Source organism: Corticium candelabrum, chromosome 5 (assembly GCF_963422355.1).
Source record: "Corticium candelabrum chromosome 5, ooCorCand1.1, whole genome shotgun sequence".
Classification (NCBI taxonomy): Eukaryota; Metazoa; Porifera; class Homoscleromorpha; order Homosclerophorida; family Plakinidae; genus Corticium; species Corticium candelabrum.
Window position 1 is genome coordinate 5,575,741 of NC_085089.1, and position 281,048 is coordinate 5,856,788.

A 281,048-nucleotide genomic window follows, 5' to 3' on the forward strand; every position below is an offset into this window, starting at 1 on the left:
AGAAACCACCCGTGGACATGGAAGAGACTTAGATTACGGATTTCTGAAGTCATCGAATCTTTTTGCTGCAACCGAGGGACTGGTTGTTGCTGCTCAAGACCAAGCTCTTCGTTCTCGGTATTATGAGCGCAACATTCTGCATCGAGATGTCAGTTCTACTTGCAGATTGGCCTGGAAACAGTTGACCACATTGTGGCAGGCTGTCTTGGCACCGATGAAGTACTGATCGACACAATCAGGTGGCCTCCATTATCCACTGGAACATTTTTCGTCATTTTTGGGTTCCAGCTAGTGGATTAAGAGCAAGTGGTACCGGCATCATTCTGATAGGCTTGTGGATCGAGACGGATGACATCACTATGATGTGGGATACATGCAGCCATCCCTACTGCTAAGAAGATCGGTGCTTGTCCTGACATCTGCTTCAGCAATAAGAAGACAAACGTCCCATGAGAAAGTTTCGAAGCGATTCGGCGCGTTTCGACGCGAGTTGAAGCGAAAGTACCGCGAAGCGTCGCGATCGCGGGTCTTCGCTGCGTGTTCGAGGCTTTACTAGTTAAAGCGATATTCTTCGCTACGTTTTAGCCGCGATGTGTTCGCTCGTCTAGCGGCGTAATCGCGTGGTGTTCAAAAGAGAGGATCAAGCGACAATATCTAGACAGCAGAACTCAAAAATTCCTTCAAGAAGTCGTTTCATCGGAAGATCACTAGGCTGTACCCATGACAGAGTTGCGCTGCGAGTTCACAGCGGGTAGCAGCGAATCGCCTCGAATTCGCTTCGACATTCGCGTATTCAGATCGAATTCGAAGCAATGGCGAATTCCAAGCGATTGCAATATGGAGGTACTAGCGCGGCCTCATCCCGTGTTGAGAGCGTTGTCTAGTCGAAACGATCTCGTTGTGAAACCGCTTCGAATTCGAACAACTAAAACGTGCCCTAATCGATGATCATGTCGATCCTAATATAGTTATAATTTTGAATTTGTAGAATGTTGGGGCTTCACTATTGTAGCTAGAAACCTTGCAGCCGGTTGTAATTAGTTTGCTCATGATCAGCCAGCCAGCTGCTATAGGCTCAGTATAAGCAATTGGCATGAAATCTAACCATGTGAAAACCCGAGTATATAACACATCCAAATCATCGTCAAACAGGATAGGACGCCAGTTGTCTATCCTATAGCTAGCAGCTCTATAGGCTGCATGTCTTCTGATTAATTAATTAACATAATTAATTAAGAGAATGGAGATCTACAGATCATGAAGGGGGTCAACTTTGCACGATTCTACAATATGGAAGAAGTACATGCTAACCAACATATACACCAATAATTAAGTTCTTGCAAGAAAAATAAGTGTTGAATTGGCACACCATCAGCTGAAGACCATTTCTTGAGTATTTCACAACTCAATCACACTCAATAATGTTAGGAAATCGAGACACAAAACTACAGCTTGAACCTAACATTTTCATACAGACTACTTGAGCTGTTATGTCTCCTACAGGAATTGCTACCAGGTCCTGAGTCTCTTGAAAAGGAAGTAAATGCTTTCCGATCAGCTCCTGAAGATTACTGCAAGCATCAACAACATCAGTCATGCAGTCATCGTCATTATGCAATAATGGCCACTCCTCCAATTTAAACCGTTGAATAACAGCAAACCGTTCACATCCAAAAATGATAAAGAGTAATACATAATCAAACAACGGCTGTTCTTCATGACATTCAGTAAATTCAACAGTATAAGAATTTTTCTTTGTCACGTGACTTTTCTTTGATTGTATCACATGACCAGCTAGTTTCAGTCTCCCAACAGTTTTGACAAGGGAACCACAACAAAGTTCCTCATTGCCAAGCCTCCTCAAAACAACATTGATTGGGTCAACAAACAGATCCGGTAGACAAAAAACTTTCACAGAATCTTCCACTTCAAAGGGGACCTAACAAAACCACAAATATATAGGCATATATAAAAAAACTATTCAAAATTTTTTATAAAGAAATCAAGCCACATACACAACAGAGATTGAGCTTCATATACTTCATTTCAATGACATATATATGCTGTTTAGATTAAGACCGTTGATATTAACTAGAATGAATCCCAGTTCTCTTAGAAAACATGCATATATGGAATAACATTTCTGCTACAACAAAAGAATGTTTCGATGTAGAAATCGGACAGCACAGTTTCTAAATCAGATTCATCGGTTCCAAAATATTTGATGCTGAATCAGAAATGTCAGCAAAATTTCAAACTATTTATTCTTGTAGTTTTCAAGGCTACAATTCAATCGAGCCAATAAATATTTCCTAACACTTGATACTCTGTACTACACAGAAATCCAATACTTTAGGTACAAATTTAAAGTTTACACTGACTGCAGACGAGAACAAAACAGATATAGATGTTCAGGTAGCAACCGATGTCTGACGAATATGTTAGTTGTGACCTGCTAGTACAGCAAAATATAATTTCTATAGCCCACAACATGCTCACAAGTCACACTCGTACACTCAACAAAGAGATCTGCTTTGCAAATCTTGAGATCTTCAGCCGGTCGCATATAAACAGATAATTTAGAGATGTAGGCAAATGGAAATTTGAATTATCTAATTAGCATTACTATTAATTGATAATTATGTTAAGCTTACATACCATATCAGTCCAAATTTCGTAGCCAAACAAACTACAGGTGGTGCTAATAGCCGGTCAGTCAGTGATGGTAGCACATCTGAAATGGTCTTAATGATCATAACAACTGATGCAACCTAAATCCCACACAACAATCAAAAGTTACAAACAAGCAGCTTGGTGGGGTAATTCACAGTTATGTATACCTGGCTGCAAACAAATCGTGTGCCCTGTACAAACCTTTTCAGAACTCCATTTAGGGATTCATACCAAAAGCAGGAATGACCCCACAAAGCACTTCTCTACAACATCCGGCAAATGCTGCAGAAAGTGTACTTTCATAGTCACTGCTTTTGTGCCTATATATAAAGAGAAGCTCAGAGTTCAAAAGATAAGACAGATGTATTAGGACGTATGCACTCATTCCAATGAATCAGAGAATCACAGGCATGGTATAGCTTAAACACAGCAATTAATACGAAACACGTGTATACCATATAAAACTTCATAAATTTGATAAAACTTCAGCAGCAGTTTACGAGCCTCTTCTATTTGCTCTCTTGATATATAACTTTGACAAAGCAATCGGCAACCAATCACCAGCAAAGAATAATGGACAAAGTATTCTGTTGGGAGAACTCCACGTAAGACAGGCAGTGACCAATGGAATAGCCAGGAGCAAAGCTCATTAGCTGTACAATGTACTGATTTGATGTCAGCCTCAACAAAATTTTAAAGAAGTACCTACCTTTCCAAGTATAGAATTCCTTCATAGTGTGTGGACTGCGATTGATAACAATCGGTGGACATATGGAAAGAAGGCGTCTATCCAGAAACACAACCTGTTTCCACAAAGAAATGTCAATTAAAATAGCAACTAAAATAAGACAGTTGACCTCTATACCTTATCACCAATAAAGTAAGATTCAGATCGTTGAGTCAACCACATATCAAGAAGTGCCCAAACAATGCCGAGATACACTACATGCATATAATCAATTGTAATATTGTCAACCATGTTGAAACCCGGTGCTGCTATTAAGGGAGAGACCACAGGAAGCATACCACAACACTGCAAAATAATGCATAAAGTAACAACACAATAAAAAAGAAACAAAAAACTATACGTACTGCTGCGTTAGTTGCTGTTGCAGTTATAACATCTTGTTTCATAGATTCATGCGTTCTTCTCTCTAAAGTACCATCGTACAGCCACTACCGATGTAGATGGTCATCTCCAATAGTCATTCCAGGATGGTAACCATAGCAACATGCAGCAATGCCATTAAAAATTTTCATGCACAGTAGCATTGCCCTAGCTGGGAGGTCACATGTCACCAAGACAAGGCGAGTTCTACAACGCTGCATTCCTCTAGCAGTCTCAAATAGAGCACCTACATTGCCCATACATAATATGTCAAAAATACGACTAACTTCAACACTGTAACAAAATTCACCTTCACTTGAAAGCACACCAATTTGCTGGATGAGAGGGTCAAGAAAAGCTTGAATAGGTGACTTCCCAGGCTGGAACCACAAAGCATACAAGATGACATACTTCAAAGAATACCTATAAACAGTACACAGTCAACAAATATACTGACTTACTAATGGCATATATACTAATATGCTGCATACTCTACCGAGATTTAGGTGAGAGCTCATCCACTGTAAGGTATACTGGCCAAAGTGAACCACTTCTTGATGTTTTGAAAATAGAAACTCTATCAGTGTTTAAGGTCAGTGTTATATTCCAAGGTGTCTGGGTGTACCCAATCCTAGTCATATACCTGTAGCTAGACCAACTGGTGATGTCAGAAAACAGCGATTGCTCCTCAAAGTTTCTTAGCAGCTGAGAGCAAAAGCAGGGTCTGCAATAGAAAGTAAAAAATACAATGACAGAAATCACAACTTTTATCAAAATGCCTACCGAGGAATAACTGTCCAAGAGCAGTTTCAATATTAACTTAAGGACTAGAAACTCAAAAGGTCGACACACACCAAGGCACTCAGGATGTCCACAGTGTTGCTCATCCTCTTGCATTATGATGTCACAGTTAGAGCAAACAAGTCTCTTTTCATATTTAGACATGGCAGATTGCTTCCTCCAGTGAGACTTGAGCCTGTATAGTGATGTAAACATTTTATGCCCTGGAGGAAAGTGAGCAGAAAGAAGCTCGACTATATCTTCAGCAGCCTTCTGAGATATCTTATGGTGAACCAGGAACTCCATTATAAGGACTGCATTCAAATTTAACGTCAATGGACAGCCAGGAAATATTCTTTCATCTGCATCTGTGTCAACATTACCATCGCAACTTGCAGACCCATAATTTACTTCAGGCTCTTTCAGATCAAACTGAGAGTCGCCAACAAAGAAATGGTCTGCCCAGTTCCATCTGTCAGATCCTTTTCCTTTGTCAGAATCATTTTGACTACACAAGGAATCAGTGTCTTCTTGACAATCTTCAGGTACACCGTGCTCTCTTGCTCAATTGAAGATACAGACTGTTTCCACCGAGACTGAACACTGACTCAGCATCATCAGGTACATTTTCTACAGACATCATTGACTGATTAATATCAGGTGAACACAGATATGACTTAAAGTCTCAACATAATAAAGAAAACGCCCAGCATATGACTACACGTATACAATTGCTCTTGTCTAACAATTACGTTAATCAAATCAATCCATCTCTATAAACAAAAACAATAGTATTCCCATACAAAGACTTACTACCCACCTGCTTCTCTGTTACTGTTGCCAGGTGACCACTGAAGAAAGGAAATGTCTGTTGTCGTCTCATCCTCCAAATTTTCAGAATCTTTTGGTAGTTCCTTTTCTGGATAGATTGCTTCCTCAACTTCAAGTCTCATTCTTCTTGACATCATCTCCTCTCTGTAGGGACCACGCTTTACTCCAGACGCCATCATCTAGGAACCTCCCGTATGTGATTTACCTCCCGTATGTGAAGTTGTCAAGTTGTCAACTGCCGTTGGAATGAAGCAACAGCAAATCGGTAGTCGCTCTCGCGTAGTTTTGTCGGTGATTTCAGATTCCACGTGGTCTTTTGACGTCTTGTGTGTCTTTCAATCTCAATGTCTGCAAAGGATCGAAGAAAGAAAACCCGTCCAGCCACTCTTGCCAACTACGAAGTGGATTCCAATTTGGGCGACGATAACGGTAAAGTGTAAAGGTATAACTGCTATACCTATATATAATTGTATCTAGAAATATGTTTGTTCTGCAGAAATCGAACACGATCCTGGCATTAGAGTATTGTTTCCCCAGGACTACCAAACTCGAACTGTTTTCAGATCCAAATCTTGGAAATTGAGGAGCGCGAACTGCGACGAAATCGCTTACGGTACTGTACTGTTACTGTCGGAGATTCACTAGTGGCTTATTGGAGCCCCATGAAGGAGTTTTATGACGCAAGAGTCGTCGAAGTTCCTCGCTGTAAGTTCATAAATTTTATTGTAAATTTTTCGGTTTTGTCGTCAGTACGCGGTTATGTACGTCATCATTCTAAGTAGGTATAGATGTCGTTATCTTGTATTTTTACATTCTGTGTCAGAAGTACACTGGCAGCTAACAGTGTCTTGCATCCTTGCTGTTTGTAATGAATGTTGTAGCAACTATTCTGTCATATGATCACAAAGTAAACAAACATTGTTTCTTTCTCTAGTGTGCAGTTCAGGTGCAGTCAAGAGACAACTTGAATTAGATACCAAGGTCATACATTTTTATTTTTAGATAGCTGCAGGTAGTATCAATTCGTATTTTGAGCAGGAAGTTTCTGAAGTAGTCGAGACAAAAAGAAGAAGAAGAACAGTGCAGCTGTTAATTGAAGCCCGGAGGGAAGCATGTGTCTCAAAAAATGCTTCCTTACTCAAAGCTGCAGCTGACTTTGTGGTAAATATTAATCATAATTGATGCATGTACATTCCTAACTGGTATTTCAGGCAGATTAGGTCTTTTTTAAATATTTAGTGCAATGATGATTTGGAAGACTCTGGACCTTTTAGTAAAAGTGGCCAGGTAGTCATATACTTATTACAGCATCAGCATGTCGCATATAAGTTGGATCCAATTCTAACACTAATTGGCTTTTTATGTTCAGACAAGAGAAAAATCAAAGGAGTTACTTGAATCTAGCAAAGTTGGTTGCTTTGCCTTCACTGATTACCTTGCAGTGATGATTATAATGCTTGTGATTGATTCTGCGTAGTGCCTTGATATGAGTGATATTGTCTATGGTGAACGTGATGTAAGACTTTTTTTGCTTTAATTTAAGCATAAGATTTCTGACTGCTTCTGTTTCTAGCCATCTCCTGAGGAAACAGGCCAAGTTGCAATCATGGTTGCACTGCAGTCATTGGAGAAACATGTGATGGAGGTCGTTGAGAGAGTATGTAATATTGAAAAAATCCTAAAGGATGCCAAGTCAAAATTGAGTTTCGTTGCTTTTTAATAGCCAGGCAATTTGTCTTACGTTGTGGCTACCCGAACTGAGTTGTTATGATTTGGCCTAGTAGTGGTGTATGACAATGTGAGTCTCAAAACACTTCTCGTCTTGTCCAGTGACTGCTCTAAAGCAGTGTAAAGTTGATCAGATGCTTGTGAACGATGTAAAACTAGAAGCATCACTGCATCGATCATTCTTCCCTAGTATGTAATCAAAATGACCACAAATGACCACCTTTGTTGGCAGTAGTATTCACATTTGTTTTTAGGTGGAGCGTACAGTGGAATGTATACTTTATAGCCAATTTTCTAGGTGGTCTGGTCATCTGTGTTTGTCTTGATGACCTAGAGTAAGACAACGCTTTACAGTAATGCTAGTAGGTTTGCCTCAAATGTCTTTTTTGAACATTTACCGTACCCTATTGTCGAGCTGCTATGCATTGCAAGGTTAGAGAGGAGCTAGGTTGTATGTGAAGTTACAATTTGCTTTGTCTAAAACATCACATATTTGAAGACTGGGCAAACAACATGCAGCATCGATGTACATCTTACTGTTTTTCCAAAGCAGTTATACGTACTCATGTAGTACAATAACTTGTGCAAATTGCGTGTTTGCATGGAATTTGTGTTGTGTGAGTCAGCAAGACGTGTACTTACATGGCAAGTTTGAGGTGTATGGTAAATGCATGCAAGTATTTTATTGCCCACACTTTAGAATTCTTTAACTGTTTTGTTTGAAAAAGTTTTGGTGTGGCCATGTATCTGAGCATCCAGAAACAACTCTTACCAACCTGTGTTTTCTTTTGGAGTAGGCTGATAGTTATTGTGTATGTATCCTCTTTCTTGAATATTGTAGAGACTATATGACTGCATGTTGGGTTTTATTACAGTACTTGAAATCTGTGATTTTTACTATTTGTATAAACTCGCCAATTTCTCTATTGTAGTCTCTTGCTACCCATACTCCAACTGCTGGTGAACAAGTAACACCTCGACAGTATGGCAGTCCGAAGAAGGCAGTGCTTTCTGATGAAACAGCTTGTACGTTACAGATGATATTTCAGTTTTCTTCCAAACACTAATGTTGTTCCATATTTCTGTTCTTAGCAAGTACCGTCCCAGTTGGTGATGTGTCCTGCAGTGTTTTGTGGACAACGTAGCACTGAGAAGGGTGGAGCTGAAGTCGGGGCGGAGGAACCAGCTGGCCTTAGGGCTTCTTGACATTGTGTTTGAGCCTGCTGTCTTGGGAGCCTCTACTTGCAACGGTTCACGTGACGGATCAAAACAGCCACTAGATCCAAAGATACTAGAAGCCATCCGAAGTATGACAACACGCAAACTTTAGAGTAAATTGTGTCAGTTAGCATGATTGTTGTGGCATTTGTTGTCCTAGGTCACTTCTTCAAACTCTTCCCTCTGTCGAAGGAAGAGAATCTCAAAGATTCGTGGCAAAAGATGGCTAAGGCCATCACTGGCAAGAAGAACGTTGAATAGAGTGGAGTTGAGACTGTTCAGTTCAATAGTGAAGTATTGGTGAAAAGCATTCAAACCTGTCGTCACAATACGCATGCGTGTATTTCCTCGACGTCAAGTCACAGCGAATTCACAGCGATCACATAGCGCTATTTATAGGAAATTCGCTGTGACTCGAGAGCGAAATTATCGCGACACGGCTGCGAGTTCTCCGCGAGTCCGCCGCAAAAATTTAATGAATCCGCGACGAAACTTCACAATAAATACGCTTCGACTCGCCATCAACAAGGAACGATCTTGCGGCGCTTTTGTTTCGATCTCGAAGCGTCACTAACTCGAGAAACGTAATAGATATGCTGCTGATTCGCCGCGGGATTCTGTCATGGGCAGTGTAGCTGGCATAGGCGTAGGAACCGGGGGGCCGAGGGGGCCATGGCCCACCCAATATTTAGCCTCCAAAGCTGTATCAATGCGGCGATTAGACCCCCAATTTGGCGTTCCCCCCCCCAATCTCACCAAACTTCCTACGCTAATGGTAGCTGGTAAGTACTTTCAGTATCGATAAGAGTTGTTCTGTTGAAGTTGTAGTCTTATTGGTGGTTGTAGTCACATTTGCGTAATTACGAGACACTTTTGGTGGAGTTCTTCCTGTTTACGTTAGGTGACATTGAAGTCATAAAGTCCTGGTACCACTGAAAACTATTTTGCGTTTGCTTCAAACGGACTGCCAACTTGTCATACGAGACCATCCTGCAGGCAAAGCCATTTTGTTACCATTGTTTCTGCCTATTCTTTGCATTCATTTGGACATACTGGAATTGCGCTGTCTTACGGTACTCTTATGCCTTGAGTTGAAATACGTATATATACATCCAGTATTTATAAGCATAGTTTGTCAAGAGTTATAGTTTGCTGAACAGGAAAGTCTCTTATGACTGGCAGAAATCCCAGGTCGAAAAAACGCTCGTCAACTTTGAACGGCTTTGACGTAGATGAGTCTTGCCTGTTGAGGAAGGTGCGTGTTCGTGCGTAGCATACGATTGAGTCGTATAGTGCACGTGTTCTTTGCTTCCACAGAATCGCTTCCATCGGCCACAGTTAGCTCTGTGTTGGTAGAATTTGCTTAGGATGAGTAACGGCGACGGGTGTCTGAGCGTAAAGCATGGAGGTCGCGGACTGACGCAGAACAAGAGGTGGTCTTCAGCTCACTAAGAGAATGGAGCAGCGTCCTGGCTTACTGGAGTTCAAACAGAGAGTACTACGAGTAGACAGTCGAGGAAAGAAACGACTCATCACACAGTATGATCTAGAAGCCCGCCCTGTCATGGTGTCGAGTTTGGTTTTGATGATGGCTTGTCTTCGCGCGGATTATCTTTACATTCAGGGGCGTAACTAGCATTAAAATTTTACCGAGGCAAGTTAATATTAATTAATTAATTAATTAACCTCGAGGTTTCTCAGTCACGTGTGTGGCAAGTGCTTCACGTGCCGTGAACGTGCGCTAGCTAAGTGCGAGAACAGTGGTGAAAGAGGACTTCTTCTGTTCGGTAACCGCGTGCAGAATGCCCGATCTTTCCTGTTATCTACTAACTGATACATCTAGCAAAGTTTTTCCAACGCCACACCCTTTTTTTTTACCGAGGCAACTGCCTCGGTTGCCTCATGCCTAGTTACGCCTCTGACATTATATACTGAGATGTCCAAATGGGGCTCCACTCATAGTGCATCGATCAGCTAGGGCATGCTGGATCATCTTCTGACAAGTTTATTTGTAAATATTATTTGTGCAGGACACCACAAGCTTCCAGCCAAACGGCAAATAGACCTAGACCTAGATCGATCTGTAGGACATTCAGACATAGTATATAATTGCAAACTGAAGTTGATCAGTGTAGCTGCTATCTAGGAACGTGAAGTCATGCAAGCGAGTAACAAACGCAAAAAGAAGTCTGATGTCATGATCAAGGCAACAGCTCAGGAAGATAGAAACACGATTCTTCTGAAACCAGCTGCTGAGGTGATAACTTAATTGATTGTGCAAATTTCCTTCAAGGCTACTGACATTTACTTCTTCTGCATGCTAGCAAAGAAGACGGAAGGTGGAATCAACTAATGAAAAGCCTTTTGATTCTTTAATATAAGATGTGTTTGCAATCAAAATTCAAATACTAAATACACTTATTATAAAGTTGAAACCTTCTGTTTCTTGTGTAAGGCAAGAGTGTGCCAGAGTAAAGATTCATCAGGACCATCATCGAACATGGTAGGTTAACTGTTGTGTATTTATATATCTTAATTAAATACTTTTTAAATAATTTGTTAGACACATTCCGAAGATGATGATAATCTGGAAGTGACTGCAGAATCAGCTGATGTAAGTTTAAATCCATATTTGTACAGAGCAAATACATGTAAATTATGCAGCTGTGTAGAGATTGAAGTGTAGATATGTACTAGAGTGTATGGATGGGTGGGGATAGAGATTATAAATGTCTGTTAGTTCTAAATCTAGTGATATGGATGGTTGTGTTCTTGAGTTATGTGTTGTGATTCCTGCACTTATAAGATTTCAAACTTATTCTTATACGTCATGGTAAACTATAGAAGGCCTAAGAGATCCTTGAATGAAACTCTTTTAATGTTTGACGATCTACTTCATGATGGATCTGTACCAGTATATGTACAGTTTATGTATGGATGTGTCAAATTGTACATACAATGAAGATACATGCATGTGTGTAAACGTGCTATTCCAACATTTTCTAGTCAAAGGAAGTCAGCGACAGGGTATACCTAGATCATTGCATGTGTAGACCACTTGTAATAGAAACATGATCAACTCTTTGATATGATATATGTTTATACCTATCTCAAGTTACAGTCTAAATGGTACAGTACTGGTGATTTGTTGGGTGGTGTTGTGTAGAAAATTGTGTTTTTCAGACTGGTATGTATTTGCATTAATCTATTCCTTAATTCAAAGTTGATATGATTTAACTTAAAGTTGTATCCTACCTTGTGTCAGTTGCATCACATATTACTTGTGTGTTTTGCTTGGCACGAGAGAGGTATCCAAAGACCTCGTTCAACATTGCACAAAGACATGGTCGGTGTCATGGGACGACTGGACAAGATCATCAGTCTTTTGGATTCTGCAGAAGTAATGGTTTGCTTGGAGGATTTCCCAAATAAATCTTAACTATATTTGTTTTGTCTTTGAAGAGAGACAAACCCAAGCAAGAGAAACAAGAAATAGATGCCTTGACACTCCAGAAAGAGGTTAGGAACATTGTTGAGTGTCTATTGAACCAAACTGCCCTTTGATTTTACGTATTTGTAGAAGTTTATATTGGTGATCCAAGCCTTAATGTGCATGAGGGCCAGCAAGTTGGCTGTTACCAGAGCCACCATGAAGGCTGGTAGGAGATCTTTGTTGGCCCTCAATCTTGTTGATATCTTGTTCGATCAGGATTGCCTAAGACGTTCAACTGTGTGTGGGTCTAGAGACTCCTCAAAAGAGGCACTAAACCCTAGAAAGATTGAAGCCATGAGAAATAATATGATTGCATCAGGCTACAATACTGCTTTGTTTCAATAATTATTTTGTGCATTGCAGGCCACTGTTTTCAAGCGTTCCCAATACACGAGGGAGAAACAGAAAAGGAGGCATGGCAGAAAATGACAAAGGCCATCACAGACAAGTGTCTGCTAGTTGCCAAAAGCTATATAGCAAATTAGAATATTTGCAGATCTTGATTATGGAGTTATTGTAACTTTGAATATAGCATCAAGGCTTGTTCTATGGCAGTTCTGGGTGAGCAACATGCGAGAGCATGGAAGTCGAAATGGCGGCGAATCGAAAGCGTGCACTAAGCGAGAACGAAACGTACTAGCTGCGTTTTCGTCGCGAGTCCAACGCGAACTCGCTGTGATTTCGACGCGCAGCCCCGGCGAACCCGAGACGTATTCGCTGTGAAGTCACAGTCAAATCCAGAAGTAACTACGCTTCGACTCGCTTCGACTACGAGTCGTGTTCGCGACGGCTATCGTTTAGCTTTCGTCGCAAATACAAAGCGAAACTTTGTCATGGGGTCTTCTTATTGATATTGTGATCACCAGGAAACAGGCTGAGAAGTTGACTTGCGGTTGGAGGTAAGCAGCATGTGGCAGTATGTTGGAAGCGTTGGGCGTGCACAGCACACGCAGGTATTGCACTGTGGCTGGACATTATTCCAACCTGCAGCACTTACAGAAAGCAGTGCTTCTTGGACCCAGTCGGATCCTGCGTAAAGTCATGTCTTCTGTTTATACAGACATGATGGTGTAAGCACTTCTGAGGCAGGGTTTGCCTCCGGTGCTTACGAGAGACGTCTGAGCACGACAATTTTCATTTGCTAAAAAATGCAGCCTCGATGCAATTACACAACAACATGAGTTCGAAAAGAAGTTTCTTTAAAATAGAAAAATTAGAAACGATGTAGCTGCATGCCCTCATCTCGTGATCTCATATTACAGTCTCATCTCCTCATCTCATTGTCTAATTTTGACACTAATGCACGCCATAGTTAATTAATTAATTAAAGAAAATTTGTAGACGCAAGATAATTAATTAAGTCTAGGAGCTCGCTACCGTCTTTGCACAAATGGAGCTAAAATGCTAGAAGTCACGCTGTCTATAGTTACTGTTCTGATGATTCAGAACCAGAGCAAAGTACAACAGTAACGTCGTTGACATTCGGGGTCGTCACTTGTACCGAGGGACCCGGGCCGTAATTAGTCTCGCGGAGCGAGACCCTTCCCGCCTACTTCTTTCCGGCGGAAGGATGTCGGGAAGGGTAGATGTAGGCGGGAAGGGTGACTGTACGGCATTGCGGGCCGGTGTAGGTGGGGGAGTGTGCCAAGAAGAGAAAAACTCAAAATGTGCAGCTCGTGGGTTATGAAACGAACGTTATTTAATTAATTAACGGCGTTAATTAATTTGTACGTGTAGGCACGTGTTTTTTGGCTTCTTCCGTCTCCCGGATGTCTGGGATTAGAACTGCACTGCACCTTCCTCTGGTATGGATGAAACGGTTTTTCTGCTGTCGGGTGAGGAGAGAAAAGAGGCTGCTAGATCTAGACGTCTTGAAAATACTCCAGCTGTAGTATCACGTCGACTGCAGTTTACGTTTGCGGCACTGGTGCTTGTTTGCTCCTACATCATCCTCGTCTGCTCCTGCTTGTCTTTTTCCTTCTTCCCGCAAGTGGCTGCCCATAAGAAAGGATCAAGTGCGGACACGGAAGTTGGTGTGTACGCAGGCGGCAATCAGCTGGCTGTATGCATTGCTTCATTTATCTCTGGAGCGTACATGAACAAGATCGGTGTAAAGTTTCTTCTCATATCCGGGAGTTTTCTTGTTGCGGGCTCTAGCGTAATTTTTGGATTTGTTGATGATATAAGTTCATGGAAACCATTTATTGGGCTCAGTACTGTCATTTATTTTGTGATGGGATTGGGACAAGGTGCATTTCTTACAACCTGTACAACTGTGTTTGTGAGGATGTTTCCTACACGTATTGCAACAGCCTGGTCTGTGGTATCGCTCACTCTTGGACTTGGTTTTCTTACTAGTTCACCGCTTGGAGGATTCTTGTATGATAGTGAGGGTTTCGCCTTTCCTTATGTTGTTTTTGGAAGTCTATTGTTTTTATTAATTCCATTCTTTGTCATTTTTCCTTCAGACACATATGTGGAATCTGAATTAAGTGATGCTGTCAATCAAACGCCCATATGGCTGCTGTTAAAAATGATGCCTATACTGTTGGCCTGTGTGAACACTTTTGTGGCATTTGCATCTGTTCCGCTTATTCAGGTTTCTCTCTCTCGGTTTCTTAACATCACATTTCACTGGCGTGCAAGTCAAATTGGACTGGTGTTTCTCGTCTTTGGAATAGCATTTGTTGGATCATCAATTGTTATAGGTGTAGTGATAGACGCCACTAACCCACGAGTTGTAATGATTATAGGACTACTGATTGAAGGATGTGGAATGATGTTGGTTGGTCCATCATTTGTATTTTCATTCTCACTTCAGTCTTGGCTTGTGTATTTCTCAATGGTACTAATTGGACTGGGAACGTGTATGGTTGTGCTCACTGTAGCTATAGACATGACTGCCACTGCTGTTTCAAGAGGACATGAAGAGAATATCTCATTGATTGCGGCTGTAACAGGTTTATGGAATGCAGCAACATATTTCTCAGGAACGGTGGCTGGGCCTGTTGGCGGAGCTCTGACGACTTCATTTGGCTTTCGGTACTCTACATCTTTCTTTGCATTTGCCATTTTTTGTGCATTTATTATGACCATTGTGAGCACTGTAATCAAACTCTACCACTCTTAATTTGATGTCCTTTCTGGTGAAATATTGTTGGACTATGCCTTGATTCAGCTATGAGCTCTAATTATAATATATAGTGTTATAATGGTATGTTATTATTAGCTAGTAGCCATGAGAAATGGGACTTGGTAAGTTAGAAGACTTGGTGAGTAGTTACTCAAAACGTAGAGAGGTGAACTGACTTCTGGTATGTGGGCTGTGTTTGTGGAGGACTGGCTGGTTGGCTGGCTGGCTGGCTGGCTGGCTGGCTGGCTGGCTGGCTGGCTGGCTGGCTGGCTGGCTGGCTGGCTGACACTGTCTTGTCACACACCAGGAATGTGCCACGCCTCCTGTGTGGCCCAATCACAGAGCAGTAGTATGGTTTACAGTTTCTGTGACTGCACACGCTTGGAATGCAATGGGGTTTGGGCGAAGCCTATGTACTTAGTAGTCCCTTTAGACTATACATAACATCCAGTCCACTGGGTAATCTGTTTTAATTGAGTAAGCCCTATATACCCATCACTTCCGTAGTCCATCTAGTTCTTCAATGGACTTTAGTTGTTTGTGTGTTTGTAGATGTTCATAGCTGTATGTCATTTGCACCAGATTCTTTAGCCTTGAATTTCCAGACCAGAGAGCGCGCGAACTCTAGTCTGGACCAAGTCGATACTAAAATGATTTCGGAAGTATTTATCAATAGCGATGCTAAATGGTAGCCTAACAGCGTAGGATCGTTTTACCTAGATCAACATATCATTTGTAAATGCCATGAAATCTCACGAACAAAGAAGAGACGTCTGCAGTGTTTGCGGCGATATCTTGGTAGACGGCATGAAACGACGATTTTTTGATTCTTTGGCAGATTGCTAGCTAGTCTAACCGCCCGACCAGTTGTCAAAGGTGATGGTCTAGCGACGCTGCTGTGCATGTCCTGTCACCGCAAGCTTGAAAATATCAAAGAACTGAAGCTGAAACTAAAACTAAGATGTGTGCGTGCACCAGAGTCTTCATCACGGCTCTGGCGTGCACTTAGCCGCCCACGCGGGTTTTACTCGAGCGCAATCAGCGCTAGTGCACTTAGCATAACCAATCACTGCTAAGCCAATCACAATTTACAACCGACATTCCGGCTATGAGGAGCTGATTGGCTTAGAAGGCTATTTCCGAAATCATTTTAGTACCGACTTGGTCCAGACTAGAGTTCTCGCGTTTCGCGCGCACTCTGGTCTGGAAGTTCGAGGCTACATATTCTTGTGTGTGATGCAAATCCTGCACTCCACATGTCCACATGTCTGTAACGCGCCGATCGACACGACGCCGGTCTCGGATCGTCGCGAAACGCGGTGGACCGGCCGAGATCGCGAGTCCGAGACGAACGGTCGCGTCGGATTTCGCCTCGACTGCCTCCGACGGCCCGAGACGAGACTTTGAAATGAGATGCGCCGGATATTGTTTGTTCAATTAATTAACCGAGTATGCGGATGTGACGTAAGTTCGCCAGCCAGTCATTCTACACAACTGTTAGCTAATTAGAGTGCGAGATGCGCCCGCTGCATTCGGCTCGCCGGGCTGACTCTGCGTGCGTGCGTGCGTCCGTGTGTGACGGAAGGTGCGTCTTCTTCGCGGAAGTGGCGTGCCCAAAGCTAGATTGCTACCGCCCATAGGGCGGGGTAGGGGATGTGACGTGCGCTTACTTACCAGCAACTTTTACGCTTTTATATTCTACGGCCCGCTGCAGTCGGTACGTCTTCTTCGCTGTATGACGTGTAGCGTAGGTATATATGTGCATGGGATGCTATGAGACAGAACTCAGACTCGAGTGAATACGTGTGGTGTGGTGTGTGTGTGTGTGTGTGTGTGTGTGTGTGTGTGTGTGTGTGTGTGTGTGTGTGTGTGTGCGTACGTGCGTGCGTGCGTGTGTGTGTGTGTGTGTGTGTGTGTGTGTGTGTGTCACAGGGAATCCGACAGAAAATTTGTCAGATTTCTAGGTGTTCTGTGGGGTTTTCTAGGGCGTGCCTACGTAAAACCACAAGGCTTGAAACTCCACACCTCTTGAACCACGCCTTCTGCCTTACATTTCGGTTGCAAGAAGCGCTGCCAGCATTTTGCAGCGTACATCGTGACGCTCTCCATCTGTAAACTCATCTACAACCGAGAAACAGGCAGATGGAATGCTCTCAACTGAACTACGGCACGAGTTCGTAGTGCAGTCCACTACCCACCGTAACCCTTCAAAACCCTGAAACATCCCCAGACCCCTTGCATAACCCTAGCAAACCCTTTACGATTGCCAAGTTGCCGGTATACAATTGTGGGCCAGTCGCAGCAGTCATTACTGATCTAGGACTTGGTGAAGATCGTTTCAAAGATAGCAGCAGAACAATTTCATGCAAGTTAGCAATTTGAATTCGTCAATCTTGTCTAGAGATGCTATAATCTCGAGAATGTTTCTCAAGAAATTTCTCACAGCTCTGGCTTCACGAACAGCGCGCACACTAACTTGGGCTACAGCTTATTGGTCTTTCTACAAATTGTGAGAGAGAAATCAAATACCGCACGGTGGGCACGAGCAAGGTATTAGAATTCCGAGGCACCTCACTACATGCTTGTAAATTGTAAACTATTCAGTAAAATTTATTAGTTTTACACTCTAGAGAGGGATGCACTTTCCCTATTTCTTTCTCTTTCTCTAACCTTTTGGAAGACAAAATTTTTTGGAATGTTCAGTTGGACATGTCAATTTACTAACCTGGGTGTACTCGTGGTTCAAGATCACGCCTACCAACAGACTGCTAGTGTTTACTTTCATACTTAGCGAGCAGTAGACAAGACTAAACAGCTATCACCCGGAGCCTGACAAGATGTGACCGGTATTTCAACAATAGGAAGGAGGATCGAAATGAACCAATCGGCATCAAGCTTGGAAATCGGTCCTGAACGGGAACCTTGCCTGTAGCCAATCACCATCACGCACTGTTCAAATAGCAAATACGCGGCACTTGGACTCAACCGGCAGTTCAAGTTCAACGGTCGATCTGTTTTGGCGGTCGTCTAGCGTTGGCGGCTGCAAGAGGATTACGCATCCTATGCCTTCACCTGCAACAGCACAGTCCAGCGACAAGCAAAGACGTGTCCCTAATCCAAAAGGTATACTTTGTCACATCAGCGCTGCAGTAGCTGCTGCATTGTCATCTACAATGGTCTTGCCTTATCTAGACTTCAACTACGAAATTACGTTGTTGTACGGTCTTGGTTGAACGTGGTCTCGCTGTCAGAAACGTATGGGTACTTTGGTTGTCGCTAACAACTTCAGATGCTTCACATTTCCTGTTGGTACGTATTGTACGTAAGTGAAAACATCGATGAAGATCGAGGCCTACCCACCTCAAAGATGTCGACAGTTTCTTCCTGTTACAAATATGCATGGGGCTGAGATTGAAGCTTTTGGAGAAGACTCGATAATACAAATACATGCAGGTACCTCTTGTCTCTTCTTGTCTGCGTTACTGCAGCAACAACAACTGCTTTCTATTAGAAACCGATAAAATCTTCTGAGTGCTCAACCAAATGTCGCTCATGACGGTTCAACTGGAAGAAATCGCAGCTGCTGCTAGAGATTCATCATCAGAGCAAGAGAATCATCAGAAACCAAGTGAAAAAGCAGACTGGCAAACCGCGTAGCCTTCGATCGCCACGAGGACGTTAGTTTTGTAGATATTTTTAATCACATAGCTAAGCATGCAGTGTACCGTACTGTGGTCTAGCTAGTAGCTGAATAGTAATAAATGAACGATTCAAGTACATCTATACACTCGTGACACATGCTACCTTGAAAACGCGCGCTATGTCAAAGGCGGGATTTAAATAACTATGTAATATCTATTTTATTTAATTAATTGACAACATGCTATAAATAGGTACACCCTGCCAATTTAATTTAAGGCGGGACTTGATTTAATCAAATTTTATATCCATCCTATTTAATTAATCGGACTAAGGACATTTCCATACAAAATTATATCAATATGCTATTTTTAAACCACAAGTGATAACGAAAACCCTACAAAACCTGGAAAGGGATTTTGTGGGGTTTTAGAAGGGGTTTTGAAAACCCCACTAGGGTAATTGTATTAGTAACCCTACAGGGTTTTAGAAGGGTTTTCTTGTATGACCCCAAGAAAACCCCTACTAGGGTTTTCTGTCGAATTCTGTGTGTGTGTGTGTGTGTGTGTGTGTGTGTGTGTGTGTGTGTGTGTGTGTGTGTGTGTGTGTGTGTGTGTGTGTGTGTGTGTGTGTGTGTGTGTGTGTGTGTGTGTGTGTGTGTGTGTGTTGAGACTCTGACTCTCTAACTCAGTTGGCTAGAGAGTCATTTTAACTAGTAGGGAGTGAATACATCCGGGACCTTGCAGGGTTGCAGGTTCAAGTCACAGTGATGACGAGCTATGGCATAATTTCCTTGAGCAAGAAACTTACACACAGTTGCTTCTCTCGACTCAGGAGTATAAATGAGTACCTGGTCTGGGTGGACTTCGGGTGCTCACACCAGTGTTGGCGTCGCAATCGGTGCTCCTGCGAGCACCTGGCCAGGCTCCAGGAGATTGCTTAGCACGGTCCATAGCTCCTGCTCAGTGCACAGGAACCTAGCCATCTGGCTGGAGGGCATTACCGTCTAACAGCAGCTCCTTATCCATTTGCCATTTGTGTATGTGTGCGTGTGTGTGTGTGCGTGCGTGCGTGTTTTTGTGCATGTGCGTGTGCATGTGCGTGTGTGTGTGTGTGTGTAGATTTTGCCTCTAGAGTACACGTCCATGGACCTGCTCTAGAGCTACAGCGAGATTGTGAGATGGGGCTACTCCACGTGCCAAATAATGAACGACTGGCGAAAGTTAATTTACGTTTGCTTCGCTTAGGTAGCTACTATATAAGTGCTAGCGCAACTTCTACCGCCCTAGGACAAGCGAGGGCTGGTATCATCAGCTCCGGCGGAAGCAAATCCAAAGTGCTACGGCCTAGCGCACGTTAGTAGGCGTGGTTAGAAAAAGCTGGTTATCTGTGTGAACAACAATAATGTTAATTGCACTAAAGAAATCTACCAAACACAGAAAGTCTGTGTTTGTTTCCACAAACAAATTCCTTTGCGCATGCAGATAGATCTAACTTGTCTGTCAGTTCTTTATGAACAGTTAGTATCATTAGTTAGATGATTTAATCGGCTCTGGTTCATAGTTGCACGCAAGTACGTTTTCACTCTTCGACAAGCGGAAAATGACCGTTCACTATGATGTGGGATACGTGCAGCCATCCGTACTGCTAAGTCCTGCGTAAAGTCATGTCTTCTGTGTAGACTGTCATGATGGTGTAGGGACTTGTGAGGCAGGGTTTGCCTCCGGTGCTTACGAGAGACGCTACGAACCAGACTGATCTGGTCAAGCACGACAATTTTCATTTGCTAAACAAGCGCAGCCTCGATGCAATCACACAACAACATGAGTTCGAAAATAAATTTTCTTTAGTAGAAAATTAATTAAGAACGATGTAGCTGCATTCCCTTATCTCGTAATCTCAAATAACAGTCTCATCGCCTCATGTCATTGTCTAATTTTGACACTAATGCACGCCATAGTTAATTAATTAATTAAAGGAAATTCGTCGACGCAAGATAATTAATTAATTAAGTCTAGGAACTAGCGCTCGCTACCGTCTTTGCACAAATGCAGCTAGAATGCTAGAAGTCACGCTGTCTACAGTTACTGTTCTGATGATTCAGAACCAGAGCAAAGTACAATTAATAGTAACGTTGTTGGTCGTGTGAACTGAAGGACCCGGGCCAGAGCCGGCCGTGGTCTCGCCTCTAGCTGGAGAGGACGTGGGGAAAAAACCCGTATCTCTCGAAGCGGACGTCCTGGCCTAGGAGGTTGATTCCAACATCATTGGAAAGCTCACAAGAAGGAGGTTCAGATCAGTTAATGAATACTGTGATTGGTTCTTTATTACGACACAATTAGTAACTTCCTGTATGACACGCGCTTGGCCCTGCCCTAACTCTTGCATTTACACCAGGTGTCAGATTAAAATTGCTTTCATACGTTTTTCTCATTCTTAACGGTGGCTACGCTCTCGTAGCCTGTAGTTCAGCCCAACCTTCTCTAGTGATTGCGTAGCTATATAGCTATAGAGTCGCACAACAGAAATGGGCGTGGTCCTATACGGAGCTTTCGGTGTGTGTGTGTGTGTGTGTGTGTGTGCGTGTGTGTGTGTGTGTGTGTGTGTGTGTGTGTGTGTGTGTGTGTGTGTGTGTGTGTGTGTGTGTGTGTGTGTGTGTGTGTGTGTGCGTACACACAAATCTCAAATTTCTCCTCCCCACGACCACGTTTTATGATAGCACCTACCTTACAAAATCGTTTCCTTGTCCGACTAAAGAAGAGTCTACGAACGATTCGTGCAAGTGACCAGACGGCGGAGAAAACGCTTCCTGAACTTCCGTCACCCCATCCTTTTGTATTGTAGCTAGGGACTGTGTGTACGTGACAACCAAGAAATGTCTTCAGGAGTTGAATGCCACCTACAGTCAACTATTCACACGTCCCATACAACCAATCCTACATTGTGCTGTATCTAGCACTGTATTTTAGAGACTGTGTGTAATTGACAACCAAGAAACACATTATTGGCTGAATGCCACCTACAGTCAACTATTCACACATCCCATACTACCATCAATCCTTTACTACACTGTGCTGCATCTAACACTGTTGATAGTCAATGTTTGCTGATATCAATTTCTATGTCAATAAATACCACACCACTGTGGTTATAACGGAACTGAGTGCATAAATTGTGACGTGTTGCTAGTTTATTGCTTACAACACTAGCAGCTGTAACACAACTGAACAAGACTACGCGCTAACAACTGTGTCTTAGCCTCGGAACCAGACCGCTTTTGCACGTGAGAGGGCGGGGGAGAGGGTGGGGAGAAAAAAGCGGTCTGGGGACTCGCCGATCAAGCCTAGTTCGGAAGAGAAGGGTTCTTGTTCGCTCAATTGCAACCGCGCCAATCAAAACCCACGCCTTCAGGAAGGCGGCCAATCGGTGATGAGAATGCTAATAGCAACGCAGCAGGACATGCTATTGCGTATGCAGGTGCAAGAGGTTATGAGGTAAGTGATCGCAATTACAGCTTGCTAAGGTGTTAGTGTGTGAGCGTACGAACGTCCTTGTTGTCTGGTAGTTATGGATGACTTTGGAGCAATGCCTGACGGTGAAGCCATTGCAACTGCCGTGTCCAGCGTTTTGACTCTGTTCGGCGTGCAGAATTTGAAGCCACTGCAGATGCTATCTCTTCGCCTCCTTGTCCGTAGACGGGACGTGTTCGCGTGCTTTCCTACGGGCTTTGGAAAGTCGCTAATTTTTCATCTTCTCCCGCACGTTTGTGCCCGACTAGCATTGCAGCCAATGGCTTCCGGCAATATCCCGCGGATCCTGTGGTGCTAGTGGTGACTCCATTGAAGTCGCTGATGAGAGATCAGATCGCTATTTTAAGCGCAAAGGATTTACAGCTGCCTTTGCTGGTGAGTCGGATTCGTCAGACGCTGCTATGAAGTAGGGAAATTCTCCTATGTCTATGGAGCCCCGAAGTGCTTGTCGGCTGCGGCTCACGCGAGTGGTGATGCGCCTTACAAGCAAACGAGTCGAGAGAGCGGTTCGTGGCCGTGGTAGTGGACGAAGCTCACACAGTAGTTCAGTGGTAAGGCAAAATCCTGTCTTTTCTTTGCGTTTTGTAGTCGTCTAGTTGCAATTGGTGATGCGGAATTCCTGCTTGGTCCCAAACAAGCTGTGTTTTTCATGCCCTGACGTAAACTTACTGCCACAAATTCTGCAATTGTGAAGATACAGACTTTCTAGGTGTAAACAGACTGCTTGCCGTAGATGACATGAATCGCGTTAGTAAACAACAACTGGTTCTCAAATCACTGTAAGTAGATTGTTAATAGCTAATAACTGTGAGACTTGTTTAGCGTAATAACGAGTTAAGTCGTTACGCCTACTTCCGAACTCACTTACAATAGCGTAGTCCACAGACCGCTTTTTTTCTTTCCGCTCTCTCACTTGCCTTTCCCGCCCCCTCACGTGCAAAAGCGGTCTGGCTCTGAGGCTACTGTGTCTGGCTTACAAAACTAGTAGAATACAACTACTAGTATGACGTCACTCTAGTGATGTCAAGCTATCTCGTTACATCCTCCCTTCTTCCAAAATAAAAACTTAACAAAGAAAAAACTCTGCTCCATACCATGACATACGGTATAATTAACACTAGGTCATGTCATAGTCATTCATCCATGCTGGCTTGTGTATCGTTCTTCCTCGTCTTGTCTCTGTGGTTTTCTGTTGTAGTGTTAAGTTGGGTCTATTCCTCTGTTGATCCTGTTCCTGTTTCTGCACTGGTGTTTCCATTGCTTGGGGTTGACTCTTTGGTGTGTCTGTAGGTTGGGATGTGTTAGCTGGTGTTTCCATTGCTGATGATGGATCATCATCATCATCAGTGTGGTTCTCAGGTCTTGGTATGGTTAATTGTTCTCCTGTGAGTCTGAGTTGTCTTCTATTTCTCCTCTATTTCATCCTCCCTACTCTACTACATATGACCTTGGTCCTATTGACTTCAGCCACTTGGCTTGTGACCACTCTATTTCACCTTTTCGTTTCATTCGGACTGTGTTTCCTGACTCAATAGGTGATAATGATGTTGCCTTTTGATCATAGAACTTTGCCTGAGACTCTTTGCTTTTGTGCTGATTTCCTTTGACTTCTCCAGGTGGTACTGTTAAATTCTGGTATCAACAATTTCTTTGACATTGGCAGTTGGGTTTTAGTTCGGTGGCCAAATAGTCTCTGTGCTGGTGATGAGTGTATCTTTCCGGTTGGGGTGTTCCGAAAGTCTAGTAGGGCTAGATAAATGTCCGATTTAGCCTCTATTGCCTTCTTCATTAGTGCTTTGCATGACTTCACACTGTTCTCCACCTTTCTGTTTGATTGTGGGCAGTGAGGTGATGACGTTGTGTGCTTGAATTGCCATTCGTGTACGAATCTGGCAATCACCTTGCTAGTGAATTGAGGACCATTGCCACTTCTGAGTTCATCTGGTATTTCATGACATGCAAAATACCCTTTTAGCTTGTGGACCACGGTTGTACTACAGGTGTCTTGGAGCGTGTCCATTTAAGAAAAAGTTGGAATAGTAATCCACAGCTATGACATAGTGTGTATCCTGGAGCTCAAAGAGATCAACTCCTATTTGAGACCATGGTCGATCAGGTATCTTTTGTGGCAATAGGGGTTCCTGTTGTTGCTCTGGTTGGAAAGAATTGCATACGTCACATGTTGACACAGAGTCTCTCACAGCAGTATTCATGTTTGGCCAATATAGAGCTTCTCTGGCCCTCCTCAAGCATCCTTCAACTCCCAAATGAGAATTATGGATTCTCTTGATTATTTGGCTTCTCAATGTCCTTGGGATGATGATGCGATCTCCCTTGTACACGATACCATTCTGCACGGACAGTTCAAATCTACAGTTGAAATATGAATGGGCGGGTGTTGGAGCAATACGCTTGGTTGCAGGGAATCCTCTTGATATCAACTGCATTACACACTGGAGCTCCTCATCCTTGCTAGTGGCTTCTCTGATCTCATCTAGCTGTGTTTCTTCCTCCGGCCATCCTTCTGACATGCGGATCTCCTCCAATTGTACGCAAACTTTACTCTGTTGGTTTGGTTCTTGCAAGAAGGCTCTGGAAAGTGTGTCAGCAATATAGAGTTCAGTGAATTTCTTATACGTTATCTGCAGGTCGTATCTTTGGAGGCGAAGTAACATTCGTTGTAGAAGGTTGGGTACGTCTTCCATGCGCTTCTTTGCAATTGACTCCAATGGTTGGTGATCGGATTCAACTGTGACTTGTCTGCCATATACATATTGATCAAACCGTTCACAAGCAAAAACTATGGCGAGCAACTCTTTCTCTATTTGAGCATAGTTCTTTTCGGCACTGGTCAATGCTCTAGATGCATATGAGACAGGTCTGCCTTCTTGGAGTAAGGTTGCACCTAACCCATTCTGTGACGCATCACCCTGTATCGTGACATATTTCCTGGTGTCGTAGAAAGCTAGTACAGGGGTACTGGCTACTAACAGCTTGATTTCATTCCACACTGTTTCATGTTTGCCTAACCATTGCCAATTGCTGCCATTGCTTTCTAATTCTCTGAGTATGCTTGATCTTTCCAACAGTTTCGGTAGAAATTTGGCAAGTTAGTTGGTCATTCCCAGTGCTCGTCGAAGTGTTTTGACATCTGTTGGTGTAGGCATTTCCAGTATAGCTTTGATCTTGGCAGGATCTGCTACAATACTTTCTGACGTGACCTTGTGGCCAATGAAAGAGACTTCCTTCAGTCGCAAACGAGATTTTTCAGGTGCTAGCTTCAGGTTTCGTTCACATGCTCTCTCTAGGAAACCTTTCATATTCTGGTCGTGGTTTTGGATAGCTGCCTCATCTGTATCACCAAATCCAATAACTAAGAAGTCGTTCGCAATAACTTCCACTCCAGGTAGGCCCTCGATTATTTCATTCACTCTCCTCTGCCACACTTCGGGTGAAGAAGTTATACCAAAAGGCACGCGGTTCCAGCGATAGCGACCATGTGAAGTGTTGAACGCGGTAACATAGCTTGATGCTTCATCTAGCTTTATTTGCCAAATACCCATTTTTGCATCAAAGACTGAAAATACTCTGGCTTTTGGGAATCTAGTTACCACTTCTTCAAATGAAGGTAGTGAGTAGTGTTCCCTCATTATTGACTCGTTCAAGTCTCTGGGATCGATACATATTTGAACTTTCCTATTTTTCTTTTTCACAGCTACCATGGCAGAGACCCAGGCTGTCGGTTCAGTTACAGGTGTTATTACTCCTTCTGTGGTGAGCCTTGCCAGTTCTTCCTTCACAGCTTCTCTCGATGCAACAGATGCTTTGCGTTATGGTTGTACCACAAGTTTGGCATCTGCCTTCAGTTTAATTGTGTATTCTCCCTCAAGGCATCCTAAACCTTGGAACACGTCCTTGTACTGACGTCGTACTGGGTTATTGAGAACGTTGTCGCTCGAGGTCTGCTCTGTGACTACATTTACTGTGTCACTATCAACAATCTTGATCAAACCTAGCTGCTGGCTTGATTTCAATCTTAGTAACGGTGTTACATTTCCATTCACCATGTGGCAATGAACTAAAACGTGTGACCATTTCGTTGCACGGTGATCTAGCTTGTTCCTTTGGGACAAACGTTTGCGTCGTTGTGCATTACCAGGATAGAGTTGGCCTTCAACAATTCTTGGCCCATTCTGTCTCCAGTGGTTCTAGCATAGTCTTTGAATGACAGTACATTGCACGATGCACCAGTGTCGATCTGAAATTTAATGTCTTCATTCGTGCCAATAGCTCTGAACGCTGCAAATGCTTTGCGTGCTGTGCTGGCTGTGTCGATGACATTTAATCATACATACTCTACTTCCTCCTGTTCTTCTACATACTTGACCGGTTTCTTGGTTGTAGTAGTGGATGTCTGTTTCGATCGGCAAACTCTTGCAAAATGCCCCAATTTGTTGCATTTGAAACACGTCTTATCTGCAGCTGGACATGCTGACTTCTGTGGGGTATGATTCAGACCACAGTAACTGCACAATTTCTTTGAGTCAGTTGTCTTCCCCGTGTATCCTCCTTTGTGTGCATGAGGCTTGAATTTGCTGCTCTCTTTCGCTTGGGTTTTCTTTGGAGGTAGCCTTCTATTCTTGAATGGTGGTCCACACCTGACTGAGTGTAGAGGTGCTGCTTCATCAACTGAAAATTCTTGTGCTCGTTGAAAAGTTATCTGACTGGATCGAAGAATTTCCAGGTATTTTGCTAGACTGAGCTGCTTCTTCCCTAACAGTTTGAAACGAAGGGAGTCATCACGGATTCCGTGGACTAGACGGTCCCAGATGTGGCTGCGCCAAAATTGCATATGAGTCAGTGAGTTTCATAACGGCTGCTACATACGCATTGATCATTTCCTCTGGTTCCTGATTCCGCTTAAAGAACTTGTAGCGTTCGAAGGTCTCATTGCTCTCGGAAACTAGGCGGTTCCTGAATTGCTCAAGCACTTTCTCAATGTTGTCTTTGTGTTCAGGGTGGTCTCCCCAGTCAAAAGTATCGTACATGTCTAAAGCATCATGTCCGATAATGTGCAATAAGGCTGCTACTCTTACATCGGGTGCTTCGATGGAGATCTTGGCGGCTTGCTCGTACATCTTCCAGTCCCGCTCGAAACGGCGCCAATTTTCACCGCGGTGCGCGCGATCTTTCACATTGAGTGGGGCATGCGGTTCGCTGTCAGAGCGAGGATAGCATATCCTCCGCGTCGTGCTGAGCCTGGTACGTCTGGCTGTCTTGCAGTTGCTTCCGGACTCGTGGTCATGTCGTCGAACTTGTTGAGTGTGTTTCTCGGGCTAGACAGGCGTTGTCGAATATCCCACTCACTCTGACACCATGTGACGTGTTGCTAGTTTATTGCTTACAACACCAGCAGCTGTAACACAATTGAAGAAGACTACGCGCTAACAACTGTGTCCGGCTTACAAAACTGGTAGAATACAACTACTAGTATGACGTCACTGTAGTGATGTCAAGCTATCTCGTTACATAAATAGACTGTACATTTCAATAGACGATATTCGGGGGGGTGTGGAGCTTTTAGAGCATGCGCTATCTCGAGGGTAACACACACCTTTCGCCGATCTTGCTGTACACACAAAGTCCACGTTTCCGGGTCTGCTTCTGAACCGTAGATCATCTTGCCGTTGACTAGGCTTTGTAAGTAAGTTCACTACTTACCATTTCGTGCATCTTGTGAGAGACTTTGCCTGCGTAGAGACGCGTAGGAAGCCATTTCTTGAGTACGGCTTCTCGAGGGTAAGAGACTGCTGTTCAAGCTGAAGGCGCCTGATTCACATTCTGAACAGATACACGTAGAGTGGAAGCACAGACTACTCATTGCTTAGAGATGGATTAGTTTTGGCGAGTGAAATCATGCCACCTGGAACCCATTTCGGGTAACCAGACATGTAGGCGTTCCGCGTTGTTTCTGAGCAGTCTAGCTTGCTTCTGTATATATGTGATTGGCCAAGTCGAAGATCTTACTGTGATAACTTGCACTCGATAAGTACACTGACGCGGATCAGAGTACAGTACGCGTACTCTGTAGTCTGTTTACAATTAGCACTGCCAGTCTACAAGTACCAGCAACAGTTTATGTCTAAAGTAACACAACACACACGCACTATTCCATAGCTGTAATGTCTAAATCAGAAAGCAGAGGCTGTTCTACCTCATCTGCAGTTGATCAAGACATGTGTATAGTAGTGATCTCAAAATTGAAGATGACAATGTTAGTTGTCAAAAATGTCACTGAGGCCCTGAAGCTGATGGTTTACATCCGATAACTGAACAACAAGCAAATGAAATAGTGGAACTTCAAAACAAGATTAGAGTTCTCGAGTAAGACCTTGCATCTGCAGAGTCAGGGTTGCAAGGAAAGGCATTCTCATAATAAAATCAAGTCTTACACAGGTTTTGTGTAGAGAAATGTACTTGATACAGTGTGGAGTTCGACTGAAAGCAGCCAAGACAATTTCTCTGTATAGCAAACAAAGAATCAGGCCAAGGTACATCAAGTGATGTGTAAGCTCATGAGCTCACCGCCTTCCATGAAGAGTTGGATAGGCTAGACAAACTTTTGCTGACTGTAGTTCGACAAGATACATAGTTTCACAGTTTCACAGTTCAAGTAGTTCGCTAGATAGGAGAAAAGTAGTCCTAGTTTCAGCCACACAGACAGTGACAGTGCGTCACGTTCGGTTACCCCGAATGGGTTCCCCTACCACAAAATCTTCATCTGACAAAACTCCCATCGCTAAGAAATGAGTAGTCTGTCTTTCCACTCCACGTGTATCTGTTCAGAATGTGAATCAGGCGACTTCAGCTTGAACTGCAGTCTCATAGCCTCAAGAAACCGTACTCAAGAAATGGCTTCCTACGCGTCTCTACGCAGGCAAAGTCTCTCACGAGATTCACGAAATGGTAAGTAGTGAACTTACTTACAAAGCCTAGTCAACGGCAAGATGATCTACGGTTCAGAAGCAGACCCGGAAACGTACACTGTACAGCGAGATCGGCGAAAGGTGCGTGTTACCCTCGAGATTGCGCATGCTGTAGAAGCACCGCCCCCCAAATATCGTCTTGATCACGATCGCAAACGACGACTACCTATACCAATCCTACATACGTAATCTAAACTACTAGAAAGTTTGCATGTTTACTTCCATGACAGCTAGGGTTTCAACAAATACGTATTGTCTAGCTAGGACTCGGCGTTTCAGTATTACTGTAGACAGTCTGAAAACTCCGTTGGACGTGTTACTCTCGAACGCGAGGCGCCTACGGATACCGTGCAACTAGTTAATTAATTAGTACGTGTCGGCAGGCACGTATTTAGCTTCTTCCGTCCCCCGGATGTCTGGGCACTTCTTACTTTGCATCTTCCTTTAGTATGGATGAAACCCTTTTTCTGCTGTCGGGTGAGGAGAGAAAAGAGGCTGCTAGATCTAGACGCCTTCAAACTACTCCAGCTGTAGTATCACGTGGACTGCAGTTCACATTTGCGGCACTGGTGCTTATTTGCTCCTACATCATCCTAGTCTGCTCCTGCTTGTCGTTTTCCTTCTTCCCGCAAGTGTCTGCCCATAGGAAAGGATCAAGTGCAGACACGGAAGTTGGTGTGTACGCAGGCGGCAATCAGCTGGCTGTATGCATTGCTTCATTTATCTCTGGAGCGTACATGAACAAGATCGGTGTAAAGTTTCTTCTCGTATCCGGGAGTTTTCTTGTTGCGGGCTCTAGCGTAATTTTTGGTTTTGTTGATGATATAAGTTCATGGAAACCATTTATTGGGCTCAGCACAGTCATCTATTTTGTGATGGGATTGGGACAAGGTGCATTTCTTACAACCTGTACAACTGTGTTTGTGAGGATGTTTCCTACACGCATTGCAACAGCCTGGTCTGTGATATCGCTCACTCTTGGACTTGGTTTTCTTACTAGTTCACCACTTGGAGGATTGTTGTATGATAGTGAGGGTTTCGCCTTTCCTTATGTTGTTTTTGGAAGTATATTGTTCTTATTAATCCCATTCTTTGTCATTTTTCCTTCAGACACATATGTGGAATCTGAATTAAGTGATGCTGTCAATCAAACGCCCATATGGCTGCTGCTAAAAATGATGCCTGTACTGGTAGTCTGTGTGAACACTTTTGTTGCATATGCATCTGTTCCACTTATTCAGGTTTCTCTCTCTCAGTTTCTTTACAACACATTTCACTGGAGAGCAAGTCAAATTGGACTGGTGTTTCTCGTCTTTGGAATAGCATTTGTTGGATCATCAATTGTTATAGGTGTAGTGATAGACGCCACTAATCCACGAGCTGTAATGATTATAGGACTACTGATTGGAGGATGTGGAATGATGTTGGTTGGTCCATCGTTTGTATTTTCATTCTCACTTCAGTCTTGGCTTGTGTATTTTTCAATGGTACTAATTGGACTGGGAACGTGTATGGTTCTGCTCGCTGTACCTATAGACATGACTGCCACTGCTGTTTCAAGAGGACATGAAGAGAATATCTCATTGATTGCGGCTGTAACAGGTTTATGGAATGCAGCAACATATTTCTCAGGAACGGTGGCTGGGCCTGTTGGTGGAGCTCTGACGGCTTCATTTGGCTTTCGGTACTCTACATCTTTCTTTGCATTTGCCATTTTTTGTGCATTTATTATGACCATTGTGAGCACTGTAGTCAAACTCTACCACTCTTGATTTGATGTCCTTTCTGATGAAAATATTGTTGGACTCTATGCCTTGACTAGAATATATAGGGTTATAATGGTGCAAGACTTGGTGAGTAGTTACTCAAAACGTAGAGGGGTGAACTGACTTCTGGTATGTGGGTTGTGTTTCTGGAGGACTGGCTGGTTGGCTGGCTGGTGGCTAGATATATTTCAGATATAACTAAACAGCCAAATATACAGAAATCACTGATATGCTAAACTAGAATGTAGACAGCTACAGTCACCAAACGTAATCCATACGTATAATAATTTACTAACTGTCAAAATGGCTGGTTGGCTGGCTGGCTGGCTGGTTAGATATATTTCAGATATAACTAAACAGCCAAATATACAGAAATCACTGATATGCTAAACTAGAATGTAGACAGCTACAGTCACCAAACGTAATCCATACGTATAATAATTTACTAACTGTCAAAATTATGAAGCCCAAATAGACTGGGCATCCCAGTCTTGACCGTGATTGTATGGTCTCAGGCTGGCTGGCTGGCTGGCTGACACTGTGTCATGTTACGCTCTAGGAATGTTCCACGCCTTCTGTGTGGCCCAATCACAAAGCAATATTATGGTTTACAGTTTCTGTGACTGCACGCGCCTGGAATGCAATGGGGTTTGGGCAAAGCCTATGTACTTTAGTCCCTTTAGAATATACATAACATCGGGTCCACTGGGTAACATGTTTTAAGTAACCCTATATACCCATCACTTCTGTAGTCTACCTAGTTCTTGAATGTACTTTAGTTGTTTGTGTGTTTGTGTAGATGTTGATAGCTGTATGTTAGCCTCGTCCCCAGACTCACGTGAGCCTGGCAGTGTCCGGTTCCCGTATGACACTTCAGCCTCCCGTGAGTCTGGACTCACAGCTCCTACTTTCACACACTTACTTCACTAAGTGTCACCCACGTCACAGTCTTGGTACCCCACGTGACTAGATAGCATCTATGTCTCAAACTCAATTAGTTTACATCTAGCTAATGTGTGACCCAGCAGATTGTGTATCACGCCCAAGCTTCGGAACAGCGCATTGTGACTCTCCACGGTGAGTGATTCACCACGTTCACGCTATCCAAATCTCAAGACGACTTCAGCATGTGGAAAGGTGAGTGTATTCTTAGCTAAGTTATTGTCCTACTCGCGTAGACTGGCGAGCCTGTCAAGTCTAGTTACAGCGATCTGGACTCCACGTGTAGTTCACTCGTTGTTTGTGCGGACAAAGATGTCTTTTCCCCCTAGAATGGCCCTGGAGACTTCAAGTTTACTCTCCCGAAAGTCATCATAATTGAAAACACGGAGAGCGGACTGCAATTTCATGTCAATGTGTCTCTTGTTGCCATTGCGCGCCGTACTGGCCATTAGAGTCTGTGCACTAGCAAGGGCCGTGCAAATAGCGGATGTGCGACGAAACAACGAGTGAACTACACGTGCAGTCCGGATCGCTGTAACTAGACTTGGCAGGCTCGCCAGTCTACGCGAGTAGGACAATAAATTAGGTAGGAATACACTCACCTTTCCACATGCTGAAGTCGTCTTGAGATTTGGATAGCGTGAACGTGGTGAATCACTCACCGTGGAGAGTCACCATGCGCTGTTCCGAAGCTTGGGCGTGATACACCATCTGCTGGGTCACACATTAGCTAGATGTAAGCTAATTGAGTTTGTGACGTAGATACTATCTAGTCACGTGGGGTGCCAAGACTATGACGTGGGATGACAATTAGTGAAGGAAGTGTGTGAAAGTAGGCGCTGTGAGTCCAGACTCACGGGAGGCTGAAAATGTCATACGGGAACCGGACACTGACAGGCTCGCGTGAGTCTGGGAACGAGACTAGCTGTATGTCATTTGCACCAGATTCTTGTGTGAGATGCAAATATCATATGTTATCACTAGCTCACCATCCCGTTCTCTGCACTGACAGATTATAGATATGAACTAGTACTACCCGCCCCTATGGGCGGTGGCAATCTGGGCGGTGGCAATCTATCGTTGTGCGCCACTTCTGCAAAGAAGACGCACCTTCCATGACATGGACGCACGCACGCACGCAAAAGCGGCCCGGTGAGCCGGCGCATCTTGCACTCTGGGAATTAGAGGATGGCGTACAGTGGCTGGCGAGCGCACGTCACATCCGCGTACATACTCGGTTAATGGATTGAGCAAACAAACTCCGGCTCATCTTATTTCAGAACGCCAAAGTCTACAGCCCGCGCATCCAGACGATGCAGAGCTGATGATGGCGCATACAGACGATCAATGCAGATGAAGCGCAGACCGGTTCACGTCACCACCGCATACTCGGTCAATTGATTAAACAAACTCCGCGTATCTCAAAACACGTCAAATCCGCATACTTGGCATTTCCGCGAAAACACATTGGCGTAGCAATCTAATTTTAGGTAAACTTCAGACCCCAAAGCAATCCGACACGACCGTTCGTCTCAGACAACGCATTTTCCAGCATCCCCATCTGAGACTCTTCCCACCTAAAGCGTCATGATCTATTCGTGGAGAATGAGGTCACTTTGGCGAAGACACACATCCGCACATCTCATTTCAGGCCGCCAAAGTATCGTAACTTACGGGCCGTCAGGGTCGGTGCGGGCGAAATCCGACTCGACAGTTCATATCCGACTCGCGATCTCGACCGGCCCACCGCGTTTCGCGACTATTCGAGACCGGCGTCGTGTCGATCAGCGCGTTACAGACATACATACATGTGGACAGACGGAAGTGAGCGTTCCCGAGCGTTCGCGTATTACAGTATAGGATATTATTAGTTGTTAGTAAATTTCTATTATTATTAGTTATAGTTAATTCATTATTTATCGTTGTATGCATTCATGAAGTATGTCTCATTCACCCTGTTCTAATTTATTAGGAAGTCTATCTCTGAAGAATTCTCCTAAATAAACAATCTCGTGCAGAGTTATCTACCCCGTACAGTGATATCCCATTCTGCGATCGATTATCTCAAAGTAGAATCTCGTTACAGATTTCGTTCTCTGCTGGGGCTGATTGCATTATTGCTAGTTATTTAGTATCCCATTAAAATTAAACAATTAAAATTCAAAGATCCGGATATATGCAAATATCTTTCCTTTTCGATGTCCCGCACGTACCGTCCGATGTCAGGAACGAGCATTTTAATTAAAGTCGGTGGAGATATGATGGAGCATTCCAGACAAATTCGCGCGCGAGTGCAGATCACGGAGTCGGATTTTGACGTCGTATCGTCACTTCGAAGACGTTGCTGCTGTTGCGACAAACGCGTATCGAACGGGGCAGGAATTCGATTCCCTAGAAACAGCCAAACGATGGGACGGCGTTTTTCGAGACCCGGATGTACGGAAATCGTTGGACGTCGGGAACGGGCAGTCGATGGCAAGTCCGTAGGCTGGGGGGTGCACTGGGTGCACGTTCACCCTCCCCGGACCCGTTCACGGAAGAAGTACGGGCTAGTAGGCAAAAGGACTCCGAGGCATGTGTTGGAACTCCAAAGTACGTGCCAGATATTTGGCTATCCTGTCTGCTACCTGGTGACGTGGAGAAGTGCGTGTTCGTCACAGTGACACTAGATGGGACGGTCTCAGGAAAAAGATAGAAAAAGGAGGCAAGCAGCGGCTACGTGTCAACGGCTGGACGGCTTTCTAGTTCCGAAAAGGGCAAGTGATCAACTTGTGACTCCTGATCCAGAGTTTACACAGCTGGTTGCAGTAGACGATCAACTAACACCGACTTCCAGTGAGTGCTGTAGTGGTAGTGTAGAAAGAGTAGGATCGTCCTCAACCGCCACGTATGTCGAGCCTTTGCGCAACACATGCTGTGAAGTTCACGACAACGAGGCTCAGCGTGCAGGCGTCGACGGCGGCAATCAGCAATGCCATCATGCTAATACTTCTGATCATGATTTAGTGGATGATATCGGCAAATTGTTTTTCAAAACCAAGTCTCCTGTCGATTTCTGCAAGTCCATGCAGGCTCTGAGTGCTGCGGAGAAGTACAACCTACTGACAAATCACAAAAGCCTCGTGCCGACCAAGTTTTCCTCCGACATGTATTGGTGGCCGCAACCGAGCTTTTCGTCCTGTTTGGCTATCAGAACACCCGTGGATGGTTTACAGCGAGCAAGTGGATGGTGTCGTGATTGGAACAAGAAAGGATAAAAAGCAAAGGAGCACGAGCAGTGCTTATACCATCATCAAGCCATTGAGCAAGCTGATAACTTCAAGCGAACCTTGGAGAATCCAGATACTACCATTACTGCACAGTCGGACACCCGCAGGGCGGCCAATGTCGCGCGTAATCGTGCTGTCCTGAAGTCCATTGCTTCTGCTGTGTTGTACTGCGCCAGACAGTGCATTGCTTTACGTGGAGACGCAGAGAGCGTGGAATCACTTGGAAATCCAGGTAATTTTCTTTCTTTGCGGAGGCTTCTGGCAGTGCACGATGAAGAGTTAAGAAGGCACCTGGAAATTCCTGCAATGCGATGGGCAACTTATCTTTCTCCTCAAACACAAAATGAGCTGATTAAAGTCATGGGAAACCACATCTTCTTACAGCGAATAATAGGTGATTTGACAGCTGCGCTCTTTTACGCCATCATCGCTGACGAGGTAACTTCGCATAACGTTGAGCATATTGCCATCTGCGCCAGGTTTGTTGACAGAAGTACTAAAGAGGTCAGAGAAGAGTTTTTAACGTTTTTGAAGTTGGACAGAATTACTGGGGAGCGGATTGCAGATGGTATCTTTGGCTTTCTGAAAGAGAATAACATATCACTCGCTACTATGCGTGGTCAGGGCTACGACGACGCCAGCAACATGTCTTCAGATCGAGTGGGTGTCCAGGCCAGGATTAGACATAAAGCTCCTTTAGCCACCTACGTACACTGCAGTGGCCACTGCCTTACCCTTGTGATAAGCAAGTCATGTGCTCTTCCTGAAGTACGTAATGTGATCGATTGCGTTAAAAAATGCAGCCGTTTCTTTCTCAGTAGTCCAAAGAGAAGTGGTGTTCTAGAGATGATCATCAACCACAATGTGGTCAATGAAGAGAGGAGGAAACCACTGATTGATCTGTGCAAGACGCGATGGGCTGAGCGGCATTCGGCTTATCGGCACTTCTACCAAGGGTACGTATTTGTGGTTGAAGCTCTAGAGATGATAGCTTTCCGCTATCACTTGGAGGAATATGGGGCTACGTATGCCGACTGGGACTATGCAGGCCGCAATGAAGCACAGCAGATTCTGGCCAGTGTTACTTCCTTTCAGTTGTTGTTGTGTTTGTGACGATATATCAGTACTTATCACACCTTTCGGGCATTACCGTGAAGCTGCAGAGCAAAGCTGTTGATATCGTGAAAGCGCATAACATGATATCTGAAAATGTGAGGACCTACAACAGCGAGCGCGCAAACGTTGAAAGCAGCTTTTCTCAAATCTACAAAGTTAGTTCAGACATGGCAATAAAGGTTGGAAGTACGATTGCAATGCCTCGCATTGCAGCAAGGCAACAAAATCGCAGCAATATTCCAGCTGCTTCTGTTCAAGAGTATTTGCAGAGAAATGTTGCAATTCCCTTTCTTGATCATATTATTATTAGCATCAACCGGCAGTTCTCAAAGTCGGCAGTCACAGCCATTTCCCTACTTGATGTCAACCTGGAGGAGGCGCTGATCAAGTACAGAAATGATCTGCCATCGCCTGAATTGATGGACGCGGAACTCAGGCACTGGAGGAACAGGTATATGGCGATGCTCCCTGATAAGAGACCGTGCTCACCAGCAAAAGCCATCAAAGAATGTGACGCCACTGACTTCCCAAACATCTCAGTTCTTTTGACCATCGCCTGTACCATGCCTGTCACCTCGTGTGAATGTGAGAGAAGCGCCAGTGCTTTACGACGCCTAAACAACTATATGCGCGCATCCATGGGTAAGGACAGATTGTCTCACCTTGCTCTCCTTCATATCCACTACGATGTACCAATAGATCTTGACGACGTAGTCGATTATTATGCTCGCCTTCACCCTCGCAGACTTGAACTTGACTCGGTACTGTACACTAATGTTTTCTGCTAATTCTAAGTCTTACATATACAATTATGAATACAGATACGTATTATTAGATAATGCCCGCGCAATTGCAAATACAATTATGCGAACCAAGTATACAAACGCAATTTTAACCATGTTTTCAAAGTAGTGAATCCACAAAAAAACTTTAGCGCAGTGCGATTACATTTAATTGAAACCACATAGACTTTGTTGGCAAATGCACCCCCACTCCTGCGACCAGCCTACGGGCCTGAGCAGTAACGGCAAAATGCCATAAGCGCGAACGTGTAGGTCATTACGCACGCATGTGTAAATCCAAAAAAAGATCGAAATCGTTTCGGATGCTAGCTTTGAGTCGGACGATTCCCGCGGTTATCTATGCTTGGGTGTTAGATCTATCGGAACTGTAACAGGTGCTTGGATGACCAACGCTAAGGTGTATGGGAGAGAGTTGAGGTTCAAGATCGACACTGGTGCAGACGTTACAGTGATACCAGAAAAGGTGTACAAAACAACCTTCAGCAACGCTAAACTTCAACCTGTTACCAGACATTCACTACGTGGCCCAGGAGGACATGCATTAGATGTGCGTGGGAAGTTTGTTGCCAAACTCCAGGTCAAAGCGTTGGCCGCACAGCGAGAGATATTTGTGGTGAGCGGAATGACAAGATGTCTACTTGGCAGACCAGCCATTGAAGCTCTGCAAGTAATCAAACGCTGTGAGATAGTACAAAAAGCTGCATGTAATCTGGTCAATGTGGCTAATGTGCAAGCTGAATTCCCAAATTTGTCTAAGGGCCTTGGAAAGATGAAAGAAGAGTACACCATCTGTCTGAAATCAGATACAAAGCCTTTTGCCCTGTCCACTCCCAGACGAATACCCATCCCCTTGATGAAGAAAGTGGAGTATGAACTGCTAAAAATGCAAGTGGAGGGAGTAATTTCGAAAGTAGATCAACCCACTGATTGGTGCTCAGGAATGGTCATTGTTCCTAAGCCTAATATTCGTGTGAGAGTTTGTGTTGATATGTACAAACTCAATGAGAGCGTAAAAAGAGAGAGAATGGTATTACCTTCAGTAGAACACACTCTAGCTCAATTACAAGGCGCTCGTGTTTTCAGTAAGAGCGATACGAATAGTGGCTTTTGGCAGATACCGCTGTCAAACGAGTCTGCCTTACTCACGACGTTTATAACGCCATTTGGTAGATTTTGCTTTAACAGATTGCCATTTGGTATAACCTCGGCACCGGAGTTATTCCAAAAAAGAATGTCTGAGACACTCGACGGTTTGCCGGGAACTCTGTGCTTGATGGATGATATTCTGGTCTATGGGAAGACACAAGCAGAACATGATCGACGTCTTCGAAAAGTCCTAGAGAGAGTACAACAAGCCGGTCTTACACTTAACCAAGAGAAGTGTGTAATTTCAACAAACACAGTGAAATTCTTAGGTCATGTCGTCGATCACACAGGTATCAGAAGTGATCCAGACAAAATTAATGCAATTAAGGAGATGACAGAGCCGTCGACTCCTACAGAAGTGAGGAGATTTTTAGGCATGGTAAACCAACTGGGAAAGTTTCTCCCAAGACTAGCTGAGAAAACAGAGCCATTGAGAGCCTTGATTACCTCCAAGTCAGAGTGGATGTGGGGAGACAGTCAACGGTGTGCCTTTGGAACAATCAAAGAAGATCTGTCTCAACCACCAGGTTTAGCTTTATATTCTCCAACCAGACCAACAGCTGTGTCAGCAGATGCGTCAGCATATGGTTTAGGAGCAGTTATTCGACAGAAGCAAGACAATGGAGAATGGAAATCTATTGCATACGCATCAAGGTCACTTACCAGTGCAGAAGCTAGATATGCGCAGATAGAGAAGGAGGCACTCTCTATCACATGGGCATGTGATCGATTCCGTGACTACTTACTAGGAATGGCATTTCACGTGGAAACGGATCATAAGCCTTTAGTGTCTTTGCTGAGTTCAAACAGACGTTTAGAAGAACTACCTTTACGAGTTCAGCGATTCAGACTACGACTGATGCAGTATCAGTTCACTATTTCTCATGTCCCAGGTCGTAACCTTCATACTCCAGATACCTTATCGAGGAGTCCACTCCAGGAAAATAGAGCCAGTTCAAAAAGCCAGGAAGTAGCAATCGCATCTGACGAGTATGTTGATCACATACTGGATTCTCTACCGGTGCAAACAGAAACTTTGGCCAAAATAAGAGAGCAACAAGATGCAGATGAAACAAGCTACCAGCTGAAGCAATTCTGCAGGAAAGGATGGCCGCCCAACCATAAGCTCAAAGGAGATATCAAGAAATTCTGGGCAGTTTCATCAGAATTGTCTGTGGAAGAAGGCCTATTACTACGTGGTAGCCGACTGGTTATCCCTACCTCAATGCAAGCAGAGATTCTGCATAAGCTACATTTGGGACACTTTGGCATTACCAAATGTAGGGAGAGAGCACGTTCAGCAGTGTGGTGGCCAGGAATTACATCACAATTACAAGATAAGATTGAACATTATTCAATATGTAGCAAACAACGGCCAGTACCAGTCGAACCCTTATTCCCAACGGTTTTCCCTAGTCGACCGTGGCAAACATTGGGCACTGATTTGTTTGAATGGGGAGGGAAGTCGTTTCTGCTAGTCGTGGATTATTATTCGAGATATCCCGAAGTCGTTTCTCTGACAAACACATCTTCCAAAGAAGTAATATACAAGATGAAAGCCATATTTGCTCGACACGGCATACCAGATGAGGTCAGATCGGATAATGGTCCTCAGTACGCCTCCGAGATATTCGCAAAGTTTGCAAAAGAGTACGACTTTGTGCACACAACGAGTAGTCCGAGATATCCCCAATCGAATGGAGAAGCCGAGCGAACGGTACAGACTATGAAGAAACTACTAACGAAGAGTGATGATCCCTACCAGGGATTGTTGTCTTATCGTTCAGCCCCTCTGTCAAATGGATATTCTTCGGCAGAACTACTGATGGGTAGACAACTGAGAGGTTTTGTCCCAACCACGCCAGCTACTCTTTTACCGATACATGTTCCCTACAGAGATATACGGGTCAAAGAACAAATTCAGAGACAGACAACAAAAGAGAGATTTGACAAACAACATAGAGCCAAGGAACTACCACCGTTATCTAGTGGAGAAGGAGTGTGGATTCCAGACAGAAAGGAAAGAGGGTCTATTTTACAACAGTCTAAAACACCAAGATCTTATACCATCTCAACACCATCCGGAGAATTTCGAAGGAACAGAAGACACATAGTTAGAGATCATCAACGAAAAGAACCGGTACCAGAAGACAAGAAGACTGAAATGAAGAAAAAAGAACCAACAGAAAGTACGGTGCAACATCCACCTTCAGTACAACCTGATCTAACAACAACAAGAAGTGGTAGAGCTGTCAAGCCATCGCAGAAACTAGACTTATAGTTAATGGGTGACTATACTGTGTTAGAGTTACACCAGTTTGATCTTAGATGTTTACAGAGCTGGGAAAGGGGGATGTGGCATGTGGTATGTTAGTGTTAAGTTGCCTCTGAGTAATTAGATATATATCAGTGTATTACGGAAATACAAGGAGTCTTAACCCTACTAAGCCCGCAGACAACAGTGGCGGTGTGTAATACACCAAAATGGACCAATGACGTCACATACATGTTATTTTTTAGTTTTTCGAATTATATATATACTAGATGATTAGCCCATTCTTCGCCTTCGCAAATTCTGTTAATTAACACAGATTCCTGCGTATATATAATTGGGGCATCATACAATTCGCTTATTGAGCGGAGAAAACACAAAATACCGAACTCTGTATAAGTGACCAAGTATTCGCTTGAAGCGGTTTCGATAGTCCCGATTTAGAAGAAGCTTTCTCGATCCTTCGACGGGCACATGTGCTGCATGTGCTTCAGCCAGCCAGCAGCTTTTCCGTCTCTTTCCTGCTGCAATGTCAACTTTTGCAAACTACAGACGAACGCATAGATGCAGGAAACCTGCAGACTACCTCAAAAGACACCATATTTCAAAGTGAGAAAAGGTTGCGTTCTAGCTAAAGGTGGAACGCAAAATTGCAGCGGTTTGAGAGCGCATGAGGAACAAACATTTTGTGACGTTACGACTTACAGACAAACGCCGGCATGCACAAAGCAAAGTACAAAATCTAGCCACCGTCATGCGAGGGCTCTAGTTGCTTTTCGAAGTAGAAAAGGTCGCGTGCTTTACAGAGACATTTCGGAGATTTGCGTTAACGCAACATTTTAGAGAGGCGCGCTAACGTACATTTGCGGTAAAAAGCAATGGTTGCATGCGCTGATGGAAGTGACAAGAACTACAACGCGAAGTTAGGGTTGAGTCCAGTTCTTACGACAGGGCCCCTTCGGTATGTGGTAAAAACAGCTGTTCATACTTGGTCTGTCGCACATGAACACAACTTATAGGTTAGAGAGGCGAGCGGTATTGGCGTCCGGATCTGTTTCGCCGTCCACAACGCTTCACCGAATGCTGTCGATGTCACGTGATGTTACAAGCGATGGCGAGAAAACCCTTTTCAGCGTCACGCTAGAAAAGCGTTGCCCGCTTGTTACGTATGAGTAAGTTGTGCATAAGTGTTTTAGCTACTGAACCAAACAGCACGCTTTGCAAACTGCGATCTACTGCAGATATTCTAGAAGTTGTAGTCCCGATCGAAAAATTTACAAACGCGTCCGATAGAATTTATCATTTAATCAGTTAAAAACGTACGTAAGCATATCTCGTTCTGCAAATGCGTCAAATGTCTCAATTTGATTGTCGGTAACCAACAATAAAAGGTGTATGCTGGGCGCAATTTACTAGCGCATGTGGCCGAAATGTTCCTTTAACTATGAGTGGAAAGGAGCAGATAGCGGTTTGCGACCACATGGGGAACAAACAATCATGCGGCTGCGTCCATGCATGGAGCATTTTTCTTTAGATTTATAGACGCTACAATTAAAAACATATTATATAGAAATGACGAGAAATGTAAGGATTGCATGAAAACAATAGAGAGAATTTGACATAAGAGGAGCGCATACAAATTTAGAGGCGCGTTTTGCGTACTATATACGCGGCAGTGTATAATACATTGGATCGAAAGCGGACCTTCACGGCTGAGCGGACGGTTCTTCCAAATTTCCCCCCGAACCCCGAACCTTCCCCAGCCTACGGACCTGCAGTCTTTCTGGGGTTAAGATGAAGCAGTCGTTGCTGAACATCGCACATGTCAATGATTTTGAAAGAGAAGCAGCAGGACGGTTAGGTATAGCCAGGTCGGCCAACAAACGTCGAATCACTAGGTTCGTGAACTCCAAAAATAGATCTAAGATCTTCAGCATTTTAGCTGAGGAATGTTCAGGAGGAACCCGGTGCTTTCCAACGAGTGATTTGTCGATGAGTTTCCAAAATTCTCGTGGTTCGTTCTTAATTAACAGAGGCCAAGGATTCTTAAAAAATTTTGACTTTACTACCACAATCTCTTTGCGAACCTTGGATCTAGCTCTCTTATATATACAGACTCTGAAAGTTGAGCCGAGCCTCTCTTTTTGAGATCTTGAGGAAGCGAGAGATGTTCGACGAAATCTATCTCGTTGCAGGATGTAATACAGAATCAAAGAATTTATCCAAGGGAGAGACGGGTTTTAGACGACAACGTTGTTTCTTCAGAGGAGCATGGCGATTCACAATTTCGAGAAAGAGTTCTTTCCAGATGCTTCATTTGTAATGAATATTATCAAATGCTTTCAATCACAGACCATGACACTTTTTCAAGGTCACGTGTGAAGTCTTCTTGGTTAAAATTCTTCATATCCGAACAAGTCGCACAGGAGGCAAGGCACGCAAACACATTGAGAAGACTGACGACTGGTGATGACCAAGTGATGATCACTATAGTTCCCAATGAATTCAGGGATTCAGCCAGAAAGTAGAGGGAAGGCTGGGAGACTAGAATGACATCCAGAAGAAATGCTAATGTTGCAGTCACACGGGTTGGCGATTCTGGAGTCGAAGAAGTCCAAGAAGATCAGTAACATCTGTGGAGTATTTGAATTGTTAAGGTCGATATTGATATCACCCAGAATAGAGACGTCATTACTCAGAAGATATAGACTCTCAGTGAGAACTAATAATTAAGTCAGTATTGAAATTAGCAACAGAACTCGACGAAGAGCGATAGCAGCAGGTGATGATTGATCGGCGTCCACGACAAAGGTGCACTACAACACTGACATTCCAAGGCGGTCAATGATTGAGTAAACGGCTGACATGTAGAAGACTTGAGGGCGGACGCCATGACGTGTGAAATCTTGTCGGACACATTTATATTCCGAAACAGCGATGAAACTATCAGAAATAGCTTTGTTTCGGAGACGCACGGCACATATCAATATTGATTTTGCCAGTGTGGAGGAGGAGTTCAATGTCATCCAGTTCTAAGAGAAGACTATTAATTAACGTTGAGCTGAGCAATCACCACTTCGTTCTGCTTAGATACCTTTTGTATTTCTGATAAAAGATAACTCTAGGAGCCAGTATTTTCAACAGAGGCAAGGCACTATCGCAGTTGTTAATTCCGATAGTGAAGGACTCAGAGCATTTGAAACACATCCAAGGCGGCGAGTCATTGGAAAGACGAATATACTCTTCTTTCGAGACAGAGATGCAGTAAGCATGAAACCAGCAATCACAGATATCGCAAAGGATACCTTGTTGATTGGATCGAACATTCTTATTGCAAATTCCACAAGGGAATTTTATTAACACACTGGACCTGGGTTGACTTTAATATCACCACAGACAAGGAGAAGAAGGCTCAAAGCAAGACGAAGAAGATAAGTATATGAACTTAACTGCGCTTCCCGTGACGAAGCAGAGGTTGAGAGTTACGCCGACAAAATCGATCACCGAGGAGAGACAACAGCCACCCACGAAGCACTACTAGTAGGCAATTCTCAAGGGGAGTAGCGCTGAGAGACAGACTCCAATTACTGAATGTTTCAAACACTGGACCTAACCCTCTGCACTCTTGCATCTCCCACAGATGTGTACTCTCCCAATAACGTTTCAATCAACCCATAAACGCACGGATACCAGGGGTGTCGAACGTTTTGAGGACTGTCGCCCAAGACTTGGAAAGTTCTGGCGACAGAATGGACATTGGCGCCAACTGACTAGTTAAGTTGAGCAAGTCAATCCGGGCTATGTTGATTTTACGTGATCAGAGCAACGTGTAGTGTACTGTATTTGGATATCTTTTAATATCAACACAAAGTTTACAACAGGAAACTTATAAAAAGATCTCTCTTCAAGACCAATGGCCATGCATGCATTGCTTTCATCTAACATTCCAGTACGAAGTTCATATCTAGGTAATTACTGAAACCTCGTTCAGCTGCTGTACCGCATGCACGTGTCGTCACCTTAGTTTTAGCACAGAACACATACAGGAAACTGTATGGCCTCTGGGCGAAAAAATTATATCGCGCGCAATATGTCCGTCCATGGGTACCAAGCGCGCTGAAGTCCAATACGCCAAATTACTACTATTAGGTGTACTAGAATTCCAGAATTATTTTCTGCTTACGTGCTCAGCCCCTCGAGTCTGCGGAAATATGAAAAGTGTTAGATGGTATTATTTATAATTCCAGATATACATGACTAGTAACAACTCGTGCAAACCGATTCGGTCGTACACATCGCTGGGTACGCAAGGCTCTACGATTGATGTTAAATTCTCCTAACGAAATCGGATAGAAGTGCTCGAAACTTGGTAGCCAAATTGTGAAAGCAAGGTCGAAGTATATATTTTTACACTCTAACTTCGGATAGTTGTAGTCTTGCAGATTCTAGGACTTCCAACCATAATTCTCGTGTTACAAGGTGGGTAGATTTTCTAAGGTGTTCTATGACTACTTACAAGTATTGAGTACAAGGCCACCATTCCGTTGTCTGCACAGGCAGATTAGCTATTATTAGTATTACTCTAATGGCTAATAAATTCCTATTATTGGTCATGAAGTAGATACCATTTACAGAATTAGCAGCCCCTGACAAAATTCTCATAAATTTAATTATTTTAACATTGTATGCAAATTTCTGTTGTCGCATCAGTTCACATGCATTATTATCTGTTCCGAAAATTTGCAGCCAAACAGAATTCTCATTCAGAGTTATATCCCGTTCAATATCCCGTTCTGAGAAATTAGCAAGAATCGAGTATCCTAATGTATACAAATTTATATGTTGCTGCATGAGTATCCCATTCTAATTATTATCATTAAGTGTATCTCTGAAGAATTATCAGCCTGACAAAATTCTCATGAAGAATTTCGTTCAGAGTTATATCCCGGTCAATATTATCTCGTGACTATTGATTGTTATATAAAGCTAGTATCCCGTTGAAGACAAAGAAAATGTAACGGAGTGTCACGTTTCCAAAAATACTGTTGATTGGATTAGTGATTGGTTGAAGCCATTTCGACTTGGACGCCGCGTTACTTCAAAGACGTTGCTGCCGTTGCGAGGAAGTAACAGGTGTATCGAACTCGGCATCTATATTCGACACGAATCCTGTTCGGAAATATATCCGAGCAGCAGAACTACTTTCTGTTCGCGTTGACTTTGCGCTTTGAAAATCTGTAATAACTTCTGAGCAACAGGGCAGACAGTGACGATCTTGGTATCGTTCGAAACCGCAAGTTCCCAGATTTTCTGTAGTTTGGGTAACGACGACGTATTTATTACACAGGCGGTTTGATAAGGCTTTTGTATATCGAGAGTCGTTAGGGTTCATAAACTCACTAATTAAGAAGGTATGGTCTTACAACAAGAATGCTGCTAATTGAGGAAGTAGCCAACAAAGTCACTAAACGGTCCGCTTGCTTGACATTAACTCACAGTTGCTCTTGTTTCGCAAGTAGTTGCTTGATATTTCGGACTCCTCTTCTCGTTCTGTTTCGTCTTGATAGCCTGAGACTTCCTCTACTGTTACCTAACATACGGGGAGTTAGTGTTGAGTTGGACTTTTGGGAAACTGAATGCTGAAAGGACTGCAGAATCTAGACGTACAGTGTACATGTTCTAGCTAGAAGCGAACGATGATGTTAACTACATACTTCGCGCAAAACACGCAAGTGCGTGAAGCGATGTCGCGTGTTACTCAACTTTCATACCTACACACTTAGGTAATCGAATTAGCCTTATCAAGCTATGAAACCGGATCCGGGGCCCCGCGTCACTATGTTGCTCTCGAAGTCTCGCGTAGTCAGACCTTAACCCCGCCCTCAACATTCCGGACGCGAGACTAAAGCCCGGTTCACAGTACGACGCTGGCACAGCGTCCTGCGAGCGTCCTGGACGCTGACAAGGACGCTCACACGAGCGTCAGCGAAGACGCTGGCGCTGGACCATTCACAGTATTGCGTCTGACGAGCGTCCATCGCAAAAAGAACACACAGCGACAGTGGTCTGGCGCTGCAAAGTAACCACGTGTGTACAATGTATCGCGACAGACATGGACGACGACGTTTTGCTTTTGTTGCACTGCTGCGCCGTAGTCTCAATCAAGCCTTTTCTTTCATTCTTAGTTTATGTTTTAGGTTGCTCCTAGGAGGGAATTACACCAGATGTGGTGTTTTAAAAATAAATTATTATTATTATGTTCTTGTACTCCTTTGACTAAACTTGCCAAACGCAGGGAAAACCACGCACACACTTCCATCGACGAATCAATGATGGTTGCCATGTGAACGAATAGAATATCCCGAATACGTCCGGTGACTGACTTTCGATTGGTTGAAACGGAGCACGTGATGTCATCGGACGCTGGTCACCTCTGGCTAGGACGCTCGATTAGAACTTTTCTCTATTCTAGCGTCGTGCGGGCGTCGTACGAGTGTCGCGGACGCTGACATGTTCACAGTGTGACGCTGACGCTCGCTCATCGTCAGCGTCCAGGACACTCGCACGACGCTCGTGCCAGCGTCGTACTGTGAACCGGGCTTAACTTTACGCGCTAGAGCAATTCCGGCAAAAACTCTTCCTCGTGTGATTCACGTGCAGCGACTGCGCGGAAGAGCCTGGTTTGCGAGGCTACGCAGCAACTACAGTAATTACTAGTACATGTAGTTCCTAATTGGACTACTTCCGTCCCGCGGATGTTTACCTTTGTAGCACGTGATAGTTTGCACCTTCGGCCTGCTCCTTCCTCTAGTATGGATGAAACGCTTTTTCTGCTGTCGGGTGAGGAGAGAACCAAGGCTGCTAAATCTAGTAGACGTCTTGAAAATACTCCAGCTGTAGTATCACGTGGATGGCAGTTTGCGTTTGCGGCACTGCTGCTTATTTGCTCGTACGTGATCTTTGTTTGCCTTTGTTTGTCTTTTTCCTTCTTCCCGCAAGTGGCCGCCCGTAAGAAAGGATCAAGTGCAGACACGGAGGTTGGTGTGTACATAGGCGGCAATCAGTTGGCTGTATGCATTGGTTCATTTATCTCTGGAGCGTACATGAACAAGATCGGTGTGAAGTTTCTTCTCCTATCCGGGAGTTTTCTTGTTGCGGGCTCTAGCGTAATTTTTGGATTTGTTGATGATATAAGTTTATGGAAACCATTTATTGGGCTCAGCACAGTCATCTATTTTGTGATGGGATGTGGACAAGCTGCTTTTCGTACAACTTGTACAACTGTGTTTGTGAGGATGTTTCCTACACGCATTGCAACAGCCTGGTCTGTGGTATCGCTCACTCTTGGACTTGGTTTTCTTACTAGTCCACCACTTGGAGGATTGTTGTATGATAGTGAGGGTTTCGCCTTTCCTTATGTTGTTTTTGGAAGTCTATTGTTTTTATTAATTCCATTCTTCCTCATCTTTCCTTCAGACACATATGTGGAATCTGAACAAAGTTTTACTGTTAATCAAACGCCCATGTGGCGGCTGCTAAAAATGATGCCAGTACTGGTAGTCTGTGTGAACAGTTTTGTTGCATATGCAGCTATGACACTTGTTCAGGTTTCTTTTCCTCTGTTTCTTTACAACACATTTCACTGGAGAGCAAGTCAAATTGGACTGGTGTTTCTCGTCTTTGGAATAGCATTTGTTGGATCATCAATTGTTATAGGTGTAGTGATAGACGCCACTAATCCACGAGTTGTAATGATTATAGGACTACTGATTGGAGGATGTGGAATGATGTTGGTTGGTCCATCGTTTGTATTTTCATTCTCACTTCAGCCTTGGCTTGTGTATTTTTCAATGGTATTAATTGGACTGGGAACGTGTATGGTTCTGTCTCGCTGCACCTATAGACATGACTGCCACTGCTGTTTCAAGAGGATATGAAGAGAATATCTCATTGATTGCGGCTGTAACAGGTTTATGGAATGCAGCAACATATTTCTCAGGAACGGTGGCTGGGCCTGTTGGTGGAGCTCTGACAGCTTCATTTGGCTTTCGGTACTCTACATCTTTCTTTGCATTTGCCATTGTTTGTGCATTCATTATGACCATTGTGAGTACTGTAGTCAAACTCTACCACTCTTGATCTGATGTCCTTTCTGATGAAAGGATTGTTAGACTACGCCTTGGGTATAATATATAGCGTTATAATGGTGCATTATCATTAACTAGGAGTCATGAGAAATGGGACTTTGTAAGTTAGAAGACTTGGTGAGTATAGTTACTCAAAACATAGAGGGGTGAACTGACTTCTGGTCTGTGGGCTGTGTTTATGGAGCACTGGCTGGCTGGCTGGCTGACAATGTCACACTCCAGGAATGTGCCACGCCTCCTGTGTGGATTAATCACAGAGCAGTACTATGGTTTGCAGTTTCTGTGATTACTGCGTGTACACAGGCTGGGAATGCAACGGGGTTTTGGTGAAGCCTACGTAGTCCTTTAACAAAACACAACATCAGGCCGACGGGAGGAGGGTAGAGGGGTAGGGGGGTAGAGGGGTGGGGGTAGAGGGGTAGGGAAGCCATATACCATGCCTATCACTTCTGAGTCCATCTATTGAATGGACTCTAGTTGTTCATAGCTGTATGTTGTTTGCACCAGATTCTTGTGTGCGATGCAAATATTTTTATGATTATTATATTATTATAATAGGTAGTGTTGCGTAGTCATTTCTGATTGGTCAAAGTTAATTTGTGGGCGGGGAGCGTCTTTATTTGCTTTACCCGTATACTGCGCACTGCCTTGCGCTTAATTTCTCTCTATCATGGATGAAACGCTTCTTCTACTGTTGGGTGAGGAGAGGATCGAGGCTGCTAAACGCTATGAAAATACGCCAAAGGCAGTTTTTGTTTGGTAAATCTTAGCTATGTCTGCAACGATATACCCCCCCCCCCTCTCTCTCTATTCTTTTACCCACATGTGGCCGCTCGTAAGAAAGAGTCAAGTGCAGACACGGAAGTTGGACCACTATATTGATCGTCCATAGGTCGACTCTCCCATTTTAGTCTGTAGCAGTTGTGCATCTGTTTGTGAAGAGTATAATGAGCCCACCAACTGAGACTGTATATCCATCCTGCAGAAGGAATACTGTTGAATGCAGTTGTGCATAGTTGAGATATCCAAACGTTTGCGCAACAACCAATTTGTTCGAGTTATCTCTACGTCACTTGTGTCAAATCTAAACAGTACTGTACATACTATTTCTGGTATCGGAAATATGAACTTTTGCCTGTACCTTTTACCTGAACTTACTCTAATATACATTTTATACACTAGACTCTATACTACACTACACTGTAACTCTACACAGCTATAATACTTGCTCTACTATATCACACGTTAATTGAAGTGCTACATACATTTTATACAGTCAACATTATGTCTTTGGCTCAACTAGGATAAATTCTAGCCAATCATTTACAGCTTCTGCGTGGTTCTCATCGAAGGTCTACGAGAATTCCCGGTCTTGTCTGATCCAATGTCACGTGTTGGCATCCTAAAACACAAATATCGTCTACGACTTTCATACAGACGACTATGCAGAACGCACCTTTGCGCACGCACGCACACACACACACACACACACACACACACACACACACACACACACACACATTTAACAAGAAGTACCGTAAATAGACGACACATTTCACGTTCAGGGTGCTGATGCAGTTGATGTGCTGGAAGCTTGCAACGTATAATGCAGTCCTTTCCACGTCGAGTCATTGTAAAGTATCCAGTCCTAGTCATGCAAACGTTATTCCCAACTCAAGGTCGTTTGTAAATCGATCTGCACTCTTACCGTTCTGGAGCACACACGATAGCTATTGACTCTTTCATCAGTCTCTGATACGAGTAGTGACAACGAAGGTCAACACTTGACAGAAAACAGCCATGAGAAGGATGGGTCTGTAAACACGATTCCTTCGGTTCGGTTAACTTCAAGTTGATAATACGCCAAGTCTTCCTCGTCATACGTTGTACAGGAAAATGAATTTCCCGTTTGTTTAGGAATGAGAATATGAGTTACGTATAACACTCCATTGATCTACAAATAGTCAAAAGTCAATGTATAGTATGTATACTCAATCAGCGCTTGTATACATGAGAACATACACAAACAGTCGTGCACGCGCAAGCATGCACGCACGCACCACACAAGCGATCAATGTTCGGTACTCACCTCTTTTCCGCAAAGAGTTCCACCAGTCTCGATGTCGTCCATGGTATTTGGCGCAGCTGCTGCTAGAAACTGATCAACAAGTCTTTCACACACTCTTATTTTTCTCATTCTATTCTCAGTTCTTGTATCTAGTAGAGAAACAATCTAAATCTCAAGACATCAATTCACCACTATATTATAAATCTTCTATAACTAACTTGCAATATCGATTACACGTTCCGTTTCATCAGGTCTCGTGTTGGAGGAAGCTGCACAACTTTCTCCTTCTACCTGTTTATTGCATTCCAACGTTATTTCTCCTGGACTAAGACAACATTTATCAGACGATGGATTGGGACGTTGAAGAAACATATCAGATAAAACATTGAAAATTGCTAAATGGCAAGAGAAGACGATTCATACGGTTAAACAGACAGTATGTATATATATATATATATATATATATATATATATATATATATATATATATATATATATATATTTATATATATGTAAAAACTCTAGAGACAAGACGACAACTTACCAATCGTTGCACTCGAACATGACATATCGACTGGACTGGCAGTCATGTAATCAAAGTCGGACAGTTGTTGCTTCGTTCGATTGTCGACATCGGACGAGGATGTGCTGTCTTGCTTCGAATTCTTCTCTTCTTCACCAATAGATTGAGGATTTGCTTGTTGATGACCGCTGACGCTTCAGAAATCGATCCGATTGTTTCTCGTTCTTCTTTTCCTTTTATCGTTTCTCTCTCGACATCTCGAGATGCAATTTCAACGTCGTCTCTCGCTTCTCTATTCTCTGGCTTATTTTCCTCTTCTCCTAACAATTCTTCTTCTTCTTTCATTTCATCTTTCTCTTCTTGTTCCCTAATTCCTTCCAACGATTCCTTCGTTTGTCGTTCCTCTACTTCTAGTTTATCTTCCTCTTGCTGAAATTTTTCTTCAAGGTTTGACCGTTGCGATTCTTGATGTTTGTTGTCATCACTTTGTGTACAAGTTTGTCTGTCATCGTCTTCAACGGTCACAATTACATCTTCTCTACTGCTGATATTTGTTTGCGGTGAATTCTAAACACGAAAACGTCAACGATTTACGTCTATATCACGTCAAACGTCTATAACCGTAAACCAACCAAACAGTCAGCGATTTGCTGCCGAGCACGGTTTCTGTCAAAATAGCGCGCGTTAGACAATTATATCTTCGACGTTGCTAGGGTACGAAACCAACAACGCCGACGCCTCGACAAGCGTATAGTACAAGAAATATGCTTAGTGCAAACATTTAGTTCTAACCTTCTGCCTTTTTGGCGTTTACTACCTTCAACATCTGAAAGTAAAACTCAAAAATGATGATGGTTACGCAAAAAAATTAATGCGAAAATGCGTGCATCTAGCATGTTAGGCAAACATGCAACCATAGACTAGCCTAGCGTGCGCGCATAAATTTCTCACCATTGTTGTCTGATTTCGAACAACAGCAACCCATTTTTCTATAGCCACAAAACTCTGCACAGATGCACACACTGGCACTGGAAAGTTGAAAGCGACAAGTGGCAAAAACAAACGACCATTGTGAACGAACATACACGAAGCGCATGCGTTCTCAGTCGGCCAATCGCTTTCCGTACAAGTGCACGATGCAAACAGCCCAAAACTACATGTACGAGTTTAGTTCTTTCTACTTCTATAGTCTAGGGACCCCATCATTAGTTCGTGCACGCATGTGGCCCGGCCCTAAACAGTAAGCAAGGTCTCAGACAAGCTAAACCCGGCAGCTGGCCTTCCCAAGTTGCCAGCGACGCCCTTGCAGTAGTTCTCATAGGCCATATTTAGGATATTCAATGCACACATCTCGTGTCACGTGCTTTGTGTCTCCGTTAGAAAATACTTTATTTAGTGCGTTCAAAGACTTTATTTAATTAACGCCGACTGACTTTTTCATAACATGCACTCTAACGTGAAAACCCTGGGTGGCACTTACTGATAACTTACTGATAACTTATTGATAACTTACTGATAACTTACTGATCATTCATATAGATATTACATATTCCTGTGGGCTGGCAATACTGCGTTGATGTCTAGTCGTTATTTCCACTGGGTAGAAAACGCAACGGACCTCAGAGTACATAATATGACCAATTTGCTTCTGTCCCGTGTGTGCAAACATCACAGCTGTCCAATATATATTACGTATTTCTGGTAGGTATACACAACAAATATCTATTTTCGATGTCTTACAATTCAAGACTGGTCTTGAAGAGCATGTACACAGGTTAGCAGCAAATGTCTATCTGCCTTGTCGGGTACAGTGAACATGCAAAGAGATTGGCTAATCAAAGAAGTTTGTTTGTCACACTCGTCTTGCTCAGAAGATGAATAGAGAAACCGTTCAACTTTTGTTGTAACCGGTAATGTTTCCTCCGTTTCCCAACTCCCATCAGCTACTGCCTGACGTCGAAGAACACAAACAACTTGAGAGTGCGAGGTGTCCTCGATCAAAGTTATGTCAATCAAGGGATAGACTTTTGGCAACTCATTGATGCCCTTGTAAAGACACAGGGTGTTCCTGGTGAGTACGGCACAATGAAAATTGCCACTCTCTTTATGAGAGCCTTCAAACAGGCAATGTACAGACAGCAACGTCTCACCATCAGTTTGCAAGTATCTCTGGGTACGAGCAGACAAACCAGGGACAAGTACAGGTGCATTTCTTTTCTTTGGTGCTTCAGACAACCCTGCTGAATTGAGCAGTCCTTGGCCAGCTTGTGAGACCAGTTCCATAGCTCCTGCAACTGGCTTTGCTACGGCACCAACTAACCCTCGACCAACACCCACTGCAACATCTTTTGCTGCCTGACTCGGAGATGACACATCAATGTTCTCGAGGCTCTGCAATGGTTGATCTACAAGACCAGCAAGTGCTCCGAGAACACCTAGACCCAATGCTGCAAAACCCTGCATCAGACCAGTGGAAAGATGTTGTGGTGGCCGTGTCCTCTGCTCCTCCTGCATGCGAATGTGCCTCTGATCCAGAGACAAACGTTCCACATTACGAGATATACTTGATGCAAGACCCGTAACTGATGACAAAGCACCAGACGAGAGATGCCGCACACATGAAGCTGCACCATGTCCAAGGCCTGTCACAAACGATCGCGGACCTCTTGTGAGACCTTCATATGGAAAATACACAAGATCTCGAAAAGCAGCTCCGGTATTCAACAAAAGACTGGCAGGGCTTCCAAGCAGCTCCAACGATCCGATAAGCCAGCCAGCTTTACTCAACATCCCACCACCATAGTGGTTGAGTAAAGCATCTCGAAAGACACTCGACTGCGTGAACACCGACTTCATCAACAGGTTTTCAAAACTGAGAGGTGTATGATCTGATGATAAGAACAAGCGCAGTGATGCTCTCAAGCTAAGAAACACAGACAACGGTGAAACATCAAGCTCGTCCACAACTAGTGGCACAGATACAACATCACACGGCTGCAACAACATCCTTGATTGAGACGTCTGTCCGACACTATCCAATGACGGCAGATGATGTACTGACATAGACGTTAGTGCTGCTTTGTACAATGACTGAGCCGTTTCCATTAGTATGTACAGTAATGTGTCCTCCAAGAGAACTACAACCGGTTGCAAAGTGAACTTAACCGACTGCATGGATATACCACCACTCACCGCATTCAAACAGGTGCAGAGTGTTAATAAAGGACTGTCTTTGTTGTGTTCACCGGAAGTTATTTGCTGTCTCTGCTGATATAAAACAACAGAGAAATCAAAATGCCGCTCCTTCAGCAAGTTGTCTAGTTGACAAGACTGAATACTGATTTCAGCCTTATAAACAGAATAACCAGGTTTCGTCACATCAGATGTAAAACTGGCTCGAAGTAAGTCCACAGAAAATGCAACAACGTCGCATTGTTTGTGGCTACTGTTGTCTCCTTCATCAGAGAGTTCATCGATTACACGCACCCAGATGCTTTCAACTAAAGTGCTAATGTGCAGTGGTGTTGATGTCTCTGTCTTAGCCCTCACAAGCTGTTGTAATTGATGGTGACTACAATTCTGCTCTTCTTTGTTTAAAACTGTCACATGCCAACAAGTTCCAGTTTTTACCACACGTATGGAAATATTCTGTGTGTCACAAACAGTAACAGTTTCAACTGATGTTCCTAAGCTGACTGCCTTGCTCCAGATCTGACCAAAACTGCCTGTGTCTGCACTCGCAAACAGAAATCGAAGGTGAGTGTTGTGCTCCACAGTTGCCTTTCGAAGGTAAGCTGTAGCCCACGTGGGACACTCATAGACGGTAGAAGCTCCTGGTGAGATGTGCAGTTTAGCTAGCTGCTGATCAACAATATCTTCAACTACAGCTGCAGACGGAAAGGCCTTTATGTATCGCTGAGGCAATGATTCAGCAACTTTTATCGCCATAGAACAATAATTGTTGACTATGAGCCTTGGATGGAGGTCATTGCTCACAGTCACATACACGAGGCCCATGTCATCTGTCCGAAATGAAAGTGCTAGAGAAACAAGCCGATTATCTGACCTGTAAAATACCGATACTGCCACACGACGAAGAGCCGGATGCCGTAAAAATACCGGCAAACTCCATGACTGTTTCTCATCTGATAGACAACCATTGACAGATGATGAGAAGCTGAGACATGGCAAACGACGAATTTGAGTCATTTGAGATTCCTTGTTTTCATCACTCAGCACTGGACTGCACATAAAACTGAATTGCAGAGACTCAAATGATGACGATCCTGAAGCCAACTGCTGTGTCTCATACAAGAACTTACCCGCAATCAGATCACTCTAAAGAAACACAACCATCAGCCACAACATACTGTAGCATGTGACCTACACTGTAACAATTTATTAACAAAAAGTAGTAAGATGAGGTTTGGACAACCTTAGTCCAGCGGGGGCCTAAACCACATCACACATACTACACCAGGTGAGCAAAACTCTCCATACAATTCAAACTCATGTTTGAACAAAAAGTATATCCATTTGTCCAAAAGGGTAATCACAATGAAAAACAACAGTGACACAAACACATCTTAGAATGACATGGCATTACTGAATTGAGGCCAATCAGTGTCACCCTCGATAATGTACCAATATATAATACGACAAAATTTGTTGACAATCCACATATAACTTGTTCTGTCCCATATCAGAAACAACTCTGAGACTCACAGATTTCAGTACAGAAGCCATATACAGTCGGATGTCAGTTATCCAAATGCATCAGTTAACCCAACCCAGAGTGCCTTGGATGCCCTCTAAAAATACGCATTGTAAACCTTTACGAGCATGCGCAATAAGGTGTGATGTCAAGCAATTAATATCATAATGTTATGGTAAACTACTTTCTCATTATTACCTTACACAGTGCAGTCAAGTTTGGGTGTTTGCGCAATTGTTGTTCAATGTCGGTTGAAATGAGTGTATGGACAGCCTCAGAGGTCCAGGGACACCTGTTTCTGTGCAAGGAGAGTTAACATCAGTCATCTGAAATATTCAGAGTTATGAACAGGGTTGGGTCACAAAACGTTCGGGTAACTGACATCCGACTGTATTGTTTTACTTAGCACACATTTAAAATCTTGCCAGTCTAAACTCACAAGTGATGTATAAATCACTACTGCTACTTAACCAACTGACTGAGATAGCACGTGTTTGGCAATGCTCACTTCTCATTCTTTGTACATTAATGCTCCTATTTAATGGGGTAATCTGATGGGAATGCTTAATATAGTACTAGACCAACATATTTACAGTGGCGAAAATTGTAAGCAAACAACACAACTGGACTTTGGTGTTCAAATTTGCAAAGACAAACTTGGCCTAACCATGTAGAGCAATGGGCTAATCACCTGAACATCTTCTGGATGTCCAATGACTGCTGCGACAGTCAGGGGTATGTTGCTCATGTTACATATCTGCACTGCATCAGACACTGACAAGACAAGCATGTCCTCATGAAAGCTTTCATTCATCACGAGATGACATACCTGCATCATAGACAGAAATGTCTATACACACAGTTAATAATATCCTACCATTGCATTATCTATGACCTTTCTCCCGGAGAGGATCACGATCGGTTTCACAATGCGACCGACTGGTCGTGATGGTAGCAGAGTGTCTATTGTTTCAGACCACTGATAAACTTCATTTCCATCCACTTGCTCAACAAGACCCAAACGAAAGGGGATCTACACAGCACACATTTCACACTATTAAATCCGACTAAACCCAAAGACAAGTTTGACCTTGCAGAACAAAGCAATCGTTTCATCTGGAACGACTTTCTGAGCCTGGTTGAAACCACAGTGGTGCATTACAAACGTATGCTGTGTACAGTTTGTAATAATGGCTGGAGGTTCAAGAGAAATGACAGTCGTCCATGGACACACAGCCAACTTAGAAACTCTAGCAGCAACAGAGGCCAGTAGTGGCTTATTGGGAATCCCGTACTCCACAAATGTAGGCAAAGGAACAGCAGGAGTGGTCATGTACATCAACTTCTTTTGCCTGTAGCAAACACAAAGCAGGTTATAAAAGCAACCAAACCAATTACGATTAAGCAATACGTAGTCAAAGAGCTGAGAAAAGGCCATTCATCTGAAAGTCCCATCAGTCTGTCGATATCATAATGAGACACCTGCTGACACTTGTGCTTGTCTACAGAGACATTGATGCATAACGTCTCCACAGAAGGAGGTGTTGCTGCACTATAAGTACACCAAACTTTACTAAATGAGACAACTAAGAATCAAGTACTCCACACCTCAGCTGTAGTGACAGATCGTAGCTTCGATTAGCATCAACAAAGGGGACATCAAACGTCTGGTTTCGTCCACGTACTACATATTTCATTTGATGACGACTGTTTGCCTTTGCCTCAGCGAGATGTACAATGACCGGATCGGGAAAGAAATTTTGTATTCTGAATATTGGCAAGAGAACAAACTGCAACAACAAACAGGTTAAAATAGATGAAAAGTGAACATGAGCATGGTTTACTTGATGGGTGTGATTTGCTGATGTCTTTTCATTTACTGGTGGAATGATTGAGAATGCTATGTAGTGACCAACGACTTGGTTGGTGTTGATACGAACAGGGAGTGTGATAGTGCCTGAGACAAGAGAAGATGCTGGCAGTTGGATCTGGACTGGGGTTGACCATTCTGCATCTGTAGACTCTCCGAGATCCTGTCGAACAGCCACATTCACAGTCTTAGTTTCTATCACTGAAAGACTCTTGGTCTGCCCTTGTAGTTTGATCTCTCGTTCTTGAGAGTTATGCCTATCTGATTGAATACGAAGTACAATGCCACATTTGAGGCTGTTCACAAACTGCAGTGTTCCAGTAAACACGACAGTGCGTATTGCACCATCAAGACTGACAGCAGCTGTCAACATCACCGACCTGTTGTTGTTCCCTGGTATCTCCACAGCAAACGTAGACTTCTTCTCAACCATAAACAGTTCAGACCAATGACCGACTTTACTCCCTGCGATTCGAACTCTCAAATGACGAGACGATTCGGAGCTCCAAAAATATGCACGACAATATCCTGATTTGACTGCAATCAATTGAGCTGACGTTGTCTCGCCAAATTCCAACAATTCTGTTGTGTTATTACAGATAAAGTACTGGCTCATAGCAACACTGCTTGAGCCACAACACTGCCAAGCAACTAATAGCCTGCCTGTTGTATGAACCAAACTCTGTGCAAGATTGATTGCCATTGACTCCACACTGACCGCCAAGTTACTGCCCACGCTGCTTTGTGTAGTCGACGAGACTGATGAGGGGCTTATAGGTTTCCAAGCGTAGTGAATGTGAACATCAAATGGACTGAGAAACGACTGCCATTGCAAACAGCCAAAGTCGATGTAGTCAATCTGCATCCTTGTATCTATCTGAATGACTGCATTCTGCCTGAGACTTCCCAGCCAAAACTTACCATGGAGCTGCATGTCATCCAGTCGAACACAAGCAACTTCGTGTTCCCATGGTAATGCATCGTCAAACTGAAAAACAGCATCTTCAGTCTTCAATGGTTTTAGCTGGGTGATGTAATTCATTAGTTTGATTTCAACTCGACCAACATCCAAAATTATGTTCACTGAAGGAACAAGCGAAGTCGAAAAGTATGAGTTGATCTTCAGACACCCTGCAAGTGCCATTGGAGAGACAAACAAGTGTCTGACATCCTCCACAGTGGCATCAATGGCAGCACCATTAGAATAATTGGACACAACTACTTGCCACTCATGGGCTGCAACTACATTCTCTGGCAGCTCGACATCAATTATGTCTGTCTGTGATACATAGAAATCGAGAACATCAACATAAGATCGCTTAGCAACATCGTAGTAACGTAGCAAGCAATGTAGCTCCTCATCCTGTAAATCCAGTGAGACTTCACTAGCAGAGGACATGGGAAGTGGAAGTGCTTGTATAGCTGACAATGCACGAGGTTCGGCGTAACACCAAGACATCGCTGGATACCTCCCTTCAACACCCGACAAAAACACTATTTGACCGGCTTCTGGACGTCTGTCTACCTCAGCCATCTGAATAACATATTCAAGTGCTCCAGACCGAATGTCGTCTTCAGACTCCCACCTGATTCCATCCTGCTGACCGATTGAACTGGCATCATGGTGATCACTTTTGTGAGATTTCTGAGACAACAAAGAGACCAACTGATCTACAGCAGTGTTATTCATAATTGCATCAAGATACTGGTAATGTAGTGTTTCCAATTTTACAGCGACAGGACTCAAGTTGACTTTCATAAAGGTTGTAGTCATAGATGATAGACCACTTTGTTCAACATCGGTTACATCTGTATTTACAGCAATATCAACTGGCAGCAAAAGATAGACTGATTCACACTTGTGTTTGAGCTTTATGGATAGGCATTGCACTGAAGCGGTTCCAGCACGTCTGCTATCGTTGTTGTTCCCACCATAGAAAGACGCCGTGAAAGACTGGAAACTTGCACATACTGCAGAAACATCGACAGACAATGACAACTTGACTTGAATTGTTGATACTATGACTGTTGGATGAGCAGTTCTAATGGTGTGTGGTTGAGCTGTTGGGCTTGAATCATACTGAGCAGATCTGGTCGAACTCATTTTTGATAAATATTCAAGTGAGTGCATAAACTCTGTCACGCGAACCAACAAGTCAAACCCAACGTCAATAATTAAAGGTCGCGCAAGTTTACACTCGATAACAGCCGAGTCGTCTTGTGTCTTGCTTACCATCAAGTACAGCAAGGATGGCAAAATGCCCGATGAGTTACGTTTTCCTGGTTGAGTTGTGACAACGACACGAGGAAAACAATTCGGATGATCAAGTGCAGATGGATCCTCGTGGTTTGTATAATAGCCTGACTGTCCAGTGTAAATACCACAATTGTAGCAATTGAGTTTCATCTCTAGAGCACTAGGCGACGTAGACAAACGAAGAGATGGCTGGATAATGGATACATGAAGAAGTGGCAAAGCCGACTCTCCCACAACTGAATAAACAGCACAAGATATTTTACTAGCAGTCACCAAGATCTCACAGGGCAACGCAGAGACTGCACTGCTAGACAAGGCCGCATCGGAATCATAAGACGAACCAATACGATTGGATGACAACAATTGATCCAGCAAGTGTACAAACAGTACTATCTAAAGAATGGCAGAAACAAGTTGTTTACTGTTTTTCAAACACTAAAATCTAATCATCAAGACCTGCTTGTCGTTGAGTGTTATCTTTATGTCACTCAACAGGTTGACTTCCAGTGAATGCCCAAATGTTAGCTTGCAAGGCTATAACACAATACAATGTACCAAAGGATGTACGCAAACATACACTCTACACACTCACTCTGTCTTCCATTTTGACTATGCTTGATATTGCAGGAGCAATGACACTTTGCACTGTCACGTTTCTTAGTACAGGAACTACCCTGGTCGACTGCCCAATCTTCGAGCTGCTGACAAGAGAAATCATTCGCATGCATTCAGACAAACAGTTTAACGTAACGTTCTAACCGTCCTGCTAGGTTCCACTCTAGTGCCGGGTTCTGCTCTCCGCCACTCAGTGCACTACTCGAGAGCATTTCACGACCAACTGTGACAAGGTTTGGAGCAACATCATTCCATTCGGCGGTCCACATTTCAATATTTCCAATGTTTAGCTGCAGTTGTTTCTCATCACAAGAAAAGCCATCGAGTTTGAGATAAACTACTTCGTGCTCAGCACTGAGTGGACGAGATATTGGGTTCTGAGGGCGTGGCATAAGAGATAACGATGAGACTTGAAACAACACAACTTTGTCTGTATCAGCATTGACCACTTTTCCGTTTACAGGCAACAGTACCACAATATCATCAATATCAATATGCAACTGAGGAATCTCATAGTAGGTGTCTTGCTTCTGCATCGTTTGCCTGCTTGGTGGTGTCAAGCTGCTGGAGAAGGAATCATCTGCTCTGCCAGCATCTTGCTGTTTTGAAGAAAGATCAAATGAATCCATGATGGCATTTAATGCAGGCAACCAAGGAACTACTGTGAAAGGAAGTAGGGCAAATTTTAATTCTAACGTGTGAGCTTTCTTTCCTGCTGTTCCAGGAAAACTCCTAAAGCCAAGTGATACAGAGCTTCTGCTCTGTGGTAGAATAGGAGCTTTTTGGCCTTGAGGAAATATTGATACCTTTGATGAGGCAAGCAACAGACCACTGTAGAGTCCATCGATCCACTTATTCTGGCTAGACGTGTAACAAAGTACAACTTGATTAATCAGTCAGACGAAAACAGGAAAGAACTAAGGTACACATTGCATGCATGCAACCATACATATAGATGCAAGCTTACAGATGAGCAAGAAAATGAACAAACAAATAGACAATAGTCATACAGTTACAATAGATGAGAACAGACATGTGACACAGCTAAACACACACACACACACACACACACACACACACACACACACACACACACACACACACACACACACACACACACACACACACACACACACACACACACACACACACACACACACACAAGCAAACAGTAAAAGAAATTGACAGAAGTCTGAAAGTGGGTGATAAGCAAATAGAATGCAAGTATGTACACTGCAGTCAAATAAACAGACAAAATGAGAATGCCAAACAACAGGTAAGTAGCAAGATAGACAGACCTGCCTGCTTGCTCCATCTTCGAGTGTTTAACTGCTATGAAACCAATGTTCAGTTTCCCACTCACACAAACATCTGAAAAGTCAGCAGATGCTGAAGTATCTTCAAGCTCTGCACACACACAAATTATTTCTTCTTTCTTTTGTGCAATGGATCTCTCCAGGCGGTGGTAGACACTCATACTGAGCTTGGGAATAGTAAGCTGTACCCACAATGAATATGCAGACTCCTTCATTCGGCGTGCAATTGAAGCTTCTGTGTAATGTGAAGATGAAATATCTGTTGACACAAACGTTCTCACTTCTGATGTTGCACGGTGAAAGGTATGCTGTGGGCTCTGTGAGAATGCACGTCGAGAACCCATGCTTGGTAGACTATGAGCACCAGAATCCACCGGAGAAGACCGTGTTGTCATCATGGTAACAAGAGCTGCACTACTGGCTACAATTTGAGCTATGCATTTCATCACTTGAATCTAAAACAACAAATAATCAATAGCCCACACACACACACACACACACACACACACACACACACACTGACCACACAAACAAATAAACAAACAAAGAAATGAACAACAAATAAAGAAACAAACAAACAAACAGACAAACAAATAGACAGACAAAATAACAGACTATCATTCACAGACATCTGACCACACCACACCTGCTTTCTTGATATTGCTAGTAAAACAGTACCAACTGACATATGACAGCACACAGTAACTTCTCGGCCAAATGACATCATGTAGCCACCACCAGACAATTCAGAAGTTTTTCCAAGGCCAGATGATGGAGCAATCACAATGTCCAAAGAAAGAGGTTCCACCAAATACAGCAGCTTAGACCCTAACACAGTTCTTGCTGCTGTGTCTGCACTACGTTCCAAAGGATGCAGAGTGTAGATGCTAAACTTTTCACAAGTCACTGACCACGGTAAAGTACACGATGGCACAGGCTTGTCAGACTGTAATACTGATGACAATACCAATGGGTCTTTGTATTCATCTTTAAACTGTGATGATGACACAGTGATGCTTGGCAAGCTGGCAACAAGAGTAGGGCTTAGAGAAGGCCAACCCGATGACTGAGTAACAAGAGCACAGTAGTATGCCAAAACATCATACGAATACAGATCACCCAAACTTTGAAGCCCTTGTAAAACAAATACAAATATCACAATCACAACAAGAACCTGTCTCAATGAGTGTCTCAAAGTCATGAGCTTAACACAAACTCAACTGTTTTAGTAGACACGTCATAATTGTGTCTGCTTGAATAATCATTTGTATGTGTTTAATTCATCATCTATTACAGTGATTTCAAACTAAAAATCATCAGAAAATGACTAATTTGGCAACATTGAATACAAAATGATGAATCACTTGAGAGCGCTAATGTTAGCCAGTGGCAAATTAGGTCACTGAATAGTCTGTCTGGATGGTGACAAGGTGCTATGTCTATGGTGCAGGAAAAATAGATTTTCATATGTTAGAATTGTACTGGCGGTTGAAGATGTGTTTCATGTAGTGTAATAATTTCTACTGACCAGATGTCCTCTCAGTCAGATCATCTAAAAAGTTCCCTTCGTAACATAGTTGGCTGGTGTCAGTCTTCTCTTAAATATACAGGACATGTCCCTGAGCTGTCTATTGCTTACTATCATATCCTATCAGATAAAACAAATACCACAGACCTCCAATTGTGTGATAGTGTACCTACTGCATTCTAAATGTTATGGCATTTGAAGTAGATAAAAAGTGCATTTACACAATTCCGAGTCTTACCTGGGCAGTTGGCAGTGGGCATGAACACAACTAAAGGATGGACAGTTATCTACACATGTTAATCTTTACATTTTTAATAAACAAAATTCATCGAACAATACACTTACATTGGTATTCATTTTTGCCAGCAGAGACCACCACTTCTGAAAACTATGAACATGACTCTTGTGCATTCCAGAGTCAGCCTCACCATTGCTTCTTTGCCTCGGCGAGTGTTGACACCAGCTGCCCTCTACAGACCGGGCAGTATTAATGCTTGGAGCTCCTGTCACACCATCTGAGCATCATCATCATCATCATCATCATCATCAGTCAGTTGAAAGTTTAACAGTTTAACAAAGACGACAGTAACTAACTTTCTTGATTCACTTCATCCTTGCCAGGGTTTCTAGAAACTAATGAACCGATCCAGCTGTGTAGTAAAGGATCCAAATTAAATGCCATTCCTCTTATTGTTACGATGAAGAGTGGGACTGCTGTCTGTCTAGAAGCCACTGAAATATATTAAAGCTGTCACACTCTGCACAAACAATGTATAACGTATGACCAGATACCAGATTTGTCCGCATATATAGGAATGTGTGCTCTAAAGAACAAAACAGGATCCTGCTCTTCCAAGTTCATGCTGCTCTTTAAACAGTCACATCCAAGTTTCTCCTTCAGCAAAGCTCCATCGTAGATTCTGTCAGTTACAAGAGGTCCACAGACGAGTGGAACATAGCTGGCACGGGCCTCTACTTCGTCTGCATAAAGCAAAAAATCAGCAGGATGCTCAACAGTTCTGCCCAAAATATCCTCACCAGTTGTAGATATATAAAGAACTACATTACGAACACTGCATGAGTAAGAAACAGCATCTGACCATGAAGATGATTCCAATTTTAGTGATGATACTTCTAAATGAAGGCAAGACTCTCTCCCTTCACAAACAACATTGACGATACAAATGAGAGTCAACATGAGTGTAGCATAAGAGTTTCACCCCTTGCTTGACTGCTAGATGAAATCATCTCATCACTACCTGAAACAACAGTAGAGTAACAGTCATATGCACAGATCAGTTGAGGTCCACTAGCTTCCAAAGCTAGAGTGGGAATGTTCACAACTTGTTGACTAAACAGTTGACCTGCTTGATGCCTATAAAAAGCATTCAATATTTCAACAAGCATTAGCAAATATGAAGTTGTGAGACCAATCAAGTGGTAGCAATGACTGCCTCATTCTAATGTGTAGTTGTGGGCAAGAGAGAAGTGACAATGAACAGTCAAGACTCTCCAGTTCTTGTTGCTGGTAAATTGGCGAAAATGCAACTTTTACATGAGATGCCTAACAACATACCGTAAGTTCTCTCAAGAACTACCATCTACACAGCTGTTGCTACATACCTCCAATGTCATTAAACTAGACAAAGAGTCCGGCATTGATACCAAATGCTTGTATGGCTCGACTCCATCAACTCTAAGCTGATCAGGATATATTGGCTGTGACAGGGAATACCGAATCTCAGATATATACAGGTAGACAGAAAGCTCATGCAACAGTATTTGTGGAGTTTGACTTCTGTTGCTCGGTAAGTAGTCTTGCAGTTGTCTTTCAGATGCACCGCAGGCTAGAACAATGTCAAATCCTTTACATGTGATCTCGACAGTTTTCATAGGAATGCCAATTTGACGCATCAAATCAAGATCATAGTTAGCAGCTGAGTAACGCTTAAGGGCTTGCTGCATCTCCTCAGGTGGCTCCACTACATGAGAGATTGACTGCATAACAGCAACAAAGAACCACGAAGTAGAAAAAACACCAACCTGTCACGCCCTCCTTCTCCAAGTGTTCATTCCATTTAGATCCTGACAAGATCAAATCGTCAATTAGAACTTTCACAGGACGAGTCAGTACAACTTGAGTGTCTCCTATGATGGCAACCTGTCTAGTAGCTTCTCGTTCCGTGTCCAAAAGCCATGATTCAAATGCAGTATCTCCGTCTCCTGACTCTGACTTGTGTGCACCAGAACATAAAGTATTTCGATACTGGAACCAAACTGCCGCAAACTGGCTACTACATGCCTCGATATCATGTGGTTCATAAGGAGATGCCACAAAATCAACACTACTGCCTCTCTGCATGTCACCAAACAAAGATGCATTCAAGTATGAGCTGTTTGTTGGACACTCATCACGTGTACCACATTGTAACCAGACAATCTACACAAATGAATATAAATCGCTCAAGACACTTCACTCATCGGTGCATTTATCAGTGTCATGCACATTCATACACCAGCATCATTAGAAAGTCTAACTAATAATAGATCGAGTTACACCAAGAAGTAGCCACTACCCCAGTTTGTGTCATCTCTTCAGTAAATCCAGTGTTCTCGCCAGTACCGTCAGTACCATCATTTTGACGGTTGGGAACAAAATTGGAAAGCCTTAGCATGCTTATAGAGTGGGATCACAGATCTAGCTAAAGACATTAGTGGTCTTGATGGTCCCAAAGGTGCTAAGAACAATACATATTCTCATGTCAAGCATCTGGTAATCTTAATTAGAGAGTGCATGGTTTCCTTGTTGGTGAATTCCTGTTCACCTTTCACACACAGAAGTGCTAATGAGACTGTGGTCTAAGACTAATTACTGTTTAAAATCTTCGATCTCATGTTTTAAAAGTACACAATTTTAGGTCAGCTCATAATTAAAGTTTTAATCCAACTTGTCATTGTGTTAATCTACTGTATTATCTGTCTGTCTGTCTGTGTTATGTTCAACAAGGTTATGTTCAATGAGCTTTTCAACAAGATCTGAGTGGCAATTATATTGAATAGTCTACCAATCATACAGTAACTTCAAGACTTACATAGAGTCTTCTGACATTTTGCTACAGTTAGCGAACCGCACTATTTAAAATTGTAGTTTATGTCTATCGTATTTTGTCTCATCTAAGGAACGTAGGATAACTATCTACTACTACTAATATACATGCATCTGAGTCTAACACAAGTAGGGAACAGATAAAGTACTTTTATGATGTCATTACCAAATATGTCAATGTCAACATTTTGATGATGTCATTATATTTAATGACATCATAACGACGGTTGGCAAAAAATCCTGGCTAGAATGCTAACATTGTCTTATGGACAAAACCTGTCTGGTACAGTCATGAAATGTGTAGATCATGCATTGAGAAATGCCACCGTCACAAAACAAGCTTGTTTGCACGATCATCTTTCCGAATTTCAGCGCAACTTTGAATGCCACCTACTATTTGTTATCAATTAATAAGCAATAAATACCTTCAACTCATATAATTGGTATAATTTGTTTGCTGTAAAGTCAGAAACATAACTTTGTCAAAAATCTGCTCTTCTCACAGACCTGGATAACGAATAAAAAGAGACTCAAGTGACATGACATGATATTTTGGGGAATGGTTCCAAGAGGCAGATACGTCAAACACTCAAGAGTTATACTAATCATTTAACCTACAAGTAGCAGCATCATTAAAAAGAGAACAAATTTAGGCTGTAAGACACTTGACCATCAGAAAGAGTTTCTTTTCAGAGAACACCACACAAACACACAGAAATGGCTGTTTTATGTGTGTTGGTCAGTCTGTTATATGTTTGTTCTTCAGTTTAATTATGTATGATGAAACCATATGAATGAACTGCAGCATGTCATGTAATTAACTACAATTATCAACAATCAAAAGCTGATTATCAGAACACTGCACAACATTTATCTGCTTATGCTGATCTACAAACAATGTGGATTCCTGGGTACCAGCCACAGGCCATGAGAAAGAAAGTAGCCATGTGAAAACATGCAGCAGGAACAAATGTGACTGACTATATAATGATGACAAAGATAGTTACCTCATTGGATGAAGTCTGTGTGCCTTTCTGAGAAATAGAAGCCATTTGATTAAGTGGACTGTATGATGTCAGGTGTATTCCCTTTATGTTTGTAACACCAATTGAAAAGTCATAGAACTGAATGCCTTGCATTACAGTTTTCAACGCAAAATCTTCAATCTGCAGTTGCAGAACTGGCTTAAATGTAAATTTCTGTTGTATCACTAATGAACTGGGACTGGCCGATTCCATCAGCTTGTATGTGAATGATGCCATATGAACATACAAACCATACGTCAGGAAGAAAGAATTTTGCCTTGTGGTGCCATCATCTTGTTTGCCACCTGCATGGACGAAAACATAACCATATCACCAAACAACAATAACATGACATTGTGATATACACACAAAGTAAAATACAAAAACTAACCTGCCACCACTGACCAAGCCCATGACACCCATCCTGCTCCTCCTTGCTCTGCAGCATTCACAGGCATCCCTTGTGCAGACGTTTGAGATCCATGGCCAGAATCACAGCCTGCCAACACAGGTAGGCAAACAGGCATTGCGCCGCCATCCAAATTACACCCATAATATATCGCAATAACTCGGTTAACAATACGAACAAACATTGGGAGTTGGGAACTGCTAACAGAGATATCCAAATGTTCCCAAAAAATGTCATATGTCGTACCGGGACAAGCTGATAATCCTCCAGCTCTATTCCTGTTCACATCATAAAGAATTCTAACAGTGAGTGACGTTTTATAAACCAAGGGCTCCTGGTAGAATGGAATCCTTCCCGACGAATCTCTCTTGTCTAGACATATTGTCATGTCAGTTATTTGACACCCCTTTCTTAGAGTGTCATGAGGTTGTGATGCATCTACAAATGCTGCCTTCCAGTCACTGTCAACAGTGAAGAGATGCAGCTCTTGGATATTAACTGAAAGAACAATGTCTTCTTCAACATATTTGAGGACAATATTGTTTACTGTGATGTCAACATTGTTGACGATCCGATTGGTCCAGCTCTGAATGTAGCCAGGTGCAGGAGGTGGGACACTAGCTTGGGATGATGATGATGCACTGCCATATGACCTAACAATCACAGCATTGTAGGTAATCATAAACAATAACTTGTAGCTGTGCAACTACAATACTACCAAATAGATAAGACAGAATATCAATATCCTCCTGGTGTCTTCATGTCAGGTTACACCCCAGTTATCACTTACAGTACTCTTACAAAGTGTTCAATAGGTGGAGAAACATGTCCACCCCTATTATAGCAACTTGAAATGTAAATCAGCAGTTAACTTTACAGTTTCAGTCTCAAAGTGTAAACCATCACTTGACTAATCAGTGGGTTATGTGACACTTAATCCATGAAGTGCCAACATGTGACACATAGAACACTGACTTGATACTCTACTCCTTTTGTGTCCATAAGTGCCTCATAAACAATTAACACATGGGATACTTCAATAGTCATGTTACCCATCATGTTGTATTAAATTTCATTGCCCTCCATTAGATATACAGACCTGTAAGATTAGATTAGAAGGTTCCTCACACGTAAAACCAACTCACACCACTACTCCATTTGTATACCTACAAGGAGTGTGTAGAGTGTCAGAGACATGAATATGATGGGGTGGGAATTTGAAGTGACATTGGACACAACAACTACCACAGATGAGAAGCCAAGAAGTTTAAAGTAATCTACACCTACTTCCAATCACCCTACTATACACTAACAAACTTATGCAAATTAACTGAATAACTACATCAGTAACACCTAGAAGATGAGAGTGAGAGATTTGAAGAAAGGTCATCTACTTCTCCTAACCCCAGACACCAATTTGGCTGTTGGTACAACATAAGTTAATCACTCGTTTGCATTACTAATGCCTCATAAATTAACAGCTAGGACAGGTTGAAATGGATGCATTGATCACAGCCGTCCAAACAACTGGAGAAATTCTGACAAGTTTTTTTATTGCAATGAATGATGCTAATAGAACAGAAAAGGCGAGGAAATGCATGCACAAGATATTACATAAGCTATGAGTGCAGTAGTGAGTAAAGCCCCATTTCCAGAAAATTCCAGTTGCATTTTCAAAAAGACGATTCCATAGTTCTGAAACTCTCACAGTCAACTCAAGAATGTGTTAAATAATATTATGTACTCTGAGTATTCGTATCAAACTAATAAACTGACTTGCATAATTAAAAATTTCTGGTTAGATTCATCAACTGTTAATAAAGGAATCTGTCTGTTTACACAGTTTCTCTCTCTATCGACATTCTGTAACATACTCTCTGTTAGTCTGTTCATGTAGCAGAGGTGACAAACATACATAAAAGCAGTAACAGACACCATCCCAGTAAGAATCTACACCACCAGCCTTGTCAATCTAAAGAGGTTTGGACTAGGTCATAAAACTTTTTTTTGTTCTGTGTGTGTGTGTGTGTGTGTGTGTGTGTGTGTGTGTGTGTGTGTGTGTGTGTGTGTGTGTGTGTGTGTGTGTGTGTGTGTGGTGTATTATTATACATACAGGATATCCAAAATTACACAAGTGTTTTATTGCAGACAGACACAGACAGACAGACAGACAGACAGACAGACAGACAGACAGACAGACAGACAGACACACACACACACCTGCTATCTGAATCGTCATCTTTCCACTTGAGAACACACTCCAAAGTATCCACCGTCACCCGTACCGGCTCCGAGCTAAGAGCAGTCCAAGGGACCTGAATATGCAGCCGACGAATCTTTCCACTAACCAGCTGGACGGGTAGCCCCAAGTCCGACTCCAGCACATCAAGACGAAGTTCGAGATTATCGAGAGCGACCTCTCCCTGCCACAGTGACAAGCGTAAGTCCGACGGCGTCAGATTCTTAACGTACTTGTCGACATAGGAAAAGAAAATCGGCGTCAAATAACGCTCCAACATGTTCCAGTGTGTACTCGCTTCGCGCGCGCTAGACTTCGTATCACGTGTACTGTAGTGATGTCTACGCACAAAAACAATTACTTATAAAGAAAAAGTATCATACTCGCACAATTTGAGGCTTGTTAACCCACATTTAATTAACCACATTTAATTCATAAAGTGCAGTCTGTGCCCGTGTAAGTAGGACATACCCGGATGTGTGTACTTGACTGTGGCTACGCGCGTGAGCGCATGCGTCGGAGTGTCTGCGTCTCCACGCCCAAACCTTTGTGTCACTACTCTTGCCCGTTCTCTAACCACCGTCACTATCACTTACTAACCGTGTTGGACGCTTGCCATTCGGCCGCGACGTCCGACAGCCGTAAACACTCGAACTCGCGCCGTCTCCGTCTCCGCATCCTCACTCCGCCACACATTCGCATGGAACGGAAGTGCCGGAAGCGCCATCGCCCGACGTGAAACGCAAGCAACGACGCAGTGACCAATGTCGGACATGCCCGCCGTCGTCGACGGCAACGGCAGCGACGACGACGGCAGCCTCAACAAGCGACGTTCCGTCATCTGCACGGTCGTCTATCCGTATGTCGCGTGCGAGGGCGACGAGTTGACGCTCAAAGTCGGGCAGCACATCGAGGTGATCTCGACCGAGGAGAACGTGAGCGGCGACGTCGGCTGGTGGACAGGCAAGACGTGCGACCAGAGTCAAGACATTGGCGTCTTTCCGTCTGGTTTTGTCACTCCCGGCTCTCTCGAATCCGTTTCGAATTCGAACGAATCGACGACGTTACCGAGTCACATCGCGGAGATCGATTTCGACGATTTGGATTTAAAGCAGGTGATCGGCGTTGGCGGATTTAGTAAGGTGCATCATGCTGTGTATAAGGGTGAGGACGTGGCCGTCAAGGCGGCGAGATATGGTGGTACCGGTGATGTGGAGGACGGAGTGAGTCCGCTCAAGGGTATACTGCAAGAAGCGAATCTATTTGGCATCCTCTCGCATCCGAATATCATCGCGCTGCGAGGCGTGTGCGTGCAGCCGCCCAACTATTGTCTTGTGATGGAGTTTGCGCGAGGAGGGACGATGAGTTCGGCCATTTCGCGGATAGAGTCGCTGCCGCCGTGTGTGCTCGTCGACTGGGCGTTGCAGATTGCGAGAGGCATGGATTATCTACACAACAAGGCGTCTCTGCCTATCATTCATCGAGACCTCAAGTCGAATAACGGTGAGGCGTGCTATTAGGGAGCGGTTTAGAGGTTAGAGTAAGGAGTATAATAGAGGGGCGTGATAGTTAGTCATACTTGTGTCACTCTTTTTGCTCTGATTTCTACAAGTGTGTAATCAACAACCTATACGACATCGAGTTGCCTTATGTGTGTCTAGTGGATGGTTTTCGTGCGTGCTGACGTCCTTGTCGTTTTAGTTCTTCTTCTTGAGAAACTCAATGAAGACGCGCCCGGTGACAACACACTGAAGATAACCGATTTGGGTCTGGCCCGTCAGATACACCGAACGACCCGGATGAGTGTGGCTGGAACCTACGCCTGGATGGCACCGGAAGTCATTAAGGACTCAGTTTTTTCACATGGTAGCGATGTGTGGAGGTAAACACGCGAGAAAATGAACAACAACGTATTTGTTTAGTCGGTGTTGTGCATCTTTACAGTTATGGTGTTGTTCTTTGGGAGTTACTCACCTGCGAGGTGCCCTACAGAGGCGTGGAAGACTTGGCAGTGGCCTATGGTGTTGCAGTGAACAAACTCACGCTTCCCATCCCCAAGACATGTCCACCACCGTTCACGAATCTTCTCGAATGTAAGCTTTGTGTTACTGTGCTAGACAGCTGTGTGCTTGCTTTTGTCCACATTAGACTGTGGGAGGAAGGGCGATAGCATCTCATCCCCATGTGTTATATCTCCATGTAGTCAAACCATACTCCAGTCTGCTGTTCTAATTCAATAGTCGATGATAGTTATTGTTGTGTCATGAGGCTGTTTGCATTTATGGATGTGGGCTTTCCTCTGTGGTGAACTTGTAGAGCCTCCGCAGGTCTTACCAAGTAAATTGGAATGAGTTTTTGAGAACAGTGTCTGAGCTCCTTATTTGGGAAACAGACTGTTGACTGCTATTTTGGGGTGCTTGATTATTATGTGTATATCTCTGGGCTTTAGTAGAATGGCCAAGAGGGTGCATACCTCACTTTCAGTTCTGGTGTCATGGAGTGCCATGCCACACCTCTAAGTAAACACGGTTTATTAAATCTGCTGGAAATGGCATTCTGTGGTTGTGTGGGAGTTTTTATTGGATGGTTGACTATGATTTTCCCTCTAACATTACCAAATAAATTAATTTATGTAGTAGGTTTTTAATTTCTATTGTAAATTTAGAAATTTGCCGTGTCTTACATCTGTGTGTAGTCTTTACTTCATCTTTCTGATTGAAAAAGGCAATTACTATCATGTGGAATGGCAGCAGTTATTGTGTCTAGTTTGAAACATATGGAAATATAATTTGTAGCAGTATGCCTAGAATATGAATATGGATGTGTGTGTGCACGGCACCGGGCATGCATGGTGTGTGCATTCATGCATTTGTTCTACTTGATAGAGCATCAGACCTGCAAGAGTGAATGTATCTGGGATGTTTTAAGGTCTTAAGTTCTATTCTAGGTGATGATCACAGATGTAATTTCCTCATTCTAGGAATCTGTCCTTATATGGGAAGCTCATGTGAATAAAGGTCTTGGCAGTGTGTGTGTGTGTGTGTGTGTGTGTGTGTGTGTGTGTGTGTGTGTGTGTGTGTGTGTGTGTGTGTGTGTGAGTGAGTGAGTGACATTTGTGATTACCTTTTTCTGAGTTGAAAGAAAAGTGAGTGAGTGTGTGAGTGAGTGAGTGAGCGAGTGAGTGAATTAAAGACAGTCATTGGTCCAATTCAATCTTGTTCCATGCCTATAGGTAATGAGGATGGTCAGTTAGTATCTGACAAGGTGGCAATGTCACTTTGAGTCTTTACCTAAGACAGATACAGCAGTTACAACTGCAGCACTGGATGCACCACAACGACCTTTGTGTCATGCCATGGATGAATTGACATAGAAATTAGGTGTGCCATTAAATCTTTAAAAGGTGGGCCTGGATGGCTTAGCTACTGAATTTATCAGAATGGTGGTGTACCATTTTTATCAGAATTCATGGAGGTTATCGGTAAAATTTAGGACACTGAGGAGGTACCATAAGTATTAAAAAACACTAATATAGTTACCATTTTCGAAAGAAAATGTGACAAATTAAAATTGGAAACTGGCTAGAAATATCACTGCTATCCATTGCTGGTAAAGTATTATCAAGAACCTTGCTGAGTAGATTATAATTCTAATTAGAATCAATTGCAGAAGACATACTTCTAGAGTCTCAATGTGGTTTTCGCAGAGGAAGGAGCAATGACATGGTGTTTTATCTGAGGAAACTGTGAAGAAATTGGAAAGAACAACTAAAATCACTTTACATGGTTTTTATGGATCTAACAAAGCATTTGACTCAGTCAATAGTGAGGCTCTGTGGAAAGTATTAAAAAAATGGGTTGCCCACCCAAGTTTGTCAGCTTGATCAGACAATACATGAAGGAATGACAGAAGTTGTTTGTGAAGGTGAGAAATCTCAGAGCTTACTTCAAACCTGTGTTAGCACCTACTTTTATTTGCTCTTGTCCTTGCAGCCATGATGGCTGAAATAGTTCGTAGAGTGGGTACAATAGAGGAGTGTCTGTTCAGTATAAAATGGACGACAATTTGTACTTCAGTTGCGACTTTCAGGGATCTACTCTTTGGAGACGACCGTACTGTTGTTGCTCACTTGGCAGATGACATACAACACATGGTCTGCCCTTGCCTTTGGGTTACAAATAAACGTCAAGAAAACCAAGTATATATGTTCCAACCAGCTTCTGGTAAGAATTCTATGGCAGAAGACATCTTCCTCGATGGAGTAGAGTGGCTGTGAAGAAAATGGCAGCAACATAATTAAATATAATTATTAATACAATTAAACATAAATTCTTAATACCAAATTTTCGGGTCTTCTTTATTAAGCAGCTACTGCATGTTTATGACAGGCACCTAACATTTTCCCGGGCAGCCAACACATGGGCACATGGTAGCCCAGGGACAACTAACAGGTGTAGCAATTTGACGAACAGTGAAGTGGCACTTACATTTAGTGAGACTGCAGCTCATTCAACTTCAACAGAGTTTCGCACACATGTATGATTATCATACTCTATCATAACATCTCATATGTTCTAGCATGTTGGAATCCTGTGGCTCAATCCCGGCCAGGATTTAGAGAAATCGTCGAGATGCTAGAAGACATCGCCACATCACCGTTTGTCTCCACCGAGCACGAGTCCTTTCAATCTCTACAGCGTGATTGGCGCTTCGAAATCGAAGACATATTTCAGCAGCTGAGAGAGAAAGAGAGCGTTAGTAGAGCCAAACAGTACGGGTAACACTGATACTGATGTCACTTTCTATACAGGAGCTTGTCAATCGTGAAGCGACGGTCGAGAGGCTGCAACAAGAGCAGGACGAAATCAAGCAGGAACTCATACTGAGAGAACGGGAATTGGCGATGCGCGAATACGATCTCATCAAGCGCGAAATGCTGTTGTTAAATCCGGTGAATATGCTTGGTCGCACACGTTAACCACCACTTGACCGTTTCTTTCCTTCGTAGCCTTACCAACCGGCGCCGAGGAAAAAGAAAGTGAAAGGCAGAAAGAGAGTCACGGCCAAAGACATCAGTGAACCAATCGGTATTTCGTACATTGGACGAGCGATTGGCATTCATTCTTACTCATTGTGTGTGTGTGTGTGTGTGTGTGTGTGTGTGTGTGTGTGTGTGTGTGTGTGTGTGTGTGTGTGACTGTCTGCAGATTTTGTGCACCAGATGCACATCGCACCGTCTCCCGAAGATCTGAAAAGTGAGAGAAAGTTGGCGCAAAGTGAGAGAAAGTCGGCGCAAAGTGAGAGAAAGTCGTCGCATCCGACGTCTCATCCGCCAACACCTCCACTGCCGCGAAAGGATTCAGAAACTCGCGAGATTCGGATATCAACCAGTGCGTGTAAGTATTGTGTGTGAAGTAGTTTGTCCATCGGTTAACTTAGAGACGATTTTATGACAGTGAAGCCGCCAAACTCGAGTCCAACGACAGATCGACGTCCTTCGCCACTTAGAGAAATCAGGAGACGGAGTAGTACGGACATTCTGTCGTCGCCGTCTGGTGAGCAGACGTCCGTGCGAATCCGTACTCAGTCTGAGGTTGTTTCGTCGGACAGTAGCAAGTCTGTGGAGTCGTCGCCGAGACATTCGGCGTTCCGAAGGATGCCCACACGGCTGCAGAGGTGTGAGGAGAAAGGCTTTTCGGAACCCGGTTAGCACAGTGACACACACACACACACACACACACACACACACACACACACACACACACACACACACACACACCAGGTAAAAGGTGTGTGCGTGTGTGGCTCACTGGTTGCATTGTTTTGTTTCAGAACTCGATGACGCCGCCCGGTCGTCGACAAACGAGCCATTGGTGAAAGACGGTTCGCGTCCTCACTGGATGACTCACAGAAGAGGCAGGTCCAGTGGCGCCGTACATCAGTTGACTGGCGATCATGTGGCAAACGATGGACTCCCTCTTATCCGGTCTCCTAAAGCCGGTTCCCCTCAACAGAATGTCAAGTCGCCGTCCGAGTGTATCCCAGAGACTGTGTGCCGGAATTCATTTCGGAGACCTAGCGATGCGGTCGTGGCAATTCCGAGTCCTCTTCACATCGATTTGCACACGGGTCTGAGAAATCATAGGAAATCTGCGTCTGCGCTGCCACCGGGAATTCTGCCATCTCCGGCTGTCGTTGCTCCTTCTGCTGTAATCGGCCGAGCACAAGTCGGTGTAATGAACGGCATCACGTCAGGAGTGACTTCGGCTGTTGCGACACCTCCTCTCTCTCCGCTACCACGAGAGAACAGCCTGTCGAGTTTCTCTCCCGTCGTGTCCACGAAGCAGTTGAACATTCCGCAGATTCCGTCGCCATGTCCGAGTCCCGTGCACATGGATGCTCGTCGTCATCTAGACTTGTCATGTATAGCAAGACCTCGCCCTCGTCCAAAGTCAATCGGCCGCGGTAGACTGGCACTGTCTCCCTGTCCAAGCCCCACACCGCTTAGTCGCGTCGCTGATGCGTTTCTAGATCATCATGGTAGTGACCCAATTTTGTATAATAATAATACTGCCAGTTCTGCTAGTTCGCCAGTTCTCTCGCCACCTCAGACCGTCGGTGTGGGGAGCGATGGACCATCTCCAATGGGACAGCAATGTTCACAGTCAAGTTCGTCGGCATCTTCTCCAACCAACTCTCGAATAGTTCATCAGACTAGCCTTCTCGACGAACCGTTTGAGAGCAACGACCCGAAAGAGCCACTGCAGCCGCTACATGTTTGGCAGAGAAACCAGATGCGGTCCGTTGCGGATTTGGAGAGAGAATTCGGATCGTTCAAGGGTAACAACCAGATATGGTCAGATTTGGAGAAAGAGTTTGGATCATTGAACAGTTAGTAGGAAGATATCTTGAATTGGTGTCGTCGTCTACACGTCATAGAGATCAAAGATGGAAAAGTACTTGCCAAAGCCTGGTAACTTATCTGTGTAGTATGTAAAAAGATGTTTAGTAAAAAGATTTATCAATGCTATGTGATCTGATGACACTCGAATGTTTCTAACACTCTACAGTTTGCTGCTCATTTGATCTCGGTGTCCTCGCGATCACGGTTGCCACCATGCATGAATCATAGACCAGCAATCGGGCATTGTGTTACAATAGACATCCACTACTGTCACAGGACAACTGACAATCTCAATTATTTTGAATGGTATATCAGTGACATGACATGACAACGGACGTACCTCCAGTCATCCAGTTCTAGAGCTGGACATATTGCTATCCAGTTCTAGAACCAAGGTCCGAGACTTCCATTTCAATTTTCAATTGTTTTAATTTTTCAACTTTCTTGACTAGCACTTCCACTTTTATCAATGATCTTCAATGTTTTTCAGCCAAAAATTTGAATTTGACAAGCAAAATTTCTATTTTCAATTTTGTGGGAAATGATCTACCCACATGGCCATCTTAGTTCTCTGGAACAAGTTGTTGTGCCATCAATTGCAACAGGTTTGTCGAAATACGTTTCGAAAGCTGTAGCAGCTGTACACCAAGCACGACAAAAATAATACGCCAGATATTTGTGCATGCGTACTAAACCTAACTTGCCATCCAGTTCTAGCATGTCCGAATCTGGATGGACCTTATGCATTAGGTGTAATCGAGGGTTTAGGGTTAGGTCTGTTCATGGTGAACAAACGTTGAGTAAATACAAGAGACCAAGTCAGTATGGAAAATAGGGAATTATTTTGGCTCAGACAAACTGAGCCTTGGTAGGACATTCTTGTATGGTGTTACATGTCTAATTAAGTGCCTCCCCTACTGCAGCCATTTTGCATGATAACTTTACAACCAACTTCTGAGAGAGAAATGGTGTTAAAGGCAGCTGAGGTTTTCTCTGAATAAAGCATGCTAGGACGCACGTAAGTTCATGAAATTAACAGTTACACCATTGGAAAGGCCATCACGTGCTAAGAGACAAGGTTTACACTATCATATATGCGTATGGGTGGATTTTGTCCTACCATGTCCCAACACTGGTGCAGTATTTGGTCGAACAAACAACGCATTTGGTGGGACATTGTCCTATGTCCTACCGTTATTTTCCACAGTGCCAAGTAGTCACCAACTGCACATGAGAATGACGGGGTAAGTTTCATGACAAACACTCCTGTTGCCATGCACGGAAACCAATGCAATTGACCAGATTTCCATGGAGTGTGTAGCTATTGACTACGACATACTGTACCGATCTCTGCTTTTATGAGCTTGGAAAACAAACAGTAGTCTCAAACAAACTAGTCTCCTATGTTTGATTGGCATGCTTTAGATTCATAATTGACAAAAACGATACAGTAAACATGAAACCTACAAACAAAGTAAGACACCTTTCGTTGTCTTACAAAATGATTACTTTATTAAGATTATTTATATCAAGTAATAATAATGATGCACATACAATACTTACAGTACTCGGACACAACAGCACACTCTACTATATCTGTATTATATACAAATATATGGTTTATATTATATATATATATATATATATATATATATATATATATATATATATATATATATATATATATATATATATATATGTTATCCACAAATTGTGGATATGAACAAACCATGATGGTTAAGGTTAAGGTTAAGCATCCATGGTTCGTATCGGCAATCCATGGTTTGTACAGGTAAATAAATCATGGACTGTACTGGGCTTGCGCACAACGTATTTAAGTAGTAGGAAGAAGTTTGTCTGCATCTAGTGATTCCGTCTCAGGCAATGATCTCAGTACACTGTTGGTAACTGTTGAAGTCAGAGTCAAAAAATACCCTACATTGTTACCAACCAGACTATTTGTAAAGACTTCAAAATTTCTCCGAGATTGGTTTCTGTTTGTCGTCCTGTCAGAAGGATGTTGTGACACTAGATGTAAGCATGATACACACGCGCGCGCACACACACACACACACACACACACACCTGTTGATAAATAGTATCAAATATCTATGTATTTGTGTACATCAATATTAGTTAACCACACAACCAATAATTCCTAAACTTCGATACATACAGCACTCAACAAAATCACTACAACTGAGTTACCTTCATTACACCTGTACAGCTACGCCAGACTCAAGAATCGGAACATATCGACTGTCCATCTCCAGCAGCAGCAACGTACAGTCTCGGTACAGTACAGTACTTCTCTGATACGGATCCGGATGATACGGCCTCCACAGATGCACCACTTTCCCTCGACTCCCAACTTGTGGAAACCATCCATCCCAACCACTCGTACCGCCCTTCGCCCTCCATTCCTCATTTGGCCAGAGAAGACTCGACGAACTCCCACCATGAACCTCAACGTTGCTTCGACGATAAATCAGTGCGGTATCCGTGATCTGAACCACATCGTTTATTTCAATTGCGCCCATGCGGTACAACTTTTTGTCCACTGTTGTTGTGAGCTTCTCGAGATTGCTCTCGCTCGCAACGGATCCTTTCGAACTGACAGTCTGAACGGACCCCAGAGCATTACTACTACTGCCTCCCATGCCGAACTCAATACTCGAACTACTGGCAAGGTGACTTCCAATGTTATGACGATAAAGGTGGGCACTCGGTGTCCGACCAAACGTTGGTGTTGACTGGTACTGATTGATTTCTCTTCGAGAGAGACTCATGCTTCCGGAAGCAGCAGCCGGTGCCGATGTCGTTGGTGCACTGCTGCTGAAGCACGGATTCCGACGTCTCTCGTGAATACAAGCGCGAATCCTTCGATACAGGGACTGGACCCAATGGCCGACGAGTCCAAACGTTATAAGTCGACCGGTGACGTGACTCAGTTGACTGTGAGTCAGAGCGAACGACGTCGTCAACGGAGACACGTAGATCGGATAGCCTATCGGCTGATCGCACGAGCTATTGATCATGTTTCTCAACACTTGCTTGGCATTCTGAATCGAACCACGTTCGGGATTACTGTTTCGGAAGAAGACAAGCTCTTGCTGCTGTCCGGCCCATAAACCCTGAACGCACTCACTGTTTACCTGCATATAACATACTTGCTCATCTCGAGTACACACATCAATACATGGATACCCTAATGACCTTCACAACTCGGAAGTTTAGGAAGCGCCTGTTCAGCATGATGATTTTGTACTCGCCCGTTCCTTCGTTGACCACATGCCTAATACATAGTTGCACACGATTTTAAGCCAAATCGGTAAACAAACATTTAGAAAAATTGATATTGTTGTACGGAATGCTTAAGTCACGTGAAGCAAAACGTTGGAAATGACATGGTGAGATCGCAGTATAGCAAACAACTTCCAATGAAGCCACTGCATAACCCACATGCATGCGGCATCTATTTTTCCTACACGAAGTTGGCAAACCAGGATTATGCTAATGTACAACAAACTACTTGGCGACAATGCCTCGCTGCACAACAATAATGCTCACTAGAAAGATCACCGATACCCGTAATATGCATGAAAGCGTACACGAGGCATCTAGCAATGTGTGAAAGTTGTCAGGTATCTCTACACAACAAGACCAACATTTTCGTCACACAACTCTCAGCTCTGAGACTAATGAGGCAGCACTAAGCAGGCATCAGTCAGAGAGCGTGTTCACACTGACATCTAGATTAACTATGATTAGGCCAACATTGGGCATCTGAGTGTAAATAGCCCCGACAGTTTTGATCTGTCATATCCAGCAACAATTCGCGTAAAAAGTATTGATGAATCCATTGCTTTAGGTTTTGACAAGGGAGACATTTTGTTTGCTTTCTCTGACAGCTCCTTCGGGGATGACAGGATGTTGTCACAGACATGTAGTACACATCTACGCTTCCCTATATGTCGCCATGTTGTTGCTACGTTTGTAGCAGTGGTTAAGCATACAACACCACATCAGAAACATCGGCAGCATGCTCTTCTTGTATACTACCTTGTGTGCCAAAGTCACGTGCAACCACTAACGTCACTAATGCCATTGTAATGCTACTCTTTGCAGCACTAAAATGGCATTACACTAATCATGATCAGGACAAGTGTGAACACTGGCATTAGTGCACTCATGCAGAACTAATCATGATTAGGCCTGGTGTGAACACGCTCAAACAGCAAACTTAATTCAAAGTCTTTGGGTAGCCATCATAAGCAGATTTGACTACACCAGAAACCTAATCATACAAAAGATACGTAACATCTTTTATGATTACTCCATAATTTCACATCCTTGAACAAGTTACGACAGTGAGAACCTCCTTTTTGGAAGGACGTCCTACCTTTTTCAACGTTTCAGTCAAGAACTCATTACAGCCTGGATCAGCTGCAGAGGCTGAAGATAAAGAGAGAGAAAGATATAAAACATGGTGACAACATCTTGGCATTTGGTTGCTCTTTTATTCCACTAGCTGTAGAAAGTATTGGTTATTGGGCTATGTCTAGCTTAGAAACACTGAAAATAATAGCGTCTCGTTCAGCTCTGCAAACATAAAACACAAATCTTAAGCCCGGTTCACAATCTGTGCAGTTCACTTCAACGACATTGCATGGAAAGCCGCTGGCTGCCCACGTCTTTCACACAAATATGTTGCGGCGTCGCAGTCTCTGTTCACAAATAACATTTTGGCAACGGTGTCCTCTGTCTGGCTTCCAATACGTGATAAGAACTGTACAGTACCTGCATAACAATGCTATTTGCATTCTTGTTTCTAAATCTCATTCTGGCTTCTGTGGAGGTGAAGTATAGTGTAATACTTAGTACAAACTCAATAGTACAGTGCGAAGTAAGTAAGTAAGTCTGTTTTCTGCAGACTTAGAATACTAGCCTATCCTCAGCAGAACGCCACTCATTGGCGCTTTTGCCACATGGCATCTGTTCAATGTTACCGTTCCATTCATTTCTGATGTGCGTCGTACCGCTTGTTCCCACCCAGCTTACACAGCAGTTACTGTAAACCAGGCTTTAATGTAGCTCTTAATTTACACGTAAGATTACGCCAATATAACACCAGGCTTATCCTGAAAAGGTTTTTGTCAGAGGACTTTGCCTTGCTAGACACTTAGAGTAGTTTGCATTGTGTATATTTGCTTACTGTATATTGATCAAAATGAATGTATACATGCACTCACATGATTAAAGAGTAAATGAACTGAAAGGGCAACCAAACTTACCGTAATGACAAGAGCGACGGCCTGCTGGAGAGTACGGCATGTCGCCACGCGGGATCGCCTTCATGGCATATCACCATTGTCTCATCGAGGTCTCTGATAGTATCATACAACACTTGCGGATCGTCGTATTCGTCAGGCGCAGCAAAGTGATCCTAATAAACAATCACTGTCAATCATTAGAACACTCTCTCAACACTATTATCATGATAAACCTGATGCAACTTCAGTGCCATCCTGACACCGCTTAACACGACTTTGTTCAGCAAGTCCATATCGGCAAACACCCACTCGTCTTTCGACGACGTAATCCTGAAATCTCCCTTGACCAACGCATGAAGGCCGTACAAGAAAGACTCAAGCCTGAATGAGCAAACAAACATTACGACGATGAAACATTAGAAATGTAACACATCAAACGTACACAGTAATTTGGTTCTGTGCAGCAGATCCCAGAGCACGTCGTCCTAAAACGCTGAGAGAGAAACACAAGCTGACGATTGAATGCTGTTTTGCATTGTCGACCTTCGATCACACAAAAATCAAACATAATCAACAAACTAGTAGTTATGGTCACGCACTTGTAATGAACCCCTCTCTATACAGTACTTTATCCACGAGTGGTACATCTCCACAAACCGTTTTCTTGACACGCCCCTAACACGTTCGTCAAAATCTTCGTCGACGCTCGCATGGAATGCCGGATCCACGTCCCTAAAACTTAAATCATTTTGCTGCTTTGTGTAGACATTCTCCTCGAGTGCAGGCATGGAAAGCCATTCTTCGAGCTTCGGCGATGTCAACGCGTAGTATATTATTGCCTATAAGCCAGCAAATGGCGTACTCTTACCCATGTGATTGCCGTAATTCTATTTGTGTGTACTACCTGCACGTAGTATGTGACTAAGATCTTTCTCAATTCAAAGACTTGAAGCATGGATGCCGCATTGTTGTCTGTGATGCTGTAGCCCTCTAAAACGTACTTCTCCGTCGTTACTTCCCATGCCAGCCAGCGGGTGGAGAATGCGGCGTTGACGGACAACATTCCAGGAATGTGACCGGGAGAGCAACAGCAACATCCTGGCAGTACAAACAGAAAAAAAGAAAAAATAATTATTTGCTCATCATCTCTTAAAGGAAGTTGTATGACTTTACCTTCGTCGTCATTGACACCTTCTGTGATTGCTTCAACTTCTCTCTGCTGACAGTAAGTTCCTGCACAACAAAATAAAATACACTAATACCTCGATTATCCGGCCCTCGAAGTTCCAGGCACCTCAATCTACCGGGAAGTCCCAGCAATCACATGCAAAAACGTTCCTACATGAATGCGCATGCACAATTTTCCATCATGGAAATGGCAACCAGTAAGCGGAGGTGGTCACACTTGAGAAAAAGATAGAAAACGTAAGAGAAATCGAGAAAGGGAAGTCTCAACGTCGTGTAGCTGAGATTTTTGAACTGCCGAAGTCAACTGTTGAAGACATTTGGAAACATCGAGAAAAGATCATTTGCTACGTGTTCGGTGCAAAGTACCCAACTGTCGCCAAGCAGCGGTGTATTGTACGGAGATCACAGTTTCCTCTCTTGGATGACGTGCTATCGGTGTGGTAATTGACCCTCTGAGATATTGATATTTTCCAGTTATGGACAGTGCCCAGTCCCGAGGTGCCCAGATAACCAAGGTATTAGTGTAACAACAAACAAAATACCGTATTTCCGCATATATATATATATATATATATATATATATATATATATATATATATATATATATATATATATATATATATATAGGCATGACGGTATAAGGCGAGGTATGCCGGTATAGAACGGGTGATAGCCTCGAGATCCCGGCTCAACGAGCAGTCAGAAAGTAACTATTGGGCATGTCCATAAATGGCGGATTCCCTAAGACAGCGTGACTCTGAGTGTGACTACAGCTTGTCCCCAGCATACAAAGGCACGACGCTCTGACATGTCTTGGCTTCCACTTAGGACAGACCTGCTGTGCTTTATTACTGCAGCTCTACTGCATGAGTAGGCAGTGATTAGCTATAAAGACAATGGACATCTATTTGCATTTGAAAAATGAGAAGTTGTTTGAGGCTAACAAGTAGTTCTGGGGGCTAAGTGGAAAACACAGATCCACGGATCCACGCGATTCCACGTACAAGTTATATATTTGGGCATCTCGGATATACACTGCCCCGCTGCTCGCTTTCTGCTGCAATTATCTTTCATCTAGTACAGTAGTAGAACTTATTGGCACTGTCCGTTATTGTTGCAGGTACTACTAGTTGCTTCATTCTTTCTATCAGTGCTCCAACTCATAAACCGGTGTTCCAAAAGGTGTACAGTCTAGATGCGTCACCAACTCGCCACGCTTTCACGTTCCCAGATACACTTCATCCTCAGAGTGGTGATGGGTGACGAGGAGTCTAGCTATGGTCTCCGTCTAGCTATAGTCGCCGTCTGTCATGTTTTATGTGTCTTACAACCGTGGAAACACCCTACCGTGTGCCTGGAGTTACACACTATAGCTATAGCAAGTCTATCTAGACACGACATTTCCTTCCACAGCTTTCTCTGTATGCCACTGCAACATGGTAAGGGTGCAGTACAGGAGCTAGATGGCAATAGAACGTGAGAAACTCGATCTGCAAGCAGAAACGTCTTCAGAAGCTCTCTAGACACATGCACAATTTTCGTTACTTCTACCTCTGCTTGTATCTGTGTCTACGTGTACTTACTGTAGAAAATATCAAAGGCGTCACACGACAAATTTCAATCAGAACAGTTAAGTTACTGAGTAACAAGAGAATGTCATTTGAATTTGACCTTCTACTCCAAGGTGTCGTACGTCCACTACAAGTAGGCTAGTGCATGCTCCCCCATCTCGTTTTCACGAAAGAAAATGAGACCAGTCGCTGCAGTCTATTTGACATGCCCAAATATATATTGGACGTGAGTCCGTGGATCCGCGTTTTCCACTCAACCATTTCTGGGATGCTTGGTTTGAAGATAAGACCAATTAGGACAAAGACTGCCATATGATAGTAATTGTAATAGAAGTACAGTGTACTCACAAATCAACAGACTGTCAGTGGTTGTCATGCACCGTCCACTATATAAGGCAGTATCTGTTCGTATTTTTGACAAAAGCATTTAGGCATCCAGATATGATAACAAACCAGGTAGATATCTGGCCCTTCCTATGTAGGTTGTCAACTTTTTTGTGTCTGGACATTTTCCCACAGACTTTAGCTATCATGTGGTCAAGCACAATGAACTAAGATTAATCAACGATAACCCACTTTGTTCCTTTGTGTCTGAGCATTCTGTGACAACAGCTTGCAAAGCACAGCATCTCAGTAAAATTAAAGTGGGCATGGTCATAAATTTTAGAGTGAGCGTGGTCGTAGAATTTCTGCCGTGCCTTGAAGAAATCTTGGGGACACCCTCAGTCATATACCATCAACACGAAAATGAGGATTGTTTGCTATACTTCAGCACAGATGATGAGGCAGTAGAAATAGCATGAAAAATTTTTCTGAGTGCATTGAAATCGACTCTACTCGTACACTATTTGTAATTTCCCTCCTTTAAACCTCGGGTATACACTTGCTAATCCTGTCAGTGACCGGCATGCAGGGCTCAAAAATTGGTCCAACTAGTTGTCATCATTTAACGAGTTTCCAAAATTTTAGATTGTCAAAATTTTAGTCTAAGATGTTATGTTGATATCAATCATGGTATTTAGTGATATAACGCTATTTTATACAGCATTCTAAACTTCAGTGCAGTGCAAGCATACAGCGCAGTATTCCGTACTTCACAATGGCATGTAACCAAGAGTATCCAACACATTACCACTGAGCCAATGGTAGGACGTGTTACACATTAGACAGAGCTAAGACATCTTCGCAGAGGCAGGGAAAACAATAGTGATAGCTAATTGAATTAGTGATTACGCATACCACCTCCTTTGTCAAACAAGGCGGGGTTTCAACCAGATTTCCACATATCATATTGCGGAAAACTGTCCGTTTCTTGCAACTAAAATCGTATCTACCTATTTCGACCTACAAGATTTACCATTGTCTCCACATCCTCGCGTGCTCCCTGCTCACAAACTTTATGCATTTACTCTGTCAGAATCCTGAGATGGCTCTCGCACTACCCGTTTCATTATCCGGGATGTGAGCAGTTTGTCAACGTACGCTGCTAGTGTATAATTTACTACGCATACATGTCATTGTACAACAAATGTCCCAATGTGAGCGTCAAAACAGCGCATGTTTCAGTACAGTACATCTATCCGCCTGCATACCGGGAAAGCCATTACAAACTAAAAAGCCTTGATCTGCTCTAGTCGTCATTTGACAACCTAGACTACAATGTTAGTCGTCAGTTGTAAATTTAACTTGTCAAATGACGACTTGACGACCTATTTTTCGAGCCCTGGGCATGCCATATATACAAGGAAATATGGTACAACAAAATAACAACAACATAAAATAACAAATAACAACAACAACATACAATAACAACTATAGTAAATATAAGAAAACTTTCAGCACCTCGAAACTCCAGTCCTCGAAGCTGAAACGTCACAAGACCGTTTCCTATCTCGATAATGTGCACTAGCGCATTCAAATAGTCTGAAGCAAGGATAAAGCAATCGCCCGTCGTGTACTGTCCCCATCGTCCGAGTGCAAGATCACCAGCTAACGTCTGCTGTAGAGAACGAGTGAGATGTTCATAAAATATGGAATTCAAATTGTTGTCATCTCCCCCTGTAATTTAACACCAAGTAAGTTATTGACCGAAAGTAGGTTGACACTAGAGACATACCAGGATCTCTGTCAAGTTGAGCTGCAAGACGTGTGTTGGAGTGATCAACTCTCTTGGTACTAAACAAAGATTAAGTTGGCAGGTCATTCTAGTGGTAATATGAGGTAATACAATGTCAGGTCATTAATACATATAATAAACAATAATTAAATAATTTGGCATTTACAGAAATAGGAAAATTGACAGAATTAACAGAGATAGGTAAAGATGATTAATACTCTTCTTCTTTTGAATAGTCTATAGCAGCTCTGCAGATGCTACTAACAAAATCTTGAGCTACTCTATGTCTTCAGTTCTATAGTTTTACATGTACACGACAAATATTTTATGTCTAGATGGAGACCTCTCAACAGAACATGCATGAACGTCTTTCGAACAAGAAATCTCTGCCAGAAAAAGATCAGCAAATTTATCTAAAATGTGTGTGTGTGTGTGTGTGTGTGTGTGTGTGTGTGTGTGTGTGTGTGTGTGTGTGTGTGTGTGTGTGTGTGTGTGTGTGTGTGTGTGTGTGTGTGTGTGTGTGTGTGTGTGTGTGTGTGTGTGTGTGTGTGTGTGTGTGATAGGGGGTGCTATCTTTAGTGTACTGTACTAACAGGAATATCCATCCATTTGTGAGTGCGCTTGCATATGTGATGGTATGTCTGTCTGTCTGTCTGTCTGTCTGTCTGTCAAAGGTATTATATTCTTCAAATGATTGAACATTACAACGACGACAAGCTAACAAACATATCTGTCTATGTCTGTCTGTCTGTCTGTCTGTCTGTCTGTCTGTCTGCCTGTCTGTCTGTCTGTCAATACATATATTTTCAAACATTGAACTATTGTACACCATCTAAGGAAAGCTACTAAATACTACCCAAGCCAATAGGGCTTGGTTCTACCTACGACTATTTTGTTTATGTGGCTGTCTGTCTGTCTGTCTGTCCTGTCTGTCTGTCTGTCTGTCTGTCTGTCTGTCTGTCTCTGTCTGTTGCAACCCCAGGCAAAGAAAGTCTATGCTCTTCGTGCTCTCATGAATTCCTCCACAGTACATACAAAAGTATCATCCAACCTATCACGTTCTAAAGTACAAGACAGATAACACGACTGATGAGACTACACTCTTTTCAGTCAAGTTCCACACTCCATAAACATCATCCAACTTACTTGTAGTCTCTCTCCCAAAACTTCACGGGACGAACGTACGACGTGAGGAAGATACCACTACCCACCAAAGGGCTCAACGGAGCAGACAAGACAGCAGAAACAACCAACTGGAAAAACAACATCGCAGAATCTAAAACAAACAAACAAACCTTAGTCAAGTTGTCTCTCTCAATCAACAAGAATCTAAATAACGTGGAATGCTCAGCGGCTGAGCAAACGCATGAAATGCAGAGCCCCAAGGTATCTGCCAAGGAACAATGTAGACAAGAACAAATTTCATCTTCTGCACCAACTCATAAAACTAGAAAACAAAAAATGTTTATTACTCATTTACCGACTCTTAATTCAAAACTGCCGACCTTGCTTAGAAACAATGCAACAAAAAAGTAGTCAATAGGAAACGTTTCCGAACAGAATGCTGTTTGGCAGTATGATGAGTCTTTCTTGGGGAAATCGTATTTGAACAGAAGGACTGTAAACGAAACGACAACAAACTGCCACGAGGTACGGACAAATCCGTTTTGCATCATTTTTAGACCGCATATCGTGACAATAAGTGCTCCAGCTCTGTATACAAGCTCACAATGTTTACAAATATTGAGAAATGAGTATGGTTTGATATTGATATTAACCCTGAGCCAAATTTCTCTAGGATTGATGGAAAGCCTGATGTCAATCCACTCATAAAAACTGCTGGATACATGACGTTGCGTTCTAGAAAGCCAAGCCATGACTCCATACGTTCGAACCACATCAGCTTGGCGGCGGCTGCACAATCACAAAACACAGCTGACACACCACACAAACACACACACACACACACACTCAAACACACACACACACACACACACACACACACACACACACACACACACACACACACACACACACTGTACGAATGTTAACCTACCTGTCACCTCGTATCGTTTGTATTCAGCTGACTTCAAGATCGGATTGGCAAAGCACAACCACGGCAACTGCTTTCTCAGTTGTGGCAGCAAATAATGAGTAACGATTCCAATGACAGCAGCCATGATATACAGAGTTGACTCTAGATCCGGCTAAAGTCAGATACGAAAGCACAAACTCACCCAAAAGTCAAAGTACAAACAAAGTACCAAACAAAGTACAAAACACATGCTCTTATCCACAATACAACAGAACGCACGTTCCCAAATATTTCCAAATGAACAAAATATAATCAGTCCCTTATTCTCTATACTTGTCACTGATGTTTACTACATGTTTCGAGTAGCAGGCACACTTGTAAGAAAAGCCCATACTTTGTTCACGAACGCTGTGGACTACAATGCATCTTGTGTGTAGGCAACAACTGCTTTGATTATTTTCAACCAGTGCAAAACGTACACATAGGAATAAACTCATCCATGCACAATAGCATGTTCAAATGAATATTGAAAAAAACGACGCTAGTTACACAACTAAAGATAATGTCATGCTCCATCATTTAAATACAACTGCCAGATCTGCATGTGCGAAACGTATTACTGGTGCATATGACAGTAGTTAACGTCTCCAATGTTTCAGGTGTCATACCCATAAAGACTAAAAGCTGGTTTACAGTAATTACGAAAGCCGAGTGTCAGCCCAACATATACCATAAATGTAGTCAGATGCTGAAACTTATTACCGATGTGTGAAACACTAGGTATAGTAGTGCAGGCCAGTCACGTGATTGACTTACAGTAACATGTCTGAGCACAACCCAGCAACATCTTTATCAGCTGAGAAAAGTGTCTGAGGTCAAGGCCGTTCCTAGTGCACGTTGCTGTATGCCTTCTTACCAAGTTTCTTCGTTGTCCATGTTAGACAACTGGATCACATGAGTAAAAGTGTGACAACCGATTGGTAGTTAGAAACCAACTATTTCCGGTTTATGTTCGTTGACGCTCAAATAGAGCTCGGGTCTAGTCCAATGTCTTGATGTTGGTCAGAACGTAGTGTCCTAGCAAAAGATGTCAACATGTTTACAGTAGGACGCTGGCGTTATGTTGGTGTTACACTGAGATGACGCCCGGCTTTTGTATAAGTTACTGTAAACCAGCCTTAAACCACTGCCCACACTAGACCAGAGATGATCCAGTAGGATGGCAATCTGACCATGATCTAATCAAGATAGCGAACGTCCATACTGCACTTTGAAAACAATATCTCCACCTCTCTTTGGTATCACGTGACTGATATATTTTAAGATGGTGGATGTGTACGTGTGGGTCCCTTTGCTTGTGGAAATCTTTGATACAGCAATGTAAGGCAAATCAAATTGAGCGAGAACAAAGAAGAGTGAGGAGGGTTAGAATCATTGCACACATAAAGATAATCGCCATTATTTTATAATTGGATTCAACTAAGTATAGGTTATAGACCGCTGGCAAGTGTACAAACAAAATACACCCCGCTCTGCCTGTTAGCACAGGGCGAAGTCTGTGTGCTAACAAGCTGGACGCAGCGGGATGTATTCGTTTATACACTTGCCAGAAGGTCTATAACCGACTTGTAGCACCCAGCTGAGACGTTGATATCCTCTAGGCGCGGAAGTTCAAATCAGTTGTGTAGCAAAATGTTCTGAAATCGACTTGGGCATTGAAACAGCAGAATTGCCAGTTATTGATTTTTTGGAAGCTAGTAAACTGCTAGACGTTGATGTTGTTTCTGATCAGCAGTCTTCTGAATCTCGTTTCCAATTTCATCCAGTAATTTTCATAACTTTCTTGATTTGCATGTTCTCTCAAACCCCACAAAAGCTACTGCATGTGCACGGTTAGAGTGTTCAACGCATGGAAAAAATGGAGAAACAAGTAGCCAACTGAAGAGGGAGCGCTCGGGCGGTATGTGCATGATCTGCATGTTACGAACAACAAAGAAATGAACTACTGGCTTGCAGGTTTGTGCATGAAGTTCGGAGGCAAGATGGAAAGCCGTATCCGCCTTCTACCTTGTAGCTGGTTTACAGCATTCTGTGCGCCCAAGTATCTTTCTATAGCTGGACGCCTAACCACGGTTAATTTTTCCAGAAGAACGATTCTCAGTTTAGTTTGCTCAGGTCTGTACTTGCTACACGCATGAAAGAACTCATTATGATTTCCATACGCATCCGTAGACCCACGTATTGTTTGTTCTGGCTGACAGATATGTTTCAGTAGCCTAATTGTTATGTTCACAAACAATTCACATCTTGATAAACCAGTAGCCCCAGGCAGTTATACGGCCCGATTTATTGACCGGTCAATATGTAGCGGAAGTGGGATATGTCATTTATTGTAAGCGAATTCTGGACACTGATTGGTGCAGGCGAAGCTAGGGTGCTACAATCACAATTGATGTGGATCGAATCCACCTCTTGATGTGGATTAGATCTATTGCAATTGAATTACAATTGCCTCAAAGTGGATTAGGTGTAGACACGCTGTTTGGGGTCGGATTGCGATCCAGTTGCCAGTGTGAACTAAAACTAAACTAAACATTAGGAGCTGCCAGATACTGGTCACACCCCCAGCTAAAATGGCAGGGCTCCTGTGAGTTACTCAAGAAAAGTCTGGACCTGCGCTAGAAATGTCCTGGAGCCAAGCCAGGTACTCACAAGAGTACCCGAAGTCTCACCTGGACCCCAGTGGCTGACATCACATCACAGCCAATGGCCACTAGTCCCCCAGTCAAAGACCAGGTACTCATTTATACTCCTAAGTTGAGAGAGGCAATTGCCCAAGAAAATTTATGCCATAGCTCACCATCACTGTGCCTTGAACTTGCAACCCTGCAAGGTCCCGGATGTACACACTCTATTGGATAACTCTCTAACCAACTGAGCTAAAGTGTGGTGCTATGGCTCAGTTGCCAGTGTCTACTATCCCTTCACTAAAACTAGTAATGCAATCAAAGCACAAATACTCCACATGCTATGCTTTACATACGCTCAAAAGTGACTTGTTCTACCTGTAAAGTGGCAAAAGCTGAACTGGCATGAACACCTACAAACACGACAGTCACTACTAAAGATGTCAAAATATCAGCAGAGAGACGTTTTCGCTGCACACAGAAGTGACAGATCATAAACATTCCTTGTTTTACCACAAAAATGAAACAACTTACAACAGCAGTTCGCAGCTGGAGAGGCAAAGGATCCTCCACGTCACCGTCTGGCACAGCAGTTTCGTTCTGTAAGCCAAATGCATGTGCAACGACCTCCCTAAATTCAACAACAGCAGTGTGAGAACGATCCACGCAAAACCACAAACAATCGCACCATATCAATTTGGGACAACTGACGAGTCGACTTTGAAGATACGAAACTCCAACAAGAAGTCCAATAAACACAGAAAAAATGACCGTTTTGTTAGGCTTGTAACTCTTCAAAATGAAACAAACATTTTGCACCACTCTGCCAAATTTCACCATATAAATGATAACAAATCAAACTAAAAGAAAAATAAAAACAAAATAAAATAAAATAAAATCTATGTATATAAAAGAAAGTGGTTCCATGGGCGTACCCATTTTGACTTTTTGTTTGGCAATTGCTCACAAACCTCTGCTCCTTGCCGCTCTCCCTTTAGCATACGACCTTCTCTACTTTCGGAAAGCAACTGGTGCTCTTTGCGGTGGCCGGTGCTCTGTACTTTGCTTTGTGCTAGGTTTTGAAAATCATGACGTCACAAAAAGTTTGTTCCCTATGCGCTTGCAAACTGCTGCACCTTCTTCGCTTCTCCTTTAGCATGCGGCCTTTTCTCACTTTGGAATAGCAACTAGTGATGTTTCCGGTAGTGTGTTTCCTATACTTGTGCATTGCTGGCGTTCATCTGTAGTTCTTCATGTCATCCTACAGCTATATATACTCATTGTTGCGGCACCTATTGTGGTGTCACAAACGCTCTGCTATTTTGGCTACAGCACAGCGACAAAAGTTGTCATTATGGCAAACCCGCCTGTTTGACAAGCAGGATCCCTTTTCAAGGACGATCAAGCAAGGATTTCTAATGAATGTTACTATTTTACAAAAATCATAAATACTGTTGGCAATTTTCAGTTTTGCAATTTCTCAAAACAACTATATAAATACAATGCAGTCGCTTTTTGAAGCTGAATTTTGTCTGTCATTCTCAATGTATACGAAGTACTTTTGCGGGATGGTGCTTCCCTGTGGGTCGTATTATTAATTGGCCTGGGCAAAGAGCAGGCTACTGGACTAGTATAAAATAAAATAAAAAATTAAATTAAAAATAAATTATTACAAAGACATGACCTCTACGTACGTTGGAAGCAGAATAAGCAAATCCATACAGAACTGCCACTGAGACCATACTTCGTACCAGATTAAACAATGCCGACCCAAAACTGGTAGCAGCTGAAGACAGGAACAGCAATGACAAGACAGACTACCGTGATTACAAGTAAACAACCCACATACACTCGTATTACTACAGACCTGTTCCTCCAAACACGTGAATATCCACTTGCTCCAACACGTAAGTTGCAAACGTGTTCACTTGCGGAAGCAATCCCAGAAGAAACAAAATGGGAAAGCACAAGAGTACAACTATACAAATGCCAAATATTCACACAGAGCACACTAAATGTGTGTTACCATGACAACCTGCCAATGCATCTCTCACTAACTCTGTTGTCGACCTGGAAAAAAGCGGCAAGCCATAAAGACGCACGCTATCCCACTCGCTGTTTGATGAGATAATGGCATCCACGATAAGGATAATGACTGCAATGATACAAAAGTAGACGGCTCGGCTGAGGCGATTAATAGAACCGTCTCCCTACATAACAAGAAAGATGACGATGTAACTCACACAATATGCCAAACAGCTCACATGGGCAGGAGAAGCAGAGTCAGGATCAACACTCTATAACACACACAACAACACAAGCCCATTATGACAAGATACAATAACATACAATATACAAACAAAACTTGCATACACACGACTTTACGTATAAGCAAACAAATGTGTAAGTTCAAAAACACCGTCAAGACTTCTTCGCAGGATAGCAAAATTGCATTAAGTTTTCTCCAAACACTTCGCTGTGTTATACATTAGATATCCACATATTTTGCAGTCACAGTTCTTGACTTCTGGCATCGTAACTCGGATTCAAAGCCCGGCCATTCTTTTGCCTATTCAAATTAATGCAACTACTACATATCACTTTCTTAGTCAATTACCGTGTACTGTACCAGCGAGAAGGCTTTGCAATCAAAATCTAAGCAGAGATGGACCCATAACATGGGGCATAATCTAACCAGATTTGCATTACAAATTGCAAATCAATTCAGGTCTGATGCAAATAGAAACACGTATCTTAAAACTGCAATGCATGCATACTGTAATGTCACATAAAGCTGATCTCAAATAGAAGCTGATGTTTTCAATGTTGTCTCTGGAACGGTAGCCGATCTTGAATACAAGCCAAGGCTTGTAAATGATAAGTCATTCTTAAGCAATCTCATTTGGCCAAATAAATTTATTAATTAATCATCCACGGGAATTACACTTGTCGGTCAGCTGTTTTCACAGTTTTCTGCTTTACGATCTCCTTTTCATTCTATTGCATTCATTCCAATGCCAACAGGAACTACAGCCAAAGGAAACAGTGCACCATTATGTTCAAGTTCACTTGGTCAGGCTGGCAAGTGTCAGTTCTAACGTCACAGCTTCAAAAGCGCATTCACAGGATGAAAGCATACTAACTAAGGGTTAGTTTGCAATAAAGTTGTACCAATAAGGGTATTTAGCCAATATACCAATATCCAAGCAAAAAAGCTGATACCAATAGCCAATACCAATATCTGATATAATTAAATTAAAGTTTACAGATAAATCGTTGATGTTAGTGTTTACAAGCCTTGCAGGACAAGAACCTCAAGTCCTCAGCTACCTCAAAATGCTCCCAAATGGAAGACTTCTGTTTCTTTGCCAACATGCACCAACTCACGTGGCCTTAACAAACCAACTACGCATGCACAACCTATCAGTGCACCTTACACAAGATTTACCAACTCCGATGTAAACTGATGTCTATATCGACTGATAACCGATAACCGATTGCAACCCTAGTTTACAATATCTTCTACTGTTCCTGTTGTCGTAGCTGTTCTGTAAAGTTGTAAATCGTTCTGTTAGAAATTGGGTGTCAGTCAGATTTCATAGTAAACGAGTGGAGTAGAAAGCAACAATAGCAATGATGAAACATTGTGTTGCAAAGAAGCCTGTCTTGAATTGAAGCCTGTCTTAAATAAGAAGCCTGCTGGCAAACTCAGTATGTGTGTAAATGAGTCTCAGCTTTAATACGCGACATTATGGTAGTGCAAGACACTGTAAGTACTGTAGTACAGTGTACTGTAACTGCAGTGTATTCAGTGAGTAGCATTTCACCGTGTGTACTATTTTTTTATAACAAAGTGGCATAAAGTGCTACTGTGGTAATGCGTTATAAAGCAATTAGAATAAACGGCCTGTTTTGTAACTTAAATTGGCTACACAAATCATTTGCTAAGTTAAGCAGTCCCATTGAAATGGCTTTGATCTGTGTGTAAGTTTCTCCTTTCCTTTGTTACGCTTTCCGTGATTAAAATGTCATGGCATATGGTTTCCAACCATACCAAAATATGATCATTGCAGAGTCTAAGCAAGTCAGCAGAAATACATTGCAGATTTATAAAGTAGTACAATGAGCAATATCCTAAAAGCAGACGCCATCTCAATCATGATAGTCAGTTGTCTATGGTATGCACCAACTCAGATATGCCATAAATCATAAGCAAGAACTGCTGGACCAGACGTTGTTTTTCCAGACAAATACAGAGACGTCACATTTGCTGGCATCATGCCTGTTGTTGGTATGCATACACCATTGGTGTAAGTCAAATAAAAATGTTGCTACTCATATCGGATGACTACTACTCAATTTACAATTTGTGTGCTAATTAAGAAAGTGTATTGGACACAACAGATAACGTAGCAACCTCCACACACTAGAAAACACCCTGTGGGGGCCACCTAGCTTACCTTCATCAGACAGTACTGGCATGATCCCATGACAAAGCAGAACCAAAGAATCCAAAAGTCAAAATAAAAATCCTTCACCAAAAGCCAATAGCCCAGGATGCTGACAGCTGTCGCCATAAAAGCCGACAGAATTATATCCAGCCAGTTCTTATCTCTAAAACACAAAATCGAATGCATGACAAACAACAACATTGTAAACAAGATGTGACAAACCGATCGAAAACGGTGACTAGAGCAAGGCGATCAAACTTTACCGGCAGTGTAAAACCTGAAAAAAGTTTGAAGTGATATTTCACTTCCGGTTCTTGTGTGACACCCTCGGAATGGATAGACTGTATATCGTGCTCTTGGGAACGATTCGCAGCCTCACTAAGTCGTGGTCTGGTGCCGTTAGGATTAGTATCCAGTGTTGATACAGACGACATCGAATTACTGGAAGATACAAAGCAACACTTATGTACATTATAGCAAGCACTTTAGACGACTGCCTGCTCGTATAATCACCGTCTGTCTGTTTTTCGTATTGTCTACAAACTGTAGACCGCGACCCTTCAAAGTCTGCATAACTACCATGCAGACTCATGATTAGCCTCGTCATTCGGGTCTGACTGAAACAAGATTGTAGGAGTCTTGAACCCTGCGGATTATTGCTCTTCGGCCCGTGATCAGTGACATGGTTTGTAGGAGTTATGCTTATGGTTGCAATGTGTACCAGTGGCGCATGCATAGTAGCTGTGCCCTCATAATTCCGTCATTCTTATTTTAAAGTTGACGCTGTCTTTAGCATAGCCTTCTAGAACGTTTCAAATTAAATCGCTCCCCAAAAAATTATTTTGCAATTTTTGAAATATTTTGCTTACAATATTTACTTGATTTAGAGTACAATATTGGCAGGAAGTGTATTTTGGCGGATTGGCGGATTTATCAGCAACCGCACCTATAAAATCCGCCATTAATTTGGCCACCGGGGTATGTTGATGTTATCAGGCATGTGGATCAGATATTTAATGGCAATGTGGCAATACATCATGCAGATGACGCCACAAGATGATTGGTAATCCCTGCTTGCCGTCTGTTGTGCCTGTGAATGAGGATGTGAGGCTATGGATGAAGCTGTACTGTCACGTTCATGCGAGTCACGTTCTTGCACTGACACAGCAATTCTTCATCACTATGCAGTAGTTGGAAACCACTAAGTTAGGAATATATATATATATATATATATATATATATATATATATATATATATATATATATATATATATATATATATATTATCAGTTATCAAACAACAATGTTCAACCACCAAAATAGAATCAGTCAATATGCTTTGTCCGTCAATTTCTTCGCAAACTGCCAAATAAATCCCACCAATGTTTCATCTTATACGGTAACTATTTCGTCGTGTAACAATTTCGTCAAAGTCCACCAAGTCGCCTTTTGTCAGAAATAAATTTCATTAGCAACTCTGCAATTGACGTAGTACAGTACTGCATACAGTACCTTCTAAGTCACGACAAGAGTAGTAGACCAGGTAGTAGTGTCATTGTCCTTTGGACTGCAGTGCAGTTAAATTAATTTTGTCAAAATTTGTCATCTACAATGGTATCGTATATCCCGCATGTCATCAAAAATTTCACTAATTCCTTCTTTGGGGAGTCTACTCAAAGGGGTGGTCATTTTCAAACTCGTCCAAAATGTTGGTAAGATTTTCATATTCTAAAAATTTCATATTGATATGCTAAGCCGTTCAAAAGGCATATCATGTTTATAAACACACCCAGACACCAAGACAAACAGACACAGACAAACAGACACAGCCACACAGACAAACAAACACAGCAGGGAGCCGAGAAACAGGTACATCACTACAACAACTTGACATCGTCTTTTTCGACTCCGACACCGGATATAACATCGATCTTGACGTCTCCCTTGCTCACCCCCCGAGCAGTGACATCTTCCCCACATCTGCTGGTGTTGATGGTGCCACAGCAGCAAGGAGAGCAAACAGGAAGAGAGCAAAATACGACAAACAACAATTAGCAGGAGGTTCAATCATCCATACAATTCCATTAGTAATGAAACACTTTGGAGCATGAGGGATTGATGGATGGAAATTCTTTTTAAAAAGATAGCAAAGAAGTCATCTGATGAAGTAGGAAGACTAAACGCAGAGTTATCGACTTCTGGAGCAAACGCTTTTCAGTCCAACTCCAAAAGTGCAACGCCAACGTCCTCTTCACTGACTGGAGACAACAGAAGTGACTTTTATGCCACTCAGTACTTTAGCCACTAGCTGACACTGAGGGCTTTGCATGTAGTATAGCTGCTTATATACATATATATATATATATATATATATATATATATATATATATATATATATTCAAATAAAAGTGATTAACAGACACACAAACAAACACCTCTTAAAACACAACCTCCCTCCAATGTGCTATGCAGGTCGTAAAACACTTTTCTGATAAACTATGTAGTTGACTTTCAGTTAGTAGCATAACAGAGCCACAAGTCAACTACACGTCATGCAAAGGTCATAAGCGTAAGACTCTTTAATCGTTCGGTTTATCTTAAAGCACAAATCTGCTGCACATGTGTATATGTGCTGTTTCTTTAGCAGTCCCTTTGGTCTGTCAGTTCGTCTTACGTCTCTCTTCTATATTGACTTACACTGTCCAATGGTTACTATCAATGCTAGACACGAGTGGTATATCAACTGGCATATTGAGTTCAATCATCTCTCCATTACCAGACACGTCGAACAAGTATGCCTGAAGTTGACCTTCACAGAAGCAATATATTATGTTGCAAGTACACCGTGGTGTCTATATTGTGCACGTACACACACATGCACACACACACATGCATACACACGCACGTGCGCGCGTGCACGCACACACACACACACACACACACACACACACACACACACACACACACACACAACACACCGAACTCATCTTGGTAACAATGCACGGCGCCCGCCGATGTATCGAGGTCAGATGTCGCGATATGAATCACAGACCCATCGGAGGAGCCGCCTCCAGCCAACTGTAACACCAAGTCCGCACTAACACCAGCAGCAGCGAGTCTTTCTGACACACTCATGTTCTCGACAGTATTACTCCGTGTTGTCCTACTCAACAGTGTTGTCTCTTCCTCGGGGTTATAGCTCAGAGGTGTCGTCCTCAATGATGTTCTCTCTTCCAGAGATGTCAATAGAGCAGCAGCAATTTTGCCACCGTCTCTTGTTTTCATTGTGTCATCACTCACATTGTTTTCACTTCTAATCTGATCTTTAGTTTTGGTGTCTTCTACGATGCCATCATCAAGTTCTGGCTGCTTATTTCGTTCCTGTTGTTTGAGCCGCTCGAGAGGAGTCGGAACGTATGAGCAAGTAGAGATGGCAACACTGGCAACGTCGCTTAAACTATGTGACGTTGCGATCGATTGGGTGGCCGGTTCTATATCTGATGTAGACGTTGTGATGTCCGTGTCTTTCACGGGTGACGAACCAAGTGCACTGTTTTCACTTGCTTGTCTGGCAACAGACTCACACGGCACATCTAACACCAGGAACGACGTTTATGAGAACAATTATGACACAAATAATAATAATAAGAGTTAATCACCATGTACAGTGACATTGACTTCTGTCGTTCTGAGAGACAAGACTGGATCACTGACGTGTCTTCTCGGCAAGCTGGCAAGAGCTGCTGCTAACTCTTCCCCTTCAATGTGCGCTAATGATACAGTACACTGCTCGGATGTCATGTGCAAAATGACAGGATGACAAACCAGGTCGCTGTTGCTGTGGTATATATGGCAAGCCGTCATCTGAGTGAGAATTATCACTGGGCCTATGTAATATCATTAATTTGAATATGAACAAGCATATCATATCAGGATTACAGAAAAGTGATTGTACATATACAGATATTATTACAGTAAGTCGCCTAACGTTGAATAACAGTTATTAGTAAATTAACATTAAATGCAAATGTGCAAACACGCATGCGCGTGCACACACAGACACAGACACAGACACAGACACAGACACAGACACACACACACACACACACACACACACACACACACACACACACACACACACACACGAGTACACATGCACAAACTAGCCAGCTATTACATACATTTATAGTAAAACTATGTTTTCTCAACGAGTCTGTACATATATACTATACATATGACTGCAATCTCCATCGGCAGAAGTGGTGATCTGCATTAGCATGTGGTGCACTTTGAAAACAAGTTGTTGAAGTATAAAATTACCAAGTACCAAAAGACTGATGAAAGGTAAGATTTCAATGGTGCAAATTAGAGCAAAATTTTAGTGCAAGTTCAGTGTTTTACCATATACATAATATTGTAACTGTTCAATTAATCTAAATACGGATTAGTTGTCTCATGTAACTGCCCAGCATGCTTAACTTACGTTTCTCTTCCAAATGAATCAAGTTTGTCTACTTTCTCCTACAAACGTTTACAAATGATTTGAAGTACATAACAGTCGTACATAGTAATAGCCACACTTGTTTCTGTCTTTGCTCGCCATCAGCAAACTTAGCAGCATTAGAAGTTTCTCCAGCTTCTGTAACCTGTTAGAGAAAGCTGTCATAGAACCAGCACAATGTACACTATACACAATGCTCATTGCACGCGCGCGTGTGTGTGTGTGTGTGTGTGTGTGTGTGTGTGTGTGTGTGTGTGCGTGCGTGTGTGTGTGTGTGTGTGCGTGTGTGTGGTGTGATAGTTCAGTTGATTAGAGAGTCATCTTATGGAGTGATTACATCCGGGACCTTGCAGGGTTGCAGGTTCAAGTCACAGTGATGGTGAGCTGTGGCATTTCCTTGGGCAAGAAACTCACACACAATTTCCTCTCAACTCAGGAGTATAAATGAGTCCCTGGTCATTGACTGGGGTGGCAAAGGCCCCTGACTGTGACAAAGTTCATCAGCCACTGGGGTCCTGCTGGGATTTCGGGTGCCCATACCATAGTTGGCATCGCAGTCAGTGCCCTTGCGAGTACCTGGCCAGGCTCCATAGCTCCTGCATAGTGCACAGGAGCCCAACCATCTGGCTGAACAAACAGCAGCTCCTTATCCATTTGCCATCTTTGCCATTTTGTGTGTGTGTGTGTGTGCACGTGTGTGTGTGTGTGTGTGTGTGTGTGTGTGTGTGTGCGTGCGTGCGTGTGTGTGTAATCATTGAGGAGTAGCTCTCTTTATTACACACAAACATGTGTTTGCATTGTGGTGTGGAATGCAGTCTTCATGCATGATTTCATGGCAATTGGCCTTGCAGTTTTGGCGTGATTGATGTTACAGACACATACGCACGCATGCATGTACACACACACACACACACACACACACACACACACACACACACACACACACACACACACACACACACACACACACAAACACTGCCTGACAGATCAGCCGCTTATATAGAGAGTCTGAGAGATGACAACCAGCTATGTTCCAGAGAAGACAAGATAGGATTGCATGATGTGGAAAGCCAATCCAGTCTTCAGTTGACCATTTTAACAATCAAGGCATCAACACAGCAACTTCAAAAGGGCCCTCACCAAACGCTAACCCACCATAAGATGAGACAAAAAGAAAGGTTTGACTACACACACTTACTAAATATTATCACATGATACATATTTATAAAAATTTATAAAACATAATTTGTTCTTTTATCGGAACGAGTCTTGGCAAGACCCTTCCCACGTGTACTGTACTGTGTGGAGATGTGTGTGATAGTACATACCAGCTGAAAACGACGTTTATTTGAGCCAATCACAGACATGATGGTTTGTGATGTCACAATGCAGGTGTAAGTGTCTGTAATAGCTGTATGGCTCTCCAGGTTACTGCACACCATTCCCACAGGACTATTAAGGAATGTGAAAACAGCTTCAAGCTCCTAGAGATGGCTCGACGATGGACTTGCGACCAAAAATGCAACTAAATGTGAGGACATGTTGCTTTACAAAGAAATTTACGTAGTGCATCTTCCGGGTGATGCCTAAACTTGCGTCCACCTCCTGCTGTGACTATGAATAATCGTAGCTTGATTTGAAGTGGCTAAATTTACAGGTAAATATATTTGTAAGAGTATGCACAGTGTGAGTAATCACGTCAATCTAAACTATAGGTAACATAAAGTGGTTTGCATTCTGCATTGCGAAGGTTAGCCTCATCTCCAGACTCGCGTGTGTCTGGCAATGTCCGGTTCCCATATGACACTTTCAGCCTGGCAATGTCCAGTTCCCATATGACAAGGGACGCTGAAAGTGTCATACGGGAACCGGACACTCCCAGGCTCACATGAGTCTAGGGACGAGGCTAGCAGAGGTGTATGAGAATCAGTTTGTGTTTGTCTACACCTAAACTCGAGTTTCTTCTATACAAAACTCTTTTGACCAATCACTGTGTTCCATGTCTGTTCTCAGCTTGCCCCAACAATGCTTTCCATTTAATTTAACTAGTAAAATAGTATAATACTTTAGCAAATAAATATGTATTTATAAAATATATTAATTTAATAATTTTTATGAAATACTTTATCAAATAAATACAGACATGGGCATAATTATGGAGCCACCCTGAGCATGTGACTTAGATTAAAAAATTATTGGACTTTCTCAGACAGTGTAAGTACATGCATCTAAAGCGACAGTTGCACTTTTTAGTCAATTAAAACAAGGCATAATGGTGAGGTAATGGCTCCAATTGTGCCATCCACATGTCTGAGATTGGAGGTGATCATGTGTGACCTACATGACTGCTTCTTGCTGTCAGTTCCATCAATTAAAAGTTAATAATGAAAATTGTTTTCAAAAAGCTTCTAAACAATAAAATGACTTTGTTTATGTCAGAGGAGACTATACGTTTCAGTTTACTTGCATACTGTGAGTCTGCTCTTGTGACGTCATAACATAAACGGTTTAGACATGGTAATCTATAGTGGCAGTGGTTAGTCTGGTCATTCTTTAATCTTTTGTTGCTACAGATTGTCAAAGCGTCCAATCAGAACAATATAAATACCCAAATAGCATGATTTGATGTAGAATCAGCTGGTCCGCAGGTATATTCATAAATCTGCAATTGTTGATTTACATTATTCAGCTGATATGGGAGTGGCTCCTTAACTATGCCCACGTCTGTACCTATTTATAAAGTAAATTTAAAATACTTTAGGAAACTGCAATTTGTTCCAACATAGGTACTGCAATGGTGTGCATTCTGTGTGACCTCTATGGCACCTCTACTGGACAAAACGAGAACAAGAGAGGGACTGCATGGACTACAGATTTCACGCCTACATGATGAACAAACAAACCAACACAACAGAAACACATACAAAAGTCGTCTCCAACTCCGACGCTCTCTCTTCTTCCCTTTCCTCTTCCGCACCGCCAGCCAGCCGCTCTAAACGAATAGCTCCACATCCAAGTCCACCATTGGTCTCACCGTCCCCCTCCTCAGCTCCCACAACCTTCTTACCGCCACGACTTTGCTCCTCGACCTCCTCCTCGCCGTCTCTGTCCGCGCCCGTCTCCGTGTCGCCGTCAAACATTCGATGCAGCATCCGATTCAAATACTTCACGACCAGAAAGAGCAAAGCGATGGTAAGAGGGTAGACACTCCAGACCGCAGGCGACGAACCGGCAGCCTGAATAACGGATTCAATTTTTGTAGGCAACAGAGGAGTTGGTACAATTGGTACAATTGGTATGTGCTTACCAAGAAGAGAGAGAAGGGGTAACAGAAAAGGAAGAGCCAGAGATAGAGGTGAGCCGCATTGGTAAAGCTGAACGCGCCGGCGTGAGGGTCGAAGTACCAACCGCCTGTGAAGGATGCAAGCAGTCCGGCACGAACAACGTCGGCCACGTTAGACATGATGATTTGGGTCACGTGGAATGTCCACGTCTACGGTAATCACCTCGTTGATATTTATAGACCAATATATTTTACCCAAGAATTATATCTTTTAGAGAATAAGGGTATTACTTGTTTGACGGGAAATGTATGCTTAAAACTTCGTGCGCGCTTTTTGCTTTATTTTTTACTAGTTGCACGGTATCCGCAGGCGCCTCGCGTTCGTGAGTTCAACGAAGATCAGACCCATCTGTAGTCGGACACGGAAACGATTTTCCTATCATGAAACGTGGTCGTGGGGAGAAAAAATTTGAGATCTGTGTGTACACAATGACTTAGATACTTTAGACCATGGTCTAGGTGTACACACAAATCTCAAATTTCTCTATTAAATACCAAGAGCTCGATGGAGAGCCATATAGTACCACGCTCCTTTCTGTTGTGCGACCCGGATTAGAAGCCTCGCTACGCTCGGCAACTACGCTCGGCAATTATTTACTTATTTAGTATTTTATTAATTTATTTATTTTATTATTTATTTATTAATTAATGTTATTTACGATTTTTATCTAATACTAAATCTACTTTTACTGTACCATTAGTTAGATGATTGATACAATCAGCATTTTTCCAAAGTCGTACAGTCTAGACTAGACTAGTTACGATCGCATCCGCAGCACAATTAACTAGTAGAGAAGTATTTCGGAGAAATTAAGAAACTTGTCTGTCTTTCTTTCTCATGTTTCTCTAGCTTTATCCATGAGACTATGACTTGTTTCAGTCGTTGGGGAGTTTCTGTGGTCTGGCGAACGGTCCGTTGACGATGAAGTTCAGTGCTTTCCTGGTGGTCATTGATATCCACTAGGCGTACTTGCGGCTAAAGACAGAAAACTTTTTGTAGCGCACGCTAGCAAGAGTTATTGCTTCGCGTGACACATCTACAATGTGCACGTGACTTTAGTTTTCGCTTGATCGGTGGTAGCGTGCTGACTCCCTCATCTGTGATAGCGAAGATTGAGTGTAAAAACGAAGCTTACTGCTTGAGAACTGGAGCTCGTTTGGTCGTGATGCGAACTAGAAGAGATTTCGATTGCACACAACCTGGATGAAGGTACACGAAGTGTGCTCGTGTGTGTGTGCGTGCGTGCGTGCGTGTGCGTGTGTGTGTGTGTGTGTGTGCCTGTCTGTCTGTCTGTCAGTCTGTCTGTCTGTCTGTCTGTCTGTCTGTCCAATACATATATTTTCAATATTGAAATCTACAATCAACACAACTAAGCAACTCTACTGTCCCAATCGCACAAAATCTCTACCAAACTAAAACTCTACAGAAAACAGCCCTATATAGGGCTGTACAGTAAAGCACATTAATAATTGTGTGTATTGTTCATTCTCTTCACTTTCCTTGTATGTTCCAGTAAGCGGGATGTCTTCCTGGTAATCACTCTAGCGTTACATTGTTGTAACTGAACTGATACGCGTTGTCTCCAATATGTTGTAAAATTGGATGCATTCTGATGACCGTCCTCATCATAAGACATGAGAGAAAGAGTCTTTAAAAACTGTTGAGCCTCATCACCCCATCTGCCATAATGTTCAAATACCAAAGGGATTGCTGTTGGTGTATACCCTCCTGGTAGCAGCTGGGAGTCATACTTTGTATGTTTGATCTTTTCTCTTCTGGATGCGGCAGCACCATCAACATAAGCAGCTCTAGATAGGATGTCTTTGCTGAATGGATGTGATAGAGCAATGTCTAATTCTGCTGCTGGCATGCAGAATGATTCCGCAACATAGATGTCTGGCCTTCCACTGGAAGTGGTGTAGCGATCTTTAGGCTCAATGTAGTACGGTACATGTAACTGGCTGAGACAATCTGCCCACACAGAAACTATACAGTTGTGAGACCACACTGGTCCACCTCCAAATTTACAAGTCAATAGATGATAACCTTCTCTATCGATCGTTTTTCCACATTCACATTCGTACTCATCTGCCAACAAAGGCAAGGGCATCGCCATTCCCAACCTCATGAATGCCGCCAAGCGGAAATTTCCAGGTAAAATTGCGAGATTCTGGGTTGATGGGGTGGCATTTAGCCAAGAGCCTGCACCTTTTCCTTGCAAGGAACGTAATCTTGCTGAATCCTTTCCAGATTCTTTATCCAATAAAATATTGACTTGAGCTTTCGTGACCTTATCTATCAGATGATGCTGCAGATGCTTAGTATTAGACAATAGATCATTCATTGATTGATCAGCATCTAAACATTCATGAAGAATGTGGCCTACAGAATTTTCAGAACTCTTTGAGGATAACAAAACATCAATCTGAGGTTCTAAAGCTGCAAAACGTTTTGGCAGCTCATGCACAGAATGAGCCCACGAGGACACAAAAATCAAGTTTGATATTTCTTGTAATGATGTCAAGCCAAAACCACCATATCTGATAGGCAAGGTTGCTTGCTTCCACTTTTCATCAGTAAGGGCAGAAATTTGTAACAAATTTGAAAACGTAGAGCGAGATAGATGATCATGAAGAACTGCAGCAGCTCGCATGCTTTTGGGTTTAACACTTCGAGATAAGTAAAACATTCTTGGTAAGTGACAGAGTCTTAGCAATAACATAGCTTCTTGAGTTCCTAAAGTGAGTAGTTGATGGCATAAATTTTCTCCATGTTTTGCAATAGTAACACATGCCTGTGACATGAAATCTTCCTTTCCAACAGGAATTCCCAGAATAGATATTCCTTCTGTTGTGATAGGAATAGATGTATGTGACTCGATCTCGACAGATGAAGGGTTGTAAATTTCGCACTTGGTGTCCTGAATGTCCAAACCAATATTATGGAACATAGGCTTCAGGTCTTCAAAGACTGCCAAGACATTATCAGAAGGGCCTACTAGAAACACATCATCTAGATATGCCAAGACCACTACACAAGGATGATCATTCTGCAATTTGGTCAACAATTCCTGAATTGCAGTAGCAAACAAAACTGGACCCAAAGGATCCCCTTGATGTATGCCTTCTTCAGAAGACAGTATGACAGGGCTGTCTCCTTGCAAGTAGATAAGGGGACCAAAGCCTGCGTACATTTGGTTGACATGGGGAAGCATCTCAGGAAAGTGTTTTGAGACCTGAGTAAGTAGATGAGACCTTTTAACAGAATTAAAGGCATTCTTGGCATCAGTCTTCATGACCACCCAATCTTTATGAGAATCTAGCAGCAACTGAACATGATGAACCAAAAGATCAGCTCCACCATCTGTGGCAATGCCATGCTGTAAAGGAGCAAAGAATTTACTAAAAGAGTCCTTGTATTGAGAACAGATAGTCTTTGCAGTTATTCGTCGAAACACTTCACCTATTGCAATGGGCCTCACATCTCCTGAAGACTTAGGCAGAGCAATAAGACGAGCTGCACACAATAGCTTTGTTATTGGTTCAGGAACTGAACTGTCTGTCTGTCTGTGTATGTGTGCGTGCGTGCGTGCGTGCATGTGTGTGTGGTTTTATAAAAGGAGTGATTGGCTACGTGTGCATCACTAGAGAATACTTGTGTGTGTTTGTTTAATAATATTACGCTTAAATATTGTACCATATAATTGTAATATGGCAATGAAGTGGTGCATGGGAAGGTGGGTTAATTAATTAGTTCATAGCTATAGACATGCAATAGCAACAGTGTATCTTTAGGTAGCTATTCTATATATATACCCACTGTCATACCCAAAACTTTCCCAAGCTAGTTATCTTACCAGTCCCAGTCCCAAAATATGTAACTACCATACAGTTACAGGAAATTCTCAACAGCCATCAATTAAAGTCCAGGTGAAATCTACTATGTAGTCTACATGCATACAATATGCACACAGTATGTTCATAATCTCAGATTCTGCTACAGCTTGTAGCACTCCAGTGTCATTGATGCCAGTATTAACCATCAACTATATCCTGGGTATATAGATGTCACATGCCGACTTTTGTTGGTTTAATGTTTTGCTCTATAAATTTGGCCAGCTAATTCTAACTGCCTAAGAACTGTCTTTTTCAAATTCCAATTTGTTATGTAATTGTTGTGTTCTCAATTACAACACGTGTTTACAAGACTGAGGAAGAGACTGTTTTATTACTCATAAGAGTGAGGTGAATTTCACACCTCGTGGAGTAACCAGGTTACAGTATCAGTGCTTGTGTGTGTGTGTGTGTGTGTGTGTGTGTGTGTGTGTGTGTGTGTGTGTGTGTGTGTGTGTGTGTGTATTGTTTGCTATTAACTTAGTATATTATCAAATTGGTCTCACTGCAGTTGTGGTGTAAAGTAACAACTTTGTCTTAGCACGATGCTACAAACAGTGTACAAGAGCTACAAACTATCACCAGTCTCTGATTATTGCAGTATTGAAAAACCTTACAAACGTTGCCAAGTAACTAAATCTTTAGATTCTTTCTAGCACAATCTGTTCTGCAGGTATGGAAGTGACGTCGTTAATCACTGTCACTATTGGTTTCATTGTCACTGATCCTACAGACTTCATATTCTTTGTCCTCATCTGGCAGCTCAGGAAACTGTAAAGTTTGCCCGTTATTAGTGCATATGCTGTCATAATGAAAACCAGTCTGTGCTATTTCAATATGACCATTGGTGTACCAGGTCCGGATCCAGAGGGGGTTCAGGGGGTTAAACCCCCTCTTTTCCAATAGGCGTGGTTCAATAGTTTTATATAATTTTATATAATTTCATTAGAAAAGAGAAAATTAGTAATGCTATAAATAACTGCTAACGGTGAACCCCCTCTTTCAAAATTCCTGGATTCAGCTCTGTGTACAACAGAGACAGCTGTGGCAGTTGTGATGTGTCTGGTACTTGAGGACTGTAGGATGGCTTGAAACGTAGCCACCTGATTTGTCTAGTTGTGGGATGGGGAGAGTACACATACACAGGCATTTGGTAGCTGTCACTCGCTGCCTGAATTTCAACCTGTGTTCCTCACACTCCTAGTTGATGAATGTATTTTTATTGTTGTCGAAAAGTTGTTGTTTCAGAAGGAATATAGAATTGTTGGTATCTGTCACGGTTAAGCACTATGACATCTGCAAGAAATTCCCTAAGCTGGTGGTGAAGGGTATCTCTTCCAAAGAGTTGTTTTGACATAGCTCTGAAGAGGCAGTTACCATCTCCTTTTACTGCAGATCATTGTCTGCTCTCAGAAGCTAGAAATCTGTCAATGTGAATCGTCCACTTTCCTAGCTTCTTTTTAATTGGACTTTGAATGGCCCTCTCTGGTATACGTACTACTGTTCCAGGACATAGCAGTACACTCAAACTCCCCTTATCCGGACGCCCCATATCCGGGCACGTCCGTCTACCGGGCACCCCCGTATTGCACAATTGCATCACGTGTATTGCGCGTGGTCCACGTGCACGAGGTCGAGGCAAAGGTCGTGTAATCAAAAGTCCAGTACTAGTCCAGTTTCTTGTCGACAGATAGCCATACTTAGGTGCTAGTTTCTTATTTACAGCTTGTAAGACTTACCTGAAGATGTCTGAGACTAGACCAACGCAGACGCCTGCCCTGCAGAAGCGAAATGTGGGGGTGTTCCCAGATGTGGCCGTTTCTGAGTTATGGGCAGTGTCCGGTCTCAAGTTGCCCGGATAAGGGGAGTTTGAGTGTATGTTCTTGTTCAGAACACCCTAGCATAGGCACATGTATAACAATGACTTATTGGTATTCTTATAGTGTGTTAATTGCCTCAATGATTTTGTCATATGTTGTATTCTCTGTTGTGGACTCTAATACATTGCCTGTCCAATTGAGATCACAAAATGAGTAGTACGTATAAATAGTATGTCATGACAGAATTAATACTGTAAATGAAATAATTTTGAATTTTGTAATTTTTGCCAGGACTGGCAAATTTTCCAAGTTAATAACTTGCTGAAGTTGTTATCGACAACTTACAGACAGTCAACATCAACATATTAGTATATTGACTGTGTTAAAACCATGGAGTTGTTTGTGCATAGGTGTTGTTTGGCTTTTATAAGACAAAACACATGCAAAACAAAGTGGGTTTGTGAGACATTTTCAGTAGTCAGTGATGATCGTACCTGTGGTTATAGCTGACGATATTGATATCGTGCCTCTATGATTGAACAAGGCATTTTGTATCGAAGTCCTTGCATAGCAGTCACAGGCAATGTCAGTTTTGCAAAATTAAATTGATTGTGAAAACAGTTTGACTTCTGATTGCTAAATATATTTGCTTGCAAAATGAATTGATTTACAGTATATTATTTACAGTATATTATTTACAGTATTTACAGTATTATATTTACGGTACACAATTATCAAGAGTATACAATTGAACAGGTGTGAGACCATAACAATATAAAGAATCGGAATAGTACGCATAAGTATTTTAGATACAGGGAGACATGCAGTAGTGGTATGCTGATGTGATTGAATGGAATGTACATTATCTTTGAAGACATATCGAGGCTGTAGCTAGACCTGTACGCAAAGTCTTCTGTAAAGACATCATTGCTGTGCATATCTGAAGAGTGGACATACACATGCATATGCATACGTACATACATATAATGATATAGTACAATTTATATACTACAGTACATATGCATGTGCACACACCTTAGTCCACACACACACACACACACACACACACACACACACACACACACACACACACACACACACACACACACACACACACACACACACACACACACACACACACACACACAAGGCTATTTGTTTTAGAAGAAACAGGAATGTTTAACTTAAGATTACTATCAGTCACAATTACACAAATTGATTAAATTGTACTGTTGTAGGAAACAAACTGGAATAGGTTTTGAAGGTGGTTAATTCCTCGGTTATTTTCATCCCATGTGCTTCTCCAAGATGATTTCTAGTTTGCAACAGACGTGTACAGTGGAAAGTGCAGTTGGTCTCTAGACAGCGCATGGCAGGATCCTTTCCAACACTCATTGTTTATCATAAAGGGCACTTGATCACAACCTAGACTCTAATAGTATATGATAATGTATGTGCAGGTCAAATATTGTAACTCTTATATTAGGAGACACTTACACAGACGATTTTCAAATACCCTACTTTAATGACTCGGCTCTTCTACTGCAGACACCTTGACTTGTTAGACTACAGGTGTGATAATCATAACATGTACTACAGGAAGTTTGTTCTTCGCGCGAAAACAAGTGGAAATACGGGTTTTTAGTTTCGCGCGAAATGGATTAGGTACTGTACATTGTGCAGACAGGTTTGCTGACACTTTCCAGCATTATGCCATCTGGTGCACGTGCATGCCATTACGTTTCTGTGAGTGTCACGTGAAACAATGCGTTAGCGTGCGTTACAGCAGAAGTCCTCTGTCTTTACCTTCTTTTTACTTAAATTAATTAAAACGCAGGAGTCGTGTGTGACACTCACAGTACTGGCTTGTGATGTAGGAGATGTGCATGATTAAGTACATACCCATCCCTACATACCCATCATTTTCTCAAAATGTTTTTTTTATTTTTTGTTTTTGTAACACGGAATGACGTTGGGGTGTCAGTTGATGACGTTGGGGGGGGAACTTAGTAGACGGTAGTCCACTTATAGCAGTTAGTAAGGAGAGATGGCAGGAAGTACAGTAGACGGGATGATACCAGACTCTCGCGCCTGGAATTGTCATAAAGGCACCGGACAAGACTAGCGCGAGAGAGTTTGGGGACGAGGCACGGAAAGCGGTCGGAATGCATTTCAATTCTTGCGCTGGAATGAGTAGCGTAGCTCGAGTACATGACACAATCAGTTGTAGTCTGATAGAGTTGACACAGCTATTATGACTAATTAGTAAAGGCACCTGGACAAACTAAACAAGTGAGAACACACCTTGCGCATGATAGCACCTCTGCACGGCAAGGTGATAATTATGATTAATTAGCGCAAACCCGGGTTTCTAACCCTAGTGTGAACACATCCTTTTTTGGAAGTTTGTTGTTCGCTATCATGCAAAACCTAACGCCGGATAACGATAATTAAGTTACAATTGAGAGCTATATCTACACCAGGTTGCAGCCGGACTCTCTAAATCGTCGGCAGTCTACCAAAGCTCGAGGAATGATGGAAAAACTGTTGGTGTTTGCTGCGTTACTGCTGCTAGTATTCTACTATGCAGCTGGTGCTGCTGCTGCTGAGGCCATCGAGTCTACTATTTCTGAGGTGTGTGACTGTGTCTGTGCAAGATTTCTAGGAAGGATTCTAAAATATTTCAGAGTGTATATATTTGTTGTGAAGTATCAATAATTGTTATCATGTTTTTGCAGAAATCTGGTAGCGTACGAGATACAGAGTTACAGCTTAGCAGGAATCGTCTGAGAAGGGACCCATACGAGTACCTGCAAAAGGTAACGTATACGTCGTTGATTTCTGTGTGTGCCCAAACGCGCGCGTGTGTGATTCATTTGTTTATTCAGTTGCTACTTCTCTGGAACCTCCAAATTACAAGCGCACCTATTGGCTCTCTCCAAAAGCCTGCACAGTCATGCCAGCATCTTTTGAATGTGGACAAGTATGCACCCAGTGGTGAATACTGGATTCGACCTAAAGGGTCGAACAAAATGCAAGTCTATTGTGAGATGGATGTAGGTGGAGGCGGATTCACGTTTGTCTCAACCCGGGCAGTGACTGCCAGTGCAACATCATCAAGCATAAGTCAGCTGATGACCAAAAGGTCGTCTGTACTCTTTCGTTTTGTGACTGATAAGTTTGAGCAGTACTACTCAATCGTCGAGCAACTGGACAAGTTCAGATACAAGCCCTTGTTTGTTGCACAAAACAGTGATGTTGGCTATACACAACCACTCAACAAACGTACAATGGGCGCTACAGGTTACCTATTTGTTGGCATACTCGACGCTGCTACAGCTAGAGTGAAAGGTGCAGTGCAGGGATACAAATCCAACGGAGTTCCAATCGACTTTACCAACTGTGATGCCAACCCGAATTCATACATTGCCTTGTTTCCAAATCATAATGAGTTGTCTCCCCGTTCTTATCATGTACCTGGCATTTTTAATAGGTGGCGTAATACCTTTAAACCAATACCAGCAGGTCTCGAGATGCCTCGAAAGTATTTCTTCTTTACAGAGATGCACTTTGGAGGTTGTGGTGTCTACTCCTCCAGTGATAATTGGGGTTTCCTGACAGCATCTGCCGTTGGGGTTCGTTGATGCAGCAACATGCAGCAACATGCAGCAATGACTCGATGAATGGACAACAGAAGTATTACGCGTTATAGATATTAGACACCCTAGTGTGTGTCTACAGGTGCATGGGTTGAGAGCTGTAAGCGTTGGACATGCTGTTAGTCGAGACGTAGATTCTAGAATACAAGTTGTGTAACCGTTCGGAGCACAGTATTCTGGTGTGTGTTGCGGCCATCGATCCTTTCAGTCTAGCAGGACCCAACCGAGAAAGACGTGCCGTAGACTCGACCCAGTCTCTCTCCGCCGTCGTCAATCCTCGAGACTGGTTTCAGACCGCCCACGACGTCGCTAAATGCACTAAGTGCGATCTGTATCAGCGTGCACAACGACGCGGAGTTTATTTATCAGACGTATCAATAAATAAACGGCTCTGCAAGATGTAAACCAAGCAGTCAACGACCCCGTATGCGTTGTACAAAGACAAGCATGCATTACACTTCAACACATGAACTGCGTCTCAGCTGTTTCCTAGCTAGACCATTTCCATCGGATTCCTAGGCTCTTCAGACTCGGAACCAAACTCAGCGCAAACGACGCCTAGGACGCCCAGACCGTCTGACAAAGACAAAACTCCCGCTCAAAGCCGCACTAACTCATAGATCAATGCGAATCTAGGCGCAGAAAGCGACAGGAACGCTCACCTGGCGATTAGTGAAGTGTTTGTGCGCCACGCCTTTGCAACAGCAAGGCACGCACTAATGGCAGCATGTAGTGACGTCAGTGGGCGGTCTGAAACCAGGCAAGGATTGACTATCCGGGGAATGACGACGGCGAAGAGAGACTGGGTCGAGTAGACGTGCTGTGTGTTCATGCACGTACATAGCGGACATGGTAATGTAAATGAGCTAGAAACAGAGTTTTCTGTCACCTAGCTGACTAGACATGAATGTACAGTGCGATTCTTACATGTTGCAGCATAGACTCGAGCCAGTCTCTTCCCGCCTTCGTCATTCCCCGGATAGTCTCCACGGCGAGGATTGACTATCCGGGGAATGACGAAGGCGGGGAGCTGGAGAGACTGGCTCGAGTCTAGTTGCAGCAGCCTAGCTTAATTAACCGCGCAGACGCTGTACAGAGAAGAAAGGAGTGCATGCGGACAGCAGCAAGACTTCCTTCATCTTGCGGATAGCGAATCACTGACGTAGGGATTTTAATTGAGTGGTTGTGCATGTTGTTTTGAGTAATAAATCAGTACGAGTCTAGACACTGGGATACCGTTCGACTCCAAACACAACACAGTAGTTTATATATAACCTATTTTATATACTATAGATAACCTCCAAACACAACACACATATTTAGATAACCTATTTTGTATACTGTATGCAACCTATCTATATGTTATCCGACAATGTCAACGCAAACAGGCATTAGGGTGTCCGAGGATTACATCACGTGACTTATCCTGCATGCCATGATCAACGGTTTTAGTAAGTCGAAAGAATAGACGTTCCCCAATACTTAAAATTAGTATTCTCCTCGTTGCAGAGCATCAAAATGACCGGCACGGAGCGTCTGCATCTGCAGCTGCAACAAGTCTGGGTTCTACTGCAGACAATGCGAGCATCAACTCGATTGAGCCCGACTTCGAGGACGACGAGCCTTTGGTAAAGCAGCCTCTAAAAACAGGAAGGACGTGCACTTTTCGCTGCTCAATGATCTCTCTTCTCGTCGTCATTTTTCTTGGAATTGGTGTGTCTGTCGTATTTTATACTGTTCTCGACTTGGCACAGGAAGAAGGGCCTTGCGACCACTCTTGCCGGTAAGTCGGCATTCGTATATAATGTGTTGGTTGGTTGGTTGGCTGGCTGGCTTGTCTGTTTGTCTGGTGTGTGTGTGTGTGTGTGTGTGTGTGTGTGTGTGTGTGTGTGTGTGTGTGTGTGTGTGTGTGTGTGTGTGTGTGTGTGTTGTGGTGTTCGTGTAACACAAGTTATCTATATTTTACTACTATAACATATACGCTCTCTAGTCTAACTCAATATTTACGGGAATGACACAACCGGAATTCAGTCAAAACAACACAACCCCCGGATGCAGGAAACCATACACAACAACTTTCCCCCTTTCCAAAACTGTCAATAATATCTAGGTAGCATATTAATAAACAAAATCCCGATGGTAAGCCGGGCGATGGTGCAGTCTCGTTGATCTTCTGGGAGCCTGTTGTAACACTTGCAAACGATCTTGTTCATTTCTCTGTTCTTGTACCTTTTCCAAACGACCTTGTTCATTTCTCTCTCCTTCCCCTGCTATACCAAATGATTGATCTCCCTCCCCTAGAAGTGGTCCTAGCGGCATATGCTCTAAATCTGCTAGCTTGGAGGATAGAGAAGGTGGGGCTTTAGTTCGTACGAGATTATTTGCATGCCATTTTGACCTGTCACTCAACAAGTAGGAGTCACTCAAAATCTTCTTCCGAATTTGTATTGGTGCTGAAAGTTGTGATCGTAACTTGTGACCAGCTTGAGGTCGCTTGATCCTCACCCAATCTCCCGTTTCAAATGACAACATTCTAGCTGACCTTTTCTTATCTACGTACGATTTTACATTTTCTTGCTTACGTTGAATGTTTGCCCGCAGACCTTCGTTCTCGTTTGTATCCTGCACCTTGCTACTCTTGGGAACAGTTTGCAGTCATAGAGTATCCAATGGTCCTCAAAGTTTTCTTCCAAGCATTAATTCAGCAGGTGACCTTCTAGTCAAAGCATGGGGTGTCATTCCATAATTTACCAAGATCGATCGTACCGCGTTGATAATGGATGTCATTTGCAAGGTGAGTCTTTAAACCCTGTTTTAATACCTGATTAAATCTCTTAATACCTCCATTTGCCTCAGGATGGTAACAAGATGTCCTAACATGCTGGATAGCTTTCTTTTGCAAATATTCCTCAAACTGAAACGACGTGAACTGTGGTCCATTGTCGGTAACAATGACACGTGGCAAACCCCATCTAACAAATAAAGACTGAAGAAAATCAATGACAGTGGCAATGGTCACATTCTGCACGACTTGCACCTCCGGCCACTTCGAAAATAAGTCATGAACAACGATCATGAATCGCTGGCTGTAGGGAGCTGCGTGCAGTTCTCCAAAAATATCAATCTGAATTCGGTCCCAAGGCCCTGCAGGCCACTGAACAGGTTGTAATGGAGCCACCCTAGGACGAACTGATTTCCCACTCAGGAGACACACTTCATGATCTCTTACCCAATTCTTAACTTGCTTATCCATCCTGGCCACCATACCACCTCCCTACAACGCTGTTTCATTCGTACCATTCCTAAATGTCCTTCATGTGCTATCCCCAACACCTTCTCGCGCAACTTCTGTGGTATGATCACTCACTGACCTCTAGCCAAGCATTTCAGATCCTTGCCCCATAAGCATAACTGGAATCGAACATGATAATATGGTTGAAGACTCTCATCAGTCAGTTTCAATGGCCATCCTTTCTGCACAAACTGAACAACCTCTTGTGTGATGTCATCTACAACTGATTCCTGTTCCAATTCTTCAAAAGAAACAATTGTGTCCGAAAAAACCGTCAATGTCTGAATCCACAGATTATCATCCTCAGCAGCAGCATCTGGCTCATCACTGAGACAACCAACAATTTGATGATTGACACGTGACAAAAAATCAGCAACTTGATTTTGTTTACCAGGTCTATACTGTACTGAGAAATTATACCTATGCAATCTAGCCACCCATCTATGTAATCTAAGAGGGCGTTGTCCAGAACCGGTTATTGAAAGAAGAGTTGTCAACGCCTGATGGTCCTTGTGTAAAACAAATCTTCGGCCATACAAATAGATGTGCCAATGCTCCGCTGCCCAAATACAGGCCAATGCCTCGCTTTCCGCCACTGAGTATTTCTTCTCTGTCTCTGTTAATGCTCTCGATCCGAATGCCACAGGTCACTCCTGTCCGTCCTGATACTGTGAAAGAACAGCGCCTAACGCCGTTCCAGAAGCATCACAGGTTACATACGGAACTGCCATAGTTGCAAAATGTGCTAGAACTGGGGCTGACGTAACTGAGTCTTTCAATTGCTGGAATGCTAGTTCACACTCATTTGTCCACTTCCAAGGAACATCTTGTTTCAACAACCGTCTTAGAGGAGTAGTGATCTCTGCGTAATCTTGCACAAAACGCAGGTAATAATTTGCCATTGCAAGAAACGAAGCCAATTCCGCAGATGAAGTTGGTGATGGGACCTCTTGTATGGCTTTCACGTTTGATCATTGTGTCATTATTCCCTGTGCTGAGATGACATACCCCAGAAACTCCACTTGTCGCTTAGAAAACATGCACTTGTCTTCATTTAAGGTCAACTTGTGGTCGGTCAGTTTCTGTAACACCTGCTTTAGTTGATGATCGTGAGACTCTTGTGTAGGACCATGGACAACAATATCATCCATAAATACCGATGCTCCCTTGATTCCAGACAACAAAAGCTGTAAGATTGCGACTGTCTTCCATTAAAGGCACCTGTAGATATCCTTGCTTCAAGTCCAATTTAGTAAAGATGGCCGAACATAGAACTCCGCAGCTATCTCTTCAACAGTAGGTAATGGATATTTCTGTGGAATAACAGCTTTATTTACTTGATGAAGATCGACACATAAGTGAATCCCTCCAGATTTCTTTCTTATGACTACTAAATTTGACACCCAGGGAGACGACTCCACTTTCTCAATGATAGCCTCTGATTCCAATCACTTCAACTCTAGCGAAACCTCGTCACGCAACGCCAGAGGAATTTGGCGTAAAGATTGCACCACTGATTTAACATCTGGGTTGATTATGGGCCGATGAGCAAATTCCTTGACACATCCTAAGCCCGTAAAAAGGCTAGGCCATTCACTCTGCCATTTTGATACCACTTGCAGGATAGGCTCTTTTCTTTGAGTCAGATCGTCTTGAACTATTTGAAACCCCAATGCATCAAAGAGATACACTCCCATAATGTTAGCTCCAGAGGATGTCACGTAGAAAGAAAATCCACCTAGTTTGTGCTTTCCACACTGGACTGGAATATGGATCTCTCCTATCACTTTAATAGGGCATCCTTCATAGCTAACAAGCTTCATTGATGATGGAGACACAGAGCAGTCCCCCAGGAATTCACTGCACGTATGTTGGTTTAATACTGACACCTTAGCGCCCAAGTCAACAACTAAACTGATAGTACTCTTCCCCAGTACGCAAACTAATTTCTTAAACTTTCCCGGTGACACGTCTCCAATCATGTTCAGTATCGTAAATTGTTGAGACTCTTGACTGCTAGTGTCATTCAACATGTTTACTGCACTTTGCCTGTCCAGTCTTTGATATGTAAGACCTCTACAGCAACGAGCAAAGTGGTTAGCTTTACCACATTTGCGACATTCCTTCCCAAACGCTGGACAGCAAGAAGCTCTTGACTGTTGATGTGGAAGACCACAGTTGCCACACGTTAATATTGAACTACTTCGTGTGCTAGCCCTCCCTTGTGATTGAACTCTACGAACATGGCCTATGACATTACCTTTTAGTGTGTCCTTAACATCAGTTTCCCTGTCTAAACCATCAAAGTTCTCCTCAAACTCCCTTCTAACTTCCATCTTCTTAGATTCATACAGCACCTGCTCAATTTGAGAAGCCAGGTTCAAAGCCTTATCACACGACATATCGTCCGACTCCATCAGCAGTCTCTCTCTAACCTTTGGGTGAATCGTCTTCTTGATAAGTTGATCACGGACTAGTTCATCATGCAACTCACCAAACCGGCAGGTTACTGCCAGCTCACGAAGCGCCGAAACGTACTCCCTAGCAGACTCACCTTGCCGCTGGTGTCTTTGTCTAAACTTGTACCTCTCTACCACAACATCCTTACTTTTTCCAAAGAACTGCGTCAGTCTCTCTCTCGCTTCCTTGTACGTCTCGCTGGTGCCAAGTGTAGCAAAAATGCGCTGTCCTTCCATTCCAATACAGTGAAGTAGCAATGCCCTTTTTTGCTCATCTCTGACCTCTGCAGCATTCAGTCCCGAAGTAGTCAAATACGTGTCAAACGCCGTCAGCCATGCCCTCCAATCAGTCGATGGCTCACCTGGACAGCTTAGGAAGGGAGGAGGAGTGTGCACACCTGAAGTCGTTGCCATCCCATCCTCGTCGCCAAAATATGGTGTTCGTGTAACACGCGTTATCTATATTTTACTACTATAACATATACGCTCTCTATGCTAACTCAACATTCACCAGAATGACACAACCAGAATTCAGTCAAAGCAACACAACCCCCGGATGCAGGAAACCATACACAACATCTGTGTGTGTGCGTGTGTGCATGTGGGCATGCGTCCGTGTGTGTGTGTGTGTGTGTGTGTGTGTGTGTGTGTGTGTGTGTGTGTGTGTGTGTGTCGTCTAGCTCAATTGATTAGAGAGCTTCACTTGGAGAATGTAAACATCCGGGACCTTTGGGTCAAAGGGATTGGCACAGGTGTAATTCCCTTAGGCAAGGAATTCGCACGCAATTGCCTCTCTTAACTCAGGAGTATAAATGAGTACCTGGTCATTAAGTGGGGTGGACATAACCGCTGACTTGGCAGTAACATCATGCAGCAGATGGGTACTTGTGGGCCTTGGTGTCCAGTCTAAGAGCTGCACCATGGTCAGTGCCCTCCAGACAGGGCTGGCAAATGCCGGCCCACCAATTGACAGTGTGACCGTTTTTCTTGAAAAGAGTAAATTTTGAAGTTAATGGGAAAATGTCCAATCGGTTGTTTGCCAGACCACCAAATGTTTCCTTCCGCCGGGCCTGTTGGATGACTCTGGCTAAGCCCCAGGTGGATTGTAGTGCTGGCCCTAAGCCTCCACGTAGTGCATGGCGGCTTAGGAGGAGCTATCTTCGCAACTGACCTTAAGATCGACGTCAAACAATGTGAACGGCTCAACATTTGTCCATTTTTTGTGTTTGCTACTCCTGACAACTGAAACAATAAGGACTAGTACAAGTGTTTTTGTTTGATGTAAGATTGTGTTTCGTGGATTTCAATTGGTAGATTTGCTTAACACGGCTTGTGTAGTACTTGAGTTATTGGAAGTTTCCAATCCCATATATTTTATACTGGCATCCCAAATACTTTTAACAGCACACATGCGGTGTGTGAACCTGTACACTTGCACCACAGGTGCTTTCACTGAGACCAATGTTGTTGGATCTTAGGGAGTGTAGCAGTACTGCCTAAGTTGTAGTGTTTGTGTTTCGTTTAGAATGATTTTGGTTGAAAGCGTGGCTGAAGGTTTGCCATCCGAGCCACCACACTTAATGTCTACATATGAAGGCTGGATGATGTTGCTCAACCTTAGTCAATCTTCCATAGATATTGCATCATTTTATTGGACATTGACAAACACTGATAAAGTACATGACCCGAGTGATGCACAGGTATTGTGATGTGCATTTTGTTTGTTTGTTTGTTTATTTGTTTGGGGTGTTTGTGTTTGTGTGTTAGTGTAAAAGGCAGCTCCTGATGCTTACCGTTTACTCTGTGTGTGTGCATGTGACCATCATGTTATCCCAAATCAATGTTGTTTAAATTATTAACCGTAAGGGACACAAGATCTATAACAAACTAAAGTCATTGGGAAAGTCTCCTGTCAACATTCGTGTCGTTGAGAATGAGCCAAATGAAAAATTCCATGACAAGGATAGTCATGACTTAGATGAAGATGGTGCTGCAGACGTATTATCAATCGACTTCAAAAAAATGACCAAAAATGGCGGCGGAGTTCTCCACACAAAATTTTGGATCATCGACAATAAGCACTTTTACATCGGTAGTGCTAACATGGATTGGCGCTCTCTAACTCAAGCAAGTGATGATGAACCGAAACGTAGCCTCGTATTTAATGTGTCTTTTACAGATAAATGAGCTGGGCGTTATAGCTCTTAACTGCAGCTGTTTGACAAGAGAATTGAGCAAAGTATTCTCAATATATTGGGAAGTAGCACAGGATCATTCCAAATTGCCTCAGAAATGGCCAGATCGTGTTACGACAAAAATCAATGTGAAGAATCTGCTGAGGTTAATGATTAACGGGACACCAGCATCGACAACGTTTGGGGTATGGAAGCAGTTGCAAACCTCATGTTGTCTGGAGTGTGCTCACATTGGAGTGTGACTCTGCAGATATCACCACCGGTATTTCAAGCAAAGAACTGGTCGTCAGACTTGGAGTTAATATGGAATGCCATCAAGCTAGCTCGGAAACGAATTAGTATAGCAGTTATGGACTACAGTCCCACAACATTGTACAACGGAGATCACAACAGGTAAAGGAACTTTTCTTTCTTACATATCAGAGGCTTCGGTTGCTATTACTGTAACCAAGAAATTTTCAGTGGCAATTTATTTTCGGTAATTTTGGTATGGCCTGTCAGTTTGTCCAAAATACCATTTTCATGTAACAAAATGGCCATTTACCACCTACTCCGGGAGTTTTCCTTTTTTAGGAAAACGTTGACCAAATGGACGTCCCCTAACAACCTTACCTGCATGGAAGTTGGGTTACATTATGAGAAATAATAATGCAATGCAAAATGGAAATGTTCAACTTGAAATTACGATCAACGTTTGATTTGTCTCACTTTCTTTGTTTCAGAGAATACAGATTTTGTTTTTGATGTGTCACAAGTTTAACTGTCTTTTCAGAGTACTGGTTACTTACCTCACTTTGTAGCCTAGTTCACCGTAGTTGAAATTTAAGGATCTGCAGTAAGAATTCCCAGTGTGGAAAATAACTGTAGGACATAGGACAATGTCCCACCAAATGTGTTGTTTGTCCGACCAAATACTGCACCAGTGTTGGGACATGTTTGGATAAAACATCCACCTGCGTATATGATAGTTGAAACCTTGTCTCTTAGCATGTTTAGGCCTTTTCAATGGTGGAACTGTTAATTTCATGAACTTGGGTGCCTCCTAGCATGCTTTATCGAGAGAAAACCTCAGCTGCCTTTAGTGCCATTTCTCCCTGGCAGTTGATTATCAACAGTTACATGCAAAATGGCTGCAGTAGTGGAGGCACTTACTTCATGTAACATCATACAAGAATGTCCTACCTAGGCTCAGTCTGTCCAAGCCAAAGTAATTCCCTATTTTCCACACTGATTCCTTATTCAAACACTGTAATTGATTTTTGCTCTGCTTGGCAAGGTATTGGGCTGACATCGATAATTCTCTTCGACATGCTGTCTTCGACAGAGGCATTGAAGTCCGTCTCATGATCGGCTGGTGGAACCACAGTTTGCCAGAAATGAAGAAATTTCTCCACTCTTTAGCGGCAATCAATGGGACTGGCAACAGAGATCGTTTAGGAAGTGTTGAAGTGGTCAGCAGTCAAATTTGTTTTTTGAAATTGTTGTTTGTATTTGTTTTGACATGTCAGCGCTTGTACATCGTTCCGTCAAACAGTAGGCAGAGGAGCATTCCGTTTGCACGAGTCAACCACAAGAAGTATATGGTGACTGACAATGCTGCATTTATTGGTAGGCCACATTAAAATTAATTATACAAAATACCTGATTTCACGATCATTATTTGATATCAATGGAACTGAGTGTCTGTCTAGCTTTACAGACATCCACAGGGTCTTTGCATTCTTTTCGAGTTGAGCGACTGACTTTGGTGTTTTTACAGGAACATCTAATTGGTCTGGTGATTATTTCACTAATACTGCTGGTGTGGGACTCCTTGTTAATCAAACTGGCAACGACAGCAGCCACTATGATCCTGACATTGTGCAGTCTCAGCTTCAGGCAGTCTTTGATAGAGACTGGAATTCACCCTTTGCTCATCCACTTGATACATGAATAATGATCTTATTCTTTGTAGACCTAATGTACAAACAGTCTGTGTATGCACTTTTGAATGTACACAAATCTTGATCATGTATTTATTTACTATATAGAAAATCTTTCAATGTTGTAGATACTCCTATACTAAGAAAACATTGTATTATGTTAGCTCAGCATTATGCCTTTCTTGTTCCTCGCAGCCAAAGTTGGTATCAGTCAAGAGGATTGAATTACTCGTATATGTTCTTGAGTGTGCTGTTTCAAGCTGCTCACCTTCCACTGTTTCACAATAGCATGCTGCCGAACTATTTACTGATTGGCGAGCAGACTCTAATGCGACAGCAACACCGTTGATGCCATCACATCCTTCATGTCCTCTGTTGAAAGGTGAGCTGTCGTCTTCACTAATTGTAGAACATCGTATTGGAGAATACGAAGACAACTGTTCCTCTCCACAAGAGGTAGACGACGTGGGAGCAAACAAATGATCCGACTCCCTACTGTCACTTACATCATCATCTGTGTCACTCGGACTTGTGGAACTACTAGAACGGCTACTTAATGACGAACTGTAGGTTCCAGACAAAAACAACTGCATCAGATCTCTGAAATCAACGTGGTGATGGCTATCAGAGGTCTCCTCATCTTGTGCGTTTTCGTCTGCATTAGTGTCAATGTCGGCCTCGTTGTCGCTGTTGCGGCTCTCAGTTGCACCCATTCCCATAACGACGGTGTCGACGCTGCTACCAGATGCTCCATCTGACATCTCATCTTGCTGAAGAAGAGAGTCAAAGAAAGAGAGCATACGGGAATCTTCCTCTATACTCTGCAGAGAATAAGGATCCGTTTCGTAAGGACTGTTCAGACTTAACACAAGCCGGCGTTGCTCTCTTGGTGTAAAATGCTGTCTTTGACGTCCATCCTCACGCGTCACTTTCCTGTTTAAATCAGACAGATCCTCTTTACCACTTATGGCAAATGGGCTCCACAGCTGGAGACAAAACAACAAGAACGATGAGATGAGAAAGATGTTACACGAAATGGCAGTACAGGTCCAGTAACCTTGATTACTTTCTCAACTCCAGACGACAGGAGGTACATCGAATGGGAGTTGAATCGCACCTGATTTACAATAGATCGATGACCAACCAAAACACAATCTGCTTCACCCACCCAGTTCCCAGGTAAAGGATCTATCACAACTGCAATCTACAGGACACCGTAAAGAGTAAAACGAAAAGCTGTTACAAACCGTGATACACTGCATCCGGGATTTTCCATACGTACACGTTGAAATCGTCCGACCCCGATGCAACGTACTGTAGTAAATCAATCAATAAAAATACAAAATTAAAGCAAACGACATAATCCATACTTCATCGTTATCTCCACAGAACGAAGCACTCTTCATAGTGCACGAGTTCATGTACCCGTCATGTGTAAACTGGCACACCGGAAGTGCCTGCCTGATGTTAAACAAGACCGCGGGAAGTCTGCGACGTAGGGCCAAGATGTGTTGACCAGAACGATCAAAAGCAACACTCATTGCTTTCTGTTTACAAAGATATCCACCATACATTGTGAGACACCTTAGACACACACACACAATCACATATTTTGTGTACTGTGAATAAATGTACCGCACAACTTTTGAGGTTGACGTATATCCCACAGTCCGACGCCCTCACCCGCATTAGCAGTTGCTACAAATCGTGGTTCGATAGGATGGAAGACGGCAGCGTGGAACGGCCTTGTGTAACGTGCAACACACGTGCAAGGAGCTACACAAACGCAAATGTAGTCAAAAGGGATACTACAACAATCAGGCAAAAACAATTTCTACATTCCGGCATTCGAGTGTCCCACAATAAGACGCGACCATCGTCTCCAGCCGACAAGAAGATTCCATCGTGATCGGGATCAACACTGACACCATAAACGGGCTGTCTGTGTGGAAAGATGTCAATGGCCACCAATCTAACAAACACTTATGATGCACCCAATGCCCATCTCCTCATCTTCTTCACATTGATCCAAAAGTAAGATAACTTAGCCTCGTACCTGATCCTCTCGTACTGTCATGGCTCGTTTCCATATCAAATTACACTGTTTGAGAGAGAAAGAGAGAGGAAGAGGAAGAAAGCATTGATTTGTCATACAAGTACCAGGCACAACAGTGTGAGAGGGTCCGATACAAGGCTCGTCTATCTACTGCTTTGCAGATAAACGTATAAATTGACATAAATAAATCTTCAACATAATTATCTGACTAACAACATTAAAAGTACACTCCGTCATTTAGCGCTACACCCCCACAAACTTGATTGCATGGTCTACGAAATCAAGTTGGAAGGTTGGGTGGAGCTACATGCAAAGCTGGATATCAGAGCGTAGTTACCGTTACAAATAAGGAAAACGTACGGGAGAGATTTTGCAATCTCGTTGTTGAAGCAGAGTTCAGGTCGTGCACAAACCAACTCATCATCTTTCCTCAGATCAAAGGCACCAAATAGGTTACGTTTTACACAAAACCAGGTTTGAACATGCAAGCACTACATATCACCATGAAAACAGAGCACATACGATGATCACGTGGTAAGCAATAATTAGGTCAGGTGATAAGTGCAAGCACACAAATGCAGTGCAGTTGGTCCCTTCAGCCTTGCATGCACATCCATGCCCGTTTCATAACCCACGAGCACATTTTCTCAATGTCTCGCAAGTGTCTTCTACCATTTGATGGTAGCGAGGCTCCTAGCGTTAGCGTGCGTTGACGGAATGTTTCTCACGTGACCATGGTATGCGCTCTGTTTCTAGGCTATTTGCTGCTAATACCTAGCACTCTTCATATCCAGCTTTGCCTGTAGTTCAGACCAACCTTCTATCTTAATTGCGTAGCTATGTAATCAAGTTTGCGTGGGCATAGCGCTAAACGATAGAGCGTTCCTTTAAGCTCTGCATATTAACTCCATTTACGAAACACAGGCTTACAACCATGCCGACTACAAACAAACTAACTACAGTAGATTGAACCTCGCTAATCCGAATTACCTTTGCACTCTGCCTCGCGTAGCTAGATCATAAAAAGCAGTCAGATCCGAGTTGTTGTCGCATTGAAGTCTTCAGCAAAAGCGCGCATCTGACTACTTTAAATTCTTACTCTCACAGTATTAAGAAGACTGTAGTCGATGCAGCTGTGTCGTTTAGACATACGGAGACATATGTCAATGCAATGGGTGTCCAAGGTAAGGTCTGGACCTCCAAGGCTACACATTTTGTAATCCGACAACTTCACTAACCTGAACACTTAAAAAGGCTTGGCACGAGGCTATTCGGATTAACGAGGTTCTACTGTACTTTTGTATCTTGCAATATTATAGAGCTGAATCACTTGTGTAGCATGTAATTTGTCTGATTCATGCCATTTCAAATACTGTAAATCCAGAAATTTCATACTCATACATTTTAGTATGTTTGCCCATGAAAGTAGTTGGTACACATGTTATTTTAGTACAGAACATCGGTACTGTACTGTAGCTGAATTCAAGTGCATCTATATCTATAAATTTTAGTACCGTATAACCAGTTATTTCTGCGGTCTTAAAATTTCTACGATTTGAGAATTGAGACAAGTTTTAATTACTTGGAAATAAATTTCTGCATTCTAACCAGAAACACGGTCATGGTACACACATGTACACAGTGATTTTCCTACAATACATTTGATGCATCCTGGGACGCATTCGAGGAAGTTGGGACACAGATTTCAGAGGGACCTATCCTATTATGTACATTCTTGTCTACTAGGAAGGACCACTAAACTGCTAAACCCTGGCTGCAAGTGCAACCAGGCACTCATTAAACCACTCAATAAAATAAGAGCTGCACTCTACTATAGGTCAAAAGGTTTTAGCTGTTGGTCAGTTGATCCTACAAGATAATTGGATAATGACCATCACTCCACCCATTACATCAGAATATTCCTTTGATATGCAAAGTGTATTCTTTGGTTTCCTTTGCAGGAAGGGCTTATGATAACCTAATAAACTTACATAAATAACTAATAAATGAGAGCCAGATATATTATAATCATACTACAGGTGATGACATATAAATAGATGTAGTACATGTAAACAAATGAAAAACCAGAACGCAAATGCCTACAGCAGAAACTCAACAGTGCACGTATTGTGTACTTGAATTTAGTATGTTTGTGAGCTGAAAGGTTAGAGTTAGCACAACACACCACCAAATCTGGCCACGCCTTTTAAAGTAGGGCTAAATATGCACATATAAATAGGAACGCATGTTTTGAAGAGACTAGGAAAATCACTGTGTACACGTGTACATCATGTGTCCAAACAAGATAAGCCTAAAATATCTGCGAATTTTATTTGTGCATTCCATGATTTCTTTGCAGAATTTGCAGAAATATCATGATCACAGAAATAACCGGTTATACAATATTCATGTTATTTTAGTACAAACAGGAATCTGTAAAAAAATCCAAAATTTCATGACTACGAAAATTTCTGGATTTACAGTAACATTGACTAGTCAAAAAGACCACACAAAATCACAACAATTTAATACTCCATTCAACGTTTACCACAATAAAGTAACAATTTAGAAAATTCATATAATATACAATATTATAATTGGGATAGTATAATGAAACTCCACACTACTTACATGTGTATACGTTCAGTTGTTTGGTGTACATTAAATTTAAATATATTTTTAATATATCTTTATAATAAAATAGAAATATAAAATAGAAACATTAATTGGGATAGTATAATTTAAATTTATAATAAAATAAAATATAAAATAGAAATGTTCATCCGTGCTCTTGCGTCTACTGTACCGTCCTGAAACATTTCTATACCTTTCCAAATTGTGCCTGAGCACAACCTCATCGTTACCTACACGAACAGACCGTCCAGTGTCGAACCAACCAGACCTCTACAATTTCTACACGTTGAACCCCCTTACCTGCAGAATAGACGTGCTCGTTGCTGTTGTCGAACAGAGTCGAGAAGATGTTCGACGCGTGCTCGGTCTTGAGCGCAATCGGTCGACAACATTGCGACACTGCCTCCTCGGTTCTCCACACCAGAACTCGTCGGTCGTCTCCTCCTAGAGCGTGTGGAAATGCGAACAAATAAAGCCAACGTATCTAGACGTTGACGTCGAACATAAAACTGACCGGACAAAATCAACTGGCCGCCATTGTTGGAAAAGTTGACGGCATTGACGCAACCGAAGTGTCCGGTCAATGACACGCCGTCGAGTCTTCGTCTCTGACTCATCGTCGAGGAGACGAGAGCCCGTCGTACTTGCCGTTTGCCGTTCAGCTGCTCTCGTCTTATGTAATAAGCGTGGCTCGTCACGCGGCTAGTAGCACAGGGAGAAGCAGCGGCCATAGTTACAAAGACCGACAGCTTCTTGTGATATTAATTATTTAATTGATTGATTGATAGCGTAATGACGTCAATTCGTGGAGGACTCGAAATGTGTGCTAGAAGACGTTTTACATATCACGAGAATGCATCACCTTGAAATACAACTTGCACTAAATCACCGGCCAGGGTACATTTATGTCTGAGCTATCTAGCTACGCCCACAGCCAAATATAGATATATATATATATATATATATATATATATATACTAGGATCCATGGCCCGTCCATCGTGTACGGGCAAGATACTGTAGTGTAAAGATAGGTCTGTGGACACGTCACGTGCATCTTTGTTGCGAGGTCCCGGATATTCTGAATGAATTCGAATCTTGTTCTTCGCGCTTGTTTCGATAGAAATCGACACACTCCCCGTGTAGCGCTTGCTGCAGAAAACGTGTAGGTTGGATTCGGTGCAAATGCAATCAGAATTTGGAGAGAAACGCAAGCGATAGAAGAGTAAGTTTCGTCGGCAAGAGATATTCGATTGCTCGAAGCTTTGCGAAGGACGTCGATGCATAGGGTCTACACGGGACTGGTGCGGGCGTGTGTTCGAATGAACTGCAATGTGTAGCGTTTGCGTCGTCGAGAAATTTTACGCGTGGGTCGATCCCTCGAGAGGGGACCCGGTGCATTATTTTTTTATTTTTTACGCAAACCTTCCTCTGTGCGTGCCGAGTGTGCATGCCGATTTCGGTTGCGAACGGACAAAAGACGTGGCCGCCAAACGCGAACATACATACATACACACACACACACACACACACACACACACACACACACACACACACACACAGACAATTTGAGCTTTATATATTAGATAGGCATGTTGTCGTGCGCGCGTTAAACGTTTGACACGCCTACAAGGCGGGTTCAATTGTTTATTGAATGTGATTACCACTTGCATGCAAACTACCAGTAGTCAATTAACTAACATAAACTATCAACATAGCCAGACGATGCCTTGCGGTGTCTTTAAAAATGTGGAGCAATTACGTACAGTACAGTAACAAAACGCAATTATTAATTAATTAATTAAACTGCCAGTTTGCAGGTTGCTCATTCTATCGAATGACGAAGCCAGGCACAGGGGACACGTGCCCTCTTCAGAAAATCTGGTTTTTGTCGTCAGGCAGTGCCAGATTTTCCCGTCAACTTGCTTCAACTCTACGACTGCGACACAGTACCAGAGCCGGCGGAGCAGGGTAGGCCATGTGGGCCATGGCCTACCTATCGTTCGAAAATGGGACTTCCATCAACAGGCGTTTGGCAAAAACTTCCGGAAATGGTATAGGTGATTAAATAAATTAGATATTGTTCACCTCTACAGATGAGACAAACCAACCAACGTTAGACTACCTCTAGTAACGCTGTCTTTAGCCAGGCTCCACCCTAGCTCTACGGCTTTAGTCAAAAGTTGTCAAGTGGGCGGAACCTATCCAAGCAAGGCCTGGCTGGCCCACCCAACGTCTGGAGGTCTCCGCCGGCCCTGAGTACTGAGTAGTTGATTTTTACACTTCTGAGCCTTTCAAGCAATTAGAGCCTTCGTTCCAGACGCTCTCTCGTATGTACTACTGCACGTGACAGGTACATATGTGTACATGGGGTCAAAGTAGGTGGGGCGAGCGTCTGGAACCGAGGCTATCCAAGCATCCAAGTCAGTGCTCGTTAATTAATTCTTTGTAAATAGACATATGAAAATACTGTAATTGTGAAATTACCTAGCCTCGTTTTGGTTAGCTGTTGTCACTGAAATAGCTAGGTTGTAGACTCGTGATCATTCTCGCCGCGCTTTCGTCATCCCCGGATGTCTAGTCCCCAGCAATTTCTACGTCACTTTTAATTACTGAATCTGACGCCATGCTATTTTTGATTTGTTTTTGTGCCTTCTTCGATCGAGTTCTGGATCTGCCTTTAATTAATGTACGCCAACTGTATTTATTTAGTTATACAACTTGTGTTGAATTCATCATTCTCTAGACCTGCATATCATTTTCCAAAATTCTTCTCTAAATAGCGAGGATCCATCTAGGGACATCTTCCAACAAAATAGTCAAGATCTAGAAAACTTGTTGTTAATTAGAATGCTAAAAAGTACATAATAATTAATTGGCTTTCCTCTTTTACTTGTCTGGGCCCAGGATTTTTTAAAAGAGGGGTTGCAAATTTTGATAGACCACGCCTACTTCGGTCAACGCATTTGTATTGTTAGAGGTGCAAATGGCCCAGGCTTGTTACAGCTTAGCTAAAGTAGAAATGGCAACGACTATGACAACATATCTCTAGCAATGTGTCATTTTATAAACTCCCTAAATCATCAAAACTGTCTAACACAATCTAACTGCATCATGCCTATACACTACTGCTAAATAAATGTTAAGTAAACTACGGTGCAGCTATGTCTCTTTCTAACAAAGACTGTATCAACAATCTCCGAGCATGATTTTGTACAAACTTCGTCTGCTGGTACCCAGTGACGGGTCTTTGTAATTCATGGCAATAACTGATAAGTGTGCAAGACGCTCCTCTGCCATGGTAGACCTTGCTTAAGTCTTCAGTCTCCTCGGTAGAAAAATGACCTCTCTGCTTCTGCACTCGTGACATGCAGTGTACATGCTATCAATAGCAGACGATGAACATTCGGGTACAACCGAGAGTCACAGGCTTCCACAACCAGGAGAAGGTTAATTAATTGTTGGGTATGGCCTTCTTGCACTCTTGCTCTCTTTCCTTGCTTCTTGCATTTCCTGGTATTTGCTCTGCCATACTGACTGCCACCCTCTCACTTCACCTCCTAGAGACTTCGGGAATGGAAGATCGGCTTTCCATTGGGTCAACGTCGGAACGAACCAGAAGGGTAAGCACTACACACAACAATGCTCGGACATTATCTTGCTCACCATTAGATCGTTCGCGCAGCTGAAGAAGCAGGAAGTCTAGGAGGGGTATCGCAACGAATTGTTTGTAGTGCTCAATCGGTCTTCGACTACTAGTAGGTGTATTGCTCCGGTGTCGCTGTAAGTTCGTTTTTCTTGGAACACATTTAACGGATCCAATCCTGTCTGCGAGTCCCAGTGTCTTGATACCAGATGTCAAAGAGGTTGTACATATCCTGCCTTGTTGCCTTCATTCTTTCAGTTACGTACTGAGTGAACCATTGCCTAGACAACAAAGATATCCTGGTCACGAGTCTGGAGTTTCGCTGCCAGATATCTCACTTCGTCAAGAATCTGCTTAGTAATTTTTAATTAAATACTGGAAATGAGCACAACGCGGCTTCAAGACCTTGTGCTTTAACTCCGAAGCCAACAAAAGGGGGGGTTTCAACCCCCACAACCCCTACCCTAGATCCGCCACTGGGGCTCCACGATTTTTAGCCACAATTTGCCCCATCGCCGTGGAAACGGCAACCTACTGTCCTTGATCTCTATGTATACGCCAGCGAGACTGTCATGTGAGTTAGATAATTATTAGACTCGACCCAGCCTCTCTCCGCCTCACCCACCATAGACGCACGTGGATAATTTGCAGCCCCAGATGCGCTGCCATTACCCCTGGGCGAGGCTACGTCATTCCCCGGATTGTCAAGACGGCGAGGACTAGTCTCGCGTAGCCAAACCCCTCCCCTTCTTGATATCTACCGGCGGGAAAGCCGGGTAGCAGATAATTACATTAACGTAAACGTGTAATCAATCCCACGCAAGTTGATTGTTAGTTACACAATGGATCCGGACTGTTGTGCTTTGTGCTTGGAGTCTCTTTTCATCAAACGCAAAACAAAGTAAAAGAAACGGCTCTCGAAATGCTCAAGTAATGTAGACATCTTGGCAAGTGTAAGCTAGTCGGACATTCTTTTGTGGACCAGCTGATTACATAGAAGCAGCTGGGTCGAGCCTGTTTGTGATACATTGCCGAACGTAGCTTGCTTCGTTTCCTAGGCTAGATCAGCAAATTCAAGGATTGCGGGAAGAGATCGAGGCGATGGCACGGCAGGTGGAAATAATTAATTATGCAGAGGTTAGCGCGCAGTTTGCGTGAATTCGTAGCTAACTAAACGCCCTATACCAAGAACAATACCATACTATCGTAAAGTCTGTCCATTGATTGTTGTAAGCCTTCCAACAAGTGATTTCTCGTCGACAACAGAGAGAAGAATGTTTCCAGTAATTATCACCTGTCAGCTTAACCTTCATCTAATTACTAGTTGGAAAGACGTGGGCGTATGCCTGGCACCACTGCTTGTGTGCAATTACACAAGCAATTTCACCAAACCCTTCCCCGCCGGTAGATATCAAAAAGGGGAGGGGTTTGGCTACGCGAGACTAGGCGAGGACTAAGGAGTGACGAGGGCGGAGCTATGGATATTTGCAAACTGTGCATTTGGGCAAGCATCGCTCTTACAAACGCTTTGGATGACGAAGCTGTCGTCTACGTGAACGACTTGGGAGGCATCGAAGTGAAAGCAACCCTAGGAGGCGACATCAAGCTGCTCCCTGGATCTGGCGGTGCAGTCCACGTGGACAACACACGCCTGATAACAGACGGATTGAGAATCGTCAACTTCACTGACATCGCCCAAAATGTGCACGATCTGTGGAAAACAGTCAATCTATTGCAAACGGACAACAAACGGTTGTCTACAAATTTAAATAGTTCAATGCAGGTTACTCTGACTCTATCATATTGCACGTGTGCTGAAAAGTAAGTTATGTATTGTTGTCTCTATAGGCGCTGCAGCAAAGGGTTCGAGTTTTGGAAAACGAAAACAAACAGTTGAGGACAGCAAATGAGCAGCTGAAGCAAAATGTGACGGCAGTATCTAATGCGACACAGGTAAATTAGTCATTTTGTATGGGCAGAGAGCGGGTATCGTTGTTGTTGTTGCTTTTGTTCTCTGTTCTCCGAACTTCTCGAGGGGAGTGGCAGCTCTAGCCCTTCAGGCCACTTCTCATTAGTTATCCCGCCTACACGTCGCGCCCGTCTCATTATCTAATTATCTAATTGTCTAGCGCGCGCGCAAGGCAGTAGTCGCTTACCTATTATTTGCAATTGCAGCCATATCATAGCAGTAAAAATTGCAATTCATATATCTTTGATAAGCATATTAACTGCGCTTTCGGATGATATAATTTTGATAACTATTGTTACTTGTTTCGATAAGTGATTTCGACATCCAGTCAACGCTACTCTATTTGAGTCATTGCTGTCTTCACCAACGGCAAGATCTTCGTTGTGGTGCGTCGCATCGCCGTTTAGAGAGCTAAAAAATATATAAAATATTAGAAAACTGTTTGCATTATAGTAAAATACCACGTTCTGTAACGACAACATACGGGTACATATCCATAGCAACTGGTTACTATGGGCATAACTCAAATTCTACCCAACGGCTAGAGCCCGAACTTACAAAACACTTACTGAAACACTTTAAAAACAAGATCTGGCGAAGAAACGAAGCGATTAGACATCCAAATGCTCTACTTAGAGCGTGGCGACGTCGCTGTCTTCACCAACGGCAATTTCATCATTGTTCTCCGTCGCGTCGTCAGTCGAAAGCATAAAACACATCAATGACAGCAACAGGCGTTGTTTCTGACTCGAAAATCTTGGCGAAATCCCCAAAGTCACGGTAACGCGGCTAGACCGCCCAGACCAACGTGTCGGCAAAAATTGTTACCAAGCCGCATGCGCCACTAAAATATTGCCCATATGCGAGGACACGCCCAAAGGATGTGTCTAACGGCTAAAAATATTTTGATTGGCTAACAAAACGCCCGAAGCTGGATATTGAACGTCATAGTCACGTGGCCGGAAATAGGCCTTTGATGTCACAGGGTGTGGCATCTTAGAAAATGCGATATCTGGAGATTGCTACAACGTACACAGCTGAATGTAGGCTCATTCGAAAGGAAATGTATTAGCGATTCTTTTGAACTATAGTTTGTTGAGCGAAAGCAAGGCTCCATTTCGGGAAAACGGCCTACGTAGAGACGGGTACTAAACGGAGGCGGAGTTAGAAGACGGAGACACGTAAACAAACGTCACAATAGGGTCGGAATAGAAGGGCTAGATCTAACTATAGACTCAAAGCTCAAAGATAATTGAAGTCGAGGTGGTGAGTAGCAAGCAATTAGAACTGCCCCTCACTCGAGGTTGAACAATCTAAAATTTTTTTAGCAAGTGACACGCTCACGCACTACAACTTTAATTGTGCAGCTACGTATACGTATACACGTGATGGAACGTAGACCATGCGACGCGGGACTGGTTGGTTTGAATAATTTTATGTAAGCAGTTGTACGTCCCACCTCTAGACAAAGTTTGAAATTATAAGATACCGACGTAGGAAGCGAGGGATAGGGTGTAGGAATTGAAATTTTCTATGCCATGCAGTGACTCTTGCAAATATGTTTACGGTCTGGCAAGCGAGGTAGTTAATTAATGACATTCACAGTACAGCCTCCCCCTGCTTGAACGTCTTCCTACGCCACTGTACGAGCCATATATATATATATATATATATATATATATATATATATATATATATATATATATATATATATATATTTACAATGGTTCATAATTGAATAAAGATATAGTCCCACCACCTAAAGATGAGCGCAAAATACAACTCTAAACATAGGTGGTGGGACTATATCTTTATTCAATTATGAACCATTGTAAAAAAATATACATATATATGTATATATATATATATATATATATATATATATATATATATATATGTATACATGTATATATATATATATCAATTTTTAATTGAGTATACTGTTGAAATTGCGTAGGTTTTCTGCATGTTTGCATGCGTGGCGATGCAGGTATCAGATTAGTCTACAAGTTTCTGTTAATTAATTAAAGTAATTGGTTAGAGGTACATCAAATTATTTCTGTACTATATTTTACTGTACTGTCGTTTACAGTACGTAGTATAGCACTGTTTGTACGCTTAGCTAGCAATGATAGGGTATCATGCTCTTCGATCATTGTACTGTATCAATCAGGGTGCCCAATTAATTAAACCACGTGATGATTTGTACCCAATCAATCGAGAGTGCTTTGTACCTCCATCAATGAAAGTGCATAAACATTATAAATTAGTGCATAGTAGGTTTTGCTCGTGGCATCTCCTATCTAGTTAATTAATGTAGAACTGGACATGTTGTATTGAGTGTGGAATTCTAATCGATGAGACGTGCAATTTACCAGTTTAATTAATTAACCCATGCAGTATTGGTGTGTGTTCACGTGCCAAACACATGTATGAACGATTTGTTTATTCAGTTGCTGCTTCTCTAGAACCTCAATCAACAAGCTGCAAGAGCACCCATTGGCTCTCTTCAAAATCCAGCACAGTCGTGCCAGCATCTTCTGGATACCGACAAGCATGCACCCAGTGGTGAATACTGGATTCAACCTCAAGGGGCGAACAAAATGCAAGTCTATTGTGAGATGGATGTACGTGGAGGTGGATTTACGTTTGTCTCAACCCGGGCAGTGACCGCTAGTGCAACATCATCAAGCATAAGTCAGCTGATGACCAACAAGTCGTCTGTACTCTTTCGTTTTGTGACTGATAAGTTTGAGCAGTACTACTCAATCGTCGAGCAACTGGACAAGTTCAAAAACAAGCCTTTGTCTGTTGCACAAAACAGTAATGCTGGCTATGCACAACCAATCAACAAAGGCACAATTGGTGCTGCAGGTTACCTATTTGTTGGCGTACTCGACGCTGTGACAGCTAGTGTGAAAGGTACACTGCAGGGATACAAATCCAACGGAATTCCAATCACCTTCACCAACTGTGATGGCAACCCGAATTCATACATTGCCTTGTTTCCAAATCATGATGAGTTGTCTCCAAGTTCATATCATGTACCGCTTGGCTTTTTTAATAGGTGGAGTAACACCTTTACTGCAATACCAGCAAGTCTCAAGATGCCTCGAAAGTATTTCTTTTTCACAGAGATGCACTTTGGAGGTTGTGGTGTTTACTCCTCCAGTGATAATTGGGGTTCCGTAACAGCATCTGCCGTTGGGGTTCGTTGATGCAGCAACATGCAGCAATGAATCAATGAATGGAAATGTAGACTACAAAAACAGGTTGTTATTGCATGCTTTCATTTGTCAATTATTGCAACATTGCCATCTGAGGCGCTTCTTCTGTTCTACTGCATGTCTGCTTTAGTGGTAACTTGAAATTCCGGTTTTTATAAATTCAATGTAGCAACTGCTTTAGTATATGCATTGCTTTGGTATCTGGTTCAGTAAGTCCTGAAGTCAGTAAGTTATTAGACGGTTGTATACTGGCGCAGTGAGCCACAGATAACACATGAATGCTTCATCAAATGCTTTTCAAACATTACCTGCTAGAGCTGCTTGCTTTTCTTCTTATTTCCTACTCTCCACCCATCACGTGCAGAGAGCACTCTGGCGTACCAAGATTGTCCTGCGGCTCTGCTGCAGGCCTGGCTCTGCTGTGCCTCTATATACGGCTCTGCTGTATATATATATATATATATATATATATATATATATATATATATATATATATATATACACACACACACACACATTATAAAGACGTTTTTGTTGTGTGTGTGCGTGCGTGCGTGCGTGCGCGCGCGTGTGTGATTAACATCAATGCTGTCTCCATTGACGATATTCCCATTGTGTCTTCCTTGACCTGATCTCCGTCAAACGACGAGTTGTCTATTCCCGTTTCTGAAGAGGAGATCAAATCAGTCATCTCCCAGTTAAGATCGGGGAAAAGCACCTGGTATAGATGGACTCTCCTTAGAGATGCTCAGTTTGCGTGAGGATGTGACTAGTCGTTGGCTAAACTTTATGTTAGATGTCATTTGGGCGACTGGATTAGTTCCGGCGGACTGGCAAAGTCAACTTCTTGTGCCCCTGCACAAGAAAGGAAGCCGTACCATCTGCAATAACTATACCGTGGCATTGCCCTTTTTAAGAATACCTGGGGCGCGTTCGATTGGGCTCTTCCAGCCTCTTCCAGAAGAGCCTGAAAGAGCACGCTCATCTTTCAACCTCTACCAGCTCCTACGCTGGTAGAGGCTGGAAGAGGGGAGTGCTCTTCCAACGAGCAGTAGAGTCGGTAGAGTTGGCTTTTTCGACTATAGCGGCAGAACTGTACAAGTTGGAAGAGTGTCGTGCACACGGAGCCTCTTCTGGAAGAGGCTGGAAGAGCCCAATCAAACGCGCCCTGGTAAGGTGTTTGCCAAAAGCTATCCTAAATCGGCTCCAGCCCAGACCAGAACAACTCCGTGAAGCCAGTGTGGTTTCCGTCGCGGTAGAGGTTGTGCCTACCAACTTTTTTCTCTTCGATTATTGATGGAGAGAGCACGAGAATATCACCGTCCCACGCCTATCTATGCTTGTTTTTGTTGATTTAAAAAAGGCAATACTATTTGGCACATCCTTCATTATTTATATCAATTGCCTCCCAAGTTGCTGGCCATTATTTGTGCCAACGAGAATTCCAGCGCTGCAGTACAGGCTTATGGAGAGGTATCGGACAAGTTCCCTGTCACCAACGGTGTCCGGCAAGATTTGTTTTGGCACCTGCCTTATTCAATCTGTACTTTGACATTAATTGCCATTCACATGGCTCTGGATGAGTACAGATGACGAGGAATGGGCATCAACGTAGCCTACCTTCGTGGTGCTGATCTTGTTGGGAACATGAAGACCTTGAGGTTTGAATCTTTGGTGACTGATCTGGAGTATGCCGACGATACGGCTCTTCTCTCTGACAATTGGCTTGACCTCACCACAATTAATGTTGGATTCCCTATCAAACTGCTTTAAGAAACTGGGTCTTGCTATTAGTTGCAAAAAGACGAAAACCTTAGCAGTTCTACCATCTGAGTGCTCACACATTTAAACTCCTGTAACCATCCACCTTGTGCCAAGAGACGAGCCTATTGAAGGTCTCTCATATCCAGTACTTGGGCAGAATTGTTCCAAATGATTGCGGATTGGACACAAAAATTAATTCCAGAATCTGTAAAGCCTCATATGCCTTCCAGTCACTCTGTCGGATCTTGTGGTACCAACGTAAGATCAAGACCAGCACCAAGGTTCGTCTTTTGAACAGTGCGATCCTTCCAACCTTGCTGTATATGGTCTCGAGTGCACCGTCCTCCTTGAGCCTCATGCTCGTCGTCTTGAGTCCTTTATTATTCGTTGCCTTCGAAATATATTGGGGATCTCGGTCAGAGAGCAGAAGCGTCACACTACGATACGCAAGGTAGCCAAACAGCAAAGGATCTCATCAATTATAATTCTCTTACAACGTCGTCTCCGTTTTCTTGGACATCTCTCAAGGATGTCCTATGATTGCTACCCAAGCAGCTTCTTGTGTCTGCTCTTGTTGGTTGCAAGCGCAATGTTGGTGGACAGAAGCGTCGCTGGAATGATGTTGTATCTGGTGACCTCAAACAGTGTAACTCAGTGACGTATTTAGAGTAGGTGTTGTGGGGTTTGCAAACCCCCTTTTGTTAGCCTCGAAGTCGGAGTTAAAGCACAAGGTCTTAAAGCCGCATTGTGCTCATTTCAAACGGTGGCAGTATTTAGAAAACTAAGCAGATTCTTGACGAAGTGAGAGATCTGGCAGCGAAACTCCAGACTCATGACCAGGATATCTGTTGCATAAGGAATGGTTCACTCAGTAACTGAAAGAATTGAGGCAACAAGGCAGGATATAGTACACAACCTCTTTGACTTCTGGTATCAAGACATTCTGCGACTTGTAGACAGTATTGGATCCGTTGAATCTGTTCCAAGTAAAACGAACTTACAGCGAAACCGGAGCAATACACCTAGTTGGAGTGCGATTGAGGATTACAAATGATCCGTTGGGAGACCCGGCCCTCCTAGACTCCCTGCTTCTTCAAATGCGCGAACGACTTAATGGTGATCAAGGTAATGTCCGAGCATTGCTGTGTTTGTTGCCTACCCTTCTGGTTCGTTCTGACGTAGATGGAACGTTGCACTGGCAAGCCGATCTTCCATTCCCGAAGTCTCTACGAGACGAAGTGAGAAAGTGGCAGTCAGTATAGCAAAGCAAATACAGTGTACCAGGAAATGCAAGAAGCAGGGAAAAAAGGGCAAGAGTCAAGAAGGCCATAAAACCGTCTAATGGCCTTGGGAGCCTGTGACTCTCTGTTGTACCCGAATGTTCATCGTCTGCTATTGATAGCATGTACACTGCCTATCACAAGTGCAGAAGCAGAGACGCCATTTTCTCTACTGAAGACTTAGGCAAGGTCTACCATGGCAGAGGAGCGTCTTGCAAACCTATCAGTTATCGCCATGCATTCAAAGAGCGGGTACCAGTAGACGAAGTTCGTCACGCCTTTGTACAAAATCATCCACGGAGATTGTTTCTACCGTCTTTGTTTGAAAGAGACATAACTGCACCGTAATTTACTTAACGTTTATATAGCAGTAGTATAGGCATAGATTCTGTTAAACAGTTTCGGTGATTTAGGGAGTTTATAACTTAGAGATATGTTACCATAGTTGTTGCCATTTACTTTAGCCAAGCTCTAAGAAGCCTGGGCCATTTGCACCTCTAACAATACAAGTGTGTTGATTATCGAAACCTGCAACCCCCTTTTCAAAAATCCTGGATCCGCGCCTGTAACTTGTTAGAATCCTGGGGGGAGAAAGCTGAAGAACTCTTGGCGCTCCATCATCAAACGTAAACTGCAGAGCATTTGAAAAGGAAGCAGAAGCAAAGAGACCTCAGGGATGACAGAAAACGACAGCGTGAACAACGACTCGTAGAAACGGCGAGTCTTCTGCTCTGTAACCACTCTGGCTGCTCATTTCAGGCATTTAATTAACAAGGCAGGTTTCTACCGCTTCAAGGATTCCATGTCTGTTTTGTCATCAGACTTTCAAACAACAGGGTCTCTATCACCAGCGTTTTTGTCGAGATAGACTTCGAGCAGTGTAGACTTGATGTTTTTGGCCTGCATCTCCTGTACCCTCATGGTAATCATGGAGCGCAAGCAGCAAATGGATGGATGGATGGATGGATGGATGGATGGATGGATGGATGGATGGATGGTGTGTGTGTGTGTGTGTGCGTGCGTGCGTGCGTGTGTGTGTGTGTGTGTGTGTGTTTTAGTGTGTGTGTGTTTTAGTGTGTGTGTGTGTTTTAGTGTGTGTGTGTGTGTGTGTGTGTGTGTGTGTGTGTGTGTGTGTGTGTGTGTTTTAATGTGTGTGTGTGTGTGTGTGTGTGTGTGTGTGTGTGTGTGTGTGTGTGTGTGTGTGTGTGTGTGTGTGTGTGTGTGTGTGTGTGTCTTAGTGTGTGTGTGTCTTAGTGTGTGTGTGTGTGTGTGTGTGTGTGTGTGTGTGTGTGTGTGTGTGTGTGTGTGTGTGTGTGTGTGTGTGTGTGTGTTCGAAGTACTCGAGCGGTCCTGTACGACGGATTAATTGTATGAGTGGCAGTATCTGCCTGTCACGAGTGCCTCCTTAACCATTTTCACTTTTACCCTTAATTAATTAACTTCCACCATCTACGTTTCAGAAGAAAATCGTAACGAGTGGGCTCCATGCACATAGTTGACATTATGCAAAGGATTGAGTGACTCACTTAATAAATTAATAACCGCCCACAACTGGCAAAAGCAGTTCAGTCCAGTTGGTAATAAAAACGTGATTTCAATATTGGAACTACCTGATTCAGATAGCGTCAGTACGTCTAGTGCAGTCTTCTGAGCCAGTCAGTTGGCAGTATCAAATAATTAGTAAATCTTTAGGCGACATTTCTCAACAAAACAGTCAAAAAAAGCTCTGGAAAACTCTAGCTAGGCTAGCGAGTCTGTCACGTGAGTTATGGATGTCTTTAACATTGGCAAACTGTGCATTTTGGCAAGCATAGCTCTTACAAACGCTTTGGATGACGATGCTGTCGTCTACGTGAACGATTTGGGAGGCATCGAACTGAAAGCAACCTCAGGAGGCGACATCAAGTTGCTCCCTGGATCTGGCGGTGCAGTCCACGTCGACAACACACGCCTGATAACAGACGGATTGAGAATCGTCAACTTCACTGACATCGCCCACAATCTGCACGATCTGTGGAAAACAGACAATCTATTGCAAACGGACAATAAACGGTTGTCTACAAATTTAAATAGTTCAATGCAGGTTAACTCTAAACTCTGTCATATTGCACGTACGAGAGTAAACGGATTGGTGACGTTGTTGTCTCTATAAGCGCTGCAGCAAAGGGTTCGAGTTTTGGAAAACGAAAACAAACAGTTGAGGACAGCAAACGAGCAGCTTAGGCAAAATCTGACGGCAGTATCTAGTGCGACACAGGTAAATTAGCCATTTTCTATGGGCTAAGAGCGGGTATCGTTGTTGTTGTTGTTGCTAATTGCTCTCGAGGGGAGTGGCAGCTAGATACAACTAGATTCAAGATCAAAGAAGCCGAGATGGTGATTATCAAGCAATTATAAGTCAGCTGCCACTCACTCGAGGTTGAACCGACAATTTCTAAAGTCTAATACCCGCTGTACACTCATCTTGATACGAAATGGACCCGCTGTAGACTCGTAAATAACTGATTGATTTAAGTGCAGTTCCAAACACGCGTGACGGTTTGTATCTGCGACGCGGGACTGGTTGGTTTGAATAAGCAGTCATCTCACCTCTATAGACAAAGTTTGAAACCCATACAGTGATACTCTAGATCAAGGGACATACTTTGACCACGCCCCTCAAAAGTGAGGGGCTGATCTACCTCTAGAGGCATACACCTCTAAAGCCACCTCTAGAGCCATACACCTCTAAAACCACCTCCAGCCCCTGTTGCAACGCCCTTGTACAGTACTATATCAATTTCTAATTGAGTACTGTTGAATCGCGTAGGTTTTCTACATGCATGGCCATGCATTTAGTCTACAAATTTTCTGTTACGCCGTCTGGTGTAATTGGCTAGAAGGTACACATGTGTATCCAATTATTTCTGTGGTATCATTTACAGTACTACTGTACTAGCGCTGTTCTACGCGTAGCAACACTACAAAGGGTATCACGCTCTTCATTGTACTATATCAATCAGGATGCTCACACCACATCGACAATTTGTACCCAGTCAAGGGTGCTTTGTACCTCCATCGATGAAGGTGTAATGAATGTTTCTACTAGTAACGGTGTATACAAATTATAAATTATACATAGTGGGTTTTGCTCGTAGCATCTCCTGTCTAGTTGATGCAGAAGACTGGACACGTTCAGTGTAAATTAGTAAATAAGTTAATTATGAAGTGTGTAATTCACCAGTTTGACGCCCAGTAAGCTAAAATAGGTCCTTGATTGCTATGTACATGTGCCTAATTGTGCATGCGTGAATGATTATTCAGTCGCTGCTTCTCTAGAACCTCAATCAACAAGCAACAAGAGCACCCATTGGCTCTCTTCAAAATCCAGCACAGTCGTGCCAGCATCTTCTGAATGTGGACAAGCATACACCCAGTGGTGAACACTGGATTCGACCTCTAGGGTCAGACAAAATGCAAGTCTCTTGTGAGATGGATGTACATGGAGGCGGATTCACGTTTGTCTCAACCAGGGCAGTGACTGCTAGTGCAACATCATCAAGCATAAATCAGCTGATGACCAACAAGTCGTCTGTACTCTTTCGATTTGTGACTGATAAGTTTGAGCAGTACTACTCAATCGTCGAGCAACTGGACAAGTTCAAAACAAGCCCTTGTCTGTTGCACAAAACAGTGATGCTGGCTATACACAACCACTCAACAAAGGTACAATTGGTGCTTCAGGTTACCTATTTGTGGGCATACTCGACGCTGTGACAGCTAGAGTGAAAGGTGCACTGCAGGGATACAAATCCAACGGAATTCCAATCAACTTTACCAACTGTGATGCCAACCCAAATTCATACATTGCCTTGTTTCCAAATCATGATGAGTTGTCTCCACGTTCATATCATCCACGGAATGACTTTTTTGATAGGTGGCGTAACTCCTTTACTGCAATACCAGCAGGTCTCGAGATGCCTCGAAAGTACTTCTTCTTTACAGAGATGCACTTTGGAGGTTGTGGTATTTACTCCTCCAGTGATAGTTGGAATTTCGTGACAGCATCTGCCGTTGGGGTTCGTTGATGCAGCAACATGCAGCAATGAATCAATGAATGGAAAATGTAGACTACAAAACAGGTTGTTCTTGCTTTCATTTGTCAATTATTGCAACATTGTCAATTTGAGGAGCGTCTCGTCTTCTGTTCTACTGCATGCCTGCTGTATAGCGTCAACCTAGATTGAAATTACGGATTTTTATAAATTCAATGTAGCAATTAACTGCTTTGATAGACTATCTGGTCGATTAAGTCCTGACGCGTACGTCAGTAAATTAGTAGCGATGGTAGCCTCGTCTCCAGACTCAGGTGAGCCTGGCAGTGTCCGGTTCCCGTATGACGGGAGGCTGCAAGTGTCATACGGGAACCGGACACTGCCAGGCTCACGTGAGTCTGGGGACGAGTCTAGATGATGATGTACTAGCGCAGTGACATGCAGATTGTACATGAATGCTTCATCGAATGCTTTTCGAACAAACTTACCTGTTTCATCGTTTCCTATACCTATCACTTGCAGAAAGCAGTCTGGCGTACCAAGGCTGTCTTGTGTCTCAGAGCCATATATCTAGATGCCGTGTCTCATCCTGTGCCTCTAGAGCTGTGCCTCAAAGCCATACATCACTGTACTTGCACATACATACGCTACATGGTTGTTATTAATGCGTTAGCGCTTGAAGTCTGGCGCCACGAGGACTTCACACAACAATGTCGTTTGTTGCGAAGTCTTGTCTTGTAACTGCAGTTTGCTTTACCATCAGTACTATCGTATACGTTCACTATAGACAAGATCAAGACAGGAAGGTCATCACCACAAGCTCCTCGTATACGAAATTTCATAGACTAGTGTAATTGAACGTACAATCATTTTCTAGAAGCTTCACGAAGGCGTTATACGTGACTTGCAACGTCAAAAACGCAAGGCCGAGAATGCAAGAATGCTTAGAGAGACGGACAAACTTCGAAAGCAGTTGGAAAGAGATCAGAATGCTTAACTTAATTAATTAATTAACGTTGAGCTCACTAATTATTGTAGAGACAACAATTTCATGTACGTAGATTATAAGAATATGTTAGCTGATACATTCGAGTTTAAATTTTGTTACCTATGTTTATGTTTATCTATGTCGAAATGGTATGTATACATTCAAATAGTTCTTTATGTAATGTAAATGCAATATCTGTTAACAAAAATTAATTAAATTCTATAGTTAGATGCAGAGAATAATGTGTGTGTACCCAACATGGTTGTCAGCTGTGTCATCAATCTTGATTCGTGGTATCCCCCTACACATACTGTAGTGTATGTTCATATTTACGACCCGAGTCAGAATAGCACAGCCGAGCGAGGTTGTAATATTTTCAGAGGTGTTTGTCTGTGAGTTTGTCTGTCGTTGTGTCTGCAAACACGATATGACGTAACATATCAACATGAAATTTTCAGAATATGATGAAGATCTTGTCGAATGGCAGATGAGTGCAGAAAGGAATGCTCATGCAGGGTCAAAGTCATGCAAGGTCTATGAAATTGAAGGACACTTTATAGGGTGGGGATGCGGGTTATATGATCCTATCTAGATGGCTACTAAAGTTCTAGTTATTGTCATGGTGCCTGACATCCCAACTGAGAGGTGTAATTGCAGTAGTAAGAGTTATAGCACTCAGTGTAAGGCTTTGACCAATTAGGTAATTCAATGCTAAATAACATGGAAAGTACAGCTACAAACACCAAAAATTTTTAGTCAGTCTGTAAATTTCCTAGGATGGATAAAGAATGCCATGTACAAAGTGACTGGAGGAGGAACCAGCAGAAAATAAAGTCCAGAAAGTTCTGTCTCTACACCTCATGGTGCACGTTATGGCAGCTGTTACTGTAGCCATATACAATGGATTAATAGGATAGTACCCAAACTACTTTTGAAGCAGAGGTGGAACAGATTGAGGCAGTGGAGCACCGGCGTAGCGTCGGGGGGATGGAGGAGGGGGATGGAGGAGGGGGATGGAGGAGGCTATAGCCCCCAACATTTTGAGCGTGTTACTCAGTTTCAAGCAGAACTATAATTTTAAGTTACTACACTTGCAGTGACAGTTCGCTTAATCTCAGTGTAGGATGTTGACGATCGACGACGTTAATTAATCGACTATATCTCTTTGACAATACACATCATCATTTCAGTATGATAAAACCCGTGCCGAGAAGTCGTGGACACGTAAAGTGCGCATGACCATCATGCACTTATTGAGGCGTTTACTACGCTATCCGGCAATGTCAGAGTCAAAGAAGACCACATCAAAATGGCATGCAGAAGCCTATCCATCAATTATTTTTCAAGTAGGTCTAGTTAAGGTCGACAACCCGATTAACCAGAGAATGGAATCTCCTGCGGCTCCGCTATCTATCTATCTATCTATATATATATATATATATATATATATATATATATATATATATATATATATATATAGCTACCTAATGATTTGCTTGCACTCCACCGTACTTTCTCCCCATGTTATTCTAGGTAACTCTATTTGAAGAGGTACCCGGGGTACTGTGCCTTTAGGTACGGTCTTTTGGCATACATCGCATGACTTGCAAAATCTGGTCACGTCGCTTTGGATCCCAGGCCACCAGAAGTCGTTGAGTATCCTGTCTCTCGTCTTTCTTATACCGAGGTGTCCACTCATCACCGACTCGTGTGCGATCTCCATAATCTGCTTGCGGAGTGTCTTCGGAACGATCACTTAACGTATCTGCTCTCTCATATTTACTTTGGGGTGCTTATACAGTCGATACCACACGCCGTTTTTGGGTTCAAACGCCACTTCTTGGTATCCTTTCCTCTGTGTTCTGGTTTCGTCCCGGTACTTGTGTAGCGATGTTTCTTCCGATTGTAAACGCGACAGTTGTGCTTTGTCAATATCCATTCATTTCCTCCGAATGCTAGTCACTAACGGGTTGCTCCGGTCGGTCCTTTTCAAAGCCGCCCTGGTTAACGCACCGGCCTTCCACTGGTTCACTCTCGCATCGTTAGGATCTTTGGCTTCGGGGACGTTCCCGATGATGAGATCATAAATTGCGTTGCGCGGGCACAGAGCCTCCACATCTCCTGTAAGGTATGGAGTGTCGATTTTTATCTTCGCTAATGGAACTTCTCTGACCGTACAGTCCGCTAACTTGATGAATCCAAACTTTCCCGTGTATTGATCTGCTTTGACCAGCTCTTGCTTTACCAATATGCCACTGCATCCCGTGTCTCTCAACGTTTGTACGACTCTGTCATCTACTTTTCTCTCACTGGCATCTCTCCATCCGTTGGAAATGCTCGGTTGCTGCAGGCGTTCTCTATATACGACACGTACGGTACCTCGGTACCGTCAGCGAGGACTAGAAATCCGTTTTGGCACGCGCTGGCATCTCCAATAGACATCCGCTTGTTTCATTGCCGGTGTCACTCGATAAACGACTGATTGAGTTTCTGTTCTCCGATTCGCGTCCATCTCTATGATCTTTTGTCGCCCCCGCTCGATAAGGAGCCATCTGGCTGCTTTCCTGCCTCGAAGTACCGACGGTGTTCCAAAGTCGTTGGCTTCGTGTCCAAGTTTCTGACATCTGAAGCATCGTCTCTTCCCTCAAAGTCGGCAGTCTACTGCTCTGTGGCCGGGCTTGTCACAAATATAGCAGCGGGATGAAGGTTTTCCCTCTCGTAACGCTCTCTCTCCAATTGAAGCCGTACCGGTACCATCACTAATCGTAGTCGGTTGACTGATCGGAGCGTTCGACACTCTTCCGTTGGTGCGCCGTCAAGTAGCGATCGGCTGCGTTCGCGAGGTCTTCTAGGCTCGCTATCTCCCTCTCCTTCAGATGTACCGCCAGATCTTTCGGGCACACTTCCAAAAACTGTTCTCTTAAGAACATGTTTGTGACCTCCTCGGCTGACTTGGGATCGCACTTCGAAAACATCATCCACTTCTTCAGGTAGTTCTTAAGGCGGTGAATAAATTGATCGGGCTTCTCTGCTGGCTCCAGTCTGCTCTTTCTAAACTTATGCCGGTATCCATCTTCCGTCAGGTCGTATCTCTTCAAGAGGACCCCTTTAATTGTCTGTAATCAACGGCTGCCTCTTCCGATAATCGGGAATATACGTCTAGGGCCTTCCCAGACAACAAGGCACTCAAAGCGCCAGCCCATCGTTCGTCCTCCCATCTATTCGCTCTAGCAAATCTCTCGAATCTCAGTAGATAACTATCTAGTTCGTCCTTACCATATTAAAAGGGTGCGATCTTGGGTAGTTTCGCTGCGCTAGTATGGTCTACTCTGTTGGGCGCGTCTTTAATTCTCGCCGCCTCCAGTTCAAACCTTTTTATTTCTAAGGCATGTTGTCGTTCTCTCCGCTGCAATCATTTCTCTCTCCGCTTCTTCGGCCTTGTCTTTTCTGGCCCTTTCTGCGGCTTCTTGTTCTTCTTTCTTTAATTCTCGTTTCTTTAATTCTCGTTCCTTTTGTCTCTCTTCTCTCTCAATCGTCTGTTGATCCGTCACGAATTGACGTAACTTCACTCCGGTCAACACCATCTTCTCCCCACTCGTGACTAGTCGTTCCATAACAAATTAATCTACGCTTTCACCTTTCGACTGTGTTGCGTCTTCTGTAATCCCGAATAGCTGCTTTCCTGCCTGAGCTCCCAGTTGTCGCGCGCGAGAATCTAAGAGCCTTCCGGCGTACACGGAAGACGACGTAGTTCGACTCGCAGTGAATGATTAAATTAATGTTACGGACTATATATGAGTACAATCGTGCACATACGCGCAAAAGCTCTTCAACACCACGTAACTGACAGTTTAATAATTATAACGGTAAGCACCAATTCTCTCTGTCCCTTCTGTCTGTTGTGCTTATGTCCTTCGTACAGACCTTCTCCGTCTGATTCTTCTTCTCTCTTCTCCTCTTTCTCTCCTCGCTCTCTCTTTTCTCCTCTCCTCTCCCGCTCTCGCTCACACTCCCGCTCACCGGCAACTGCAACTCTAATTGACTACTTCTAAAAATATCTTTAGCTCCTCCCCTGAATCCCTAGTTCCTTCCAAACTCCATATATGTGTGTGTAGAGATGTGAAATCTAGCATTGATAGCATGAACCCAGTCTGCAAGGGTATCCCTGACACGTTGTGCATCATCATCAACTACATGTTGGTGAGGAGGACCTACAACATCATTGTTATAAGCAGCATCTTCGGGCAACCAGTCTTCTTCAAAGGGACAGTTGTGCCTCTCGCAAATATTGTGAAGAGCACAAGCAACTGTAGCTACTTGGCTCTCGAACTTCGGATTCTTGAGGTTGTTATTTGCTGTCACTTGCCATCGCCCTTTGAGTCTTCCAAAGCCTGTTCGACTACTCTCCTTGTTCGAATGACAGAATAATTAAAGCTCTTTTGTCTGCCAACATGATTGTCACCATCATAACATTTTTATGACAGTCGAACTGAGGGAAAATGCTGCATCCGCAACCAGAAATGGCCTGATTGATAATCCTCCAATCATGTTTCGATGTACTGTAGACAATCAAACATCATTGTCTATATTTTGTTTCAGCTGACTGTTTCTGAATGTGTATGAGTCTCCAACAGACCCTGGCCGACCAGAGTTGACTGAAATAAATATTCCTCTGGCATCAACACACCCCAGCACTATGATGCTATGAAATCTTTTGTAACAGTAATAGCTGTCTCCAACTTTGTTAGATTTTTTATTTGCATAACTGTCCCATCTAATGCTCCACTACACTGAGGCAAACAACAGAGTGCTTCAAAGTCAGCAATAACTTGGTCCAGTTCATCTCCAATGGGCAAACGAATAGAATCTGGAACTAGAAACCGACGCAACACATACATTCCCTCGTGCACAATTGACACAATAGAGGGTTTTGCAACTCGGTAGATTATAGATAGTTCTGAAGATGTTGAATGAGCAAGCCATTGTAGAGTAATTGCAAAGCAATTGTCTGCATTTATTGGTTTCCTCAAATTGGTGTATTGCTTTTGCAGACGCCAGGCGTATCGTCTAAATAGAAACCAGAATGTTGCTTTTGTGACTCTGTATCTGTCCAGATACTGTTTGTCTTCCCAATCAGGAAAAGCAAGCGCGTGTTTCCTCCACGTACCTTGCACATCTTTCTCCCAAAATCCAGCACCTCTAGGTGCTGTCCAAAATCGTCCCTGACGCCTGAGCTGCTTCAATAATTGCCACACATAGGGATTCATCAACATATCCATGCTGTGCAAAACAGAAGGCGGCATCAATTTCCTAGGAAACCCGGTCTTCACAGATGTATGTCGGAAACCATAGCGAAGAAAGTTATCATATGATGGTATCTCAGCTCGCGGTACGCCAGACGAGAACAGCAGGAAAACGATAAACCAGCGCTTACTATCTCTGCTTGTCGGCATCATGACACAAAGGCACAACAAATGAACCAATTGCAAAGTCTCCGTTCTCGCGTGGCCAGACGTTTGCGCACGGGGGAAGGGCGTGCGGGGAGGAGGAGACTGTAGTATGCTTGGATACAGTGGCCGGGTTTTGTTGGCGACGCCAGAATCTTGGCGTGACCAATCACGTTGCAGAACCGCAATTATGAGCGTAACTTAACTACCACGTCCGGGACTTCATGGCTTCAATCGCTAAAATGTCGTACGATGAAGAGTCGATTTCACTTGCCATTCTGCTTGCAACTAAGTCTATGGGGTACCTCGAGCTTTCACCTTTACAGGAACATGTAGTGAAACACTTTGTAGGAGGTAGAGATGTTTTTATGTCCTTTCCCAAGGGCGGTGGCAAGTCGCTGTGCTACGATATCCTACCGCTTGTCGTACTTGCGTTTTTTAGTGTCAGGAAGATTGATACCAGACTCTTTGGCACGCCGTTTTACTGGAGAACGAGCTCAAGTTGAAGACGCTGACATCGGTATCAAACGCGCACGTTCTGATGGTTCATATCACCCTCTACTCGCTGAACCTGAACATCTAGACCATGCAATTTCCCAACGGCGTTGACCTGCCCTCGCAAATCTGCCTCCTTCCTATTGAGCTCATCTCTTAGGGATTTCAACTTTTCTAACTTTCTTGCGCAAGGTCGACAGAGCCATTAAGATGTTCATTGCGAGAACTGTGCACTAAACGGCGGGTCGCAGGTTTCGTAGTCGTTTTGCAAAGAACGCGATCCATCCAATCAGCCTTGTAATTCTGACATCCAGTCAACTACTTGCTGCGGAGGAGGAGCAGATCTCTGTCTGCGCTCAAGTTAATTAATTTACAGTTCACAATAGAAAATTGTAGGATGAAAAGGACACTTTCATATATGGTAACTACCTGTACTAGTCATTTTGCGCGGTAACAGCTAATCATGACGTCATGCATACCAGCTGCCAACAAAAACCCGGCCACTGTGTCCAGACGTTCTTCTCGCCCCTCCCTCCCGCGCGCGAACGTCTGGCCACGCGAGACTAAAGTCTCAGTAGGGCAAAAACCCTAGAATGAGTGTTGCAGACGTACGCGAAGGTGACAACAGCGACAATAGCACCTTCCGACACTACAGAAACGCCCACGCAACGTAGGTATGTATATCAACGCCGACGTGAACGTGGGAGTCAACAACACGTTCACGTTTACAGTGGCGTTCACGTTACGTTTAGCTACTTAGATAACGTCATGAGTAAAGCATGTGTGACCGCCCTAATGCAAACGTCGCCGCCAATGCTGACGTAGTGTGACCGGGGCATAAAGCCTAGTTCACAATACGACGCTGACGTTGACGCTGACGATGACGCTGATGATGACGATGACGCTGGCGTGAGCGTCGTATTGTGAACATGTCAACGTCGACGACGTTCGTCACAGCGTTCGTCCAGCGTTCGTCCAGCGTTCTTGACGCTGGAGTTGACTCGAGTTCAACTCTAGCGTCGATTCCGGAAGAGTACCAACGTAACCGGAAAACACGCGATTATACTTTCTACAAATCAAAGAACAGTCTTATCAAATCCCGGATTTCGCATGGAGGGTCTAATCGACAGCGTGCGGAGTTATCCGTGTCTTTGGCGCGTACATCTAAAATTCTCCCTGTTGCCGCCTTCGTTGAAAGATTGGTCTGACCCACATTTGCCGTTGTTGATATTCTCTAGCTCTACGCCTACGGCGACGAATGAGAAGTAGAAGAATTACAATTTCTTCGTCCATCTACGATACACACGTGGTGTTACAATAACGTGCGTTAGCATGCGCTCAACGCTCGAGTATCCAGACGTCTCCTGACGCTCACGGAAAAATATTGTGAATGGTACAACGTCATCGTCAGCGTCAGCGTCAGCGTCAATGTCAACGTCCAGCGTCATCGTCAGCGTCAACGTCAACGTCAGCGTCGTATTGTGAACTAGGCTTAAGACTGTAAGCGTGAGAGAAGAGACGCATGTTGGGACTTCTTTGCCGTGCCGTTTTGCTTCTGGTGTGTACGAGTTCTTCTCTAGCGACTAGTGTGATCTGGTCCGATTGTGTGTAGAGAAAGTTTGCTTTTGCTGTAGATGCTGGCGGAAATGTGTTTCGCCAACGACAAGAGTTGTCTCGTAACTAAGTTGTTCCAAGCAATACGTAAACAAAAATGACAGATGTAACCATGTCCTAACTCCTCTGCGATATGCGTCTAGGTGTCTAACTTGGCAGATAATGTGAAGGTGTACCGGAAAGCATTTAGTTACTTCCTTGCATGCTGGGAATGCCGCTTCTACTAACGTCCATTCCCGAATAGGAGAATACGTGGGAGCTGTGGTTAATAGTTAGGGAATTGAAGAGCAGAGATGGGCGTAGCTAATTACTGCTAGTGGAAGGCTAAGGAAGGCTAAGCGCGGGTCATACGGGAAGTTAGTAATTGTGTTGTAATAAGCACCAATCACCGTATTCATTAACAGAGCTGGAACCTCCTCCTTGTGAGCTTTCCAATGATGTTGGAATCAACTCGCTAGGAAGTCTGCTTCAGGAGATATGGGTTTTTCCCCACGTATTCTCCTATTGGGGAATGGACTTTAGTAGTTTCGGATATCGTCTAGATTCGGACGCGAAATCGTTCAACGCAATTGTCTAAGTATGAAATATAGGGCAACGTGTAGACACTAGGCAACTATATTCTTGATCCTGGTAACCTCTACCACGCCCTACCTTTAGAGACCAGGACAAACACCTCTAGTTTCGGATGGCCTCTCGTGTAGAGCTACCAAAGCAGCACAGAAACAAACCGAATCAATTTACTGCTGTAGCCTAGTGTCTTAGCTTCGACTCTAGGCCGTCTTTAGCCTCGAATTTCCAGACCAGAGAGAGCACGAAGCGCGCGAACTCCCAAGTCGATACTAAAATGATTTCGGAAGTATTTAGCAATAGCGATGCTAAATGGTGTCTAACAGCGTAGGATCGTTTTACCTAGATCAACATATCATTTGTAACGTGTAATTACTGGGTAATGACGTCGTGTGAAAACACCCTCTGATTCTAGGTGTAATCGCACGCGTTACTCCACCACGAAAGGCGAAGACGGCCTAGCCTCGAATTTCCAGACCAGAGAGAGCGCGAAGCGCGCGATCTCTAGTCTGGACCAAGTCGATACTAAAATGATTTCGAAAATAGCCTTCTAAGCCAATCAGCTCCTACAACCCGAATCTCGGTTGTAAATTCTGATTGGCTTAGCAATAATTGGTTATGCTAAGTGCGCTAACGCTGATTGCGCGGGTGTGAAATCCGCGTGGGCGGCCAAGTGTACGCCAGAACACTGATTAGACTCTGCACGCACATATCTTAGTTTTAGTTTCAGTTCTTCGATATTTTCAAGCTTGAGGTGACAGCTAGGACATGCACAACAGCGTCGCTAGACCATCACCTTTGACAACTGGTCGAGCGGTACAGTCTCGCCGGTCGAGCGGTTAGACTAGCTAGCGGTCTGTCGAAGAATCAAAGAGTCGTCTTTTCATGCCGTCCACCAAGATATCGCCGCACTCAGCTAGGTTAGCCTAGGTCAGTGTGAAAGCACCCAGAGTTGAGTGAAGTCACTCCCTGCCCGAAACGCGCAGGTTTGTCATTTCCCGAGCAAATTTAGACACTCTGTAAAGATTTTGAGCATAGAATCTCAACGCCTAGCGCTAAAAATCAACTCTAGGACAAGCTTCTACGTATACTTAGAGCCAATTTAGCATTAACTGTTTCAGATCCTGCAGCATAGTTAATTAAATAGGGCGTACGTTTGAACGTCTATGGAACAAAATTTCCCTATGTAGCAGAATCTTAGTGACTTACTACGCAATCTAGAGTAAAAGGTTCGAATTGCACAGTCTAAAGTAGGGTATTCCCCTCTGTCATTGCCTAGACATCTACTAATGTCCGTTTCTCATGAGATAGTTAGGCCTTCTGTTACTGTACATTAGGATTAATTTTTTCTACCTTTCATGCGGTATTTCCTACTGAGTTATAAGAAATCTAGATAGGACGCGTTTGGATACTTTTGCATGAGCGGCCATTTTAGATTCTTCGCACTCTACATAGACAGTCGCACTAGAAAACTCGTTTCTACCCCGGTGCATACACCTTGCTGTGTCTTTGCAAAATGTGGAGCATTTAATAATACTGCCAGTTTACAGGTTGCTCATTTCCATGAGTGGCAAAAGTCTTGCACAGTCACAATTAACATTTCATTTTATCGATCGCGAATGAGCATGCTAAGAGCGAATGAGCATGCTAAGAACTGTATACTGGCAACTCTTGGTCAATTAACTTGTGTTGAATTCATCACACTAACCTGCATCTCTTTTTACAAAATTCTTCTTTAATTAGATAGATAGATAGGATCCATTATTAATTAAGTGCCATTTCTCAGCAAAACAATCAAGCTCTGGAAAAACTTGTTGAAACTGATAACTATTACATAACTGTCAATGACTGCCAACAGTAACTGTAACTGAGATTGTTGCATACCGCAACTGCATGATCTGTTGTATCTATGCATGCTAACAATAACAATAATTAATTGGCTTTCCGCTTCTGTTTGTCTGGGGCTACGATTTTTTAGCTTGGAACCACAATTTGCCCCATCACTGTGGAAATGGCAACCACGATCTCCAGGCCAGAAACACTGTCATGTGAGTTATAGAGAATTACACTATTTGCAAGCTGTGCATTTGGGCTAGCATCATTTACAAACGCCTTGGATGGCGAAGCTGCATGTCGTCTACATGTACGTACGTGAACGACTTGGAGGCATTTAGGCAACCTCAGGAGGCGACAATAGGTTGCTCCCTTGATCTGGCGGTGCAACTAGTACACGTTGACAACACATGCAACTTCACTGACATCGCCCAAAATGTGCATGATTTGTGGCAAACAGTCAATCTATTGCAAATGGACAACAAAACGGTTGTCTACAAATTTAAATAGTTGGATACAGATTACTCTATCTAGACTCTATCATATTGCATGTTGGTGTACATGTACTGGAGAGTAAATAGAATGGTGATGTTGTTGTCTCTAGGCAGTGCAGCAATGAGTTCAAGTTTGGAAAACGAAAACAAACAGATGAGGACAGCAAACGAGCAGCTGAGGCAAAATCTGACAGCAGTATCTAATGCAACACAGGTCAATTAGGCATTTTGTACTCGGGTATTGTTGTTGTTGTTCTTGAGGGGAGTGGCAACGAGATATAAATTCATAGTCAAAGATAATTACCGAGGCAAATCCGAGATGATGCATGATTATCTGCTGCCACTCACTTGTGGTTGAACAATTTCTATATCGTTACCCGTCGTCATATACAATAACTGATTGTATCGATTTTGAGTTACACACATGTAATCAATCGTACACATGAAGCTATCGTGGTATCATGAGATGGGACTGGTTGGTTTGAGTCGTCCCACCTCTAGGCAAAGTTTGAACCCATACTGTATCAATTTTTAGTAGACAGAAATGAGTACTGTTGATCGAATCGGGTGAGTCTCGAGTTTTCTGTATGTTTGCATGGCCATGCATAGAGTCTACTAGTTTGCTGTTAAACCAGCTAGTGTAATTGGTTAGCAAAAGGTACATCTGATCAAATAGTACGTCGTTGATTGCTGTATGTGCATGTGCCTATAGACGCTCGTGCTTGAGTGATTTGTCTAGTCAGTTGCTGCTTCTCAATCAACAAGCTACAAGAGCACCTATCGGCTCTGTCCAAAATCCAGCACAATCATGCCAGAATCTTCTGGATACCGACAAGCATGCACCCAGTGGTGAATACTGGATTCAACCTCAAGGGTCGAACAAAATGCAGGTCTATTGTGAGATGGATGTACGTGGAGGTGGATTCACATTTATCTCAACCCGGGCAGTGACTGCTAGTGCAACTTCATCAAGCATAAGTCAGCTGATGACCAACATGTCGTCTGTACTCTTTCGTTTTGTGACTGATAAGTTTGAGCAGTACTAATCATTTGTTGAGCAATTGGACAAGTTCAAAAACAAGTCCTTGTCTGTTGCACAAAACAGTTATGCTGGCTATACACAACCACTCAACAAAGACACAATTGGTGCTTCAGGTTACCTATTTGTTGGCATACTCGACGCTGCTACAGCTGGAGTGAGAGGTGCAGAGCAGAGATACAAATCCAACGATATTCCAATCAACTTTACCAACTGTGATGCCACTCCAAATTCATACAGTTGTCTCCACATTCATTTAGTGTACGGGCTGGCTTTTTCGATAGATGGCGTACCTCCTCTACTGTAATACTAGCAAGTCTCGAGATGCCTCGAAAGTATTTCTTCTTTACTGAGATGCACTTTGGAGGCTGTGGTGTTTACTCCTCCAGTGATAGTTGGAATTTCGTGACAGCATCTGCCGTTGGGGTTCGTTGATGCAGCAACAATTGCAACTTGTAATTTCAAATTGACACTAAAGCAGGTATGCAGTAAAAGAGAAGACACGCCTCAAATGACAATATTTCTAAAATTCGCTAGCTGTGGCAACTGCTTTATCTTAGAATAAATTAATCAAAACTGCATTGCATTGGCATCTGGTCAAGTAAGTCCTGACGTCAGCAATTACGTTTTAGATGATTGTACTAGCGCAGTGAGCTAAAGATATAACACATGAATGCTTCATCGAATGCTTTTCAAACATTACCTGCTTGCTTCGAATCTCTCTTTAATTAATTAACTCCTACTCTCCACCCATGATGATCACGTGCAGAAAGCACTCTGGCGTACGAAGGCTGGCCTGTGTCTCAGAGGCATATCTAGTGATGTTGTGCTTCATTCATTGTGAATTGCAGTTCCGGATACGCTGCCGCAGCACACTACAACGCGGATGTACAAGTCTAAATATTTAGTTCGGTACTGTACCGCCTTTCTTAGGCTCCTGGACCGGCTGGACACTCGGGCGGGAATACGTACGTTTGTTTAGAGTAGTGGTGATGGCAGCAAATCCAGGACTGCAATCCACACTGACTGGTGCCAAGCATCTCTCTGCACGTAGTTTTTATTAATGTTTATCTGTTAGCGTTTGAAGTCTGGCGCTACAAGGCCTAGGACTTAATTATTGTCGTTTGTTGCGAAGTCTTGTCTTGTAACTGCTGTTTGCTTTACCATTAGTACTATCATATACGTTCACTGTAGACAAGATCAGGACAGGAAGGTCATCGCCACAAGCGCTTTGTTGACAAACTTTCATAGTCTACTGCAACTTTAAATAATTAATTAACGTACAATTATTTTCTAGGAGCTTTACGAAGGCGTTATACGTGACTTGCAGCGTCAAAAACGCAAGGCCAAAAATGCAAGAATGTTAATTAAAGAGACGGAAAAACTTCGAAAGCCGTTGGAAAGATATCAGAATGCATAGCGTCGAGTCACTATATTTAATGTACAGAACAATTTCAGTGTGCCAGTTGATACATTCGAGTTGCAAATTTTGTTACCTATGTTTATCTATGTCAATATAGTATGTACACAAATAGAATTGTGTAAGGTCATGCAGTATCTGTTAATTAACACAAATTAATTAATTAATTCAAGTGAGATGCAGAAGATTGTGTGTACACTCAACATGGTTGTCATCATGATATCCTCCTACACATATACTGTATGTTCATATTTATAACCCGAGTCAGAGTAGCACAGCCGAGCGAGATTGAGATATTTGTCTGTGAGTATGTCTGTTAGTGTGTCTGTCTATAAACACGATAAAAATCAATATAAAATTTTAAAATATGACGGTCTTGCCAAAAATAGCAGACGAGTTCAAAAATGGGTATTCAGGATCAAAGTCAAGGTCTACAAAATAAGAGCACACTTTATTATCTAGAAAGGGCTCGCATGCGAGTTGTAAGAGGTGTACTCCGAGGCGCTTCCAAGCAGTCGAATCACGACGTACAGCTACTAAAAACTGTTACCGTTGTATCTTCACCTCTTTTATACTGATAAAGGGTACTGTACTGGTATTTCATGTGCAAGCTAGAAGTGACGTTTTTCACAGATTTGGTCTTGATGTTCTTTAGATATATACTATGTACTATATATATACCAATCAATATATATATATATATATACCAATCAGAGATGTTGGGCGCATGTTTCCATGTGAAATTATTAAGTGCCCATCTCACATTAGCGCCGTTCTCTAATAACCACTTTCTATCCGAAGTCCGCAAAAAAATTAGTGCCGCGGCGATAAAAGGCGAATACCATATATGGTAAATCAAAGTATAATTATACATCCAGGTACAGCATCTTGAAAGAGATATTTCAAAATTTCGTGTAAACGCAAAACCAAATCAGATATCAACAATCACTTCCTTTCAAGATTAGATTTGTCACCCCGCCATACCCGCCCACGACTATACATGTAAACGACCTTTGACGTTAGGTATCATTCCCCTCTCATTTACTATTGACACAAAAGACTTAGGCAACAAATACTTCGAGAGAATTTCTCAAAAGATTCTTAAATTTGATCTAATGGCGCTCAGACACACTGCAATCATAAAGGCAAGTATATTAACACATAAACCAACCGTTTTTGAAAGTTTTCTGATATAAATTCGACAATTATTTGTAATCGACTCCAATGCAATCTTCTCAAATTTTGTCTATTTGTCGTTCATAGCAAATGTCTTGGAGACCTACAGTAATGTCAACTCTCATCTTCTGTCTATGGCTGTCTGTTGAGCAAGGTGAAAGCTTCAACGGACGAAACCGAGAATTGCAAAACCGCAGTTCAAGAAAGATGCGATCTGCTGAAAGTGCGATGACAAGTAATCAAACTCAGTCTTTCATTTTTGATTCTGATAGAAAAGGATGGCAAACGTTCAACGGTTGAAAACAAAACGCAGCAATACTTACTAATGGTAACTGAACATGGAAACTCTCTCCCACCATCGTTCGAAGAGACCGATGTATTTCGAGGTTGGTTGTATACTGTAGATACCAACTCATGGCAAATGCCTGACAAGTTCATGTCATTACCCAGAAAACCAGTAATGATTCAACTTTGCTCCAAGATTATTGCGTTAGAAGCAGTTGATATCAACAGTATCTTTCACTCAAAAATAGCATGGATATTTAACCCCGTTTTGTTCGTGTGGAAGCAAACACAATTAGACAGTGATAGTCTTGACTGATCACGTATTTCCAACACAAATGGAATTAACGAAGTTATCGGAGTAGCAATTCAGCAGTTACAAACTAGTTGCCAGTGCAAGCAGTCTGCATTAATCTTCTTACAAATGTTCACAGATGATTATCCTGGCATAAAGCAAACGATGTACGAAGTACGATGTGTAAAGCAAACGGGCATTGAAAGTTACGCGTGGATAAACGTCAACTCTAATTTTCCACCTATTTCAAGATTTCAACCTCCGCTGTTTTGCTCATGTTCAAACTGCATAGTACTTTATGATCCTGGTACAAAATTATTATGGAAGTTTGAAAATGAAACTTGGACAAATGTAAGTACAATTCCTGACCATCTGCAACCTTTTCAAGACGTCTTGTCAAAATCATTTGGATGCGCATTCGCAAAAGAAACAAGAAGTTACCTCGTCTTTAACATACGCGACAAAACAGTACTAAATTTTGATTTAAATCGTAACACCTACTCCACTGAAACTGTTGGAGGCAACCTTCCTCATCGTTGGTACAAAAAGATTGTGTCCACCGTTGTTGAAACCCAATATAAGATCATCGTCTTCATTACTGATATTCGCCTTGATAAAACGACAGCTTGGACTCTTACTTATGGAAACAGAGTTTGGATTTGGACAATTTGGCCAGCTCCTGACATTGCTCCTTCTGCACGATTTGATTCAACTTATGCTTTTAGAAGTCACGTGTTGACTGTTTGCGGAGGATACGATGAGTACAGTGTTAGTAATGAAGCATATTATCAGGAATCTTTGAGTGGAGTGGTCTGGAACTTGGACCTAACAACTATGCGTTGGTGGCTTAAAATCAAAGGAGATATTTCGGACTTCGTTGACTACTACGGCAGTTGCTGGATAACTAATTCCTGCCTTGTAGCACTTCGTCCTAATGAAAAACAAGGCATGGAGGCATGGATTTACAATACTTCAGATAACTCTTGGAAGTCTTTGATATCTACATCTCTCATGAAACGACGTTCCTTCATGTCCTTTGTGACAGTTAATGCAACTACTGCAATATCTTTTGGCGGAAAAGATTTAGTATCTCAGATGCTTTTCAATGAAACATGGATGTTGCATTTTTTGCCAAGTGTACATTGGAAGCGATCATTGGGAGATATACAGTTAATACCGTTCGACCTAGCCCACGCTTTAAACACGCAGCAGTCATGATACAGTCCAAACTGTATGTGTTTGGTGGAATGAATGTTGCCGCAAAATGTTTAGATGATCTGTGGGTGTTCGACTTGAACACAGAAGGATGGAAAGAACTGACTCCTGTCAATAAACCACCCGATCTCTCTGACTTTGGACCTTGCATGTGTTCTGCTGCGTCAACACCGGGTCAGTTGCTTGTTACAGTAACATGTGATATGCATAATTACTATGGAGCCAACAGTTGCAAATACCATCTTACAATGAAAACGTGGATGTTCATTGTACACCTTAAACTGTGGCATCTTATAGACTTTACTCAAGGAAATGATAACGATAAACATAGATATTCGATAGAAAATGGAATTGTCTACTGGAAAGGATTTCTTCTCATGTATCACTCGTACGAAGTAAACATCAAATATTTGGCAGTCAGATGTCCAGCCGGATTTACCTCATCCAACATATCTGACCAACCTTGCACTTTTTGCAAAAAGGGATTCTACAGAGAGACCATATTTTCTGATTCAGATTGTTTTGCATGTCCAAACGGCCTAACGACCATTAACGTTGGCGCTCGCAACATCACAGAGTGCACCGTCTGCGACGTAAATCCCTGCAAATACGGCAAGTGCGTACCTAATTTTAGCGAAAATACTTTGCGACCTGTCTGCCAATGTTACGTCGGCTACACCGGTTCTGCATGCCAATATCCTACTTACTACTTAATAGTAGCAGGACTCATTTTGTTTGCTGTGTTTGTCTCAGCGGGCGTTACTGCCTATTTATTAATGCTAAAAAGAAAAACCTTGAACGAGCGTGCTTTGCGAAGAGAAGTAGTCGCATTGACTGACGTCTGGCAAATTGATGAGAATGAGATGACGTCTCAAGAGATGATTGGATGCGGAGCATCCGGATCCGTTTACAAAGCTCTCTACAGAGATATCACTGTGGCTGTAAAGAAGATGGTGGCTGTCGGTTTTCCCAAATCTATAGAAGATTTCGAGACAGAGATAATGTTTATGAGAACTGTAAGACACAAGAATATCGTTCTCTTCATTGGTGCAGGAAAGTCACAACCTGGAGACGTTCCTTTTCTTGTCATGGAATATATGGAGAGAGGATCTCTAAGAAATGTACTATACGATGTATCAATTGATATCAACCATGAGCGTAAAAATGCCATGGATTCAGCAAGAGGTATGCATTTTCTTCACACATTGGAACCGCCTCGAATACATCGAGATCTGAAAAGCGATAATCTTCTGGTAAGCAAACACTGGATTGTTAAAGTGGCTGATTTTGGGTTGGGGAGGGCCGTTACCAATGATCTCAGAAGAAACGACAGACAGAAGATAGAACGTCAAAGTAGTTCTGACCCGGGACATATTCCACTAATTCCTCTACTTTCAAAAAGAGGGAACCTTTCGTTCGCTGGTGTTGGAACTGCAAGGTGGCGAGCTCCAGAGTTGACTCTACGACGGGCCTACCATACTGCAGTAGACGTATACAGGTATTTTGATCATCATCAAATTTACTCTGTGTGTGTGTGTGTGTGTGTGTGTGTGTGTGTGTGTGTGTGTGTGCGCGCGCTCGCGCGCGCGCGTATGTGCTTGTGCGTGAACTTGAAATAAGTCATCATGTAAAAATTGCCCAAGTGTTGGACCCTAACGGGGTTATGAAAACTTCAGAAAATGCACGAGTAAACACTCTCTAAAACAAACAATTATTAATCAATTAGGAAACGCAAATTTTAGACATTTTTAAGGACACGGACGGCTAGACGGCATAAAGTAATAACAATTAAGTACATCTTAACTTAGAGATAACGTCATCCAGTTTGCCTTTATCAGTACTCTGTACATTGTTGTCTACTGGTTTGATAAACTATCGACGACGGCGTTGCGAATATATATGTAAAAATTGTTTCTATAGTCTAATGCAATTCCCGCACCTTTCCTGATTTCAAAATAATCTTTGAAAATCTTGTACGATTACAATGACATTTGTGCTTACAGTTATGGAATTGTGTTGTGGGAAACATGGACAAGGCAGCTTCCCTTTGATCAATACAATTTCGACTATGAAGTAACAGATGCGGTGATTGACAAAGAACGACCAGAAATTCCTCGAGATTGTTCACAGCCATTGGCCATGATTATGAAGAAATGTTGGTCTTCAGAACCGTCAAACAGACCAACATTTGGCCAAGTTATTTTGCAACTTCAGACTTTATAGACCATGTAGGCGACATTAATACAGTCCATAACAGTCATGTATTAGTTCACATCAGATATATTGACTTGCACTAACATAGTAGAATTCATTGTACTGTTTGCGACTATTCAGTATCGTGTCCTACTTTATATTGTTGTATCTAACTTGAAACTGGTCATATTTGTAGCAAGTTATGTTGTTTTCAATCACAAGAATATCAAATTCTACAAAAATAGAGCTAAATAAATACCTTTCTTTTTGATACGTAATACATTAAAGTTGTCTACCAAGAAAATGTATCACATTGTGAAAAATACTACAGTCTATATATAGATAGAGTGCGGTTCTGGCGTACTTTTCTGACACACTGCAGAGTTTCTGCCAATATTTTAGAATGTCTGACATTCGAATCCCACGCATAAAGCATCCTGATTGGACGGGTCGATGCATGGTTGCTATTTTCTTTGGTTACTCTTGGCTTTTCATTTGTCCCAGACGCGCACACCATCTGGCGCACGAAACGACACAAATGCAGAAGATATTGCACACCCTGTGTATACTACAGCGAAACTAGCTGATTTCTGCAATAAGCAGTCAACAACAATTCTAGACAAATCGCCTGATGTACGTTGACAGCACTCAATCACTCGACATCCGCAAATTTGTGCATGAGCTAGGAGTTAGCAAGTCTGCATCAGATCAACAATCATATTTCTAGAACGTTTGTTGCCTCCTATTAGACAAATAACACTACAGTATATCACACTACGGTCAGTGCTGCCACGATATATTTGGCACCCCAGCTGAGCTGGTCCGAGAAAGCAAATATTGCTGCCACAAACGGGTCGGGACCAATTTTGACTGCCATAAATGGTGGCCCAGACTATGGTTGTGGTTGTGATAGTTGGTCGGGGATTGCCGTAAATGGTTCTGGCCCCTAACCCTAGCCCTAACCATATGTGTGTGTGTGTGTGTGTGTGTGTGTGTGTGTGTGTGTGTGTGTGTGTGTGTGTGTGTGTGTGTGTGTGTGTGTGTGTGTATAGACCAGCAATCGCTAGGGCAAGTTTTCGCGTACCAGTGCTATGACAGTTAGCGGAAGTTATGTACTCAGGTCGTGTGCATGTGTCTATACCTGCTGCATGGATGTTTCTTTGCATGCCTTCCACTGTAATAGGCAGATCTAACCTTTGTGTATACCACAAGTGTCAGTGACAGCGAAGACGGTAAATCAAACATTTAGCTAACTTGTCAACAAAAGTGTAATGCACTGATAGAGTGTGCAAAGGCAAATGAGTGTGCGAAGGCAAATGAGTGTGCGAAGGCAAATGAGTGTGCGAAGGCAAATGAGTGTAACCACATGCAACGAAGGAGGTACATACACAAAGACATCTTGGTTAATTAATTCAATGCTAATTAAATAACATGGAAAGTATAGCTACACACACTAGTCAGTCTGTAAATTTCCTAGGATGGGTAAAGAATGCCATCAACATGTACAAAATGACTGGAGCAGGAACCAGCAGAAAGTAAAGACTAGAAAGTTCTGTCTCCACGCCCCGTGTTATGGCAGCTATACTGTAGCCATATAACACACAATGGATTATTAGGATACCCAAACTGTCACTGTTTTCAATAAGTTTCCTGGGAGTCTGCAACAGAGAAAGTACATTTTAGAGATCAAGTCATGTGATGCATCCACTAGTCAGTCATGGTTAATTAATTACCAAACGCTCAATACTTTGTTGCAGCAGCATCAAAGCTCATTTCAGTTTGTACGTCATAACTTTTGTTACATCATAGAATACAAACAACAGTTTGATGCCACTTACCCAAACTCTTCAGTACCCTGGACAGCTGAGTCACAACTCTGGAATATTCCTACATGTATTAACAGACTTCGACTCACAGACCCATGCACTGATCTTTCTGTGCCTCCGAAACTGCGGAATGGTTTTAAAAGTCGTTGATACCTCAGATGGACTATATATGAGTACACCTACTCATTTACAGCATCAAACACTAGATGCAATTACACAAATTCCTAAAATTTTACTTTCCATAGATTCAAGGCAAGGCCATGGACAGTAAAGAGCAAGAACGATCTGTGGCCCCTAAACTGGGCACGTTGTGCATGTGCATCAACTGATTGTTGTACACAGCAAAGTTGAGGTGAGTTCAAAGGCACCCTGTTCTGTTAAATAAGCGACATCTTAAGTCTGGTTCACAATATGACGCTGACGTTAACACTAATGCTGACGCTGAAATAGAAATGAATTCTACTCCAGCGTCGACATGGAGTCAAAACGGTCTTTTTGAAGTAGCTGAGCATCAGCGTCATATTGTAAACCAGGCTATATCGTACCATAATTTGCCCCTGTCTGCAGAGAATAGTCTCATAACGTCACTGCACATGTCAACAATTAAAACCTAATTCACGTGACTTATTAACATGTGTATGTACTGTGTGTTACATCACTTGGATTAGACGGTGCATGACTGCACAGTCCCGAAAAGAAAAATGCTCAATAAACCACTTCATCACACAAAATTGTTATTACTTAATATGTATGCTATTACTTCCAACACTTGACACGAATATGAGCTGCGAAGATGTGTACAAGTCTTTCAGTGAAGGAAGGAAAGATATTTTGGTGGCAGTTTCAGATACAGTTTGATTGATGCTCATCAAAGAACTCTCACATCAATGTCTCAATGGTCAAGACAACAATTAGCACATGACAAGTACCAAATCACCAACCTACAGGTAATGTCTCTTCATCACATAAATGCCCAACTATTTTAATGAAATTTACTGAACATAATTTAAGTGGACATCCAAGCAACTACAGACCAAGTGTATGAGCAACAGATATACCATGATGCTAAGCTTACAAAGTTCATTTTTCTAATCATCAATGGCTTCGATGTTTATCATCATTATGGCAAACTACAATACACATCTAAAGCCCTGTCCTACACTTGCAACTGGATTGTGATCCGACTGCAGCACCATCCACACTTGCAACTGGATCACGATAAATCCAATCCACAATGGGAGGTGGATTCGATCCGCATCGAATCAATCTGTTGAATTCAATTAGAAATAGTAGGCGTTACCTTCACGTACGCTATGAGTGTGGTTGGAACATCTAATCCTCCTCACTCATCTTTTCTCTCACTCACCTTGTGTCGCTGAATCAACTCTTTCCACAAGCAAAGAACCCCACACGTACACATTGGTCATCAGTCATGTGATACCGAAAAAGAGGCAGAGGTAATCATTTTTAATGTGCAGTGTGGACACTTGCTATCCCGTTCGGATCACAATCAGATCGCGAACCATTCAGAATTTCTGGTCCAGTGTGGATATGGCTTAAGTTTCCATTCAATCAACTTACTGCCTGGTACATGTAGATAGCCAATGGACAGAAGCTGCCTATGTAGTTTACGTTAAATGTAAAACTTCTCACCTCGATGTCATTATAGTTCATGACTGCCGCCGTCGCCCACAATGTAAAAAATAAGAGTAAGTATGGGTATGAATAAACTACACACAAACACATACAACAGATTAACTAATATGATAGCCCAAACAGACAGCACCACAACGACTCACATAAGAATCCACCCAGAACTGTGTGGACAACCACAAGAATTGGAATGGCATACAGTCCAAAGAAGAGTGGAAGAGTGCCGGACTTATGAGATGAATACTTCACAGTGATTATCGGCCGTAGCAGCAAAAACATGACCAACGACCAAAAATAGTACGTCAGAACAATAGTGTACCTAGACTCACACCACATTATACGTACAGCGGATGATGAGATTCAATAGAGAAAGATGCATTACAAGGGGTACACTGCTTCTTGAGTGCAATGAATGGTAGATATGTAATCAGGTTTTTTGGGGTTAAAGAACAGTGTGTACCAGTCGGAAAACCTCCTCACACCACATGACTTAACATCAAGTGAACCTAAACATCACGTGACATGTAACCATTGTTAAGTTCATCACATAATATAGTAGATAGAAAACAAGGAAAACAAAAAAGGAGGAAGACAGATCTAAGATAGTTTGATTTTAGAAGGTATCTTGCCAGTCTGTTGTGGGCAAAAAGTAGATCAAATCGAAACAAACATGTTATACCGTATACGCCCATAATAACGCCCATACCGAAATAATGCTGCAGGTCAGAATTTCTGACCAAAAACGCCCATGTCCAAGTATATGCCCACAATATGCATTCGCAGAATAAGGAAAATGGTGTCCGAAGAACATCTGTCTCCTTTGTGTGTGCATTTGATGAGCTGGTGTCAGTGTTGAGTGAAACTGCTTACCACTAGACTCATTTATTCGTTGCAATGATACTGATGCTGTTGACGGGCTTCAGCCAGACAACTCTGGTTTACGCGTTTTAGTGTATAGTTTCTGCATGTATGCTGATGCCGTACGGATGCCAGTACATGTACCTTTGGCCTTGCAAATGGATAATTACAGGCATTTGTAGTATTACAGTCTTTGAGTGTTTAGATTATGACTGGCCAAATGGCAGCATTTATATGACCATGTATATGCCTGTGACTAAAATAACGCCCGTGCCCTAGTATACACCCGGGGGGAAAGCATTTCTTTTCTATACACCCAGGGGTTATTATGGGCGAATGTATGTAGGCAGGTAAAGAAAGGTGAGTGTAAATAAACAAAGAAATATTTGTATGTATATAAGATAGGAGCAAGTAGCCACTATAGGAAATACCATATCACTGCTTTTTGCTACATCCTGATGTAGACTGCAGTTTACCAAGAGTCGGCATACCTTGAGGATTCACTGGCATTCCGCAAAATACAAGACGAAACCACCAAATCACAACTGTTCTTAAAGGTGTTGCAAGCATTGGCCTCTGCAAAACAACGTTCCACATAAAATTCTAAGCTTCTAGGCTTTCCCTGTGACAACACCATCATGGACACACTGTCTTGAGACACTATAGGTTATTGCTGCCTTTTTCTTGTTTTCTCCCAGTTTGTCCCGGCACCCAAGACAAAGTAGTTTGAAGTCTAGTCACAAAGTGTGTACTACTGAATGTCGTTTTTCTACATCTGAGTTTGATGGCCCTTTGACGAAATAAACATGGATAGTCCTAATAGAAAACTACTGTGGACGCCATTACTGCTCGATGTCACTACACTTGATCCACTGTATCCCCTGTAGTTTCTTTCATGTCGATGGCTTGTGCATCCATTTGAAGCATATGCATAGCAGATGATAGTCTCACTTATCCTGCTTATCCCTGCCTATACCAGCACTCACTGTAGTATCTTAGTAACTATAGTATTTGTGTTCTATTATGGGAATCTGGCGTTCAATTATCCGAACTCAGCATTCAATTATCTGATTCAAGCAATCAATTATCCAAATTGGGCATTCAATTATCCCATTCAGGTGTTCAATTATCCATTGCTTACAGCTGTGCAATAACATGAAAAACTAAATACTAAAAACTAACATAGTCTGCAGTTTGGCAGCTGCTCAAATATCATCATTCATCAGCTGTCTAGACTCAATAATTTGTAATTAATCTTGAAGTTAGCGTAAATTAGTTAGCATCTGTGTTGTACATTTGCTTTGCACTGATCTTGGTGTCCCACTTTCCGTGGAGTTACAAGTGAACTAAATCTATATATTTATGAAGCTTTCCATGGTGTAATCCACATACTTTGTAAGCCGCCTCCTTTGTGATACCATGCAACACCTCCATCTATGGATAAATGCGTCGTTGGTGGGTATTTAGCTAATCAAAGAGCTCGAATTTCACTCCTTATCGCCTTCCCACCTTGGTTGAATCAATCATGAGTATTGTTCAGCTGAAATGTGAGTAAACATCATAGAAAGACATCATGTGCGCGGTATTCACTTTACATATCAGACTGAAAGAATTATTGCCATAAATTAGGTAATTTGGTAATTCTATGACAGAACCTTGTATAATTGAATGGCTGAGTCGGACAATTGAATGCCTGGATCAGATAATTGAATGCCGGCTTCAAATAACTGAATGCAAAATACTATAGTAACTATAGATATTAATGACCAGTATTTACCAGTCATTGTATTCACAAGAACATGTGAGTTGTGCTAATCCACTTTGTGTATTGCCTTCCCTTTTATTGGGCAATTCTCTATGTCTCCTCGCTACACTCCCAACCCTGTAACAGCATGTAAGTATGACAACCAGACTCAGTCAAGCCAATTCTTGGTAAACCCTAGCTATACTGGAATGCAGCAAAAAGCACAGTAACATGGTAAAGCATTAGCCAGTCATTGTGCAGATCAACTGTCGCTAATTACAAACAGACAAACAAACACTTCACAGAAGTCTCAACCATCATTATACCGTATTTCTTCTAATACAGATGCATCCTTTTCCAATAATTTCCAATACAGTAGAACCTCACTAATCCGTACAGCCCTGTGCCATACCCCGTTCGGATTAGTGAATTGTTCAAATTAGTGAATTGTTTGGATAATCAAAAATGCCAAAACCTGTAGCCTTGGAGGTCCAGACTTTGCCTCGGACACCCAGACCACTAGCACATTTACCTATCTCTACACATACGTCATGTTTGTGGTAAAGGACACTGCTGCAACGACTACATGTACTTCTAAATAACGTGACAGTCAGGATTTAAAATAGTCAGATACGGGCAATTGCTGAAAACTAGATAACCGCAGGCTGCCCAATAGGATCTGGGTACGCCAAAGGTAATTCGGATTAGTGAGAATTCGGATTGGCAAGGTCCAGATTAGCGAGGTTCTACTGTACGCGCAGTCCAGGCTCATTTTAATTAATAGATGCTATAAATGCACATGCTGCTGTTAACTGTTTAGTGGTAGCTCAGTCACTCAATAACATTTTCTAGTACCATATGTACTGTATGTGCTCTTGAGTCATTATGCTCATTGCTATATGAGGTTTGGAAAATAAAAGCCCACATTCCAATAATTTCCTACCTTCTAATACAAGCCCAGTCTGGACCATTCCAAACAATACAAGTGACGAGCTTGTATTAGAAAAATACGGTAAGCTTCTCCGTCAGTCCTTAAGAAACAAATAGCTACACAAACAGATAAATCAACAGATAGAAAGGCATTACAGAGTTGACCATCAAGATAGCTCTAGTAACTTCAAACATGTACATTGTATAAGCTGCAAAGTGCATCCAAGGAGTTGCCATGTGTTATCCAATGCAGCAAGAAAAAAATCAAATAAGAGAAAAGCACAGCAAAAAAATAAAAAGGCAAACACATAGAAAAAACACAATCAGATAAATGAACAAAGCAAAGCAAGAGCGACCACACAATAAACTACAGGAATCGTATACAAACAAACCTTACCAACAGGATCAAACAACAGCAGCGACACAATTGCTGCCACAAAAAATTCAATTCCAGCAGACACATAACTCAGCCAATTGAAATGTTTTCTGCAACATGACACAATCCAATTACACAACACAAAGCCACCAACTCACTCCAACATTGCTAGTAATACTGAAGAAATAAATATACATGCAATACAACAACAATACAGTAAATACGCAAATGCCAGTATGCTAATACACTAATATCTTCCAACTATGAATTCACTGCAATTGTCAACTGCAATCTAAAATTTCTAGCTTCCATCATGTCTATTTTCTTCACATGCCAGTTAATTCATTACCTTTCAGATTTGCTGGCATAAAAGTTAATGGCAAACACATGTGCAAGTAGTGATAACGAAGCCATTGCTCCAAGATACAGCCACTCCTCATTGGACAAACTGTCATCACATGAGACACACAGTGAAATCTCTGATGACTCATTAACACGATAGCCTCGAGGACAAGCCTGGAAACCAAAACAAAATTTATAAATTTAGTTTAGTTGTTATTTATTACTAGCTGCATTGCCCTGTCTTCACCCTGTTAAAAGATTACTTACACACAGTATCATCGATCTGCAGACTTAATTGCATATGAATTAAACATGTTACCTCCTGGGTCAACCACTGAAAGGGGACCCACCTATCCAAACTAATATCCTTATGTTACTTTTCATTCGATAAGCATGTCTGGAGAATTCAAGTAATGGTGAGCCAATTGTGAGAAAGTAGTAGGGAAACAAATAAATAGGATTTTGTCTTTATCTATATACTAGCTACATTGCCCCGCTTCACTCGGGTGCATTCAATTGCGAGGAATTACCATGAAAGTATCTTGTCCAAATGTTATTACAGTTAGATCTTCTAAGTAATTAACACAGCGAGTATTCCATTTACAATTAGATTCCGTATGCTGCTTGTTAGCTTTGGTAGTGACAGCTGGCTCAAGTTGTCGTTTAGAAAAAAAAAGTTAGAAAAAACTTGCAAGAAAGAAATGAAAAGCTACTAGACTGAACCGAAATGCACTGATATTAAACATACGTCGTCTCTTGAACTCTAAAAGAAACCGTTAATTAAGTAATCCATTGTGGCGTCATGTATTGTGACCTTGCATTTAACTGCAACGTCAACTTGTCCCCATTCCAGATCACAGAAACTTCCCATCGACGGAAACAAGTCTACTCTCACAGACATAGCAGATAAACAGTAAGAAAAACCAACAGACTCATTTCAATGTAGGGAATGTGGTTGGAAGGATTCACTAATGATGTCTGGCTTTGGTTCATATTATCTATAGATCTTGTTTCTATTACTTTTTATACAACCACTACATCTATTTCTTTTTTCAGAGAAAAAGTTTTTAAAATTCTAGTTTGGGAAGTCTTTAGGAGTGCGAAAGCTCCATTAATTAAACAAAGATTCTATAGCGTAACGAAAATACAAATTTCCTAAATCATACTTGGTATACATGTATAGTCACACATCTCGAGCATGTGGATCTTACGTATACAGTGTTCTGCTTGCAAAATATGCGAATAAGCTGTGCAGTGTTTGTGTATAGGTTTGAATCATGCAGACGTTCCATTTAGTTGCAATTGTAACTTACCACTAATAAATGAAGCCGTGTTCTACTCACTCGAGAGCTACGAGCATATGTGTATGTAGTTGTGTGTTTGTTTGTTTGTGTGTGTGTGTGTGTGTGTGTGTGTGTGTGTGTGTGTGTGTGTATGTGTGTGTGTGTGCACGTGTGCATGTGTCGGCGAGGAAGGGCGTGGCTACGACTGACAGGCCGGCGCACTGGGCTAGCTTGTACTTGTACTGTACCATTTGAACACGTTAGGGTACGACTTGACAACCATGAAATGCCAGTCTCAAGAGCGTCAGCTTCTTCGTAATCATTGTGTCGGTGTCATTGAATGCTACACACACACGCCGACTTTGTGCATGTGCACGTGACTGCGAGCACGAACTGTACATACACATGATGAGCACCTTGAACAAAAGCCTCTACAAGCAACCGGCTTGCATACACGACAATATGGTAGCTTTAGTCAACTCACTCTGTGTGCAAAATTTCATCGTTTAGGCCACACCTATAGCTCGCATTCAACGTCGACATTTCATGATGGAAGCGAGCCGAATTTGCTTTGCTTTCTGCTTGAAGGCATTGGTGTTCCAATTACGGCAAGACAAGGTATGTATCGTCTGCGATTGTGATGACGTTCAACGTCACTACTGCTACAGCAGTACGCACTTCCGTTTGCTAGTGCAATTCAAAAGTTCGATTCTTTGCCAAGCTGTAGGCTTTAACTAGGGTCTTTCAACCATAGCACGTGTCGAGAACTCTTCCGTACCTAGACAACGTACATTACAGGGTAGCAAGAGCTTGTGATTGGCTGCCTGGTTATTGTTTGTTAATAATTGCTTACAACAATACGTGTAACGTAAGTAGGGTAGCAGGTTCAAATCCATTCTACAAATCTTTTTTCTTAGATGTTTCTTTTTTCTATCATCAAAAGAATACAGGTCGGCTTATTCTACGTCGTTTCCTAAAGTTTTAGCTTTAGATATGCCGCAGTCAAAGAGTTACACGTGACAAAAAAAGAAGAAGAAGAAGAAAGAAGAAGAAGAAGAAGAAGAAGAAGAAGAAGAAGAAGAAGAAGAAGAAGAAGAAGAAGAAGAAGAAAGAAGACAAAATCCAGCAAAAACTCCAAAATTGACGAGCGTTTTTCTAGTTCTGGAGACAAGCTGAGATCAATTCAGAAGTAGTCAAGCGTAGTTGAACTTGTAAGCTTTTCTATCCCTCATTTTTCAAGATATTTAGCCATGTTTTAAGATGATTTCTGGATGTCTAAAATCTGACCACGCCCACACAACCTTGTCAATCCCTACATAACCCTGCGATATTGCTGTTGCCACCCGAAACTGAATCCAGGCCATCGTGGTCAGAAAACCAAAACTCAAACCACTAACTAGGATATAAATATCTATTAGGCCCCTATTTGTTGCATGTCTGGCTCTCATCACCCATGCTCTGACTTGGACTGGCACCTCATCACCATTATCCATTATGTACATGTACATAATGGATCCTGGGTACGTACACGTGAAACTGAAGTCAGCAGGCACCATTACTCAAGGAACACAACAGATCAACATTACTCTATACTGGCACAAGACTAGAGGTCTGATTTGAGGATCCACACCAATAAACCATGTAGTTGAGCATATTGTAAGAAAATCGGACAGGGAAGAAGTCGAGACGTGCTCTGGTTGTATCGCACACGTGCATTACATGAATAATGGCTAGCGTAATAGTGAAATCAGTGTGGCCTGTTGTTTGGATGGGGACGGGTGATGAGAAAGAGACATGCAACAAATAGGGGCCTTATTATTGTTATTATTTACATTATTATTTTATACTAATTATCAATACACGGATAGCCTTGTGACCTGTAAACAAATAAAAAAATTAATTAAAATCTATTTCAATCGTTATTTATTCATATTATATATTGTATACTATTGTTACAGAGTGAAATAAATCGTTGGTCACAGGTCATTGACCGACCAACTGGTGTTCATGACCAACCACAATTTTGCTTTGATCGGACATACCTATTTGATTGGTCAAGGCGCAATAGTTATTGCATGGATGGTAGGGAATCAGTGAGTGACCTAAACGTCTACAAAACTGATGGAAGCAGACAAAATCTAATTGTAGAGTCGATGATTCCCAGAAGTATGAGTGCATAATGACAATACTGTAATACTGTAACAGTTTATATTTTAATTAATAGCAAATAAATACAGTAGTGAATATGATGCAACAAGTAGAGAAATGAAACTAAAAAACAGTAATGCGGTACTCACTCCACAGTCTGAGAGACTAGATGTACGACCACAGTAAAGTCCCGGACACTTTTCGATCACGTCGACGTCTCCTACAGTCGCCATCACCCAATGGGAACCCCTTCAGCATACAACCTACACCTCACGAAACTCTCTACGAGTCGCCGACCACCAACGCACGGGGAGTGAAAATTACACTCTTCGAAGCGAAACCATCTGACAAACTGAATTTGTCATTGACATCAACTTCAATGTAACTGCGCTAGAGTTATTTATCCGGGACCTGCGCACGCATCGTAAATGCGAGCCATCTGCACGTAAGTGCGCGCCATCTGCACGTAACTGCGCGCTCAACTGCGCCCAACTGCGCGTACAGTAACTGCGCAATAACTGAGATGAGTTTCATATAATTTTTTTTGAGAAAACTGTGTATTGATTTTACGAAAATGTACTCAACTGTAGTAGATCAAACAGAAGATGAACAACTCTATTACTTTTTGCCTCTATTTTTAATGCCAAAAACAAAACTACATTTCTAATAAAATTAGCAGGTTTTCTATATGAAAGTTGGCTTTTTAGGCGGATTAGTTCTGAATGTCCTTGTTCATGACTGCTGTGTTCAGACTCTCCAAAACTTTGTTCTTGTAACTGTCAATGCAGTAGCCATCTGAACAACTATAAATTACAGTACTTTAGTATATTGTACAGTGACACATAATGGCTCATCTAGATCAAGCTCACTCTGAGTAGTTAATTAAATCAATGAAACCGATCAACAAGAAATATTGAATTTTGAAATAGCCTTGATTCTCTAAAAACAAGTCAAATACAATATGTTCATCTTCTTAGTCTGTATGCATTAATTAATTACCTGTTCAGCACATACTCATGTAAGTTAGAAGCGTTGTCCTAGAGAATATATCGTGGAGGCTCTTTGAACCGAGGCAGCATGATTTAATTAAATGATATTCTTGGTGACTCGACATTTTGCAACACTTCGAACCCGTATGACATTCCATGAGGGCAATATGAAGTTAATATGCCGGGAGACAGAGAACGGTGGTCTTTCTTTTTTGTGACAAATTGTTGTTTTACATCCTTGGGAAACATCAACTTGAAATCTAAAGTCTGTCCCAGAATTAAAGTCATAATGGGTTTGGGGGAGTAACTTGGGAGTGGCTGAGGAAACCCTGCACCTTGTAAGGACCATATGCAATGTTGTTGCAACAATCAATTATAGATCCAGTTAGCCTCAGTTTACTATCCCCTCCAGGTAAACTAACACAGGTACTAGATAAGTAAGTGTTCCCTGTACGTACCCACAACATCCGAATCTTTTAGCTACAGTAGCTTGGCTACAAGAAGTTCTTCAGTAGATCTATGTGGTGTGCAACTTGGGAGGGCCTGCCTAATTAGCGGACATCTGTCCTTTGCAGCTGTGTAAAAATAATTGCAACGCATTTTCTTTTACGCGGCTGGTTGGAACTCAATAAGCCCCATAACTGTTACAGTCCAAGTTCTAACTTAGTAGTCTGCAGTCAATCAGAACTCAGATGCATTTTCAGAAGCAAAATGATAACAGTATCCAAACCGGAAACAGACTGTGTAGTGCAGGTGACGTAACAAGTTTATAGCAGTCACCAGAGATTCCATTTGGAGGTCCCACGCATTGCCTACACCCAACGCTCTCTGCATTGTCAGTTTTGGCTTTCAGTTTTAATTCTGGTCTGCTAGTGTTTGAATATTTTCTATCTATTTTCCAATGGCAACACAATCAGGAAGACATATAAGAAGTATAGAAAAGTCAATTGTGCTTTCCGTGAGAGATTTCTTTGTGAAAGAAAAGGAGGATGGCCCCATCCTTCTGGACAAACCGATCCAGAGAGTAGCAGAAGCAACAGGGATGCACCAGAGAACAATCTACAGAATCTGCAGAGAACATAAAGATAAGGGACATATTGAAAGTCCAAGGAAGAGAGGGAGAAAAGAACACAGTGGACCAGTTAGAGAGTACACAGACAATTTTCAAGAGGCTGTAATCAGGAGAAGAATTCATAAATTCTACACTGACAAAGTCTTCCCCACATTAACACTACTCCACGCTGCTCTAGTAGAAGAAGAGGAGTTTCCATATTCAAGGGCAAGTTTGCATAGGATCATTAGCAGAATGGGCTTTCGACATAAAACTATGAACAGAAAAAAATGTTTATACGAACAGCACCGCATTGTGGCCTCACGAGCCCAATACCTGAAAGAAATCAAACGATTTCGATCAGAAGGTAGGCCTATTATCTACCTTGATGAAACATGGCTAAATCAGCACCATACAGTGACAAAATGCTGGACAGACTATGACGGGAAAGGTGGCCTCAAGATTCCTAGTGGTAAAGGAAAACGACTCATAATCCTTCATGCAGGTTGTGAGCAAGGGTGGATTGATGGAGCTGAACTGATTTTTGTTGGCAAAAGAGACTCAGGCGATTATCACAACGAAATGAATATTTTACATTTCATGGAGTGGTTTAGAGAGAAGCTGTTACCAAACTGTCCACCTCGATCTGTGATTGTGTTGGATAATGCCAAGTACCACAACGCAGTTGTTGAAAAAATACCAACCAAGTCAAGCAGAAAACAGGATATGTTAGACTGGCTTGCAAAGCATAAAATTCGCCATGAAAAGAAGATGTTAAAAGCTGAACTATATTTCTTAATTTGGGCAACCAATCCTGTTTCTGTATACCAAACAGACGTCTTTGCACAAGAAAAGGGACACAGCTGTTTGCGTCTCCCTGTTGGTCACTGTGAACTAAATCCTATAGAGCTCGCATGGGCACAAGTCAAAGGTTATGCAGCTAGAAAGAATACAGGGATCAGTGGTTTTACTATGGAGAACATTTTGCAACTTGCCAGAGAAGGAATGCTGGAAGTCACACCAGATCGATGGGCTGGCTGTGTGGAACATGTAAGAGAAAAGGTGGAGAAGCACTATTGGGAAGTAGACGGACTGATGGACGACCTAGTTGAGCGAATGGTAATAGAAGTAGGCCATGGCGACACCTCGAGCTCTGAGTCTGAAGAAACTGTTAGCGATACAGAAAGTGACTAACTGTTGACCTTTGGTATTGTACAGGGCGTAGCAACAGCAGGTAGCTAATTTATATGTCCATTAGAGTATCAACTTCAGTCTCAATTACAGTCTTTATCTTAAAGAGTTGAAACTAATTTGGCAAGCTATGCATTTAGAGAACGTTGATTGACATAACTCCACCCTCTATCTCATTATATTTCCAAAGTGTGCTGTATCTCCTCTCTAATACACCCTATGAACAACACGTTGCCATAATTGAATAAAGGGAATCAAGAGCTATCCAATGATGCCCGTATCAATCCCGTATCTTCCAAAGTGGCCCCTCAGCTGCCCGTTTTCGGTTGTGACTTTAATGCTGGGACAGACTTTAGGAATACTAAACATAAACACAGCATTACTAATGACCCACGTTATGAAGCACCTGTGTTGGTTTAGAAACACTTAACTAATTGCCTGTGACCTACTAAGTGACTATGACATCAAAGGTTGTCTACTGTGACTGCAGATTTACTGTTACTGACACAGATGTGTTTAACTGTGACTTACAATACCTGCAAAACACGTAGAAAATAGAAGAAGAGAATTTCTAGAAAAAAGACGGGATGCGCAGTGAAGACATCGTGGAGAGCTATAACATCACAAATGAGATAGATGACGACTACGAAGTAACGGAAGTTGATAGTGATGTTGCATCGACCAGCCAAGTCCAGGCGAACACGAGCAAGCGTTGCTGAACGCATGAAGCTTTGCACTAGAGTAATTAATAGTAATGGAGTAATTGACATGGCATCTGCTTTCCTGACCAGTTATCTGTAATCGTATCGTAACCATAACGTTCTAATAGACTAATGACCTTTGATATGCAAAAACCTTCTGGGTGTGTCTTATTTACATGCTATGTCTAGCGTCTAGAAGACATCCGGGCTCTTGCGCTTTCGAATGATGCTAAAGCGATTTTTGTAGATACGCAGTGAACGGGAACAGAGAGTACACAACTGCCAATACAACTGCCCTCTGCACTGAGGGAAATTAGGAAATTAAAGAATGCATAGTCCTCAAACATGTTATCAACTTGAGGTGGTGGGTAGTCTTTCTGTGTTCTGCTTTGTTTTTCGTGAAAGGAGCCATCATACAAACGACCAGTTCCTGAACAATTTTTCTACAGTGATCTGCCATACAACTTGTTTTGTCGTTCTGAAGGCAAGCACTGATGAATTGTAGCAAAATGGGTACACATTTACGTAGATGTAGAGTGTCATAGTGCGTCAAATCTTCTTCTTAATTAATTAATTAACAGAATTTAGCTAAAATTTCTTGGGTGAGACGATCCTCTTCAACTGTTCCAGCCTGCATTACGCGCACTTACGCGCACTTAAGCGCGGTTATGCGCAGACGGGCGCGCAATTACCCGCAGTTGGGCCCGCAGTTGGGCCCGCAGTTGGGCCCGCAGTTGGAAATTTTTTTGGGCCCCGGTTATTTTAGGTCCCGGATAGATATCCCGGATATTCACGTGCTTGACTTAATAAGCACGTGTATGTGTTTGCAGCGAATACGGCGCCACTGAATAGTTCTCTTGTTTTCGACCGTAGGTCATTTAATTGTTGAATATGAGTGCGCGCATTGAGGGAGAACACTAATCTGAAGGGACCCCAGTTTGGGAATTATTTGCAGCAGCTGCTGAACTCTTAGAGTCTACTATTACATATGCGGACTTCTTTGCGACAAAGAAAGAATTTCAAATTATGCAACACAACAGAAATTCAAACAAATTGAAACCGGTACGTTTTAGTTCATAAATTGAATATTATTGTTCAAACAGTAAATTGGCAATATTGATATTACATATGATTGCAGTACGTACAGCGTACTAGCATGCACTGACACGAAAGACCCACTGAGCATGCATACTATAGTACTTTGATTTATGTGCTGTTGTCAACGGTTCATCCTAATAATTTTGGAAATTGTTGTACACTATTTACAGGTCAAAATTGTCACTTGTCACATTCAATTTGTATTCTGTCACACCAAATTAGTTTGTAGTCAGATCAAATTTCCAAGTCGTAAAATCAAATTTGTTTTGTCAGATCAAATTCACAATGTGTCAAAAAATCAAATTTTTTTAACTTGTCAAACTAGCTTAGTTGTCTGTCCAATTAACTCTGGAGGGTGTCAATTCAAATTTAAAAGTTATCTGCTATTACTTAGTAACTAGTAATCAAATTTGCAAGATGTTCACCTAAGATTTGGATTTCGTGCAAAGTTAGTACGGTCAACATCTTATTTAAGCTTATTTCACAATATCTGTAGGACAGCAGTCTGGCAAATGCACCTTGCCATGCCTACTGAAGCCAGAGTGCAGCCAGAGCAGCAGTGGTAGCCAGACAGAATAGGATTTATTCTATTTTGCTCGACAGCTGTCGAGTAGGTCCGGCAGGTCTCCAGCAGATATTGTGAACCAGGCTTTAGGTATTAGATTGGACACTTTTTGTATTTGATCTTAACTTTAAACTAATTCAATTCGGCACAATAGGAATGTAATGTGACAAGTGACAATTTTGAACTGTAAATGGTGTGGAGTTATCAGAGGTGTGATTGGTATTTTATATAAATTCTGATATTGGGAAAATTAATAAGAGTTAGAACATGGTTGGTGAGGCAATATTTTAAATATTGATCAGAGACACGAGAGCTTTCTAACATAATTAGTCAAGGCTAATTGTCAAGGATAGCTCAAGTGGGTGAGGGTCAATATTTGTCTTGTTCATCAGACCATGTTTTGAGTATTTTGTTGCATGTTGCCCCCTTTTGTGTCACATTTCATTTACAAATATATTTTGAGCTGTAAGGCACTGAATGTGGATGGTTTTATCGCTTTGGGGAGGAAGAAGGGGGGAGGTTACACATCATTGTACTTGAGGTGTGATTGACGTGCGATTGATTTGTCAAATCCCCAAAGGAAGGTAGCCGTGCAGATTATTTACCGATTGCTGTACTATGCAATCCAAGCTACATCATTTTCACTTTGTTTAATTTCTTATTAATTAGTTGATGATGGAGAACAGTTTCATGATGCATTTTCTCTTGGGAAATGTAGGATTTTTTATATCCGTATACTTGTAAGATAGAAACATAGGCCATGTTTCCACTAAGTGCACTTTAACTTAGCTTAAATGCGTTTATAAACTAAACAAGTTCAAGAAAGCGACTGTTTCCTCTTAGGAACTTGCACATCCGGGCTGTGCAAGACAAATAGTTTAGGAACACTTGTAGGCTTGTTTGAAGTATTGGCTACTCTGTCGCAGAGTCAGAGCAACTGTTGGTTGTCACATGATAGTACTAGGAATTTGCATGACGATGACCAAGGACACCATCTTCTTCCTCTCTCTCCTTTAGTTAATTAACAACCCTTACATCTTTCAAGGTAATCCTATACCAGCAAAACAGTCAATATCATCAAACAGCATTGTCGAGAAGCCATCTAAGCAAGCGCGCTACTGTCACGACATAGTTCAATCTAAGTCACTTTGCTAAACCTACTACAACGTAGGTCTAGGAAAGCGGTTTAGGTTTAGAATATACCCTGGTAACTGGTTTAGTGCAGGTGGAAACATGTTAATCCCTAAACCAGTTTAGCTTAAACCACTCGTTAAACTGGTTTAAGTGCTAGTGGAAACGTGTCCATAATTTTCTGTCACGATTGTGGACTAATGTGATGTCACCCATTGTTATTGCCGAAAGTTTTGATTGGTTGGATATTCTAAAGCAAGAGAGGCATGTGGCTCAACAAACAAACACAGGATATGCAAATGCATGTTTTTGGTCAATCTAAGACTAAAAAGTATTAGATATCCTGTTGCGTACATTTGTTAGATGTCATATATTGCAACTGCTGTAGTAAGTATGTTTGTGATTAGTTGCAGCTTAATTCGAATGTACTGAGAAGGGATACTATCAAAGATAGTAATGGAGCAGTGCTAGGTGGTTGCAATCTACCAACTATAAACTATGAGGTTTCAGCAGCTGGTGTTATCTTCTTCTGTCCATTTGCTGTGGAAACTCTCGGTCTATGGTCACCTTACAGTTTCAAGATTCTATGTTCTATAGCTTCAAGAATTATGCAGTGAGCAACAGGATGTTTTTAACAGTTTATTACAGCAATTGTCTATCAGATTGTGGTCTTACATTGCTAGATTGGTGTTACAACATTTAAATTTAGAGATAGTGGATGTATGGATGAGTTAGGACATGCATGCCTTAGTTGTTTGGATGTTGAGGTGGGACTGTTTATGTATGTAATAAAGACAAATATGGGCGTGTGTCAAAATATAAAAATTAATATAGCTATTTGTATAAAGTCAACCAAAGTTCAAACTGAAGTCATGTAAACATCATCGATTTAAAAGAATCTTTGCGTTACAACGCCATAAACATACTGACAGTTGTTCATTCAAATGTAGTACTGCTTGATTGTTGCATATACAGTATGTTGTGTTCCAAGCACGGATTTGGACAATCCATAAACTAACTACCCGGCACAATCCATGGTTTGCCCGTACAAACCATGCATTCCGAACCCTAATCCTAATTTTAACCCTAACTCTAACCACTAACCCTGACCCTAACCATATCATCCTGACCCTAACCCTTAAATTACCCGGCAAAAGTAGACATCCACTACACATCCATGGTTTGTCCATATCCGTGTTTGTGCATAACATATATATACACTATCAATTATAAATTTTATAATAAACAAAACCCAACTTTTTGCTTTTGTGTTGATTCATTAGCAGGCATTTTATTTAGTGCATGAGCAGATCGATAGATAGTTAGTACATCTGTAGCAGAGCATGAAATAACGGCCGGCCATAAGAGCATTGGTACACTACTGGAAATAAAGTTACGGCATGGATTGAAATGTTCGGGTTGCTTTCAGGGGTACAGTTTATGATGCTAGGAGACCACAGCTTCAGGCGTCCTCTGCGCTCGTGCGCTTCTGACAACTCACCAGCGGTCAAGACAGTTGAGCTAGTTAATGATCAAAGAATTCACCCACCTCCTTTACCACAATGTAGTGACATAACCACTGTGCAGGCAGTGAGACTGTCCACAAATGACTGTGACAGACAACCGTTAGTACACACACAATGCAGGGCATTTGTACAATCATGCAGGCAGCCGATAGGCATCACACAACAATACCGGGTATATAGCTGAACTGATTAAATATTTCTATTTAATCACACTGTTTAGCATAAACATAGCCAGCTTAGGCAACACAAACACATCACTCTACCAGTTATGACATGGATCAGACTCGATGAAGGGTTATGTAATTAGTCATTCATTTCTCAAAATGGCGGCTGCAATAGAGCCGCTTCAAAATGGCAGCTACAGCTCTGACTAAATGGTCGATCAATTTGAAATCCTTATTTCAGGGTCTGTGTAGAATAGTAGACAAAGCAGACAATAGTTGGACTTATGAAAGCAAATTTACTTCAACATTGTGAAAGTGGCACAACTAAAATGACTGTCGCTGCTGTCTCATTTGAACTATGCAAAGAATTAAGCAAACTGAAAGCTAAAACAGGACCTGTTACTGTAAAAATCATTTATGTGTAGCTACTAATAAAGTTATTGTGTTATAGCGCATTTTTAGTGTTTCCCTTTAAACTGATGGCCAGATTGTGTCCTTTCTTTGATCGTTGAATTCGTTTCGGCATTACGTATCTACTTGCAGCAGCAGCAGCAGCCACCTTTTTACTAAATAGTGTGGGGCGCCCCACCTTTGCTGGAACAGAAGCTGATGTCTTGATGGGCCGTCTTCTACTGACAGCTGTGGGTTGTACATGTATCTTTTGCTTATGTTTGGTTAGCCCTATATGGCTACCAAACATGTGTAACGCAGAAATCAAGTGCTGCTGTTTGTTGGATGGATGGGTTAGTTTACCCCGAATCTTCCAGTAGGTTGAGCAAAACTTTTCTACTGCAGCCAAGAAACCATCTTTACTTGAGATACTATAATGAGTATTACCTAGTCCATTTTCAATGTCGTCCATTACATGACATAGTTGCTTCCTTACTGTTTCAACTCTGTTGATTTCATCCATGCCATTACCTGTAATTATGTGATCTTGATCAGTATCATGTCTAACACAGTCTTGAAGTGGGTCATCAAAGGGTGGGAGTGGACCTTCCAATGATTTCTTTACGTCTTCATTAGACCATTGCACATCAACGGAGAGAGAACGTAGGTGCTCTTCATCTGCTTTTTCGTTGACACTACTGTAGAAACTGATGTCTTGGCAGCTGCTCCCTAGAGCAAGAACTGCAAAGAATTGTCATCCTTGTGGAGATTCAGTTGGAATGCTATTGATACTATTTTTCATGTATTTTGCTGAGGCTGCAAGCTGATGTTTGCATGGCTTACCATTGAACCCTATAGGACAGGAGCATTCTCCGAGTTGTAGGTCGACTACCCATTGGATGTCATCATTTGATTGACTTTGCACAACATAAACATGTGGGTCATCCGTAGGCATAACATCATCAAAAGAAATGGCTCCTGGCTTGATTCCAGCAAGGGTGAATCTCAGTGATACAAAGTGGTCAAGTCTGTTGCTTGCATAGGATAACAGTCGTCGTTGATGGTATAAGTCTAGTGTTTTCATTATCAGTTGAAACAATTGAATTGAATTCCACGCTTTCCTTCTTTGGAACAGGATGTCCTTTGTAATCCGAATACTTGCTTCTGAATAGTTGTTGGTGAAGTTTCCTCGAGTAGGGAATTTTGTACGAAAACACAATGCCCACTCTTTTCTTCTCATCCAATAGCTATCTATCCTTGTTTTGAAGTTTCCAAACTGGGTGTTGTCAATTTCGTTTTTAACGTTGTCTAGGGCTTCCTCTGAAGGTGAATAAAGAAGACGTTTGGTTAGTAGCATACAAGTGACTCTATCATTTGCTGACACACCAGACCTAGCGCTCCATAGCCAACGCCACATACTTTGGAGAAAATGAAACACACACAGATGTAAAACTGCTTCTGGCCAGGTTGTCTTGAGTGCTTTTTTTCACTGGCAGAATCATCTGTTAAAATCATTAAGGGTCCAACTGTTCTGCCTCTCCCGAAGAAGGCATAGTCAGGTAGAACATCAACAAGTGCTGTGAATGCTGATGATAGGGTCTCAGCATCTTCACTAGATGTCATTACAGCACCCAATGGTATTGCACCAGCTGAAGTACTGCAGCTCACAATGAAGACTGCAGCTCACAATGAAGACTGCAGTATTCAAATTGTCCAAACTGGCTGTTGAGTCACAGTAAACTAATTCGCCGCTTTAACGTAACAGTTTGTGGGCTCTTGCCATCAAAGGTGTGACTACTGCTAGGATAAAGGGAACGTGGTCAGATATTTTTGTGACTTTAGCTGCCGGTGGTTCAAATGAGTCATCAGGAAGCCTAGTTTTGTACTCCACCTCTAACTTATATTGTTGAAGAAATGCTTTACCACCATTACTAGCATAAATTTCATTGAATTGTTTACTTCTAATGACAGACGATCAAACATTGCTTTGCCATTTTCAGGACCGATACATCTTTCTCGCCACTTTTGGAACAAACGTTGAATATCTTGACAATTCGGATTGATGGATCTATCGGCAAGAGTTTTTTCAATGTCAAGAGTGTCATACTTCATTTGCAGTTGATTTGCATATTCATGCCTAGCTGTAGGTGCTGAGTTTCCTGCCTCGAATAAACTTGTAAGCTGCTTCTTGACAGCATTGTCTACTGGGCGAAAACTGAGGACATGAGCAGAGTTGACTGGGTGGTTATGGCAGTACTTAAGGTTAATCATGCAAAGATGGTTTGGATGAGCGGCAACTGTTGAGCTGATCATTGGACAGAGGCGTAACTAGGCATGAGGCAACCGAGGCAGTTGCCTCGGTAAAAAAAAGGGTGTGGCGTTGCAAAAACTTTGCTAGATGTATCAGTTAGTAGATAACAGGAAAGATCGGGCATTCTGCACGCGGTTACCGAACAGAAGAAGTCCTCTTTCACCACTGTTCTCGCACTTAGCTAGCGCACGTTCACGGCACGTGAAGCACTTGCCACACACGTGACTGAGAAACCTCGAGGTTAATTAATTAATTAATTAATATTAACTTGCCTCGGTAAAATTTTAATGCTAGTTACGCCCCTGTTGGATGTAGTCTGAGTATGAGGGTACTAGGGCAAGAAGTCTTTTTGTTTCTTATACTTTTCTGAATGAGAGCCCGCTTTAGATCTGGAGGCGGGCATTGTTTTGACAACTGTGTTTTTGTCAGCTTCTTTTGCTGATGTTGGCTGTGGCGAACAGTTTTAAAAAGAATTCTTTGTCCAGAAATTTGAGTGCCTCGCGTTACCCGGTATGTTGTTTTTGAAGTCTTCTCAAAGTCGTCAATCCACTGGACTGCTTTGGTTTGGTCTTCTGCATTTATCCATGCTTGCAAACTAAAGGTTTGGGTTTCTGCTCCAAGGAATGACTCGGGTGTATGTCTAGTGTACTGATCAACTATGTAGTTGTAGGAATCAGGGAACAAGTATGCTATTTCGTGAGGTATCTCACTGTTTCTAGTATCAGCTATGGTAAAGCAATTCAGACTTGAATGACTGTTCTCTATTTTGTCAGTAATGGCTTTGTCACTCTTTCTTTCTTTGTCAGCAAGCTTTTTGGTTCTTAGTTCATCTCTCTCAGCAAAATTGCACTCTCCTGCTGTAGCACTTCCGTTGGCTATAGATTTGCTATTCTCGTACAAAATGTTTTCTCTGACTTGAGCACCAGTTTTGTAAGAGTTTATTAAATCGATATCCATTCGTTTTTTCTTCAAAGTGAGGCTAGGGTGGTGATCTGTTCTGACGGACTTGCATTTTTTACTTCCTGGTAAAGGGATTAAAAGACGTTTGTTGACGTCAAATATTGATATGTCAACTACGTTTTGAACATTTATCTTTTTAGTTAATAGCCAGGTTGCCAAGACGTTCGCAGATATTGTGCATATGTGCTTGGATGGTGATAAATATGAAGCAGAGGTTTCACAGGATGACATTGAATCTGTAGAAGCTGTAGATACTGCCAAATTTCTTTTGGACAAAATGATGCAACAGCAATGAAAGCAATGACAATAACTCCGCAAGAGGATGAACATGTTTGCACTGGGAAATTGCAGCATTCACGTGAGCAAACATGCTTTCCTTCTGCATCGAACACTGTCTTGTGTAGGGCTAATATTGGATATGCAGTTGTAATGTGTTCATTAAGAAGCTTGTTCAATTCAGTGAATACTTGCTGGGTCTCGACGACTAGGTTAGTTGGAACTGGGTAGCCAAGGGAATCACCATAGAAGGAGAGTTTGGCATCAAAGTCAGTAGCAACAACAGTCCAGTGGTTTCCTGTTAATAGTCGATTGGATACTACAGCAGTGCCTGACATAGGGTCAATTTGCACATTTATAATCCAAAAAGCTAGTCGAATGCTGGTTCTTCCATGCAGTGCTGTGGTAATATAGTCTTGAAGTCTTGCTTTGTTGTACTCTGATAGTACAAAGCACAAACAATCTTCTGATGACAGGTTCACGATGTTAGCAAGACACTCTAGCAGTTCATCTGACAACCATCTATTACATGCTAACTTTGACAATTGGCTGTTACTAAGACCAGCACATACTGTTGCAGATGCAGATTGATTTAGCAATAGCTCCTTGAACGTTTGTAAAGCATGATTGTCAGGGTGTTCTAGATTCAAATTCTTTGGAAGGTTATAGGTCTGACCAAACAATTTTTCTTCCTGAAGGACCTATTAAAAAGTTAAATAGTTATCATTACTGATAGAACATTAGTTCTGGTGCAATAGTGACAGGTACATGCATGCACGTTGTAAGTAGCTGTGTGTGTGTGTGTGTGTGTGTGTGTGTGTGTGTGTGTGTGTGTGTGTGTGTGTGTTTGTGTGTGTGTGTGTGTGTGTGTGTGTGTGTGTGTGTGTGTGTGTGTGTGTGTTTGTGTGTGTGTGTGTGTGTGTGTGTGTGTGTGTGTGTGTGTGTGTGTGTGTGTGTGTGTGTGTGTGACTGTGTGTGTGTGTGTGTGTGTTGTGTGTGTGTGTGTGTGTGACAGTGTGTGTGTGTGTGTGTGTGTGTGTGTGTGTGTGTGTGTGTGTGACTGTGTGTGTGTGTGTGTGTGTGTGTGTGTGTGACAGTGTGTGTGTGTGTGTGTGTGTGTGTGTGTGTGTGTGTGTGTGTGTGTGACTGTGTGTGTGTGTGTGTGTGTGTGTGTGTGTGTGTGACAGTGTGTGTGTGTGTGTGTGTGTGTGTGTGTGTGTGTGTGTGTGACAGTGTGTGTGTGTGTGTGTGTGTGTGTGTGTGTGTGTGTGTGACAGTGTGTGTGACAGTGTGTGTGTGTGTGTGTGTGTGTGTGTGTGTGTGTGACAGTGTGTGTGACAGTGTGTGTGTGTGTGTGTGCGCATGTTGTGTTTAGATTTGTTAGAAAGTTGCTATATACTATCTGTGCACAATTTATTAATTAAGTTATTGACCTCTGATGCTATTCTCTTGGCTTCATGAATTGCAAGGAATTCATGCATTGCATCCAGATCAAAGATTCCAAATAGAAATGATGCACCATAATGCCTGTTCAAAGCCTTTTCGCTAGATTCATTCGCCTTCCTACTCAATGCTCTACTGCATGTTGTACAGGTAGAATGGCTGGGCATCATGCTTCTGTTGTGTGGATCACTGAACTGATTAGTTCCAGTCACGCAAATGATGCTTCCTTTCTCTGGGCTGACATGAGGGAAGATCAGCCTAGTGCAATCTTGACGGGATAGCTCTCTTACAGATCTACGCAGGTCAAATGTACAACGTGAGGCGCAGCCTAGACAGCTCCTGCTACGTAAGGTTTCCTAGCGGAAGTGCCTTCGCTAATTACTACTAGCTAACCTCTTCTCCAACGTGAATGAAACAGAAGCAGGGAAGTTTCTAAACATGCTTTCAGCTGAAAAGAGCGCGAAATTGAACAGACGGGGAATTGCACTGTGAAACTCACGTGCAGGATAGCCACGGCACGTGTACTAAAAAGTCAAGCACGTGAATCTAGCATTTATCCGGGATATTTATCCGGGACTTGAAATAACCGTGCCCACAAAAAATTCGCCCCGCAGTTGGGCCCGCAGTTAGGCCCGCAGTTGGGCCCGCAGTTGAGCGTGCAGTTCCCGGATTAATACATGTGCGCTATGATGTCATCGCTTCAACGACCGAGCATGCTCAGAAGGTTTGTCGCTTGAAAAGCGGCGTGTTCTGTGAGTGTGGATTTTCGTCATGGGAGCGTTTCTAGACAAGCCAAAAACGGACAAGACGACGACGTCGGGTAGTTTAGAGGGCGACCTGCGTTATGGAGTGGCGGCAATGCAAGGTTGGAGGGTAGAAATGGAGGATGCTCACACGTCAGTCGCCGGCTTGCCAGACCACGAGAAATGGTCGTTCTTTGGTGTATTTGACGGTCACGCCGGCTCTAAGTGCGCCGGATACACTTCAGACCATATACTGAATCACCTCATGCGCAACATGGAGCGCGAGAAAAGCGAAGAGGACGCCAGCAGCAGCATCGGCAGCGGCAGCATCGACAAAGTGAAAGAGGCCATCAGGCAGACGTTTCTCGGTCTCGACGAGGAGATCCAACAGACGCCGAACTGGTCGAACGGTAAGGACTTGAGCGGCACGACCGCGATCACATGTCTCGTCACTGAGGACCACATCATATTCGCTAATTGCGGCGACTCGAGAGGACTGCTGTGCAGACGGGGAGAGGTCGTCTTCTCGACAGAAGACCACAAACCGTATCTAGAGCGCGAGAGAGAGCGGATCGAGAAGGCGGGCGGATGTGTTGTCTTGCAGCGCGTCAATGGGTCCCTCGCAGTCTCGAGGGCTCTCGGTGATATCGCGTACAAGCGCCCGCAGGACAAGCCGGCCGTCGAGCAGATTGTCTCTCCCGAACCGGACGTCGTTGAGATGAGACGCGAAGAGGGAGACGAGTTTGTCGTCCTGGCTTGTGACGGAATCTGGGATGTAATGGACAACAACGCAGTGATGGAGTTCGTAAGACGAAAGCTTCGTGTCTGTAGTGATTTGGAGACAATTGCCGGGCACCTTATCGACAATTGCTTTCACAAGGTTTCTGCATGTCGTGAACGGTGTTGCGTCTTCTGTTTTCAATGTTGCGTCTCTAGGGAAGCCGTGACAACATGAGTGTAGTAATAGTTACTTTCAGAGATGCACCTACAGTCACAGAGGAGGCTCTGAAAGAGGTATGGTTGGCACTGTCTGTAGTATGGCATGCAGTTTCAGTGTTGTCTGCTGACCTTTCCTCAGGAAGAAGAAAATAGGAAAGAAGCGGAAAAACAAATTGAAGAGAAACTTAAAGGTGACGCAACTATAAGGATGACTTACTGTCTTTTGTGTGGGTGTGTCTCTCTTCTCAGATGTTATTGAGTCAGTCCGTCTTTTTTTGTTGTACTTTGACTTTAGATTTGGTTTCCCCGTAAATGGAACTTGGGAACATTATAGAAGACAAGCCACATTAGGAATTGTTTGCAAAGAGAAAGTAAACAGAGAGTAGTGTAGATGCCTCAGGATGTGATTGTGAGAGGGGTGTGTTGCATCCAGGATTGTAGCAGGGTTGTACACGTGGGCTGTGTTGCATCCAGGATTGTAGCAGGGTTGTACACGTGGGCTGTGTTTCTATGAGTGGTCAAACCAGGTTAACAACTGGTTTAAGGGGCCCATTCAAAGTTATCGACAATTTCACGAGGGTACAAAGCGCATGTTATGGGGAGGGGTTATGGCCTCTGTTCATAAAATGTTGATCATAACAATTGGCTCATGGAAATTTCTCTGTTTTCCATGTCTGGAATTACGTCATGCATTGTCCCCCCCCTCCCCGTATGTCTACAGGATTTGTAAGCATCAGTGCAGAATGTAAGGACTCATGGTTGACCAGACATCCACGAACAGTCTCGTTTATATGGCATCCTAAAACTGAGTTTACATTTAACATGCAAGACTTTTATTTGTGTTTGCGTTCGCGGCTTGCATCTCCTTGCACCATTTTTCTGTCCATGTTAAAGCTGTATTTACATTAAAGGTGCTCACTCACGATTCATTGTGCATATGCAGACACACCCACGCAACCTTGAAATCTGCCTTCACCCACGCATTTACCATTTACCAGTTGAGATAGCTTGCTGTTGAACAACAAAGCAACTTCTCGATCTTTCTTTGTTGCATGTGACCCGTAAATGGGTCTGGAGGTTCGAGGCTAGTAGATGCGTGATCTAGACATTCACGTCTTCATGGCTACTTTCACTCTCCGAGTTTTGGATGCCATCACGATGGTACAATAATGCCCATTTCTGGGTCATGTGCAACAAGAAAACGATCGAAAGCGCTTTGTCGTTCAACAGCAAGCTATCTCAAGATGGTAAATGTTAATGTGCGGATAAAGAACCTAACACTTGTTGTTAGCTTTCTCGAAATGTCAAGTCTTGAGTAGCAAAACTGCCATGGTGGACAAGAATGCGTTTTTCTTTGTACATGTACTAGGAATAAAGACTGTGTCATAGAACGTGGTTCACCGTAAGATTTTCCCTTGTTGTGTTTTGTTATGACATGTTTGCGTGGGTACAGTGCCCCCACTCATAAACGCCCATAACTTCGGCGCGGCCTAGCGCGGGGCCCCCGAGGTTGTACGCTATAGCTGATTAGATGCGCGTGGTCCTTGATGCGAGGGCTTTCTGGTAATGTAATTATGATGACACAGAACCTTCTAGAAGAAAGTTAGTAATACAAGGCGGTGATTGGCTGTCGATAGGGGCGTTGCCTGTTACTGATTGGTTGATAAACTTAGCTCCGCCTTTTACTGTTGCAACGCTATGCGGTCGCACAGCAACTGCGCCATATTCTTGCACCTGTCTTCTTTGCCGTGCGTCGGAGTGAGCAACAGCTGTTCAGAGACAGAAGAAATGTTTTGAACGAGGTTAGACGGAAGCGAATGAGTGTTCCTGTTGACCTAAAGGAGGGTCCCCATTTTGGGAATGACGGGTTAGCGTCTCCTTCGCTGATGTCTGACTACGTGAAAGACCTCTCCGAAGTTTCTGCCAGTTCTTGTGAACTCGGGCAACTTTTACCAGACAAGGAGATCTTAGATAAAGAGTCATTCAGGACTGTTTGGACGACTGGGTTGTCACTCTCACTACAGAAGACCGAATGATGCTCACTCTTGTTGTTTTTCAGGCGTTTCGATCCTTAGTTGTTTTGTATAGGTTTTAGATCTTAGGTTCTGTGTTGCTTTTTGGTTGTTTTTTTTACTGTAAGTGAAAAATATTTATGGATGGCGTAATACAGAATGTTGCACATATTCATGTTGTCGTATCTTCGCATCAAAAGCATCAATCAGAAATCCCCACGATGAATATTTTAGAAATCGTCTCTGCTATGTTATCCTTGCGTTTCACCAAATTCCGTTACCGTTTTGTAGAGATTTACGACCGTATGTGCACCCCTCTTCAGGGGCCTTTCTCTCCAATATCTCAAAAACGAAAGTACGTTTCAAAAATCGTGACGATCAGTACCTAGATAATCATGTCATGTCCCTTTGTGCAAAATAACTAGTTACATAATGAAACACCGTAGCGTACAAACGTGCAATACGAAGAAAATGTACTTCCTCGAGCGAGGCCCACTGTAAAACGCAACCGTTTGTTGAGTTCTTTCACAACGAGATGCGGCTACGATTGCTGAATCTTGTTACCGAGTTTCGTCGATATACATGACAGAACATTTGAATTACGCGCACTTTCCTGACATCACTCCCGGATGGGCGTTTATGCGTGGGGGCACTGTATGTGCGCAGTGAATCGTGAGCGGACACCTTTAGTTAGACGTGTTTGAGTCTTGCGTCTCCTGGTTAGTGCGCTAGCCTTTCATGACTTGCAACGCCATAATTTAACACACTCTATACCTTACAATGCCTTATGAAGCTGTTTCGCTGATTGCAACCTTGATTTTAGCGCTTGCGTTGTGTTGAAACAACAACAGAGAAAACGTTCCTGCCAAAAGGCTCCAGCAATGAGCCTATCACAATTTGACCCAGGAAATGCATCTTGGCGATGTAAAAATACAATGAGACAAACGAACGCTTTCAATTAGACGTTCTTCAACCCAAACAGTAACTCTAACTCCAAGATTCCAATGAGTTCCCATCTGCGCATTGATGCCTCCAACTGGGTCCCCGGTAAATCGTAGTTGTTGAATAAAGCATCATCAAAACATCTATTTCAGCCATACAGTAATACAGTAGCAAGAGTGACTCTAGAGAATAGTAGGAGATCGCGTTCTTCATGGGCACTATTCATCTCAAGCAACAGGTAAGTGCATATGCTTGTCTCCACTCTTGTGTCTTTTTTACTGTCTTCCATGGAGATTACTTCCACTCAACCAGAGTACATGTATCTCTACCGTCTCAACCGGTTGAGCTGGTGGAGGTAAAATAGATGTGCCCATACTGAACTGTGGTGTCTACACTGACATACCTACACTGATGCGTCTGTAGGAAATATTGAGAGACATTGTTCATTACGTCATTATAGGTTTTAGTTGGGTATGGTTTATCAGTGGCTGGTCAGAATCAAATCTGTACAATGGTAGGAGAAAACTGTAGTTTTGCTGATGTGAGTGTGGTGTCATCTGTATGTCACGTGTGTCTGTGTCTGTGTCTGTGTCTGTGTCTGTGTGTGTTTGTTGTGCAGTTATGTTCTACTTGTGTACGACTTGTGGTGAAGTCATCATGAGGTTAGTGACTGGTGGATTGTCACTGGTATTTTGAATGCCAAACCAAACCAAATGTTTCATGAGAAAGTCAAATTGTGTTGACCCACCAATAATAATCTCTATGGCACCTCGATTTGGATTATATGCTTTGTATACATTAGATATGGGACTATTATTATCACTTGACGATGAATTAGATTCCAGTTATCGTTAGACTCAGTATTATGACAACTGAGTACCACACATTTGTTTTGCTGTGTAATTCATGCCAAAGCAGTGGTCGCCTGTTTGCTTATCATTGCTATTTCTAATTCATGCAGAATTAGTGAAGACCAACGAGCTTGAAAAGTTGGATGAGCATTATGTTATGTCACAATTGTGCAGTGATTTATCAGAGCATCTAAACATCTCATCACGGTCAGTCTTGTAGCGTGTACTTCTTGACGAACATACAATATATTCGGGTTTTTCTTTATGATGTGCGACCGCAGACGCGATTTTGTAGTCGAATTGCTGGAGAAGCTAATGGCCTCGAAAACGACGTCAAAGGTGAGGGATAATGCAGAGAGGTCTTCTGTAGCATTTCCTGAATATCTCGACCTAGCGAATGCTGACAAGGCGACTTAGTGCCATTAGCTAGCTAGCAGTGCATGCATGTGATATGAGAACTTATACTCAGCTGCTTGTTCTTTTTTTGTCTGTAATTATGACTATACCTGCGTATCTAGTTGGGCCTATGCTACTGCTATTATAATATTATGGGAAATCTGTTAAGTGACTGAAATATACGTTTTGATTTGAGGGTCTCTTTGGACGGAAGAAGTGATGTCACTTTTCTCGCCGCCGGTGTATACAGCAATGCTACTAATGGTGGGATGGCCGGGAGGGATCACGTATTTTGTACTACAGATGGTGCTTTGGTGCCTGACATTGATCTGAACCTGATGTACAGCAGTGTTCGTTCCTCTGTAGGTAGGTCTATTTTAGTAATGCTGCAGTGATGTGTTTTATACTATAGGTTTATCTTTCTTTGTACTGTTAGCATAAGTGGACAATTTTAGGACATTGCGGGGTGGGACTTCCACATGTAAATCATCCAGCTGTACTGTTGTCGCTCTGATACGTGTACTAGATGCATTGCATCGCATTGTGTCACAGTGACTGTGATTGTATATGTATTTGTGTCACACTGTCAATTGTCTGGAGTTTGAGTGTATGCATGGAGATCAAAGTGGTTAGTTGTAGGTAAATGCAAGGCGTAACTTCGTCTGTCTTTGAACCACTCGCGGAATTAATTTTAATTTATCTAAGTGTTACTGTAGATTGTGAACTTCGATCAGTTCTAGACTCGTGCCTAATCTTCGGGCTGGGTTACTTCACCTTGTGTGCTGTCATCTGTGCATAGGACCATGTAGGTTGGGAAGCTAGTCGCATGTGTAAAACCTACTTTGTCATATGCACACATGATAGAGCACGTGGTGAAGGAATCCAATGTGGAGGAGGAATGGGCAGGAGTCTATATCGGTCCAGTCTGGTGCTTGAAAACTATCAGACAACATTGATTGATTAGTACTGTTCAACACATGCTGGATACTATACTTTAGTAAGATGCATACTACAGTGCCTCGTTTTGTGTACTACAACTGGATGGTGAGACGACCAGATTTTGGAGTCTGAACTGCAGGTTCTTAGAGAAGTGTATGGAATTTGCTTCTGGCCTGAAGTCATTTTGCAACCAAGGCTGTTGGTTGATATGCTGGTATGAGTTTGCTTGTTGGTATCGGGAAACTTGATGATAGGAAATCGTTTTGACACCTCTTTTAACTAGATCTGACTTTAATTCTGTGTGGAAGTTTACGACAAGTTGTTGTAGCACTATACATTTGTACTGAACTATTAAAGATTACAATTATGGAATATATTACAACTTGGGAAGCTACAAATCCAGATACCTGGCATAACAGCTTTTTGTAGTTAATTAAGACCAAATTCTTTTCTTACTATATCCTCATTCCAGCAGTTCTCTATTTCTGATACATTTGGAGTGAGTGCTCTTGAATGGCAAGGACATTGCAATGACGTCATAGGATGGTATTCTGTAAAAACGATGTGGAACCGGATTTGGAAATGGAAATGTAGATTAGAGTAAATTGCAACAATAGCGAGAGAAGTCTAGGAGGCATCTAGTAGCATTCTTGGGTTGAGAAAGTGCTTTAAGACTCTTTCTTCTATTGACACGTGAGCATCAACGTGCGTAACGAATGGTAATACTGTATGTCTACAGTAGTGACTTTCACGTAGGCCTGAGACGTGTGATGTTGTGTGCAGACGTGAGCATAGGAAGTACTGAAGACTGCTGTTCTTTGCCCAAAAACCAACGCTGCTAGCGAATCAGAGTGCATGCGTGTACCGTCCGGTGTGTGTCAATCCAAACGTCACCTGCACAAAAACAGCAATACGTCGACACCGTACATTTATTTCTAGCCTGACTTTCCTCTGGTCCTAGAGCCTCTGAGGTCATGTTAGACTTTCAGATCTAGACTATACTAGACTTAGACTGCATGTACGTACTCTGTCTATGCCTCGTCTCCGACAACGTTTTACCCATGCAGTAATGAGTTCAGGAGCGACGTGAGCACTTGCACTATGTACTTTTGTCAGTTCAGTACAGTGTACGATTGGTTTGATTGAAATTAACGAGTAGCTCTAATTCACGTGATTACTCGTACAGTTGAGCTGGTACTATACGCGTATACACTACTGTACAAAGGCTGCTTTCGTGCACTATAGTACTAGCCAAGCGTTGGGTGTGGTTGTTACGCATGGACGTGGGTTGGACTTCGACTGTATACTTTGCATGGTGTACTGCCGTCTTGGCTGCTGGCTTACCGACTCCACCACTGTCTGATCCTCGTTACCTACCAAATGGAAGAATGATGCTAGAGTCAGGCTACTTGGATCAACCTTACTGTGTTATTGATCGACATCACAGAAATCGATGGGTGTGTGCCATCACTCAAGATGCTCTACACGAAGGCGGGCCAGGAGAAAGAGTTGTAAGGTGCGGGATCTACAGTACACGTGTTTATATATGGTGACGCCTCTGCACGTGCGTTTTTGCTCTTAGCATGTACAGCACAGACAGAGGGAAGTCGTGGTCAAAGCCGAATTCAATTGAAGCAAACACGACGCTAACAAATGCCTACTCTTCAATCGCCATAACCAGATTTGGTATCTTCATGCATATGAATGACTTTGATTGTGTACTGTGAGATATTCTGTCGTTGATATGATCGATTATAATTATACAGCATGTTCTCTAGGTCGCATTTATGTGATGTACAATTTCAACGCAGATAACGTCAGTGCGCTACCTGATGGAAAGAAACTTGGTCGATCAGATACATTGGGCCACTTTGGTAACAATATTGACTATATATGTTTATCAATTTGGACTACTGATATGTATACTGATTTGCATACCACACACACACACACACACACACACACACACACACACACACACTGACTGATTTGATTCTTAATTTTTCAGTAATGAAATACTCAGATGATGGTGGAGATTCATGGTCATCTCACCGCTATGAAATCCCATACAGGTACTCTCGTTGCGACAAGGTTGTTGTCATTATTTTAATATGAAGACAATATATATATATATATATAGTAAAAGGACTTTTTTCTGGTGGTTGACAAAAAGTTGCAGTTAGGACTGTTGTAGTAAGGGTTGAAGGGAGGTAGTTTGTCTTGTGTTGTTACTGTATTGTAGCTGTGTGTTTGTACGTGTGTTAGTATGCCCCCAGTGGGAACTGCATTACTGTGTGTGATGCGATAGAAATAAATATCAATTTGGTTGAAAATGTATTGATCTACTGTAACCTTTAGGCTCACATCTATTGATAACAACAATAGTTGGAAAGGAAAGGTGAAAATGATGTGGTCAGTTGACCAAAGTAAATTGGCAAATGACAGCACACTATATTACTCATTCACAAAGATTGGTGTTTATCCTCAGGATGCACCTGAAGAGGTAGGATTCGTTTAACGAGTTACATATATTTACAATATTTCATTGCAAAACGAAACATTAATTTTGAAAAAAAATGAGAACTCTTACCTTTTGACGTTTTAGGTTATGGTCTGATGTTATGTAGGTCAATTCTCAATTAGTGTTAATTTGCATGGTCAATAATAACAACAATTGTTATTATTAGACTGATTTGATATCTATAGAGGAACAAACAACACAAGTAAAGTGCATTGTTCAGATGCTCGCTCTGGTCAACATAACCTACTACATAAATTTGTGTGCATGCAGTGATAGGCTCTTATCCTTGTTTACTGCCAGTAGAGTTGCAAACTAAGGTGTGTTATTGTATTTGTGTCTGTTCATAATAGCTATAGTCTTATATTGCACTTACAGGTTTGGTTCTTAAGTTCTGCTAACATAATGACAGAGCAGGATCCTTCAAAGGTAATGACAGTTGCCTCTCTCTAATTGTATCGTCCAACATTGTGTTGATTTTTGTAAGTCCATCTATACTTGTTTGCATCTTTTAATTAAGCTGATTGTGTATTTGCAAGTTTTCCTATCAATCGTTATATATACCATGGTCACATGACGTGCGACCAGTCACGAGTGCTTAGTTACATGGCGTAATATGATGTATTGCACTGTAAGTGTGCAATACGTTACTACTGGTGACTATGGTATAAATTACTTATCTATGATTAGCGTGCTGTGTGGCTTTTATCATCATGCACCTGGAATGGGGTTATAGCCCTGCTCCTTGTGCTGGTAAAATCCATATAGCACTCTAATGGTACAATAACCTATACTTATATGCTGTTGTTTGAATCCATGCTTGCATGTTTGTTTGCTTGTATGCCATCCTTCTTCAGATTGAATGGACACTGCTACCTAATGGAGATCATGGTATTCCACCACCAGGCGGAAATCCCAACATCGCTGAGGAAGGCCACGTAATGCCACTGCCCAGTGGAGGATTTTATGCCGTCTTCAGAACCACCCAGGTACATTAGTAATTAATTAAACGATATGCACACTATGTGCATTCAACCAGTTGTGTAAAGGGATTTCTTGGGGCTGCAAGTAGTCCAATAGGGAAGCATGCGACGGAGTGGACTACACCTGGTTTTGCTGAATATTGGAGAAGTACTGCAAACGATGTGAGTACACGGATGCAGGTTGTCTGGCAATTAATGATGATTCATAGACAAGGATGTGTATGTTTGTGAAGCGACTATATCTGAAGAATCCGCGTGGTCCAATAACAATGAAACAGTTTAGCAACGGCAGATATTTATTGCTCTTTTACAACAATGGAGATACGGGTAAAGTGTATGTGTGTACTGTAGCTGCCCATTGCAGTCGAATTAGCTTTGATGCTGTGCCATCTTTACTCTGCATGTTAGTTCACTTCTTGTACTAAAAAAGCATTATTACCTGAGGCCCGGATGTCCGGGCTAAGGGTATAGTAGTCGTCCGACGTTCGACGATACGACTGTATTTACACTCGATTAGCGCAGATGCAAATGAAGGTATTCCGACCAATAGACGGGAAGTTGTGTCATTACCAACTAATAGACAAACGTGATGTCATCATAAGGTTCCACCTCTCTTTGTTTGGTAGCTGCTAACAAGAATTCGGCCATCGGGCGTTTGTCCTTTACATGGTGTTTAGTCCTTTGCTTTACATAAGGGTATAGCACATAGAAGCAACACCTAGTCTACATTTGCACGTGCATGTTTTCCAACAACAACCTGCGGTACATGTAGCTGTACCTGACTTGTAACATTTTGCTTGTTCCTCAGTGTTTCTGCATAGTAGTTATGCAGTCTGACAGCTTGAATTTTCGGTGTGCGTGGCTGAGCAGCCGCGGTGTTGTTGCAAAAATCACAAAAAGTTTTTAGTGTTGTCTTCAACAGAAATTTGGCGCTCTGCAGGAATTTGCGGAGGGGAACGTGCATTGTCCATGACAGCTCATCTCTTTGTCAGACAAAGCGACTGAAATGTAAGTGCACAAGTCTGGAAAGGCTTTGCACTTTGTTTTATATAGCTAAACGAATGCATAGGAAACCCTGCTGAGACGAGTGGGTTGGGCTACAGTACACAAAATATCATCACGTGACGAGATATGTGATACATGCACCGGGTTAGCACTGTAATGTGCTTCTCTATTCATTTTGTATGTGAGTGGGTTGATTCATAGGGAAGCATGTGAAGTAGGCTACGCACATCCAAATTGAATATGTTTTAGCATCGAGACTGTTATCAACTGCCGGTGTTTATTCATTAGGTTTTAATTCTCGTAATCCATATTGGCTGTGTTGTGGAATCACGAACAAGAGTGGAGATACTATTATGTGGTCGCAGCCCGAAATTATTTTGTACGATCGAATTCAGGACAGCAGACCAGGCTATCCTGGTAAGTAGACTAGACTGTCGTTTCATCCATTTTACCGTATATGAAATTGGGTGGTCAACAGATTTCATTGAAGAAGACGATGGAGCAATCTATATCACAGAGACACAGAAGACTATAGCTCGAGTACACGAGGTGAACCTATTCTTCTATTCCTGAAAGGCATGTTGTTAAGTTAACTCAACTAGGTCTGTGTCATGGTTGTAGTTACTACTATAAATGTAGACTATATAACGATTATTTAATGTTAACAAATATAACAAGTGATTCTCTGTCGTTAGAATAAAATTTGTTATATGGTCTTACTTTGAGCACGAGCATTGATGACGTCTGCATGTAGAAGCCATTTCAACAGCAAGGGTATACGTGCAGTAGTGTGTATGAAAATGTCACTCACTTGCTGGTTCAAGGGTGTAGACAGTTCAAATGCTGCAGTAGCTGCTGCTAATACAGTTATTAGCTACCCTACTGCTTGTAATGTTTTTAAAGACTTATTCTTTTTGAGACTCCAAAAACTAATTGAATTTTTTGCAAATCCTAATTTTTTAAGGTCTTGATGTGTAATATTAGTCATCTTTCGATTTAATTATTTGTTTATTTACTCTTTCCAACTATTTAATTCTCTAAACATTTCTAGTTGTCATCTTGAGCTGCACACGTCTAGCGGCCATTTTTGACGATGTTTCATCCGCACGCACCAAATACAAAGCCCAGACAACCAACAATTTTTGAGACCAAAATATAATTTTTGTTATCCTATTATTTTTAAAGACAAAATTCTGAAAAGATTATTACTCGAAAAACATTAGAAGCAGTAGGGTATGTAACTTACACTGCAACTGACTTCCTGTAGTGACCAATGGTTACTAGTCTGTATATAATGTACTATGTAGAGTTCCAGTACATAATACTGGAAGAGTGTACTAAAGTGTACAAAGTAGTACAATTATTAATTTAAGGAACGTTGGTTGGTTGTCAAAATTTTTAAAAATTAATAAACGTCAGCATTCAAAATTTGTCATTTTGGGGGCAAATCATTAAAATTTAAGATTGTTATATCTTCTGGATTTACAATATATAGCTAATTGTGAATTGGCTTTAACAGATTGACAAGGTTATGCTTGAGCTATTGTTTCAACAAGACACCATAAAGAGTGTGACACAAAGAGAACTAGCTGCCGTATTCAATTCGACTGAAGACGTTTGACTAATTTTGCTTGCATGCGTTTGACAAATGTTAAAGTTTGTTTGTTTCAAGTACACGACTGCTCCAACGTTTCCTGATTTTGGTCAATACAAAGTGGCTCAACAAGGCTTTACGATAGATATGTGGGTAGAAGACCACACAGTGTCTTCACCAGGCGATGTGATGTTAGACAGCACTCTTCCCTCAGGACAGGTTAGAATCAACGAATTGTTGTAACCAATAAGTGTTGTCATAGTTCTACTTGCTTATGCTAAGAGGTTCATAATATATAATCTTGGGTGTGTGTGCAGGGTATGAAGATGACAGTTAGCACAACAATGAATGTTACGATTACTTTGCAGGACAACAAAGGATACACTGCTGTACACAGCACGGATCCTTCTTGCACTAAACGCTTGTTAACCCCAGGTCTGCATCAGCTGGCAACTGTTGTTGACAACGGACCTTTTGTAATCTACTTCATGGTGGATGGTCTCGTTTGTGATGGCGGTCCTACTCTAAAATCGGGATTGCAATGGATAACAAATGATGTAAATTGATTCTAATCAATTAATTTATTAATTAATATAAATTAAAAACTCTACAGTCACGTGGGTGTCTGTGTAACTATGTTTACCAGTGGTCTTTGTCAGTCTATGTATTTGTAGCAGACGACCATTAGAATCTTGCATGGGCACTATTATATGTTCTGAGCAGTTTGTATGCATGTCTATTAGTGGACCTGATGTTTATTGGAATTATGGTGATTTTGCCTTCATTTAGCTTGGCGATATCAATGGGTCAGACAAGTTGTTGACTGCTCGAACGTACAAAGGACTGATTCGTATTGGCAGAGTTTATACACGAGCCCTCTACACGTCTGAACTGGTTGGTAATTTTCAGAGTGGCTTTGGAAATTAAATGACAGTATGTGGGCCTCAGTATGTTAAAACTCATTAAATTGAGCCTGATATTTGTATTTTGCGACAGAAATTTTGCTCATCACATTGTTACATTTCACAGCAACGTACGGATAGCAAAATGAATGAAATACAGGAATTCTGTTGATGCCGCTGTTACTTGCTTATAATGAAACTTGAGGGTCATCAAATTCAGACATGTATTCAAGATGGTAAAACACGTACTGGGTTTGTGCCAAACTCGAAAGCGAGTGTCATAGGCTTAGGATGGGGGGAAGAAACGGGGGCACATCACCCCTCAACTTTCCAGCTGTCAAATGACCTGCTAATATAAGGACAGATGCAGAAACTGATAACACTGACATACGGCATACAGTATTACTACAATACACTATAGTGTTAATGTTGGTTTCTTGTTTTTTGCTGTGAGCATACGTGTAGATGATTAATTAATAATACGTTTAGCTTGTTGTGCAGAGTCACGCTCTCTTAGGCAAATGTGTGCCCCTTTAACCAAATCTAGGTTCCCACGCCTATGTAGTGCTGCATGGTGGCTGAAAATATAACATTAAGTCTGAGTGGTCGTGCCTCAATTAGCTAGCTGGAAGTGACACCGGGATGTCAGATAGCAAGATGGCTATACACACTTGATAGATTTTTATAAGACTAAAACATGTGACATGATCCAATTTCTTGTGAAAACTGAGCAGGAAGGGTAGAGAGGTACCCTTCACACCTATGCTAAGAGTCATCCCTGTCAACTTAATTCAGCAATGTTTATCCCAGATACAAAAAACAAAATTGAAAAATACAAACTGTGGTCACGTGGTACTTGTTGTATCGTAGAGAAGGGGATTCTGGTCTTCACTGTTTAGTACGTCACCAATATTCAAACTCTCGAACTGTTTGTTGGTCAAAATATTCTGAAATAGTTTACAAACTTTAGCTCTAGTTAACAAGATGGTAGGCCACCATGATGCACCTGTTTGCCATTGAATTTTGAGCCGTCGGGCATCATTTGTACTTCATAAGCAATTAACTATCACTTTTAATGAAAGATCAGTGACAGTCGAGTTTACCTGTCATTGCTCTTCGCCTCCCAGCTGTCATGTTCGTCCCTGCTCCATGAACTGTAAAGCAGTTGAAAGATACGTGATAAAGTTATCTTGTATTACCCACTATGCAAGTTAGCCGTACTGAGCATTGCCGAATGAAACGAGCAGCTTCCTGATCTCATGGGGACAGCCACGGAATGGGCAGACTTTACTTCTGGAAATGCCTAACAAGAACAAGAACAATAAGAAATTAACCTTTGTAAACAGACAGGGTATGCACTTTTGTGTACCTTGAAGATATCGGCCATATTCTTTCCGATCTTGATTTCAGTAAATTCACCTTTCTTTTCATAGCCCTTGAATCAATCAACGTTTTTAGTTTGATCATGGTGCCTTGTCGGAGAGACAATTTTTCGTACATTCTTGATGATTTTATGAGTGCCAGGTAAGAAATACATACAACCATTCTGTGAAACAAACGAATAGACAAAGTCACAGTCACAAGTTCGTAAACCGTAATACACCAGATACCTAATACAATTTGGTTATTGCTGTGTGTGTGTGTGTGTGTGTGTGTGTGTGTGTGTGTGTGTGTGTGTGTGTGTGTGTGTGTGTGTGTGTGTGTGTGTGTGTGTGTGTGTGTGTGTGTGTGTACACTATGTATGACTAAAACCAATAATAATACTAAGACAAATTGAATTAAGCAAATGCAAGTGACTTTGCCTTTTCAGTTGCGTCATCCAATGCAATCCACACACTGATGGCGTGAGTGGAATCAAAACTCCAATAGGGTATGTCGACATGCCAACCTGAACACAAGTCCAGTTAAAAACTCTAATACCCATCACAGAAACACAGTCGCAGTCGTCTGACTTGTTGGGTTTGCCCACGGTTCTTTGTACAATGCCTGATCATGCCATATCCGCATCTTCTTGATGCCCTCCAGTTGGCATGCTAATCGTGCAAACACCTTGGCTGCTTTGAAAACAAGGCTGTGAGCTTTGCTGTTACTTTGCCACAAGTTGATCCTCTAGAGAAAAATGGAGTAATCATATGATTCAAATGACATGGTCAAATACCTGGGTAAACACTTGGGTGTAGTATTCCAATTCAACGTTTGTTACGTCTGCCTGCCCTTTCTGAGGTAGAGTCCTGATTGAATATATTTTTATTGTTGTGTGTGTGTGTGTGTGTGTGTGTGTGTGTGTGTGTGTGTGTGTGTGTGTGTGTTTGTGTGTGTGTGTGTGTGTGTGTGTGTGTGTGTGTGTGTGTGTGTGTGTGTGTGTGTGTGTGTGTGTGTGTGTAATATATATATATATATATATATATTAAAATTAACTATTTTGCCTCACCAATCGTTTCCACGTTCTGCAACTGCTTCGTCTATGGTTTCTCTCCAGACTTCTAATTGGTCATCTAAGTCAAGGTTAATGCCTGGACTCGTAAGCTCCGCCCAATCACGTGATAACAAAACTTGCCGGTCAGGATGTCTTCGACGATCACGTAGCCGTTTTCTCTGTAGAATTCAACCTGCTGATCGGACAGTCGTACGTCTTGCATTGGCTGGAAGCTTGACAGTCTTGCGGCACAAAGTGAACGGAAAACGACAGCGATCGGTCGTCGCAAACGCGTCACAAGCATCATGAAGTCACGCGTGCTCATGCGCAAAGTCGGCCTGCAAAATATTAATGAAGTAGCACTAGTGCTAGACCCTCGGCTGCTACCTTTTAGGTTACCACGGAACATGCAACTGCTGCACTTTAACTTAAATTAACCTCGACGCTACAAGCCATTTCACCATAGGTGGACTAACGCGCGTGATTACACTTCGATCACATGACCGGAAACAATGTCTTTTCTAACTTTCGCGCTAGTCGGACACCACGCCATTCAAGCATGTTTTGGCTGTATTCATTAGCGATCACTCTGTTTCCTGTACCGAGAGACAGTGCCTACTAGGTTCTATCACGTATTTGGATATGTCGACTTGCGTTTTTTTAGTAGTCTGGACTAAGTCGATACTAAAATGATTTCAGAAATAGCCTTATAAGCCAATCAGCTCACTAGAGCCGGAATGTCGGTTGTAAATTCTGATTGGTTTAGCAGTAATTGGTTATGCTAAGTGCACTAGCGCTGATTGCGCGCGTGTGAAACCCTCGTGGGCGGTTAAGGGCACGCCAGAGCCGTGATGACTCTGGTGCACGCACACACCTTAGTTTTAGGGTGCGTTCGAATACTAGTTCCAGTTCTAGAACTGGAACTGTCAGAACTGTTGGAACTCTTGCTCGCAAACGAACGCTTAGAACTGTCAGCAAGTTGAGCATGCGCAAAGGCTCATACTTCCAGTAAGTGTCAATACGAAGTAGCGTGACGTTTCTACTCCACTTGTTGTAGTCTGTTCGAACATCAGCAGTGCTTTCGCTTTCGGTTTTTTGGAGCTGCTTGCGCCAAGAAGGTCACTGTAATCAGTCCCAAATGTCGTTCTTCTGGTGTTTGACAAGCCGATGGTCGCCACAAGTGTTCATTATAACAAACAAGAAGGTCCACGACGGCCTCAGCATCTGTACCCGTCATTTCACTTCGTCAACCTCCGGGAATTTTGCATGTAGGGCGTGACAGTTCTAACAATTCCAGCTCGCTGGGCAGAACTGCTAGAACTGTTCTGACAGTTCTAGAACTGTCAGAACTACCAACCGAACGCTATAGAACTTTTCTCCCCCCTACAATTCCAGTTCTAGAACTAGTATTCGAACGCACCCTTTGACAACTGGTCGAGCGGTAGTCTCGCCAGTCGAGCGGTTAGACTAGCTAGCGGTCTGCCAATGAATCGAAGAGTCATGGTTTCATGCCGTCCACCAAGATATCGCCGCAAACACTGCAGACGTCTCTTCTTTGTTCGTGAGATCACATAGCATTTACAAATGATATGTTGATCTAGGTAAAACGATCCTACGCTGTTACACTACCATTTAGCATCGCTATTGATAAATACTTCCGAAATCGTTTTTGTATCGACTTAGTCCAGACTAAAAAATTTAGAGTTCGCGCGGTTTGCGCGCTCTCTGGTCTGGAAATTCGAGGCTAACTTGTGTTGTGCGTGTCATAGTTCATTTCTTCTATTTGTAAATTATGCGACTAATTTGTCTTGTAACTTTGAGTTGAGTCCGCGAAACAATAAAACACTTGCGTTTGTTTAATTAAGGAATACCGCCCACATCCGTACGCGTTCATTGACCAGCCCACATCCGTCCGTTCGTAACCAAAGGCTCCGTCTCGGGTTAATGTAACTGTCAAAAGCGAGGCTTGGCTGACGCCCATGACACACGTGTCATCACTTCCTGCCGGGACCCGCGGGTTGCGTCGCCTTGCAGAATTCTAGCTTCCTGTACATTCGGGCGTACCGACATGAAGGTTTTGATCGTAGGAGCCGGCGTAGCTGGTCTGGGACTGGCAAACTCGCTTGCACAGCGAGATATCGTGCCGACAGTCGTAGAGAAGAACGACAGCATCGGAGGTAACTCTAGCATGTTTTTCATTACAGATTCTGCATTACAGATTCTGCGAGATTGCTTACACGTTTCTACGCACATTTGTACATTCGTGTCTTCAGACATGTTGACATACCTCAGTCATACCACCGGATGTACATACCTCAGTCACATCACCGGAAGTTGTCTGATGCCCACGGCACAACAACAGATGGGATGCGGGTAGCCTGCTTTAGAGAAACAAGGGATATGAGATGTAAGGCTGCTGTGTTCATCTCTCAGAGGATGATGTTGACTGGGGGAGTGTCACACTCGTGAAGAGCGCATACGGGGATAACAGTCTAGACCATTGGCATTTGCTACAATTCACCTTTTGAAACGAATCAGGAGTTGATCTCATTTTAACCCCCTTATTGCAGTGACATCTGGTCTGCACTCTGGTCTGCACTATGCGTGCATGCTGTTGACCTGTTCCCAGTTATGGTGCGACTCTGGTACTACACTCACCGAGTGCTGAGCACTTGTCATGTTCATGACTATCCAGCTATTTTGTTGAGAAATAGAACGTCGCATTCTCGCTGTTATGAAGTATGAATCGACAAGTTCTGCTCTCGTCACACACACACACATACCTCCTGTGGCAAGAAGCTACCCATGATTCTCTGATACTTTGCACTTAAATGGGCTGGTGGCTAATGTGTTCTCAGCTGGTTTCCAGTATGGGTAGACTTACTACACTCACCGAGTGCCGCGCCTTGTGTACGTGGCTATCCAGCTATTTTGTTGAGGAGTAAAATGTATTTTCAGTACCACGAAGTAGGGATCCAGGAGTTCTGCTCTCACCACACCCGAATCACCTCACACCACCCTGTGACAAGAAGCTACTCGTGAAGTACTGCAGCCTTGCACTTAATTAAATGGACTCGTGGCTAATGTGTCCCCCTCGAACCTCAAAGTGAAGCGAATCTAGAAGCAAATCTAGCATTTCCAGTCGTTTCTAGACACAAATACATGGATTATTCTATAGACTATATGGTTAGTCTGCTACCAAATCACCTCTACTAGGCTCTAGGATTTGTCAGTGCAGTTGGCTTCGTCCTTCACAGTACAATATGATCCTACTCGTATCTTAGTGCTCAGTGGGATTGCTTTTACTGCACCAACTTGATATAACAACAATGTGTTGATACTTATAATTAGTAATTTGTGTGATCATGTCAGATATTCTGACCTAGGGCATGTTCTGTGACATGGTACTGTCTTAGTGTTTTTGTTTGGTATTCAAGTGGTTGTTGTCATCTCTGTTTAATTCATAGATGCTAACTATGTGATCGTGCTGTTTCCAAATGGCATAAATCATATTCGGGGAATGGCATTATATGACCAGCTTGAAAAAGTGTTGTCGCCATACGATCGTTACTCAATGTTCACATCATCAGGCGATCTACTTCAATCCATGACATTCGACTCGATCGAATCGTACGGTTCTTGTGGGTTGGTAGAAAAAAAGGACTTGTTGCAGGTGCTATTTGATGGTACGAAACGACGTGGAGTTGACATACGATTCAATACGATAGTTGAGAGCATTGAAGAGTCTCCCGATAGTGTAACTGTAAAGTTATCCGATGGATCTACGGATGTGTATGATGTGGTGGTGGGAGCCGACGGCAGTCATTCAACAGTGAGGGATATGATGTTTAGAGACGTTCGCTTGGACTTTAGGGGTTTCATTGGTTATACCTGGTGCCTCGATCCAAGTGCTGTGCCTGCTGTTGTTGAATCACAGGAATTTTGGGGTCCCGGGAAGATGTTGGCTATTTACCCGACTAAAAATACAGTTGGTGTTGTCTGTGGTTTTCGTGGACCAGAGAACACTCCGGTGCCAATGGAAGAGAGAATTGACTATGTGATCAGCTTATTTTCGGATTTCAAGGGACCCGTCCCGGACATTTTGGCTGCTCTAAAGCTTCGGAACAAACCAGAAGAATTATGCTATTACGACCAATGGTTAGATTTGAGAGTAACATACACATGTCTAGAGATCATTAGTCAGGAGTCAGGGTATAGTATTGAGGTGGTAGAGGCGGGTGGACGGTAGAGGCAGGTGGACGGTAGAGGCAGGCGGGTGATGGAGGCAGGCGGGTAGTGGAGGCAGGCGGGTAGTGGAGGCAGGTGGGTGTGATAGTTTGATGTTAATGAAAGCAACTCACTATAAATCCGGTGGCTGTAAAATGCAGACTGCAGACTGCAGACTGGCGGAACTTCGAGGGCAATTTGGTATTTTTGAGCATAGGGTCGTACGTATGCTGATTACAGCCGTTTCCGATTTTTTTATTGTTCACAGTTTTGATATAGGTATTAATATTCGCAGTCTACATGCATGATGCACACCGTTCAAGCTTTCACGCGAGACTAACGTTGTGTATACGTTTAATTAAAGTAAGTATATTAGTCATGTACTAGCGTTCTTTGGTTTTGTACCAATATATTTGAAATAACTCTGAAATAGAAAACGTTTAGGGTGTAAGTGTAGTCAACTAAGGTTACAACTTTATCATTAATTAAATTGGCGTGATCTGACCACAGTTATGTATATACTGCTGAAAGAACAGTAACATGAATGTTTATCTCATGTAGCTAATACTACAACAAAGAATATTTTTAAATTGCTTTCTAATGCACCAGCAAATAACAGAAACTGCTACAATTGCTTACTCACACTGTGGGGGCGCAGCCATTACGTATCAACTAGAGAGTTCAAACTAAACTTGTAGCCACAGCAGTGTAATCACAGAACTTTAGCATTTGACTATATCATGGAGCTTGCGAGAAACACGTCACGCGCCTTTACTAAGTAATTGTATCTACAGAGTTGTGCACAATGAGTTTTTACGTTTGATATCAATCGCACGAACATAACGTACTGGAGCTATGTACGATTACAGTCCACTTTTATGCATGTCAGTGCACGTGGACGTAATAGTTCACTTGTCTTTTACAGCTAATTAGAAGCTTCTAGTATGTACGCACTACCTGGTATGTAGAGGCGGCTGAACAAAACTTTCACATGTCTACTTTACTAAAAGGCTAAGTGCTAAAGACACAACAGTGGACACAGCGACGTGCGTGTACTTGTGCAGTCAATAGTCATTATTGTTCTCGGAGTTCCGCCAGTCTGCACCCTGCAGTCTGCATTTTACAGCCACCGCTATAAGTCAACTAAGACGAAAGATGCTCAGAAACGAAAGAACTGCTATTGTTTGTAAGATTATATGGTCTTTTCATTTTTCTCTTGATAACAGGAGTGTTGCTGGAAGTCTTTCAACATGTTAAATTTCAAATGTTAAAATTTGTTACTGAGAAACTTTTGATAGGGTTTAGAGAAATGACAGGTTTGTTTGTTCCGTATGAGATCAAGGCATTTGTAAACAAGCAGTACGTTATGAGGAATGTCACCACTAGGAATGAGCTCACGAGCATACTTCGACTTGTGATTTTTTGTTTTAGCCACAAAAGGCAGATTATATGGTTGCATATTAGAGGCTATTTACACTCCAAGGCTGAGCAATTGAGATGTCTTAAGTCAGTGGTCAGATTAAACAGAGTGATCGAAAGACTACAATTTCTGGGTAATCGTCACCATTCTCGTGGTGCTTGTTGGGCTGTTTTTAGTAATGGATTCTCAATTGGGGCAACTACCAGATCAAGATAATTAAGACAAGAGTGTTGTGATCTTACATTGCCACTGCCTAATTAAAAAAAAGTGAAATCATTATCAAAGGGAACACTGCAGTCACAAGATGTTAGACATTGACATCCGGTTCAGAGGTAGATTATTGGTAGTCTCAGACAAATTGCCAACCTGATACGGTACCAATATTCAATGCGAACTGTAGTGAGGTCAGAATCTTATTCATTCATGCGTTTGCACCAGTTTTTTAAGAGACCGTAGACAAACAGCATGTTTGTTATTGTGGCCAATAGAAGACGTTTTAAGCAGAAGTCTGATAATGATGTTGAGGAGAGTCTTGCAAGTTGAATACATATGCCCAGGGTGTGTACTCCAAATAATGTATCTTAGAACAGCTTAGTTAGTTGAATCATTGCTTCTTGCTTTTAGCAGGGATGGTCAAAATTGAGGTCTTGGCCTGTTGCAAGTGTGGTCTCATGATAGATAATTTATTATTCAAAGTTATGCTCTGTAGCTTTAATTATTATGTAGGTGTAGTTGCAGAAAGAGTTTGAGATTAGTAGTCTGATCTCTGATTCAGTTTGCAAACTAGTCGATGAGCATGTTTGGTATGTCTTGCACAACCATTGGACAAGTTTATTTTTCTAAATCTGCTGTCCAATGTGTGCTTTCTTCAGCTATTTTTGCATAATCAATGAGCGAATCGCTTGTAGTTTTATGATCGCGTAATATGGGTGTTTATGAGAATGGATTTACAAGTGATTTTGGGAGATCAAAACTGCCGTTCCGTTATGAATTAAAATGAGTCTGCAGCATTTATAGAATACGAGAAAATAACAGTTAAAAATAGTTTCACGATTACAATGTAAATGTAGACTCGAAGGCTCTTTATGGCCTGTAATAAGTATAGGTTATCGGATGATGCTAATCATACCATGGTCACATGATGTGCATAAGTATAAGTGAGAGTACGGCATTAGCTGGAAGTAACTTGCTTTGCTCAATATGCAGTCGTGACTGATCGCACATCGCGTGACCATGGTATAATTAGATTGATATTGCTTGTATGTATTTGGTAGTGATATGAAGATGAAAAAGTGGCATACGGATAGGGTCGTGCTGATTGGGGACGCCTGTCATCTTGTGGTGCCTGGAGGTGTGATCGGCGCAACCTATGCATTGGAATCGGCTACTGTTCTGGCCGAAGAGTTAAGCCGTACAGATCCTACTCAATCACGAATCGCAAGGTCACTTGAAATGTACCAGAATAGGCGCTTCAAGCGATGTCATCACTCTGGAGAGCATGCCAGATGGGCATTGAACGTGACCTTTGTTTCGAATCCTATTCTTGTGTGGGCAAGAGGCAAGCTGACCAAGGCTATGTCTTCTAATAGTCTAGCCACAGGATTAAAGGCCATGCTTGATGAATATAGGTAGAAAGTTACAGCTATAGTGAGCAGACGTGACTATGACACATACCTGTCTGTGATGGGTTAGATTTTGTGTTGTAGATCTCTCGTAGTTACTAAACGTTAGTGAGATGGTGAAGTAGGTATCGAGGAGGTAGATCGTTGTGTTCAACGTGTTATGAATGTGGCATCTGTACGAGCACTGAGAGCGTCTGTCGATGAGCATGGGGTTTGGGTTACTGACCCTCTGCATTGACTTCAGCCATTGTATCAATAAGTTTGCAAATTGAGGGCTCCGGTCATTTACTTTGATGCGTGGTGGCTGCTAAGTCCACAGAAGCAAAAATTAGACCTCGAGCTGAGAGTAAGTGTGACAGCCGTGAATGGTCACGTGACACAGTAAATGGCAATACTCATGCTCAACAGTGTTCCACTGTGTATCATGTAGCTCTGTTAGGAACATTTAATTAAAGAATTTCGGAAAAAGATTTGTAACCTAACTGACTGTAGAAATTTGTTGGCTCTTTCATGTGGTAAATTTAATCAATGATTCATGAATAAATATGTATTATTTATTAATATTTAATATTATTTGTTGTGTTAGGTATTATAAAGCTAGGTTAGTAGGTGAAATCCAATGTGTTATAGCAGCACTAAATTAGCTGTATACACCTAACACAACAACGAATATTAATATTAATGAATAATAATACATACTTATTCATGAATCATTGATTGAAAATTTGTGACACGAAAGAGCTAACAAAATTCTGCAGTCAGTTAGATTACAATCTTTTTTCGAAAGTCTTTAGACGTTGTTACTTTTACATACACAGTAAGGACGGTGGTGTGATATTGCTGTAGGGCACTAGTAATTTAGTTCAATTTCGAAGTCCCTCAAGATTGGGGTTGCCTTTCCGAGTGCTTTGCGGGTCACGCATGCGTGCACTGAACTGCTTGAAAGCCTTGCTCTATAGCTTTTATTAGAACCGTACGTGTGCGTGCGCGCGCGCGCACACACACACACACACACACACACACACACACACACACACACACACACACACACACACACACACACACACACACCACACACACACACCACACACACACACACACACACACACACACGCACACACACACACACATCACCACACACACATACACACACACACACACACGCGCGCGCGCGCACGCACGCATGCGCGCACAGATCGGCGTAATATATGCACGCATGCGGAACCAACGTTGTGTAGAATCTCGAGCCGCTAATATCGCGCGCAATTGTAACGGACAGCGAAACAGCTTTCGTGCGTGGATGAAACCATAGATCTAGACCCAAGGTCAAGTGATCCTATTAGACGATTTTGGACCTTGTTTTGTGGCACTGTCGAGTTGTCGTTCCTCGACGTCTAGTACTGAAGTCAGGCTGTTCACAGTGTTTGCATAGCGAGAAGGAATGCAGCAGAAGCTGCAGCTTATTTTGAGAATTTTTAGCTGTACGACAGACGGTCTAGCTAGATATATTTCACGCAGATCTAGATCTTGCTTCGTGCATTCGAGCTAAAATTGAGGTCGCAGGCACATGACAGCCAGGACTGGTATCTAATTACAAGTCAAAAAAAAGCGGACAAAGAACATCACGGAAGCTGTTCGCTGTCACTGCACGCGACACTATCACCTCGAGATTCTAAACAACGTCGGTTCCGCATGCGTGCTTGCATTACACCGATTTCAGGGTAATTTATTTATGCGCGCATGCGAAGACAGCGTGTACCAGGCTCCGGGCGCGCAAGAGAGCTTGGGTACGAGGCTGTTAAGAGGGCCTGGGTACGAGGCTACTGTTATACTCAGAGCCGGTGTTAAGGGGATTTGTGCACCCGGTGATTTGTGTACCCTCGCGATTCCAGACCGTCGACTCGATGCTCCAGACCTCATGTCAGGTTCACATATCACCGGCCATGATGCAAAGCTGCTGGGGATTTCGGACCCCGGTGATTTGTGTACCCTTGTGCTTTCCTCGCCGTCCCAAACCGTGACAACGTTTCAAGCAATTGATATTACTGAATACTCGTCTCTAGGCGTCGTTTTGTGAGTGAAGTCTAGGGCTGTGTCTCCACTTGTTGCTCTTTAAACATGTTTAATGTTAAGCATCTTTAAACTCTAAACATGTTTAGTAGACAGCGTCTCCACTTGTCCATTTATTTCGGGCTAGTAAAAGAATTATCCGGGACTTTGTTGTACCGCGCGAATTCGTTTCTTGTGCACCAGACAGTCGGAGATCGTCTTCTTGTCGTCTGAAGAACAATCACAGTCACAAGTCTCTGTCTTCGCCAAAATGGCTCTCTCCTGACACTCTGCATCAGTCTACGCACTCTCTGACATTGCCTACTTCTGTCTTCTTCCAATAGTCTCCAAAGAAAGAGAAAGAACAGCGTGAAAGAACTAACATCCACCGTTTTGGAACGCGCGTTTATATCACGTGACTGTTAAACCTAAACCACTTTCGTTAAACTACCTCTGAAACATGTTTAGCAAAAGCTGTTTAGGTTGAGTTAAACAGGTTTAACTCTAGTGGAGACACGAGTATTCTTAAACAAGTTTAGACTTAAACAGGTTGTAAACATGTTTAAGCCCAAGTGGAGACGCGCCCTAGTACGTAACCAAGCAATCTGTTGACCAGCCTGACGTTGTTGATGTACGAAGACTCCAACATTAGTTGGAGACGATTGCAGACTCAGCTGCAAGCATAGATGGGTCGTCTACAAGCCTGCAGTTCTCAACTTGCAACTGGAGATCGCTGTAGGAGCATTGATGTGCACGCGTGTATGCCAACTAGAGACTTCCGGACGACCTGGTCATGTGTACACACGGACGGACGGAAATCTTAACACAGCTGGCAATTTAAGGTAAGTCTAGAGAAGATATCGTTGTCAAATGTTTAATTAAGGTTCTAGATTCTGACTTAGTTCACAGTTTCAACTTTGTATATTTAAAGTTGATGTATTAATTGAACAAATTAATACTGAAGCTGTGTATAGCAAGACGTTTATCTACATTTAGCGCAAATCCAAGGCTCACTATACCTGATATTGTGACACATCTGTCATGATACAAGATTTCACAGACGTAACACTCTACCATCTTGCCATGTGTCTTTGGCAACAAACACGTGCAGTGCAAAGAAATATAAAAGTGACCTCTGTCACATGTTTCCAATGGCTTGTCTTCTTCTATTGGAAAAGGTGAGAACTCCTCTCGATCCAAACAGTAAATCAGATGTTGTCGCATTTTGGAAATATCAAAATGCATGATGGTTACATCATCTCCTAGAGCTGCATGAAATGCATATGCTATTGCAAATAGCCCGCAATCTTTACCATTTTGTTGCTGTTGCACTGGCATTTGTTCTACCATGAGAATGTTGTCTTTGTGAGCCAATTGATAGATTTGTGCCAGCTGTGCTTCCATACAAGGAGACAAGTGTAGGCCAGCATTGCTGTCGCGAGCAGCACATATCTAACATGTGTCACTCATTTCCACAGGGAGTCAACATAGAAATAATCTGCAAGTCTGTACCAGACAATGTTCCATGTCACCTCAAGAAGACCAAAGAGCTTGCTGAAGGAGTCAAAGAAACCTTTTCGCAACTTTTGTCTAAATTTGCAGCCTGCCACAATCTTTACAGTGTCTCAAGGAAACTAGAAGAGCATGAAATTGACCAACTAGGTGAGCACAATCACCCGTGCAATCACACCTCGATCATAACTTATCTGTTACTCTGTTACAGAGTACGACATCAGAGACTTTCTGAAACATTACAGGGAAGACTTGACAAATCCGCCAGTCACGCCTAAGATACACATGTTGGAAGAACACGTTGTCCCTTGGATAAGACGATGGAAGCTGGGTCTAGGATTTCATGGCGAACAGGGAGCAGAGTCCATTCATGCCCGTTTCAACGCCCTGCAGAGAACATAACACTTCGGTCATGCCACAGATTACACAGCTTCGGCCAATAGTTAGAAAGAGAAAGGCAGAAACTACAATTGACATCTTTGATAGTGGTAGAGTACTGTAGAATGCGCTGTGAGTAAGAATAAAAGCAAGCAACCAAACCTGACTCCGCCATCTTTGGGTCTTGATTCTTCCACTAGGGCGAGGCGTACATCAGTGGGATCTCCCACGAACTTAATTATAGTATGCACAAACAGCTGGATTAAAACGAAAGTCCTTGCAACACCCGGAGAATACGACAAAGCAGGAGGACGAGAAACTTGTTGTATCACATGCTACAAAGGCCTTCGAGAATTCCAAAGATCTTCCTCGGATAGCGACACTACCCAATTGCGTCGTCATACCCTAAAAAACAGCCTAGGCCTTCTACAGTATCTGTGCGCAAATGCTGGTCCACATCACTTGAGCGAAAACTTGCAGAAATCGACAGGAGACTTGGTTTTGAAAAACAATTTGCCGATATCATCCACTAAATCATGATCAGAAGTATTAGCATGATGGCATTGCTGATTGCCGCCTGCGACGCCTGCACGCTGAGCCTCGTTGTCGTGAACTTCACAGCATGTGTTGCGCAAAGGCTCGACATACCTTGCGGTAGAGGACGATCCTACTCTTTCTACACTACCACTACAGCACTCACTGGAAGTCGGTGTTAGTTGATCGTCTACTGCAACCAGCTATGTAAAATCTGGATCAGGAGTCACAAGTTGATCACTTGCCCTTTTCGGAACTAGAAAGCCGTCCAGCCGTTGACACGTAGCCGCTGCTTGCCTCCTTTTTCTATCTTTTTCCTGAGACCGTCCTATCTAGTGTCACTGTGACGAACACACACTACTCCACGTTACCAGGTAGCAGACAGGATAGCCAAATATCTGGCACGTACTTTGGAGTTCCAACACATCCCTCGGAGTCCTTTTGCCTACTAGCCCGGACTTCTTCCGTAGACGGGTCCGGGGAGGGTGCACGTGCACCCAGTGCACCCCCCCCCAGCCTACGGGCTTGTACTTGTAGATTCCACTGCAGCATACGCCTGTGAATAGTACTCCTTGACACACCAAGTAGCTCACAAGTTTTTGTGACAGAGAAATCGTGATCTAGGAGAAATGTCAGTTGATCTCTGCGAACCGCCAGTCTTGGTCTTCCTATGTGTCCATCATTTAATGCTACTGTTGTGTACGCAAGTTCCTCTTCTCCTGGTATGCGGTAAATCAAGTCTAGTTGCTCAGATAGAGCTTCTATACAGTCACTAAACGCGCTAAGGCTGTTATCTCCCGCTGCCACTAATCGAGTGAGATGCCGGTGAAGTCGCTGCCCGTCGACTGCAGCATCTAGGAAATGTTCTCTTGGCACGTCTCCGCCTTCAGTTACAATTATCTCTTGCACAGTTGCTAGAAACTGACGGACGTTGCGCATAAACGCTTTCATGTTAGCCTTGCTTCAACATGTAGATATGGTTCACGTCTATTTCAGCGCAAGTGTCGGTCTCTTCCACTAATCAACCACACACGAAGCACAAAACATAGGAAGGAGGAGTTAAGTTATCCGACTGACTGAATAGCATACCATTGCACCAGTGCATTGGTTGCATAGCAACTTTAGCAGCAGGAACACCTGCACATTCATACACTAACTGTCTCTGTGGCAATAATGGATCGAAGAGAGTCTGAAAGATCTGCAGCAAAGAGAATTCTCCACGACGCTATGCGCCATCTAGAGAGAGCGGAAGAAGGTGATACTCGGCAAGAGTTTCGCCAATCTGGAGAGGTTACGAATCAACACAATCATCGAGAAGGCTCCCGCTCTGTTGAAGGCAACCAGAGGGTCAGTCATCAGTCCAGTTCTAGTGGAATTACGTCAATAGCAGTAGAACAGCGGCATCTTTTTGGACATGGCGGCAGACCAAGAGGCTGTGGGTCCAGAACTTCGAGAGGTGTAAAGAGAAAGGCGCCAACAAACAGTGATCAGAGAAAGCCTTATCAACTGGGACATCGCAAAGTATGGACATTCAGTGTTATGTGCTTAGCTGACAACCAGCGTGACACACCTCCTTCTCGTGATCGGAAATTGGAGCTGCTTGCAGTTGGCTTGGGAGAAAAGAAAGGCACTCTTGGACAGTCAGACGACTACCTCAAGGTGCACAACACACTTCTTGAACATTTTCCCGCGCTGGAGAGTACTGGGTACGAGGTAATGAGGTTGACTGCTCGCCGCCAACTGGAAGTTATTCCATCTTTGAATATGACAGCTATACATTTGAAGACAGTCTTCGATCAAGCCAAGATGTATCTCAGACCGATTGCTAATAGCATTGACTTGGAGAGCGCAGACATGGTAACGTTGCTCTCTAGACTGAGTTGCATGGTGCTTTCAGTAAAAAAACAATAGATATGTTTGTGTATTATGCAGCACGATAGCACGAGCACAAAGTACAGCCAATGGTTCCCTGCCTTCATTGTGGTCTAGACGTGGAAATGCCATCTCTGAGAGAGCATATGAAGATCCATTCAAGTTGTGACACAAAACCTCATAGCCCCTGAAGGCGTTCACAAGAAGGACGAGAAGGACGAGAAGAACAAAAACGCAAGAAACAGGCCAGACTACAGTTAGAAACACGATCTGAAACTGTACTGCCTGCGTCTGCAGTGGTATGCACCGTCATTCTTTTCTATGTCTGTAAGCTTACCTGGATATAAGAATGAAGAAATTAACAAAATACTCCTAGCACTTTTTAGTACGCAAGTAAATCAGAACTATGCAGTAAAAGTGGAGAGTCCGCTTTGGTTTTACTCTAATTTTTGTTGTTCTGTGTACTTACAGGAAGGAAGACCTTCCATGAGGGAGCGGAGTGTTTCTGTTCAAGAGATAGAATCTTCTAAGTCATACACAGTTGTAAGTAGACTGAATGATTTCTCTTTAGACAAATTCTGCATTAGCTAATCAAGTGTGTGTGCTTGTTGGTGTATGTGCGTGCGTGCGTGCGTGCGTGCGTGCGTGTGTGTGTGTGTGCATGGCGAGCGCGTTTGTGCTTCTTCGTGTCTGTGTATCTGATAAAGTTGATTCACACACAATGTCTACTCAAAGTAACGTAACCCAAGGATTAGTACACACACACACACACACACACACACACACACACACACACACACACACACACACACACACACACACACACACACACACACACACACACACACACACACACACACACACACACACACACACACACACACACGTCAACTCGCTGTACTGTAGCATGTCAACCAAAACTGTATTGTTGTAGAAGAGAGGCTGAGTGGTCAGTGGATGGTCCGGCTATTTGATTTTCTACATTTCAATTTTCATGTTTTCATTTTTTCAATTTTCAACTTTTATTTAATTTTTTAATTTTTTTTTTATTTTTAATTTTTTTACCCCTTTTTCTTTTTATTTTTTAAAATGGTTTTTTTATGTTTTGATGTTTGATTCTTGTGATCTTTAGATTTATCTTTAAAGTTTGATTTTTAGGCACCTATGTGCTTAAAACTAGGTACTTGAACGCACACTTCGCTTTTCTATTTTTAAGATGAATAAAAAATAGAAAATTGAAAATGACTCGAAGACACTACTCTTTGTTCGCGTTCACTGTGAATCTGGAACTACGTAATGAAGCACCTGTGTTGGTTTAGAAACACTTAACTAATTGCCTGTGACCTACTAAGTGATTATGACATCAATAGCTTGTTTACTGCGACTCCAGATTTACTGTAACATGCCGTGTTCATACTTGGGTTAGCAAACTCGCTCGGGTTTGCGCTAATTAATCATAACACCCTGCTGTGCTATCATGCGCAGGTAGGTGTGCTCTCACATGTTGAGCTTGAGCTTGTCCAGTTGCCTCTAATTAGTCAAAATAGGCTGTGTGAACTCTAGCAGGCTGCAACTGATTGTATCATGTACTCGAGCTACGTTACTTAATTCCAGCGCAAGAATTGAAACGTCTTCCGACCGCTTTCTGTCTTCGAGTGCCTTCTCAAGGTGTAGATCGAGACCACATGCGTATGATAGAACAGCAGCAGTTGCCTGAATCTACGGATGCAATAGCCTCGAAGCCCAGACGTTTCTAAACAAAGCACAGAGTAGGCGGGGGAAAGGCAAAAGTGGGCGGAAAGAAAGAAACGTCTGGGCGCGCTTCTATAGAAAGCCAGTTCGGAAACAGGCGTACCCACAATAGCCAATTTGATAATCATATTTCCAACATCAACATACTAATAGAGCTCGTGGGACAATTTCTCAGGCTCTATTCTGTCCTTCGCATCTGCAGCTAGCTCTATGCTAGCTATCTGAGCTGCTATGGCAAATATTGTAACGCCAAAGAAGCCTTCATCCGATGTTTGCCGAATAAGTTGAACACAATTCAGGAAAGTTAGGAGGGACAAAGTTAGTCTGTTTCACACCGCCGCACGTCTCCACAGTCTTCTGCAAGAAGCTACGGCTATTGCTGTTCACGAAGACGATGGCTTTCCTCAGTTTGTTTGTACCACTTGCCGCAACCAGCTCCTAAAATTTGAGCGTCTCCATCGTCAGCTTGAGGAAACCTAGAAACACTAAGAAGCACTTGATTATGTTGTCGGTTTGGTAGGGAATAGAATTGTATGGTATATGTTGCACCTACAGTAGAAAATACGTATACTTTTTCACATGATGTAGACTTTCAGGTTGTATAGATTTTCTGGGTTTTACTGTGTTATGACTTGTGACATGTTGATTGTGATAGTACACAGGTCAAGTGCTTCTCTAATGTTGTACACATGAAATTTTCAAGAGAGACACCTTAATTCAATGTATACTGAGTTTGTACAATTCACACATACCTATCCCAATTAATTTATATCCCATACCTTATTAAGTATAGTTAGAATGTTCTGTGCATGCTCAACAGTAAAGACTGGAGTTAGAGCTTGAATGTCTTGTACGGTAAACAACTGCCCGGCGTTCCCTACGACTGAATGCAGTACATAATCAGAAAGAGCTGTTACCAAAGTTGAGTGAGTATACAAAGGCTGATCTTCAATTCCAAGCTCTGTCTCCACCTTCATCTTGTACTCCAGAAGAAGAAACTCCAGAAGCTCTCTTTGCTCAGTCTGCAAGTGATGGACTATCACATGAGAAGAAGTTGCAATCGATGTTTCACCAATCTGAATACTTTGCAAACCAGGGCACTGATCTGGGCTTGCACACTGACACTGTACAGAGCATATGTCAGAGCAGGTATGGCTGGTGTTTCCTCTGTTAGGAACTTCATCAAACACTGCTAGGAGCAGAGCTCTTCTGCATTGAGCAGTGTTGCCGACATACTCCTTCATTTCTTTATTTGTGTGTCTCAGCTGATGTCCATGATATAGCAGATAAGCAAAACTTTGGCTTCCATCCCTGCCAGCTCTGCCAATCTCTTGCATGTATGCTTCCAAGTCAGCTGGAAGGCCATAGTGAATGACTGTGGTCAGACCCTTCACATCTATCCCCATCCCTAAGGCATTGCTTGCAAATACGACTCTACAAACACCATTGGCATCCCTCAGAGACTGCAAAATGATCTGTTTGTTGCTGTCTGGAGTACATGCATGGTACATTTCCACAACTCGATTTTGTGCCTTTTCTCACCTTCTGGCCAGTAAGACTTGTCACCTAGTTCATAGTGGAAATGGGTAAACAGTAAGGAGCACACACTCTGTGTTTGGCAGCAGACAAGAACCCTTGGACAGTTGATTTGCTTGGACTTTACAGCCTCAGCACAAAATCGAACGTAGCTTCGACATCAGAACGTACTCTCTGCACAGCTAGGAAGATGTTATCACGCTCTGGGCTCTTAGTAATCACATAGCATCTGCCAGACATTCCTAAACAACTCACAATGATTTCTTGTGTTGCCTTGGACGCTGTTGCTGTCAAGGCTAGAATTGGAGCGCACACCAAAGACCTTAGCTCTCCAACAAGACCGCACCAGACACGAAACGGTTCATCCTCATCCTCCTCTCTTAGCTCTGGTCTAGCAAGGCCGCCCCTATAGATTTAAAGCGACATTCGATTACACCAACCTACACATAACAGACAGTGTCGGCCTCACCACTGAACAACCGTATGAACTTCGTCTGCAACTATCGCTACAACACGAGCGCTAATCGCCATGTTTTCTGTCCAACTAGAATTTCAGGCTTCCAAATACGATTTCAAACTTTCCAGCTTCTAGCCTCTTGTCGGTTGCTTGGCTGGCACCTATCATAGAAGCACGAACACCGCACTCGTTCAGGTACGCAACCTGGTCTTTCATCAAAGACAGCAACGGCGCCACGACGAGAACAATAGGGTCGATCGCAAACGCCCTCGAATAGCCCACTGTTCGCAAAACTTTGCAGACGTTGCGTAGCAGGTGAAAAATCAGTGACTTCCCAAACCCGGTAAGGAGGCAAGCCAGAACATCGTCACCTCGGACAAGTTGACTCAGCGCCAAGCGTTGCAGAGGCTTCACAGACGCAATGTAAAACTGGGGACAAGACTGGTCAATAGCAATTGTCATTGCATCGTCGGAAATTGATGAACGAACGTGACACGATCCATATTCTGAAGGCAACGCCATTTGATCTCCCGTTTAGGTAGATATTCCACTGTGGTATACCACCTGGTACTCTAATAAGTAGTCAGTGAGACCCTAATAAGTTGTCATTGAGACAATTAACACCATTTGACCAATGAAATCTACCGCGCTGAGCGAGCGGCGATTTTTGATTGGTGAGGAAACCTATGATTCGCCAAAGGTACGCCTATTTCCGAACTGGCTTTCTATAGAAGCGTGCCCATACGTTTCTTTCTTCCCGCCCACTTTTGCCCTTTCCCCGCCTACTCTGTGCTTTGTACGTAGGCGCCTGTAGAAACGTCTGGGATCCGAGGCTACGGACGCGACAACATCTTTCACTACAGAATTCCGCAAGTCGTGCTGCGGATTCGATTTGCTCAAGAAAAGACTGCCAGACCAACACAAAGTAGAGCAATCTTATTTGATCCATTGCTGTGATACGCAATATGAATAAACTGGAATGTTTTGACAAGAGCTAAGTATAGGTTATAGACCGCTGGCGAGTGTATAAACGAAATACACCCCGCTCCGCCCACGAGTTGGCACGAGGGCGAAGCCCGAGTGCTGACGAGCTGGGTGCAGCGGGGTGTATTCGTTTATACACTTGCCAGAAGGTCTATAACTAGGCTCGAGTGTCCAACCGGTCATCTCCCCCGCCGCGGGGGGAGTGACCGGCTGGACACTCGAGCCTAGTCTATAACCGGCTTGTAGCACCCAGCCGAGGCGTTGATATCCTTGTACAAACAATTCACATCTTGATAAACCAGTAGCCCCAGGCAGTTATACGGCCCGATTTATTGGCCGGTCAATATGTAGTGGAAGTGGGATATGTCACTTATTGTAAGCGAATACTGGACACTGATTGGCGCAGACGAAGCTAGGGTGCTACAACCCTACATTTCGGAAGGGCTAGGCTAGCTCTGCTCTAACCCACATTCCTGTCGTAAACAGACCTGATGTATTCTAATTGGTTATGCTAACCAGTAGCAAACCCAGTTCTAAACCCTTGCGTGAACACAGCCACTGACACAGACGTGTTTTACTGTGACTTACAATACCTGCAAAACACGTAGAAAAAAAAGAAGAAGAAAACTTCTAGAGAAAAGATGGGACGCAGGAAGACATCATGGAGAGCTATAACATCACAAATGAGATAGATGACGACTACGAAGTGATGGAAGTTGATTGTGATGTTACATTGACCAGCCGACCTCAGACGAACACGACCAAGCGTTGCTGAACGCCTAAAGCTTTGCACTAGAGTAATTAATAGTAATAAAGTAATTGACATGCATCTGCTTACGTGACCACTTATCTGTAATCCTAACGTAATCAATAACGTTCTAATAGACTAATGATCTTTGCTATGCAAAAACCTTATCCTCCTGGCTGTGTCTTATTTACATGCTATGTTCAGCGTCTAGAAGAAATCCGGGCTCTTGCGCAATTGAGTGATGCCAAGATCGTCGCTTACCGACGAAGGACACAGAAGTTATAGCGACTTTGAAAATACACAGTGAACGCGAACAGAGAGTAGACGCGACGGGGGTCTCAGCGGGGTGTATCAGCGGGGCTACCATTCGTATGCGTGTCTCAGGAGATGACATTTACAACACACAAGCAGGTGTTTGTTTTTACTTTACTTTCCGTCACGTGCCAAACCACGTTGGCAGCTCTTGACAACTCCGCTCTGACACACAACGTTGTACCAGTGAATACCGCGGTCCCTAGCTGTGTAGGTACGTGCATTGTACACAACACGCTACCTTTACCATAGATGAACCGGCTGGAGAAGAAATGCTACGAATATCTAGGTATTTAGATAGGCTCCCCACTAGCGGATTGCCGAGTTGGCAACAGTGGTGACGAAGTATACAGAACAACGTTTGTTGTCTAGGAAAAATCGAGACACAATTAAAACATCGAAACCGTCAACCTACTACGAAACCGTCAGCCTACTGCAATTAATTAAAAAGTAGACAGCGCGCGTTCACGGGCACACTCTAGATGTAGTACACGGTACCGGTACCGTATACAAGGGTGGGCGTGGTGCTCTATAGCAGGTCACATTTCTCATTTGCATGACGTCGCACATCTCACCAAGTAAACAGACATGCACGTCCATCGTCAACGCCTTCCGAACTCTAGTTGAAGTCAACTGACCTAAACTGTATTTGCTCAACTCAAATTAATTAGAACTCGACTAGCTAACGTAGAACAGAGTGTGGCTACAAGTGAAAGAACATGGTCATAGCTTAGTGTAGATCAGCTGCTCAAATGTTAGGTTACAATTTTGGTACTGAATTGCAGAATAACAGCGCTGAACAGACTGGTCGCAGCGCATTTTCCAGCCGTACCCGTGTTCCTGGCTCAGGAAGTAGCAGAGGTGAAACATGATTGTCTTGACTTGTATTATGAATCTAAATGTAATGTGTCTGTATATTGTTAATAACTTTAGATGAAAGTTGTCAGTCGCCAATTTCACAACTCAATTCCATTTTTCCGGATCATTCTACAGAGTTTCTGCAAAGAGCCCTGGACTCATACGAAATAAACACTGAAATGACTGTACAGGCTGTATTGGATAATTTGATTGAGGCAAACTGCTCATAATATTTGTATGCGAAATGAGTTGCAGAATATGTTGCTAGTACTGTTGTTTTGATAACGGTTCTTGATTGTTGTTGATGTTCACATCTAGAGCTTACTACAAGTTACATTTATACTAGAGTTCACATTTATGTTATTACTACAATTACTTCTATTTTATTTTGTTACAATAATTACTGTCATTACTGTCATGGGCATTGTCATCTGCATAGCCATTTAGTATTGATGTCTAAATCGACGTTAATGATAGTGTTATTGACGTACAGCCAACAGAGAAAACAGCTTCAATCAATGAACGTGAATGAAATTAGATAATTGCGACATTGACTTGACATCATATGATGATGACCATGATCATGATGATGATGATGATGATGATGATGATGATGATGATGATGATGATGATGACATTCACTGGCAAACTACAGTATACATTTTATTGGATTCTATGTCCGTCCACGCTGACTTCTCCCTCAGTAAATCCGGAATAACTTTGACAGCAAGGTTCTAGAAACACGCTAACACACTTCATTTTAGCTCATGGTCATGCCGTTCTTTGGGTGTGCATTGCAGATAAACTTCCGACAACCTTGTTATGCAAATTGTTTACGTAGGCTACTCTAACCAATAGACAGCCTTCAATGAAAAGACAAACCCACCTGATATGCTAATAACTAATCGCTCATTGGATAAACGTTGGGAGTATCTTCCCATGCAAGAACCACACAAGCTTCAGGGGGAGAAGTCAGAGTGGACGGACTTTAAATTTTTTAGTGTATTGTTTGTTGCATAATGTTGCTTTTTACTGCACGTATAGGCTAGGCAACAAGACTGCAGCACAACTCTAGCGAAAGTTCTAGGTTCAATTGCCCCTCGTTCGAGGATGGCAAGAATGACGTTAACCGTGAGCAGAACTGATTTGCTAGCGGATGCCATCGCGTTCTTCAAGTCAGAACAATACCATCATGTCAGGCCGCTGAATGTTAGGTTTGAAGGAGAGCCTGCAGTTGATGGAGGAGGACAGCGACGGGAATTCTTTTCTTTGCTGTTACAGAGGGTGCTTTCTCGTACATCCCAGTATAGGTTGTTTAAGGGACGACCGGGTAGGTATCTGTCGATGCACAACCTCGATACACTGGTTGGCGGCTTATTCAAAGTTTATGGCCAAATTATTGCTGCATCTGCTTTGCAAGGTGGCCCAGGATTTCCTTGCCTTGCGCCACCTATCTATTCGTATCTTGTGACTTGGTCTTTGGAGAAAGCTATGGACACCATTAGTCCGGACGATCTGTCAGACCCATTCGTAGCTGAAACTCTAAAAACGGTTAGACGTGTAGTTGAGATGATTTCATGTTTCTTCAACTTGCAACAAGTTCTTCTTTGTTGCAGATCAGTGAACTGGAAGATGACAATCCTGAGTTTCACAATGTAGCCAGTAGTCTTTCTGAACCACTAGCGATTGCTGGTTACACACATCGGCTAACATCAACTAACAAAGCGGATGCAATGCTAAAGATAATGCTGCATGATGTAATACTATCTCGAAAAGCCGAAATTGACCAACTGGCACTGGGACTGGGTCCAGTACTTGAACTTGCAAAAGCAAATCCGGAATCAATGCGTTCCCTTTTTACCGCTACAGATTTGAAGCCATTGACCTCTGAATCGTTTCTAGAGCTGTGTACTTTTCAGCCCACTGTTCCAGCCGATCTCAGAACTTCGTTTATTCAGTACGTTTAGGAAGCAAGTGCGAACACGTGCATTAATTGTTACAAGGTTTAGAAGCACAAAGAATCATGTCTATCCTTCCTAAGTAACACACACACACACACACACACACACACACACACACACACACACACACACACACACACACACACACACACACACACACACACACACACACACACACACACACACACACACACCACAGTTGTTTGCACTGTTTGTACACTGTATCTATATAGGCAACAAGAAACTTTCCGATCTTCTTTAGTTTTGCACTGGAAGTGCAAGCGTGCCAGTTATGGGTTTCCATTCTCCAGAAAAGATCGAGATTTCGACTATTAGATCAGTATATCCGAATGCCTCAACGTGCTCCATGATCTTAGAATTGCCTGGACAGTGCGTGAGTGAAGAGCAGCTCATAACCAACTTAGATACGGTTCTCGACATGCAGGCCACAGGATTCGGGGTTGTTTGAGGAGTTGTTACTAACTTGCTGCTGTTGGTGGTGTTGTCGTTACAGGAGCTGTTTCATGTCCAGCATATCATGCCGGGCAGCTGTCGTTTGGAGATTATTAGTATAGCATAGAGACTATTAGTATGGTATATTTTGACGATTTCGTTTATTGTCGAGTTCATCAAAGTATAGCTAGGATTAGAAACTTTTCCGAGAAACTGTTTTAGTGTACTAGCCATGCAGAGACGCTCAACCTATAGAGAGCCTATCTGTTGGCTAAGGGTTTGCATAAATAGAAGTTAAAAGATAAGCTGTTTCCTTGTACAATTCCGTGCTAATATATCACTGTTAAGATGTATAGACATGCGTTAATTAATTTATCGTATCTAGATACGCACTCTTAAGAGTAATACATTTAATTAATAAATTAGACATTTAATCACATTGCCGTTGAGAAATCGAAATCATATAGTCCTACGGCATGACATAACTGTATTACATAATAGCTACTAGTCTCGCGTAGCCAGACCCTTTCCCGTCGGATTAATGTTATTAATACTAAACAACGCCTGTTAAAACATTTTCCGTGTATCCACGCTCTACCGCTGTATTGATAAAATTAGATCAGAAAGCTACAGTAGGCGATACTACTATAAATCCAATTATTATGTCGTACGTCATGTTGTGCCCTAAAATTTTAGCTAAAGTTTGTGTCTACACTATCTAGCAATTAATCAAACAGCATTGCGTCAGAAAAAATTCTTTTCTATGACAAGCATTCTCCCAGCACGACAGACGTACATTAGCTAAATATTTCTCATTAGAGACCAGACCGCACGTACGTCGTTGTTTAGATAATGACTATACTGGTACTATGACTATACTATGACTATACTAGATAATGACAATGACTAGCAGGCACCACTTAGTAGTTGACAGTAGTCGATCAATTGCTAACGATCGTTTTAAACTTTGCTTAGAGACGTACTCCTACATGCAGAGCCCGCCTAATTAGCTAGACACTCGCTATGATGTAATTCTAGTCACTATGCACATAACTTAATTAATTAAGTTGCTACTAAAACCCACTAAGCACTTGCCATGTAACTCTACAACTAAACGTCACTATGCACTCGCTACGATGTAACTCTAGCACCAAACATCACTATGCAGTTGCTATACGATGTAACTCTGGAACCGAACATCACTATGCACTTGCTATACCACGTAACTTTAGAACCAAACATCACTATGCATTTGCGACGATGAGCAATAGTCGCTATGCACTTGTTTTGGCAGAAACGGCACGCCATAGTTTATATCAATGAGCCGACGTCGACATCAATGAGCCGACGAAACGAATTTTGACACACATGGCGCGCCATAGTAAACAGGCTATTTGAAAACATTGTTAGCGCGCGTATACAAAAAGAATGTCTAGACAAGCGCTTTCTATGGCATCGGTCACATCTAGTTCTCTAGGTAGTGTGCATGAGCAGCCGTACGTCTTTGTATCTAATTAGACATTCTAGGGTGTTACGTCCGGTTGCATTATTCATTGTTGGCTTCCATTCCCATATTTCACTCTACAGGATGCTTTGTTCTTGTTCCACAACGTGCTAGCTCTAGTCTAGAGCCAATTTATGATTAGCTAGCTACAGTAAAATTAAATTGTTCGTGTAACATTGTGTCTAATAGACGAGCTGTCTTTGCGTACAGCAATGGTTGCGCGTAGCAATAGCTTTCCGAAAAGAAAGGTGCGAAACGTGCTTGTTACCCTCGAAATTGCGCATGCTCTAGGAGCTCCGCCCCTAATATCGTCTAATATAATAGCACTACACTTGAAATATTTCTCGCATACCGACGGTCGAATCGTCTGTGCACTGTCAATGGCTCGCATCGTAGTGTTGATATTGGCTCTGGTCATCGGACTGATGTGCATTCAAGACAGTGAAGGCTGGCGACGTCGTCGCAGCAGCCAACTTCCGGTCAGTCTAGATCGACTCACTCTCTAGCTAGCTAGACTATCCAGTGTAGATACCATCACATGCTGTCGTCGCAAATCTAGATGCAGCAGAACGCGGTGGAAAAGCCGGATGGTGTCGACTCGGAAAAAGTTGAGGTTGACGCGAAAGCGAATGAGATCGACGTGGAAATAGAAACGGTCGAGATGATGAAAGAGAAAGCAGAAGTCCCAAACATTGGTGAGCATACATGCAGTGTCCATCAAATCGTGCTAGATCGTACGCAGCCCTCGATTGAGCGACTTTGCGCTAGGTACGGTCGGTGTATACAGTCGGCTGAAACTTTCATTCACTTTACAGTTACCGGGTGCTTTGTTATTGCTACACACTGTGAGAACATCTACACAAGAACATAATACTACAGTATCTAATTAGATAAAGCGCTATAATCGTCTTGACGCCTGTCTACCACGTAGGATAACAAACGGCCGCCTGCGTTCGAAAATTGCCACGCGCACCCGCGACGGCCACCGGCGCACTGCTGTGAAAAATTCTATGGCGAGTTGTCATGATCAAAGATGCATGATAGACTTTTTGAGGCTAGTCATCTGAGGCAGGGTTTTTCATTCTGCTGGTAGGGTTACTCGGACTGCTGGCGGGTTAATTCATTGTGAGACCTTTTCATGTTGCAGCATATTTGGCTCGCTTCATTCCCGGAATTTGTCTCAGTTGATTGATGATGATGATGATGACGACGACGACGATGATGATGATGATGATGATGATGATGATGATGATGATGATGATGATCTAAATATTTCGACTGCGTATATATGTACGTACGCTTCCAGCAGAATTAGTAACTCCAGGCCTGAGGACTTAGTAACTACATAATTGACGAGTTAATACAGACTGTAATAGTAATTACATTACAAGGTGGTCTGCAATTAGTTATCTAGCTGCACAGCAAAACGTTTGGACGGCTGGAAGTGGCAGTCATTCTAACGGCCGTGTTCCCACTTAGGTTAGCAAACCCGGGTTTGCGCCAATTAATCATAACACTCTGCTGTGCTCATCCAGTTGCATGCCTCTATTTAGTCACAATAGGTTGTGTGAACTCTAGCAGACTTGTATCATTACTCAAGCTACGCTACTCGATTCCCGCGCAAGAATTGGAACGTCTTCCGACCGCTTTCCGTCTTCGAGTGCCTTGTCTAGGCGTAGGGACCACATGCGTGTGATAGGACAGCAGCAGTTGCCTGAATCTACGGATGCGACACAGTCTTTCACTAAAGAATGCTGCAAGTCGTACTGCTGATTCGATTTGCTCAAGAAACACTGCCAGACCAACACAAAGTAGAGCAATCTCCTTTGATGCATTGCTGTTATACGAAATATGAATAAACTGGACTGTTTTGACAAGTGCTAACCCCAGCGCTAACCCTACATTTCGGAAGGTCTAGGCTAGCCCTACTCTAACCAACATTCCTGTCGTAAACTGCCCCGATGTATTCTAGTTGGTTATGCTAAGCAGTAGCTAACTCAGTTCTAAACCCTACTGTCTGTTCCCCCATAAGTGTGAACCTTGAAAATCATCAATATCTCTGCTGTTTAGTGGACTTTCGAGATGATCTTGGTATCGTTAGAAACCGCTAGGTCTGGCATTTCTGTTTATCAAATTATCTAAGCCTTTCCTGCAAACGAAACGGAAAGATAATACTTTTGCATATCAAACACAAACGGGCGGAACAATGGCTATTATTCAATTATCTTGTAAGACCTACGGATCAGCAACTGGAACCATTTAAGATAATTGGTATAACATGGTCCAACTGGAGCAGCTCTTAGTGCTCTAATGAGCACACCCGGTGTGACCTCTACTTCATTACTCACTTCCGAGTTCACGCTCATGGGAAACAGACAGTAGTGTGAACACAGGCATTAATGACAAATTCGAAATTGCTATCGGATTAATTAATTTCACCAATCACACTACATGTAGGATCTATCTGTCACGTGACATATTCAACAGCAATTAGAGCATGGTTTGTAACGGGATCTATCAATAGGTTATTGAAGCTCAGCTGGGAGGCTTAGCATAATCGACCCGCCTTGGGCTTGGTCAATTATTTCGTTGGTAATTGTCAGCGCTCAGGCTTCGGGGCAGTGTGTTGCATATCTCTGCAGGCTACAGCCATGCATGCTCTAAGCCTGTCCACTCTGGCAGCTGGATCGCGCGATCCGATCTCGATAAATTCAATCCACATCGGAAGGTGGTTTCGAATCGCGATCGGTTGAATCCAATTAGAAATAGGTGGGCGTTACCTTCACGTACGCGACGAATGTAGTCGGAACATCTAGTCCCGCTCACTCATCTTCATTCTCGCTCACCTTACGTCGCTGTATCAACGCGTGGAGTCGCCATTCTGGTTTAGTGTGGACAGGTCTTAGACAAAGGTAACCGCACCAGCAGAATGAATTACAACAGCAGCGAAACCCTACCAGCAGAATGACTAGCCCCACAATGAATTAAACTCCAACCCCACCTGCCTAGAATGAATTACCCCACCAGCAGTGCGAAGTGACCCAAGCAGCAGAATGAAACCTCCACATCAGAATGACTAGCCTACAAATACGAAAGTCTATCTTGCATGTTTTGACGCTCAAAACGTGCCCTAGATAGCGTTTCGCCGAGTAGGAAGAGTCGGAACGTATAGTACTCGCATAGTAATCGAGAGCTGTCTTGATGCCATGGGTTTGTTAGTACGCTGTGTATACGGACATGGTTTGCTAGAATAGTCGGTAGGTGACCAGGACTACCTCCATTCATTTTAGTTCGATCAACTTTGCACACATGCATGAATGCACACGATTTGTCTCTCATTCTCTAATTATCTACAGATGTCCCTCACAACGAGACAGAGAAGATGTGAGCGAGAGCTGCTTTCAGATACAGTTGAACTGCTGCTAGTGTTTTAGTGTAATGTACGCATGCGTAGCGCTCTAGTTGAAGTAGTTGCCGATGCTATTTTGCTGAGTAGTGTGTTCTGCTTGTATTAGATGTCATGGCATGCAAGTGTCACTGTCTCACTACTCTTCTAGTGCATGGAGCTATACGTACACTGCCAAAATATCTGCTAGAAAAGTTTAACAGCCCTAGGCCTGTCATGTATACTCGAAAAACACGCGAGTCTTTGCCGAGACTTACGTAAATAGTATAGTAGGGCTGCTCTCTGAAATTCACGACTATCGTTATCTGTTCTCTAGTATACTGTGGTGTAGTTTGAATAGACTTCCGCAACCTGGTTCTATCTCTAATGTAGTACATGAATGTGTAGGGATGATCTCTCAACTAGCGATATTTGCTAAATCCCAATCTCTATAGCTAGCGTTCATGATTGGCTCTAGACTCTACGTACAGACCTCTTCAAGTGTTCAGATAATTATTGTCCAAGCTACTAGCTGGGGTGTGTTTTGGCAGTCCATCAGCCAACGTCCCGTACGACCTCGCTTTTATTTTCTAGCGCGCCGGTCCGCACCCCCGCATATAGCTCCACGTGCTCCGCCACGACGAAATACGCATTTTATTGCAATACATAAGATTAAGACTCATCGGCGGTCCCGGAAGACCTGTGTTACATTGTATGACATACGGGCTCGTTGTTCGAACACCTGCCAAGTCAACAGCGCGATCTGAGACCTTGTTTGAGGAGAGGAAAGTTGCATGGTGAACGCCATGCTATGCCGGAAGTGGCAACTCAACTAAGCACTGCAACACCGTTGAGTCGACACACCACTAGACACTTTTCTCACTAGAAGCTTGTCTACCGTGCTATCATCGTATGGTGTCGTCAGAAAACTAGCTTCTTTGAGACGGCCGTGTGCTCATGTCTACGAATGCCACTTGCTGTAATTACCTTGCATTCCCGCTGACGCTAACGTCAAAGCCACGCCAGAATCGGCAGTGACTGAATGTAAGGCTACACTACACACTGTACAACTTGTCAAACTACTTGCTAGCGTATTCTACTGTTTAGCTTTTGTCTAATTAAATGTTGATCTAAACATGTCTTGAAAAGAATTGTCTGATGTAATACACAACGCAGGTCTGTATCATAGCAACAAATTAGACTATTGAACATGTCCAGTACAGTATATTCAGGTAATGACTGTGCAACAATTAATCAACTAATCAATTGATTTATTAACTATCTATTAATAATAAACTGCAGTTAAATGCCTTATAATTATTGGAAAATTGATCTCATTTGCATATACTTGTAGTACATACTCATTATTCCTCTAGTAGATGAATTTATGGTCGTATGATAGTGATATTTGATAATAATTAATAATGAGTGATTATTGTTCACATTTGTGACACAAGCAAGACTATGGGTTGATTTGATTTCAATTTTCTGGATCTCTACAGTGGTGCCACATCTAGCACAAGACTGGCAATCTCTCTTCCAGGATGAAAACTTTCTCCACTTTTTCTCTTCCCATATTAGATGCATACGTAGAGTATGTATTAAAATGCATGAACAAGCAGTTCAGCCTCTACATCTCTTCAACATCAATCCCCTTGGCTACTTATGACTCCTTATATTATCAAAACACTTACAACTATCAGCAAACTCGAAAATCAATTTGATAAAGTTACAGAAGAACAGAACAAGCGAACATTAGGAACTCATATTACAAAGAAGTAAAGGAATATCGTAACTCGTTGAAAACAGCACTCAGCGCATAGAAATCCCAACAGAGTAGCGATATCCCACCTTGAAAGACTGCTGAGGCGCAGAACCGTGGTTTCTATTTGACTATTCCTTACTCCCAATACTGCACAGTGCGTCAAGTTTGGGGTCAGAAACCTCCCGTGTTTGTGGATGCACAAGATATTAGAATGCAGTAAAACGCGCTCACATGCCCTCTTTACAATTTACTAGGTTTTTGGTGAAAAAACGCCAAGAGACGGCAGTGTGCTCAAAAACTAGCGAGACGCTACCACGTGATTAGTCGCAAATACGCCAGTAAATCGTCAGTTTTATTGAATAAGACTTAGCCAATATGTTGTCCTTTACGTGCACATCTTCAAAAGACAGTGATCTTCGTCCTAGTGTCCTTCTTTCCAGTAGATTTCCGAACGCAACTACGCCTAGGAAGGCGGAAAGCTCCCGGATATAAAAATAAATTCTAGCCTCGCCCCCGCAAAACCAAGCCTTGACTGACGGACTGTTGGGAAGCACTCAGTGCCTGGTGCCAACATAAAATTATCGAAACAAGTAGTACATTGTCTACCTACAGGTAGTACACTCTAGACTCGTACCCATGCATGGTGTCCTTTTCTAGCGCAATACACGAGGCTAATACGATGTCCCTTCATCGCATCTCTAGGGGGAACTCTAACGGAAATACAGCGTAATCTCAAATGTAGGCTATAATATCGTGAAACTTCGTGCTCAGGTTAACAGTCGCTTTGGTAGCGGAGAAAACTCGGGTTATGTACAGAGCATGCGCCAGACTGACACGTTATTGACGCTAAGCTCCGCCTACACCAAATGAATTACCTGCATAGCCTAGTTAGCTTGCCAGTAAACTACACAAAAACTAAACGGGAATGGTAACTATAGAGGGATATTGTGTTTAACGCCTTAGAAGAGCTCTTTGCAAGTAGGATGCTAACTAAACGCCGTTTTCTCCCAGCAGACTTGACCCTCTAGATCTCCCCTCACAGAAGACGAGGCTAGCGCAATGAAACTCAACAGTAATTAGCGTTAGCCTTCGTTCTATCAATCTACGAAGAGAAACATTCAGAGGGTTTAAATATGAGGTTCTCTTGGAGTCATCCTCCTTGATCCTACTGTTGATGCTGCCTATGGCGCGCGATGTGTGTCATAATTCCGTCGGCTGGGCTGCGCTAACTCGTCGGCTGGGCTGAGATATCATGTTTCCACAACTAATTTACATCGCAGCCCAGCCGACGACACGCGTCAAGTGTGTCATAATTCCGTCGGCTGGGCTGCGATATCATCGACCAGCCGACGAAACGACATCAACCAGCCGACGAAACGACATCAATGAGCCGACGAAACGACATCAACCAGCCGACGAAACGACTTTTGACACATAACATAACCATAACATGGCGCGCCATGTGTGTCAAAAGTCGTTTCGTCGGCTGGTTGATGTCGTTTCGTCGGCTGGTCGATGATATCGCAGCCCAGCCGACGGAATTATGACACACATCGCGCGCCATAGCTGCCTATCGGTCACATCTTGTCAGGCTCCGGGTGGTAGCTTTTCTGTCTCTAAATCATTCTAATTGCTAGTCTACTGCCCGCTAAGTATGAAAGTAAACACTATCAGTCTGTTTAGTAGGCGTGATCTTGGACCACGAGTGCACACAGAGTGGTAAATTGACATGGCCAACAAAACATTCCAAAATTTTTTGTCTTTCATAAGGTTAGAGAAAGAGAAAGAAATAGGGAAAGTGCGTTCCTCTCTAAAGTGTAAAACAATTGAGTTTTACTGAATAGTTTACAATTTACAAATATGTAGTGATCGAGGTGCCTCGGAATTCTAATACCTTGCTCGTGCCTACCGTGCGGTATTTGATTTCTCTCTCACAATTTGTAGCAAGACCAATAAGCTGTAGCCCAAGTTAATTTGCGCGCTGTTCATAAAGTCAGGGCTGTGAGAAATTTCTTGAGAAACATTCTCGAGATTATCATCTATATTATACAAGATGGACGAATTGCTAACTTGCACTAAATTGTTCTGCTGCCATCTTTGGAACGATCTTCACCAAATCAGTAATGACTGCTGCGACTGGCCCACAATTGTATATCGGTAACTTGGCAATCTTAATTAATTCTAGGATGTGCTAGGGTTATGCAAGGGGTCTGGAATGTTTCAGGATTTTAAAAGGTTACGGTGGGTAGTGGACTGCACTACGAACTCGTGCCGTAGTTCAGTTTTCTCTGCTGTAGATGAGTTTACAGATGGAGAGGATCACGATGCACGCTGCAAAATGCTGGCAGCGCTTCTTGCAACCAAAATGTAAGGCAGAAGGCGTGGTTCAAGAGGTGTGGAGTTTCCAGCTTTGTGGTTTTACGTAGACACGCCCTAGAAAACCCCACAAAACACCTATATAACTGACAGAGTTTTCTGTCGGATTCCCTGTATACGCGGACACGCCCCTTTCAAACAGCACCTGGGCGAAGTGTTAACTAGGGTGCCGAACGGCTTTGATCGAGCCTTAGACTTTCACCCGAGCGCAATGATGTAGACGGTCTATCTAGTACTGTAGTACGTAAGTTGTTTCATCCTGCACAGTGTACACTCGTGACCATTGCAATATACCGCCCCTTCTTCATTCCCGGATACTCAATCCTGTAGCTATAGATTTTAGCGCGGCTTATGAGACATCTAGAAGCCATTTGATCGCCAAAGCTGAACACACTGGAATGCTACCTAAGTTTGACGTGGACGTAGGACTAGAGAACAACAAGAAGGGGCGTGTTTACCTACGCAGGTCTTACAAAGAGAATACATCATTAATTAATTAATGTCTACGCTTCCTTGACGTACTTGAACCTTGTGCGTGTTTGTCATCGTAGATCACTAGAGCGAAGGCTGACGCTAATTACCATTTAGTTTTATTGCGGTAGCCTCATCTTCTGTGAGAGAAGAGCGTCAAGTCTGCTTGGGAGGAAACGGTCTAACTGGCATTATATTTTTGCTACAAAGAGCTTTTCTAGGCCCTTAGAACACAAGATCCCTTTATAGTTACCATTCCTGTTTAGTTTTCGTGTAGTTTATTGGCAAGATAACTGAGATACGGAGGCAATTCATTTGTGCTTTGCGCCAATGACGTGTCAGTCTAGCGCATGCTCCGTACCTTAAACACACGTTTTCTTCGCTACCACGACGACGGGTGGCCTGAAAGTAGCGCAGCACGAATATAACGCCTACATTTTGAGTGTATTTTTGTTAAAGTTCCCCTTTAATTGCACAGCACAAATGAGATAGTTTGTAACGTTGCTTGCATATATATATATATATATATATATATATATATATATATATATATATATATATATATATGACAGGTGTCTGTCTGTCTGTCTGTCTGTCTGTCTGTCTGTCTGTCTGTCTGTCTGTCTGTTTGTGTGCCTGTGTGTCCGTCTGTTGGAGCGTTTCTCAAAACGGCGAGTCCGATCTCGGCCGAATTTGTCTCGCGCACGTCGAATTCATTGCGGTCGAAAGTGAGACTGTGGTCGTCTTCCTGACTTCTCCCACGACGACGCCATTTCCTGCCGATCGCACTCGCTTCCGCTAAGGCGCGAATATCTTCGGAACGGCGCGTCGTATCTCCACCGAATTTAGACTGCCCGTTCCCGACGTCGGACGGTACGCACTGAGCGTGTCGTTTATTGCGTGCGACGCTGTAAAACGGAAGATATTTTTGCTGATATCCGGGTCTTGAAAAAATACGCCCACAGTCGTTTGCCAGTCTACGACCGTCGAAGAGCTGCCGGGTTTGATGCACCTGTTCCCCAAAACGCCAGCAACGTCTTCGAAGAGACGACGTTGAGCGGGACTGTCGAAATGACGAGAGTCGGTACGAGTCGTGACATCGTTAGATACGGGGAACGGATTATCCGGGTGAGTACTGCATGTGACTTCCAGTTTTGCTCTGATAGATTCGTCTAACTGCACGTGACTTTATTTCATTGAAAGAGACAGCGCAATATCCGGGAGTGCTATACGATTGCAAGTGTCTACGCGACATTTTTATTCACTGCAATCATTCATGGCCAACATCACCTATGATACCATCAACCGCATTTTTAGATACGTTCTGCTATAATCTCTACCTTTAAATGCGACCTGTCTCTCCTCCACTTCCGTGTTGTGTTGGCTCTATGACAAACGCGTGTGTTAACTGCGGCGCTATGAAGTGGAAAGGAGAAGCACCTCGCATGTGTTGTCCCCAGGGCGAAGCCGGGCATTGGAGCTTGTCATATACATATACTAGTAAATGAAGCTGTGTTTACACCGTCGCTTCAGAGCTACGAGCGTATATTTGTGTATATGTGCGTGTTTGTGTGGTGTGTGTGTATTGTTAATATCAATGCAACTTTTATTAAATTTATTTATCTATTGTCATTATCATTAATTAATCATTATCTTGTTGCCAGAATGTATAATTCTTCGAAAACACAGAGATGCATCAATGTGATTAGAGATAATTAGCTAAATCAATGTCTCACACTATAGATACTTGTGTGTGTGTGTGTGTGTGTGTGTGTGTGTGTGTGTGTGTGTGTGTGTGTGTGTGTGTGTATGTGTGTGTGTGTGTGTGTGTGTGTGTGTGTGTGATTAGAGATACTTTTGGTAATTAATCACAGGGTACTTTTGGTCTGCTGGACAGAAAATGTGCATTGGTAAAGCCAAAGTAGGTGGCATAATTCCTGCATCAGTTCCCATTTACCCTGTTTTGACATTGACTCAATGTGTTCACTGTAATCACCACTACACCTTTACGCGTATGCGCATGACATCAACATACTTGAACAGCATAGCACAACACTTGAACAGTCAGTCAACACAAATGCATTCAGTAGCTCTTGACCAGTTTTGGGCTGCCAACACCATCTCTGACTAACTCAGCAACACACTTAGAACGCAATCCATTAGCTTTCACAATTCATGCAACAAAAGAAGGCTGTAGTTCCACGCAATTGCTATAGAAATATTTTCAAACAATTATACGTACTACTCAGTACTGTATCATCATAGTCTGTGATATCAACAATGTAGTGTGGAAATTACAGCAACTGTACCAGTCACGTTAGCCAGCACAAGATGATGCTGTTACCATCGGTCACCACGAGGAGGTGTGACTGGATTTTGACCGACACCCCAGAGGGCCACCCACAGGGAAGTGAATCTATAAACAATACCCTCCTGCCCCGACCTAACCGGTTCAGGAGAAAGAGGAAAGGAAACTATACACTATACACTCCTGTCCCGACCTAACCGGTTCAGGAGAAAGAAATAAACTATAATCTACACTCTTGATCCTGCCCCGACCTGACCGGTTCAGTAGGAAAAGGGAAGAAAACTATACACTGTACACTCCTGCCCCGACCTAACCGGTTCAGGAGGAAGAGGGAAGGAAACTATAGACTATACAATCCTGTCCCGACCTAACTGATTCAGGAGAAAGGAAAAACTATAATCTACACACTCCTGCCCTGACCTAACCGGTTAGGGAAAGAATGACGACGCAGCCAATAAACCAACTGGACGCCTTAGTCTTCGCATTCATCTCCCAGAACTGGTCCTGTGCAGCTTTAGAGTTGTGGTAAGTGTAGAAACAGTTCTCCGACCTGCAGCAGCAGAGGGCCAGCTTGCATGCCTCACAGTACGTGATTGAAAGGTTCCTACACACTCCACAATGAGGCCTGTTCCTGGCCTGAGTAAACAGAACATTATGGCCATTCGTGTTACCAGTTGATGCGTTGCGGCACACCAGGTCACTGTGGTGGTACTGTTGGTTGTGGTTGTGGCTCAGCAGGTAGCAACATAACACCAGGTTGCTGTGATCGAGATTCAGCTGTTCCAATAGAAGGATGCTATTGACTATGGCAGTGTCCACAACGTTATAAGGAAAACGTCTTATTATTGAATTGTCGCTCACGTATCCGGTTGAGCTCGATTGTTGATCTTTTTCAAATCTTGGCATACATCTCAACAGTACTTGATAAGCCAACAATGCGACAATATGAAAGAAGAAAGAACTTGAGCTGATAAAAAGTTCCATAAGAAAAGCTGAACAGATCTTGTAGAATAGACGGGTCGTGTCCGGTGAGAGGTCACGTGGGACATCCCAGTACAGAATGTTGAGGTCGAGAGGTGTTGTAGGTTGCATAGAAGTGGTGTCAAAATTGTATCGTTTTTCCAATACTTCAAACATCTGTACAACACAGCTGAAACTGAGATATCAGTAACACTCAATTATAGCATACATCTCACCAATATTTGATAAACCAGCATTGTAACAATATCAAAGCTTGAGCCGACAAAGTTCCATAAGAAGAGTTGATCAGATTCCATTGTATATGCCAAAAGGTTGCCGAATAGACCAAGTCAAATTAGCTTCTCTCCGTTGACCATCAACGTTTACACGTAAAATTGTTCTACTGCATACTACTAACTTCTCACCCGTAAGGTGATGGCACGTTTCCTGTGCCGAGTAGTCATGCTCTACTACAGACCTTGTCATTAGCTTTTGGACGGCTTTCTTTGGATGATCATCGTCCTTCAAGTCCTCTACTATAACTTCGAAAGTCTTTTATAGAGGTTCAGACATACCTTCACTCTTGCCGGCATATTTGGTCATGTGCTTAGACACCATTTCTGCATTGACACACACCTGCATGTCAACATTAGCCTCCAGCCTGTCAATTGAGCCCGGTTGTGCTCATTAATGCGAGAATCATTTCGCCGCATAACAAGCTCTGGCTGCTTGTCGTGTAGTTCAAAATGTGTTCTACTTGACAAGACTTTGGGAAACTTAAAACGACACTGTAGCTCGTTCTCACTGCCATGATCGTTGTCCCCTGCTAGAGCAGAGGTCCTCTTACGTTTTAGCATGGCGAAGACAGTAAGCCGTTGAGCATTTTGTATGTCTCTGCACATTGGCTATTAGTTCAGCATAATCCTGCTCTTCGTCGGTCACATCTCTATGTCGTTTGTGACAGGGGTGCATTTCTGCTCGAGGCATGTGACCCTCCCCCGTTTCATTCAACGTGGATTCCACGTAGTTACCAGGGCATCAGCAAAGTCATACACCTCTTGTGCAATGTCCTCTGCTCTTCTCATTTGTTTGCTAGTGGCTTCGGCATCGCCCGACTCGGATGCTCTGTGCATGCATGCCCACTCTGAACTTATCTTATCAGAATGTGGATCATCGGCCAGCCATGCCTCGCCATGAAAATGAGAACTCCCTCTGTGCTGATACTCAGTGCGTGCCCAGAAATCTACAGCATCAAGACAGTTTTGCAAAATGTATCGCATAAATTTTTCTGCTCTGTGCAAAAAGAACCAATCGGTCAAATGAGGATTTTGATGAACGCCTTTATTCTCTCACTGGCCTTATCTTGGTTAGCGTTTGGCCGATAGTGACGCATCAAATCCTGAAGCTCTGGTCATTGAGTATCAGCAGCATTAGCTAAGCGTAAAGAATATAGTTGGCATGCCTAGTGCCTCTTGCATGGCCGCTAGGTTTAGTCTTTGAGTACACCAGTTCTGTCTAGCTCCATGCAAAGAACTACTACATCTCATTACTCGAGATGCAAACGAAGTCTCACCTCGATTGACCATCTCCTTCAGTTCTTCCACGCTCAGATGGTTTTCACCAATTCTCTGTTTGATAAACACACGGTCTGTCTCGAGAGCTCGCCATCTCATCCTGGTGTTCAGTGCAAAGTAACGAAATCTGGGATGCTGCGCAAACCGTCCGTCACGATAGCGAATGAGATGCTTCGAGCACTGACCGAGCGTTAGCCATTGCTGTCTCGACGCCAGATACTCACCAGCACCCGTCGGAAACAGAGTAGGAAACGCTCTGCTCCAGTAACCTTCCAAATTAAACTCGGGCACCTGGGGCACGTGCCCCCCGCAGTGTAAGACTGCAATTTGACTCTCTAGATGCCTGAATGCAATTGCTTTACTTCAGGACCTTAAGTATATGTACTGAATGCCATGTTCTTGTCTGTGAGGAACCAAGCGGGAGAGCTGAGGGACAGGTAAGGACCTACCCAGGTGAGTGCAGCTACCGCATGATATGGTCTAGTCTGCAAAGAATCATCTGGGACCGGTAAATAACTATCAGGGTGCCCAGCAAAGTTTCCCCTGTATCCGCTCCTAAGAACAGAAAACACGGATCTCCAGTATGTCTTGAAGGTTGATGCATTTGGCTTTCCGTCTTCGTCTCTTGATAGCTGCAACAGTTTCTTCAAATAGTCTTCAGCTTTCTCTCCCAACAGCCAAAATGTTCGAAGACTATAGACACAAATGTTGGTCGAAAACCTCCAGGCAAAAGCTCCTGGTCGTACTTGTGTCTGTCTGTCTGTCTGCTTGCCTGCATGTCTGCCTGCCTGCATGTCTGCATGTCTTCAAAGGCATTTTAGAGTTCGATTTTCTGTCTGTCTGTGTTTGTCTGTCTGTCTGTCTGTCTGTCTGTCTGTCTGTCTGTCTGTCTGTCTGTCTGTCTGTCTTTCTTTCTGTCTGTCTGTCTGTCTGTCTGCCTGCCTGCATGTCTTCAAAGGTATTTTTAGAGTTCAATTTCTGTCTGTCTGTGTTTGTCTGTCTGTCTGTCTTCCTGTCTGTCTGTCTGTTTGTCTGTCTGTCTGTCCGTCTATCTGTTTCTCTGTCTTTCAATACATATACTTTTCATAAATGAACTATAGTACCAAAGCAATAGCCAATTTACGTGTCCATTACATCTAGTACATACATAAAAATTGGTTAAAATTACAATGCACACTATATACGCAATAAAAATACATACATATTACGACTAGCCAAAAGGGGCCTATGGTCTCGGTCTATAAATGTTTATGACTGTCCACTGAGAGCTCAAGTCATCCCACAGCTGTCTTTCTGTCTGTCTGTCTGTCTCTCTGTCTGTCTGTCTCTCTGTCTGTCGGTTGAGATTCCTGCAAGGACGAGGAGCTGGTGGATGGCTGGATGTCATCCCCACTTCTGCTAAGCACGCTTTAAAAACAAACGAATTTTATTTAGTGTCTTACCTGAGGTTGGGAGTGGCTCTATCTTTCACCAATTGGATTAAAAGGTGTGATTGTGGTCATGATTTGGAAGAATACAGATACCATCTTTTGACCTGTAAATATGGAGTGGACCTGTGTGGTCTCACAATTCAGTCTTGAACGGATGGAGTGAGTGCCTGTCTGATCTTCACCTTCCCCATCAAACAGAACCAAGACATAAATACATTAATATTGAAGACAGTCCAGACATTACAATGTGTGATCCAAATACTGGACAGAATTTGGATCTTGATGTGTCTCTGGCTCATCCGTGGAGTCAGGACATTATTAGGAGGGCTAGCAAGGAAAATGGTCATGCTGTTGCGACAAGAGAAGAAAAGAAAATGAAAATAATATTTATAAGAGCTTGTTCCAGGAGGATATGTATCAAGATGTGTTCCTCTTGTGATAGAACATTTTGGGAGGTGGGGCACAAAGGCAAAGAATTTTTTGCAGCATTTGTCACAACACTCAGCAAATCCAGAAGCCAATTTTAATGCTTCCATGTTCATGTCGTATTGGACAAAAAGATTTTCTACAATTCTGCAAAGATGCAATGCCAAAGTTATCCTTAGAAAACTTTCAAAACTGTCACCTAATCATGGTGATTTAGATAGATTATTTGAGTTTGACATTCAAAGTCAAGTCCATTAGTTAATGACTTTGTTGTTTGCAAGGACTGATTTGCATTTTAAAAATCCTAGCTTACGTACAAGTAGAATCTGTATGAGAATAAATTATCTGTCTGTCTGTCTGTCTGTCTGTCGTTTTAAGAAAGCTATCTAGGCTTTCATTGAATTGTTTGGATGGACAAGACAAGCTAGAGATGGACAAAGCCATTCATAGTTCTATTCATTAATTAAAACGAAGAACAGTAGGAAAGTAGAACTTTTAGTACTGCAGCAAGTGATGTAAGTAGTGATGTTTGATGACAATAAAACAAATCTGTCTGTCTGTCTGTCAGTCTGTATGTCCTGCCTGTCTGTCAGTTTGTCAAAGATCATAAATTTTTAATATCACACTATATAGTTTACTGATGGCTCATGCAATAGCTAGCAGCAAATTACGTAAAAGCTTGCACTACAGAATGAGATCAAATTTATAAACAAGATTTGCAAGAAATAATTGTCCCTACTATGGTAATTGTTCTTTAATATTCTAAAAAATTCTTGGAGAGAAAACGAGCATTGCATGCTGGGTGTCTGTCATCAAAGAACTAGATTCCAGGTCAAAATGTATAGCAAGGTCTAACCGTACAGTTTGCTTGCCCATCCAAAGATTATGATACCTACCTATCGTGTTTACCAGTGGCAAGCTATTAATGTTGTTTCAATCACACAACTGCTGTTAGATCTGATGTGTGCTCATTCATGAAGTCCGAGATCATACAAACAAAACTAAAATCCCTCCAAACTGACTGCACAACCAGCCACGACAATTAGCTCACAAACTCACTCGCAACTTCTGTCATACTCCAGAACTAACCTACAAAAAGGTATAGACTGCTAAATAGGTTCTTTGTGAAGTTTAATTATTCCTCCCATTAGAGTTTCAAAAGAAATGCTTTTGATCAGTTTATCTCTTGCCCACGTAAGAATAGGATTTGATAGAAACATCATTTTCAACAGCCGTCTAGAGTCAGTCTGTGCTTTGTCACAGCGAGTTTTACGCCTTTTGTAGTAGAGTCGGAATGCATTTTGAACTCGTTTGGCATCAGTGCGGCTTAACTCCTCTGCAAGGACGGTGGCTGATTCCAATGCCATTGTTGCACCAATTCCGGCTGAAGGCAAGAAGGCATGGCAGGCATCCCCGATTTTTTAGCACGACCCTACCTTTATGCCATTGCTCCATCCTAATATCACTACCAAGTACATAGAAAGAAAATTATTAGTAAACTAACATCAACGTTTATGCTCTTTTGAGAGAAAGACTCCGATAGCGTCTAAACAATAACAAAATATAAATTATGTGGCAAAAATCTTGTTTGCTCAAGCAGTGCTCAAAATGAAGTTGTATGATATATATCATAAATTATGCATCAAAATGTTTGATACATAAACCTCTCTATCTGTAGTAAACCTGATATGATTTCCCCCAAACTGAATCTACATGCAATATTATCATGTAGTTTACATGGCCTGTACCTAGACTCATGCCCGGTCCTCCTTCGTTCTAGGTTACTACAGCACGTGCGCTAGCGGTGACGTGTCTATACTACTGTTGGTCTATGTGGTCTCACCCAAACAAGCCAACAGCACGTGTGAAACAACATGAACCTATACAAACGTGACAGCTAGCGCACGTGGTGTAGCAACCTAGCTCGAAGAAAGACTTGGTATGAGTCTATAGCCTGTATATACTATCAGTATCTTGGCAAGCACCCCATGTAAAATAAATATTGTAAAATAAACTACTATGCAGATAATGCCACAAGACAACAATAACAGTGATTGTACCATCTTATTGTAAAATTAGAATCAAGACGCCAATGATATAATTAGCCTAACTATTTTGAAATACTGTTAATACATTACTACAAACAAATCTAATTGGGGCAAGCCTGTAACGTGCATGTGACTAAGTGTGTGTAACTAAGTGCATGTAACAGACTGACAGAAAATTACATCAGCACTTGCCATATGGATTTATGGCCGAATAGGAAAAACAGATCAATACGACTATGATGCCAGATGATGCAATTTTGACTTGGCAACAATGCACTATAACTAAATTAGGAATCCCCCCCAGGGGGTCAACTGTACTATACTCTTTCACAAGAAGAGTAAGGTGACTCCCGATTTACACGACTAAAGAGCATAGGAAAGTGAATCCTGACAAAAAGAATGAGAAAGAAAAAAGGCACGTGTACTGAAGCTCGCCCCAACAATGTTTCCATTGTGACAATGGTACTAACCTGCTCTGTCCTCTGTGGTAAGACAAATCTCAGGGGTGTCCATCTGGTGCTATGGCGTTGCAGCATGTAGTGCCAAGACCAATTTTTACAGTGCCAGAGCAGCACCAAGATTACATTAACGCGTTGACACAACCATTACAGATTATCTGCGCATGCAGTATAAGTATGTCAATATGTCAAAGTGAAGAATGATTGAGTGATTCCTACTGGCCAAGCAAAAGTAGGTCTCACTCTGGTGACTGCAGTCCTGAGATACAGACAGCAACTGTCATACATACATACATTTTCTTTTTTGTACCTACGTACATACAAGAGCCCCTAAGGCTCCGGTTCGATACTGCAATGACTATGCTACAATGGTACAATGCTACAATGCTATGATGCTACAATGCTATCAGCAGTCACTGTCTATATGTCACTTCTTCTTCTTCTTGGACAGAACTGACACTCTGGAGAGAGAGGCAAGTGTATGTTAGTTCCTTGCCCAAGAAAACTTATGTATGTGGCCCTCCCGCACTCAAACTCTGCCCCGAAGGTCCCGAATGTTGCCAATCTCCAACTGCACACTCTAACCAATTGAACCACATACATTTTCTTTTTTTTGTACATACGTACATACAAGAGCCCCTAAGGCCCAGGTTCGATACTGTAATCACTATTCTGCAATCTAACACTACTGTATCAGAAGTCACTATCAGAAGTCATTATCAGAAGTCACTATGATGTACTTCACACTTGCTGTACTTGCTGTAGATACTTGCTGTAGACAGAACCTGACACTCTGGAGAGAGAGGCAATTGTATGTTAGTTCCTTGCCCAAGGGAATTTATGTATGTGGCCCTCCCGCACTCAAACTCTGACACAAAGGTCCCGGATGTTGCCAATCTCCAACTGTACACTCTAACCAATTGAGCCACATACATACATACATACATACATACATACATACATACTTTACCAGTATGCGTGGGAGGGTCCCATTGAGTATGCCCAGTGCCAAGTACGTTTTTGGTGTTGAATTTGCAGTGCCAAAAATTTCAAACTTGGGCATCCCTGAAATCTAATACCAGTGTTCTGCCCAGGGTTTTCAGAGTGGTGGTCGAATATCCACTGCATGAAGGGGCTTGGTCTATTTCTATTTCAGATATCTGGGGAAAGAAGTAGAGCAAACTTCCGAACAATCAAGCATTGTTGCAAAACAGACAAGAAATTGCCAAACAGAACATATCGCACTGTTGATGGTCCATGATCTGAAAGAGTAAACTAAGAAAGCTGCAATTTCAGTCAACAGTCGGGGACCTATGTTGCCCAGTCTCATGTTTAGACTATGGCAAGGCTAGACGTCTGCCATCCATTGGAGTAAGTAAAACCACAAGATAAGTGAAGAGTAGTGCAAACCCTCCACGTGCCATACCTTTGCAGCTTGAATGCAATTAGACAGACCAAATTAGAAGAGCGTGAAAAAGAGACTGACTTCCGGTCATGTATTTGCCTCAATCAGTGATCACATATCTGCCTCAATCAGCAATCATGTGTTATACTGTTGCCTATCAGGTCGATTGCAAGCATGAAAAAATGACATCCAGTCTAGTATTTGCCTCAATCAGCGATCATGTGTTACGCTGTGGCCTAGCAAGTCGGTCGGTCATACGTACATACCAAACAGCATTACTATACCTAGCGTTACTATACCTAGCGTTACTATACCTAGCGCTACTATACCTAGCGTTACTATACCTAACGTTTCACGCGTCCGTCAATATATTGTGGTGGTCGGGAACATGTGGAGTGATGGTTGGTGTTTGTCGAGTGCTGGTCGGGCCCGACCACCTCCAACCACAGTGGGCAGAACTAGCCTCGTCCCCATACTCTCTCGAGCTAGTCTTGTCCGGTGCCTGTATGACAATTTCGGGCGCCTGGAATTGTCATACGGGCACTGGACAAGACTAGTCTGGGGACGAGGCTAGGCAGAACTCTGTAATACACAAAACTGTTCCTACCTATACATAACTAAATACATATAACCAAACATCCATTACTGTTGCTTCACTGACTTACCAGTAGGCTTCACAGTGTGTAATAAAAGCGAGTATAAATTATAACATACTGAACAATCAAAACCCTCTACGAATACCATACTCAAATACTCAGCCCCTCTCTCTAATCACTAATTTTAAGATTAAACATTCTAACCTGTAGTCGCAGTAGTATAATTCTTCCGGTTTACCCCGCAGCTTCAAGCCGGTCAAAATGTCGAGTACAATTCCCTTGAATTCAGAAAATGTACTCACAACATGCTCAATCCTCTCCTCCACTGGCACTGGAGATTGCTCTGGTCCGTGAAAACCACAAACACACAGACAGCATCTTTGCTTGGATAAACACCAAAGAACTTTGCAGCACCCCAATATTCCTTGATTCCTTCAACAGTACGCACATCGCTCGCATCAAGCCACCAAGCATAACCAACAAAACTACTAAAGTTGAGAGGCAAATCGCCAAACACAATTCTCCTCACTGTCGAATGAATGCCATCAGCTCCAACCACAAAATCATACACATCAGTGGATCTATCCGAAAACGTCACAGTCACATTCTCTCCCGACTCTTCAATCATTTCGACCATCAAATTATATTTCATATCAATTCCGCGTTGTTTTGCACCATCAGTCAACACCTGCATCAGTTCTTTTCTCTGCAGCAAGCCAGTGATGCCATATGGCGCAAACACCTGCAAAGACATTGACTGGAGCTCGTCACCTGATGACGTCAAAGCAGCATATTGATCGTATGGAGCTATGAGTTGCTCCATCTGGTCTCATGATCCCATTCCCAGAATTTGATTTGTGCCCAACGACCACAAAGCAAGTACGTAGCCGACTCCTACAGACACAAGTAGATAAAAGCATTTTGAGAAAATGATGCCTATATACATATATATATATATATATATATATATATATATATATATATATATATATATATGTATGTATGTATGTATGTATGTATGTATGTATGTATATAATTCATGCTCATCTCCTAGCTCCTACGTACACCACAACCACATGATCCCTAATTACACACTCACAGTACTGTCACACATGACTGCTGCTGCGTAAATGTACAGATTGAGAGTGCACGCATCTGCTGCAAACAGACATGTAGCTGTGTAAGACTACAGACCGATTCAAGTTTTAGTAATAGACCGTATATTTATGCCCTTCAATGCAGGGCAGGCGGTTTCTTCTATTGTATGCGTCGCTGCCTACCTCCGTAGCCATCCGACTTCTCGATGACGGTCGGTGGAATGTCTCGCTGTGCTAGCAGGTTTGCCAATGCTAGACCCGCTACTCCTCCGCCGACAATTAAAACTTTCATGTCTCTGCGGCAGATCGAAATGCAAAAGAAAGAGAATGCAAATGCAGACTGACCAACTGGTCCAGTCTCGTCTCGCACTGTGGATTGCAGCCCCGGATGCGTCGCTATCACCTACTTAGCCAAACCATCTCCGCCTACATTCTTCCGGCATCTGGGGCAAGGCTGCATGTGACGTCATGTTGCCTCGATTTTCCTGCTCTTCGCCGCGACGGTAAATAAGTTACAAAAGAATGGGGTGACGAAACTTTATGAGGCTTCTTCGTCGCCGTTTGGTCACTTGCACGAATCGTTCTTATACTGGTCTGTAGTCGGGCAACGAAAAGGTTATTCCTAGCTGGTCGTGGGGAGGAGAAATTTGAGGTTCGTGTGTCACAAATAGGACCACGCCCATTTTCGTTGTATCAAAATGTGCTGCTTAGATTAGAATGGCAGTATTGCCTTCAACTAAGAATGAAATTCCAGGGAAAGAAACGAGGAGATGTCAGGTTTTATGAAATTGTATGCGCATGCGCGACATATGCACGTGTTGTCGCCTCGCTTACTTCATCTGCAAGCAACAACTGCCGCTCAGTGCAAGAGGTTACTTCATGCATGCTTGCTCTTTTCCAGACGAGCCTCCTCCACCGGAGTCATTGCGAACGACTGGCTGTTTCGTCCGCTAGCATCCGATGTCGACATCACTGTGCCAACCTACATCAAAGATCACGTCGCCTGCGAGCTCGAACGCTTCAGAGAGCATCGCAAGCCGAAAACAACGAGTTCGGTCGTTCCAAGCGGAGTCCTCGTCCCACTATGTGTTTGTAACGACCGCTTGTCGCTCTTGTACACGCGCCGCACCAGCAACGTGACGTCACACCGACGACAAGTAAGTTTTCCCGGCGGAATGTACGAAGAGGGAGATGTCGATCTGGTACGAACGGCGCTGAGAGAGACGGAGGAGGAAATCGGTATCGACCGCTCGTCCATCGACGTGTGGGGAAACATGCCGCGAATGATGGCGAGCGGTCGCAAGTCGGCCGTGCCAGTCGTTGGCTTCGTTGGCAATGTGACGCTAGACGAGTTGAAGACGAATAGAGACGAGGTGGAGAGCGTGTTTGCCGTGTCTCTACTGAGACTGTCTGATCCTCTGTTGAGAGTGACGACTAAGTTCAGACAAAGGTATGAGATGCCCGTATTCCTTGGCGGGCAGTACAGAGTGTGGGGACTGACGGCAATTATCACTGACTACTTGTTGCATGTACTATGCGGTGCCGAAATAGCAAGTCGGAATATTCAGAGTATATGTTGGGATGACCGTCAGAAGTAAGCCCAAATGGGTTGGACATAAAGAAATTTGTATGATTGGTGTGACACATCAGAGTATTATCGAGTAAGAAAGCCTCAGTTATTTATTGATATCAAAACGTTGTCTCTGATCTTGAGTAGCTGCTGATCGGATATGTATAGAACAAGCGACTTCATGAATCTTGGAATGGCAGGATATCTTTCCCGTTACCTCATTACAACTTGCACTCCTTAATTTTCAGGGTTCTCTGCAGAATTACGGAAAGCATGACCGAGATGGTAGTGGCAGGACACGCCTCTTACCTAAATGTGTACCGGAGCCATATAGAGAGAGAGTTGCGACAACCCGGATTATGGGTGCCATTTTGTGTCCAGCCAATGGTAGTAAAAGTCTTGTATAAATTATAAATTGTACGAACACCGACAAAACTTGAAGTTAATGGAACTTATTACTATAGGTATGAACAACACGTTCCCTAATCTTGAGGGACTTTACACATACGTAGAATAGTTTTCGACAGCGGCTCTGTATAATCCTGATGACGAGAGATAGGGTTAGAGTGCACTTGTATTGCTACATCCCCAAGTGCAACAGCAAGGCATTCTGAAAGCAGTGACTAAACAAAACGATTCTCTTGTATTTCTCGGATAGTGCAATGTACAACTGGACACAAAATGGTGCTCATAATCTCACGTGACCAAATGGTCAAGTCGCAACTCTCTCTATATACGGCTCTGTTGTGTACTGTACCCTCGCATACCTAGACTATTACAACAAGATTCAACTGTGGGTCAAAAGTGAGTGTTGTATTAATTAATTACTGCTTTCCACCCCAAGATGGAAAAGGAGGTTATGACAGCCTAAGATGTCTTCAGCATGCACACACTAAGGCCATGTAGTTATGTAAGTACACACTGTCAGTGTACAGTACTGTATTATACAATATTTCTGCAAATAGTGCCCCATGGGGCATTATTATTTCATAGTTCTGAAACATGGGGCATTATTATTTCATAGTTCTGAAACATGGGGCATTATTATTTTGCAATACAGGGACTGTTGTATTGTTCGTTTGCACACCATCACACACTCACACACACAAACAACACGAGCAAACTACCGTAATCTAATCTTACAGTCTTATGTATCCTGGCTACTTTCGCTCTCACTTCAATTGAGTCGTATTTCTGGTCTGTTGCGTATTGGATTAGAACCAATTCATTGCATATGACTGGGTTTGAATACTACCCAGTGGGGCATTAATTAAGCATGGGACATTATTATTTTGTTATAGGGTCATGGGGCTTTATTAGGAAATACAGTATACTATCAAAATCAATGCCTGGCATTGGCCTGTAAAACTCAAGCATGACCCCCCCCCCATAGAATGTAGATGAAGTCGATTAGGGAAAAGGAGTTAGTGGATTGAAGCTGACTAAACAGAGAAAAATAACGAAATGTTCATTGTGCAATTATCTTAACATCAAGCAATAAAGCACTCTTATGTGCCTCAATATATAATTAAAGGCAATTTTTTTGGCAGACACCGTGCTCTAGCAAGATGTTGACCTGACATTTTAGATTTTAGTCATTCATTCTTATTTGATTTCATAATCCATTCTTGTAATTATCATTTCATTTATTTTTGTTGCATTTTGATACTCGAGCTTCATTCAAGATCCAAGCTGTTGCCTTCATTTCCTTTCGATGTTTACATACAATCTGGTTCTGGCATTTGTGGGTTGCCCTGACAATAGGGAATGCTGAGATTCTTTGATTTCCACCTGGAAATTTCTTTGCAAAAACCAGGTCTAAGAATGTTTGTTGCACATTGATTATCATAACAATCCTTTATGTGTTGCATCGTATTCGCTCATGCATCTGGGGATCATCGACTCTATAAATTAGATTTTGCATGCTGCTTCCGTCAGTTGTCTAGACGTTTGGGTCGCTCACTGATTCCCCACCATCCATGCAATAACTATTACTCCCTGACCAGTCATGTAGGTATGTCCGATCAAAGCAAAATTGTGGTCAGTCATGAACACCAGTTGTTTGGTCATCGGTCACGTTACATTCCACTTTGCAGTGTACCTACTTACAATGCACTGTCATACAGTCCATACTGCCAACTGTAGCACATACATACATGAGCTGCAAAATACCTCCGATATGGTCCACTCCAGTATGTTGGTCTTCGACCAATGCCACATTGATTGTGACCATACAATCACAGCGTAGTAATACAAAATGTTCAAGTCGTATTCGAAATCGATTTCAAAGAGATACAAAAATATATCCAAAATATATCCAAAAATATTGTAAATATTTCTCTCCATTTAACATGTGTCACCTCTTTGACTCTAGTGGCACACATTTCTTGTTGCCCAAGGGCGAGCACAACTGCTGCAACAGCGGCACTCGGTGGAAGACACCGACCGTGTGAAAGAAGACATTCGATCTGAAGTGGAAAAAGAACGGGCCCCCACAGCTGGAACAGATACGCACTGACGACAGCAGAGCTAAATAACAATGAAGTCTGTACACTAAACTGGAATATTGTGCACAAAATATGCTTTATAGCAAGCACTTTATCACCCAGAAACATCGACAAACTCAACACAATTGTAAGACCCGAATTTTCCATACCTTCAAGCTCCTGAGGAATACATCCGGTATTGTGCTCGATGCCATGGTTGTACACCGCTCTAGCTGACAGCTCCAGCAATGGTGGCAAGTCATCTTTCGGTTCCTTCGTCAGCCGCTGCAGACCCAACTTATTGTACTCATCCAATAGAGGATTGTTATATGCTGGAAGACAAACGGCAAACATCACAATGCATCACAACCAATACAACAATATACAGCAACACGCGTGGGTGTACAAACTTGTTTGTTCCATCAATACGAGTGAGTGTATGGTATATAGTGTGCCATGACTCACATTGTGATTTCATGGTACTCTGTTGTATCTACACGAGCTGTCTACTGTTCATCATGCAGTTAGTCTCAACTTTTAGGTACGATGTCAACGAGTTCTAGAACAACGACCGTCAAGCATAGTTCGACTGCCATTGCTAGAAACCATATTGTCACATAGTTTTGTAATGAAAATGAGACGGACACGACTCAAGTCATGACTGTGTACACAAGTCATGACTGTATAATCGGAGACATGGCCGTCACTTAACAGATTACACGACGTGCACTTGAAGGGAAAACTCTAGAAACTCGTTACAGTTTGCTGTTGATTGAGTTTTCTGTTTGTACAAGACAACATACCGGTAAATGTGTAGACATGTAGTCTCGCCAGTGAAGCTGGAAATGCTCGAATCTGATTACGTCTGACATGGAGTTCCTTGAGGTTGACTAGTCGACCCATCTGAGCGGGCAGTCCCATCAACCTAAAAGAGACTGATGATGAAAGAAATAAGCAGGTGACATGTTGGATGATGTCGTCACCTGTTACTACATACCCACAGCTTCTTCAGCGAGACACAGTCGCATATCGAGTTCGGCAGTTGTCTCAGTTCGCATCCTGACACGTCCATCTCTGTCATCTGTCGAAAATGACCGATCTTAAAGGGCAAGCATTCCAGTCGATTCTCACCGAGATAGAGACTCTACAACACAGCATAACTAAAGCTACACACACACACACACACACACACACACGCACACATGCTGCATGAATCTGTACCTCCAAATCTTTTAATTTACAAACATTTTCTGGCAAATCCTTTAAACGATTTGAGCTGCAACAAAAACCCACAAATAAACAATTGTATGTAGCAAAGTACAGCGTACCACTTACTGCAAGCATAACTCTTGGAGCTTAATCACACGACCCAGGCTGGGCGGTACGCTTGTCAACACATTGTTTGTCGTGTTCAGTATTGCCAGACATGTAAGATTCCCAATACTGGCTGTAAGCAAAAATACATCATTGCGATCTATACCTATCGTTGCCTCGAGGCGGCACCAATTGACAAACAACATAAGAACTAACTAAATGTGATTCACTTAAATGATGATCTACTTATCGAAGTCCGGTGGTATGCACTAGTTATATTACACTTCATGCTATGTCATCAAACTACATTTGATAGACACGTGAATATTTAAGAGGTAATTACATTTCTTAGACTACCAAAGTAAACAAGAGCGAGCACGGAAGCTATACTCGGGTGATTGGTAATGGCAATGGCCATTGCAATTGAAGCTCAGTCTGTTTTCTGCCTCTCTATACTGGGAATTTCCAAAACAGCACCCAGGGCAGCAATACAGAAAATGGGATGTTTATGGAAGAAAATCTGTTCTCAATAAGCGCCCAGGTGGTTCTTAGGAAACTCTAGAAATTGGCAGATTGACTTGAATACCACAGAGTAGGTAAGTGTGAGGCCCACCTTGCAACGTCCAGATAGTCTTTATGAACTCAGGAGTGCGACCAGACCTGATTGCCCTCCTATGCTTCTTGTCAGGCGTTTCTGTAGAGGTTCCTTCTTTAGTCCACAGTGTAAGACCGTGATCTGGTTGTCAAACCTGTACGTACACTTTTGGTTTGGTTTTATATAGCTTCTGTGTTTTTAACCTAACAGGGTGTTTGGTGGATTCGCCATTATGGCAGAAACTTCCCTGTCTAAATTAACCAGTTCAGTTCAGTTCAGCATAGTAATGCACATTACCAATACAGCCTCAGAATATTGACCAACTTTGGGCCGTGACATTGAATCGCACACCACAATCTTGATTCTCATTAGCAGCTCATGGGCTGTAAATGAAAACAGTTTCCAAAAGATCGCCCACTGTGGGTGCTGTTTCGAAAATTCACGGTAGTATCTCTGTCTGCCCGTTTGTTTTCTGTCTGTCACTGTCTTAATTGTCAGTCTCATCAGTAATCACTACATCTGCAACTTCGACTTTTAGCAATTCACAACTGAAATGGTGTAGCCACTTGAAAGTTGACAATGGATTTACAGAAGAGCTATAATGTATCGTATAGTGTCTGTGACATGCATTCCACAATGGTTTGTTCTAGACAGCAGAAGAGCAGGAAAGAGACACCTACCACATCAGAACATTGAGGCTGCTTGCATAGTGTGCCAATTTGTAGCTACATGTAGCAATGTCAGATCATCGCCTGGTAGTGTGTGTTGTACAAAATGTAATACGGTCAGTACACAATTGCTCTTTGTGTTAATATCTGTGATGCAACAAATAATAGTGACAGAGGACAGACACTGTCTGCCTGCCTGCCTGCCTGTCTGTCTGTCAATATGTAACACACATTTTCATAAATCATCACTACAACTCATTGGTGTGCCAATTACATGTCTACCTGTCTGAGGAACAATGAAGCAGACTTTCGAGATAACTGGAGGAAGCAACTGTCTGTAGTTGTACAGTCTTGCAACTCTCGAGTGATTTTTAAGAAGTTGTCAAAGTTGTCTAAGTGCAACTTCGATGACTTTACATATGATAGAGACATTCAACACTTTGTCCGTTAATTGACTGTTATTGTTTTGCATAAAGTTAGGGCTTGTTATCGGTAGAGTAAGCGTTCAAATAAAACAATGTCTGTTTGTCTGTCTGTCTGTCTGTCAGTCTGTCTGTCTGTCTGTCTGTCAAGATATAACCTCACAATTACTAGTACTTACAAATGTGTAGGGATCTCTAGCTTAGGGTCTAGCAATACAATATTACAATAGTTTCCTTGTTTTGATCTCACCATTAGTACAGCTCATCCTTGAATTCATTATTAAAAAGTCAGCGAACAATGTAACTATGCAGCACGACAACAGCAGCCAAAATTTTCCAATATCAAATAGACTACAAATCTGTCACGGTAAATCTCATCTCTGTCTGTCCATTTGTCTGTCTATTAGTTTGTCCATTCATGCACAAAGATTACCGGGTAGCGCCACAAGTCTGTTATTCTTCACATCTAGTTCATACAGCCTAGTCATGCAACCAATACTCTCCTGTACACAAGACAACAAAATTAATTAACACATACCTACACAAACATGCCGAAAACAGGCAATACAGGCAGTTTCATCAAACAGTTGTATTGCAAGAAGAGTTCTTCAACACAGCATAGATTGCTCAGATCATCGGGTAAGCCCGTTAGACGATTGTTTGATAAATTCAATGTCACCTGGACATAATTTCAAGTTACTCAGTAATCTTGTTTCACGACGTGATAATTATTGACTTAATAAACTGTTTGCACATATCTGACTCTATTCGTTTGTCGATGTGTTTGTCTGCTTGACAACCTACCTGCCCACCTGCTCACTCGCACATATATTAACTGATTTGTCTGCCCATACACGTGTTTTTGGATCTGGATCACACATTCAGATACAATCGCGTATTACATAATATATCATACTTTCATGATATGCATATGCACATGTGTTAACTAGTTTAGCTACCAGGTGGATGTTGAATGCTAGAAAGTGTTAACAGTAGTAACTGACCAGCATTCTTTAAATTTGTTTCTTAGTCATTTTTGCTCTTAAAGCTTGTCCCACTATATATTAACTTAATTAACAAGTCAAATACATATGATACCAGTCCAAACATAATGTGCATGTCAATCCACAGTAATTACTGCTTTCACTACAACTAACGTTACTACAGAACACAAACTAATTCAACTACTGATGACTGGTAACTGCATTCTCGGTGTTTCCTGTATTTGTCTACTTACTGCTTTTTCATTCGTTTAGAAATGGCTCCTTCTGTCTGTCTATTGAGTATTATTGAGTATTAGAATAATACAAAAACGTACAAGAATACTCCCCAGTTCTGGCAATTGAGCAGGGCATGTCTTCAGATGCTGGTAGCTAATACATAAATCACAATATAATACGATAAAGCTTGTGTGTGTGTGTGTGTGTGTGTGTGTGTGTGTGTGTGTGAGTGTGAATGCCCATGCATGCATGCACACAACATCAATAACCATCACAACAACGACAATAAAAACCTAAGATCAAGTTCCAAGAGCTGAAATGTGATCGCTCTTTCAACCATCTCTGCAGCCACTAATGCTCCCATCCCATGAGCCATACAAACTGACTGAGGATTTCCACGACAGCAACGGCCACACTGCCTATAGCTGAACAACCAACCACACATGCTAACTGCACACCAACGAGCAACACATACAGTACAGTACCTTACCTGCACAATGGCTTTGCTTTTACACAAACACATCTAAAACAAAAACGACCAACTATTGCAAATATCTAAATTCTCGACATTCGTCTAATTGTAATTCGTGGCAGAATAACTTATGATGTGGTTGCATGACCAAATGCTGCAGCAAAACATAAAATTACCATTCACTGAGCAAAAGATTTAAAAATGCATGACCATTGTTATACATTACTATGTTATAACTAATCTATATAATAATACATTATTCCATATGTCACGCTAAAAACATCCACCGCAGCCATGGTTTAGATACAATCTCCACACACTTGGTACTGTTGCCAAAATGTTGAAAGGCAAACATGACTGCCTGGTCCCCTTTCAAGGAGTCAACCTTGGGTAACAGTACATTTACATGTTGTGAAGCATATCATCTAGCATACGTGTTGTTCTCTTGCTGTGTAGCTACACGATAACTATTGTTATAAACATCCCTTAAGAGTGAGGTGAGTAACTAATAAGACTGAATTTTTGCAGGTATAGCTGGTAATTATGACTCATGCAACAATGTGATCAGAAAACACATTGTCTTTAACGAACATAGCTATAAATATTTAATATAAAAGTCTCATAAACCAAGCCACTACAGTGATCCCTAATACCACACTTAAGACTCCATTCACACTAGCAGCTGGCAACTATTCTTATGTACAATGTAAACAGTAGCCTCGAATTTCCAGACCAGAGAGCGTGCAAAGCGCGCGAACTCTAGTCTGGACCAAGTCGATACTAAAATGATTTCGGAAGTATTTATCAATAGCGATGCTAAATGGTAGTCTAACAGCGTAAGATCGTTTTACCTAGATCAACAAATCATTTGTAAATGTCATGAGATCTCACAAACAAAGAAAAGACGTCTGCCGTGTTTGCGGCGATATCTTGGTGGACGGCATAAAACCACAACTCTTTGATTCTTTGGCAGACCGCTAGCTAGTCTAACTGCTCGACTGGCGAGACTACCGCTCGACCAGTTGTCAAAGGTGATGGTCTAGCGACGCTGCTGTGCATGTCCTGTCACTGCAAGCTTGAAAATATTGAAGAACTGAAGCTGAAACTAAACTAAGATGTGTGCGTGCACCAGAGTCTTCATCACGGCTCTGGCGTGCACTTAGCAGCCCACGCGGGTTTCACACACGCGCAATCAGCGCTAGTGCACTTAGCATAACCAATTACTGAAAACCAATCAGAATTTACAACCGACATTCCGGCTATAAGGAGCTGATTGGCTTAGAAGGCTATTTCCGAAAACATTTTAGTAGCAACTTGGTCCAGACTAGAGTTCTCGCGCTTCGCGTGCACTCTGGTCCGGAAGTTCGAGGCTATGTAAACAGTTTCCCTCTGACGTATGTCTAGTACAGGGGCAGATTTAGGCTGCATTCCTGACGTTCTAAAACGTAGTCAGAATTTACTGAAAAGCAGCAGGGACGTATACAATACAGGTATCCTTCTGCTAGGGAATTTCCCTCCCCCTGAGATTTTTGAACTACGAATACGTCACTAGGAACGTCAATAGCAATAATACTGCAATAGATTGCATGCTAGAGTCAGAAAAAAGAAAAGTACACAATGTCACTGTTTGCATGGTCACCTATACTAATGTGCTCAGCTAGACTACATGTAACCTCTCTATAATTTTAGTTTTCGCGATTCAATAGCAAACACATCAATAACATCATTTGATTACTCTACTGTCACCGGAATTGACTACTTTAATCAGGACCTTTGATTGCTATTCTCATGAGATGCTTCAAGTTCCCTCTGTCAGACGATTCCGAAGTCTTGTCTGCATGATATTGAAAGACATGGTGATAGACCCAATTAATATCAATATAAAGAATGGGTGTTGCCATACCATTTAAACAATTCCCTACCTATTGGAAATATGTGTACAAAACCCTGAGCAGATCCGTGGTCTGGCCATGCTGCGTATGCACAACAATAGTAGAAGTCAACAGGATGAATTCGTCCAGGTCTAAAGCATGCTACACACCACTCACTGTACAAAGGAATGCCTTCGGCTCATTGTTGAATGCATCGCACAGTCTCTAAGACATTCTACAAACACTATGGCGTTGGAGGATAGTGAATGAATGCCGTTTAGAAAATATTTTTGGGGAACGCCAAAAAAACACATATGGGACCTGTCATCCTTGGAACTTAGATCAAGAAATCTATGGATCCGCCCTGTAGTACACTGTACTATTTCAAACCATTCCAATCAAAGTGTAAACTGTACACACTATTCCCTATTCCGTCTTGCTGCAAGTATACATCAATGAATGTAAATTAATTAACAACACAATAAAACATGTGTTAGTAATCATCTAGTAAAAAGTCTAGTACAGCCAGACATCGTTTTTCCAACCACCTCTGTCCCACTGGTGTTTGTCGCCAGTGTCTGTCTGACTAACACCACCGTTAGATTATCGGTAGTCAAACTTCAAGGCTTTGTTAACGTTACCCTGAAAAAAGAAAATTGTGCGAGAATAAAGTCGTGTCATTTCAGGGGACATCACTATTAGTGCAGAATTAATTTGTGTGATAACAAGTCCTCTCCGTTGGCTTTGCTATGTCTCTGGTGGATAGACTGACAGTAGCAGATACAGATGACACAAACACTTCCCTGTCCTGTGAAGACTTGTCGTTGAAATAGACGAAGCAAAGACACTAGCTGACACAACTTGTGACTGGTGTTGTCTGGGTCAAGAGCCAGTGTGTGTTAGGTAGGCTAGTACACTGTTTTAGTACTGAGCATGCGCAAGGGATAACTTATGTAGAATTTAATTGTGCAATGAGCTGCGATCGCACAAAATCGAGAGTTCTGCCCACGGTGGTCAGAGATGGTCGGGTCCAACCATCACTCAACAAACATCGACCATCACTCCACATGTTCCAACCACCACTATATACTTTGGTTAGTGTGTTACTTGCTCCAAGGTAATGAGCATTAGAAGATGAGCTGTTTGTTGAAAGGGAGCACTTTGTTCATACCATGACAAAGAGACAGACCCGCCCTGATATGATACGATCTATAATACAATCTATTGCTCAGGGCACTCACATGGTGTGTGATCGACCACAGCAGCATGCATGTCAGTGATGAGCAAGGCAATATCCTAGGTCCCTGCAACAGCTAGAGCCAATCCAAGTCGTCTTCTGTATTATTTACTAGACGGGAGCACTGGCTCTTTGAAGCCTGCAGCTTGTGCATGGATAGCAGACATCTAACCATGCCATAGTATAAACATAAGACTGGGCAATATAGTTCCCCAACTGTTGACATAAGTTGCAATTTCTTAGTCTGCTCTTTCAGATCATAAACTATCAATAGTGCGATACATTCTGTTTGATGCTTTCTTGTCTGTTCCACGACAATTCTTGAGTGTTCGGAAGTTTGTTCTACTTCATTCTATATCTGAAATAAACCTCGCCCCTTATTGCAGTGGATACCTGACCACCACTCTGAAAATCCTGCACACAACACTGAAAATCGTATGATCTCCCCGCTTCACATAATTTTCTTCTTTCAAGGTATACACTTTTAAACCGGTTGTACGTGTACTCGTATCTTGTCAGAAAGCAAGGGCGTTAAAAAGTATGGTGAGGCTGAATAACAAGTCCTGGCTATAGCTTGAGACATGAGATTTTAGAAAAAAACTACAGCGCAATGTTTACATGTTATGTCTACAATGTAAAAATGTCTATGCAAAAATGTCTACAGTTTCGCAAAATCGGCTTCCAGTAGAACAAAGTACAGCCACTACCTCTGAACACAAAATGTAAATCTTACACTTACATTAATATCAATGCTCTGAGTGACTTAGAGGTTGACCAACTAAAATAGCTTAGACTAAGGGTGCGTTCAAATACTAGTTCCAGTTCTAGAACTGGAACTGCCAGAACTGTCAGAACTGTTGGAACTCTTGCTAACAAACGAACGCTTAGAATTGTCAGCAAGTTGAACATGCACAAAGGCTCATACTTACGGTAAGCGTCAATACGAAGTAGCATGACGTTTCTACTCCACTTGTTGTAGTCTGCTCGAACATCAGCAGTGCTTTCGCTTTCGGTTTTCTGGAGCTGCTCGCGCCAAGAAGATCACTGTAATCAGTTCCAAGTGTCATTTCTTCTGGTGTTTGCCAAGCCAATGGTCGCCACAAGTGTTCATTATAACCAACAAGAAGGTCCACAGCGGCCTCGGCATCTGTACCCATCATTTCACTTTGTCAACCTCCGGGAATTTTGCATTTAGGGCGTGACAGTTCTAATAATTCCAGCTCGCTAGGCAGAACTGTTATAACTGTTCTAACAGTTCTAGAACTGTCAGAACTACCAATCGAATGCTATAGAAGTTTGCTCCCCCCCCCCCCCCTACAATTCCAGTTCTAGAACTAGTATTCGAACGCGCCTTAATGGTCTCAAGAGTGTAAAGCCTGGTTCACAATATTGACGTCGACATCGACAATAGAAATGAATCCTATTCCAGCGTCGACGTCGGTGTCAACATCAAAGGATGCCGCCGACGTCAAGGTGATTTCTTTGAAGTTTGACGCTCAACTGAGCGTCGGCGTCATATTGTGAACCAGGCTTAAGACACCATATTGGGTCATTAGTAAAGTGCCAAAGTAACTGACAATGCTACTCAACATGAGTGCATGGTCACCAATGTCACTATACATGTATGTTAGCATCAACACTTCCACCAATACTCTGTAGTCTGATGGTATGGGAACAGTGTAATTAATTTGTAACCTTGAGCAAAGTAGTTCCTCATCCTGACGTGGTACCGATTGTAGTTCTGTGTATTCATAAGTCACTCCGCTCTTTCGCTTTCGCCACCGCTTCTCCTTTCCGTTCTGCTCAGCTACAAAGTTTTGAACAACCTACAAAGCATTGCTTTATAAGTAACATAATCTCATTGCAACTGACAGTCTAGCCAAATGTGTGTGGTGTTATCTGGTAATGGAATTGATGGTTGAGAGATGAGATCGTGACACATACATCCACAATTGTAGTGATGACTCTCACACACACACACACACACACACACACACACACACACACACACACACACACACACACCAACGCTAAAGCAGTTTTCTGACTTTATGGTATTTATGGTATTTTCCTGATTGTTACAACTTAAACCCCTTCTATCTCCCATAGTTCATCTAACCGCATATCAATCTACATACCAAATGAGTCTGTTGTATCAGCTGAGCAAATGCACAAGCCATTATACAAACTGTACATTGTACGTCACATCTCCTACACTAAAACATCACTAAAGTCTCGGTCTTTTACGTTTTCCTCGACTTCTACCAACCGAGCAAGCAAGCACAGAAGACAGAGCGTCTCTATGAATCCATAACGAGACAAGAACCACACAAACAGAGGTAGCATGTATTATGAATGTATGCCACCCACAGGGGTGGAAGATCAAAACATAGCATCTATGTGTGCATATTATATATATATATATACATACAGGTATGTAAGTACACACATTTACAATCTTGTTGTACTACACTTGAACGAGTGCCCATCATATTACGGTATACATGGCTAGACAGACAAGCAGATTGCATATGTAGAAAGCTGCAAAATGCGTGGTTCGGGTCGTTTCTGTGTCTGTTCCACCTTTTCTTTCATCAGTTTTCTTCTCTCAATATCCGTGCAGTACGTTAATTAATTAATTGTCGGTCTGAATGTCTGTCTGTCTGTTTGCCTCTGTCTATCCCAAATTACTTAGAGCTATCGCTCATTCCAGGATCCTGAATACATCACAGTACATAGCCACAATGCCTCGTACTAGATAATTATATATTATTCAGAAACCATTTTAATTAATTAACTGATGACTAACTGTGTGCATGTTTACAAATAGCACCCGGTGGACCGACAACAACCTTATGTCATTAATTATTAATAAACAATGCAAGCAGCAGCCGCACGAAGTACCCGAAAGAATCACCTTGGCAGGCTTGTTGTCGTCATTGCGACTCGCTTTCGTTTGTCGAGATTTCTCCACCCAACGTGAGTGTCTCTTTCTTGACTCTTGCTTTGTGGGAACGGATGCATTACAGTGACGGCCCCGAACGCGACGAAGGAGCCAGAACGTTACTAGACACGCAAAGAACACAACTAGAGCTAACGTCATTCCGATTCGATTTGCGCATGCGTGTGATCTAGGTAACGCGACCGACTGTCGGCGAGACGCAATGAGAAGCTGCCGGAAGTGCTTTTTTGCGTGCTTGTGTACTGTTCTAATTTGATCGGTCTAGACGGCTGGCTTGCGCTAGACTGCTCGACAGCTAAGCTGCTAATCAAACAGCCTACGTAGAGATAGACTAATTTGATTGAACTAGCTAGACAAAAATTGCTAAGTTAGTTAGCGGAAAAATGGCGAACAGTAAATTTGTGCAATCCTCGGCACAACTAGCTGTACTGTAGATGCCTACAATGTCGCTTTTCCCAGTTTGCTGGCTTTCGCATCTACTGCAAGCATGGAATATTGGTCGAATAACTAGGATTGTTGGGTAAACGTGTAATAGACGACGACACGACAATCGAGCTGTCATAAAGTACCGCGTACCGTTCACCCGGATGCCCGATTGGCGGTACACAGCAACGCGACTTCTAGTATACCTAGATACTCACGCGGTCTGTAGTCAGAACGCATTTGTTTCCACTCCTAATCGTTTTAATAATGATGTCATCATTACGCACTATTACAACTTACAAGGTCTACATTGTAGCTGATTAGACTAGTCCGACATCATTGTCCACATCAATGTATCGAGTTGGCAGCGTCATATCGGCTGCTGTAATTACGTAAATCGAGCTAGTCCGCGCTAGCATAAAAATATCTCGCTAAATACTCTCCGATAATCTCTTTTCTCTACTGGCTCTGTCCGCCTTGAGTTTACAAATAAAATTTCCCACTCAACGATGCGTACACCTGTCGCCGTCCCCTCGTGTTCCACTTCGCTGCTAGTAACTCTGAGCCTGCAGTCGCTGCAGTCGGTACTCCTTTTCACTCGGATTCTGATGACAAAGAAGGTCGTTGTTCGGCGGCCGCATGGCATGATAGCGCGTCCAGTCACCCTTACAGTCAATCCACGGCTGTATATCGAATTTTTCGTGGTACAGAAAAAATCTGCTTGGACTGACGAGACGAGGACTGCCCGCTCCGCTTCCACGCGTTATCAGCATAGTGCTGTTGTTATAACAACAGTGTTGAGCAGCTAATTTCCCTGGCTCTGGCTTCTGCTCGATGCACCACTCGGCCGGCTCTTGGCGCGGCAGTTTATTACTGAAAAGTTGAGTGACGTCGCGCCAACGAAAGTGCCGCTTATGCTTCGGGTCTTCAATTCGGCCGCCGAAGGGAAGCATCTGAGGATGGAAGAAACACGGACAGGCGGGCAGCTCGTCGAATATCGCTTTGATCGTCTGATCGAATTGCAAACCACACTCGAACCACTTGGCACAGCAATCTGAGAAATAAACGAAGCAGTTCAAGTTTCGTCGAGCTAATAATATTATGTATTAGATTATATAATAATAACAATAAATTATTTCTATTACACCACATCTTGTGCAGTTTCCTTACATAAAGGGGCAACATACAACACGCGCACAGACGGATGACATAGCTAAACACACATAATCACTCATGTCTCTATACTAATAGCAGAAAGGACTGACATGCATGCAGACAAAATGACAAAAACGACAACCTTCGGTCTCGTTCGTTTCGTCTGGAAATCCGCTTCCACCGATCGAGCTCTCGAGAGTGTCGAGGAACGTGAGCGGATAGGCTTGTCTCTAGACGAAGGAAAGACGGTTTGTGAAACCATGCAACATGACGGTCCGATCACACACCACAAGACCCATATACACTGCACGCCGCAAACAAGATTGCTGCAACAGCTGCCGTATCACTGCTATATCAACGCAATTGATTCCCATGCAAATGTTCGATGTGACCGTGTACCTAGTGTTCCGCAGAGGTAAAACGATGAGTACACGGTCGTTTTTCCGCGAACGCTCCGATTCCGGTGTAAGTGTCGCAATGAAATTGTTGCCACAGTGCGTCATTCTATCTAGTCATTACTGTCGATCAAATCGACCTCCAACTTACCTCATCTTGTGTCGAGATACTCGCAGCACGTACAGGCCAAAACAGCGCCAAACAGCAAACGACGGTCACGTTTGTCACTAGAAGGCTCCACATCCCGCTCAAAAACCCACAAGATCGAGTAGACGGTCGACGTCGAGCGGGCGACAGAATGACCGTCGAAGTCGAGGCGCGGTCTTATAAGATGGCTAAGGATGTTTGTACAGCGCGATCGGAAGAAGACCGGACGGCTTTGAAAGCTATGCTACACACCCAGGAAATTCTCTATTGAGTTTTGCTGTCGGCTACGCTGGCGCGGCTTCAGCGGGGCCGCTTCCGCCGTCAGTTAGTGAAGTTGACACGCAGCCGTTTGGCTTCCGATCGAGTGTACGATCATGCACACTTTTGTATACATCGCTTGAAATATTATCAAACCAACGATCTGCATGGATAAATCAGAGAGGCACGCGGTCGGACGTCGTTTACACGCTTACCCGTGCTTCTTAACAACGCGATATCTTAGCTGTGTTTCTTAATTAACAACGCACTTATGTTGATTTCTTTGAACTAACTGAAGAGCTCGTGTGAAGCGCTACCGTCGTGTTGCTTTGATCGTATAAATTGCTTTAGAGCTTACCCGATCTCAGTCGGAGAACAACTTTGCACTTCATGCGCATGATCCGATCACGAGCACACGCAACGTAAATATATATTAAAATTACATTCGAAGTAAAATCTTTTAATAATAATAATATTTATTTCTATCATATCTTTTTACATTGGCTTACGTAAATGACGTGTGTAGATTTGTATAGTACGCAGAAACGTTGTGTGTGTGTGTGCGTGTGTGTGTGTGTGTGTGTGTGTGTGTGTGTGTGTGTGTGTGTGTGTGTGTGTCTGTGTGTGTGTGTGTGTGTGTGTGTCTGTGTGTGTCTGTGTGTGTGCACGTGTGTGTGCACGTGTGTGTGTGCATGTGTGTGTGTGCACGTGTGTGTGTGCACGTGTGTGTGTGCACGTGTGTGTGTGCACGTGTGTGTGTGCACGTGTGTGTGTGCACATACGTGTGTGTGTGCACGTGCACGTGCGTGTGCACATGTGTGTGTGTGTGTGTGTGTGTGTGTGTGTGTGTGTGTGAGTGTGTGAGCATGTGTGTGTGTGCATGTGTGTGTGCGTTTAGTAAGATACGGCGGTTTCATTACTGTAACTACATTTGCTGTTTTACTTCTCTTTGTCTACTACTTCTTGGTATCAGACAAGTGTTATTGAAGCGGCGTCTATAAAGAGAATACCTACCACACATTGTTTTCTGTTGCCTCAGGTCTTGTTGTCTAAACGTGCGATAGCCCGTGCTCCCATTGTTCTATATTCATCATCCTATTGACACCTAATATTAATTCTAAGATGTCTTACTCGTGTTCTCGTTTATAAACAAATATGTGGTAGAAAGTTACAAATCCTTAATGTCTGTTTACTCAATTAACGCCAATTTATAATGACAGCTGTTTGGAAGTCACCTGGCTTCGTCCACCGATTTCACGTTTCCTTATTGGACAGAAACGAGCGTGGTATATCACACCTTTTCCTCAAGTTTGACGTTAATTGGTGTGAACGCGTTTGATTAACAGGACTAGACACACGTGATGCATATTGACGTCAATGGTTACAGCCAGATGAGCAGACACACTGTATGCTCGCTAGACAAGCTCGAAGCACTGATACGGTTTTACTTTTGATGAATTCGCTGTGACGTCTATAATTAGCAAAGAAAGATGTTCTAAACGTTGAGATGCACTCATATGTTGCATCGTTGAGTCAATTTGCCAGTTTGCTGGGTCAGAGTGTCACTTACAGTGTCAAGGTTAGGGCTGCAGGGTGGTCTTAATATTTACATGGAAATAATTATTGAAAGACTCTTTGGTTTCGATCACGTTTTCTCGGAACGTAAAACGACTTTGTCGAGGAATACATGAATCAACGATCAAAACGTGTGCGTGCGAGCTAACCGTCCATTCGTATGGTGTTTATACTATCGTAAGGCTGCTCAACTATTAGAGCTAGTGTGGCATCTTGTTTAGATTTACTCGACGCAATGCGGTTGATCGATTGACCACACACTCTAGCAGATTTCTAAACGTTGCATGCATCCGATCTCAATGCGACACCACACATACGATCTGTTACCACCATAGGTCAGTGCTTTACGTCTCTCGGGTTGTCAATGTCACTTGAGTGTCGCATTAGATTTGAATATGCATACTGAAGCCCGCCGCTGTGTTGTCACCACGGAGGTGAGAAGGACGGAGGGCGGGAGTGTGGCAAAATGGTCAGTAATGCATTGAGCGAATATTTTTCTATTAGGGTGGCGTGCATGCATGCATGCATGCTACCGCAGCTACAGCTGTGGCACACTTTGCTAGACAAATAGCATTGAAAGGTGACGCCGAGTCTGGTGAGTCACTAGATATACATATAGGTAGATGCGCGTTGATGGCATGCAAATTTTGTGTCCTTCATGCGGCGAGTTGGCGGGATGCATACACATACTATACAAACCCATTTGATCGCAAATGTGCAATTTGCATGGTTGATTGAATCACAAATGGCAACGCCAGAAAATCTAGAGTCATCTGTCCTTCTTCTCTACGCTCTGACCAATTTTTCGAAGCTAAATTTGTTGCAGCCTATACATTTAGGCAGTTTTATCAGTCTTCTCTCTAGAGATGGATATGTTGTGTGTGTCACTGTTTGTGTTTGTGTGTGTGTGTGTGTGTGTGTGTGTGTGTGTGTGTGTGTGTGTGTGTGCATGTGTGTAGACTGAAGTTGATTCTTTGTAGCTGTGCTCTTTTGACATCAACCCTAGATATAGCTACTATAGTCAAATTGTGAACGTCCGAAGAGTTGCAAACCCCAGTACCAGTAGGTCTAGTTTTCAACCTGTCTAGACAGATGCACGAGGTATACGCGAGTGTAATTACGCGACTTTACAGAATTTGATTTGAGCGAGTCTTCTTGTGGCAAAACTGTGCACATTCCTGCGGTCTGAAAACGTGTGGTCGACAGACGTACAGTATTACCGTGAATTTGCGTATATAGAAAGTGCAATATCAAATATAGATGCGTATGTGGTCGTGACTCTGACGCACCACTAATGTGTGGTCTAGACACGTGACCGTAGCAATATCTAGTCTCTACGTACCTACTACAGCCATTTAACGTCATTGCTAGCCACATGTTGTACAATAATTAATTAAAGTACCTTCTTCAGCTTCTGTTGTTGTGTAATGAATGTCTAACAGATGTACCTGTACAGTGCCTATACATGCAGGCTTCGGTTCGATTCATAATGTAATTTTTATTAATTAATTAATATGTTTTCCTACTCGTTTGGTAGCTAGGAAGCGCGCAGGCTGAGTTAGAGTTTACGTAAAAAGAAACGATTATATAAATTTTATAAGGGACCACTTTATCAGAACGTACTTGATATCGTCAATGCAAATTTTCCATTAATTAATTTATACATGACGCATGTGATCGTGTTTGGGTGTAGAATGGTATTCCTGGTGTAAACAGAGCCGTATAGACGGCTGTGGGTAAACAGAGCCGTATATACGGCTCTGTGGGTAAAGACTCGTGTAGCGCCGATTCAAAATCCGTCCGGCGCTACACGGGTCTGGGAAGACGAGGCCAGTATAAATGTAGCCTCGTACCCAGGCCCTCTTGCGCGCCCGGAGCCTGGTACACGTTGTCCTCGCATGCGCGCATAAATTACCCCGAAATCGGTGTAATGTGTGTTGTTTAGAATCTCGAGGTGATAGTGTCGCCCGCAGTGACAGCGAACAACTTCCGTGATGTTCTTTGTCCGCTTTTTACCCGAGGCCCGGATTTCCGGGTGGAGGGTATAGTACTCGTTCGATGACCGTACGACCCATCGACCGTATATATAGTTGGTTAGCGGAGATGCAAATGAAGCTATTCCGACCAATAGACGAGAAGTGATGTCATTACTGACCAATAGACAAACGTGATGTCATCATGAGGCTCCACCTCGCTTTGTTGGTAGCTGCTAACGAGAATTCGGCCATCGGGCGTCCGTCCTGTACATGGTGTTTAGTCCTTTGCTTTAAAGGTTTAGCGCATCTATTTGTACGTCTATGTTTCCCCAACAACAACCAGGGCGAGGTGTTTAACTGTACCTGACATGTAACATTTTCCTTGTTTCACAGTGTTTCTGCATAGTGGTTCTGCAGTCTGTCAGCTTGAATTTTGGGTGTGCGTGGCTGAGCGGCCGTGGTGTTGTTGCAACGATCACTAGTGTCGTCTTCAACAGAAATTTGGCGTTGACGGGAATTTGCGAAGGAGAACGTGCATTGTCCATGACAGCGTCTGTTTGTGGGACAAAGCGGCTCGGCCGACCTGTAAGTACGCTAGTGCGTCTCTATTCATTTCTGTTTTACGGTATCCAAAGTCAGAGCGAACAGACGCTTAGCTAATCTACATGTGCACGTGGATGTTTTCTCGCATTGATATTTTGTTTTGGCTCTGGGGTCACCTCATTACAACAGTAGGCGACGTCTAGCTAGAGAAGCCGCACAAACAACAAGATGCCTAGAGAAGCTGCACAAAGAACGAGACTTTTAAGCTGGATTTACAATATGGGAACGCTTGAGCGTCGCGTCGCGTGCGTCCTGTTGTCTTGCGTGGGAGAGGCAACTATCGCGTCACACGCGTCGTACCATTCACAATACGATTTCAGCGCGCCGTAGACGTCGCTGCCTGAATTATTGAACTGACCGCTCGCGTTTCGATTTTCTACTAGCAGAACTCTGCCGGAACCTCCAGCTTGCTCTAAATCAATTTCTAGGCGTTCTCCAACGCACGCAGGTCTTTGTACGTCTTGCAGTTGATCATCCACAAGCAAGGATAGCTCCCTACAAAATCCATAGACCGCTCAACGTCGAGTACAGCGCCCAAATCAATAATCATTGCCCACGGAAGCCACACGTGCATTTATAGTTGGCTGTGATTGGTCGGAATCAAGGTGCTACTTCCGACGCGACGTGTACAGCTTCCGGTTCGACGCTCGAATAGAACTTGGTTCTATTTGGACGCGTCGCGTCGCGTCCGTCGAACGTCGCGTCGCGTAGACCATTTACAATTTGAATTTGTACTACGCGACGTGACGCGACGCGACGCACGCGACGCAACGCACGCGACGCGACGCGACGCTCAAGCGTTTGCATATTGTAAATTCAGCTTTACATTCTTGTGAGCTGGAAAATCGGTGGTGAGCTGCTTGTTTGGTCTCCATTTGTAACCTAGGTTTACCACCAACAAACAGAACAATGATCACGCCCGTTACTTCATCACGTAATGCGAAGATTGCCAGCCGGCCTAGCGTCAAGGCTCTCCGACTTGTAACATTTGGCTTGATCCATCATTTGGAAACAACTACATTTGTAACATGCATTTAGAAACAACGCCTAGCTAATCTAGCTGCATTTGTAACGTTCCCACATCTAATTTTGTTTGGCTCTGGTACCTATGCCACGCCTAAAACCAGCCATAGTTACGACCTCAAAAGCTGCACAAAGAACCGAAGAGCGAAGGTTGTAAAAAATAGAAGCGAGGTCCTACGGGACGTTGGCTGACGGACTGCGTAGCTACCCGTTGTACACGGTAGCAGCCAGTCACGTGACTTACCTCAAGGTCGACCTTTGCCATTTCAATAATGCTTCTTATTTATTACCCACATCATACCATTCTGTCATACGATTTTGTCATAGCGCGACTAATTTACCTTCAAGGTGCATACCGGCCGAAGGTTTGCACTTCAAGTGCTTCTTCATTTTGACTTGTAATTAGATACCAGTCCTGGCTGTCATGTGCCTGCGACCTCAATTTTAGCTCGAATGCACGGAGCAAGATCTAGATATGCGTGAAATATATCTAGCTAGACCGTCTGTCGTACAGCTAAAAATTCTCAAAATAAGCTGCAGCTTCTGCTGCATTCCTTCTCGCTATGCAAACACTGTGAACAGCCTGACTTCAGTACTAGACGTCGAGGAACGACAAACTCGACAGTGCCACAAAACAAGGTCTAAAATCGTCTAGTAGGATCACTTGACCTTGGGTCTAGATCTATGGTTTCATCCACGCACGGATGCTGTTTCGCTGTCCGTTACAATTGCGCGCGATATTATAAGCTCGAGATTCTACACAACGTTGGTTCCGCATGCGTGCATATATTACGCCGATTTGTGCGCGCATGCGTGTGTGTGTGTGTGTGCGCGCGCGCACGCATGGTTCTAATAAAAGCTAGAGCAAGGCTTTCAAGCAGTTCAGTGCACGCATGCGTGACCCGCAAAGCACTCCGAAAGGCAACCCCAATCTTGAGCGACTTCGAAATTGAACTAAATTACTAGTGCCCTACAGCAATATCACACCACCGTCGTTACTGTGTATGTAAAAGTAACAACGTCTAAAGACTTTCGAAAAAAAGATTGTAATCTAACTGACTGCAGAAATTTGTAAGCTCTTTCGTGTCACAAATTTTCAATCAATGATTCATGAATAAGTATGTATTATTATTCATTAATATTAATATTCGTTGTTGTGTTAGGTGTATACAGCTAGTTTAGTGCTGCTATAACACATTGAATTTCACCTACTAAACTAGCTTTATAATACCTAACACAACAAATAATATTAAATATTAATAAATAATACATATTTATTCATGCATCATTGATTAAATTTACCACATGAAAGAGCCAACAAATTTCTACAGTCAGTTAGGTTACAAATCTTTTTCCAAAATTCTTTAATTAAATGTTCCTAACAGAGCTACATGATACACAGTGGAACACTGTTGAGAATGAGTATTACCATTTATTGTGTCACGTGACCATTCACGGCTGTCACACTTACTCTCAGCTCGAGGTCTCATTTTTGCTTCTGTGGACTTAGCAGCCACCACGCATCAAAGTAAATGACCAGAGCCCTCAATTTGCAAACTTATTGATACAATGGCTGAAGTCAATGCAGAGGGTCAGTAACCCAAACCCCATGCTCATCGACAGACGCTCTCAGTGCTCGTACAGATGCCACATTCATAACACATTGAACACAACGATCTACCTCCTCGATACCTACTTCACCATCTCACTAACGTTTAGTAACTACGAGAGATCTACAACACAAAATCTAACCCATCAGAGACAGGTATGTGTCATAGTCACGTCTGCTCACTATAGCTGTAACTTTCTACCTATATTCATCAAGCATGGACTTTAATCCTCCGGCTAGACTATTAGAAGACATAGCCTTGGTCAGCTTGCCTCTTGCCCACACAAGAATAGGATTCGAAACAAAGGTCACGTTCAATGCCCATCTGGAATGCTCTCCATAGTGATGACATCGCCTGAAGCGCCTATTCTGGTACACTTCAAGTGACCTTGCGATTTGCGATTGAGTAGGATCTGTACGGCTTAACTCTTCGGCCAGAACAGTAGCCGATTCCAATGCAAATGATGCGCCAATCACACCTCCAGACACCACAAGATGACAGGCGTCCCCAATCAGCACAACCCTATCCGTATGCCACTTTTTCATCTTCATATCACTACCAAATACATACAAGCAATATCAATCTAATTATACCATGGTCACGTGATGTGCGACCAGTCAAGACTGCATATTGAGCAAAGCAAGTGTGCAATAAGTTACTTCCAGCTAATGCCGTACTCTCACTTATACCTATGCACATCATGTGACCATGGTATGATTAGCATCATCCGATAACCTATACTTATTACAGGCCATAAAGAGCCTTTGAGTCTACATTTACATTGTAATCGTGAAACTATTTTTAACTGTTATTTTCTTGTATTCTATAAATGCTGCAGACTCATTTTAATTCATAACGGAACGGCAGTTTTGATCTCCCAAAATCACTTGTAAATCCATTCTCATAAACACTCACATTACGCGATCATAAAACTACAAGCGATTCGCTCATTGATTATGCAAAAATAGCTGAAGAAAGCACACATTGGACAGCAGATTTAGAAAAATAAACTTGTCCAATGGTTGTGCAAGACATACCAAACATGCTCATCGACTAGTTTGCAAACTGAATCAGAGATCAGACTACTAATCTCAAACTCTTTCTGCAACTACACCTACATAATAATTAAAGCTACAGAGCATAACTTTGAATAATAAATTATCTATCATGAGACCACACTTGCAACAGGCCAAGACCTCAATTTTGACCATCCCTGCTAAAAGCAAGAAGCAGTGATTCAACTAACTAAGCTGTTCTAAGATACACTATTTGGAGTACACACCCCGGGCATATGTATTCAACTTGCAAGACTCTCCTCAACATCATCATCAGACTTCTGCTTAAAATGTCTTCTATTGGCCACAATAACAAACATGCTGTTTGCCTACGGTCTCTTAAAAAACTGGTGCAAACGCATGAATGAATAAGATTCTGACCTCACTACAGTTCGCATTGAATATTGGTACCGCCGTATCAGGTTGGCAATTTGTCTGAGACTACCAATAATCTACCTTTGAACCGGATGTCAATGTCTAACATCTTGTGACTGCAGCGTTCCCCTTGATGATGATTTCACTTTTTTTTTAATTAGGCAGTGGCAATGTAAGATCACAACACTCTTGTCTTAATTATGTTGATCTGGTAGTTTGCCCCAATTGAGAATCCATTACTAAAAACAGCCCAACAAGCACCATGAGAATGGTGACGATTACCCAGAAATTGTAGTCTTTCGATCACTCTGTTTAATCTGACCACTGACTTAAGACATCTCAATTGCTCAGCCTTGGAGTGTAAATAGCCTCTAATATGCTACCATATAATCTGCCTCTTGTGGCTAAAACAAAAAATCACAAGTCAAAGTATGCTCGTGAGCTCATTCCTTGTGGTGACATTCCTCATAACATACTGCTTGTTTACAAATGCCTTGATCTCATAGGGAACAAACAAACCTGTCATTTCTCTAAACCCTAACAAAAGTTTCTCAGTAACAAATTTTAACATTTGAAATTTAACATGTTGGAAGACTTCCAGCAACACTCCTGTTATCAAGAGAAAAATGAAGACCATATAATCTTACAAACAATAGTAGTTCTTTTGTTTCTGAGCATCTTTCCTCTTAGTTGACTTATAGCGGTGGTTGTAAAACGCAGACTGCAGGCTGCAGACCGGCGGAACTCCGAGAACAATAATGACTATTGACTGCACAAGTACACGCACGTCGCTGTGTCCACTGTTGTGTCTTTAGCACTTAGCCTTTTAGTAAAGTAGACATGTGGAAGTTTCGTTCAGCCGCCTCTACATACCAGGTAGTGCGTACATACTGGAAGCTTCTAATTAGCTGTAAAAGACAAGTGAACTATTAGGTCCACGTGCACTGACATGCATAAAAGTGGACCGTAATTGTACATAGCTCCAGTACGTTATGTTCGTGCGATTGATATCAAACGTAAAAACTCATTGTGCACGACTCTGTAGATACAATTACTTAGTAAAGGCGTGTGACGTGTTTCTCGCAAGCTCCATGATATAGTTAAATGCTAAAGTTCTGTGATTACGCTGCTGTGGCTACAAGTTTAGTTTGAACTCTCTAGTTGATGCGTAATGGCTGCACCCCCACAGTGTGAGTAAGCAATTTGTAGTAGTTTCTGATATTTGCTGGTGCATTAGAAAGCAATTTAAAAATATTCTTTGTTGTAGTATTAGCTACATGAGATAAACATTCATGTTACTGTTCTTTCAGCAGTATATACATAACTGTGGTCAGATCACGCCAATTTAATTAATGATAAAGTTGTAACCTTAGTTGACTACACTTACACCCTAAACGTTTTCTATTTCAGAGTTATTTCAAATATATTGGTACAAAACCAAAGAAAGCTAGTACATGACTTATATACTTACTTTAATTAAACGTATACACAACGTTAGTCTCGCGTGAAAGCTTGAACGGTGTGCATCGTGCATGTAGACTGCGAATATTAATACCTATATCAAAACTGTGAACAATAAAAAATCGGAAACGGCTGTAATCAGCATACGTACGACCCTATGCTTAAAAATGCCAAATTGCCCTCGAAGTTCCGCCAGTCTGCAGTCTGCAGTCTGCGTTTTACAGCCACCGGATTTATAGTGAGTTGCTTTCATTAAAATCAAACTATCACACCCACCTGCCTCCACTACCCACCTGCCTCCACTACCCGCCTGCCTCCACCACCCGCCTGCCTCCACTACCCGCCTGCCTCCACTACCCACCTGCCTCTATCGTCCACCTGCCTCTACCGTCCACCCGCCTCTACCGCCTCAATACTATACCCTGACTCCTGACTAATGATCTCTAGACATGTGTATGTTACTCTCAAATCTAACCATTGATCGAAATAGCATAATTCTTCTGGTTTGTTCCAAAGCTTTAGAGCAGCCAAAATGTCCGGGACGGGTCCCTTGAAATCCGAAAATAAGCTGATCACATAGTCAATTCTCTCTTCCATTGGCACCGGAGTGTTCTCTGGTCCACAAAAACCACAGACAACACCAACTGTATTCGTAGTCGGGTAAATTGCAAACATCTTCCCGGGACCCCAAAATACCTGTGATTCAACAATAGCAGGCACAGCACTTGGATCGAGGCACCAGGTATAACCAATGAAACCCCTAAAGTCCAAGCGCACATCTCCAAACATCATATCCCTCACTGTTGAATGACTGCCGTCGGCTCCCACCACCACATCATACACATCCGTAGATCCATCGGATAACTTTACAGTTACACTATCGGAAGACTCTTCAATGCTCTCAACTGTCGTATTAAATCGTACGTCAATTCCACGTCGTTTCGTACCATCAAATAGCACCTGCAACAAGTCCTTTCTTTCTACCAACCCACTAGGGCCGTACGATTCAATCGAGTCGAACGTCATGGATTGAAGTAGATCGCCTGATGATGTGAACATTGAGTAACGATCGTATGGCGACAACACCTTTTCAAGCTGGTCATATAATGCCATTCCCCGAATATGATTTATGCCATTTGGAAACAGCACAATCACATAGTTAGCATCTATGAATTAAACAGAGATGACAACAAACACTTGAATACCAAACGAAAAACACTAAGACAGTACCATGTCACAGACCATGCCCTAGGTCAGAATATCTGACATGATCACACAATTACTAATTATAAGTATTAACACATTGCAGTTATATCAAGTTGGTGCAGTAAAAGCAATCCCACTGAGCACTAAGATACGGGTAGGATCATATTGTACTGTGAAGGACGAAGCCAACTGCACTGACAGATCCTAGAGCCTAGTAGAGGTGATTTGGTAGCAGACTAACCATATAGTCTATAGAATAATCCATGTATTTGTGTCTAGAAACGACTGGAAACGCTAGATTCGCTTCTAGATTCGCTTCGCTTTGAGGTTCGAGGGGGACACATTAGCCACCAGTCCATTTAATTAAGTGCAAGGGTGCAGCGCTTCACGAGTAGCTTCTTGTCACAGGGTGGTGTGAGGTGATTCGGGTGTAGCGAGAGCAGAACTCGTGGATCCATACTTCGTGGTACTGAAAATACGTTTTACTCCTCAACAAAATAGCTGGATAGCCACGTACACAAGGCGCAGCACTCGTTGAGTGTAGTAAGTCTACCCATAACTGGAAACCAGCTGAGAACACATTAGCCACCAGCCCATTTAAGTGCAAAGTATCAGAGAATCATGGGTAGCTTCTTGCCGCAGGGGTATGTGTGTGATGAGAGCAGAACTTGTGGATCCATACTTGGTAACAGCGAGAATGCGACGTTTTATTTCTCAACAAAATAGCTGGATAGTCATGAACATGACAAGTGCTCAGCACTCGGTGAGTGTAGTACCAGAGTCGCACCATAACTGGAAACCGGTCAACAGCATGCACGCATAGTGCAGACCAGAGTGCAGACCAGATGTCACTGCAATAAGGGGGTTAAAATGAGATCAACTCCTGATTCGTTTGGAAAGGTGAATTGTAGCAAATGCCAATGGTCTAGACTGTTATCCCGGTATGCGCTCTTCACGAGTGTGACACTCCCCCCAGTCAACATCATCCTCTGAGAGATGAACACAGCAGCCTCACATCTCATATCCCTTGTTTCTCTAAAGCAGGCTACCCGCATCCCATCTGTTGTTGTTATGCAGTGAGCGTCAGACAACTTCCGGTGGTGTGACTGAGGTATGTCAACATGTCCGAAGACACGAATGTACAAATGTGCGTGGAAACGTGTCAGCAATCTCGCAGAATCTGTAATGAAAAACAGGCTAGAGTTACCTCCGATGCTGTCGTTCTTCTCTACGACTGTCGGCACGATATCTCGCTGTGCAAGCGAGTTTGCCAGTCCCAGACCAGCTACGCCGGCTCCTACGATCAAAACTTTCATGTCGGTACGCCCGAATGTACAGGAAGCTGGAATTCTGCACGGCGACACAACCCGCGGGTCCCTGCAGGAAGTAATGAATGTATGTGTCGTGGGCGTCAGTAGGCATATGTAATGACTTGGTTCTAATCCAATATGCAACAGAACAAAAATACGACTCAATTGAAGTGAGAGCGAAAGTAGCCAGGATACATAAGACTGTACCCCTCGAAAAACCAGGTTAAAATAAACTACCCGTATGTAGATCTTCTAAAAGTCACTATAAATCTACCTCGACAGCTACAGACCTGCCACTTCGTACGATGGTTGTTGTCAAAGCCATCTAACCGTCGGCCAGCACAAAAAGTTTGATATCAATGCCTACTGTGGTCTACACTAGGAAACGCCCCTTCAACATTGTGGGTCTAGCGCAGAACCTAGAATGAAGGCATACAGGCACAAAAACGAATTTGGAGATGCAACCGACTCGACTCTACACGGCTATAAACATCGCTTACCTCGGGACCGTAGAAAATCAAATTGCACTCAGAAAATGTGGTAGACAACACTCTGCTACACAAACTATTGTAAAACTACTTACAAAGTACAAATAACCAGCTGTACACATCTATCTACACTATCTACAAACTATAACTGTCAACAAAACACGTCCTCTACTTGTACAACGCACAGCTTCGAGCTTCTGTTCGACAGCGACCACGCCCTGACCACTTCTCTGACCAGACCGTGCGCAATGACCTGAAATGACCTGAAATGACGCTGAATGCCGCAAAAAAAATGTGCAACAGCAAACCTTCTGTACGTAGAGACAACTCGTATTCACCTACGCCGTTCTACTAACTAGCGCGACGGTTGCATTCTTGCAGACATCCGTTCCGTTGCCAACAACAAAGCGACCGGAAGTATGACGACGCCCGTTGAGTAACGAAACTGCACTCCCAACCACGTCTAGACGAACCTAAGGATTACGAAACAATATTTCTTCTCTTCGAAAGCTTCGCTAACCTCCTCTCAATCCTCCTCTCGGTGTGCTTGACGGCCGATTTTCGGTCGAAATGAAAACGTCCAACTACGGGTCGGAAACTCGCCAATCAAACACGATCAGACTCTCTATGCTGTCTTCTTCATTTTTCTCCAACAGAGAGTATCGTTGGGATCGATAAAGAGGAACGACTGAGAGATTCGAAGGCTGCCATTGAGCCGTGACGTCAGGGACGCCGCGGCGATCACGTTGCTTCTAAAATTGCAAATAAATTATGACGTGATTCCCTATAATTGGTTGAATGTAATTGCTAAGTTTGAAGCCCGTACAACGACTCCTTCTGGTGTTAATTCTACTTTTAGATGACTGCCCCAATTGGTGCGAGTTGCCGTCTTACGTCTTCTTTAGCGCACTTGGTTTGTGCTTGTAACTTGCACCAAATAAGCGTTCGAAAGACAAAACTTGGCGTAATGCATCGCTACGCTATACTCTAACTGTCCTACTTTCGCCGTTACCAAACCTTGCGTATGAAACGAGAAACGGAAGTCTGGTATGACATGTCACGCCACATACGGGACATCTGCCCAACTGCAAGGTAAGATTAGATTACGGTAGTTTGCTCGTGTTGTTTGTGTGTGTGAGTGTGTGATGGTGTGCAAACGAACAATACAACAGTCCCTGTATTGCAAAATAATAATGCCCCATGTTTCAGAACTATGAAATAATATAATGCCCCATGGGGCACTATTTGCAGAAATATTGTATAATACAGTACTGTACACTGACAGTCTGTACTTACATAACTACATGGCCTTAGTGTGTGCATGCTGAAGACGTCTTAGGCTGTCATAACCTCCTTTTCCATCTTGGGGTGGAAAGCAGTAATTAATTAATACAACACTCACTTTTGACCCACAGTTGAATCTTGTTGTAATAGTCTAGGTATGCGAGGGTACAGTACACAACAGAGCCGTATATAGAGAGAGTTGCGACTTGACCATTTGGTCACGTGAGATTATGAGCACCATTTTGTGTCCAGTTGTACATTGCACTATCCGAGAAATACAAGAGTCGTTTTGTTTAGTCACTGCTTTCAGAATGCCTTGCTGTTGCACTTGGGGATGCAGTAATACAAGTGCACTCTAACCCTATCTCTCGTCATCAGGATTATACAGAGCCGCTGTCGAAAACTACTCTACGTATGTGTAAAGTCCCTCAAGATTAGGGAACGTGTTGTTCATACCTATAGTAATAAGTTCCATTAACTTCAAGTTTTGTCGGTGTTCGTACAATTTATAATTTATACAAGACTTTTACTACCATTGGCTGGACACAAAATGGCGCCCATAAATCTGCATTGTCGCAACTCTCTCTCTATACGGCTCTGGTACACATGTAGGTAAGAGGCGTGTCCTGCCACTACCATCTCGGTCATGCTTTCCGTAATCCTGGGGAAAACCCTGAAAACTAAGGAGTGCAAGTTGTAATGAGGTAACGGGAAAGATATCCTGCCATTCCAAGATTCATGAAGTCGCTTGTTCTATACATATCGGATCAGCAGCTACTCAAGATCAGAGACAACATTTTGATATCAATAAATAACTGAGGCTTTCCTACTCAATAATACTCTGATGTGTCACACCAATCATACAAATTTCTTTATGTCCAACCCATTTGGGCTTACTTCTGACGGTCATCCCAACATTTCATACTCTGAATATTCCGACTTTCTATTTCGGCACCGCATAGTACATGCAACAAGTAGTCAGTGA

The 281,048-nt window shown here is 42.7% G+C and overlaps 30 protein-coding genes and 2 long non-coding RNA genes across 47 annotated transcripts in view; 18 read left to right on the forward strand and 14 right to left on the reverse strand.

Annotated features, from left to right (window-relative positions):
• Positions 1–1,376: 1,376 nt before the first annotated feature.
• LOC134179850 (uncharacterized) lies at positions 1,377–5,567 on the reverse strand. 3 transcript variants are annotated; one of them, XR_009969904.1, is made up of 11 exons: positions 5,382–5,567; positions 4,565–5,191; positions 4,425–4,505; positions 4,278–4,358; positions 4,092–4,204; positions 3,766–4,028; positions 3,539–3,706; positions 3,383–3,476; positions 2,841–3,326; positions 2,659–2,771; positions 1,377–1,939 (listed from the first exon to the last, which is right to left on the reverse strand). It is a non-coding gene; the product is annotated as an uncharacterized LOC134179850 (long non-coding RNA). The 3 variants fall into 3 exon arrangements; XR_009969903.1 differs by having other exon boundaries at positions 2,841–2,993; positions 3,129–3,326; positions 4,278–4,505; XR_009969902.1 differs by having other exon boundaries at positions 4,278–4,505.
• Positions 5,568–5,617: 50 nt separating this feature from the next.
• On the forward strand, positions 5,618–8,648 carry LOC134180031 (uncharacterized). Of its 2 annotated transcripts, none has more exons than XM_062647095.1 (11): positions 5,618–5,834; positions 5,889–6,097; positions 6,327–6,373; positions 6,431–6,553; positions 6,632–6,679; positions 6,762–6,800; positions 6,870–6,908; positions 6,966–7,049; positions 8,053–8,146; positions 8,213–8,427; positions 8,499–8,648. In XM_062647095.1, exons 2-10 carry the CDS (start codon positions 6,055–6,057, stop codon positions 8,263–8,265), a joined length of 570 nt encoding a protein of 189 aa, XP_062503079.1. In that variant the 5' UTR covers positions 5,618–5,834; positions 5,889–6,054; the 3' UTR covers positions 8,266–8,427; positions 8,499–8,648. The 2 variants fall into 2 exon arrangements, with proteins under 2 accessions (XP_062503079.1, XP_062503080.1); XM_062647096.1 differs by having other exon boundaries at positions 5,618–5,821.
• A 2,455-nt stretch (positions 8,649–11,103) lies between these two features.
• On the forward strand, positions 11,104–12,375 carry LOC134180493 (uncharacterized). The gene is made up of 3 exons (XM_062647659.1): positions 11,104–11,738; positions 11,801–11,857; positions 11,919–12,375. Exons 1-3 carry the CDS (start codon positions 11,682–11,684, stop codon positions 12,174–12,176), a joined length of 372 nt encoding a protein of 123 aa, XP_062503643.1. The 5' UTR covers positions 11,104–11,681; the 3' UTR covers positions 12,177–12,375.
• Positions 12,376–13,638: 1,263 nt separating this feature from the next.
• Positions 13,639–15,146, forward strand: LOC134179611 (MFS-type transporter SLC18B1-like). Its single transcript, XM_062646546.1, has 2 exons — positions 13,639–14,218; positions 14,300–15,146. The coding sequence occupies exons 1-2, from the start codon at positions 13,639–13,641 to the stop codon at positions 14,959–14,961; spliced, it is 1,242 nt and encodes a 413-aa protein (XP_062502530.1). The 3' UTR covers positions 14,962–15,146.
• Positions 15,147–26,478: 11,332 nt separating this feature from the next.
• LOC134179612 (uncharacterized) lies at positions 26,479–27,271 on the reverse strand. The gene is made up of 2 exons (XM_062646548.1): positions 27,021–27,271; positions 26,479–26,968 (listed from the first exon to the last, which is right to left on the reverse strand). Exons 1-2 carry the CDS (start codon positions 27,269–27,271, stop codon positions 26,479–26,481), a joined length of 741 nt encoding a protein of 246 aa, XP_062502532.1.
• A 2,297-nt stretch (positions 27,272–29,568) lies between these two features.
• LOC134179613 (MFS-type transporter SLC18B1-like) lies at positions 29,569–31,028 on the forward strand. Its single transcript, XM_062646549.1, has one exon. It carries the CDS (start codon positions 29,569–29,571, stop codon positions 30,889–30,891), a length of 1,323 nt encoding a protein of 440 aa, XP_062502533.1. The 3' UTR covers positions 30,892–31,028.
• Positions 31,029–47,245: 16,217 nt separating this feature from the next.
• LOC134179614 (MFS-type transporter SLC18B1-like) lies at positions 47,246–48,636 on the forward strand. The gene is made up of 2 exons (XM_062646550.1): positions 47,246–48,308; positions 48,403–48,636. The coding sequence occupies exons 1-2, from the start codon at positions 47,246–47,248 to the stop codon at positions 48,570–48,572; spliced, it is 1,233 nt and encodes a 410-aa protein (XP_062502534.1). The 3' UTR covers positions 48,573–48,636.
• Positions 48,637–49,658: 1,022 nt separating this feature from the next.
• On the reverse strand, positions 49,659–50,773 carry LOC134180508 (STAM-binding protein-like A). The gene is made up of 4 exons (XM_062647677.1): positions 50,670–50,773; positions 50,289–50,534; positions 50,117–50,228; positions 49,659–49,982 (listed from the first exon to the last, which is right to left on the reverse strand). Exons 2-4 carry the CDS (start codon positions 50,459–50,461, stop codon positions 49,968–49,970), a joined length of 300 nt encoding a protein of 99 aa, XP_062503661.1. The 5' UTR covers positions 50,462–50,534; positions 50,670–50,773; the 3' UTR covers positions 49,659–49,967.
• Positions 50,774–52,824: 2,051 nt separating this feature from the next.
• LOC134179615 (intermembrane lipid transfer protein VPS13B-like) lies at positions 52,825–70,538 on the reverse strand. Its single transcript, XM_062646551.1, has 23 exons — positions 70,232–70,538; positions 67,994–68,664; positions 67,585–67,907; positions 65,515–65,911; positions 65,095–65,453; positions 64,902–65,035; positions 64,692–64,846; positions 64,264–64,629; positions 64,066–64,203; positions 63,817–63,986; positions 63,710–63,758; positions 62,580–63,077; positions 61,926–62,364; positions 60,772–61,488; positions 60,605–60,710; positions 60,469–60,546; positions 57,730–60,405; positions 57,494–57,675; positions 57,297–57,437; positions 56,976–57,237; positions 56,781–56,918; positions 56,577–56,714; positions 52,825–55,509 (listed from the first exon to the last, which is right to left on the reverse strand). The coding sequence occupies exons 1-23, from the start codon at positions 70,528–70,530 to the stop codon at positions 52,915–52,917; spliced, it is 11,031 nt and encodes a 3,676-aa protein (XP_062502535.1). The 5' UTR covers positions 70,531–70,538; the 3' UTR covers positions 52,825–52,914.
• Positions 70,539–70,779: 241 nt separating this feature from the next.
• On the forward strand, positions 70,780–77,331 carry LOC134179558 (mitogen-activated protein kinase kinase kinase 11-like). Its single transcript, XM_062646486.1, has 9 exons — positions 70,780–71,753; positions 71,952–72,132; positions 72,195–72,343; positions 74,829–75,004; positions 75,061–75,201; positions 75,259–75,337; positions 75,458–75,646; positions 75,707–75,955; positions 76,083–77,331. Exons 1-9 carry the CDS (start codon positions 71,015–71,017, stop codon positions 77,144–77,146), a joined length of 2,967 nt encoding a protein of 988 aa, XP_062502470.1. The 5' UTR covers positions 70,780–71,014; the 3' UTR covers positions 77,147–77,331.
• A 1,908-nt stretch (positions 77,332–79,239) lies between these two features.
• Positions 79,240–104,449, reverse strand: LOC134179400 (pecanex-like protein 1). 2 transcript variants are annotated; one of them, XM_062646279.1, is made up of 33 exons: positions 104,284–104,449; positions 104,044–104,212; positions 103,901–103,968; positions 101,056–101,121; positions 100,959–100,996; positions 100,301–100,362; positions 100,135–100,245; positions 99,454–100,068; positions 99,173–99,284; positions 96,698–96,916; positions 96,485–96,638; positions 94,289–94,321; positions 94,060–94,234; positions 93,892–94,002; positions 93,719–93,810; positions 92,713–92,816; positions 92,559–92,655; positions 92,403–92,495; positions 89,359–89,509; positions 89,081–89,216; positions 88,808–89,015; positions 88,641–88,749; positions 88,449–88,578; positions 87,303–87,361; positions 87,029–87,244; positions 83,601–83,660; positions 83,332–83,525; positions 83,027–83,266; positions 82,870–82,970; positions 82,661–82,808; positions 82,449–82,600; positions 80,371–80,449; positions 79,240–80,309 (listed from the first exon to the last, which is right to left on the reverse strand). In XM_062646279.1, the coding sequence occupies exons 1-33, from the start codon at positions 104,437–104,439 to the stop codon at positions 79,368–79,370; spliced, it is 5,400 nt and encodes a 1,799-aa protein (XP_062502263.1). In that variant the 5' UTR covers positions 104,440–104,449; the 3' UTR covers positions 79,240–79,367. The 2 variants fall into 2 exon arrangements, with proteins under 2 accessions (XP_062502263.1, XP_062502262.1); XM_062646278.1 differs by having other exon boundaries at positions 103,901–104,212.
• An 818-nt stretch (positions 104,450–105,267) lies between these two features.
• On the forward strand, positions 105,268–113,866 carry LOC134180417 (uncharacterized). The gene is made up of 4 exons (XM_062647565.1): positions 105,268–105,529; positions 111,272–112,667; positions 112,772–112,852; positions 112,922–113,866. Exons 2-4 carry the CDS (start codon positions 112,566–112,568, stop codon positions 113,675–113,677), a joined length of 939 nt encoding a protein of 312 aa, XP_062503549.1. The 5' UTR covers positions 105,268–105,529; positions 111,272–112,565; the 3' UTR covers positions 113,678–113,866.
• Positions 105,627–109,363, reverse strand: LOC134179616 (uncharacterized). The gene is made up of 2 exons (XM_062646552.1): positions 109,201–109,363; positions 105,627–107,836 (listed from the first exon to the last, which is right to left on the reverse strand). Exons 1-2 carry the CDS (start codon positions 109,361–109,363, stop codon positions 105,783–105,785), a joined length of 2,217 nt encoding a protein of 738 aa, XP_062502536.1. The 3' UTR covers positions 105,627–105,782.
• Positions 113,867–113,948: 82 nt separating the features above from the next.
• LOC134180418 (uncharacterized) lies at positions 113,949–114,414 on the reverse strand. The gene is made up of 3 exons (XR_009969998.1): positions 114,355–114,414; positions 114,149–114,268; positions 113,949–114,083 (listed from the first exon to the last, which is right to left on the reverse strand). It is a non-coding gene; the product is annotated as an uncharacterized LOC134180418 (long non-coding RNA).
• A 690-nt stretch (positions 114,415–115,104) lies between these two features.
• LOC134179410 (5'-3' exonuclease PLD3-like) lies at positions 115,105–123,697 on the forward strand. 2 transcript variants are annotated; one of them, XM_062646294.1, is made up of 9 exons: positions 115,105–115,143; positions 115,202–115,475; positions 120,969–121,143; positions 121,310–121,570; positions 121,623–121,823; positions 121,889–122,031; positions 122,915–123,089; positions 123,147–123,246; positions 123,398–123,697. In XM_062646294.1, exons 1-9 carry the CDS (start codon positions 115,128–115,130, stop codon positions 123,568–123,570), a joined length of 1,518 nt encoding a protein of 505 aa, XP_062502278.1. In that variant the 5' UTR covers positions 115,105–115,127; the 3' UTR covers positions 123,571–123,697. The 2 variants fall into 2 exon arrangements, with proteins under 2 accessions (XP_062502278.1, XP_062502277.1); XM_062646293.1 differs by having other exon boundaries at positions 122,915–123,246.
• Positions 123,640–129,083, reverse strand: LOC134179409 (DDB1- and CUL4-associated factor 5-like). Of its 2 annotated transcripts, none has more exons than XM_062646291.1 (9): positions 128,765–129,083; positions 128,551–128,694; positions 128,444–128,480; positions 125,399–125,532; positions 125,201–125,336; positions 124,931–125,144; positions 124,808–124,874; positions 124,618–124,748; positions 123,640–124,546 (listed from the first exon to the last, which is right to left on the reverse strand). In XM_062646291.1, the coding sequence occupies exons 1-9, from the start codon at positions 128,979–128,981 to the stop codon at positions 123,716–123,718; spliced, it is 1,911 nt and encodes a 636-aa protein (XP_062502275.1). In that variant the 5' UTR covers positions 128,982–129,083; the 3' UTR covers positions 123,640–123,715. The 2 variants fall into 2 exon arrangements, with proteins under 2 accessions (XP_062502275.1, XP_062502276.1); XM_062646292.1 differs by having other exon boundaries at positions 125,204–125,336; positions 128,765–129,080.
• A 4,254-nt stretch (positions 129,084–133,337) lies between these two features.
• LOC134180345 (uncharacterized) lies at positions 133,338–137,336 on the forward strand. The gene is made up of 3 exons (XM_062647482.1): positions 133,338–133,678; positions 133,744–133,848; positions 136,333–137,336. The coding sequence occupies exons 1-3, from the start codon at positions 133,373–133,375 to the stop codon at positions 137,080–137,082; spliced, it is 1,161 nt and encodes a 386-aa protein (XP_062503466.1). The 5' UTR covers positions 133,338–133,372; the 3' UTR covers positions 137,083–137,336.
• A 4,567-nt stretch (positions 137,337–141,903) lies between these two features.
• LOC134179618 (uncharacterized) lies at positions 141,904–144,411 on the forward strand. Its single transcript, XM_062646553.1, has 3 exons — positions 141,904–142,218; positions 142,288–142,392; positions 143,454–144,411. The coding sequence occupies exons 1-3, from the start codon at positions 141,904–141,906 to the stop codon at positions 143,889–143,891; spliced, it is 858 nt and encodes a 285-aa protein (XP_062502537.1). The 3' UTR covers positions 143,892–144,411.
• Positions 144,412–161,033: 16,622 nt separating this feature from the next.
• Positions 161,034–163,257, forward strand: LOC134179619 (probable serine/threonine-protein kinase drkC). Its single transcript, XM_062646554.1, has 2 exons — positions 161,034–162,532; positions 163,038–163,257. Exons 1-2 carry the CDS (start codon positions 161,034–161,036, stop codon positions 163,255–163,257), a joined length of 1,719 nt encoding a protein of 572 aa, XP_062502538.1.
• Positions 163,258–164,620: 1,363 nt separating this feature from the next.
• On the reverse strand, positions 164,621–174,790 carry LOC134179819 (JNK1/MAPK8-associated membrane protein-like). Its single transcript, XM_062646789.1, has 7 exons — positions 174,537–174,790; positions 170,964–171,130; positions 170,636–170,724; positions 167,089–167,212; positions 166,853–167,025; positions 166,707–166,783; positions 164,621–164,885 (listed from the first exon to the last, which is right to left on the reverse strand). The coding sequence occupies exons 1-7, from the start codon at positions 174,618–174,620 to the stop codon at positions 164,685–164,687; spliced, it is 915 nt and encodes a 304-aa protein (XP_062502773.1). The 5' UTR covers positions 174,621–174,790; the 3' UTR covers positions 164,621–164,684.
• A 967-nt stretch (positions 174,791–175,757) lies between these two features.
• On the forward strand, positions 175,758–177,943 carry LOC134180143 (uncharacterized). The gene has a single exon (XM_062647234.1). The coding sequence runs from the start codon at positions 176,278–176,280 to the stop codon at positions 177,619–177,621; it is 1,344 nt and encodes a 447-aa protein (XP_062503218.1). The 5' UTR covers positions 175,758–176,277; the 3' UTR covers positions 177,622–177,943.
• A 10,948-nt stretch (positions 177,944–188,891) lies between these two features.
• On the forward strand, positions 188,892–194,656 carry LOC134179866 (protein phosphatase 1B-like). Of its 3 annotated transcripts, XM_062646872.1 has the most exons (6): positions 188,892–189,806; positions 189,863–189,940; positions 190,005–190,056; positions 193,781–193,877; positions 193,952–194,009; positions 194,263–194,656. In XM_062646872.1, exons 1-6 carry the CDS (start codon positions 188,955–188,957, stop codon positions 194,284–194,286), a joined length of 1,161 nt encoding a protein of 386 aa, XP_062502856.1. In that variant the 5' UTR covers positions 188,892–188,954; the 3' UTR covers positions 194,287–194,656. The 3 variants fall into 3 exon arrangements, with proteins under 3 accessions (XP_062502856.1, XP_062502855.1, XP_062502858.1); XM_062646871.1 differs by having other exon boundaries at positions 193,952–194,656; XM_062646874.1 differs by lacking the exons at positions 193,781–193,877; positions 193,952–194,009; positions 194,263–194,656 and adding an exon at positions 190,161–190,192 and having other exon boundaries at positions 190,005–190,092.
• Positions 194,657–195,635: 979 nt separating this feature from the next.
• LOC134180262 (uncharacterized) lies at positions 195,636–202,510 on the forward strand. Of its 7 annotated transcripts, none has more exons than XM_062647372.1 (16): positions 195,636–195,698; positions 195,762–196,521; positions 196,588–196,691; positions 196,784–196,879; positions 197,014–197,077; positions 197,364–197,508; positions 197,902–197,952; positions 198,381–198,512; positions 198,573–198,668; positions 198,740–198,833; positions 199,800–199,928; positions 199,990–200,060; positions 201,031–201,126; positions 201,184–201,324; positions 201,423–201,662; positions 201,895–202,510. In XM_062647372.1, exons 2-16 carry the CDS (start codon positions 196,283–196,285, stop codon positions 202,030–202,032), a joined length of 1,836 nt encoding a protein of 611 aa, XP_062503356.1. In that variant the 5' UTR covers positions 195,636–195,698; positions 195,762–196,282; the 3' UTR covers positions 202,033–202,510. The 7 variants fall into 7 exon arrangements, with proteins under 7 accessions (XP_062503356.1, XP_062503354.1, XP_062503357.1 ...); XM_062647370.1 differs by having other exon boundaries at positions 195,642–195,724; positions 195,789–196,521; XM_062647373.1 differs by having other exon boundaries at positions 195,667–196,521; positions 201,895–202,038; positions 202,102–202,510.
• A 142-nt stretch (positions 202,511–202,652) lies between these two features.
• LOC134180000 (uncharacterized) lies at positions 202,653–204,841 on the reverse strand. Its single transcript, XM_062647052.1, has 11 exons — positions 204,565–204,841; positions 204,439–204,502; positions 204,166–204,238; positions 203,960–204,116; positions 203,810–203,895; positions 203,506–203,553; positions 203,377–203,442; positions 203,229–203,310; positions 203,111–203,161; positions 203,014–203,054; positions 202,653–202,954 (listed from the first exon to the last, which is right to left on the reverse strand). Exons 1-11 carry the CDS (start codon positions 204,830–204,832, stop codon positions 202,853–202,855), a joined length of 1,038 nt encoding a protein of 345 aa, XP_062503036.1. The 5' UTR covers positions 204,833–204,841; the 3' UTR covers positions 202,653–202,852.
• A 1,543-nt stretch (positions 204,842–206,384) lies between these two features.
• On the forward strand, positions 206,385–211,864 carry LOC134179898 (FAD-dependent urate hydroxylase-like). Its single transcript, XM_062646916.1, has 3 exons — positions 206,385–206,600; positions 207,891–208,581; positions 211,345–211,864. Exons 1-3 carry the CDS (start codon positions 206,492–206,494, stop codon positions 211,700–211,702), a joined length of 1,158 nt encoding a protein of 385 aa, XP_062502900.1. The 5' UTR covers positions 206,385–206,491; the 3' UTR covers positions 211,703–211,864.
• A 3,028-nt stretch (positions 211,865–214,892) lies between these two features.
• LOC134179620 (uncharacterized) lies at positions 214,893–215,782 on the forward strand. The gene is made up of 3 exons (XM_062646555.1): positions 214,893–214,919; positions 215,220–215,403; positions 215,465–215,782. The coding sequence occupies exons 1-3, from the start codon at positions 214,893–214,895 to the stop codon at positions 215,653–215,655; spliced, it is 402 nt and encodes a 133-aa protein (XP_062502539.1). The 3' UTR covers positions 215,656–215,782.
• Positions 215,783–217,338: 1,556 nt separating this feature from the next.
• On the forward strand, positions 217,339–225,102 carry LOC134179621 (uncharacterized). Its single transcript, XM_062646557.1, has 6 exons — positions 217,339–218,022; positions 218,098–218,129; positions 218,231–218,336; positions 218,509–218,580; positions 224,612–224,687; positions 224,760–225,102. The coding sequence occupies exons 1-6, from the start codon at positions 217,339–217,341 to the stop codon at positions 224,912–224,914; spliced, it is 1,125 nt and encodes a 374-aa protein (XP_062502541.1). The 3' UTR covers positions 224,915–225,102.
• A 24,201-nt stretch (positions 225,103–249,303) lies between these two features.
• Positions 249,304–250,745, forward strand: LOC134180220 (mitochondrial coenzyme A diphosphatase NUDT8-like). The gene is made up of 2 exons (XM_062647323.1): positions 249,304–249,553; positions 249,613–250,745. Exon 2 carries the CDS (start codon positions 249,672–249,674, stop codon positions 250,497–250,499), a length of 828 nt encoding a protein of 275 aa, XP_062503307.1. The 5' UTR covers positions 249,304–249,553; positions 249,613–249,671; the 3' UTR covers positions 250,500–250,745.
• Positions 250,746–252,537: 1,792 nt separating this feature from the next.
• Positions 252,538–263,858, reverse strand: LOC134179858 (leucine-rich repeat-containing protein 40-like). Its single transcript, XM_062646859.1, has 13 exons — positions 263,674–263,858; positions 262,452–262,582; positions 257,667–257,699; positions 257,470–257,601; positions 257,275–257,329; positions 256,525–256,635; positions 256,390–256,459; positions 254,293–254,404; positions 254,179–254,233; positions 253,941–254,101; positions 253,761–253,882; positions 253,128–253,289; positions 252,538–253,000 (listed from the first exon to the last, which is right to left on the reverse strand). The coding sequence occupies exons 4-13, from the start codon at positions 257,550–257,552 to the stop codon at positions 252,828–252,830; spliced, it is 1,104 nt and encodes a 367-aa protein (XP_062502843.1). The 5' UTR covers positions 257,553–257,601; positions 257,667–257,699; positions 262,452–262,582; positions 263,674–263,858; the 3' UTR covers positions 252,538–252,827.
• Positions 263,859–264,386: 528 nt separating this feature from the next.
• Positions 264,387–266,018, reverse strand: LOC134180212 (isthmin-1-like). Its single transcript, XM_062647315.1, has 3 exons — positions 265,843–266,018; positions 265,439–265,526; positions 264,387–265,195 (listed from the first exon to the last, which is right to left on the reverse strand). Exons 1-3 carry the CDS (start codon positions 265,933–265,935, stop codon positions 264,693–264,695), a joined length of 684 nt encoding a protein of 227 aa, XP_062503299.1. The 5' UTR covers positions 265,936–266,018; the 3' UTR covers positions 264,387–264,692.
• Positions 266,019–272,919: 6,901 nt separating this feature from the next.
• LOC134179921 (FAD-dependent urate hydroxylase-like) lies at positions 272,920–278,639 on the reverse strand. 2 transcript variants are annotated; one of them, XM_062646945.1, is made up of 3 exons: positions 278,582–278,639; positions 276,251–276,941; positions 272,920–273,439 (listed from the first exon to the last, which is right to left on the reverse strand). In XM_062646945.1, the coding sequence occupies exons 2-3, from the start codon at positions 276,886–276,888 to the stop codon at positions 273,082–273,084; spliced, it is 996 nt and encodes a 331-aa protein (XP_062502929.1). In that variant the 5' UTR covers positions 276,889–276,941; positions 278,582–278,639; the 3' UTR covers positions 272,920–273,081. The 2 variants fall into 2 exon arrangements, with proteins under 2 accessions (XP_062502929.1, XP_062502928.1); XM_062646944.1 differs by lacking the exon at positions 278,582–278,639 and adding an exon at positions 278,189–278,546.
• A 153-nt stretch (positions 278,640–278,792) lies between these two features.
• The window catches only part of LOC134180386 (mitochondrial coenzyme A diphosphatase NUDT8-like), a 2,992-nt gene continuing 736 nt past the window's right edge, over positions 278,793–281,048 (reverse strand). Inside the window, exons 1-3 of the mRNA XM_062647538.1 lie at positions 279,300–281,048; positions 279,088–279,242; positions 278,793–279,032 (exon numbers count right to left, since the gene is read on the reverse strand). The exon at positions 279,300–281,048 is cut by the window's right edge and continues 736 nt beyond it. Of these exons, the coding sequence (XP_062503522.1) occupies positions 280,957–281,048 (92 nt within the window). The 3' untranslated portion in view covers positions 278,793–279,032; positions 279,088–279,242; positions 279,300–280,956. The remainder of the gene's footprint in view (positions 279,033–279,087; positions 279,243–279,299) is intronic.

Excerpts from the sequence above, each read along its gene's own strand:
- LOC134180031 (XM_062647095.1), top strand. The coding sequence starts at position 6,055 with ATGAAGGAGTTTTATGACGCAAGAGTCGTCGAAGTTCCTCGCT. Across the intron at positions 6,098-6,326 it reads AGTCGTCGAAGTTCCTCGCT|TGTGCAGTTCAGGTGCAGTC; the intron begins GTAAGTTCATAA and ends TTCTTTCTCTAG. Across the intron at positions 6,374-6,430 it reads AACTTGAATTAGATACCAAG|GAAGTTTCTGAAGTAGTCGA; the intron begins GTCATACATTTT and ends TATTTTGAGCAG.
- LOC134180493 (XM_062647659.1), top strand. The coding sequence starts at position 11,682 with ATGGTCGGTGTCATGGGACGACTGGACAAGATCATCAGTCTTTTGGAT. Across the intron at positions 11,739-11,800 it reads GTCTTTTGGATTCTGCAGAA|AGAGACAAACCCAAGCAAGA; the intron begins GTAATGGTTTGC and ends TTGTCTTTGAAG. Across the intron at positions 11,858-11,918 it reads CCTTGACACTCCAGAAAGAG|AAGTTTATATTGGTGATCCA; the intron begins GTTAGGAACATT and ends ACGTATTTGTAG.
- LOC134179611 (XM_062646546.1), top strand. The coding sequence starts at position 13,639 with ATGGATGAAACGGTTTTTCTGCTGTCGGGTGAGGAGAGAAAAGAGGCT. Across the intron at positions 14,219-14,299 it reads TGGAGGATTCTTGTATGATA|ACACATATGTGGAATCTGAA; the intron begins GTGAGGGTTTCG and ends TTTTTCCTTCAG.
- LOC134179612 (XM_062646548.1), bottom strand. The coding sequence starts at position 27,271 with ATGTACGAGCAAGCCGCCAAGATCTCCATCGAAGCACCCGATGTAAGA. Across the intron at positions 26,969-27,020 it reads CCAGAGGAAATGATCAATGC|CCACATCTGGGACCGTCTAG; the intron begins GTATGTAGCAGC and ends ATTTTGGCGCAG.
- LOC134179613 (XM_062646549.1), top strand. The coding sequence starts at position 29,569 with ATGGATGAAACCCTTTTTCTGCTGTCGGGTGAGGAGAGAAAAGAGGCT.
- LOC134179614 (XM_062646550.1), top strand. The coding sequence starts at position 47,246 with ATGGATGAAACGCTTTTTCTGCTGTCGGGTGAGGAGAGAACCAAGGCT. Across the intron at positions 48,309-48,402 it reads ATTAATTGGACTGGGAACGT|GTTTATGGAATGCAGCAACA; the intron begins GTATGGTTCTGT and ends CGGCTGTAACAG.
- LOC134180508 (XM_062647677.1), bottom strand. The coding sequence starts at position 50,461 with ATGACGAGGAAGACTTGGCGTATTATCAACTTGAAGTTAACCGAACCG. Across the intron at positions 50,229-50,288 it reads ATCGTGTGTGCTCCAGAACG|GACTGGATACTTTACAATGA; the intron begins GTAAGAGTGCAG and ends TTGCATGACTAG.
- LOC134179615 (XM_062646551.1), bottom strand. The coding sequence starts at position 70,530 with ATGTTGGAGCGTTATTTGACGCCGATTTTCTTTTCCTATGTCGACAAG. Across the intron at positions 67,908-67,993 it reads GGCTTGGTCAGTGGTGGCAG|GTGGCAAACAAGATGATGGC; the intron begins GTTAGTTTTTGT and ends TCGTCCATGCAG. Across the intron at positions 60,711-60,771 it reads GAGTGGAACCTAGCAGGACG|CTCGAAGATTGGGCAGTCGA; the intron begins GTTAGAACGTTA and ends TCTTGTCAGCAG.
- LOC134179558 (XM_062646486.1), top strand. The coding sequence starts at position 71,015 with ATGTCGGACATGCCCGCCGTCGTCGACGGCAACGGCAGCGACGACGAC. Across the intron at positions 71,754-71,951 it reads AGACCTCAAGTCGAATAACG|TTCTTCTTCTTGAGAAACTC; the intron begins GTGAGGCGTGCT and ends TTGTCGTTTTAG. Across the intron at positions 75,956-76,082 it reads GAAAGGCTTTTCGGAACCCG|AACTCGATGACGCCGCCCGG; the intron begins GTTAGCACAGTG and ends GTTTTGTTTCAG.
- LOC134179400 (XM_062646278.1), bottom strand. The coding sequence starts at position 104,439 with ATGTCTAACGTGGCCGACGTTGTTCGTGCCGGACTGCTTGCATCCTTC. Across the intron at positions 89,016-89,080 it reads CTAGAGAAATTTGGCTCAGG|AGCTGGAGCACTTATTGTCA; the intron begins GTTAATATCAAT and ends GCTTGTATACAG. Across the intron at positions 83,661-87,028 it reads TCGAGGACTGGAGTTTCGAG|GAACTTACTGTCAGCAGAGA; the intron begins GTGCTGAAAGTT and ends TTTGTTGTGCAG.
- LOC134179616 (XM_062646552.1), bottom strand. The coding sequence starts at position 109,363 with ATGCCTGTGTATGTGTACTCTCCCCATCCCACAACTAGACAAATCAGG. Across the intron at positions 107,837-109,200 it reads TTTGAAAGAGGGGGTTCACC|CTCGTCTTATTGCTCTGCCT; the intron begins GTTAGCAGTTAT and ends TATTGTGTGCAG.
- LOC134180417 (XM_062647565.1), top strand. The coding sequence starts at position 112,566 with ATGATGGAAAAACTGTTGGTGTTTGCTGCGTTACTGCTGCTAGTATTC. Across the intron at positions 112,668-112,771 it reads TCGAGTCTACTATTTCTGAG|AAATCTGGTAGCGTACGAGA; the intron begins GTGTGTGACTGT and ends ATGTTTTTGCAG. Across the intron at positions 112,853-112,921 it reads CATACGAGTACCTGCAAAAG|TTGCTACTTCTCTGGAACCT; the intron begins GTAACGTATACG and ends TTGTTTATTCAG.
- LOC134179410 (XM_062646293.1), top strand. Across the intron at positions 115,476-120,968 it reads CCTTGCGACCACTCTTGCCG|AATGATTTTGGTTGAAAGCG; the intron begins GTAAGTCGGCAT and ends TGTTTCGTTTAG. Across the intron at positions 121,824-121,888 it reads CAGCATCGACAACGTTTGGG|ATATCACCACCGGTATTTCA; the intron begins GTATGGAAGCAG and ends GTGACTCTGCAG.
- LOC134179409 (XM_062646291.1), bottom strand. The coding sequence starts at position 128,981 with ATGGCCGCTGCTTCTCCCTGTGCTACTAGCCGCGTGACGAGCCACGCT. Across the intron at positions 128,695-128,764 it reads CGGCCAGTTGATTTTGTCCG|GAGGAGACGACCGACGAGTT; the intron begins GTCAGTTTTATG and ends CACACGCTCTAG. Across the intron at positions 125,337-125,398 it reads GGACACTCGAATGCCGGAAT|CTCCTTGCACGTGTGTTGCA; the intron begins GTAGAAATTGTT and ends GCGTTTGTGTAG.
- LOC134180345 (XM_062647482.1), top strand. The coding sequence starts at position 133,373 with ATGGATATTTGCAAACTGTGCATTTGGGCAAGCATCGCTCTTACAAAC. Across the intron at positions 133,679-133,743 it reads ATTTAAATAGTTCAATGCAG|GCGCTGCAGCAAAGGGTTCG; the intron begins GTTACTCTGACT and ends TTGTCTCTATAG. Across the intron at positions 133,849-136,332 it reads CAGTATCTAATGCGACACAG|AACCTCAATCAACAAGCTGC; the intron begins GTAAATTAGTCA and ends CTGCTTCTCTAG.
- LOC134179618 (XM_062646553.1), top strand. The coding sequence starts at position 141,904 with ATGGATGTCTTTAACATTGGCAAACTGTGCATTTTGGCAAGCATAGCT. Across the intron at positions 142,219-142,287 it reads ATTTAAATAGTTCAATGCAG|GCGCTGCAGCAAAGGGTTCG; the intron begins GTTAACTCTAAA and ends TTGTCTCTATAA. Across the intron at positions 142,393-143,453 it reads CAGTATCTAGTGCGACACAG|AACCTCAATCAACAAGCAAC; the intron begins GTAAATTAGCCA and ends CTGCTTCTCTAG.
- LOC134179619 (XM_062646554.1), top strand. The coding sequence starts at position 161,034 with ATGATACAGTCCAAACTGTATGTGTTTGGTGGAATGAATGTTGCCGCA. Across the intron at positions 162,533-163,037 it reads ACTGCAGTAGACGTATACAG|TTATGGAATTGTGTTGTGGG; the intron begins GTATTTTGATCA and ends TTGTGCTTACAG.
- LOC134179819 (XM_062646789.1), bottom strand. The coding sequence starts at position 174,620 with ATGGCGACTGTAGGAGACGTCGACGTGATCGAAAAGTGTCCGGGACTT. Across the intron at positions 171,131-174,536 it reads CTAGTCTCTCAGACTGTGGA|GCTTGTCCTCGAGGCTATCG; the intron begins GTGAGTACCGCA and ends TTTGGTTTCCAG. Across the intron at positions 166,784-166,852 it reads AGTTCTGGGTGGATTCTTAT|TTTATTCATACCCATACTTA; the intron begins GTGAGTCGTTGT and ends GTTTGTGTGTAG.
- LOC134180143 (XM_062647234.1), top strand. The coding sequence starts at position 176,278 with ATGGCAACACAATCAGGAAGACATATAAGAAGTATAGAAAAGTCAATT.
- LOC134179866 (XM_062646871.1), top strand. The coding sequence starts at position 188,955 with ATGGGAGCGTTTCTAGACAAGCCAAAAACGGACAAGACGACGACGTCG. Across the intron at positions 189,807-189,862 it reads TCGACAATTGCTTTCACAAG|GGAAGCCGTGACAACATGAG; the intron begins GTTTCTGCATGT and ends TTGCGTCTCTAG. Across the intron at positions 193,878-193,951 it reads CATCTAAACATCTCATCACG|ACGCGATTTTGTAGTCGAAT; the intron begins GTCAGTCTTGTA and ends GTGCGACCGCAG.
- LOC134180262 (XM_062647372.1), top strand. The coding sequence starts at position 196,283 with ATGGACGTGGGTTGGACTTCGACTGTATACTTTGCATGGTGTACTGCC. Across the intron at positions 196,522-196,587 it reads CCAGGAGAAAGAGTTGTAAG|CATGTACAGCACAGACAGAG; the intron begins GTGCGGGATCTA and ends TTTTGCTCTTAG. Across the intron at positions 201,127-201,183 it reads TATTCAATTCGACTGAAGAC|TACACGACTGCTCCAACGTT; the intron begins GTTTGACTAATT and ends GTTTGTTTCAAG.
- LOC134180000 (XM_062647052.1), bottom strand. The coding sequence starts at position 204,832 with ATGTTCCGTGGTAACCTAAAAGGTAGCAGCCGAGGGTCTAGCACTAGT. Across the intron at positions 203,311-203,376 it reads ATATGGCCGATATCTTCAAG|GCATTTCCAGAAGTAAAGTC; the intron begins GTACACAAAAGT and ends TGTTCTTGTTAG. Across the intron at positions 202,955-203,013 it reads CAAAATTCAATGGCAAACAG|AATATTTTGACCAACAAACA; the intron begins GTGCATCATGGT and ends AAACTATTTCAG.
- LOC134179898 (XM_062646916.1), top strand. The coding sequence starts at position 206,492 with ATGAAGGTTTTGATCGTAGGAGCCGGCGTAGCTGGTCTGGGACTGGCA. Across the intron at positions 206,601-207,890 it reads GAAGAACGACAGCATCGGAG|ATGCTAACTATGTGATCGTG; the intron begins GTAACTCTAGCA and ends TTTAATTCATAG. Across the intron at positions 208,582-211,344 it reads TTATGCTATTACGACCAATG|TGATATGAAGATGAAAAAGT; the intron begins GTTAGATTTGAG and ends TGTATTTGGTAG.
- LOC134179620 (XM_062646555.1), top strand. The coding sequence starts at position 214,893 with ATGGCTTGTCTTCTTCTATTGGAAAAG. Across the intron at positions 214,920-215,219 it reads GTCTTCTTCTATTGGAAAAG|GGAGTCAACATAGAAATAAT; the intron begins GTGAGAACTCCT and ends TCATTTCCACAG. Across the intron at positions 215,404-215,464 it reads GCATGAAATTGACCAACTAG|AGTACGACATCAGAGACTTT; the intron begins GTGAGCACAATC and ends ACTCTGTTACAG.
- LOC134179621 (XM_062646557.1), top strand. The coding sequence starts at position 217,339 with ATGGATCGAAGAGAGTCTGAAAGATCTGCAGCAAAGAGAATTCTCCAC. Across the intron at positions 218,337-218,508 it reads TACTGCCTGCGTCTGCAGTG|GAAGGAAGACCTTCCATGAG; the intron begins GTATGCACCGTC and ends GTGTACTTACAG. Across the intron at positions 218,581-224,611 it reads CTTCTAAGTCATACACAGTT|AATAACAGCGCTGAACAGAC; the intron begins GTAAGTAGACTG and ends ACTGAATTGCAG.
- LOC134180220 (XM_062647323.1), top strand. The coding sequence starts at position 249,672 with ATGTCAGGTTTTATGAAATTGTATGCGCATGCGCGACATATGCACGTG.
- LOC134179858 (XM_062646859.1), bottom strand. The coding sequence starts at position 257,552 with ATGGCTCATGGGATGGGAGCATTAGTGGCTGCAGAGATGGTTGAAAGA. Across the intron at positions 256,636-257,274 it reads CAGAACTGGGGAGTATTCTT|GTGACATTGAATTTATCAAA; the intron begins GTACGTTTTTGT and ends AATTATGTCCAG. Across the intron at positions 254,234-254,292 it reads CTCCAAGAGTTATGCTTGCA|CTCAAATCGTTTAAAGGATT; the intron begins GTAAGTGGTACG and ends TTTTTGTTGCAG.
- LOC134180212 (XM_062647315.1), bottom strand. The coding sequence starts at position 265,935 with ATGTGGAGCCTTCTAGTGACAAACGTGACCGTCGTTTGCTGTTTGGCG. Across the intron at positions 265,527-265,842 it reads GTATCTCGACACAAGATGAG|AGACAAGCCTATCCGCTCAC; the intron begins GTAAGTTGGAGG and ends TCCTTCGTCTAG. Across the intron at positions 265,196-265,438 it reads CGAAACGAACGAGACCGAAG|ATTGCTGTGCCAAGTGGTTC; the intron begins GTTGTCGTTTTT and ends TTTATTTCTCAG.
- LOC134179921 (XM_062646944.1), bottom strand. The coding sequence starts at position 278,297 with ATGAAAGTTTTGATCGTAGGAGCCGGCGTAGCTGGTCTGGGACTGGCA. Across the intron at positions 276,942-278,188 it reads GAAGAACGACAGCATCGGAG|ATGCTAACTATGTGATTGTG; the intron begins GTAACTCTAGCC and ends TTTAATTCATAG. Across the intron at positions 273,440-276,250 it reads TTATGCTATTTCGATCAATG|TGATATGAAGATGAAAAAGT; the intron begins GTTAGATTTGAG and ends TGTATTTGGTAG.